Below are 288,358 nucleotides of genomic sequence, written 5' to 3'. Positions count from 1 at the left end.
GGAAAGATACAGAACTTCACACAACACTCACACATGCTTTTCCCACACAAACCTATGACATTCTCTAATATATTGTAAGTAACTTAGGTTACAGTGCCAACAGCAGCAAGTTAAGGAAAAGAAGCTATGGAGACATTTAATGTAGAAACAAATAGTCCTAAAGACTCTTAATAGGCCCTATAGTATAGGACAGTACTATCATTAATGTTCATAATTCAATGAGTCATTAAGAAAACATTAAATTGAGGCAGCTAGGTAGCTCAGTGATAGAGAGTCAGCTCTGGAGACAGGAGGTCCTGTGTTCAAATCAGACCTCAAACACTTCCTAGCTATGTGACAAGTCACTTAACCCCAATTAACTCACCCTTACCGCTCTTGCCTTGGAACCAGTAATTGCTGATTCTAAGACAGAAAGTATGAATTAAAATTAAAAAACAAAATACATATTTGAACTGTTCGGTATACTCTGCTGAAGGCAGACTACAGAAGCAGTTACATTGATTTTTTAAGTTAGAGTCAAGTTTCATTTGAAAAGAGAATACCTCATTTATCAAAATTCTAACATTACTAAAAAATGTTATTTTATTTTGTTCAACTTTATAAACTCACTATGATCCATTATATAATGAAATGAGAACAACAAAAGCATATGGCCTGTCAAAAGATAAAAGAGCTAGTTAGAAGAAAAAGCAGAGAAATTAAAAGAATCTTAATTCTCAGTTCGGTAGTCTTCTTATAGGATAGGTTATATACCTGCTTTCAATAACTTACTTTATCTATACAAGGCTTTACTCCAATCATGATGGACTCTCCAAAAATCCTCCCATCTTTGCTTAAGGCTTTCCGGGCCTGAAGTTTGGATTGATAACGAATATGCATCCAATTCCCTGTGTTAGACATCTACAGAGATTTCAGTTGCAGAAAATATAAGATGGAGTCAAACAAAGAATACATGAGAGAGGTAAAATTCCACAAGAAAAATAACGAATCAAAATCACTATTATATAGTGCTTTATAGTTTACAAAATACATCTTATGGATTGCCCATGATCACATGGCTTTTTCTTAGTCCAGTGCAGTTTCTACTATACCACATGGTCCTAACAAATAACAATTTTTTAAAATTATGGATAATAATTTTTAAATTGTCCAATTGCAATTGCTGCTAACAACAAAACTATATTTTAAGTAATAGTGTGCAAACAAATGCCTTTTCCTAAATTTCATTTATATGATTATATTTCTGAAGTACCAGTAAGATACCACTTTAATGATATTATATATTTCCATAATTTGTTAAATGGATCATTTTCTACAAATCATATGACACCACAAAAAAACTCAACTAGCCTTACACATTTAAGGGTTCCTGTGAGGAAGCATAGTATACACCAGATCCATACCTAATTCTCCTAAAAGCCCCCTACCTACTTGCCTGCATTATTGCAATAACCATCAACAATAACAGTTTTGACTTCATTTATATAAGGAATTCCTGATGAGGATACTCCTTCAATCAATGCAGAATTGTATCTAAAAGAGTAAATGACTTGGGGCAGCTAGGTGGCTCAGTGGATAGAGCTAAGCTTGAAAACAGGAGGTCTTGGGTTCAGATCTAGCCTCATACACATCCTAGCTATGTGGCACCATCACCCCCCAGGGCAAGTCATATAACACCCATTGCCTACCCCTTACCACTCTTCTGCCAATACATGATATTAAGTATAAAATCAAAAGGTGAGTAAATAACTTGCCCAGGATCACACAACTTGAAAGTATCAAAAGTAGGACTTGAATCTGGGTCTCTCTTAACACCATGGACAGCTCTTCATCCACTGTACCACAGTGCCTCCTAATACCTGAGGTTTATATAGGACTTTAAGGGTTTACAGAAAGCAATTGCCTCTGAGAAGGACATAGAGCAAGTATTATCCCCATTTCAAAGAATGGGAATCTTAGGCACAGAAATTTTAAGTGATATACCCAAAGTCACACAATGCAGGACTCAGGATTCAAATTGAGCTCATAATGCTGTGTTCTCTCAAACTTTTGAGAATCTAAGGAAAACCTTATATTAAAAATATCTTCAAAAACCCAAAGAAATGGGGAAATATGAAAACACAACCCATCTGATTTCTCCTATCCACAACTCATCTTTATTCTGTCCACCTTTTATTACCCATCATTAAAAAAAAATTTTTGCAAAAACTTACCACATGTTTTAATATGTTTCCATACTGTGCAAACTGTAGGAGTATATAAGAAGCAGATGCTTGAGGAAACCTGAAAGAAACAGAAATCATGTTCAACTCAATATTAATAGCACAAATATAATCATGCAATAAAGCATTTATTGAGTCATTACTATGAGCTAAAGAAAAATAAAAAGGCTTTATTCTCAAAGAGCTTACTAAATAATCTGTGTGAAAAACAACTGAAAAAGTTAGAGCTCTAATTGCTAAAATCATCAATCTAAGTAAATTTATAACTCTTCAACTCACAACATTTTGGTAAGAAGAGACAGCAATACAAAAATGTCAAGAGAAGCTCTTGAGAATACCTCCATCCCTCCTTAGAGTGGAACCCCTCCACAAGCCATAATTCTAGCATTTTATTCTCTATTAAAGCCAAACACTCCAGTCCTACTTCTATTTTAAGTGATTCAAAATTCATTCAAATCAATGTGAGTTTTACACCAATCATAGAACTTTTTTTCGTCAAGGTATTTTTCAGAAATATCCAATCTAGGGTATTTCATTTTTATTTATACATGCAATTATCTATCTATCTATCTATCTATCTATCTATCTATCTATATATATATATATATATATACACACACACAAATATATGTATATATGTGTATTACATATACACATAATACATATGCAACTGTACTTAGTAGTAAAACATAAAAGCTGATAACTACGATTTTCAAAATACCATTGTAAGGGGGCAGCTGGGTGGCTCAGTGGAATGAGAGCCAGGCCTAGAGACAGGAGGTCCTAGGTTCAAATCTGGCCTCAGACACTTCCCAGCTGTGTGACCTTGGGCAAATCACTTAACCCCCATTGCCTAGTCTTTACTACTCTTCTGCCTTGGAGCCAATATACAGTTTTGATTAAAAGATGGAAGGTAAGGATTTAAAAACAAAAAATACCATTGTGGTAAACTCATGGCTCACTGATTTCAAATTATCTCAGTGATATACTTAGCAAATAGCTGAAGACCATAAAGTAAACAAAAAGGGCCCTCTACTAGCCCACGTATCAGAGTTCATGAATTAAGACCTCATTCTAAATCGATTTATTCTTAGACACAATTCTTGCAGACTTCCTCATTATTAGGCCCAGCCCACAGCATAATAAAAACAATCAGCAAGGGGAAGGGAGTGGGAGAGACATTCAATTAGTCAATAAACATATATTAAATGCCTACTAAGTGCTGGATATGCAATAGTCACTCTGTTTATAGAAAAAAAAAACCTTTAATTATCATGTAATTCAACATCTTCATTTTACAAATGAGTCAGCTGGGACCCAGAGACTTAAATAATTTGCCTATGATTGTATGACTACTAAGTAGCAAAGGTGAGATCAAATCTGTGGCCTCTTTCTATTTTACCACAATGACAACAGAAAGAAGTAACAATGTGAGAATGATGGAAACATCAAAAAGAATTTTAAATCAGAAATTATTTACAAGACTTAGCATTCTGGGATCAAATATGCATCCATCTCAAGAAACCTTAAGGATAATTTCATTGCAGCACTGAATTCAAATAGTATAAGAATGATCCCCAATTACCCAGAAAAAGTTAAATAATATTAAGTATAATTTGTTAAATCAGGAAATAGATAAAATTATAAATAATTCCACAAAAATAGTTAACATAAAATATTTTGGCACTTAAAAATGTTTAGTCATCTAAAAAAAATTCATTATATAGAACACTTTATTCCAAGACAAATAAAGAAATAAGATACTCCTATAATATGAAATCGCAAATCAAAAATGATTAAGAGATGATAAAATGTTTCCCAAAAATGCTTCAAGCAATCTACGTAATTCATGACACAATAATGTTAAATGACACTGCTTCAGAACAGTAGATTTTTGTTCAGAAAGTGACATTCAGATTTCAATATTTTGACTGACGGTTCATGATTTAAAAAATATATTCAAATATAATCAATCTAATCTCAATTATTACATATATAATACTTGAATTATGAAAATTCCAGAACTTCCTAAAAAATTAAGAGAAATAAATGATTCTGATTATGTGTTATGTTATTCTTTCCAATATCTACTCATTATCAGTCTGGCAACTAATTTTCTCTCACATCTGTAAAACTCCTCCATTTTAACTAGTATGAGGCAACTACAGAAATGTGCCAGGAAGGTGTTACTGTATATATGTCTACATAAATGTTGTAATTTTGATGCCACTTTTATCACTTCAAAACATATGGACTGAAGGGCAACAGTTACTGGAAAGTGGGCAAAATGGCTCTTTGGAGTTGAATCAATCATAGATGATGGGGAAAGTAAATAAGACACAGTAAGAAACCAAACAATAGTCATTTCAAAATTTTAATAAATATTTAGAGGTGAGGAGAAAATTGATACTTTTTCCTCCACTCTAAGATAAGGTTACATATTTCACTAATAAATTATATTAATTGTTGAACCTTTTAAAGACAGGAAAAAAAGGAAGAAGTAGTATAGTTCTTTGCTCCAAAAAAGCTTAAGGCAGAGAGCCAAATGATGAAATTCACTTACCCAAATACAGTTACCCAAGTGTCATCAAGATGATCATCTGAAGTCAGAGACTCTCCTTGAGTATAAAAGGGATCCAACTGAGCAGGAGACAGAGTAGTCTTTCGTGGCTGACCAATATTTGCTGGACTGAACACTCCTGGACATATTATTAAAAGATAATTTATCTTCCAATGTAATTAACTCATTATTTGAAATCTAACAGTGTTTTAAATGAAAAACAGTACATAAAATTATTAAAAATTTACAAAAAGACAGAACACTTTGACCAAAAATAACATAACTTAATAATTAAAACTTTAAAACTATTAGAGAACAAATGGTTAAAGAAAATTTTTATGTTATTTCAGAATACTTTTATTTTTGCTAATATATTCTCCAAGAAGCCTTTCTTAATTACCTCCATTTTTACTACCCTCTAAAAGTCAGAAGTACTAAAGAGTACAAATAGATTTAGGCAGCAATTATTCCTTATCAGAAGATTCTAAAGCTTCTCAGCCATCATTGTACCTATTCCAGTTCAGGGTCAAAGCTCTGTTCTCTGCATGTACTCAAAAGGATGGAAAAACAATGGACAGGGACAACAAAAAATCCACCTGGCTCCCAAATATGAGGGCTGGCTATTATAGATTTAAAACAAATTTGTTTAACTCCTATGCAGTGCTACACACAAGTATTTGAGCAAGAGCTCACTCCTTGAAAGTCAATGAGATATACAAAGAAAAATAAGACACGGTACCTGCTCTAAACAAGATTACAATATAGTGTGATAGAGGAAAGATCCAGAGACTTAATTTAACAGAGACTGGAAGAACTGCAAAGGTTTCCATCCATAGCAGGGGATGGGGAAAGGGGCTTAGAATCCTGAAGAGGAGATTCTAGGAGGGAAACAGTTGGCTCTCTCAGTCTTGAGAAGACAAAGGACCTGGTCTGGTTGGAAACTAGCTCCTGAGCACTGAACTTGATCCCTATTTGAACCCAACTATCATCCCCTCAAAGATCCCCCAAGAGAGGTGGCAGGAAAACTGAAAAGAAGCAAGAAGCAGTTTTCAAGATCTGTCACACCCCTGCGATATCCTGGGTCTGGACATTGCTCAACTGTGATAAGACCAGGGTTCACTCAACCTGAACCTCTGAGAGGAAGGGAAAGGAAACTTAGTTAGGCAGGGACCCCCTTTCATCTCTTCCCACTAGACCCTGAAACCCTGTAGCCATTTTCCTGTTTAATCCTGACTCATTTAATTATTAGAATAAAGACTGTTATCTACTATCCAGACTCTAGTGTGAGTGAAGAACACTGCCTTAGCTGGGGGGAGAGAGGCTGATTTCTCTTTTCTACTAGGGAAGAAGAATATTTCAAATCACAGTTATTAGAAGAAAGGGAAAGGGCAGGTTTAGTGAGGAGACATTTCTGAAGAGGACTGTAGGAGGGAACAAATATATCTCCCCCCCCCCCCCCTCCTTCTGCCTCCCGGAGGAAAACAACATCCACTTCTCATATACCTTGCCTTCAACTGGAGGGGTTTCACTCTCTCTCTCTCTCTCTCTCTCTCTCTCTCTCTCTCTCTCTCTCTCTCTCTCTCTCATTAATACCATCCAATCAACCCCTCCATTACAATAGAAAGGATAATACACGCAAATAAACATAATAAATGCATAAGAAAAATACAAAGTGCTACGAGATCCAGTGAAGTGGAGATCATTTCTAGGTAGGATCAAAGAATTTAGAGGTAGAACAGAATTCAGTCACTTAGTTCTACTCTTACATTTTACAGAAAAGGAAAACAGGTCCAGAAAGCTTAAATGATTTGCCCAAGGTCACACAAGAATAAGTAGCAGACCTAGAATTTGGATCTTGGCTCTTTGATTCTGAATCCAGTACTGGTTCTAGAGCATCAGGGAAGATTCCATAAAAAATATATAATTTAAGTTTGGTTTTGAGGATTAGGTAGGTCAACAGGCAAAAATCACATAGGCAAAATGCACAGGAATGTGAAAGGATTTTCATAAAGATTGTGAAAACTTCCATTTGACTAAAAGGGAATATGAGAGAGGAAAAGAGATAATAATAAATAAGGAGAGAAAGGCGAAATGGAATCAGTGTAGGGCTTTGAATGTCAGGTTAAGGAATAGGACCTATGTTCAAAAGGCAATGTGATTTCATCACTGAATTCCCCTGAGAAAAAAAGAGTGATGATGATGTCAAGAATTTTATGGACTTGTATACAGAAGCTGAATTCTGCTTGACCGAAAAGAAATAGAAGCAATAGATGGCAGTTGAAAAGGATTAAAATTAGGTGTTAAGAAAAAACCTTGACAATTCAACTTCTCTAAATGTGAAATATACTATTTTGAAAAGCTGTGAGTTCCCTCTCTCTGATACTCAGACATGAGGTATAAAGGCAAATATACCCCTTTTGGCTGGTATGTTGTAGATAGCATTCTTTTGCAGGCAAAGGTTGAACTAGATGACTTCTCAGATTCATTCCAACTTGGGAAATACTATGATCAAGACCTGTACATTAAGAAATGTTGCTTCTACCAGTGACATACAGCATAAACTCATGGAAGGAGACAGGACATGGAAAGCCCAAGAAAGAAGTCATCAGTATCAGAATTAGAAAGTTACTATGGCATTAGCAACAAGGGAAACAAATGTGAGTCACATTGAGTAGGGAAGAATGAGCAGAATTCTGTAAATAACTGAGATGATTTCAAAGATAGACATGAGTTACTAAAAGATGGGGAGTACTACTGTAAATTAGTAAAATTAGTAAAATCAGGAAATATAGCAGGATTAGAAAAAAAATTATTTCAGTTTCTAGATGTCTGGAGTTCAAGGTACTCTTAAAAAATTAAAGAAAAGAACAAATATTGTGATAATGACTTAATCCAAAAAATCTCTATGGATTTATGATTTGGACCTAGCCATTTTTGCAACAAGCTGCTTCTGTTCTAAATAAATTCATTGCTCCTGCCTATAGTGCCATCTCCCTTTTCTGGAGTCTCCTATACCTGAAATTTCCTATATTCCATGCAACCTCACAAAACAGAACTTCCCAGACTATCAAAGTAGAAAACCCTACACCTATTAGAGACCATGGGCCCTTCTGTATAAACCCTGAATCTTACCCATATACCTGAGATGCCCTGTTATAAGTGAAAGAAACCACAATTATTCACACTGAACTATGCTTGAGAAGAACCTAGGTTCCAAGTCCAAAGAACATCTCTCAAAGAATTCCACTTGCTCCTCCAGTTATGGCCCAAAGAGTATCTTATTTTGTTAAGTAGTTTTCATTTGTGCCCATGACTTCTCTTGGAGTTTTCTTAGCAAAAATATTGGGAGTGGTTTGCCATTTCATTCTCCAACTCATTTTGATAGATGAGAAAATGGAGGCAAATACAGTTAAGATTTGTCCAGGGTCACACAACTATTAATGCCTGAGACTACATTTGCACTCAGGTCTTCCTAACTCCAGACCCAAAGTTCTATCTACTGTGTCACCTAGCTGCCCAAAGAGTATTTTATTTGTCCCTCCAGTGACCTGTGAAATGGATGTTTTTGTCCCTTTCCTATTGCCGCAAGAATCTAAAATTAAAACTATAAATCTTCCACCTTGAGTGTGCTAAAGCATACCTATAATTGGCCAATTTTACCTCTTCTGTAGAAATCTTTTAAGTCTCAAAAAAAAAAAAAAAGCTTTGAAGAACTGAAGTTAAATTATGATTAAAACACAAAACTTAGACCCCAATAGAACTACTCTCAAACCTCAAGTAAGGTGTACTGCAAAAAAAGTTACATCTGGAGTCAGAAGACCTAGGTCTGTCACTGGACAAATAACTTGCTTACCTGAGTTTTCTCATCTCACCATCACTGATCTAGCATATAAAGTGCAAATAACGAATGTTGAATTCTCTTACAAGTCATGTTTTTCCTGAAACTGCTCCAAATCTTTCTACACAAATTTATTAATGAATAAGCAATGATATCAGGATACAAAAGAATTCTGAGTACTAATGTTATAAACATATCAAGAGTTCCCACCTACAATGAACAAATTATTTCAATTGTCATAAAATAAACTGCTTCAAAATAAATTTGAGTAATACTACTTTGGGAAAGTATTATTTAAGTGAACTGATTTTGTGAAAGTGTCCTGGATCCTAGATATCATTAACTATACATCTTAATTTAAACAAGAAATAACATGGCATAGATAACATGGAATCAGGAATAGCTGGGTTCAAAGTCTAAATGTGACCATGGGCAAATCATTTAAATTACAGAGAAGTCAAGAACTAAAGGGAGGAAGTATCTTATCAAATATCATCTGCAAACTATAGACCAGAAAGATTGACTTTACTTCCTTACAAAATTCCAAAACTGATTATTAAAGAGATGGGCTAGTGAGAATATAACAAAGGAAGCATGATCATAAAAAGCCAGCTAGCTTCATTAAGAAAAAGACATTTGATGGGTACAGAATAAGGTATACATTTTCAGATATGGTCATTGTGCTGATTTGTTTTGCTTAACTGTACTGGAGATAGATGTTATTGGAAAGAAAGATTATTTTTTTAAAAGAAAAAAAATCAATAAAATACCACCCCCTAAACAACAATATCAATGATAAGAACCTTAATTCCTCATTTTAAAAGTGGAAGATTGGGAAATGCTGTAAATATCATTTACTTTGGTGTTAGCAAAGTAACATATCTCTTCTCATTAGAGCAAAGAGAGATGTGGGCTGGACAACAGTATAAGTAGATGCATTTGAAACTAGTTGAATGGCCAGATTCAAAGAATGATTATCAATGGTTCAATGTTGGCTCCCAAAGAATGGTCATTAATGGTTCAAGATCAGTTCCCTGGAGCTGCTCCTGTCTTAAGGGTATATTCAATCACTCCTTACTACCAAAAACTAAGCTTTCTACTGAAGGCATCAAGACCAGATTAACATTCTATTCACCTTCCTTCCATGGAGATCTTTCCATATTCACAATACTCTGCTTACATGAACTCCAGAAAAGTTAGCCAATTCTTAAGTTTCTCTTCCCTGTCATAATGACTAGATTATAGAAAAGCAACTTCAACTCCTGCTTCTTGCTCTTTCCTCCCCGTCCACCTAATCTTTCTTCCCTTATATCTTGCTCATATGTACCCAACCCCTAGATATTGTGACTCTGGAATTACTGTCCCATACTTAACCAAGTTCCATTTGTTTTAGTTCTCTTCCTCTTAATCTCCTCTCTAATTCTTATTGAGACCTGCCTGTTTCCTGGTGACCTGACATTCCAGATATTTCTTGCTTTCCAAGACAGGTTAAACTTTCTCTCTTACTCCTAAAACACATTGACCCTAAAGGTAGAGTCCTCATACTCTTTCCTCTTCATTGTCACTTGCTCATCCTTCATTTCAAAAAGGACCAATTATGTCTTGACTTCCTCCATTCAGATGAGGTAATGTTGCCTCACTCTGACTTCCAGAGTCATCAAAGTCCAGGATCAAGACAAAATCAGGTTAATCTGAAATGGCCTGGGAATGCAATGTGCCTTTGATGCCTGCCCAAGCTCAAAGAACTCCACAGCACCTGGTTTGGCTGCCTTAAAGGCTTTTAGAATAAACTATCCTCACATACACATTCTACTGAGAGAAGTCTTCATATGCTTGGAGTAGACATTCCCCTAGTCACTGATAGGTTTGAGGCCTATTAGTTACTCTCAACCTAGTTTAGCCTGTCTGCCAGATAGTTTACCAGAGTGGGGCCACTGCACATGAGATAGCTTCTTGGGGACAAACTTGAGAGTTGAGTAACAGGAAAACACCAAAGGTGGATGAATAGTCCTGAAAAAGCCCAGCAAACCCTGACACCAGAGGTGCTAGTCCTCTCTGAACACCCCATACATCCTGTGTACTTACAGTCTTCCATTATTACCATCATGAAGAAGCAGCCTGTTCTTTAAAGTTTACTATAACCAAATTCATTATTCAGCTAGATTCATGATGGTGAACCCATGGTACCCATGCCAAAAAGGGCACACAAAGTTCTCTCTGTAGGCACACCTGTAGTCACCCGCCAGAGTTCCTTAGTAGAAAGCTAGAGAGATTGGGGCAGAGCTGTTCCCTCCCCCTCTCCTGAGGACATTCCTCTCTTCAACCTCCCCTCTGCCCAACAGCCCTTGGGTTGGAGGGGGGTAGGGGGGAGGAAGAGGTCTCCAGCATGGTATGGATCTAGATCCAAGTGGATATTCTCTTCTGCCCTCCCAAGACATATTTCTTTCCTTTCTCAGTCATGTTCAGTTTCTGGCTATCTTTCTACCCTCACCCCCATGTATATATGAAGTGATTTCAACATTCATCAAGTTCCCTAAAATACCTTAATCTCCCAATTCTTTAGTCTATCCAATTCCTATATGCAATCTCCCCTTATGTAAATTCATATTTTGCAAGTTCAACTTTTTATGTAAAGAATTCTGAAAGAAATAGGCATTCCAAAAAAATACTAATTGTAACTTTACTGTTTTCTCTCTTTCCATTCCTCCTCCTCTGTTAAGTTCTCTATGGCCTCTTACCCACCCCCCAATGAAAAACAAAAAATCCTCCGTGATAAAGGCACAAGATAGACACACACTAAGAGACTGCCACTGCCTGACTGGGTGCTTGACAGGAGACCTCAGGTGCAGAGAAAAGAGACTGCTACCCCACTCCTATCTTCCTTCTATCCCTGTTTGGGAACTTTCTTCTGTCCTCAGACCCATGTTGCCTGCCTTCTCTGGTCTGTGGTCTTATCCCTCCTACTTGTGTCCATATTTTGCTTACACATGTCTACCTCTAAGTGGCTGGTCCCAAAGTGTTTCTCCTCCTGCATTCACTTCTCTGTCTCCAGCCTCTTGAACCATATGTTGGGCCAACCTCCCTCCATGGGAACAAGAACCCATTCTTGCCTTCCTCCTTCCCTCCCCCATTCCTAGACCCTCATATCAATTCAAATTACATAAAAATTTTGCTTTGCTTTTACTAAAGCAAAAATTTTACCTCTACTGGATCCTACCTAAACAAAGGCAGAGTCACATTCTGATCTTGCCAAAACCAAAAAGTACTACACTTCTATGATCAAGAACTCTGAAATTCCTTGAACCAATCCCACCTTCCTAACATTTCATTTTTTTCTTGTGCTTTATCATTCCCAAACCTATTTTTTTATCCTCACTATTACTGGGAATCTCTTAATACTTTGTCAACTATGCCTTGTTCTGAGAGGATTTCTGAGAGTTATTTAATTCTACACTCTTCTCTACTCTTGAATCTCTTATCCTAATGGGAAGCCCCAACTCTGGATTTACTCCTATCACTTTTCTAACTCTTCCATATGGGTGGCAGTCCCAAGGATTTATCTTGACTTTGCAGATAACTCCCAGATTTATATAAAAAGCTTCATTCTCTCTCCCTAGAGTTTCAGTCCCTTCATCAACAACTAAATATTTCAAAATGGATGTCCTAAAGACATATTAAACTCAACAAGTTCAAAACTAAACTAATCATCTTTCCCCACCAAACCTCTTCTTTTCCAAACTTTTCTATTTCCACTAAATACAAAACCATTCTTCCAAACTCCTAGATTTAAAATTGTGGCATTATCATCTACTAAGTCTCCCTCTTTTCATATATCCAATTGGCTGCCAATTATGGCATTTTATGTCCACAATACTTCTTCATTCCACCCCTTCTCATTAATCATACAGCTATCACCTTAGTTCAGGATTTCATCACCTCACATAAATTATTACAATGGCCTGCTCGCTTCCAATCTCTCCCTACTCTCCCCCAAATTACAAAGAGTTACTTAACAAAGTGATTTTCCCCAAGTATAAATCTAATCATGTCAGTCCTCTACCCAATAAACTCCAATGCCTTTCTATTACCATTAGAATTAAATATAAATTTCTGTTTAATTTTGAATGACCTAATCCCAATCTTTTCATCATTATACATTACTTTTCCTAATGTGTCCACCCACCCCAATACCCTCTGATCTAGTTTTTTTGTTTCTCATATTATTGCCTATCTCTATGCTTTTGAATGAACTTTTTGTTTAAAAGGTTTTTTGAATGAACTTTCTCTAATGCCAAGAATGTACCATATTTCTTCACCCCTGTCTCACAGAATTCCTCTCTTCCTTTAACATGCACCTTAAGGATCATTTACTACATGAAGACTTTGCTGATCCCCACAGCTGCTACTACCTTCCCTTTTAAACCACCTTGAATTTATTTTAATTTATTCTTTTTATAGTCACATGTGTACTTGTATATCCTGTAAACTCCTTGGGAACAGAAACTGTTTCATTCTTTATATTCATATTTCCAGCCCAGTGCCTGACAGAGCACTAGTTACATAATAAATGCTTGCTGATTATTCACTCTGAAAAAGATGAGGGGGGATGATAGCAGTCTTCAAGTATCTGAAAGTATGCCACATATAAGCATAAATGAGTCTTATTTTGCTGAGCCTAAGAAGGCGAAACTAGGAATACTAGGTTAAAAGTTACAAGGGAGAAAAATTTAAGTCTGTTATCAAAATAAATAAATAAAAATAAAATAACATGGCTACCCAAAAATGTAATGATCTGCCTTGAAATGTAGTATGTTCCTTCTCAATGGAGATCTTCAAACAAAGATTAGGTGAATGGATATTCACTGAATGGATATATTATAATGATATATATATATATATATATGGATATAATGGATATATTCACTAAATGGAACTGAATGGATATATTATAATGAAGATTTTTTTTTCAGGCAAGGTTTGGAACCAAGTGACTTTTGAGGTCTCTTCAAACCATCAAGTTCTGTAATTCTCTAATCTTAAATAATTTCTTTGATTTATTGACATTCATTTAAATAATTATGATATTGAGTATAAAAAATTTAAATGAAAAATATACATAAAACAAAAGTCCCTACAAGTCATGCCTTTAATTTATAGAAAACAAGAAAAGCATTTTACTCTAAAGTCAATTAAAATATCCAAGTACTAAATATTAAAAAAAAATTTACCTGTACTATGTTTTGTAATGACCCTTAAGAAGTCAAAGGCTCAAAGTTAAGAGGACCATTTAAAAAAATATATCAAACTCAAAAGTTCAAATGAACAAGCAGTCTTATTATTGCCCTGTCAACTACTCTGAAAAATATAATTGCTTATACATAATCTAAAACCATTTACATAACTTTAACATAATTGCCTTTTTAAAAGAATGTTTAATTGCTTCACTGATTCTACATCCTTTCAATCAGACTTCCTGGTACATATGCTATGCTTTATAAAAGCTGAAATTAAGCATACCTATTTATGAAACCACATTAAATTGGGACAGTAATATCTCTTGATAAATCATAACTTCACCCTTCACAAGATCAAACTAAAGTAAAAGGCAAAGGACCAATTCATGAAAATACTTCTAAAAATTCAATTGAGGGGCAACTGGGTGGCTCAGTGGATTGAGAGCCAGGCCTAGAGACGGGAGGTCCTAGGTTCAAATCTAGCCTCAGACACTTCCCAGGTGTGTGACCCTGGGCAAGTCACTTAACCCCCATTGCCTAGCCCTTACCACTCTTCTGCCTTGGAATGATTACAGTATTGATTCCAAGACAGAAGGTAAGGGTTTTTAATTTTTAAAAAATTCAATTGAAATAGAAGATTGATTACTTCAAAATTAGCACTCTAAGAGTAAAGTAGTCAAAAAAGCATTTATTAGGCATCTGCTATGTGCCAGGAATTATGCTAAAAGTTAGATACAAAAAGATGAAAAGACAGTTCTTGCCTTCAAGGAGCTCACTATTTAATTGGGGAGAAAACAAGCAAACAAGTACAAACAAACTATATATATTTTCATATTCAATAAATAGGAAATGATTCAAGAAGGGAAGGCATTAGAATTCAGAGGTTGAAAACCTTTCTGTAGAAAATGTTATTTTAGTTTAGAGAGGGGCTTAAAGGAAGCCAAGAAAGCCAGGAGGAAAACATGAGGAAAAACATGAGAGGCATTGCCACCTGAGAAAATGCCAAGAGCTGAGAGATGCAGTATTAAGAGAGAAAAATTAAAAAGCTAGCTAGTAGAGCATCCAGGTAGTTAAGTAGAGTCAGATTTAAAGAAAGTCCAGGGTTTCAATCTGGCTTGATACTTCCTAGCTATGTGACCCTGGACAAGTCACTTAACCCTAATTACCTATCCCTTGCCACTCTTTTGCCTTGGAACTATTTATTACCTGTGTGAACCTTGAATAGTCCTTTGACCTCTTGAGGTTTCAGTTTCCTCATGAGAGTTAAACTAGATTACCTCTGAGGTCCTTTCAGTTCTAAATTTTAAGCTCCTATATTACTGTGTATTTGTAATATGGTTAAAAAGTCTTTGTGGAGGCAGTTGGGTGGCTCAGTGGACTGAGAGCCAAGACTAGAGATTAGAGGTCCTGGGTTCAAATCTAGTCTCAGACACTTCCTAGCTATGTGACCTGTGAACTTTAGATTTCTCCACCCTATTTAGTCTAACAAAAACAGGAATGTCTACACCCATTCTTAAGGATTAAGTATTTAGGAGGATGGCCTATAACAGACATGTGCTAGCAAAGGACAACTCAGAAACAACTGACAGACCCCTGGGCTGTCCTAAGTCAAGCTTAAGCTACCATTGGTACATGTGAGATGCAGAAAAGTGATGTAAAACCATCTATATATTTCGTGTCACTTCCTCTCTCCGGCCTCTTTTGCGGCAGAAAAGTGACTGTGGCTGGCAGCTTGCTGAGTGTTATAAATCTTGAAATTTCTCAGACTTGTGAATGTTAAAAATTTCCCCATCGGGGAATTCTCAATTGGAACAATTCCCTACTAGGAACATTCCCCAGTTTGACTGTGAGAACTCGCCAGGATCAGAAATGGGAGGACCTCTACTCCACTGTACTTAAGACTGCTTTAGGGGAGAAAACTCCTTGCTAAACAATGAAAGTACTTAAAACCATACTTTTAATGAGGCAAGGAGTTCTTTGAGCCATGCCTGTTTTTAGAATTGATACAAAGGGGTGCTAAGTACCTATTAAAGGTCAGGCAACTTGTAAACTTGCCAGGAGCAAAGAGGCTCAAACTTACTTAGAGGTTTTCTCTTGAGGGGATTAGTCAACTCAGCTGTGTTTTCTCTGGTTCAGACATACTGAGGGGATTAGTCGACCCAGCAGTGTTTTTAGAATGGGTTGTCCTTTGGAAAATGTCTACTGTGATTGGTAGATGTAAGGACTTAGGGGAGGTGACATAGGAGAAAACCCCCTATATAAGAAAAAGCAGAATCTCTTGAAAGGAATCCTTTTGGAGAAATCTCTTATGAGGATCGCTTGGGAAGAATCTCTTGAGAGAGGCTCTGGAGAAGGGAAGCTCTTGGAGGACAATCTCTACGGAGGTCTCGCTGGAGCTCCTCTGAGGGGACTCTGTCCCTCTGGAGGCTCTGGAGAGAGGTCCTTTGAAACAGTCTCTGGCTGGATCTCTCTTTGAGGAGGACTCTGGCTGGAACTCTCTCTGGTGTAATCAGCTGAAATGGAGCTGGCCTGGTGTCACTAGAATCCTTGCTTAGACACACCTTGTGGTGAGTGATAAAAGACTGACTGACTGATCTCTCTCTCTTAAAACTCAGGTCTAGGCCATGTTGGCTTAAGGCCCTTCATACTTATACTTTTTCTCTCTCTCTCTCTTTCTTTGACTACTCATTGTATTATTAAATTCTCTATAAAACCCAGTTGACTCGGGCATATTCATGATTGGGAATATATTCCCTGGTGACCACCTTATATTTGATTAAAAAACCAAGACACTGTAGTGAAATATATTTTCTGCGGTCACAAATTTACTCACCTACTCTTATATCTACTATAATTTATATCTTTAACTATTTTAACTCTTACAGTTTATACCCTTAACTCTTTTAACTGCCACAGTTTATGGAGTTTATGGCTTCCCACCATTTTAAATATAACAGTGTCTTGGCATCTTGGCGTAGCGGCAGCTATTGTCCATTTTAGCAGTGAGTTTTCCTTGATACTATATTGGGAGAAGCCGAGTAGCAGACCTAGTTCAGGTGAGGCATCTTAACTGAGCTCTCTCGGAGTTTAGACTGATTCTTTTCTCCTTTACCTTTGTAAAAATAGACTCAAATCCAGGACTTCAATCCCCAGAAATCCTTGCTCCACTTCCCCAGAATGCCCTCTAATCTCACTGAATTCTCACCTGGGCCGAGAGCGAGATAGGGTATTTAAACCCGGTTGTGAATAGGCCCGGCCTTTTTTCGACTTCCGTTTTGGAGCAGACGCGTCTCTTTCATGATGTGAGGTTATCTTGTCTGGGACTCTCTGGCCTAGACATGTGCTTTTTTATTCTGTATTTTCTTTAATCCTTAACCTTTAATAAACCTCAATAAAAATATAATACTCCTTGCAGAGAGAAACTAATTTCTATCTTGCCTCAGTCTCCCCTAAATTTTAATCTTTACACAGTTGGCTTACCACTTCGGGAAAACAAAATATCTCAATCTTCTGATTCTTTTCTGATCTTTAGTTCAGCTTTAATAGCTAGTGCCTAGAAATTTTTTTGATCCACATTTCTCTGGCCGAGGCTTTTTACCCTCACAAAGCTGTTGCTCATTCCAGCCATTAGATAGCTCACAGGCTCACTCCAGACCTGTTACGCTTGCCGCCCACCTGGCCCCTGGCTGCTTCGTTCTGCCTGCCTGTTTTTCCTGCTACTGATCCTGACCTCTCTCTGTCCTCACTTGGTCCTGGCCCTGCCCACCCCAGCGGCCTGCTCTGGCTCCTGCTCCTGGCCTCTCACCTGGTGCTCCAGCTCCCGGCCCTGCTTGCCTGCGTTCCTGGCCTACCCCGGTGCTCTCTCTAGCTTACCCGGTCCCTGTTCAACCCAGATCCTTGGAGTAGTTAGCTCAGGACTCATTTCCACCAGCTGGTAGCAGGGGTATTGGCTCCATGTGGGCGGATCGGGGTGTAGGAGGGTAGAGAGAAAAGGGAGAGGAAAAGAAGAAAGGTTTTTCCAAACAGGAACTTAAAAGCAATGGGCTATTTAAAAGGATACCTTTTGACTGTTCTGGTAATTTTATTGATTTCACCTGCAGGCTAGAAGAAAGATTCAGCCCAAAGATTCAACTTTAATGGGGCAAATAGGTGGCTCAGCGAACTGAGAGCAAGCCCTAAAGACATGCGGTCCTGGGTTAAATCTGGCCTTAGATACTCTCCAGCTGTGGGGCCCTGGATGGGTCCCTTAACCCCCACTGCTTAGCCCTTACCACTCTGCCTTCTGACAATAGACATTTAAATGGATAAGAACCCAAGGAACTTCAAAGAGACTGGAGGCTATATTTTTAAGGCATTTCAGACTCCAATGATTATAAAAATCTCTGTATTTCTATTGCATTTTCCTGATTGTTTTGTTTTAAGATATAACTTTGTGATTTTAAGTTCGTATATTACTGGATTCAATATTATTCTGTTACACTGTTCATTTTAATGTACCGACTTAAAATTCTGTTGCTTTTCCCCTATAACTACAGTAAACAAAAAATATTGTAACTAAGCCCATATATGAAAAAAAAAAACAGCCTTTCTAATTTTTGCCTTTGTAAATTGTCACATAGAGGATAGATGAACTTCATCAGAACTGGTTACAATTGCTATAACAACCTTTGGAAAATTTAATGTGCTAAATATCTCAACTGATTTTAAGGGTTTTTTAAACATGATTTTTGTAATTTTTTTTTTACAATCTCTGGTCATTATTGCCTGCCCCTGACATGAGATGTAAGGCCAATTCCAGCTGAAATGAAATACATTTTATAACCCCCAACCTTCCCACATTTCTAAATATGTGAATGGAAGTTGGGGCAGTTAATCTCAGGGCATTTGTACCCCTAAAAAAGCCTCCAAAAAAGGAGCATCTCTCATTTATACTCTTCAGCTCATTATTTTACTTCCACCAGAATGATATTTCTTCATGATGTTCTTAACCCAAGATGAGTTTTACTTTGTTTAAAAATATGTTTATTACAAAGGTTGAAAGATTGCTACGTTTGTAAAAACTTTTGACAAATATCCATCAATTCATAGGTTTTAAAAAAGCCATGCAGCAACTTATGTGAAATATGAATGTGTGTTTGTTTGCTATTGTAATTAATTAGGCTATTGAGAATTTTGGGGATATTGATACCACATATTTATAATACTGTTCTTTAAAAATGAAAACTGTTACCTTGTAAAATTCATTTGCCTTATACTCACAGTGATCATGGCCAGATATGTAGAGGAAATGGATCTCATTTTTGGTGAGAAAGCTTATATTCTATATTTTCTTAGCTGACACAGAGTGTCAATGATTATGAGCTATATTTTTGAAATTTTTAAAGCTCTTTTATTATTATATTTTCTTGCATGTACAATATACTTTTTCAGTTTTTTTCTCTACTTTTTTATATTTGAAGCACATGTCACCAGCATTAAGATTTTCTTTAACTTTTTTACTTTTCAGTACTATAAGTTTAAAATAACATTTGTCAATGCATACCCCAAAAGCTTGTGACTATAAAAATGATGCCACTATTTATTTAAAAAATTATGGGACTTTGCTTAATGATTCTGTCTGATTCCAGGACAAAATATACACACAAGAGCCACTGCACAGAGCCAAAGAAAAGCCAATCCAGGATGGATTGATGCACTTCTAGGCCAATACAAAGATTTTGAACCTAGTGTGAACTCGAGGTTACTGTGTTTATCATTGCTAGACATAGGCTTTCCTTGTGTTCACACTCACTCTGAAAATACTCACAGACAAGTATCCCCGAAACCTTGGCTCATATAATCTGGTCCCCTTTTCTGCCTTTCATAGTATGGTAACTTTCTGTAGTCCTGGATACTGACTGCATAAATGCATCATTGCTTCGATCATTTTGATTGGGCCCTGATTCAAGGACCTTTTATAGATTTATTTTTCTTTTTACTTGGAATTTTTACACATAAGACTTTGATAGTCTGTATTTTCATCCAGTATTTTCTTTTTTATTTGGATTTTTCTGATATCTTTTAATATCTCTTGCCAATTGATTCATATTTCTCATACCTCAGCCATGCATCCCTAACTGATCCTGTATTTTTCAATCACCCTCTTAATGGGGAATGTAAAAAATATCATTATTTAAATTACAAAGTTTAAAATTCCTTTTGAGAAGAATTTTAGGTAAAGAAACACGCTACCTCTCTGAATCCAGAAACTGAACTGTTGGAGAAGACACCATGAAGAAGCCTCCAGACCACAAGCTGCACAAAAATGAACTTTGGGTGTAGCTGATCGAACATTTATTTGTATGTATACTTTCATGCCAAAGGCGACTGCCCCCTAACTGGCTTTTTGTCAATGCGTCCAGCAATTATTGGTTTTGTTTTGTTTTTTCTCTTATCCTCAAATTGTTGCAATGTTTAAACTTGATTATGTTTTTATGATCCTTTGGGGAATGTAAAAATAGACTTGAATCCAGGACTTCAATCCCCAGAAATCCTTGCTCCACTTCCCCAGAATGCCCTCTAATCTCACTGAATTCTCACCTGGGCCGAGAGCGAGATAGGGTATTTAAACCTGGTTGTGAATAGGCCCGGCCTTTTCTCGACTTCCGTTTTGGAGCAGACGCGTCTCTTTCATGATGTGAGGTTATCTTGTCTGGGCCTCTCTGGCCTAGACATGTGCTTTCTTATTCTGTATTTTCTTTAATCCTTAACCTTTAATAAACCTCAAAAATATAATACTCCTTGCAGAGAGAAACTAATTTCTATCTTGCCTCAGTCGCCCCCCAAATTTTAACTGTTATACCTTCCAAACACTATCCTCTTAGAAAGCCTCTAATCTTCTTCAAAGACCTCTTTGAACTCCCTCTGGCACAGGCCAGGTGGGAGAAATCCTATACCCTCTTCTCTCTCTTCTCCTTAATTCCTTCCCTCTATATTAATTAAAATCACCATACATTTCCTAACTGACTTGGGTATTTTATTTGGGATGCTCTCTGATGACCAAATTAATTTAGATTAGGTCACAACCCTAAAATTATCCTTACAGTCCATAGGCAAGCCATTTAACCTGCATTGCCTAGCCCTTACCACTCGTCTGCCTTGGAACTATTAGTTCCAAGGTAGAAGGTAAGGGTTTCTTTTTTTATTTTTTTTTAAGTATTTGTGATCTAGACTAGTAATTAAAAGTACCACCTATAATATTCCATACAGGCATATGTTCCAAATTCCAAGCAAATATTTGGGGGACTGTGAGATTAAGGCAAATGGCAACTGTTACAGAACCTCTATATTATCAGCTATCACTAGTTTTCTTATTATTAATAACATATTTCTACAGTTTTTCTCATAAAAGCCTTAAGAAGTGAGTAGTAGTAATCTATATTAAGCCCATTTTACAGAAGTGAAAAAAAACATGATTCAATGAAATAAAATGATTTGTCAAAGATTTAGAGGAAACTAAGTGTCAGAGCCAAAAATCAAACTTAGCTCTTGACTTCAAATTCAGTATAATATACCATACCTCTACTTATAGTCTTTTCTCAAATATAGTAAAATCCAAAGTGAAGCAAGGATACCCACTCTCCCCAATATTATTTGAGATCATTCAGAAATGCTAGCAATAGCAAAAATATTAAAGAAATAAAGATAAAACAATCCCTGTTCACTAACGATATGATAGTTCATTTGGAAAACACAGTAGGAAAACAAAAAAGGGTGTCTACTGATTAAATATACTCAACAAATTGTGATATTATCAATGTAATAGCATATCATTATGCTATTAAAAAGATGAACTCAAACAGAGTAAAGTGAGAACTAAGAAAATAACTATCAGTAATCAATGTATTAACCAATCTTATAGACTCTAATAGCTGTCTAGTCCAAGTAACACATGAAAAGAATACACATTATACCACATCAAATAAATGGTCATTCAGGCTCTGCTTGAAGACATCCAATGATGGGGAAACCCATCATTCAGTTCATGACATACAAGTCAGGGTTACATTATCTTTTTTTTTAATGCCCCATCATACTGCTTGTAGTTGAGGCAGAACCGTAAGGGTTAAAGCCTCCTCTTCTCCCCGCTTGGGCTGCATAGTCAAGGTCGTGGGTTGAACTGTGTACGACCTGCCCAGCTGCATGCAAGGTTGGAGTAGCCAGCAAAGGGAGGATTGATAAGGTTTGTGAGAAATTGTGAGAGACTGTGGGAAAGTTGCTTGTTTGGAATCCTCTCAGTTCTTCCTTGTGCCTGGCAGGTAACGTCATGAATTCCTATGAATCTGCCCAATTATTGGTTCCTGCTGTTGCTGGGCGGTAACATCATATTTTCCTGTGTCTTAACCTATATATGCTTTGTGTGAACCCAATAAAGCTTTGTCGCTATTCATTTTCATATGGCGTCCATTCGTTACTCTTCATTTTGTTACCCCATGTAAGGTCACACAGGGCTGGCCGACCTTGGCGATGAGCCTTACAACTGCTAAATTATATTTTTCAATTCATTAAAAGCCCTAAATTTTTCCCTGGCATAATCCTGATTACAGAAAACTGCTGATTATATATGTCTCTCTTCTCCATGACAGGAAGTAAACTACAGGTGTAAGATGAGACATATGCTATCAGATATGGTCAAGGTGTCAGTATCTATTTTGTTTTGTTTAGCTGTATTTTTTTACTAGAAGGGTTCTATTAGGAGTAATGAGTATATTGTTTTTAAGAAAATCCATAAAACTTTTTAAGCAAATAGGCAGGAAAAAAAACAATAGCAATGAGGATCCAGATTGGCTACTAAAGCAATATAAGAAAATTAAAAGCAGCAATTATAGTCGGTAAATCAGAGATTAAAAAGTAAACTGACATCTAAGAAAAAAGCATTCATAAGATTTTTTTTTTAAAGAGAATTCTGAAGACTAGAAAGCAAATACCCATTTCGTGTCCCTCAGAAAACCGTTCGGCAATCTGTGCTTAAAGGGTTAAATCTCTCAAAGCTTGCTTATTACTCTATTCCAAAAATGAATAATATGGAAATAGGTTTTGAGTGATAATACACATATAATCCAGTGGAACTGCTTGTCAGCTCCAGGAGAGAGGAACAAAGAGGGGAAGGAGAGAACATAAATCATGTAACCATGGGAAAATTTTTTAAAACAAAATTATATTTTTTAAAAATCAAAGGCTTGCTTATCCTGAAAATATTTTTCAGCAATATTGAATAACAAATTTTACTGTACCTGAAAATAAGATTAACATTAACTCAATTTCATTTATAATATATATCATTGTTGTGCCAAAATAGCCTACATAGTCTAACACTCAATACTATCATAAAGATACCTTCAATTTTCTATTTCCCATATCTTGTAATTAAAATTAATAAATTATGTAGGGGATTTTCATTTATTTGAGCTCATTTAAGGAAAGTGGAAAATCTGTTCCCTCTGAACCTATCACCAATCTAATCAACTCCTTAAAATTCTAATTCTCTAACCCCTCCAAACTTCTCTCAGTTCCCTACTTATACCATATGTTCCACAGTCTATTTTTTATATAACATCCCCATTTTAATCCACGATCTTATTCAACCATGCTTGTATGTCTTACCACATTGTTTTGATCAAGACTTATGAATAAAGTTATAGCTAAAGCAGCAGTGGCTCCAAGTGGCTGGTTTAAGTTCTGTATATTTTCTTTATTACAGCTTCACATTTTCAGATAGCTACCTCTACAGGACCTTCCACAAACCAGTGATGGAAAGAATCTCTCAACTTTAGCTTAATTTATTGACTTTTGATTTTGGACTTCCACATTTGCCTTGAATTCCATTTTAAAAAATGATAATTTCACTTTCAAATATAAAAAGAAATACATCACAAAGGAGCTATTTAACCTAATAAACCCACAAAGTGATATTAAAGATACTTCCTAATAAGCTCCTGAGCCTGCTTCAAACCTCACACCCTTAACAGGGTCAGAGCACCATCATAGATTTAGAGGTAGAAAAAACCTTACAGGTCAACAAATACAAGCACTTCTATTATAGATAAGAAAAGAGGCATGGTCATTTAACTAGTAAGTGCCTGAAGTAGACTATGAATCCAGGTCTTCTTGACAGCATTCTAGGCCCTGAGTCACATTTCCTTTTGTTCTAAACTTGTTCTCATGGGTTTCAAACTATTATTATTATTATTATTATTATTATTATTATTATTATTATTCAACCCAATTATCTGACCCCAGAGCCACAGGCAAATACAATGAGTGATACCAACAACGTTGCTTCTATTCTTTCTACTTTTATACTGAATTTATCTACCCAATATAGAGTAACACATTTCATCTTGATCCTATCCCAAATCCTAAAATAGCCTCACTCTGACCTCAATCCAAACTTCCCAGTAAAAACTTTAAGATCTTCCAAGTGTCTTCTCTAGACCTGCTCTAAATCAGTCAAAACCTGAATCCTAAGACTAAAAGTCTTGCCATAACAGTACATAAAAAGGGCCAACAAGTGACATTAACTACTGATTCTGCTAACATCCCATAGGAAAAGTAGGTATGTCTCTCCAGGTTAAAAATGACCAATCTTCAACCTAGATACTTTCCAGATTGATAGGATTTGAAGCTAGAAGGAACCTTCCAGTGATCTAAAGAGAATCATGTCCATAGCCATAATTTTAAAGATATAATGAATTACCAGCAAGGTATGACATAAATGAGCCAGAATTTGAACCAAGAGCCTCCTAAATCCAAATACCAGGCTCTTTCCAATATACCATGCTACTCTCCATTTTTTTAACATTCCTCAAAATCGTTACTTCTCAGTAAAACTTTTAGTCACTATGATACTAAGCCATGGTGTAAGAGCTGTTATAGTTTTTATCAGAGAGCCATACTATAAATTAGGTCAGGACGTCTTCTCCACAGGACCTGCCAAGTTCCTAATGAACATACTTCTATTACATCCTTTCTTCATTATCATTATTGCAAACCTCAAAAATGTAGTGCAGAGGATTCACAATTACATTTCTGTATGATAGCCCAACAGGATGCTATCTGTGGTCCTCCATGTGTAAGGATAATTTAGGGTCATGACCTAATCTTAGTTTGATTTTTGGTCACCAGGGGATATCCCAAATAAAATACCCAAGTTAGTTTGGAAATCTATGGTGGTTTAATCAATATAGAGGGAAGAACTCAAGAAGAGAGAGGGAAAGGGTATAGGATTTCACCCTCCTGGCCTGTGCCAGGGGGAGTTAAAAGTCCTCCGCCACAAGGTTTCTGAAGAAGAGTAGAGGCTTCTAAGTGGATAGTGTTTGGAAGGTAAAGGAGGAAAAATCAGCCTAAACTCTGAGAGAGAACCCGAACTAGGTTACTAAGCTTCCTCCAGTATGGTATCAAGGGAAACTCACCTCTAAACCGGACAATAGCTGCAGCCACACCAAGATGCCAAGACACTCAACAAGCTGCCGCCAGCCACCTCTCTGCCTCAAAAGAGGCCGGAGAGAGGAAGTGACACGAAATATAAAGACAGTTTTACATCACTTTCCTGCGTCTCACCTGTACCAATAGTAGCTTAAGCTTGACTTAAGGCAGCCCAGGGGTCAGTCAGCTGTTTCTGATTTGTCATTTGCTAGCACATGTCTATCATAGGCCATCCTCCTAGATACTTAATCCTTAAGTATGGGTGTAGACATTCCTGATTTTGTTAGACTAAGTAGGGTGGAGTAATCTAAAGATCACAGATGTCTACAATGTATTTATCCTTCATTCTTTGGCACATTTCAGCAGACTAGTTGTTCTCTCTGTCAATATTATTACACATAATTTTACTTATGTTTTATCCATGATTTTGAAACTTTACTAACACTAATCAATATTCTTGTATTCACAAAAGTTGTACCCATTCACCATAAGGCACCTTTCGCACCGTCCCTAGACTATAAATGATACATAAGAAAAATGCTCACATTTTTCTTGAATCCGAGGGACAACATGAATATGAAATCCCATTCCCCTTGTGATTCTGTAATATTTTATATATATTCTATAATGCTGTGATGCTTTATAGCTATTCTGTTCTAATAGTGCTACCATCCCCACCTCTCACCCCATGCTTTAAATTTCTGAAATTATTCACCCAAGTCAACAAAACCATACATCTTTGATATTCTGCTTTGTTATGATTTCTTGATAGAAGCTATATCCTGGGTTGATACACAGGACTGCTAATGTCACTGGGCAATATCCAGAGGATGTTAGGCTGATGCACATACCCTACATGCATTATAAAGGGTATAAACCCTGTATTCATCACACTTGAACAAAAGTCATGGGTCAGACCACCCATTCCCACAGACTTGGGCAAAGCACTCAGGTTAAATCCCATTCTATTTCTGTATCTCTATTACTTATTGACTGTATCTCTAGCTCAAATTGTGCTATACAAGGGAACAGTTCTCAAGGTGAGGTCTTCAGTTTCTTACTGGAGTCATGTTTTATTGTGAGACCAACCCTCTCTCAATAAATCTTTTTTTTTTTGGCTTGGAGACTTCATTTTATACTGTTTCCAAATTCTTATCCAAATCCAATCAGCCTATCTCAAAAACCTAAAGATTACTTCTTGTAAGATCATTAATCTCATAGAAGTTAAAAAAACACAAATTTCAATACCCAAAGAGGATACTATTATCTTGCTAAATCATAAAATTTCAAGGATTTATAAAATTTCAATACTAGAATGGAAATTAGGAATTATCAAGTCCAATCCCTTCATTTTAAAGAAACTGAAGCTCAGAAAAGGTGAGACTTGTCCAAGTTAACAAAACTGATTAGTAACAGAGGCAGAACAAGAATCTATCTCTCCCAAGTTTAATACAATGCTTTTTCTATTATGAGTGTTTCTCCTTATAGCTAAGAAGTCTTTCCCAAGAAAATGAAATGTATTTGTTATATATTTGGGTTAATAATTAGGTATAACTAAAAGTCATTTTCATGGCTGAAAAAGAGAGAATTTAAATTTTCAAAAACCAAAAAACCTTCCAGTCAAATAAACACTGGTTGCATCATACATACAAACATGGGACAAATGGAAATTACCTTAAAATGCCCATATCCTTTTGCACTAAGGTAAAAAAAAAGGAACACTAAGATATGACCAAAGTTTGGAATGTGGAATACAACCAACCTTTTATGTTAAGGATGGTATTTACCTGTTCCTGGGGAAGCTGGCATAACTCCAACCATGGGACTCTGCATTACTGAAATGTTGGCCTGCATTAAAACAGAAGTATATACATTAAGAAACATGAGGGGGTTTTTCATGATGGAAAACAAGTTTTGAATATTTCACTTCAAAAAGATATTTATATTACACAAAGGAAACTCAGAATACTCCTAATATTCAAGTATTTTTCTCCAGGAGGGGAGGCTGGAGGCACAATACATGGCAAGTACTAAACATGATAAATATTAATTAACTATACTGAAAGGAAAAGTCTGGTTATCAGAATAGGAGTCCTTTCAGTCATCAGTCTGTCTATAGTCTACCCATCAGCTAATTAAAGTAAAGGTCAGAAAATTAGCATCAAATTAAATAAAAAGACAAGGCTGTAAACAACTATAGTAGTTTTAAACTGACCTTTTCAAATAAGTAAATACTGAAAACTGGAAAATGGAAAATATCAACCTTAATTATCACCATTTCCTACAAGTTTAACAAACATAAAACAATGACCACAATAATGAGGTCAACAAACCCAGCAAATGCTTTATCTGGGTAAGGGAAAGGATGGTAGAAAAGACAAATAAAGGAGATTATACTACAAACTCATTTGTAAAACATGCCAGAGGAAGAAAGCAGAAGGCTATAAAGACTACCATCACTTAAAATAACAAATTTAAAATAAACACCGCCCCCAAAAAACTGTTGCCCCCTAAAGCTTAGTACATCTAGGCCACATCATCCCAAGGGCATTCATTGACAAAACTGGCAAGTGCACAATAAAAATAAGTAAAAGAGAAATCTGGGGGCAGCTGGGTGGCTCAGTGGATTGAGAGTCAGGCCTAGAGACAGGAAGTTCTAGGTTCAAATCTGGCCTCAGATACTTCCTAGCTGCGTGAACCTGGGCAAATCACTTGACCCCCATTGCCTAGCCTTTATGACTCTTCTGCCTTGGAACCAATACATAGTATCAATGCCAAGACAGAAGGTAAGGGTTAAAAAAAAATAATTAATTTTTTAAAAAGAAAAAGAAAAATCCGGCATATTTGTCAGCATTTCTATTAACAACTCTTATCAATGAAGAGAGTCAAGAACCAACAAATTGATTCTAAGCACCTGACTCCTTGAAGTTTGAAGAAGTCAAACTGGCACAAAGACTGTCAAGTCCACACTAAGGCACAATATGCCAAAATGTTTTACACAAATTTAAAAATACTAATAAAGTGTCTTCTTGGGAGTTCTATCAAATGGTAGAAAGAAGAGGGGTCTAAAGACACTGCCAAAAACAGTAGTCAAGATAGCTGTAACTACTAGCCTATATTAATCTCTACAAAATCTTTATCTTTATGAAAATGATTTACTATTAGTATACAGATTACTGAAGTGCTCACAAAAGAAGTAAAAAAATTCATATGGCTATGTGGCACATATAATGAATCAGTCTCAGATATATTCTAGAGGAATGGTAAAGATTCATTCATTCATCAAACATTTATTAAATACCTACTAGGTCCAGATACAAAGCCAAAAAATGAAGCTTCTCAAGAAACTAACATTGTATTGAAGGTAAATAAGTACACAGACAAGCAAATACAAAGTAATTTTGCTGGTTAAGTATTCCAACTCAAATATCAGTATTCCATTCACTACTTAATAGAGAATTCAAGGATTCACGAATACACCCAAGAAAATAAGATTTTTTTCCCATAATCCTACTCCTTTTCTTCCTTTGAAAGGGTTAGTTCCCACATGGTTGACTAAAGGCCCAAGTCCCAAGTACTACAACCCTTACTTAGTATAAAAATATAACAAATGAATTGATAACATTGAAACTAAGTTGTATCTAGTAAAGAAACTAGGACCAGAAAAACTCTGCAAGTCAATCTGTAATTCACAAAATTTCACAGAACACAATCCCTATGAAAGCAACTCAACTCAGTAAATTAGGCTACTCCTTGAAGAAGTTACCTGCCTTAAAGAAAGTACCTAAATTGCTCTTCTTTTATACAAGTATCTAATTAGTCTATGTAGAGAAGAAATAAAGTGTTTGCTAGGCAAGAATGAAAAAGAGGCTCAAATGAACAAAAAAAATGTATCTACAAACCAACCATGGAAAAGAAGTAAAAATGAAATGTTTATTCTACACATAAATTTAAAAAATATATATATTAAGCAAATATACAACACACTATCTAGAACAGCGGTTCTCAACCTCTCAATTTGTAGCAATGAGAATACATAATGCATATCAGGTATTTACATTCCGAATCATAACTGTAGCAAAATTACAGTTTTGAAGTTGCCACCAAAATAATTTTTTGGTTTGCGGTCACTGCAACATGAGGAACTGTACTGCGGGGTCAAGGCATTAGAAAGGTTGAGAACCACTGATCTAGAACAACTGAAGAGTATATTGTTTCTATATCATGTCATAGATTTTCACACCATAGTTTGGTGCCCACCTGCATTTTTTCCTTCCTTATGATTTGTTTTGTGTTCATGTGTAAGAAGCTCAAGGTTTGTGCTCACAACAGATCAAACACCTTGAATCTTAGGTATTTCTATATCCTAAACTGGTCATGATCAGGATGATTTAGTCATGATGCCCTGAGGTCTCCTGCTGAGGAAGATTTGGACAAAGGAATAAGTAACTACAGGCCCATAGTTTCAATCATCCCTGAATAGCAAATCTCTGGAGACTGTATCTCAATTTTATAATTATTACTTGTTAAATAGTAAAAAGTGGGAGGAGAAACACAAGCCTTTTGGCTAACGAGCAAGAACCTTGGGACTGCCTATCCGGCAGCACTTCTAGCCCCTGCTCCAGGAGCAATTGAGTAAACCCAGAATCAGACCTTGTGGCCCAGAAAAAGCTTCCTGTTGCCCCCTCAAAATGCTCTCCCTAATGTATATCCCTTTCCAGCATCTCTCTGATTGGAGAACTCAGATCTCAATCATGACAAGAGGTGGGTCGTCCAGATGCCAAGAGTCACTCTAACATGGGGTCCTATCCTGGATTTCATTACCTCATCTCTCAAGAGTTAAGTGCCTACTCGGCTGCCCTAAAACTCATCATCTTTACAAAGACAGCAACAAAGGGATGGAGAACCAAGTCCATTTTGATAGCTTAAGGGAGGAACAGGTGGACCTCCAGTTTAAAATCAGGCTATTTTTCAAGGGGACTGAAAGTCATTTCACAGAAAATATCCTAATTCAATATTAATTTTCCATACAAAGAATACTAAGAGTTAGTGAAACCATAGTCTCTCATGGCTCTTTTCTGTGTAAAGAAGTTGTTGAGAGTTCATCCATTAAAGAAGTGGCTCTATTCAGGAATAGAAGGAAGTTTATTTCTTGACCAAAAAGATCAAAACTGAAGTCTTTTATTTTTTTTTAACCCTTACCTTCTGTCTTAGAATCAATACCGTGTATTTTTTCCAAGGTAAAAGAGTAGAAAGGGCTAGGAAATGGGGGTTAGGTGACTTGATCAGTCATAGATTAGGAAGTGTCTGAGGCCACATCCAGAACCTCCCATCTCTGGGCCTGGCTCTCAAATCACTGAGCTACCTAGCTGCCACTTCAAGCTAGTCTATAAAGAATCCTTTGTAGTTGTACTGACCATTTCTGCATTTGAATAATCTTTTTTAGGTTTTCCTTTAGGCATCAGACAACTACAACATAACTATAGTAGGGCCAGTGAATGCAGCACAAAATCTAAAAACTGGAAGGGATCTCAAATCATCTAATCCCACCTGTGCATAGTCAAGAATCACCTGAAAAATTGTCAAACACCCTATTCTTAAATTCATAAAATAAAACTCACTAGCTCCCAAGGCAATCCATTCTACTTTGGGATAACTCCAATTGTAAGGAAGTTTTTTCCTTATATCAATATTCAGTCTACCCCCTCTGTAATTTCTACCCATTGCTCCTACTTCTGCCCTCTGTGGGTAAGCAAACATTTAATTCCTCCTTCCAGGTGAAAGCCACTTAAGTACTTAACTATTGCTATCATGTCCTCTAAGCCTTCTCCCTTCCAGAATAAGCAATTATAATTCCTTTAACCTATCTCACAGGTATGATCTCAAAAGTTTTTCACCATTTTAGTTGTCTTTCCATTATCAATGTGATACAGAGATCTAAACACAATGTGGTCTAACCAGGGCATATAAGAGTAGAAAACTATCACCTCTCTAGTCCTGAACATTATATATTTCTTACCATAGCTGCTTCTGTTCAATTAGCTTTCTTGGCTGCTATATAAAACTAACTCATTTAGAATCTGCCTTATCATTTTCAATCACAACTCTAGTAATTAAAAAAAAAATCAACTTTTTTTAAACAAATGTATTATTTTCATTAATCTCTATTAAATCACAGATTTTGTTCAGTATGCTAGTCTCAAAAAGGCAATGTATTCAAACTGTCATTTTTTAAAATTATATATAAAGACTAGTAATATTGGTATTGGTTGAAGATGATAAATTGAAATAATTTAATCTACTTAGTTATATTTGTTAATACATATTAAAAATTAAAACACAACTAAGTGCATGAATGAACTTATGGCTACTGTGCCATAAAAAATTATGAAATAAATGGTTTCATAGAAATTATTAGAAATATCACACAAATTATTTTTACACAACCTTAAAGACTAATAACCAGAGTCTGAAAACCACATCATTTGAAGATCAGGCAAAAAAAGAGTATCAATAAACTCAAAGATCCCAACTCCTGTGGTAAGGATTCACTATATAACTGAAAAAGGCAGGGATAATTGAAAAGCAGTATGGCAGAAATTAGACTTAAATAATATCTCCCACCATAAACCACAAGAAATTTCATATGGATATGAAAAACTGAAGAGCAAGAAATGTAGAAGATGCAGGAGAGCAGAAAATATGCCTCTCACAGATAAAGTTAGGAGAAGAATTCTTGACTAAACCATGGATAGAGATTACCAAAAATATAATGTACAATTTTTATTATGTAAAATTAAAAAATATTTTTACAAACAAAATCAATGCATTTAAAATTAAAAGAGAGGAAACTGACTGGGGGAAAAAGTTCTGATATATGGATAGGGGACAGCTTCAGTTGATAGAGAGCCAGGCCCAGAGATGGGAGGTCTTCAAATCTGGCCTCAGATACTTCTTGTGACCCTGGGCAAGTCACTTAACCCCCACTACCTCTCCCTTACCACTCTTCTGCCTTGGAAAAAATATACTGTACAGATTCTAAAATGGAAGATAAGGACTTCTAAAAAAAAGATCTATAGAGAACTGATTTGAACATATAAAAATAAAAGCCATTCCCCAAGAGATAAATGGCCAAAGAATATGAAGAGACAATATTCTGAGGAAGAAATGAGTTAACAACCTCATGGAAAAAATGCTCCCTATCATTATTAGAGAAATGTAATAAAAATAGAGAAATGTTAAAAAAAAAAAAACCACAGTTCCCTCTCCCCATAGATTGGCACCTATGACAAAAACAAAAATAGGAAAATGGCAATTGCTGAGAGTATATGGACGATAGGCAACTAATGAACTAATGGAGCTGTGAATTGGTTCAGCCATTAGAGAAAGCAATTTGTAACTGTCATTAAACTGTCCCAAAATGTCACTAAACATTTTTGTCTATCAATACTACTACTATGTCCCAAAGAGCTGAAAAAAAGAGGAAAAGAACCAATATATTCAAAAATATTCATATTCATTCTTTTTGTTGTCATAAAGGACGGGAAACTAAAAAGTATATATAAACAAAATAGGGTGCATGAATGTACTTACAACTATTGTGCCATAAGAAATTATGGAATAAATGGTTTCATAGAAAGCAAGCAGGAGCAAGAAAACAATTTTATATAAGAGCATTATAAAAATAAATGATTATAAAATATTTAATCAATCAATAACCATCTATTAAACATCTACTATATGCCAGGCACTCGGCTAGGCACTAAAAATGCTGATCAATGCAAAGATCAACCACAATTCCAGGGAACTAATGATAATCCTTACACCCAAGTAACACTCAAGATTGCAGAATTCAAGATATTTTTTAATATAGGAATTTATATTGCTAGTTGTTGGTTCAGTAATTTTTCAGTCATGTGCAACTCTTTATGACCTCATTTAGGGTTTTCTTGGAAGCTATTAGTTTGCCATTGCCCTCTCTAGTTTATTTTATAAGTGAGGAAAATGAAGCAAACAGGATTAAGTGACTTTTCCAGGATCACAGAACTAGTAAAAGTCTGAGGTCAAATATGAACTCGGGTCTTCCTGACTCCAAGCCCAGCACTCTATCTACTATACTACCAAATTGCCCCTGTTTTACTTAACCATATATAATTGTTAGAAGGAAAAGGAATGCTTATTAATTGGGGGAAAACATTTAATAAATGCCTAGTTTACACTAATAATTAACTGGAATTTCCCATTCTCCCAAGTGAATCTTTCCCTCTATTTCTAACAGTTTAAATCCTATGTCCTCCATAAGACCTAATCCCCCAATCTCCAATCATTCAGAAAAAAATAGTCCTTCCTTGTATTAAAAATAGCATGATCTTTAGAGCATTTAATATTTTAAGTGTTGCCAAGGCAACTCTATATATTAGGTTGCTATATTTTATTATCCCCACCTTAAAAGTAAGGAAAATGAGGCTCACAGAGGTTAAGTGACCCAGAGTCACAAAAACTATTAGTTTGTATCAGTGACAGCATCTGAACCTAAATCTGTCCTGACTCAAAGTTCTTTACACTATACCATGGTGGAAGTCTCACAGTACTTTAAATCATAGAATAGTCTTTATTATAGTTTTTAAGGTAACATAATTCAATGATAAGAGCATTGGTGCTGAATGCAAAAGATCTGGGTTCAAATCCACCTTTGATGCTTCCTATTGCTTAACCTTGGGTAAGTCATTTACCTCATCTTCAAAAAGATAACCTCAGGGCTCCCTTCCAAATCAACAAGAAGTTATTAAAGGCATACTCAGAGTATATATGCAAGGCATTGTGCTAATAATCACAATACAAATGTTAATATTATTACCATACAAAGAAAAATAAGTCTTAACCCTCAAGGAGCTTACAGTCTAATGGGAAGAGACACCATGCAAAGTACATGCAAACAAGGTTAATAGAGGAAAAATTGGAGATAATCTCAGAGAAAAAGGCATTAGTATCAAAGAGACCCAGGAAAGGCTTTTTGCAAAAAGTGGGACTTGAAAGAAGAGAGGAAAGCTAGGAAAGATGAGGGAAAACATACAAGGTATAGGGTACACCAGTAAAAATACTCAAGAGTTAGGAAGAAAGAATATCCTGTCCTATTTCAGGATTAAGAAGGTCAACAAATGGAGATTAAGTAGAGGGAAGCAAAGTGTAAAAAGACCAGGAAGAGAAGAAGGGGCCAGGTTATAAAGGATTTTAAAAGCCAAAAAGAGAATTGTATTATTTAACAATATAAAGGAGCCCCTGAAATTGAATGAATAGGGGAGTGACATGAAAATCACCTTGGTATCTGAGTAAAGAATGAATTGGAGAGAATAGAGACTTAAGGCAGGGAGACCAGTCAGCAAGCTATTAAAATAATCCAAATGTGGAATAATGAGAGCTTACATCACAGGATGGTGGCAGTATGAGAAAAGGAGGTATATTTGAAAGACATTATGAAGACAGATTTAAGAAAAATTGGCAACTGATTGGATTGGGGGGGAGGAGAGTATGATAGAGGTGAGAAGAATTGAGAATGGGGTCTAAGCCTAGATGACTGGGCCCTCAACAGTAAAAGGGAAGTAAGAAAATGTAAAGGCTTTGCCAGGAAAAGATAATGAGTTTATTTTTAGACTTATTGAGCTTAAGAAGTCTACAGGGACATCCAGTTCTAGATGTCCAAAAGGCTGTTGAATGATTAAAACTATAGAGATCAGGTGAGGGCTTAGCTAGACAAGTAGATCTAAGAATCTTCTGTAGAGGATAATAATCTCTGGTAACAGATAGAACTACCTTGAGAGTAGAGTGTAAAATTAATATAAATTATACTCTTCTTTCCTCTTCTCAGGGGTGTGAAGATTGGATTTAGCTATCTCCTAATTGTAACAATGAAGATGCTTATTCTAACAAAATCAGGGATGTCTTGGGAACTTTGAATTAGTCCACCCTGCTTTGTTTAACAAAATTGGGAATGTCTGTAACCATGCTTGAGGATTGAGTTTTAAGAGGTGGTCTTTAATAGAGAAATTGACAAATCAGAAATAGCTGATAGACCCCTGGGCTGTCCTAAGACAAGCTTAGGCTCCTCGGTGTCTTTTCCTGGAGAGGTGGCTCTGGCTGGCAGTGTGCTAAGCATTCCGACATCTTGGTGTGGTGGCAGCTATTTGTCTGGGTTTTGGCAGGGAGTTTGCCCTTGAGCTGATTCAGGTTCAGGCATCTTGGCTGAGCCCTCTTGGAGTTCAGGCTGATTCCTTCCTCCTTTACTCTCCAAAACTTTATCTTCCTAGAGCCTCTAATCTTCCCCCCTGGCACAAGCCAGGCGGGAGAAATCCTATACCCTTTCCTTCTCCCTTCTTCTTATTTTCTTTCCACTATATTAATTAAATCACCATAAATTTCAAGCTGACGTGGGTATTTTTTTTTTTATTTGGGATATCCCATGGCAACCAATAAAAAATCTAGTTTAGGTCACAACACTAAAATTATCCTTTACATGTCCCTGAACAACTTGCAGGGATCCAGGAGAAAAAAACACCATTCATAAGTAAAGGATAAACTATGGGAGTGGAAACACCGAGAAAAAGCAACTTCCTGAATACAGAGGTTGAGGGGACATGACAGAGGATAGACTCTAAATGAACACTCTAATGCAAATACTATCAACAAAGCAATGGGTTCAAATCAAGAAAACATCTAATGCCCAGTGGACTTACACATCGGCTATGGGGGGTGGTGGGGGGGAAGAAAATGATCTATGTCTTTAACGAATAATGCTTGGAAATGATCAAATAAAATATATTAAAAAAAAATATATCCTTTACAGGGGAAAGTTTTGAAAACCCATTTTGGTCAGTATCAGTCCCACCCTTTAACTGAATGTGCATTCATGCTCTGGGAAGATACTGGAGCCTTGTGGCTCCCTGCAGTCCTGAATAAGGCTTACCTATTATCTCCCCTAACTCCTGGTTTCCAGAGGACTGTCCTCTGACCCAGACTGAGGTCAGGATGGACCAACCAAAGACCCAAAAGGAGTGAAATCACCAGAGGCTTAAAGAGAGGGGCTTGTGGAAGGAGAGGGCTCTTGGTCTGGACACTTCCTAGCCTAGCAGTTTTTAGATAGCAAATAGAGACAAGCATAGCAGAATCAGATTACTTAGGTGTGGTCACGTGATTATGTGACTGTATCTCTCTCCTTACTCTAATTTTTACTACATAATAATTATAAATTAATATAAAGTCTCAAAGGAATTTAAATCATAACAGTAGGAATCATTGGTATTTTTCTTTGAATTTTCTCCAAGACCTGAACACAATGTTTTTCATCTAGTAGGCAAATAAATATAATTGTTAAATTATCAGCAACTTAAGTGGCACTGCATACAATAGTACCTTATTTCTGTACAGTATAGATTACCATGAGAAAAAGAAAAAAATTCACATGTATTTATTGAGTATCTAATAAGTATAGCAGTGCTCCACTTTTACAAAATAAGTTATTTCAAAAGCTTTCCAATATTTGCATACAATTCTATAGATATCTAAAAAAAAAAAAAAACTCTTACCTTCCATCTTGGAATCAATACCATGTATTGGTTCCAAGGCAGGAGAGTGGTAAGGGCCAGGCAATGAGGGTTAAGTGACTTGCCCAGGGTCACATAGCTAGAAGGTTTCTGAGAACAAATCTGAACCCAAGACCTCCCTCCTGTCTCTAGGCCTGACTCTCAATCCACTAAACCACCTAGCTGTCCCCTAGATATGCCTTTCAAATAACTCTTGATTTTATAAAGAATTTTTTAGATTTTTATCCATCTATGTTTCAGAACCGTTACATTTAACTCTTAATCATAATTGATGACCTTATGTTAACACTATCACATTAAAATCAATCCTTAACAACATTAATGTGAATACTACCCACCTGTCTTCTTGAAGATAAAGGTGTTGATCCAAGTCCTGGGCTGGAAATGTCATCATAGATACTTCTAACTGGTGGAGCTCCACTTTTATCTTTATGAGATGGTACAACTGGTTGAGGTGGAGATCCACCTACAATAAATTCAAAAAAGGGAAAGAATGATAAATATTGTCAAGTGTATTGACAATTATTACTTTAAAAAAACTTTAGATTTTTTTATGACTAGTAAAAAGGACAATTAAACAAATGCATATCTCTGCAAATTAAAACTACACTATACCTAAAAAAGCAAAATAGAGGACTATATATTTAACCAATATAAACGAGCTACCAGAATTTAATGAATAGGAGATGGGCAAATAGTAACATGGTCAGATCTGTGCTTTACAAAGCACACTTTAATATCTGAGTAGAGGATGGACTGAAGTGGGGAGATCAGAAATATAAAACAACTCTTTTGCAAATATCAAATCTCACTATCTCACAGAGAGAAACAAAGAAGTCATTTTTTTCAAGGATTTCCCTACCGTATGCTACATTTAAATGGAAAGTGTTATACTTATAGCTGTGAACTCTGGATAAATGTCTTTCTTCTCCATGGTTTATAGTAGGGCTCATTTCTAACATCCTATGAATAAGAAGCTTAGCTCACAGGTTAGAAATAGAATGCACATCAGCAAATGTTCAAATTATACTTTTTTTGGCTTGATATTTCCATTCTTAGATAGTAAACCAAGATATTTAAATTGATATTCAATGGTTAGTAAATACATGAAGTTTTAATAAATGGTTTGTTGAATTATAGTAGCTAGTGTTTGCCATAATTCAGCATTCAGTATTATCTGCACAACTAGTAAATCTTGGAATTTACAATTAAAACTACACTTTTTAAAAAAGTAAGAAATGTTTAGAATAGCAAAAGGAAAAACCCAGCCATAACATATTATAAAGAGGCAATGTGGCATAATGCCTTAAAGTCAGACAGACCAAGGTTCAAGTTCCACCTCTGATCCTGGCTTTTGGCCCTAGGCAAGTCTCTCTAACCTCTCAACAAGTTACTGAGTTGCACTAATTATGGAAATTATTCACTCAGCACTCCAGCCCATTCCCAACAAGGTATAGTGGAGAAAACACTGGTTTAGAAGCCAGATTACATTGAAACAACTTTGATTGTTTCCTCTATCATATTGGTCAATGTGGCAGTAAAGGAAAGTGGTAAATGTTGGAGGGAATGTGGAAAAATTGGGACACTAATGCATTGTTGATGGAGGTATGAATTGATCCAACCATTCTGAAAGGCAATCTGGAACTATATCAAAAAGGCTATTAAAAAATTGTGCATACCCTTTATTCCTATAATTATCACTACTAGGTCTGTATCCCAAAGAGATAATAAAAAGGGGGAAAGGATCTATTTGTACAAAAATACTTATATAGCCGTTCTTTTTGTAGTGGCAAAGAATTGGGAATTGGGGGATGTCCATCAATTAGGGAATGGAATGCTATTGTGCTAGAAGAAACGATAAGCAAGATGATTTAAAAAAAAAAACTGTAAAGATCTACAGGAACCGATGCAGAGTGAAATAAGCAGAACTGGGAGAACATTGCACGCAATAACAGCAACAATGGACAATGATCATCTGTGAAAATTTGGCTACTCTTATCACTGCGGTGATCTGGGACAATCCTGAAAGACTTATGAAAAGGAATGCTATTCACCTTCAGAGAAAGAACTGGTGGAGCTGTCTTTCACATTGGTTATTTAGTTTTATTTGGGGTTTTGGTTATATACAGTTTGCTCCTACAATAATGACCAATACATTTTGCACGACAATAAAAATAATATTAAAAAAGTAAGACAGATTCTAATAAAACTGGAATCAGTTTTGCTCTGTGCCTGCTGTGCAAATTTAAGCAGTTCACTATACCTCTATGGGCCTTTGCAAGCTCATTAGTTGAATGAACATTAGATTAGACAATGACTTTAATATTATGAAAATGTTTCTAATGAATATAAAATGTTGTAAATTGTAGCAAGCACATATTTTTATTATCAAAATTATCTTAAATAATTACCCACCTGCAAGTAAAGGTGATCTCATTTCCATAACCCCAACAGAAGGGCCACTGAAAGATCGAGGCTGGGGAGTCGCTGGAGCGGGCAAATCTCCCATTAAAAAGCCAGGTAAGAATTGTGCATTCGCTCCTGGCTTTGGGGAAGTAGGTGAACCCAACAGCATTGGTTCAGCTCCTAAATTGTTACATAAAAACAAAATTAATAAAATACATCTATAATCATCCAGCCCAAATAATAAAAGGAATTTTGGGAAAACCTAAATTTTCAATATCTATTTTTTTAACTATGTAAAAAAATTACTTTAGCAAGCTTTACTTAAACATATGCAATTAAACTACAAATAACTTCATTCTGTGACAAACTCTGAATCTAAGGGAAAATATTCCTTGTTAAAAAAAAAGTCTTTAAATAACTAATAGAAATAAGATATAAAAATTACTTTCTGGTGGAAGGGCCAGAATGATGTAATAATTGACATGTATATACAAACTCCTAGCAAATTTGAGTTTCTTTTTCTATGTTAAATCCTACATTTTTCCCATACACATAAAAACCAGCTTATATGTACAAAGTAATTATATTTATATCATATAACAAGACAAATAAAAAATATTAAAAACGATTGTTCAACTCTTTGCCAATATTCTTATAGTGCACTCTGTTCAGTTGCAATCATATTCTTTCTTAAAACATAATAGTGTAGTTTTGGCAAAACCACATAGGTCAAAAAAGTCCTTAAATAAGGAATAATCAATTTTCCTAACATTCTAGACTAATAAAAGACATGCCCTCCCCTTCCCTTTCCTCCTCTCAATCACTACTGGTAACTAAATGTTTGTTGAACAAATAATATCAAGTAAAAAGAGTTAAGTGACATCTTAATACTTCTCTTTTTAAATTTTGTACTATAGATAAGATTTTTCACATCAGTAATATACAATAAGAGGGATGATGGGTATGTGAAAAAAAAACTAATTTTTGTACTAGTTTTTATTCAATAATTTCCCAAAAAATGTTAAGAACAATATATATGAAATACTGTTTAAAAGTTGTCAAATACATTGGAACACTAATGCATTATTGGTGGAGTTGTGAACTGATCTCTCCCCTTTATATGGTCTTTTTTCTTCCAGTTCATCTGATATTCTTAACTCATTTTTCTAATCCATTATTTATTTTTAACATGCATTAGAAATTTTTTTGAGTTCCAATTTCTCTTCGTCTGGTCCCTCAGACAAATATTTGTCCTCAGGCAAATAGATGAGGAAAATAAAAAATTTTTTTTTTTAAATTGTAACATTCTCTTCACCATCCATGATGGAAATACTCCATCTCAGCTACGGGCATTTTCTCTGACTTTCCCCCAAACCTGGAATGCTTTATCTCTAACTCCTGACTTCCCTGGCTTCCTTCAAATCCCAGCTAAAATCCCACCATCTACACGAAGCCTTTCCCAGTCCATCTGAATTCTAATGCCTTCTCTCTGTTGATTATTTCCTATTTATCTTATACTGGCTTGACTGTACATATTTTTTACATGGTGTCTTTATTAGATTGGGAGCTCCATGAGGGGAGGGAATGACTGACTTTTGTCCTTTTTTTGTACTCCAAAATTTAGCACAGTGCCTGGCACATAAGAACCATTTAATATATGCTCATCAATTGGCTGACCATCAGGAACAATCAAACAACCATATATGGACATCAGTCTAAGATATGCTTACTAAGGAAGTAAAAATGATATTAAGATAGAAAAAAGAAAAGCTAGAAAAAGCAACTAGAGTGTAACAAGTATATACAAGGAGGTCTGTAATACATGGGACAACTTTGAAGATCCTGTGGGTGAAATTATCAAGGAATCTGAAGGAAAACAAAAATCAAATATGTAAGGGTGAAAAAAGCACCTCAGCCACTATCAAAAATGAAAGGTGAATAGAAGATCAAAAGTTACTGAGCCACATGTCAATATTATCCATCTCTATAAAATATTTTTTAAAATAATTATGCTATACAAAGATGTCCATGACATCCTTGATAGAGGTACTGGGAAGCATTAGATAAGCTTTTAAAAATAATATTCCAAAATAAACCACATCTTCAACCTCACCTACTTGACCAAAAGACTTAAACCAAGACTAAAAGAATACAAGATCCCAATGGTGCTGTTTGCAAACTATAAAAATAAATTTGATTAATAGCACAAAATGCCACATTAGTAGTTGTCCAATATACAAGATTCTTCTGAGATAACTTTTCTTGAATGGCTTAATTATTGATTTTAAATTAAACATAAAGCAGAATATTTAAGAAAAATATTCACCATTTAAACAAGAGTGCCACATCGTGGTTCCTGTGAAATACTTCTTAAATCAACTATGAAGGCAGCATGATGTAGTGAAAAGTGTACTGACACAATAGTCAAAAGAGCATGCTCACTAGCATCTTTGTGATGTCAAGAGAACTAAAGGGAAGTGCCCGGCTCATTGGGTGGACTCTCTGTGAAGAACTTATGGGAGGATATCGACAAGAGTAACATGTGATGAGCAAGTATGTATGGTCCGTGAACTGTATCATTAGAGAGAAAATCCATAATAACTGACATATATGTATGCATTTTTGTTTTTATAGAACTATTAACATATATTATCTCATATGAATCTGACAATCCTAAAGTAGGTGCTAAAAACCTAAGATTAGATATGACCCAAACACTTTACCATAGAAGTACATAGCTGCCACAGAGCAAACACAAAAGAAAATACTGATCTAAGAGTAATCCTGAATGTTTTTTAATGTTACTCTCTTATTGTTCAGTCGTTTCAGTCTGTCTAGCTCTTTGTGACCCCTTTTGGGGTTTTCTTGGCAAAGATATTGGTGTGGTTTGCCATTCCTTCTCCAACTCATTTTACAGATGAGGAACTGAGGCAGAGTTATGTGACTCTCCCAGGGTCACACAGCTAGAAAGTTATCTGAGGCCAGATGAGTAGGAAGATGAGTAGTCTTGACTCAAGGTCTGGCACTATATCCACTGAGCCACCTAGATGCCCATAGTTACTCTCTCCATATCACCAAATAATTTCCACTCAAAACGCTAGTCTCCCCTAAACAAAAGAAATCTTATTTCAATATCAGAAACCCATTTTTCAGTAAATAATTTCATATTCTGAAGTTTAATTTTAGTGATTTATAATTTGGAAAAGTACAACTATTATTGACTTATATTGGGGATCCAAATTCTGGCAGCTTCAAAGTTTTGCTAATCACCACACATTTACTCTTGAGAATCTGAACTTCCCTCAGAATCTATCTGGTTCAGAAGTTTCCTAACCTGAGGTCTACAAACAGATTCAGGGAATGCATGAACTTAGAGGAGGAAAAAAAATTACCTTCTTAGTATCAATTCTAAGACAGAAGAGTGGTAAGAGGTAGGCAATTGGGGTTAAAGTGACTTGCCAAGGGTCACACAGTTAAGATGTGTCTATGGCCAGATTTTAACCCAGGTCTTCCCCCAACTCCAGGCTTGGCACTCTATCCAATATGCTACCTACCTGCCACCAAAATCACATCTTTTTTTTTTTCCACTTAACTGTAGTTGAAGTTCGGCATTTCTTTTAGTTATAATTTTTTTTAATACCATTATTCTAAGAAGTCCACAAACTTCACCATAGCCAATGGGATCCATGACACCAAAAAAATTAAAAAATGGTTAACAGCATCTTATCTTCTTCAAACCATATCTGAAAAGAATATGCCACTACGACAGCCTTGCACAAGATATTATCTACTGCATAAAGATTTCCAAAAGGGAACTCACTACTATTCCATTTTTCACTACTTGAAGGCAAGTCCTATCACTAGTCTTTGTATCCCAGGCATCTAGAATATAATAGGATCATGGGTCTAGAGCAGTGATGGCAAACCTTTTAGAGGAGCAGGTGATATGAAAAATGTCCTCAAGAGGAGAATGAAGAGGGGGAGAGGAGCAGCTTGACCCCACATCCCTCTGGCTTTCTAGGAACAAACTGGGGGGGAGGGGAGAAATGACAGGTGTGAACACAGAGGGCTGAGTGTCCCCTCTGGCATGCATACCATAGGTTCACTACCATGGGTCTAGAGTTTAAAGGAACTCAAAATAGGAACTCTCTAGTCCCTCCTTTCCCCTAGTCTTATTGCAAATCTTGCCCCATCAAGTTCCAGCTGTGGATTACTCCTGTCATCCATAAGCTGCCTTGGCTTCTAATGTGATGTTGAGTGAAGCTCTAGAAAAATCACAAAACCATGTTGACTGGATCCACTGCAATTATCTTTTACATAATCCCAACTAAGTCTTCCCTGTGGCAAGGCAATCTGTTTTTACCTCCTTAATTAACTCACTATTCCATTTATCTTCTAACCTTTTCATCCCTCAAATGTTCAAAGGCTCTTTTTCCATTACCCTCTAGAGCAGCAGTTCTCAACCTCTCAATTTGTAGCAATGAGAATGCATAATACATATCAGGTATTTGCATTCCGAATCATTACTGTAGCAAAATTACAGCTTTGAAGTAGCCACCAAAATAATTTTTTGGTTTGGGGTCACTGAAACATGAGGACCTGTATTGTGGGGTCACAGCATTAGAAAGGTTGAGAACCACTGCTCTAGAAGACATGGCCTTAAAAGAAAAAATTTAATTGAATAGCTTTTAATCAATTATATTAGTCTTAAGGATTCTAATCGTTTGGAAAGTTGTAAATGTGTTATTTCTAGTAAGAGATAGTCCCAGTTATTAAATGATTAAATAACTGTGTATAAGAAATAATCAGTAAGGGGGCAGCTAGGCAGCATAATGGATTGATGCCAGGCCTCATGTCGGGAGAGCTTAGGTTCAACACTTCCTAGTTGTGTGACCCAGGGCAAGTCACTTAACCCCATTGCCTACCCTTTACCATTCTTCCACCTTGGAACACAATATTTATTCCAAGACAGAAGGTAAGGGCTAAAAAAGAAATAAAAAATAACCAGTAAGAATAATCAAGACACAATAATAAAGTGTGCTGTTTTAATAATTAAAGATTATTTGTGCAATTTTAACACTAAGCAATACTAGGGCAGATGGGATTGTTAGGCAACTCAGGCCCTTTACTCTTTGACTTTGAAACTCAGTTGCTGACCCTCTGGTACCAAAAAGGGGAAGTCCCTAGAGTGGCCCTCACAACTGAGAAGGGTCAGACAAGACAAACTCATTTCATCACCACCTATGCTTATAGTTACATTATAAATATCTATAAGTTGTAAGACTCAGGGTTTCAGGCCATATTGGGTGCATCTGCAGATCTCAGACTCTGTGATTGCAGCTCTCACAATAGTCAGACCTACTCAGAGGATTTTTTTTTTTTGGACAACCTCATATTTCAATAAAATATTGAGGCCATTCATCAAGAACTCCCAAGAGATCCCCTTTTTCCCTCCTTACCTCACATAACTCAGATGCCCTCTGCTACTCCCTCTTTCACCAGTCTTGAATAATGAGGTGGCTTATCAATTACTTGCACAAGTGATCACTTTCCATTTCATCTTTCTCAGATAGCTTTCCCTTTTATCTCCACTCTCACTTACCTTCAATCACTCCTTATCTAGTGACTCCTCTATTTTGCTTACAAACTTATTCATGTGTCCTTCTTCAAAAAAATTCTCACTTGATCCATTCACCAATGCAATTATCCCATAGCTCTCTTCCTTTTTGTAGCTAAACTCCTTGAAAAGACCATACATTTATAGCTGATTGCTTACATTTCAGTTCCTTTTAGTCTCTTAAGTCTGGCTTCCAACTTCATCATTCAACTTAAGCTGTTCTAAGTTACCATTGACTTCTTAATGGCCAAATCTAATGCCCTTCTTCTGATCTTCATCTTTACGGACATATCTACAACCCTTGACACTAGTAATTAAGTTCTCCTTAATACTCTCTTCTCCCTATGTTTTTATAACATTACTGTATTTTGCTTCTCCTATCTCTCTGACTTCTTTTCACTCTCTTTTACTGGATCTTCAACATTTGCTAACTTTGGGTGTCCCTCAAGGTTTTTCTGGGCCCTTTTTACTATTTCACTTGGTAATTTTATCAGCTCCATGAACTCAAATATCATCCCTATATAGATGATATGCTGATTTATTTCTCTCTCCTATCCCTCTCCGGCATCTACCGAGTTGTATGATAACTCAACATGTCTAAAACTAATCTCTTTTCCCATCAACCTTTCCCTCTTCCCAACTTCCATATACACCAATCACTCAGGGTCACAATCTAGGTGTCATCCTTAAATTTATTCCCTTCTGCCACCACCCTGGTACAGTCCTTTATCACCTCATTACCAGATTACTGGACCAACCTGTAGATTGGTTTGCCTACCATAAGGCTCTCCCCTTTCCAAGCCATCCTCCACTCAGGTATAAAAGTGATCTTCCTAAAGCAGAGATCTGACCACATTACTCCCTTAATAAATTCCAGTGGTTCACTCTCACCTCCAAGTTCAAGGATAAAATCTTATTTCTTTTCTTGTTAACTGCTCTTCAAAATCTGCCTCCCCACCTTTTCAGTCTTCAGTACCTTACTCACCCCTCTTACCATACTGTCTAAGGTCCAGTATCACTGGACTCCTTCCTGTTTCTTGCACAAAATATTCCATTTCTGACTCTTGCAAATTTCACTGGCTGTTGCCCATGTGTAGGATGCTCTCCCTCCTCACCTCTAATTCATGGGCATGCCTGGCTTCCTTCAAATTCTAGCTAAAATTCTTCTATACAGGAAACCTTTCCTGAATTCCCTTGGTTGGTGCCTCTCCTTGGTTGATTATTGCCAATGTATCTTATATAGCTTGTGTATACAGTTGTGGTTTTTTTGGTTTTGTTTGGTTTGGGTTTTTTGCATATTGTCTCTCATTAAACTAAGTTCCTTGAGAGTAAAAACTGTTTTGCCATTCTTGGTAACCCCCTAGTGCTTAGCTCAGTGCCTTAGGAAGCTGGTGATTAATAAATATTTAGAGATGCTATATATCTTATATGTACATAGTTGGTTGCCTGGTGTCTTTTTCTAATGTGAACTCCTTGAAGGTAACTTTTTTTTAAACTTTATTTACATCCATCTCTGAGCACAGTATATGGCACAGAGTGTTTAATAAATGTTTGAGGGGAACGCCTAAGTGGTTCAGTGGATTGAAAGCCAGGCTTAAGAGATAGAGGTCCGAGTTCAAATTTGGTCTGATTAGACACTTCCTGTGTGATCCTGGGCAAGTTATTATTTAATCCTCATTTCCTAGTCCTTACCACTATTCTGTCTTGGAATCAATATATAATATTGATTCCAAGATGGAAGGTAAGGGTTTAAAAAAAATTTTTTGTTGTTGGTTGAGGCAGCTACGCAGCATAATGGATTGAGTGCCAGATCTGGGGTTGGGAGATTCCGGGTTCAAATCTAACCTCGGACACTTCCTAGCTGTGTGAACCTGGGAAGTCACTTAATCATGATTGCCTACTTCTAGCTGCTGCTGCTGCTGTTTTAAAACTGACACTAAGACAGATGGTAAAGGTTTAAATAAATAAATGTTTGTTGACTGAAGATACACACTTACAAGAGCGTGTCAGCCCCTAATTTCAGGAAGCTATACCTCTCTTTAAAAGAGCTCTCCGTCTTCATAACATCCTTTGGACACAGTTCCACAACACCTGTGGGAGAGACTAATAGACCAACTCCGGAACTCCGCCCACCCTAGGCTCTCGCCAATCGCCTCCTCGCCCACGCTTCCAGGGCCAGGGTTAGATCCCAACCCCTGCTCACACCTTCTCCCGGAGTCGGGAACGCACCGAAGCGTGAGCGCAGGAGACACAGCAGCCCCCGCCCGCAACAGGAGGGGCGAGGGCACCCGCTAACCACTACCTCAGGATCGCGGCTCAGAGAGTAAGGGTCGGAGTCCACCCAGGAGAGGTGCGCACACTCGGCGCCAGTAGTCAGGAAGAGCCTGGAGCCTCCCTCCTGCCCCAGTCGCCGCTGGACTCCTCCCGCCGAAAGGGCCACGCCATCTGTCACTCACCTGTTGGAGGCGGTTGGGGCTCCACGGCAAAGGTGGCCATGACAGCAGTGAGCACCGCTAACACCGGCTTTTCCTGATTTTCAAAAATGGCGGAAACGCTCCCCACGGGAAGGGGCGCGTGGTCTGATGGGTCTGCGTCACTTCCTGATCCGGGGGAGGACTGGGGGGGCGGAAAAACCAGCTGGGGGCGGAGCTAAGAGTCTAATTTGTTCCTCTGAGCGGAGGGAAGCTGCCCATGCCCCTACCTCTACCCTTACTCTTAATCCTACCCCTTACCCTTCCCTGCATCCTGCGCTATCTTTTTGAATGGGCTAAATCCTGAGAGGTCCGAGCAGCTCCTGGGGAAAAAAAATCCCTAATAAATACGGCGTGGGAGTCTCAGTCTTTTGTCTGCGGTTGGCCTTTACCCGGAAGGACAAAATCCTTTACTTTTTTTTTTTGGTTGGTTTTTTAATTATTTACGGTTAAAAGCATTTCTTTTCACTCCCACCGCCCCTCCCCATCTCTTCTGCCAATTAGTTATCATTTCAACGAAGTCTTTTTTTTTCTTCTTTTCGACTCAAAGGCAAGTAGAGCTTTTTTTAAGGGCTTCCTATGACTATGCCAGTTGCTGGGGTTACAAAGAAGGAAGCCATATGTGAACAAATGTGTAGAGATAGGACACGAGGAGAAAATTTTGGGTCAGATCAAAGGGAATGGACTAAGATTAAGGAGAATCAGGGGAGGTTCCTTGCCTTGAAAGATGCCAGGAGAATGGAAGCCAAGAGGGAGAGTATGCCAGGCATAGGGAACTTCCAAAGAAAGTGCAAGGGAATTGAGAGATAGTGTCTATTTCAAGGAAAAGCCTTTGTCCATGTCCTACTTCTCTCTTGTAACCTTTACCTTTCTAAACCTGAGTTTCCTCATATGTAAAGTGAGGGGGGTGAACTAGAGAACCTCTGATATACCTTTCAGTGAGAACTCATCTAGTACAATCCTCTAGTTAGTTTCCTTGTATCATAGATTATTTTACAAATTAAAATAAGAGACCTAGAAAATGTAAGTGGCTTGTCCAAAATCACAAGAAGCAAGTGGCTGGGCAAGGACTCAAACTTGGCTCCTCTGACCTCTATAATATATATATAGACCCTGATCCTTTCAAATTTGAACTACAATAGTAGTCTAACACCTTTCTTGCCTTCAGTTTCCTGATCCTTCTTCCCATCTTCTAATTTATTCTGCATTCTACTTCTAGACTAATTTATCCCAAATTCATCTTTGTACTCATTACCCACCTGCTGAGAAACTTTCGATAACTTTTCATTGATAATAAGATAAGGTCTAAAATTCAAGACCATCTGTATTCTGGCTCCTAACCTCACAATACTCAATGAATCTATTTCTTTGCTATACAAACCATGCACTACAACTTAAATGGTTTACAGCATAGAACATATTCCTAGAGTTTTCCATACACTTTTCATAACACATCATTCCTTCTACTTGAAATTTTCAAGAATGTTCTCCCCAGTATAACTATCTCCATTAGAAATTGCTGGGATTTTCTATAGTTAGTGAAAATTTTCACTGTACAGTAAACTGTCTGCAGAAGGAGGGCAGCAAAATATCAAAGGAAAGAGAAGTTTAGTTAATTCACCTTAATTTGTTTTTCTTTTATTCAAGTGAATATTTACATTTACCTTTGGAAATAAAACAATACAGTAACTCCAATTTTGGAACCATCGTTTTGGTACCTAATTTCTCTTTTTAATTGCTAGAGAAATATATAATCAGGCAAATTACACCCCTAAATAAAGGGTACTTATTAGCATTTTACTCATCTCACAAGGATAACCGTGCAGTTGAAGAAAAAGTTCCTTGCCATCTGCTAAAGTTTTGTCACTATTTAAAAGTTATTAATTTATATTAGCCACACAGTACTTTTTAAATCTATGACTTCATGAATGTGGGTACTTGCTGCCTGATACAGATTACAACCTTCTCACACTTTAGTAAATAGTTCTCTTCTAGAGAGGCACCTCTCTGAATATTAGTTAGACTAATCCTCTGAAGACAAACACAAGAAGTTATCCCTCCTGTATTCAAATCCTGTATGCCATGGTAATATTTATGACAGTTTGTAATTCATCAGTATATGTAACCCATCGTCATCTCCACACCACAAATGAATCCTCAAAATAGAACTCTGATGAAGGACTTTATATAATTATATGACTAATAACTTTTTCCTTAAAATGCAGCATTGTTCTAAGTAGAAACTACATTATTTTTACAAAAATTTGGCTTACACAAAACCTTTCTGTGGCCTCTAATTTCTGATCTTATCCTTCTGGACTAAATTTAATGATACTTCCAGCTAAAAATGAGCTTAATTAAAATGTCCTTAATGTGATCAAGCTAATTTCTTTTATATAATAAATTGAATATGAGTCATTGAAAAGAGTGGCCGGGTGACTATTTGTTTATCCTTTAGAGCAGATTGTTAGACAAGATGGGTTAGACAGGATGGCTACTAGATTTCCTTCCAATTCTAAAGTTCTACTATTCATCAGAATTAAAAAGCATTTAAGTTTTTACTACATGACAAGGCATTGTGCTGAGTGTTGATGTAGGTTACCATGCAGATGGCTTGGTATACAGATTGACCAGTTGCTATAAAGATGTAGGCAAGAGCTCTGCAAAAGGTTGTCAGCATAGGCACAGTGGCACAATGGACTAGAGACTTGCCCTTCTTGGAGTTTACATAGAACAAAATTTGACCAAAAGTTGCCCCAGGGTGTTTGACATATTATTAGCATCATATTTGCATCATGTTTTTCAGTCCCCATCCAGTGAGTAAAAAAAAAAAATCATGGGTTAAAGCCACACCACTCAAAAGTGAACCATAAGTAAAGTGACATCAATTCCTTGGGTACACCAAGGTTGCAACTGCCAGAGCAATTGACTTCTTCTCTAACAACTAAACAAGAAAAAAAAAACATTCCTGAAAACTTCTTTGGGCCTTCCCATCACCAAGCCTTTCCATCACCACAGCCACTCTTATCATCAGGGCTATTCTACCACCTTCCTCTTTCTCTCAATAAAGCTTATTCCCTTGCCATGGAGATTGCCTGAGCTATCAGTTCTTTGGAGAAGACTCAAATCTCACTGTCCACATCAGTACTAAGAACACAAAGAAAAAGCAAAAACTACCTGCCCTCAAGGACTTCTATTTAAGAGTTAAAGATGATACCAAGGTTGTAAGTCTGGATGACCAGAAGGATGGTGGGAATCTCTATTATAATAGGAATGTTTTAGTGGAAGAGAGCGACGGAGAGGGGGGGGGGTGATAATGAGTTGTAGTTTTGACATGTTAAATTAGACATTTCTATAAAATATCCAATTCAAATTATCCCATAGGCAGTTGACAATGCAAGACTGGAGCTCAAGACATAATCTGGTGCTAGATATATATTGGGAATCATCTATAACAAGATGATAATTGAACCCATTAGAGGTGATGAGATCACTAAGTGAGTATAGACAGAAAAGGAAAGAGGGCACCAGATAGACTCTTGGAGGGTACTCACTATTAGTGGCATGACATAGATGAAGATCTAGTAAAAGCAATTGAAATGAGAAGTTTAATAGGAGGAGAACCAAAATAATGTCAACATTGTCAAATATTGCAGAGAAGTCAAAAGGATAAGAATTAAGAAAGATCATGGGGCCACTAGGTGGCTCAGTGGATTGAGAGCCAGGCCTAGAAATAAGAGTTTCTGGGTTCAGATCTGGCCTCAAATACTTCCTAGCTATGTGACCTTGGGCAAGTCACTTAACCTCCATTACCTAGCCCTTACCATTCTTCTGCCTTGGAACTAACACACAGTATTGATTCTAAGACAGAAGGTAACAGTTTTTAAAAGAAAAGAAAATATCATTAGCAACTTTGGAGGATGCAGTTTCAGTTTGATAAGGAGGATGAAAAGCAGACTGCAGAGTTTTAGAAAAGAGTGGGAGCAAAAGAAGTGAAAGAACCAAGTATGGATGACTTTTTTTAATTTAGCTGAGGAGTCAAAGGATGATAACTAATAAGCATGGTACAATCTAGTGGAGGACTTTGAAGGAAGTGGGAGAGGTAAGTTTTGTAGGTAGAGAAGGATCTAGAAGACAGGGAATACTTAAAGGAGAGAAAAAGGAGATGAATGAGAATTGGGATGATATTGGGAGCAGTCTTCTAAAGAAGACCTATGCAAGGGCCCAGTGGAAGATGATAAACAAAATGTTAGTCAATAAACATTAAGCTCCAACTATATGCCATGCACTACACTAAGTGGGGAGATATGATGAAAGTCCAGAGAAGTACAAAGTAGGATGGAAAATTATGAGATAGCTGTCATGGGAACTTTCCTTTAATGAAGAATCTGGAAGGAACTCTCCAATGTGTCACAGTTGTAGATGTTTCAAGAATAGCAGCAAACCAATCTCACAAATGGCATTTTTTTAAAATGGTATAGGTTTTTTGTAGTCAGATCTTAAGTTGTCAAAAATGGCAACAAAGTTTTCCTAGTAAATTTAAGTCAGTAACCAAAGAATAATCTTCATGTACATAATTCAAACCAAATCAGTCATTTGAGCACCTACTATGTACCTAGCACAATGCCTGAAACAGAATAAGCATTTCATAAATGCTTGTTGCCTTTCTAAGGGACTATATCCACCACCCGGAATCATGTCCTCTATATCCCACTGGCTAATGTATATTGATTATTAAGGTGCCCAAAGGGCCTGAGGAGAAACAAAAACAACCCTTCGGCAAGAGTGAGGGCCAGAGTTTAAATCAGGATCCAAGAAGAGCATAAGTTCCCAGGTTTAGCTATGTCAGAATTGGAGTGTCTCAGAAACATGGAAGTTCAAGAGGTAAGGCAAAAATAGGAATATAGGAATTAGATCAGCTAGGAAGATCTACAGCATTCTTTACTAAGAATCCCCTCTTTGCCAAGCACTGTGCTAGGCAATGAGGCATATGAAGACAATTTCCACTACACAGAAATCAAAAAGTAGGCTATTAGAAGTGGTAATAAAATTATTCGATGCCTGACACAATCTTCTTCCCCAAAGCATCAGCATTGTATAAAGTTGGTAGTGATCCCTTTCCTTCACCTTGTTTTCATATTATCAGCATGGACTCTAGCCAGTAGAAGGTTTGTGCTCTTAATTCAGCAGCATTTTGGCCTCAGATAATGCCAGTACTTTCTTGAAAGTAATTTTGAGTAAAATATATTCAAAAATAATTCTAAAAATATGGGTCTTACTACCTTATAAAGACATGTTTGTAATTCTTAATATTCTCTTTTGGCATCAGCCACTTCAAATTTGGAATAAATATTATTTTAGATTTAAACTGCCACCACTCTTAGCAGAGTTCCTACTTCCCCTGGAATAGGCACTTGCTGGTTTTGTCTCTTCCCTTTTGCTTTTGAAAACTCTAAGATAAACAGCCCAACATAATTTGCATAACCAAACCTAGTTGCCTTGTGTTAGGATAGGATTTTGGATAAGGGAAACACAAGAGGAAAAAACATATAAAAATCTACTTTATTGTTTTGGAAGGGAAAGGAATAAGGGCTTAGGGGTTTACTTATGCTTATTCTTATTTAAAAAACTAACTAACTATGCTAACTAGGTTACTAAATTAAAACTTTATCACACTTGGAAGAAGATAAGAGCTAAAAAGATGGAAATAAAGCAAGAATTCCTTTCCAAACCTCCAAAGAGGAGTCACATCATCCAGCTGTTGGGGAAGTATATAGCTAAGAATCATGAATCAATCAGAATTGGAAAAAATAGGGATCCATATGAACAGAACAAGGAAAAAGTGTACCCACAGCCATCTTTGATCTAGAGGGTAAAAGTGATGAACCAAGACATAAAAGAGCAGAAGGTCTGAATAGGCCAGAGTCACTCAGTGCCCTAAAAACAGGAATGACCTAACATATGACTTGTGGCTCCATAGAATTACTAAGTGCTGACATTATCTACTGAAAGAGAAATTGTATTTTATCTGTTCTAGAACTTTAGCAGTAGCCTTTGGTCAAAAGTATTAAAGTTCTGACCCATTTCTCTTATAAGTAAAAATAGTAATAGAGCATTATCACCTTTGGTTGCTTGTCAAAAAATGCTTTAGAACAAAATTTCAAAATTTCCCCTTATATATAACTTCATGGTTGGAACAATCCATTTGACTTTTCAGACTGACTTAATCCTACCATCACTTGGTAGGAATACTAGATTTAACTTATGAAATCCATTACTATCTGGCTGGATGTTATTTGAACTTATCATTCCTTCTCAACTCTCTCAAATAAAAATATGTGTTCCAACTACTTTTCACCAGCTTCTGTGCATCTCAAGGTTTTTGATTATCCTCTATAATTACATTGACTAGTTTATTACCTAAAAACTTTTTATATATGATTCCTAGTAAAGCTGCTTATCAACAAGTTTTAATTATTCTTCTCCAAAACAGCTGACTATATGTAGAATACTACAATTAACTTAATGACTCTCAAGGATCTTATGTTACTAAATAATTGCCCATGACTCTTGTTTTCTCCCTGCTTTGTGCATTGCATTTCATTAGAAATTATGGCTTACAAAAGAAGTATAAAACACTTATATCACACCCCCAAAAACTCTTAATTCAGTTGAGCAAGCAAAACATATATATGAAACATTTTGTGGATAAGAGAGCTACAAGTCTGATTTATGAAAAAAGAACATGGGAAAAATTGGTGATTATGTCAGAATGAAGAGCTTTCCACCAACAAAGACGCAATCTCTCAGTGACTTAAATAAGTCCTTGAGAATTGTCTGAGGCACATAGAGATTTAACAACTTGCCAAGTGTCATATAGTTTAGAAGTTCCAGGGACAAGTTTTTTAACCTAGGTCTTTCTGACTCAAAGCCCAATACTCTATTAACTAAATCCTTATTCCCTTTGTATTTGTGATTTTTTAAAAATATTAAACTGAAAGGCATGAAAAGAGAATAAAAGAGGAAAGAGCTCTATGTGCCACAAGGCCTGAGCATCTAACTTACAAAACTTCCTTATATAAATATTGTTGGGGAAAAGAGACTCCTTATACGTGATTGGATTTTAGTGACAGTGATAGATTTAAGAGAAGCAGCATTGTGATTCTAAAGTGATTAGTATAAATTCCACTATAATCTTAATACAATCAATAAAATTAATAATTTTTACAAGGATTTCTAACCAAAGCATAAAAGCTGCTTCTAACAGTATATCTACCCCCTCCCTAAGTTTGTACTTCCCTTTATAATAAGGTGCTGACTATCTGAATCTCCTGTCCCAATATGGCACAAATATCACACACCCTTTCCTGTTTGGAAATAGTCATCTCTTTCCCCAGATCAGATGAGAGAAAGGTAATGGTCATTTGACTTGACTAAGTCATTAGTCTAATGACTAATATGGGCTTTCCAAAATGAACTAACCAATCAGCTTGGTAATTGGGTAACTGTTTCTAAATAAGGTCTATATGATATTATATCTTGTGATCTTGTACGGAAGTATTCATTTTGTTATAAAAACCAGGTCTCAGCCTCTGGGCATTGTCTTTTGCCAGGGTCCAACAATGTAATACATGTAAGAGAACACTTTTATTGGAGGACTTGGCTCTCTTCCAATAAAATCTAATTTTCTACCTTGACTTGGAGAAATTTGGCTTTTTGACTTTATTTACTTAAATTGTCTATATGGAGTCTGTCTGTGGGTTTCTATTTCACAACATTTGGTGACTCTTGTGGGATTAGAGTAACAGCCTTGTCACCTTTGATGGGTCTCCTTCCTACAGAAAAAAAATATTGATTTCAAAAGGGTACCTACAGGATTTATTCTTCCTGTTTCTTTTTCTGTATGAGAGAGAGACTGAGTTTCTGTGGGCAGACAATGGCTCTTCTAGTCCAAGAATCCTGTCATCCAAGTAAGGTAAGAGGATTTGGAATTCTTCAAGGCTGCAGACTTGGAGATATTTCCAGACCTATCTCTCATTTTTCTTCCATTCTCTTTTAAATTTGGTATAAGCCAGAAGTTTGTGAAAAAGAGGAACTAAAACTTTTCTTCTTGTAGTTTGTGGAAATGAGGGGAAAAAATTGTTTTGTTTTTTAATGAACTAAAATTAATAAGGCAGTTTTTTTCTGTATGTCCTAAGCTAAGTAATGTATAAATCGGTAGAGAAAATTAAGTGTTTCTGTCTAGGTTATTTGTTTAAGATGTTATGCTCTCTTAAAAATAGATTTTTTTTTTTTAGTTTTTTAGCTCATTATGAGGGAAAGCAGACTCTGTGAATAAATAACATGAGGTTTGTCTGGGTTTTTTTATGGTTCAGGTTTAAAATTTTGCATGTGGACCTATGCTTGGGCAAGAAGTTTGGGGGAAGGTTAGTCAGAGGTCTAGATTCTATGCCTGGGGGACATTCACATTGCATTGAAATTGTTCCCACTCAAATATTTAGTTTAATATAGTTTTGTGTGTGTGTGTTGCAGCGCACTGCTGGAGAACTGGAACTCCCAAGGAGACCAGAGTGCCGGTCTCATGGCCAAAGAAACTTTGCAAGGGTTTCTCAGCTTTAACACCTTGATTAGGTGTTCCTAAGAAGCCCTTGACAAGATTGGCATGTGGAGTGCTCAAACCCCCAAGCAAACCTGGTTTATTTGTGTGGTATTGTAGGGTCTGGGTCATAGGAAGGATTAACATTTCTTCTTGACAAGCTTTGTGATCCCTGACAGGTGAGACAACTCCCAATAAGGGTTCTAGATTTCAAGGGGACCTATTCCAGAAGACTCCCCCCTAGACAGATTTTTAAAAGCTTGGTATAATGGAGATCTGCCTTGAACAAGGAAAAGATAGGGACAAATCTATTAAGTATTGTTTTCTTTGATCTAAAGCCCTTAGGAACTTCTGGCCAAAATTTGGGACCCTAAATTTTATTTTTGCTATGATTAAGTTAGAAACCCTCTTAGAGAAACAAGAAAATTGGAAACAGCTTGAATATTTAGGAGATTAGAAATATCTGGTTGGGCAAAAAAGTAAAAAAAATTAATTGAGCAGTGTGACAAGGAAATCACTTTAAAAGATTGATATATATTAACTTAAGGTCGCCAAGGAATTCAGCTATGTAATTCCTAAATGAAAACTCAAGTCAGCAGTCAACCTTTTATAGAGTTTAATTACAAACAGGAGGAAGAAAGGAATTAGAGATAGAGAGAGAGAGGGAGAGAGAAAGGGGAGAGAAGGGAATAGGGCTTAAATACCCCCTCTGTTTAGGCTGGGCCAAAAGGCCCAAGCCCTTAGATAGCTGAGGCAAAGAAAGGAGATCAGTCCCTATTACTCATGTGACCAAAATGGAGAAACAGTCTCAGGGGCCTCCACCTCCAGCTTCCTTCAGAGCCAACTCTCAAAGCACCACCTCAAAAACCTCTCCAACCAACCCCCCTCAGTCCTCAGACCCCTCTATCTTTAAGGAAACCCTCCAAGTTCCCTCCCCTCAGTTCTCACATCTACCAATCACTGTCCATGTCTTCCCTGTGCCAATGGTGGCTCTAGCTTAACCCAGGACGGCCCAGAGGTCTGTGGCTTTGCACATGTCTGTTGAAGGTCATATTCTCAAATAATTAAATCTTGATCCTTTGCTGCAGCCCTTCCTAAATCCTGTTAGGACTGAGTGGGGTGGAAATTGTATTTTCCAAGACCTGGTTCTGTCATTCCAAGTATCTCTATTGTATCAATTCTAAAATCAATCATGACTCAAAGAAATTCCTGTTCTATACTTAAGCATAGGTCAAAGCCCTTTCCATTGTTCACCAAAAGGTTTCTGTCCTAAAGTAATCTTAAGAAGGGAGGAAGAGGAACCTCCCATGCCAATGGGGTTCACATTCCAATAGAGTTCCCACTATCAATAGGGAATTTTTCAAGTATGAAATTTCCCAATGGTGAAATTTCCAACATTTATAAGTCTAAAAAAATTTAAGGTTTACAGCAGGAGGAAGAGGTGAAGAAAAATAATTTTGAATTTCAAACTGGGACCATTTTTGCAAACCCCCTTAGCCCCTCCTTTCTATTCTGAAATTGGAAAGGGGAAGAGCAGTGTCCAAAATCAGGAACCCAGCAAACACCTGGCTGAGAGTGTAGTTTCTGGGAACATTGCAATATTTCGGTGGAGAACAAAGTTTTGCCCAGAATCAGACAAAGAGTGTAGACAAGGCATTATTGATGAGATCCCCCTCAAATTGGGGTGATAGAAACCATTAACAGTAGTGGTAGGCCCAGGAGGGGCCAGGACCTGGCCATTACAAGATCCAGGAAGGGATTATAGCAGTGCTGGGGATAGAATAGTTCAGCTGATACCAGAAATAACCTAAAAAGGGGAATGAAATTATTTTCAGAATGTCCAGAGAACTACAGCAAGTTTCAAGAGACTGTGCAGGAGAAGGATGAATCACCTATGAAGTCTTATGACAGGCTGTATATAAGTGCCAAGAGATTCACTAGGCTAGATCCTATTAACCCTAGGGATGGCAGAGTAATCAACGTGGCATTTGTAAACCATTCTCTTTCACACATTAAGGAGTATTTCCCGAAATACTGTTAAGGCTGGCATGAGAAGTCTATAGGTAAATTGAAGGCTATTGCTTTGTATGTGTTTGAAGGAAAAGATGAAGTGAAAGACAGAGAAGCTGCTTCCAAGGCCAGGACAAAGTTCCAAGGCAGTTTTAGCTCTCCTTCTAGAAAGACAGTGGCCTGCAATAGGTCATATGCAGAAAGAGTGTTGTCATAGAAGGAAGGATTTAGTAGATGAGAACTTTAGGAACAGACATGTAGCTGCTTAGGTGGAAAACAATAACAGAAATTGGCCACAGAATAGAGGTTGGAATCCACAAATTCAGAATTGGAAACCCAAATACAGAGATTGGAATTTTCAGGACAGAGATACTGATCCACAAAATAAAGAGACTTCTGCAGCATGACGAGGCAAGGGAGGGGCAGGTTCAAAGGCAGGCTTTGAGACTCACAGGGCAGACTTTCCAGCTGCCACGAATGATTTTGAAAACTGCTGTTTCAGTTTTACCTATCCTGCCCATTCTAGCCTCTCCCCTTCTCCAAGTGGATTTGTATATTGAAAGTGTTACGGTTACTTGTTTAATTGATACAGGAGCTTCACTATATGTTCTTAAATACATTTCAAAGGATAAAGGAAATGTAGTTAAGAAGATGAATGTGATTGGAGTAGATGGTAAAGATCAACAAGTCCCCTTATGGTAACCTCTAGAAGAGAATATAGGTTTAATTACAATAATGCATTCCTTCCTATGGATACCCCAATCACCTGCTAACTTTTTGGGTCAAGATTTACTGTGTGAAACTAAATATTGTCATTCATTGTTTGTCTGATAGCAATCTTTTATTGAATGTACCTGATGAAAAATTGTTAACTCTTGTTTTTTGTAAAAAGTTTTAAGTGAATACTGTACTAAGGTTTTGCCTGCTACCTCCTCTGAAAAGGATGATGATTTGTGTGATCTCCCTATTCCTGATTACTTGCCTCAAGAGGCTACTGATGTTGGGTTGTTAAAATCAGCTATACTAATTTCTATTGCTATTAGAGGAAGGAAACCACTGTGCCTCAGTACACTCTATATAAAGCAATTCAGGGAACTGCTCCCATAATTGATTCATTAATTAAACAAGGAATTTTTGTTCCATGTAGATCTGAAGTCAATGCTCCTATACTTCCAGTAAAAAAAAATAACAACTAAACTTGATACTGAAAGTAAGCCAATATATAATGATTGTCCAGGATTTAAGAGCAATTAATAACTATGTGATTCCTCCACACTCTGTTCGGTCTAACCCCACAACTATTGTGTCCTTTATTCCTTGTGGTGCAACTTGCTTTTCTGTTTTTGATCTATGTGCAGCCTTCCATTGTTTGCATTTACCTGGCATGGTCATCAATACACCTTTACCTTCTAGGGATTTGTCAATTCTTCCAAATTTGTTCTCCCAGATTCTACAGCAAGATTTGCCTACCATCACTTTTGAAGACTCTATTTTGATTCAATATGTAGATGATTTGCTTCTAGCTTCACCAGACCAGGAAACCTGTTGATGTTCAAGAGCTTGTTCAAAAGGGACATGAGATTTCAAAGAACAAGGTACAGTGGTGTAAGTCACAAGTAGAATATTTGGGTTTTATCTTGTCACCAGGAAAAAGAACTATTACACCAAAGAGAGTTCAGACTTTGAAAAATTTATCCATTCCTAAAACTAAGAAGCAGATATGAGCTATATTGAACTGACAAAGAATTTGGTCACTGAGCCTTTGGAGGTGAAACCAGAACCACTTGTGGCCTCTCAGGGAGCTAACAAAGGCACTATTAACTGTACCCACCCTTGGGCTTCCTAACTACTCTAAGCATTTCACTTTGTATGTACACAAGAGGAGGGAGGTAGCATCTGGAATTCTATCTCAAGCTTTTGCTTTTTCCCAAGGACCTGTAGCTTACTACTCAGCTCAGCTAGATCCTGTAGCAGCAGGAGCTCCTCCTTATCTGGCATTTTCAGATAAGAGAATTGCTAGATATGAAGTGACTCTATTAGCAAATGAGAATATCACCATAAAGAGATGCAACACCCTAAATCCTTCCACATTACTCCCAGATCTTCCTGTATCAGGGGACATAACGGTGAATCTGTTCCTGAACTATCAGAAAGACCACATCAGGATTCGTTGGACATTCCTCTGGAAAATCCTGAGCTTGGTGGTTCTTCCTTTGTTGAACAAGGCTGTCATTTTACTCAGGCAGTCGTGGTTACAGACTTTGAAATCTTATGGGCAACCTCTTTGTCTTCCAATCTGAGGGCTCAAGCTACTGAACTTATCATGCTAACGAAAGCTTGTTTCTTATCCAAAGGAAAGACTGTTAACAGCTACTCAGATTCTTGCTATGCTGTGGGAATATGTAATGCCACAGAAATGTTGTTGTTACAAAGGGACTTCCCTTACCTCCACTGGAAAACAGGTAGCCACTCTGACAAGATAAAGGACTTGTTAGAAGCTATACAATTGCCCAGAGCCTTGGCCATCATACATCGTTCAACACACAAAAAGGAAAGTGATTCTGTGTCCAGAGGAAATGAAAGAGCTGATTTAGCTGCTAAGTCAGCAGCCAAAGATCACCATGATGCTAGCTGCTCCAGAAGAGAAACCTGATAAAGACTCTGTTCTCCCTAAAGGAAATTGGCCAGGAATCATCTATGAAGACAAGGAAGTGGACACTTGGATTAAGCAGTATGATGCTAAGCAGGTATCAGGGATCTGGGTAAGTAGTGAGGAAGGCAAATCATTTCTTCCAAAAAAATGTTAGCAGCAGGCCTGTGTTTGGTAGTACATGCAGGTGGTCATTATTGTGCATGAGAAATTGTGGATACAATAAGAAAGGGCTGGATAGCATCTGGAATCACATTGGTAGCTTCTTGAATCACTGTGGGTTGTCTTGAATGTTTGACTTTTAATCAACATGTTTTTAGAAAGGTTGCATATGGTGGTCACCCTCTAGCCTATCTCCCATTTAAATTGATTTTATAAATATGCCCAAAGTTGCTCCATAGAAATATTGCTTGGTTATTATTGATCATTTGACTCACTAGGTAGAAGTTCTACCTGCCTCAAAGGCAGATGCTACTTTTGTTACAGATTGTCATATTTCTCCTCATGAAATGTTACTTAGTCATCTGCTTCTAAAGGCCAAGCCCTTTGTTACTGTATATTTCTATGCTTTGGGGTGACATGACAATTGCCAAGTATCTTAAGGATACTTGCAACACAGGTTAAAGGAATTGCAACAAATGGGAACTATTGTTCAATCAGGCCCTATTGCTTTTGAACTACATCATTTTCAACCTGGTGATTTTGTCTATATTAAAAAAATTTTTTTTCAGTGGAATATATATACAGTCATATGGTAATTAGCTGTCCCTTTAAGGTTCAACCCTATTCTACTTCCCAACCAAATGGTATAGATCTGTTTGTCCCAGTACATCTTATATGACATTAATGCAGACTTTGCCGCCATATAGTTTTTTTGAGTCTGACTTATGTAACAGTTAAAATTTAGGGGAGACTGAGGCAGGTAGAAATTAGTTTCTCTCTGCAAGGAGTATTATATGTTTTAGAGGTTTATTAAAAGTTAAGGATTAAAGAAAATACAGGATAAGACACACGTGCCTAGGCCACAGAGGCCTAGACAAGACCTCACCTATATTATGGAAGAGACGCCTCTGCTCCAAAACGGAAGTCCAAAAAAAGAGCCGCCTATGGGGAAGACCCTTTAAATAAAATTTTGTTCTTGTCCCAGGTGAGAATTCAGTGAGATTAGAGGGCATTCTGGGAGCTAGCAAGGACTCCTGGGGAATGGAGTCCAGAGTTCAAATCTCAATTTTACACTTACAACATTCTAGTTACTCATCCAAGACATAATTCCTCCTTACAAGGAGGGATAATAATAATAATGATAATAGATAGGAACTTAGAAATAGACACAAAATTGGAGGTGCAAATTTCAGTGACAACAGCAACAACAAACATTTCATTCAAACTGAATTCCACTCTCAGTGTGCACATGGGAATTCAGTTAAAACCTGCTAGAGTCCTTTCTGCCCTTCATACTCCAGTGTTTAAGAAGTACAATACACCATGCACAGTACACTACTTTCAAGAAGTACAGACTATTGTAGATAAAGAACCAACCACCACCCTACCTGCTTTGAGGAGAGCCCCTCCTACCTTCTGGTGCATATATCATCGACTCCTATCCTTTGTCCTAAACTTGAGAAGAGGGGGGAAGACTCCATTCTTTCTCCCTTTCTCCATAACCCCCAAACCCTCTAATACACCTCTTAAGATAGTGTGGTAGGCATCAGTTTATTTATGGTTTTATTTGGAGGTTTTGAGTGTGTTCTTACAACAATGATCAATATGGAAATATGTTTTGCATGATAATACATGTATGGCTCAGATCAAATTGCTTACCATCCCCCAATGGGGGTGGGGCAGGAATGGTAGTAGGGAGACTGTTTGGATCTATAATTTTGGAAAATGTATGTTGAAAATTATTATTCCATGTAATTGGAAAAATACATTATCTTTGAATTTAAAAAAAGACAATGTGGCAGAGAAAAGTAGGAATGGGTACTAGGCAGTCATTCTAAAGATCTTGGGTCTCCTGGCATATGGAAGACCCACCTCTTGTACAGAGTGAGGTCAGAATGCTCCAATCAAAAAGGCTTGGGAAAGGAATGTCACAATGAGCATAAATTGGAGTACTGGGAGAAAGCAGGGGCTTTTTCCTAGGAATATGGAGTGAATAGGTATGTGATCCCAGGGTTCTCAGAAGGGAAGGTGGCCAAGCACGTTACCAATGCTTCCATTTGTATGGCCTGCTTTTTATTATTTAATAAATAATTATGAATTAAGATATAATCTTCAGAGAATTTTAATCATAATGAACCTGAAAAGAAGAGCTGTATTTAATCAAATAATAAATATATGTTGGGGGAATACAATTTCAAAGACATTCAGGGATCCATTTTAAAGATAGAAATATATATATATGTATATATATATATATATATACACACATATATTTTTTTATTTAAAGAACACAAATGCTATTTTTAACCCCCAAGAATGGCAACTGTGAAGACATCATCAACCGATATGCCTATTTACATACTGATATGGAATCATGGGGAGATATGGTCTCTAAGGCCCATCTAGTCCAAAGCCTCATTTTACAGATGAAGAAACTGAGGCCCAGAGAGATTAATTGATTTGCCCAGTGTCACCAGGGAAGTAAATGTCAGAGCTTTGATTCAAATCAACATCCTGTGACTCTAAATCCATCACTCTTTCCACTATACCATGTGACCTACACTTCAAGGAATAGAAATTTTGCTGGGACAGGCACTCCCCTCCACTCTCTCAGAGTTCAGTCCCTCTTTATCTTAAGAGTGTCTTCTAAAGCAACTATGGCCAAAAAATACATCACCCCACAGCTAGCTATTTGGTTAGTTCTCTATTAACTTACTAACTAGGCTGGTCCTCAGGCACATTACACAGTACATTCCTATATCTAAAGCTTTTTCCAGACTGGTAGAACCTACAATAATGTATCCTTTGCTGAGGGAGCTTCAAGAACAAGGAGTCACCTCTAAGACATGATGAAACCTTAAGAATAGGACTTAAGCGTAAGGTCTATTTTCACACTTTTATGATATCTTTATGAAAATGGTTCATGCAGGCATTGAATATATCTTTGATTTTAAAAAAATACACATGCAAAGAAAATAGGCTTTTAAAGATTTTTCTGTAATAGACTACCACTTAGCATTCACACTATGGAGAAAGAGAAGAAAGTAAAAAGCTCACTATTATTGATTGATATCCTAAAACCATTTCATTCAGTAAAACAAAATTTTGCCTTAAAATTATTCTTATATAATGTATATCTTATATGTGTTAAAATAATAAGATTCTATAACATCAAAATTTGCAATAACTTTATTTAGTGATTCATCAAATATCAGCAGTAAACCAAAGGTATTTGCCAGAATCATGGAGGATGTTCTACACACTCCAAATAGAAGAGGGATTCCTTGTTGATGACAAAAGCCTAAAAATGATATGGGTATAGGATTTGGGGTTTTGGTTTAAAAAACTACTCTATTATGAAAATGAATAATGTGGAAATAGGTATTGAATGATAATATGTGTATAACCCAGTGGAATTGCTGGTCAGCTCCAGGAGGGGGGAGGGAAAAGGGGAGGAAGAGAACTTGAATCATGTAACTTTGGGAAAATACTTTAAAATAAGTTAATTTAGTAAATAAAAAATAATCTAAAAATTTTCCTGTTCATAGATGACAACAAACTAATTCCACCAAACCTAAAATATTGTGAAGCCTGTTTCAGGAAACCCATGTTTATTTGAGAAATGGGTTTAATCATCCACACCAGAAAAGTAATGTGATTGAAAAAATATATAATGACCAGACAGACATGTACCTGGAAGGATAGACAATTTAGTCCTTCAAAATACATATTTCTAGACAGGTGATCCACATGTAAAAGTTGGGCCCAGAGGAAACTGAGGTGGACCATGTTCAGGAAATTCACAATGCTTTCAGTGCATCTAAGCTACTTGATGATGTAAAATCCCAATTGTCTCTATAACACCAGTATGCTCATGATAGTATATGTACCAAAATTCCAAATCATGGAGCCCCACAATTTCAAAAGAATCAAAATTGCAGGTGATCCAAATGGCAATGGAAAAAACACATGGTGTATATAAGAAAACTTCAGAATATTGTCAATGATATGTCTTTGAAGTGGCATAAAATATGTCACAGAGAAGCTGTCTGATATAGTAGAAAAGATACCAGATTTGGTATCAAAGGACCTGAGTATGAATCTGACTTACAAGCTGGGTATCTGTGGCATGTCACTTCATCCCTTTCTTCTCTGAGTCTCAATTTTACCATCTGTAAAATGTAGCAGTTTAGATTAAGTGGTCTCTATAAAACCTTCCATTTTAAAATCTATGATTCTCTGTAAAACTGGGAAAGAAGTTGAGTCAAAGATAAGTAGTGAATCAAGGATAAGCACCATAGGCTGGAGACCTCAAATGTAAAAGAACCAGAGGACGGTCATTAGCAGGTAAAGTTGATTCTTCATGAAGAAGTTAAGGAAGGATATGAATAAGGAGTATATGAGATAAGAAGGAATGGTCTACCTATTTTTTTATATCATATACATCTCATATTAAGAGTTAAATTCAAACCAATAGAATATTCTCTTTCAGTCCCTTAGTGTGATATACTCCAGGGGTTATTATATTAAAGGTTACATTGTGACTCTAACATTGTTTTATACTAGCATTTCAGTGGTAAGAAAAATTCAATTATGTTCCCCTATTGCTTGTTACTAATAAGAAACACAAACGTTCTTGGAATGACTTAAGTCACCAAGACTGTCTAAAGCCTTAAAGGTAAGTGATAATTCAAATTATTCAGTTGTGTGGTCAATGGATTTTCTTCCCTAATCTAAAATAGCTTGAAGCACTTTAATCACTTCAAAACAAAAACTCACAAAGAAACCAAAAGGTTGACATAAGAGAAAAAAAAACCATTAAATTTATTGTTTTTAAATCAAGTATCTTTACACCTACCAAAAGTACTTTAGTACAGGGTAAATTATAAATGTGCGTACAAAATAAATGTCTAATTTTCTAAATCACAAGAGGCAAACACTCTGGTTTCTTACTTGTTAGCTTCACCTGCATGAATGGTAACAATAGTACAATAAAACCTTCAGAGATAGTTACATTTATAAATAAGAATTCCAAAGTCTTCCACCTAAGTTGACTTAAGGCTATAAAGAATGGTTAAATAGTGGCTAAAACAATTGTAAAGCCCTTTCAAAAGTTTGTTTTTTGTTTTATTTAGTCCAGCAATGACTCACATTAAGCATTTAGGCTCAGTCATGTACCTGTACTTCTGTTTGTAATTTATTAGTCTTGGTAACTTGTTCTAAGTATATCTTCCGGATGGCATATAGTTGAGAAATTCATTGTGTCAAACTCAATCTTCCTTTCAATATTAGGAACATTTTGAGTTCCTCACACATTTGAAATGCTTGACTCACTTATATTCATCTTGCCAAGTTTTCAGGTTTTTTCCATTGAAATGATTCAGTCAAAAAGAAAGTAGGTTGCCCAGTTCCTGAAGAATACTTTCCAAATGCTATACTTATATGTCTTAATGGGGAAAAAAAAGAAAAAAGATATACCAATGAGGATTTAAAACATTATATTTTTCTTTCTCTCAATGTTGTTGTCATAGTGGCTTAATCATCATGGTTAAAATTTTACCTTAAATCTGGTGACTTAAAGGGGAAATAAAAGGAGAATTTAGATATTCCAAAAATTATCCGTATCATTAGATAAATTTAAAGTATTATGTAGATACAATAGTTACTTAAGTAAAACCAAAAAGTAACTTTCAAGATAAAAAAGGGAATTTTTTTATCTAAGCCTGCCTTTATAAATAAGTGAAGCCCATATTTTATTTCTTTTCTACTTATAATTTTGAGCAAATATGAACTTTATTTTTTTCTTTTATTCTAGATATAAATAATCAAGCATGACAGGAAAAAAATCTATTTAAGTTATAACTTCAGGGACACAGCCAAAATCAAAACTGCACAGATGGGCCTATATATGGAAGATTTTTTTCCTCTACCAAAACACTGACATTTGGTATCTACATATTTTTTGATTCATAATGTTAGATAGTGGGATCATAATAGAGTTTCTTTTCAAAACAGCTTTATACCACTCAAGATAAGTTCTACAGATTAATTTCTCTACATGAAATCATCCATGAACCTATATATGACTACTGTCTTGCCAACAAATAGGGTTTTGGGGGAAAGATTTAATCTCTTAGATTCCATTCTTAGAAACAACAAACTACTAAAACAGGATCTTTACCAAAAAGAAGGTATGGTAAGTACATGTTATATGTCATAAAACCAGAATGACACAGACAAGAAGTCCAGATACAAATTCCATACCAAATTATATGTTCTATGATTTTTAATGGACATTACGTTTCAATTCTTGATAGACTAAAACTTAATATCACCAGGAAAAAAGGAAATACGTTCATATCAATGCTGTCATTAGCACGAAGAAGGGGACATTTAGAACATCTATGAATCCTTGGCAATAATGACTAGAGAGAATACCATGGAGAAGTCCTGACATTCAATGGGGCAGAGGTACTTGCATTGGTCATTTTCAAACTGTTCACTTTGAGTTGGTTTGTTTTATACTGTTTCTCAGGATTACTATGTGGTAAAAGGCTTCAGCTCCAAAGACAACTTTTCAGGCAATTGTTTCAAAGTACACAACTTATTTGTCACTTTTTAAACCCTTTACTCATGAGAGCAGCATAGAAGACACAGCTTCTTAACTGCACACTTTTTCTTTTTTTTTTAAACCCTTACCTTCTGTCTTGGAGTCAATACTGTGTATTGGTAAGACAGAAGAGTGGTAAGGGCTAGGCAATAGGGGTTAAGTGACTTGCCCAGGGTCACACAGCTAGGAAGTGTCTGAGTTAACTGTATACTTTTTCAATGAATACTTTTCAATTTATTTGAAAGGAATATACTTACTCAAATGTGTTGTGTTTATAAAAGAATCAACAATTTTTCCTCTTTGGTTTCTACTATTTCTTGAATTATAAAATATGAAGGGAAAACTTTTAATACAAATCTCACAAATAGGATTAGGGATGTATATTTTATGTCATTATCAATAATGTATTCCTAGAAATAGTGCTTCTGTTTGAAAACATTTAAAAGAGCTAAAAAATAAAATCTCCAGGTGGTTTTATAATAGGCAGAGATCATTCTTTCTCAAATATACAAAAGCAAAAGTAATGAAATAATTTATTCAAGGCCTATAGTAAGAGGCGGGGTTGAAAATGTGTCCAGACTCCATGAGAATTAGGTCCAAATTATTTATTAAAATTTTAAAACTTAAATTTTTTGTTTTTCATTTCTTAAACCATTTTATATAATGGAATTGAACAATATCAAATAAAATTCACTAGATATTTTTGCTTTATTATCTATGTGAGCTTTAAGTTCACTTCTGACAAACAGGGCTTTCAGTATACAGAATATTTTTCAGAAATCTAAGACTTCCAAAAACTTTATAAAATAGAAGCTAACAAAAGCAAAAAAAAAAAAGAATCCAGGATGAGAAGGGTTCTTATTGACAATAAAAGAATATATAAATCAGAAGATATTGTAAGTACCTATGTGTAAGGGGCAGGAAGGAGGGAGTGAATAGCCCTAGGGACAAAAGCTACCTAACAATTATGAGACTAAAAAAAAAAAGTTAAAAGACAATGAATTCTGATGAAAGGATACTCAAGTTCTATGTATATTATAATTGTATACTCTCTGAATAAGTCTTTTGGTTGTAAGTATGCCCTTCAGGGAGTTTATTATTTATTTTTATCTGAAAAGGAATTCAGACAAAAATCTCTCTAAGGTGATAACTCAATTTTTCTAAACTTGTACAAGTCAAGCAGTATTTTGGTATGTATCTTTATAAGAACAATTGCTGGAATAGATAAAAACACCAAAAGTTTCCAATCATTGGTTCTTTTAATATTCAAATACAAAATTCAAGACTACTTTTATCATTTCCTTCAAAGAAGTTAACACAATTAGTAATGCCAATGTTATTTGGTTTATGCAATTCAAAAAAGCATTCTATCACACATTAGAAATACTGAAGACTAAGCAACACTATTTTAACAAATTCATTTAGGTTGAAGCTCTAGATAATTGAGTTGCCTCGGTTTACACTTCAAGGGTAGTAAAAGGAAAGAGTTTGCTTTCTGCCATTCTATCCTAAAAACTTGGTTTTAAAAGGTCAATTCAGAAGTTATAGTTTCACATCATCTGTTGAAATGCCATTTAACAAATTGTTGGCTTCATCTGCTTCCTGAATTTTATTGTGCCCAATTACTTATTGCCATATTTTTTTTTTCACTGTTGATATGCTCGAAGCTGTTCCATGAAGCCTGAATTTGGGCATATAGCAGGTCTTGCATTTTTCACCAAAGAAAAGGCACTGGTAAATGTGATTTCTTCAGTACTCATCAGGAAGCCAATTATAATTGCAGCAGCCCTGGAGACTCCTGCATTGCAATGAACAAGAACCACTCCATCCTTCAAGAAAAAAAAAAATTCATGTTCATTTGAGAAACATTATCAGGTTCACTGCATACACCATTTACAATTATCATAAAATATACTATATATCTCTTCTTGGATTATAAAAATATAATCCACCACATGCAATGTTTAGAAAACATTCTCCTCTTTAAGGACACATAAGTGCTCCCCAAATCAGTTTGGAAACTTAAAATTGCAATTGTATCTTTTTTTTTTTTGCAATTTAATGACATCAGTAAAGCTGGTAATAGTATCATTATGTTTTTAAGTAGAAAAAGAATATATAAAGAATGTAAGTACATTTTAAATTAAGACAACAAAAATCCGTAAAACTAAAAGATGAACCCTGAGGCAAACTAGGTACAATAAATATTCCCCCCCCCAAAAAAAAATACTTGGAAGAAGAATCAGACTTTTGATCTAGCTATTAAGAAAGGAACAGTTGCTGTTCCCATTAGGTTCATTCTCTTTTGGATTCATTTCTGACTACTGTACATTCATTGTACTCTGAGCAAAGCAAACATTAAGTAACTTTAAAATCGTGACCAAGTAGCAAAACAAAAACTCTCAGTTAATTTTTCAGTGCCTAGTAGGAAGTTGTAGGACAGTTGCTAACTTGCACTGGTTGAGGGAAGTTTCCTTTAGTAATTAATTTAAAGTAGAAAATGGAATCGTGCAGTTCAACCTTTTTAGTTTTTTATTCAAACTATTCTTTTAAAAAAATTTCTTATTCCAATTATTCTTCAAAAGGGGATCTGATCAATCTGATTTTCATTAAAGCTGAGAGCTATAGTACAAAGATCTTCACAAAGAAGAATTTCAACCAAAAGCATAAAAGAAAAGGTCTTGCTATGCCTCATGATCTAAGGACAGATTAATGGAAGGTGAGATAAGAAAGGAGAAAAGAAAAATTAGATATTTTAAATTTTAAGCCTAGTTTGGAAAAAAAAAAGTTAAGGATAGTAAAATTAAACCTCAATGAAATAAGAAAAATAAAACACAAAAGCAACAGAAAAAGGAACAAGTTAAGCTCTATCTTTATTATGGTAAGTCAGAAATATTATTTTGAAGATGTAAGAATAACAAGTCTAAAAGTCAAAATAAAGCTGTTTTCCAGTCATATGGTTAACCTATGGCCCCTTTGATCTCCTGTATTACTGTATTTCATTTTGACTACCCAATTCTTGCTAAAGATGACGTAGTGAAAGGTCAAGCAGTATCAACTAGAAATATTTTTAAATACGAATGAGTTAAAAAACAATTTTGTTTAACACTAAAATATGCTTCTGCTTTTATTTCTCTTACAATTGCTAAAATCGATAAAATGGTAGGTTCTAACGAAAAGAACTAAAAGAGGTACAGGAAATATTTTGGAAGAAGTAACATGTTTCCAGGAACATGTAGTCATTTTTTTAACATTAACTTTAGTGAAATTCTGAAATAGGTGGATTTTTAAATTTAGTGTGTCCTTTCTCTTTTCTCTTTTTTTCTAATCTGTTAATTTTATCTTACGTTTGGTATATGTTTGAATTCAATATTGCCAAATCCTCTTTATAAACTAAGAAGTATTTATAAAAGCAAGAAAGTACCTGAAAATTAATTAAGCTTGTGAATTAAGTGGAATAATAACATTAAGAGCTTGCAACAATATGAAATGGAAACTGTAATTGGACACTGAAATGAGGTCAATAAGTGAAAACCGTTTCAGGTAACTTGTAAAGGATACTTTACAAGTGAAAAGAGACACACTATAAAACAAATGCTGATGAGGGTTTATGCTATCAATAATGAAAGTGATAGATCTGATGGAACAGTCTTGATACAGGTTGGCTAGCTTTGTGCTTTTTAAAAATTAATGATCTAAATGAAATGTGGTACTCTGTAGTGACAGAATAGACAATATTTCAGTCCCTACGTTTTCTGATCTGAAATGAGCATCACTTGTTGGGCTAGTCTATTTAGGTTCATAACAATAAGAAATTTTGCCTATTAGCAAATCATGAGTAAGGAAGAGTTATAGAGTAATGTGTAATATTTCTTTTGAACCCAAATAGAAAAAAAGATGAAAATAAACTTGTACTAAAATAATTTTTTCTTGTCCCAACCTGGGTTTTCAATGGTATATGAAATTCTGAGGAAGGAAACTCCCTCAACCAATGCAAGTTGGCAACTGTTCTACAATTTTCTATAGGTACTGAGAGATTAAATACTCACCCAAGGTCATAAAAGCTAGTTTAAATGTATCACATGTAGTATTTGAATCCAGATTTTTAGGGCTATAAGACCAGCACCCTATCCAAAAGGTATGCTGTCTCTATTCTAAGAATTCACTTCTCTACAGATTCCTGAGTTTACTTGCAATTTTACTTTTTCATTCATCCTTATAAAGATCCAATTCTTGGAAACATTTTCAATGAGAAATAGTGGCAATGCATTTAAGACTATGGAATAACTTAATCATTTATATAACATTTTTCTTCCAATAAACTCAAATCACAATATGAGTGACTAAGGGAAAACCTTTCACTCTATAAACCAGGTATCACACAATGAACATATGGTGATATTATCCTCATTCTCCAACGTATTCTTTGGTCAAAGGTTATAATGAATCCAGAACTCAAGTAGATAATAAGTTCCTTTAGTAAAGAGACCATGTCATATTATTTTGATTCCCCCCCCCATAATCTTTATTCCAGGATTGTACAGAAATTTGATTTTATTAAATATGCACATGTTCCTTCAAAGTTCAACTCATATGCTATCCCCCACATGAAATCTTTCCTTTATTTCCCTAGCTTTTAGTGCCTCCCCATATAACTATCTTGTGTTTATTTTGTATATACTTTATATGTTCATGTTATCTTCCCCTATAGTATATAAGCTCCTTGAGAGCAGAGATTGTTTCATTTTCATCTTTTATTCCTAGCACTTTTATTCCCAGCATTATTCCTTAATTGTTTAATAAACACTGGAGGTTTGCAAAATTGGACATAATATTTTTCCATACTATTTGTTTTGAGGCATTGCAAATTAATATGATGATGATATGTTTTTCAATTATGGCTAACTCTTGATTATATATGTTGGTGGAGGCAAGCACTAGTATTGTCAATTCCAAATAGTGGTAGGAATTACTTTTTGTCATATCAACATCTGAGTCAGAGAGATACAAAACTTCAATGCTGAGGGAGGTATGCAGAGGGAGGCAGTCTAGTAGAAAAGTAGGATGTTAAATTCAACACATTTTTTATAGCACTCTATGATGCTTCTATAAATTCCTGGTCTTATGTACAGAATAAACAATAAAATAGGTAGAAATGAAAATACAATTTGCTTGATCATTTTTTTTTCTTTGTATACAAAGAAAAAAGTACAGGTTATTTTTGGTTTTTAAAATAACACCAAATAAGGTATCTTGAAGTTGAATGAATACCATCTCCTTTGTTTATTCTCATCTTTTATTCTACAACCCTTCATGTCTAGATTTGCTATTAGGTTGGGAAAATATAAAGGTAGGGGAAAAAAGCAAACTAAGAGACCTTTGTAAGACTATACCCCAGAAACTAGTTTGGGAGAAATGGAGAAAAGTTCAAGGAGATAATAGTCATTAACAACTATTACACTGTGATACTGGAAAGGTAACCTTAAAGGAAGATAAGCAGTGAGTGGAAATCAAGAATTAACTATCTGCTCTACAACTAAGTAGGTGTTGACTTTGGCCAAGTCACTTCTCTCTCCAGTCATCAGTTTCCTCAAAAGTGTAATGAGCAAATTAGAATAAAAAATCTTTTTAGTCTGTTCTAGACTTAGACTTTTTGAGTCTTTGACAATATTCTCTAGGAGAAGACTTGAACAAATGATAAGTTCCACAGCATGGAATAACAATGATTAAATTCATGAATTCATATAAATACCAAACTTTTATTTAAATAAATCAGCTAGACAAAACAGTTCACAAATATAAGCTAACTCTGTATTCGTGGTACAAAATGCAAGGTTTGGGAAATGTCTAAATCAAAGCAGTAAATCAAAACATATTTCCTAGCACAAACTAATCATCTCAAAACATAGCCTATTGATTAAAAATAACAAATTGCTAATAAACTGGATAAGCTGCCATAATTCATAATTTGATATCTCCTGTCCTATTCTAGACTTTACTTTTGTGTTCAACCTTTAATAGTCATTTTTATATTGCTAAGAAATACAGAAAATCTTCATTTTCCCCTCTTAATATCTGTGTATGTAAGAGTATCAAATTATAATGTGTTTCAACTTTTTTTTTTTGCTTCTCACACTATAAACAAATATAGTTGAGTAATCCCTAAAATCAGTGATAGTTCAATCCTTAATTCTTTATTCCGAAGAAATCAAACTAAGGAAGTGGCTAAAGTGATGTGAAAAATCTGATTTCTTCTATTAGTTTGAAAGTTAGGTGGCATATTAGAAAAAGAGCTGGCATCAATGTCAGGTGGGCCTGGGTCCAAGACCTGCCTCTGAAATATACATGACCCTTGGCAAGTTACTAATATCAAAGTGCCCCTGGAAACTTTCTGGGACCCTAAAATTGTAGAGAAGGTACTGAAAACTGTATTGACAGAGGAAGTTTCCTTACCTGAAAGTTCCCTATGCCAGTGAAATCACCAGGTTACTCACCTATTCCCTTCCGTAATGTTCAACCCTAGAGTTGTAACAGAATGTTTGAAGGGCACAATTCTGAACTGCCTTTGGTTCTGAACCAGAAAGCCTTCTCCACCAATTCTTTACTGAGTAAAGGAGATATGGAAAACCATATTTAGAAGATTTTGTAGATTTTCCTATCCTAGTAATTAGCTCAGTGTCCAGCACATAGTAGTCACTTAAATGTTTATTGATTAACATTTATGCAAGGAATCCTGGTGCAAATGCTGAGAGACAAGATATTTAATGAATTCTAAATTCCAAACCTATCAATTGCTGTGCATTTCAGGGAAGTGGTTTTGGTTCTTTGTAAATGACTATCACCAGCCACAACCTATACCTACTACTACTGTCCCTTACTAACCTAAAATGGATTTTGTGAGATTATGTTCACAAAAATCATGCCATATCAGAAATTGTCATTATGGAACATACCTACCTAGTTCCCCAAATGTATCTTGATTTTGATCCAATACAACATTAGTGTCTAGTTAGTGAGAAAAAAATTGAAGCACTTATATCTCAGTGATGTCCTGGTGTCAAAAGACCATTTCTCTTCTTATCAGCTATAGTTCACTTGTTCTTCAGTACAAATACCAATAAATCACATTATAGTAGACTAGGTCATAAGAATGCAACATTTAGTTCTCAGAATGCCCTGAAATGCTATGTTAAGAAGCACAGATTCTTATTTCTTTCCTGAAGTGGTGAAATAGTCAAATAAACTGATAAATACATTGTCAGGCCTAAATCAGACTATAACAGAGTTCAGTTATTATAAACTTTCAAAGGGCAAATAAAAACAACTCTGAGGTATCACCTTACACCTAGCAGACTGGTCAATATGGCAGCAAAGGAAAATGATAAATGTTGATGGGGATGTGGCAAAATTGTGACACTAATGCATTGTTGGTGGACTTGTGAACTTACCCAACCATTCTGGAGAACAACTTGAAATTATGCCCAAAAGCCTTTAAAAGACTGCCTGCCCTTTGACCCAGTCATACCACTGATGGGTTTGTACCCCAAAGAGATAATAAGGAAAAAGACTTGTACAAAAATATTTATAGCCGTTCTTTGTGTTGGCAAAAAATTGGAAAATGAGGGGGTGTCCATTGATTGGGGAATGGCTGAACAAATTATGGTATCTGGTGGTGATGGTGACTATTGTGCTGAAAGGAATAAAGAACTGGAAGAATTCCATGTGAACTGGAAAGACTTCCAGGAATTGATACAGAATGAAAGTAGCAGAACCAGGAAAACATTGTACCCGGAGACTGATACACTATGGCACAATCAAATGTAACAAACTTTTCTACCAGCAGCAATGCAATGATCTAGGACAATCCAGAGGAATTTATGAGAAAGAACACAATTTGCATCAGAAAAAGAACTGTGGGAATAGAAAATGCAGAAGAAAAACATATGACCAATCACATGGTTCAATGGGAATATGATTAGGATTTTGGTGTTAAAAGATCACTCTATTGCAAATCCTGATAATATGGAAATAGGTTTTGAACAATGATACATGTATAACCCTGTGGAATTGTTTGTCAGGGGAAAGATCATGTAATCATGGAAAAAATATTCTAAATAAATAAAATTTAAAAAATAAAAATAAAAACAAATAAAAAATCTTTCAAAAGGAAGTTATCTCTACATATTTCAAAGGAAGAATTTTACTTCCTAAAATTTCTCAGAAGAGTAACATACAGTAAGTGGAAGAGAATAGGATTGAGTCTAAAAAATTTCCATTGAGAAGAAAAATGCAATGGGAAGCATAAAAAGAGAATCATTAGGAATGTATATGAATTAAATTCTCATGTTGGGAGAAATTTTATAAGTGATTTTTCTAGGATTGGTATTATTACATTTCTGAATTTTGTTTGGTGAACCACATATCAAAATAGTCACTAACATTTATATATATTACTTTAAAATTTGAAATTGTTTTACACAATTTTTTTATCCTCACAGTTGCCCTGGGAGGTAGGTGCTATTATTACGATTTTACAAACTAAGACAGACTGATATGCCTAGGGTCATTCAGCTGTTAAATTTCTATGGCAGGATTTGAACTCAGACCTCACTGATTCCAGGTCCAACACTTTATCCACTGTACCACCTAATTTCCCTTACCTTCAGTTTGGCTTCTTCAATAAATTCAAAGCACTCTGGAAAATAAGATATGATATTGGTTTCAGGTAGATCCAGGATAGAAATGTTCTTATACGTAAAGTCATTAAGGAAAGCATTTTCAACTCCACAGGCAACATTGAGAATATGAGTGACCTAAAAGGAAATACAAAGGTAAATTTTAGAACTTGTAGACTTCAGTAGTACATTATGAGCACATATCAAATGAGTTTCTGCACCATTTGGGGAAATACCCCTTCAAAGAGATAACACCCATCAAAAAATAAATAGACTTTAAGCCATCAATAAATGGGCAAAAGAAAATGTATTAAAAAAATTAACAACAACAACAAAAAACAAACTAGGAAAGAACTTAGAAAACTCTATTAATTAGATAACTATAAAAATATAAAAGGGTACACATCTGATGTACCCAAAGTAATAATATTTGGGGTATGTGAAGGGAAAATCCGTCTTTTCCCTTCTCATACTATCTTCTTTTCCATATCTAACCATATACTCAAAAAGGAATGAAATTCTTTCTAAGCTATCAATTATTGCCCATTTTCTGAGTACTTATAGTTTGTTCTTTGTTTCTTCCTTCCTTCCATTGTTCCTTCCTTCTAAGACAAAAGAGCAGCAAGAACTAGACAATCAGGATTAAGTGACTTGCTCCAGGGTTACACAACTGGAAAGTGTTTGAAGTCTAATTTGAATCCAGGTCCTCCTGAATCTAGGCCTGAAGCTCTATCCACTGTACTACCTTGCAGCTGTAGTACTTAGTACTTTAAATCCACCCTGTAAAAATTAAAATTAATCTCGATAATAAAAATGTTATATTTTAGGAGGTTTATTAATGATCATTAGAAGTCAAAGAATAAAGAAGATACAAAAGAAAGACCACATGCCCATGGCTGATCAACCTGTTTAAAATTCCTGTGCTTAGCTTACCACCACCAAGCTCCATGTCATCATGACAAAGAGAGAAGGGAAAGACTGCCCACTCAATATTTATCTCCTGTCTATAGGAAGTACGTAATGACAGGAAGTCAGTGGGCTCCCAGGAAATGTAGTTCTTTTTTAGAGTAACAGATTTTCAGTTATACAAACCCTGGTCTCCCAGAAGTATTTTTAAAAAGGATCCAACAGTCTGCCTAAAAATAAGTCAACGTATTATATTATTATAGACTAAAAGTGAAGAGTTTTCTGAAGTTATATGATCTAAAATGTCTTTCTCTCTCCTTTTCCCAGTGTGAAAGTGAATCAAACTCTCTGTCTATCAATCAACAACTTTTAAGTTAATCAATTAAAAACTTAAGGACCCCTACTTAGTACCTTAGCAGTCACTAAGTATGACAGTTCACAAGTCACTTGCTAGAGTGGGTGACAACTCCAGAGGCCAATGCCCCCCACCCTGGGCAGTGCTAGGCAAATTGAAAGACTGCAATTGGTTGCCATAAAGTGGGGAAGTGACAGGAAATGACATCGAGAAAACTGCTTTAAAAAGGCCAGCTCAAGGATTCTGTCTCAGACTCTGCGTAGGTGAGCCAAACTGGAGGAGGCACTCTTTCCTTGGATCCTGCGGTATTGAGTTGGAGTAATTCCTTCCTTGGTTAGTTCTGGTGAGATTCTTGGCAGTCTTTGCCTCTTGTGCACTGAAGGTTCTCATAAGATTCTTCAGCATCTCCTGGCTCTTCAGATTTCAGCTTCCTAATTAGGACTTTGGATTCTGATGAGATTAGCTTTTGGATTCACATTTGCAGTCTGGAGACATTAGAATTAAACTCAGAGTATTGGTAGCTAGGCAGTACTTTATGTCTCTTTATCTACATTTTTCCACTTTCACTCTTTCCACCTCAGTAAATAAAGCTGCTAAAGTCATTTTGACTTAAGCTGTAATAGTTTTAAATTGGTGACTACAACATTACTTCAGAATTCTCATATTTAGCATAAAACTGAAATTTAAATTCTTATACCAGAGATGGTAAGCAATTTGATCTGGGTTATACATGTAATATCATGTAAAACATATTTCCATATTATTCATTTTTATAAGAGAATAATCACATAAAATGAAACCCCCAAATAAAAACCTAAATACTAAAGTGAAAAGTTGTATGCTTTGATCTGCATTCCAACTCTAACAATTCTTTCTCTGGAGGTGGATAGCGATATTTGCCATAAGTTTTTCATAATTGTCCTGGATCATTGTATTGCCAAGAGTAGATGATCATTCCACAATATTGCTGTTACTGTGGATAATGTTGTCTTGATTCTGCTTATTTCACTCTACCTCAATTCATGTAGGTCTTTCCAGATCTTTCTGAAATTATCCTCTTGTAAGGCCAGCATGCAAAGGTGAGGATGGAACTATGGAAGAAGTCATGATTGATGGGCAAAGACAGTTGGAAGAAGAGAAGCATGGGAAAAGAACAGTGACCTGGGAGAACTCTGAGAGGAAGTCTAGGCTTTTAGAGAGTGGATCTCAAGGTGAAAGGAAGTGTTTTACCTTGCTAGAGAATTGCCAAGAGCCTATCCAAGTGAATAGCCCTGTGACTTCTCCAGAAGAGTGTTTCTACATCCTAATATCTCTAATAATACCAAAAGAGAGATTCAGGTCTCATAGAAACCTGTGAAGGGTCTTAGACTCTCAGACTGAGAGCCAGACTTTCTCTTATCCTAGTTCACCTGCCTTACTCTAACCCTTTTGTATTTGGTTTAGCTTGAGATAGTTGGGAGGTGAAGAGAAGTTCTGATCTGGCTCTGAAGCTGACAGAACGAAAGGACCTTGAAGGGACTTAGAAATCAGGGACACCGCTACCCTCTAACCAATTTCCCCCACTTCCTAATATCCAATATTTATTAAACTATCTAAACGCATTCAGATATTTCAAAAGGCATTCATTCAAAAGAGGTTTGGAGGAGCTACTCACTGAGGTACTGATCAGCCATCACTGATGCTGATCAAAACCCCTCTCCCACTAAGTCAGCAGACAGGGCTTGTCTCCCTGGCCTATCCATGCTTGGGAATTGGGGGACACCCCTTTCATCACCCAATAGGGGAGACTTCCCTTCACCTCCCCTTCACTTATTTACAAAAGGGGATTCACAATTTCCTGAGTTACTCCCTCTGTATCACAGTCTAGGAAGAGTGAGTGAGAGAGAACAGTGAGAGTCACTCCACCTAGACTTCTCCTTTTCATCATCTCAACTGCTCACAAACAATAGCCTCTTCAAGACCAACTAATACCATCCACAAATAATTATTACACTGTTCATCATTTTTTATAGCACCACAGTATTTGCATTATCTTATAGCACAATCTGGTCAACCATTCCCCAACTGGTGGACATCATCTTAATTTCCAATTCTTGGCCACCACAAAAAAGAGCTATTTTAGATATTTTTTTACAAGTTGGTCCTTCTCCACCTTTTTAAAAAACCTCCTTGGAATAAAGACTTGGTGGTATTACAGGATCAAAGAAATTGCACTGTTTTATCCTTCAGAGTGGTTGGATCAGTTCACAATTCCACCAGCAATATATCAGTTCCCCAATTTTGTCATATTCTTGCCAACATTAATCACTTTCCTTTAGTATCATACTGGCCAACCTGAGAGGTGTGAGGTAGTAACTTGGAATTGTTTTAATTTGCATTTCTCTAATCGAGTGATTTAGAAAATTTCTTCAAATGATTATTGATAGCTTTAATTTCTTTATCTGAAAACTGCCTACTTATATTCTTTGACCAATTTAGGAGTAGCTTATATTATTGTACATTTGACTTAGTTCTCTAAATATTTGAAAAACGAGACCTTTGTAAAAAATTTTTTTCCCAGTTTGTTTTTTTCCTTTCTGATCTTGGTTACATTGATTTTGTTTGTACAAAATCTTTTTAATTTAATATAGTCAAAATTATTCATTTTACATCTTGTAATATTCTTTATCTCTTGTTTGATCAAAAATTCTTCCCTTTTCTATAGCTCTAACAGGTAAATTATTCTATGTTTCCCTAATTTACTTAGGGCATCACTCTTTAAGTGTAAATCACATACTCATTTTGACCTTATCTTGGCATTGGGTGTGAGATGTTGTTCTATTCCTAGTTTCAGCCATACTATTTTCCAGTTTTCCCAGCATTTTTTGTCAAATAGTGAGTTCTTATCCCAAAAGCTATGATCTTTGGGTTTATCAAACATAGATTGCTGAGGTCATTTACTCCTAATCTATTCCATTGATCTACCATTCTTTTCATAGCCAGTACCAGGCTGTTTTGGTGATCACTGCTTTATAGTTTAGTTTATGATCCAGTACTGCTAAGCCACCATACTTCACATTTTTTTCCATTAATTTCCTTGATATTCTTGATCTTGTTCTTCCAAAGGAATTTGGTTATTATTTTTTCTAGTTCTATAAAATAATTATTTGGTAGTTTGATTGGTATGGCACTGAATAAGTAAATTAATTTAGGTAGACATAATTTTGTTATATTAGCTCTGCCTAGTAATTAATGTTTTTTTTCAGTTGTTTAAATCTGACTTTATTTGTGTAAAAAGTGTTTTGTAATTATGTTCATATAATCCCTGGGTATGTCTGGGCAAGTATTTTATATTGTCTAGAGTTATTTTTAAAGGAATTTCTCTTTCTATTTTTTGATGTTGAACTTTGTTGATAATATATAGAAATGCTGATGATTTTATGAGGGTTTATTTTGTATTCTGCAACTTTGCTAAAATTATTGGTTATTTCAATTAGTTTTTTAGTTGATTCTCCAGGATTTTCCAAGTATAACATCATATCATTTGTGAAGAATGATAGCCTAGTTTCCTCTTTGCCTACTTCAACTCCTTCAATTTCTTTTTCTTTGCTTACTGATAAAGCTAGCATTTCTTGTACAATATTAAATAATAGTAGTATGATGGACATCCTCATTTCAACTCTGATCTTACTGGGAAGTCTTCCAACTTATCCCTATTGCAGATGATACTTGCTGATGGTTTTATATAGATATTACTTATCATTTTAAGGAAAGACCAATTAATTCCTATGCTTTCTAGTGTTTTTAATGGTGAAGACTTTTTCTGCATCTTTTGAAATAATCAAGTGATTTCTGTTAATTGTTTTGTTATTAATGTAGTCAATTATGCTGATAGCTTTCCTAGTAAACCAGCTTTGCATCACTGGTATAAATCCCACCTGATCATAGTGAATAATCCTTGTGATCTATTGCTATATGCTCTTTGTTAGTATTTTATTTAAGATTTTTGCATCATTATTCATTAAGGAAATTGGTCTGTAATTTTCTTTAGTTTTGGTCTTCTTGGCTTAGGTATCAGCACCATATTTATGTCACAAAAAGAATTTGGTAGAACTCTGCTTATTTTGCCAACTAGCTTATATAGTACTGGGATTAATTGTTTTTAAAATGTTTGATAGAATTCACTTATGAATCCATCTTGCCCTGGGGATTTTTTCTTAAGGAGTTCTCTTGTTCAGTTTCTTTATCTAAGTTCCATCATTTTTCTAAACACTCTTCTTTTAAAAAAAAAAAAACTTTGGGAGAACTGGACCAGGAAAGTGAGTCATAATGTCAGGAAAATAAGGGTGGAGAGAAATAATCATTAAACAGCTATTAACCACAGTGCTGTTATTTGTTAGTAAGAAATTTTTGTTTTCTAATGTTATCATTCCAATCTCTATGACAAACATATAATCCTTAGATGGTACAGAAGAATCTTTCTGATAGAAATAACCCCTTCTAAAAGCAAATTTTCTCTTTTAAAAATCATGAATTGTGGACATATAATTTATAAATGGACATAAATTTCAATCACCTCTGAGTTTTGCTTTTTCTGAAAGGATTATTTATGGGGTTAAATCTTTCTATAACCTATTCATTTATTTATCTCAACATTTTCTGACTGGCTTTCTTCTAGAATTGTTTACTCTTTCATTCTTAGTGGAGTAAGACTAAACCAATACCATAAAGTTCAGGCCTTATAGTCAGGCCTTACTGAAGAATATATTTTTACCACTTACTTTACTTTTTTGGTCTTATGCTTTTGAAATAAAAGATAATTGTTATGACTTTGGGTTCTTTTCAAATATTGATAAGATTTTTCGGGAAGAATTAGCATCTAGGCTTTTATTATTCTCCTAATCCCTTTGTGGGAGGAAGAGAGAGAAAGACAGAGAGACAGAGACAGAGACAGAGAGAGAGAGAGAGAGAGACAGAGAGAGACAGAGAGAGACAGAGAGACAGAGAGATTTCCAAAATCCTTCTTTCTAATCAGAGCCTTAAGACAGATTATATAAATAACACCAAAAGGGGGAAAAGTAGAAAAGTGAAAGCAAAAATACTTGAGGAAAAAGTTTATAAAGCCTTCCCTTTCCCCCTAGTCCCTCTGCTGTCCGAATCCTATACATCTTTTAAGATTCAACTCAAGTTGGCAGCAACTACAGCCTCAATAGATAGAGAGCCAGGCCTAGATACAGGTGGTCCTGGGCTCAAATTTGGCCTCAGATAATTCCTATGTGGCTCTGGGCAAATCATTTAACCCTAAATACCTAGCCCTTACCTCTCTTCTGCCTTGGAACAGAAAATTATTAATTTTAAGACAGAAGGTAAGGGTTTAAAAAATATTGAATTCAAGTTCTATTTGTCTATGAGGTCTACCCTAAATATTCTAAATCAAAGATTTTGTCTTCTCCTTTTTCCTGCTGAATTTCAAGTTAGTCTCACAGAGTTTAACCATTAAATATATAAAGTTTCTTTTTTTTAAAACCTTCCTTTCTGTCTTAGTAACAACTCCAAGAGAAGGGCTAAACAAACATGGATAAGTGACTTGCCTAACATCACAGATCTAAGAAGTCATATTTGAACCCAGATCCTCTCAACTCCAGGCCTGGTTCTCTATACATTGAGTCACCCAGCTTCCCCAAATGTATATAGTCTTAAATTGTTCTCTTACTGTTCTATGTTCATTAGGCTTGTAGTCCCTACAAGACTTTAAGGTATCTAAGGACCTAGTTCCTTAGTACATAGTGTCAGGCATATATTGCACACTTGATAAATTGTGGAATCACCAAATTAGAAGTGGAAGGGAATTTGAAAATTATCTGGTCCATCAAATCATTTTATATATATAAAGAAATACCCAGAGATATGGCATGACTTTCCCAAGGTCAATCAAGTACATAGCCAGAGTTTGGATACTGATCCTCTGACCTTAAATCTATTCATAACTTGATCAATTGATAAAAGAATATTAAGGAAATATGTCCCACTCCCAAAAATGAAAATTCAAGGAAATACCCTAAGTCATATAGAAATACCTGAAAATAATTTTCCAAAGAGCAAAAAATTATATATATATATATATATATTATTATTATTATTATATAATAGCACTGTTTTATATGAGAAATATTGTGTTTGAATCCTGACTTTTCCACTTACTAGATGTGTGACCTTGGGCTAATCAGTAAACTTATTTATTTCTCAATTTTCTCATCTTCTAAATGAGGACAACACCAATAGCCTTGCTTATTTTATGTAGCTGGTATGAGGATCAAATAGGATAACTAGGAAAACATTTTGCAAAACTATATAGCATTTAATAAATCTGTATTATACAGGGCTTCTGGCTTTGAAATGTGACATACAGAAAAAATCACCATAGTCCATTTCCTATGGTATCCTTCATTTTCTCTAGAAGCTTCCTATCATTTCTTCAGACCCTAGCCCTGATTCTACTGGTTCACTGAAGAAACTAGACATAATACTAAAAATATATTTTAAAGACTTACTTAGCCCATGTCAGTGCACTAGAATTAAATCAGCATCTCTAGCTTTAAAAAACAGAACACAAAAAAGCCCTAATTTGTAGAGTCTTATTTGTCTCTCTATAGCAAAAACCATGTACTTTCTTAAAATTCTGAATCATCCTATTATTCTATAAACATATGGTTGGAGGCGAGGCTTATAAAAATTCAAGCACCCCCCTTTTCCAATAAGTGCTATGGGAGGGCAGAGTCAAGATGGCAGCTTAGTAGTAGCAAAAGCTGAAACCACTCTGACAATCCTTCCAAATCAATCTTTAAAAGGCACCTCAAAACAAGTATCAAAAACCAACTGCAAGACAGAGTGAGGGGTCTCTCCCACTGAACACAACTTGAAAGGGAGGGAGGGAGAGAGGGAAAAAGAGAAAGAGAGAGAGAGAGAGAGAGAGAGAGAGAGAGAGAGAGAGAGAGAGAGAGAGGGAGTCAGTCAGTCAGTCAGTCAGTCAATTTTCACAGGATAAAGGGGACCTGGAAGCAAAACTGCACATAGAAGAGTACTGGCTGATCACCATCCAACCCACACCACATTCCATACCTGGGCAGAAGCCAAATTTGGGGTCCCAGGACCTGGGCTACCCCAACAAAAGAACACCTCAGACCCTCCCCTTGAAGTCCCGGGCCCTAGCACCAGCCAATAGTAAGTCCTGTAAGTCCATAGCACTGGGCCCTCTTAAGCCTGTACTGCTGCTGTAAAGACCTAGCCACAGGGAAAAATAGCTCATGGGCCCTGCAAGGCAGTAGCAGAGGAGACAAAATCATCAGATTTCAGAATTCCCAATCCACAGGTTAAAAAAAAAAGGCTGGGAAAATGAGCAAACAGCAAAAGAAACTCCTAACTCTTTAAAAAAAAGTTTTTTCATTTTGTATTTAATTAATTTAGAATATTTTCCCATGGTTACATGATTAATGTTCTTTCTTTCCCCCCTTCTAGAGCCAACAAGCAATTCCACTGGGAAACTCCTAACTCTTGAAAATTTCTATGGAGACAAGGAGTGAACTATAGAGTCAATAGGGGGCAGCAAGATCCATATACATATAAAACTTAAAAGAAAAATGGAAATTAGTGTCAAGCACTGGAAGAACTCAACAAAGAATTCCAAATGGGAAAAAGAAATGAAACTAATGCAAAAAGAAAATAATAACTTAAAAACCAAGTAAGTCATATAAACAAATATTATAAATTCACTTGAAAAATCTAAAAATGACTAGGTTCATAAATTTGTTAATAATTGTTCCTTCTTAATAAATGATCCATGTTCTAACAAAAATCTGAAATGACTAATAAACACACAACTGAACAAACTTAGATTAGGCAGGCAAAATTTAGCCACATTTAAATCATAGGGAAATATTATTTCTGAAACACTAGAAATTTGTCAAATGCTAACAATGGTGGAAAGGAACACTGAATCAAACTTTGGCATTTCTGCCACTGAGGTGGAACAGACAGTAGTTGGAATGTTGGAGTGAAGATATTGACAGCGAAGGTAATTGAAGGGGGGAGGGGGGGAAGTTGGATAGAAGTACCTCTATTCCTGGATTTTTCCCAACTATGTGCTCTACCTGGATTTCTGTGATCATGTTATCGAACAAAGGGATTTAAGGGGAGCAGTTTGAACTGTAAGACTGGTCTTTAGGGGCACTAGCCTGAACAGACAGGCCCAACCAGCTCTGAAAGTCAGAATCTTTTCTTCATCTTGTGATCTACTGCTAAAGACTCTGAACTTAAGAAAGCTAGCCTAGATATAGCATAGACAGGAATAAAAGAAACCCTCCACAAGTCTGGGAGGCCTGGCCTCAGTTCAAAAGCTAAGAGAAACTCAAACCCAATCTGTGGTAAAGTATAGGGCAATCCCTATTCCCTCTACCCTGATACCTTACCAATCCAAACTTGGTATTAAATTCATCTTTAGTTAAATAATGCAGTCAGATATCTTTGTAAGGGTGAGGGGACCCTGAAGGGAGTAAGGTTTTTTTTAGGGGAGAAGGATCTCTGTAACCTCAAGTACCCCAAATCTTGAGGTTCCTGTCCATGCCTCTACCCCCTTTCACCTGTGGTTAATATCTGTATAAGAAGAATATTTTCTTACACAATGTATTTTTCTTTCAAATGATGTGAAACACTAATGGAGATGCTAAATTTACCTTGTGTTTTTTCAGTGTGTCTAAATCATGAGCAGCATCTTGTGATCCTGCAAAAAAAATAAGATAAATCATATTTACATAATGCATTAATGTTTAGGAAGTATTCTTCTCATGGCACCATAAGATATGTAGTATTAGTCTTATTATTTCCATATTACAGATGAGGAAATTGAGGTGCATGGAAGTTATGTGACTTGTCTGAAGTCACAAAATTAGTAAGTATCAGATACTCAACAAAAGTAATTACCTTAATTCTCTGTGCTTCAAGACATTAAAAATATAATTAAGAAATCTTCACTGTGCTTCTATTAGATCTTCACTTCCTTTTTGAAGATGGTAAAGCCAAAGGCAATGATGTCAAAAAAAGGTGGAGGTATCTCAATGATTAAACAATTTTTTAGGCAAAAGATATTTTAAAAAATCCTTCCAGATTCCCATATCTACCAAGAGGACACCTGACCTCATGTTTGGCACATGGTAAGTTTAATAAATGCTTTTCATTTATTCCTTTATTCATGAATTCTTTCCTTTTTGGCCTACTGTAATATGGTCTGATTCCATCTTTCTGATGTTGTCTTCTTTTATATATATTTATGACACTCCTAATTTCTGCTTCTCCATATTCTCCCTACATATTTACTATCTTTCTTCCCTTTGCATACTTGCTACCCACTACCTAGAATATTGCTTTAGCTCAATCTCTTACTGTTGAAATCTATCAATCCTTCAAAGCAGAGATCAGATATTATTTTCCTCATGAGCCTTTTCTTAGATTTCTGCCATCTCTGAACTCTTTTAGCACTGTATAATTAGTCTATTTGGAATTACTGTTTTTATGTTCATGTTGCAATTCTGCTAATAGACTACAAACTACTTGAGAGCAGGACTGAGTTTCATTCATTTTTAAAATTCCCTCTTAGACCAGTCATGCACATTAAATACTCAACAGAAGGCTATTGAATAAATAAATTAGTTGTAGTATCAGACACAGTGAACTAGTGCTGGCAGATTAGACAGTCACACCTTGGCTAACCACAGCCAAGGTCTTGTTTTCTGAAAGGTCTTTTCTGACCTGTCCAACTACTGTGTTTTAGCTAATTCCAAGGATCCTCTGAGAGAGTTTAGGATTTTGAAATGTCATTATGAACCTGAAACTAAGAGACTGTGAAACTATCCCACACATGCATACTCTGAAGTGTTATCTGAGGAACTTGACAAATTGGCTCCAATTACTTGGCTGTTAGAACAACCAACCTCAGACAATCAGTATTTGTTACATTAGCCAAGGGCAGAGAAGCATAAAAGCTTTATTTTGGGAGACTTCTAAATCTTATACTCTCCTGAAATTAAGTCCCTTTTATAGCAACAGCAATTTTATTCTCTGATTTTGCACACAAACATGTTGATTCACCCCTACGAGACTTAGGAAGATACTAAAATACTCTGTTCTTTGGTTTCAAGGGAAGAACAAGTGTTTTCATGTCCCTACCTCCACTGCCAGAGCCCAACTTTTTATTTCCTTTTACATATGAGAAAACAGGAAGCTGTCTCCAATACAGCTTTAGGTGATTACTGGCAAATTCAAATTTCTGTGCACATGCACAAAAAAAGGATATATAAAGAATGTGTTTCCTGAAGACACAGTTGGTAAATGTGGTCCTGGCTACTGGCCTTTTCTCCAAACTGCTTTCTGACTTGGGCCTTTAAAGCCCCTACACCTCCTTATCTCTTAAACAAAAAAAAGTTAGTGATTTTATAGGTTCTTTCTATCTATCTATCTATCTATCTATCTATCTATCTATCTATCTATAACTTGTTTGAAAATATTTAACTTTTCTATTCCTTAGGCACTAAATTTGAAATATGTTTTATTTCCTTGTTAAAAAAGCAACAACATAGAAACATTACTTTGGAAAAAGGACAAATTAAAACTTAACTTTTACAACTTTTTAAATATATGCCAAAAGAAAGGCAGGAAAAATTTGAGGGACTGGTTACTCTTATTTTGAAACTGGCTACTGGGACATATTTTGATGCTGGATTTTCTAAGTTTAAGAAATAGATGAAAATATAGTTCTCATATTCTGCCTTTTATAATCATAAATACATAATCATTGCATGTAGAAGCAATTCACAGCAGTATGTAAAGATAATGGTTAACATAAGTGCTTTCCAACTAATTTCTTAAATATAAAAGATACAGTAGAGTTCAAGTTTGTTTGCCCCAGAGTTCCTAGAAACAGCCTAGTTTCTATCCTACCTCAAGGGGTTATTTTTCAGCATTGTTGTACTCCAAACAGAAAATGTTCTCTGAATTGGGGGAAAAACCCCAAAGCATTACAAAACACTAAATTACAACTAACTGTTCAATAAAAAAGTAAATAGCAGCACTGATTTAGAAAGTATTGCAATTCTCTTCCATTAAATAAAATTATTATAATCAGACTATTTCATAAAAAAGATGTGGAGATAGTTTTGGCTTCCAAGATTAAATTAGAGTAATGTAGATATATTTTTCCAGAAATAATTTCAATTCCTTTGGAAATATTAAATATATTTCATTTAGCTAACATTTACATCTAAAGGAAATTTTTTTATGTTAACCAAATATATTTTCAAAAGTACATTTTTTTCTAGCTGTGTGACCCTGGACAAATTACTTAACCTCCATTGCTTTAGCCCTTACCACTCTTCTGCCTTGGAACCAATACTTAGTATTGATTCTAAGATGGAAGATAAGGGGTTTTTTTAAAATACTTTTTTTTTTGATAGCATAACTTCATTCATTTCTAAATTACCTAGAAATTATATGTACTATTTAATCTAAGAACTATGAACAAAAATATGGTATGCAAATTTAATAAAATTAATGACATGATTATAATTCATAAGGGAAATATAGCCTAAAAGACATAAGTGAAGTATATTTAAGGCCACAAAAAGAGATGAATTAATCATGTAGGGAGAATACAAATTCAGCAATTGTGCTTAAGCCACCTCATCTCTCTATTAACTATGGAAGATTTTCAGATACATGGTAGAGGAATAATGGAAAGATAAAACATTTCAGAGGATGAAATGTTGTGAAAAGGTGAAGGAAATAATCACAACAGTGACACTACACATCTCAAAAGATGCTACCAATAATTGAGGCTGTAACTAGTTTATAAGAGAAACAAATCAACATGATAGATCCTGATTTTTAACATGGCCCATCTGTTTTGGCACAAGAATGAAAATAAAAGTTGAACTATGCAAGGCAAAGGCAAAGAGAAGTGTGAGTTTCTTTCAGGTGCAAATAAAACATTCCATACCTTGGAAAGGATTCTGAGGCCTATCAAGGAGCAAGCCCAGCCTGGAATAGCATACACTATCAACTCTGTGAGGATCCAGACAGGTGTTTGAGCAAAACTGCCTAGGTTGACCAGTGCAGAAGAGATGTTATACCTTTTGAAGAGCCAGTCCAACCTATCTGCGAAAGTACTAGTCAGTCATGAATACTGATGCCCTGCCCTTCAGGGAACTTTATGAGTATTCTTTGGAAAAAAACAGTACAGTTCCCTTCAAGTGTGGCTCTCAATCCTTGTATTAAGTCTGTAACTACTCTTCTCCCATATAGTCTGTGTGTATTTGTGGGAGACTATGCCCAAGGTTGAGGGGAATTCTTTTTTGTTACCACTCTTGCTATAACATTAGACTCTTTCCTAAGAGTTAGTTCAATCTACTGGCTAATTATTAATGAGAAGAATGCCAGTGGCAACTCTAGAACTACAGTGTTAGTAGTAGTCACCCATTGGTTACCCTTAGAAACTGATGTAGTTGTTACTCTGGGTACCTAACCTGGGTATAAGTTGGGAGAGTGAGCCTGGAATGGATGCTATATGGGATTCCAAGAACTATCATCTGGGAAGACTAAACTGAAAAGCAGTTTATATATAGTATACTCCAAGAAAATTTATAACAAATTGGAACTACCTATAGTGTGGTAATTATGAGCAACAATAGCAAGCTTTATAAAGACATAAAGGAAAACATATAAGGAACTTATGCTGTCAAATGGAATTTTACTTAAAAAAAAAGTTGGTATTTTTATAGTTGTTAAAGTATAGACATAATGAACTGGGAAGACCTCCAGGAACTGATGCAGAATGAAAGGAGCAAAACCAGGAGAACATTGTATACAGAGACTGATACATTGTGCTATAAGCTGCAATGCAATAATCCAGGACAATTCTGAGGATCTTATGAGAAAGATGCTATTCACATCCAGAGAAAGAACAGTGGGAACAGAAATGAAGAAAAATATATAATTGATTATGTTATTCATTGGGGATATGATTGGGGATTTTAACTTTAAATGATCATTCTATCACAAATATTGATAATATGGAAATAGGTTTTGAAAAATGATGCATTTATAACCCAGTGGAACTGCTTATCAACTCAGGGAGGGAGGAGGGAAGAGGTGAGGGAAAGAACATGAATCTTATAACCATGAAAAAATATTCTTAATAAGTTAATTCATTAATAACAATTTAAAAATTAAAAAAATATATATGCATAAATAACTAATGGTCTCCAAGTGGTTTTTACAAATCAGAAAGGGAAAAAAAAGCAGAACTACTAATTGTTCCTTGTTTCATGGGAGCTCATGGCCTATGCAGCATTTAACTGCTGACCACCCTCTCCCCTTGGATAATCTTTTCTTCTTCTGGCAATGTTCTCCTGGTTCTTTTCCTCTCTGAATAGCAATCTCTTCTCAGTCTTCTTTGCTGTGTCATCTTGTCCATGTCCTTCCCCGCTCTGTGTGGGTATACTCCTGGGAATTCTCTCCAGGGCCTTTTTCTCTTCTCTTTTTAAGTGATCTCATCAGTTCTCATTTATTTAATTTTCATCTTTTTTATGCAGATGATTTCCACATCTAAATATTCAACCCTAGTTTTTCTTCTAAGTTTTAGTCTCAAATCACCAATGAATCTGAAACTTCTCTAATAGCATGTCTCATAGATATCTTTTTTTTTAACCCTTACCTTCTATCTTAGAATCAATACTGTGTATTGGTTCCAAATCTGAAGAGTGATAAGGGTTAGGCAAAAGGGGTTAAGTGACTTGCCCATGGTCACACAGCTAGGCAGTGTCTGAGGCCAGATTGTACCTATTATTTCCAGGCTGGACTCTTATTCCACTAGCTGTCCCTCATTCATCTCATTTTAAATTCTACATTCTAGGCAAAGTGGATCACTTGCTCAACCTCCAAGGCTCATCCCAAAGACCTTTGAGGATGAATCACTTAAGATCTAGCCTAATTCTCTTAGGACCTAGTTTCTTCTCACTTCAAAGACAGAAATGACTTTGTATATATTGTTTTGATTTATCTGGATTCATATCATCTCCCCCTAATAATATGTAAGTTCTTTAGAGCGGAACTATTTCATTTGTCTCTTTATTTCTAATACCTGATACATCTTTTTGACCAAACTTGTGATTTTATTAGTGAAGGAAGTTCCTAATATAAAACTCCCTCTAGTAGGCAGCTGGGTAGCTCAGTGGATTGAGAGCCAGGTCTAGAGACTGAAGGTCCTAGGTCTCAGACACTTCCTAACTGTGTGACCCTGGGCAAGTCATTTAAGCCCCACTACTTAGCCCTTACCACTCTTCTGCCTTGGAATCAATACACAGTATTGATTCTAAGACAGAAGATAAGGAAAGAAAAAAAGAAAAGAAAAGAAAAGAAAAGAAAAGAAAAGAAAAGAAAAGAAAAGAAAAGAAAAGAAAAGAAAAGAAAAGAAAAGAAAAGAAAAAAGAAAAAAAGAAAAGAAAAGGAAAGGAAAGGAAAGGAAAGGAAAGGAAAGGAAAGGAAAGGAAAGGAAAGGAAAGGAAAGGAAAGGAAAGGAAAGGAAAGGAAAGGAAAGGAAAGGAAAGGAAAGGAAAGAAGGAAAAAGGAAAGAAAAGAAAAGAAAAGAAAAGAAAAGAAAAGAAAAGAAAAGAAAAGAAAAGAAAAGAAAAAGAAAAGAGGAAAGGAAAGGAAAGGAAATAAAACTCCCTCTACCAATACAGATTGGTAATTTTCCCACAGTTTATAGTCTCAGAGAGTTGTCTAGGCCATTGAAAGCATTGAAAGGTTAAAGGTCTTGCCTAGGGTTACATAATAATCAGTATGAATCGGAGTAATACTTGAATCCAGATCCTCTCCATCCACATCACTTTGCCTCCTGCTTGGCACATAATGAACATGTAAAAAGTAGTTATTAAATCGATAACTTAATGAACAAATCACTTAATCTTTCTCTATGTCATCTCCATTCTCATCTGTTAAAAAAAAAAAAGGGTTGGTAGACTCCAAGTACCCTCCTAATTCTAAATGCTTCCATCTGAGAATCAATACTGTGTATTGGTTCCAAGGCAAAAGAGTGGTAAGGGCAATGGGATTTAACTGACTTGCTAGAGGTCACACAGCTAGAAATGTCTGAGGTCAAATTTGAATGCAGAACCTGCTGTCTCCAGGCCTGGCTCTCTATCCATTGAGCCACCTAGCTGTCCCATCTATTATTACATTATTAATTGTTCAGAGAAATATCTATATATATATATGTATATTATATAGATAAATACACCACATGTGAATATTTAAATATTATAGTACATTTAGTCATCAAATAGATACTTAATCATTTTTATATCAACAACTTCAAAAAACAATAAATTATCTTTTTATGGCTCTCCAACTCTTTCACTCTCACTGAAACAAAGCAAGACAAAACCCAAAGTTGCTAATTAGTATGTCATTCTGGGAGGGAGGGCAGGAGAAGGTTAAATTTGGAGAAATAAAACTAGAAATAATATCAAGCCCCTAAAATAGAGACAGGAAGTGGTTAGAAAGCAGGCTATACATTATTCATGTGGCAAAGCTTCTGGGATAAAAAGAATAGTGCAAAACAGGTCATGTGTCCCATTGGAAAGGGGTGGCAGAAAGTAGTTCATAGATCACAGACCATAGAATCATAGCTTTGGAGCTGGAAGGGACCTTAAGAGACATCTAGTACAACCCTGTCATTTTATAGGTGAGGAAACTTAAGTTTAATGAGGTTAAATGACTTTTCAAAGAAGTTTAAGAGGTGGGATACTGAAGAAGATAACCCTTTTGATGAAATGAAAGGGAATATAAAAGGTTTATCTCAAGGCTCTAGCATATCCTCATCTGAGCAAAACTGCTTTTGTATGTTCATTCAGAACAAGTTCAGTCAAAAATAATGCAAAGATTAATGTTTCCTTCTTGTAACTTTGTTAAAAAAACTATAATTTATTTCCCAGATTAAGACTTTGTGCCTTCTATTTTGTAAAATAATTCTACAATGATGTTCATTAATGTAGGTCTTCAAATATTATAGCAACACTGCAAATTTCTTGTGTTATTTTCACCAAAGTAAACAGCTAGTGAATAGACATCCTTGGAAAAAGTGAACTAAAAAAATTATATTCTTTTTCAGTATTGGCAAGGGAGTCTGGTGAACTTTCTAAAGTAGGTTCATGGGAAATAAAACATTTGCAAGTTTTTCAGCCAATTCTTCATAAAATAACTTTTTTTCCCTGGGGCCACTGTTAACAATCATTATTTTTTTCCAAAAATTAATAAAGGCAAGTCCTTTGTTTGGCAAAGTGCCCAAGTGACAGCAATTCACAACTAAAAATGCCACCTTCTAGTTCAGAATTTTACATCTTTCAAAGTACTTTAAAATTCTTCTACCCTTTACTGTCATGATAATTCTGTTAAATAGGTGTTATCAATTTTATTTTAAACACAAAGATCCTAAAGCCCAATAAGAGGAAAAGACTCATCAAAGGCCATAAACAAATTAGTTCCTTCTAATTCCTATTTTAGGATGCTTCTCACTACAGATTCTCTGTGTAACTGAGGGTAAACCATTCAATAGGCCAAAATTTTCGATTTCTCTATTTCTTTTTTTAAAAAGGGAAATAATCCAAATTATTTTCAAAGCAGTATGGGTAGTATATAATTTAAAAATATAAAATAAATAATGTAGGCTTCAGTAATAGTTATAGAAGTAGCTATAGGTCAATTTAGTCACAAGGGCAATTATTTTTTTAAAATCTTAGTGAAATGACTGTTTTCATACTTACCTTTTGGTTCAGTGAAAGCAAAGATAAGGAATGACCTAGTACAGAAAACAATAAAGGGAAACAAGTGCAATACTTCATGACAAAGAGCCCATTTCTTGAACTCTAGAGAAATAGTCACTGTGATTACATGAAGTCTCTAAGATTAGAAGGTGCTTACTTTGGGTGCCCTCAGCACCATAGAAACAGAAAGGTCCATTATGTAACTATCGTGATGAATTTCTCTTAAAAGTTTTCTGCCTTCTATAGCCATAAATATTTTCTACCTTTCATTAAAATTATCATTGAATATGTTACACATAACCTACCTCTCTCTCAATCACACATAATCAGGCATTAATTAGGTCAGACAATTCTTTTGATTATTTATTGGTCAAATAGGGTGAAAGCAACATAACCTTGTTTTTCTTATTCAAGATGTGAAATACAACACCATGACCTTATAGGAAAATAGATTTAGAGCTGGAAGTGACCTTAGAAGTCACTGAATCCAACCTCCTTATTTTACAGTAGAGGAAACTGAGGCCCAGAAAGGTTAGTGATTTGCCTAAGGTTACAGAGATAGTAAGTTGCAGAACCAGCATTCTAACTCCAGAACCATTGCTTTTTCCACTATTCTTATTGTTGGAATTTTTCATATGTAACCTTCCATAACAACTTCTAAACCTGCAGTTCTATTTAGTCTGATTAACTTTAAAACACACACACACACAGAAAACTTGTAGTCATCCCTGCTCAATTTGAGGGAAAAGTTCTCCAATCCACTTGTGCAGGGGGGTCTTAAAGCATCTGGCTTATTTTCCCTATTAATTTCCATTCCATCTATTCATATCCATACTGTGAATTTAGAAATAAATAAAAAAAATAGAAAAAACAAGATGACAATTATTTGTACTCCAGCTACTCAATACTGTGTATATTAGGGCATGTGCTTCTAATGAATACAGTGTGTACAGGTGTGAATACTGTTTTGTTTATTTTTTTCACAGAAAAGACTCTTCATCTACAATGAATTCTAAAGCCAAAATGCAAATGTTTCAACTTTCCAACTGTGTAACTGATTCCAGCTGAATGAAGAATATTGTAAAAAAACGAATAAGCAAAATGATGACCCTGACTCAGGAGCCAATATATATATATACATATATATATATATATATACTCACCCAGTAGCAACCATGGTTTAATAACACCAACTTGCAGGTCCAGGCTTAGGTCCTGCACAAAACCACAGCCACCCCCACTGCCAGGCTCAACTTCTTCCACAACGTGAATTCTGGCATCTTTCCAGGTTTCTATAATTTTTTTCCCAGTTAAGGTTGTCACCCTGGTGCATTGCTTCCTGAGATTAGTCCGTGAGAATGCTCTAATTTCCTGGTTAAGGGAGTGCATTACATGAACAGTCGCTGGTAACAAATAAAAACAAGTCTAAGATGTACCAGATGAGCCGTGACCTCCTCTTCTTTGATCTCACAGGTAACAAGCACAGAACCGCTTTCTCCCTCCCCCTCTGAATTCTAGCAGTTGAACTTGTCCCACCTGACAGCACCACGGAGCCTCTTTTTTTTTCTTTTTTCTTTTTTTTTTTTTGGTGCCAGGATGCAACACAGCTTTCCATTGGTCATTCAAAAGCAGTGGCTGATTGGCTCTTGTTTCTGCTTCCTGTAAGTGAGCTCCGAATTTTCTATCTCCTCTTGTTTTTTCAAAAGGCTGTTTATTTAGTCCCTGGCTTGTTGCACTTTTTATCCACGCCTACTAATATTAGCACAAATGATGTACAATATTAAATGTAGGCCGAAACAAAAAAAAGTATTGTAACACACCCGCCCACATTTTTTTTAAAGCTCAAATGATTTTCTGTTTATGCTAGATTGTTTGTCAATGGCATGAAGGATATAAGCATGGTCCCTCTAAGTACTTGACTCAAGGAAGTCATGGAGAAAGGGAAGGAATGCGGGACTTGAAATCAGGAAAATTTCTGTTCAAACCCCACCTCTTTCAGTAAATGTGTCGTCTTGGGCAAGTTACAATGTCTCTGGGCCTAACCTATAAAATGGGGATGATGGTAACAACTAAGACACTTACAAGGTGTTTGTGAGGATCAAGTGGGACTGTAATATAAAGCATTTTGCAAATTTGAAACAAATATCAATTATTATTAAATAGCATATAGACAGTTCATATTTCATTGTTGCTAAGATAAAATAAAATAGAAACTTCTTCACAAATATTAAAATGCTATACAAATGTTAGATGTTATTTTTCAGAACTGAAATGATAAATGCTTACTTTTCTCTTCCCATGGGAGTCATTTTTATTCTCTTCTCCTTTATTCCAGCATTCAAGGGAAAAATTCAGTTCTTTCCACCTCGTACATCCAAATGAAAATACCTTTTAATTAGTTGAAAATATGCACTATATTTGCCGCATAGGTGAAGTGAGAAGTTAAAGCAAGAATTGTACATTTGGAAACTGTATATACACGAATGGCTGAATTCATCAAAACAATGGATTGAGAAAGAAAGAGTAGTACATCGATGAAAAAAATAAAGACCTCCAAAAGAAAAATGACCAAAAACTAAAATGTTTCTAGAAATCTTAAGTTGATGAATTATAAATGCTAGAGCAGTGAATGTTTCTGGATATGCCTAAATAAGATATACCCATATTTTCTGAATTTATGAACAATTTTCATGGGAAGATGGCACATGAGATACCGCTGCTAAAGTCTATTCTGAAGCCTCACTAAGGCATTAAGGTAACCCGATTTCTCAAAGGCTCTGATAATGGAACAAAAACTCAATTAAATCCTGTCAAATTGGAAAAGTTTTTTTAGTTAGAATCTGGTGATGGACATCTACAAACCAACCTAGCTAATTTTTAAAAAGTCCAACACCAGATTGCTAAAACACAGAAGGATTATAAAACTATTGAAGGAGGGAGTACAGTACTCACACTTAAGAGATCACAAGTTTGACAGAATTGAAGTATAGGATGCTGTTTATTTTAGTCCCTGAATGGCCTTTCATAGAAGATCGGAATCCTATTGTGCTGAGAATTAAAAAAAGGCATGAGATTTATTAAGAAGTATGTAATGGAGGAATTGATCAGTTTCTAATAAGTTATTGCAATTTAATATGATGGTGGGAATATGCATCTAGAAGACAGTTACATTCTGTAAACAGTATTATATACATGATGGCATATGTATAGAAACCTGGGATCCAGTTCTGACTTTGGTATTAACTAGTTCAGTATCCTTGGGGTGTATGGGGTGCTCAGGGAGGGGTAGTATCTCTGGTATGGAGGGCTTGTCCTGCCCTCTTAGGGCAGCTCTCCAGCCTCTGACGCCCACCTAATACCCAGCTCTCACTTGTGGCTCCCAGTAGCTGCTAGCATGCGGCAGCGGCCACACCCCGGGCGACAGGCTGGCTAAACCTTGTGAGGGTAGCCATCGGGTCCTCGACCCCTGGTGAACCAGGGCTTTGCTCACCCAGCATGTGAAGACTGCTTTGGCGGAACAGGCGGAAGAAACTAAAAAGAAGGTTCAATGGCTGAGATGGCGACGCAGCAAAGCACTGTGGAGTGCTTAGGGCGTGTTGGAGCACAAAAGATAACACGGCCATCCAATGCAGCTGAGGAAGTCTCCAGGTGTAACGATTTTTCGTGCCACTGGACCCAGGCTTCCAACGCCGAGAGAGTGGGACTGTCTCTGTGCACTGACTTTTCCACTTAAATCTCCTTCACGCACAAGTGTTTTTGTGCACACTCATCTATCACAGATGAACACACACAAAGACAATCGTCATCCTCGGTTACCGAGAGACTACTACTACATATCCCTGGGGTAAATTGCTTATTCTCCCTAGGCCTCAGTTTCTTCACATGTAAAATAAGGAGATTGGACTCACTGGTAGATAAGACTATTTATGAGAGGCTATAAGCTCCTCCAAGGAAGGACTGTCTTTGTTTTTGTGTCCCTGGTGCCTTTCCTAGTGCCTTGTATTTAGAAGATAGTTAATAAATGTGAATTGAATTGAATTGAAATTTAGCTCTAATGTACCATGATACATCAGTTTGGGGAACAGCAAATACTTTAAAAACAAATAGTGGGGGCAGCTGTGTGGCTCAGTGGATTGAAAGTCAGGCACAGAGATGGGAGGTCCTGGGTTCAAATATGACCTCAGACACTTCCTAGATGTGTAACCCTGGGCAAGTCACTTAACCCCCATTGCTTAACCCTTACCACTCTTGTGCCTTAGAACCAATACCCAGTATTGATTCTAAGACAGAAGGTAAGAGTTAAAAAAAAAATCCAAATAGTGATTTCCCTTAGCTGCTTCATTTGGAAAGGTGTTTTTTTTGAGTGATGTTTAGTTTTATCTTGATACCTGTTTATTGATCTACCATGTTAAAAATAGCTGTACTGGTAAAATCAACAGGAGTGCACATTGGTTTGTTTAGTAGATTTATATTCGTATAACTTTACTTCAATACTTAAGAAGAAGGATAGTCTCATCAGGGTTGGGTTGACTGCCAATGTCACACAGCACAGTCTATTCATGTTTCTCATCCTGTGATACTCTTCCAAACATCCTGCTATATAAATCTTCCATAGTGGGCTCACCCATTCTATCGGCATTCTCCCAGATCTTTTTAACATTAAATGGATACCAGTGCAATACTCGAGTTTTTCATGTCATCTTTTGCTCTCATTGTGAATGGTCCGCCTCCATTTTCCAGAACACATCTCCTAAATCACTGATATCTTTTATGCTACACCAAGTACTGAAGCTGCCATTAAAAATCTGCTACAGCCTACTTCCTCCCACTATCATCTTTCCATTGCCTTTTCAGTTACCAGCAATTTTGGTTATTTGAAGACTGTAGTGTTTCATTATTTATAGCCATGTAATATCATAAGATAATATTTATACTAGTCAAAATGTAGAAATTGCTCCCTAAAATTTATATGTATGTTTTAAACACACATGTACCTATGCATACACATAAATTCAGGTATATAATTCCCTCTATGATTAAATGAAGAAGCACTATGAAAAAACTTTTGTTTTTTCTTGTTCTAACTCAGAGCACAAAGAGAAGTAAATGTAGATAAGTAGCTTATGAGCAAATGCTACTAAATCATTTGCTACCGATTGCATTGATTTACATTTGGGAGCTTGTAATCATGGTCAATTTCACTATAGTACTGAATATGAAACATCATATTGAACCAGATGTGTAATCACTTCTTTTAGATTCAAAGAGAAGTTGTTATGCATAAACTATCAAGATGAAGAGGAGAGGAAAACCTTTCTGGTTGTATAGTAGCAGAAATTCTTAAACTCCATGTTAATCAAATGGAAAATAGGAGCTTCTAGTAAAATTGCTGGTCTATGTGTTTTCCCAAAAGGATTAATTTCTTGGAAACTTCTGAGTATTAAGTGATGTTTTTCATGGATTTTTTTTTAACAAGCACAAATTTGTTCAACATCAACAGCAATATGAATAAATACTTAAGGATCTGTCATTGTTTTTATTCTTGGATTTTGTTTTCTTGTTTTTACCTTTCTTCCATATAACATTTATATTACTTCCTCAGACACAGTATGGCATAATGGAACAAGGCAACAACACAGCCTTGTCCTCAGGATGATTAGGGACCAATTCCTGCTTCTGTGACTCTAGATTTGCTTTATAACTTTGGGTAAGTCTCTTTACTCAGTGGTCCCAGGCAAATCTCCAAGATTATAAATCAGAGAATTGTTGACTTCTTTATCTGCGGTAGTATAGGGAGTTTCCTCACCAACCAATAAAATCAAAAGATTTTAGGAGAAAAAATTACATTTATTAGCATTATTCATTTGATAATTTGTGTTAATAGACTTTCAACTTGATTCAGAAAAATATTGTTTTACATTTTAAAATAATTTATGTTAATGTATTTCGAAAACCTGAATTTTCTGGTAATTTTATGATATTGTATGCCACCAGGGGTCAGCACAACATGAAAATATCATCATCATCATCATCACTGTTATTACAATTTTACAAAAAGTGAAGAATAACATAATCTATCTGTATAGATGTATGTGCAAAATGTACATGTATAAACACATATATGATTATTTCTTAGTAACATGCTACTTGATTCACAAGCTGTAGATTCATATGGTATGTGCTCATTCCCATGGCAACCACTTCTAAGATAAATTCATTTCTGAGCAATGATCCCAAAATAGTAAATTACTCTCTTTTTTGGTAGACTTTTATTTTACCAAAAAAGAGCAATTAAAAAATCTTGACCTGCTCACTGATCAGCAAAATCAATGTAATAAACAAACTCAATGTGGTTATGTGGTTTATGTAATGTGGTTATGTAATGAAGATTTATATAATCAACTCTAGATAATATAGAGTATTTTCACTTTGTAGATTATTTATGATCCTGCCTCATCTGGTTCTTCACATTTTGTCCATTTAAATATCTTACTCCTCTGTTTCTTGATATATAAAACAAGGGAGAGAGACTAGACTAGATCTTTAAGGTTTCTTCAAGATCTTACATGTTAGGATTGTGTTATGGTTCTATGATTTCAATTCTCACCAACAAAGAAGGGAAAATAATGACTAATTAAACTCTAGCCATACAATGTTTCCACTTCTGAGGCCAGATGAGGAAGAATTTCAAAACTATTGACTACATACATGATTATGATGGAACATTATTGTGCTATAAGAGATGATGAGCAGGATAAAATGGTTTCAGAAAAACCTAAGAAGACTTATATGAACTGATACAAAGAGACATGAGCAGAACCAAGGGAACATTGTACACAGTAGCAGTAATACTATAATAATTATCAACTGTAAAAAAACTTAGCTACTCTGATCAAGACAATGATCCAAGACAATTCCAATTTACTCACAATGAAAAGTGCTATCCATCTCCAGAGAGAACTAATGAACTCTGAATATAAATTGAAGCATAGTTTTAATTTTTTTCTTTTTTTAATTTTTTTACTTTGTGTTTTCTTTTATAAAATGTCTACTATGGAAATGTGTTTTACATGACCTCTGTGAATTTCAAAACTACTCAACCCTATTCAGACCATTCCTTAGAAGATAGGATTTAGCTATTTCCTGATCAATAACAGTAAAGATACTTGGAATAACAGAATCAGGTTTTGGAAACTACAATCTTCACCCTACTCAGGGTAACAAGATTACGAAGGGCTGCAGCAAAACTCAAGATTTAATTATTTGAGAATATGGCCTTTAACAGACATGTGCAAAAAGGACAGACGTCTGGGTGGTCCTAGGTCAAGCTAGAGCTACCATTGGCACATGTGAGACAGAGGAAGTGAGGTAGAAGACAGCTCAGGAGTTCTCGTGACTTCCTGTGAGGAGGGAGAGAGGTTGTTGGAGCCTGGTGCTTGGAGTTGGAGGAGCCCACAGACTGTTTTCTCCATTTTGGTCACGATAGGGACTGATCTCTTTCTTTGCCTTGGCTATCCAGGGCCTTGGGCCCGCTTTGGCTCAGCCTAAGCAGAGTGGGTATTTAAGCCCCATTTCCTTCTCTCCCCTTTCCCTCTCTCTTTCTTTCCCTCTAATACTTTCTTCCTCCTGTTTGTAATTAAAACACCATAAAAATTGACAGCTGACTTGAGTGTTTCATTTAGGAATTACATAGCTGAATTCCTTGGCGACCTTAAATAAATCTATATCAGCCTTTTAAGGTGATTTCCTTATCACACCTCATATGTATAATCAAAATCAAATTGCATTCTCAAAGAGGAAGAGTGGGAGAGAAGGAGAGAATTTGGAATTCAAATTTTTTAAATTATTCTTAATTTTTTTTATGTAATTGAAATATTTAATAAAATAAAATAATTTTAAAAACTATTGACCACATATTCAATATGGCATAAGTAAATAGAGTGCAGGAACCCAAAAAGGCTTAGATTCAAATCCTAACTCAGAATACGTAACTGGGTGACCCTGGTCAAATGACCTAATCTTTGTGAATTTCAGTTTGCTCATCTACAAAATGGGGCTAATTGCTTTGACTTGAAGGTTCATATGAAATAATTTATGTGATATGTTTTGGAAATCTTAAAGCACTACACAAATATTAGGTACTATTATTATCTAAAGATTTCTGTTTTCTATAAACTTATTAACTTCAAACTTGTGTGTTTTCTTTGAAGATAGAATTCTAACAAAGCAAACTGATATCCTTGCAATGGAAAACTCCTGTTCAGTGTTCTTACCCCTTAGTCAGAAAGAAAGCGAGAGAGAGAGAGAGAGAGAAAGAGAGAGAGAGAAAGAGAGAGAGAGAGAGAGAGAGAGAAAGAGAGAGAGAGAGAGAGAGAGAGAGAGAGAGAGAGAGAGAGAGAGAGAGAGAGAGAGAGAGAGAGAGGATGGAAGGAAGGAAGGAAGGAAGGAAGGAAGGAAGGAAGGAAGGAAGGAAGGAAGGAAGGAAGGAAGGAAGGAAGGAAGGAAGGAAGGAAGATCACAACCTGTAATTGGGAAAGTATGGAAAGATGCCACCTGTCCCTTGAAGTGGGGAAGATTTTTTATTTCTTCCCTTAACCATCCAGTGAACATTTGCTTGTTAACCAAATCAGTCTGCAATTCTTAGAATTTTAGTTGATAGGATAACTAATTTCAATTAGGGGACCCATCTTTTGAGTCATACTAAAGCAATGTAGAAAGAGCTCATGACCTGAATTGAGAAAGGATGGATTCAAATTCTGTCTCTGACACTAACTATATAATCAGAGGTAGATCAGTTAATCTCTCCCGACCTCAATTTCTTCATCTATAAAATGGATCCTTGTACTACCTACCTCACAGGTTAATCATGGGACTCAAATAAGATAATATATGCAAAGCACTATATAAACATAAGCCATTACTGCAAATTGAAGAAAATGAGGACCAGAGAGGTTTTGGGACTTCATCAAGGTAAAACAAGTAGTAAAATGGCAGTCAGATTGAGGAGCCATCTATTTGAAGCACTAGACTTAAAGCTACTCTGTCTGATATTTTCAAGGAACAAAGGCAACTTTCATTTCAGAGGAATATATCCTTACCATTGCCAAATGAGGCCCAGAACTCCATTGTTTGTCTTATCTAATTTCTAGCACCAGGGGCTAGATACCTCTCTTGAAAACACCTAAGCTTTGATGCTATAAATTTTATGTCCCCTTTTGGAAAAATCTGAATACCCTACGGTTATAGATGTAATATATTTGGGGCATATCAGAGCAAACCTATTTAGTTTCTTCTTGTCTTTTAAGCTAAAAAAAACCCTATGTAATATTATAGGGATATATGCATATCCCCAAAATAACCTCTAGCCCAGCACCCAAGGTCTGGTCCTAAAAAAACCAGGCTCACTCTTAGGAATAGTCCCCCAAATCATGTCTTTTGGGCTTATTTTTTCCCACCCAGATTTCTCTATGGCATATCTCAAAATATGACTCCAATATAGCTTTTATAAAAAAGGATACCAACCTTTCATGCAATTACTTGTGGTCACAATGCATATTGTGAAGAATGAATCAAACTCTCTGTCTATCAATCAGCAACTTTTAAGTTAATCAATCAAAAACTTAAGTACCCCTACTTAATACCTTTCTAGTCATTAAGTATGAGAGTTCATAAGTCATTTGCTAGAGTGGGTGACAACTCCAGAGGCCACTGCCCTAAAGATTGTGATTGGTTCCCACAAAGTGGGGAAGGGACAGGAAATGATGTGGGAAAAGGACTATAAAAAGTCCTGAACTTCCTGTACAAGGGACTTCTCCTTTGAACTTCTTTGGAATTTGCCTTTGGACACTCTGCATTGGTGAGCTGGACCAAAAGAGTAGACTCTTTCCCTGGATCCTGCCCCAGCTTGCTGGGTGAGTAGCTGGTCTTTCTTTCCTGACTTCTGGAGAGATTGTTTCCAGAGAGGTCTTCCTTTCCTGGAGGAGGCTGAGTTGGAGGAACCCTAGCTGAAGATACCATCAGGACTCCTGACTTAAGAGGCTATGGTTCCATGTGGAGATCGGGACTTGAAAACCATTGGGTGGTAAGCTAGACTTCTTTGGACAGAAATTATTAGGGTATCTAGCTAAGCAATACTTTCTTCTTCCTTCCTACATTTATCTCTTTTACTATATCTCTATTAAACTATGTAAGAATTGGAATAGTATTTCTACCCAGATACATATTTTATAAAGTTTATTGGAAGGGTAGACAATCATTCCTATAAGTAAACTGACCACGTGGTGCCTAGCCTGACACTCTCTTTCCTCCTTCCCTCCACCTGCATGCTCTGCATCCTTCCTTCTTCCTTCTTCCTTCTCTTCTTGGTTCTCCCCTGATTCTCTCTTGATTCTCCCCCTAAGAAGCCCCAAACCTTGACCTTTATTGACACACAGCTGACACAAAACCTGACACAACTGTGGTATGTCAGGAATGTTTGATAGACAGGTAAAGCTCATCAGGAGGGGGAGGGGATAAACTTCCTTGATACAGCTAAATTGTTAAGAGTGGCTAACTGACTCGTGACTTAAGAGTTAATTTTTTTAAAATCAGTGATCACAATATCACTTTAGAACTTTCATATTAGCATTAAAAGCATAAATTTAATTTCTTACAATATATGGTAAAGAACATTATTTTGGTCCATTAAAAATGCAGAAAACTAATAATACCCCATAGAAAATTGATCTGATTTTCATCTCTTCCTGGTAAATCCCACCTTTTCCCCAGAATTCTCTATAGTCTTTTCCCTCCCTCATATTCTAGACATACAGCATCATCCTGTGACTTGACCTCTCCTCAGAGGAGAATAAATTTATTGTTCCTAGAGACAGCCCTTAATATTGTTGTGTTTGTGCTGTGAGATAGGGACAACAGTTATTATTATCTCCATTTGACAGATAAGGAAATTGAGGCAAGGAGTAGTTAAATGATTTTCCCAAGGTTACACAGTTTGTTAGTATAATAAAGAAGAGGTTCTGAGCTGAACGCTTCCCAAATCACAGTACATCTCTATCTATTGAGCTATAAGCAGAAGTCCATTCTAGAAAATATTTAGATTAATTTTATCATGACCTTTTTTTTTCCCCCCAATACTAATTTTTAAAGAATGAATTTCTTCCATGGCTTTTTCATTCTCTTTTTCCAATTGGACCATTCTACTTTTTCATGTAACTTTTTTATGTATTGGATTTTTGAACCTCTTTTTCCAGTTGAAGAATTTTGCTTTTTAAGCTGTTATTTTCTTTTTGCATTGCTTTCATTTATTTTTCTCATTTTTATTCAACCTGTCTTATTTGATTTTTTAATTCCTTTCTGAGTTCTTTTAGTGCTTAAGACCAATTCCCCTTTTTCTTTGAAGTTTTACATGCAGTTGTTTGGATCTCACTATCCCTTGTTGATTCTGTGCTTTGCTTTTTATCCCCATAGAAATTTTCTAAGATTAGGTGGTTCTTTTGCTATTTGCTCATTTTCTCAGACTATTTTGCCTGTGGACTGGGAGTTTTGAAAGCTGCTGATTCGGTCTCCTTTGCTAATAGCTTACAGGTCTCAGCACTCAGAGCTATTTTGCCCTGGGGCTGAGGGCACAGAATAGGCTTGAAAGGGCCTAGAGCTACAGACTTCTGGGCCTCACTGTGGGCTGGTCCCAGGGTCTAGGACTTCAAGGGGGTGGATCTGGGGACTGGGGTGCTCTGTTTGTGGTGGTGTGGGCAGGGTTCCAAGATCCTGAATTTGACCTATGCCCAAGCTAGGAACTTGGTGCAGTGGGGGTGGGTGGGTGTTGGGGGCAGAGGGTGGTCAGTCAGCACTCTTCAGTGTGCAGTTTTATTTCTGATTTCCCCTAATGCCATGAAAATAGACTCTCTCTGCCTACTTTCCAAATTGCATTCAGCAGGAGAACCCCCTCACTCTGTCTTATGGTTGGTTTTTGACTCTTGTCATTTTGAGGTCCTTTATAAAGATTGGTTTGGAAAGATTGTCAGAGTGGTTTCAGCTTTTTCTGATACTAAGTCACCATCTTAGCTTGGCCCTGCCATGATCCTTTTTTTTTTTTGGCATCTTTATTCAGGGGAGGTTAAAAGTAAGAATTCCAAACTAATTTTTATGTATTTTTAATTATTCTCTTAATTTGTGCTTTTTTATTTATGCTTATATGACTTCCACTAAGCTGATCAAAAAATCTGAAGGAAAACTCCCTAATAATCTCTGAAGTTTTATTGATTGCTCTGTTTCCTTTGTAGCAAGTTAATTTGGAATAAACAGTGCCGACATTTGGAATGGAATCAACCTGGATGACTCCTTAAGGCATAAAACATTGGAAAAGGTATTTAGAATCCTGAAGAAATACTTGTGTGTGTAATAAACTGTTAATTTAGTGAGGAGTGAAGTGCCAGTTTCTAGTTTGCCCTACATGTCTAAGGAGTAGATCAAGGCAAATCTTTAAAAAATGTAAAATACAAATAATATCTTCAGAAAAATTATATAAACTTATATTTATGAGTTGTAATCTATTAATACCATGTTAAATTTAGTCAGAACTTAGTAAATAGTAACACATATGGGAACACAGCATACTGTTCTTCTGATTAAATCATATATAGCACATTACATAAGCTATAACCTAGGTTCCAATTCACATCAGCCAACCATAAATTCAGTGGTCTTTCTTAAATCTTATTTTTCTAATTTTTCAAAATTTAGAGCCCTACTCCATAGGCATATAGTTAAGCATATTGCATTTGTTAGCTATTGCTAATTTTTTAGGTCATTAGAAATTAATTTAGTTAGGAAAACATTCAAGACCATTAAGGAGTTTTAAATTTAATAGACTTTAATAATAAAAACATAGAGGTATAGGAGCAATTTTAGAGTTAAGGTGCTCTTGATATAAGTCCCTACTCTGACATGTACTATCTAGGTCACCCTGAACAAATCACTTAGCTTTATGGTTGCCTCTAGTAATGCTGTAATAAGCTGCAGAACAATTGCTTGTCGTCATCTTACCAAGATGTCCCTATATCAGAGAAATTATAGTTAGGACCTTTCCTCACTCTCAACCCCAGAGCCACAAAAAAAGCTGGTATACCATTAGTAGTGGTAGTCTCTCGGCGACCAAGAATGACTATTGTCTTTGTGCAGTTTCATCTACAGTGTACCCTCATGTGGCTTTGGAGTCCAAAGGCTGAGGCGCAAAGTTTGTGGCACATGGAACATGGATTATGAAGATCTAATAATTGCTAAATAATCTGGGTGAGTTTAAATGAAGAGAAAGTGTTAAATATAAAATGGTCATATTGTGGTAATTTTGTCTGCTAATTGCACTACAAAAACATCAACTTTATTTTTCTTTGTTAAAGAATTAGGAAAAAATGTTTAGACATGTAGGTAATACTGTAGCATTGATTATTCTCATTGTAATCTTATTAAACTCCATTTCTTTTAGGAACACTTGAAGTAGAGATTCAGATTTAGGATAAATTAGAACAAAGATTATGATTTCCTAATGCCTAGTATGAAAGAGAATGCTTAACTCTGTTGTCTATCTGGAGTTAACTCTAACTTAAGTACCTCACTAGATTGTGAAGACAGGATTAACTCTTCTTTGTCTACCTTTTGATTGAATCAACACAAGCTTGAACTAGTGAATTCACACCCTACTTAGTGCTAGGTGAGAAACCAGGAAAATACTTGGAGAGCTTCACCCAGTTTGTTTGTTTTTTAGCTCAATCAGTCAGAAACTTGTGAATTCTTTTAAGAGTTAACACTCTCAGAAACTGTTCAATCAGGAAACTGTGAACCTTTTTGATGAGAAATTGACCTTCAGAAGGTGAGAAGTCGTTCCCACAGACACTCCCCCCTGGGCAGTGCTAGATAATTTGGAAACTGTGATTGGCTCCTGTGAAGAGGAGAAGAGATGAGAAGACACCATAAAAGCAAGCCCGACCTTCTTGAGTAGATAGTCTGAAGAGATTGTCTGCTGGAGATAGTCTTCTGACTGGGGAGAGTCTTGGAGGGAGCTTTACTGGAGACTACAGTTTGGATTGTGGGCTTGGAGCTCAGCTTCAACTTAGACTCTAACTCCTGGACTACTTTGTTGGGTGAGTGAAAGGATGACTCCTTTCCTAGTTTCCTGAGACACAATCTTGGAGGAGGTTGAGTGGTTCCTCACCACCAGCCTTCCTGGTTGAGATAGTATAGATAACTTCTCTGTCCCCCTCACATTTCTCTTCTTTATTGTTTCCTCTCTATTTATAAATATTTGTAAATAAATTTCTGACTTAAGATATAATAAATATTGGTGACCACATAATTTCATAAAATTATTGTCCAACCATTAATTTTCACCTTTACACAAGTGAGTGAAAATCTACATCATGAAATTTGCTTAAAGCTATGTAGTAATGATCTCTGATCAGGGAGAAAATTGGTCAAAAATCCAATCAGGAATGCATCAAGATGCAGAGTGAAGACCAGAACCAGGAGAGCATCATACACAGAGACTGATACATTGTGGTATAATAGAATGTAATGGACTTCTCTACTACCAGTAATGCAATGATACAGGACAATTCTGAGGAACTTATGAGAAAGAATGCTATCCACATTCAGAAGAAGAACTGTGGGAATAGAAACACAAAAGAAAAACAACTGCTTGATCACATGGGTTGATGGAGATATAGATATGATTGGAGATATAGACTCTAAATGATCAGCCTAGTGCAATTATCAATAACATGGAAATTGGTCTTAATCAATGGCACAAGTAAAACCCAGTGGAATTGTGTGTCAACTGGGGAGGGAGGGGAGGGAAAGAACATGAATCATATAACCATGGAAAAATATTCTAAATTAATTAAATAAATGTTTTCAATTCAAATAAATAAATAATATTTGAGAAACTAAAAAAAGAATGCATCAAGAATATGAAGTTATTGTTAGTCTTGTAGTAAAATGTATAGTCAACATTAAAGAAGGTTGTGTTATTGAATAGCAGTCACAATGATGGTGTGGAAAAAGTTCATCTGTGAAGTCAGAGACTTGGGGTTCAAATTCCCCTGGCTAATAACAAATTTATATGATTTTGGGAAAGTCATTTAATTTCTTTGGGCCTGTATTTCTTTGCCTGAAAAATGAGAGACTAGATGGTCTTTAAAATCTTTTTCAAGTATAAGTCCTGTGACATTGAGTGTTTTCATGGAAATGGTAATAGACAAAATATAATGAGGGATTTGCTTTATAAAGTTCCAAGGTAAACAAAGGAGTGAAAGAAATTTTAGCTGTGTTTTTCACATGTAAGTTATGCTTTAAACTACTCTAGAGTATTTTTTTTGTTGTTGTTGGTTGGTTTGTTTGGGGGTGAGGTTTTTTTTTGGTATAAGCTAATGTGAAATTTTAATTATATATGCTGACAGGTCACTTTAATACTTTAGATTCATTAGAAATATTACACAATTTTCCAGCTACAAAACAGCCAGCTCTCCTCTGCCTATTCAATTCTGGGCCCACCTCACTGTATCTGCAATGTCTGTTGAAGCTTTATTTCTGATTTATTGATGAATAGCCTGATATACTACAGGAGGAAGCAAAAATGGAACTAAGGAAAACAAAGATGTAAAAAGCAACTGGATTAGACCAGTAATACACAGAAGAGGCACATGCTGAAGGAAGCACAGTTTTTTAGGACATTAAAGGAATCTGATGATACATAAAGGAAGGAGGGATACCAATTGTTTGGAAAAAGAAAATCACATACATTATTATTGCCCCCAAAAGGAGAAGTAAGAAAACATCCATAACTACAGACTCACATATCTCTTTTCCTAGGTCTATATAATTCTCATAAGAGTAATCTACATATTCATCAAAAATATCCTTGCTAAAAGTATAAGAAAAAAACAAAAAATCTTTTAAAAATTGTAATCTGCAGCAGACCACATCATTAGAGTCACTCAGTGGATTGTACTAGTACTACTACTCTAGCTAACATTTATATAGAACTTTAAGGTATGCAATATTTCCTCACTTTATCCTCACAACAACCCTGGGAAATAGGTACCATTATAAACTCCATTTTACAAATGAAGAAACTGAGGCAGACAGAAGTTAAGTGACTTGTTCAGGTTTGAATAGCTATTAAGTATCTGAGGTCATATTAGAAATTATGTTTTTCTAACTCTGGGTCCAGTGCTCAAGACTCTTCATCCATCTAGGTGATCCATCAATAACAACAATCTCTGAACAACTGCAGTGTTATTATAGCAGTGTCTTCTGTTATTCTGCTATAGCAGAATAGCAGTGTCTTCTGGACCCTCAAAATGGTGTTTCAGGCCTAGCCCCAATCACCTTCATCCAGGGAAGCAATCTCTATGAAAAAAGGATCAGTCATCCCCAGCAATTACCATCCAAGAGACAGGCAAGCCAGTCAAGCTGAAGCAACTGGGCACCATGAGGCATAAAGAGGAGACATGTGCCCAATGAATCAGGCCACTATCTTGACTACCACTTCCACTCAGACGATGATGAAGAAAATTCACCACCCTGAACCCAAAAACCTTTAGAATTGCAGCACAACCTCAGACCACTGGCCTGGCATACAACTCCTATAGCCATCATTTAGAGAATCAGCCCATATCTTGCAGCTGCAATAGCCTCTGTCTCCTTGGTAGCCATTGCTACTGAAGATACAGAAAAGAAAGTTCTCCACAGAAAAGTTCTTAGCACCATCAAATGTTCAACAAGTAAAATGGATATAGCTTTACCAGTGGGGAAAAAACACTAAAGAAAATTCATTACCATCTGCTTTGCCAATGTACTCTAAAGACCATGAGGCCTTTCCATCTAACTTGTAGATGGAACATCCTATGTATGTTGTCTCTACCTAATAGAATGTGAGCTCCTTGAGAGCAGAGACTGTTCTGCTTTTCTATGTATATTACTGGCACTTGGGAATCTGCTCAAATTAAGTACTTAATAAATGGTTTTTCTTTAATTTATACACTGGCCATGGGAAGCATGGGCATCTTCTAACATACTCAGGGGGCTATTAATTATAATGACTGAAATACATTGGGCAAATAAAGAGAAACCTCAGGAATGGAAATCATAGTTCATTTGTTTTAGTAGACAAATGAACTTATTTGTCATACCATTATTTTCTGGTAGAAAGTAGGATGACCCAGACTTCTTGATATATTATATATAGCACATATCATAATCTTGTTATATATACACAAGACATGTACTTTAGATTTTCTTCCCATGCACTCACTCCCACAGATATTCTTTTAAAAAACAAACAAAAGAAAAGCCCAGAAAAACATCTGATTTAGATAAGTGGTAGAGAGAAATTCTAACCAACAGCTCTCATCACTGGTATTTTTTATTGGTAATTATGCCATGTGTGTTGAAGGGGGCAGGAGAGCTAGACCACAGTATTCTAGAACTCATAATTTCTCTGTCTCTCTGTCTCCTTTCTCCCTTCTCCCTCTGTCTCTATATGTATATCTATCTCTATCTCTATCTTTGCTTGTCCAGATCTCTCTCTTCCTCTCTTTCTCCATTTCAAACTGAATTTTCTTCTCCTCTCAGTCACTCTTTCCAAGCTTCCCACCTACTCACTTTCTCTGATTCACTCCTCCCTCTCATGCTCTCTCAGACACTCAAACTCTTCAAGCTTTCTCCACCAAATTTTAGTTTTCTGTCCACACATCTTCACCACACACAGATCAATTTCTAATTCTCCAAGATGGTTGATACTTCCTCTTGCCCTTAAATGAGTTCAGGAAATTGGAGACAATTTCATTACCCTGCAGATTCTGGTATTCAGAAGATACTGGCATCAGAAAGCCTAAACATATTAGAAAAAAAAATTTAAAGCAACTTCAGATAAAGTCAATAAATCAAAGAAAGAAATGAAGGGAAGGGAAAGCCCCTAGGATTGAACCAGGATCACTTGAGTCCAGGTACCACCCTCAATTACTCTGGGCTTACATAGACATAGCAATCCTAATATTGAGTCCCATGAGAATTAATATCTCTCTTGGGCCCATTGCCTTTCCCTAAAACTGCTTTTTAAAAAAAAAATCTCTTAATATATTCAGGACATAACTCATGCCTAGGTTTACTGAAATGTGGATAAAAAGGATTTCTCAAAATATTAAATGTATGTTTCATTCCATAGAAAATTTAAAAATTGCGGTATACTCTTAGGAACTCATGAAAAGAATCAGAAGACATATAAAGGACTCAAACCGTTAGTTTCCCCCAAAAGAAAATTAACTTGGAATTGCCATTATGTTGAGTCACTTCAGAATTCTATCAAGTCCTTCTTTCCTACGAGGTCCTATAGAGTCTCATCAAAACTCACAGTACCATCATATAGCTTAGGTTGACCCCAAAAGGGAAAGAAAGTTTAAGGGCTACTGAATGATAGTCTTCCCATCAGACCCATGTAATCTGAATATTTTACTGCTTTCATCTCCAAACAGGATGCTCTGCAGGAGCTATGTGGACTATCTTCTTTTGTCAAGGAAAGACATTCTGAAATTCTGCTTTCTCTCCAAAAGTTCCAAACTCCAAATGCTAGAATTTGGAATTTTCAATGAGATGATGCCCAGAAAATCTACCTTATTTTGGCAGAAACGCGGGTTCTATAATTATATTCCTTAAGGAACTTAAAGTTCCCCTTTCTTGGCTCAGCAGGATAGAGTTCAGGAACATTTTCCATGAATTACTCTTGTGGACTGAGTAGGTGTGCATGTTTGCCTTTGCTTTGTGCTTTTGCTGAAAATCTATCAGTGCTATAATTCCTACCATCTATTATGCCAGGAAAATCCACTCTTAGAATTTCTCCTCTCACGATTTGTGCAAACACATATTCCCGTCTGCCATGCACTTCTACCACAAAATGCTATCAACTGTTCCTAAGAAGAAAAGCTGAATATGAGCACAAGTTCTGCTCTTCCTTGACATTCTAGAACATATTTACCCTGACATATATTAGTTTATCTTTAAAAATCCAAGAGAGAACATACATGAAAATGAATTCTTGTCTCATAACTCATTTTTATAGTCCAAAGACTGGTGAAATTTCTTTGACAATAAATCATCCTCCTTACTATGAATCAGCCAATGATTTTAAAGACATTTCTGGTCCCAAGAGTTGTCTTTGTGTACTCTGCAGGCATGTCCACTTCATGGGGAGATACTCTTTGGATATCTCCAAACAAATTTCATTGACCTGTGATATCATCAACTTGTTTTAGGAACTTGTATAAATTGATAATGGATTTCCCATATCAACTCTGCCCTTACACACATACACAGTTTAAGGGTTCAGGTTTTAAACTTTGCACTTTGAACTGGAACTGATGCAAAAGGTTGGCAGGAATGTTAGGGAAAGTTTCGAGAACATCCTGGTGGGATCTAGGCAAGATGTAAGTTAGACAAGGGCTCCTTGAAGCCTGTTCTGCTCTGTCATCTGATACCTAGTGGTATGTGGGCAGAGGACAACTCTGGGTAGGGCAAGGCTTCTCTGAGGTCTGCTCAGTTTGGCCCTTTGAAATCCAGTTGGATCTGGGTTATATATAAGCATCAGAGATACTAGTTTTGGATGATTACATTCAGGACTCAATAGTTATAATAAAACTTGAATTTCCTCTTAATGTAATTTGTAGCCCAGAACCCTAAGATTAGGCCTTGTCTTTCCCCAAATCCTACCTCTTTGATTCTTTTTATCTCCTCCCAGAATTTCCTCTAGGACTAAAATATAAATGGATCCTTGTAGGTCCATATTGTCTTAGAGAACCACAAATGTACGTTATCTATATTGAGGGCAGCTAGGTGGTACAATGGATATAGAACCAGGCCTGGCAGCAAGAAGACCTGTATTCAAATCTGACCTCAGACACTAACTGTGTAACCTTGGGAAAAATTACTTAACTATTTGCTTTAGTTGTTCATCTGTCAAATGAGCTGGAAAATGGCGAATCACTTTGCTAAGAAAACCCCAAATGGGGTCACCAAGAGTTGGAAACAACTGAACAACAAATGTTATATATTTTTTTAAGTGTCTGTTAAAATTTTTCTAATTATATATTAATTTGGTTCTAGCTCACAAAAGTTTTATGATTGCTTGTGGTCAGGTGGCCAAGAGTTTTACACCTTTGCAGGACATCTTAGAATATAATTCATTGATATGAATATAGTTCTTTTAAATGCTCCCCAAATACCATACACATATTCAGGACCAAGATGTAATGATTTCCCAAGGTTCCATAAATAATTGTGAGGATAAGAAACCCTGGAGAATCCTTTACTTTAAAGGTTCTGGGATACTTACTGGGAGACATAGGCCCAAGATATAATGAGGTCCCAAGGTTCCATAAATAATTGCCAGGACAAGTGCTCTCAATGATTTATGAAGCCACTTTCAATGAACCAAAGCTAACCATAGAATCAGAACTGAAAAAGGATCTCATAAGTCTACTAGTCTGTGTACCACTTTACATATGAGAAAATTAAGATGCTGAGAAGTTTGATGACTTGTCCAAGGTCACATGATATGTGGCAGATCCAGAATTCCAATCCAAATTCAATGCTTCTTTATGTTGCCTTTCTATTTGCCTGCTGTAAAACTTTTTAACTCCACTCCCTGCAGGACATCCTGGCCTACTGATATCTACTCCCTCTGTTGCTATAGCACCATATATAGGACTTCCCACTGGAAAATTTGTAAATGGCTCTGCTCTCATTTTCCACAAGTAGAGGAAGAAGTTTAAGTTGAGAACAACATCATTCGATCTCTGGTCTTTAAGCATGGGGTATTTCAATGTAATTGGTTTCCTTTGTAATCCTATGCATTTTATGTGTTTAAAACCATTATTCTAAAAAAGGGGGTGCATTGGTTTCATCAGGCTGCCAAAGTAGACACTGATACACAAAAAAGGGAAAGAAAAAGTAAATGATAAAGTTTTCCTTTCCGAAAGAAAGCCATTAGTCCAAGAGAGAAAACCAGAGAGAGCTGGGTCAAGTCAAAAATCCAAAAGAGAACCAAATCTTCCAGGTGAGATATGAGGCAGAGAATGGAAAACAAAGCCATTCAATAATCCAGGAGAGTCAATATGAAATAGGTTAAAGTGAAAGTAAGAGGCAGGGGAGGTAAGGTAATGACTAATTTTAAAGCCACTGTCTTGAACAAAGCCCCTTTCTTTTCAATTCTGTAGCTTGCTAGTCACATCTCCTCCTCCTCTGAGTGAGTGAGAAGCTGCTGAAAGGTCATTATTAAGAATGACTGTGATTGGTACAGGAAGTGGGCTGATCACACAGTGAGAATTTAAGGTGGCAGGTCGCCAGCCTGAAGAGTACATTGGTGCTCTAAAGATCATGAAAGAAATAAAAGGAAGGAAGACCTCCAGCCTGTTAGGTGAATTCTCTGTGGAAGACAGATGGAAGATGGAGAAGAACAAGTGGATAGGGCAAGAAGGGGAGGAATTATGGGGAGCAAGAGCATAAGGGAGTACTCTACTCCCCATGTTCCCACCCTCTGCCCTGTGAAAACCACCAGAGTGAAAGCCACCAAAGGACAGAAACACAAACTAGAAACCTAATGGTTCAGTCTTGTATAGGAGATTCCCTAAAATTGACAAAGCAGTACCCAATCCAGCCTTTAAATAAGAAGTTCGATTTCCTCTGCTCTGCAGTTAAATAAGTTGGATTTCCCGAGGCAATACTTCATAGTGACAACAAAAAGTACCCACCTATGATTCTCACGAAGCAAAAGGGGAGAAAAAAAGTCAGAAACCATATAACAGACCTAGTGTGCCAGGATTTCCTTTTTATTCTCCACATCAGATAATGCAAATAGCTAGCGAACAGTCATTTGAAAAGCACTGAAATTAAATTTTAGTCAACAAAACGTTTCACTCTGACCTTGAATGAGATCTGATTTTCTAAATTTGTTTTGCATATACCTTCTGGAGGCCCGAAGCCAAAAGCTTTTTACATAATCAGATTTCTAGTTCACCACGAAGTTACCTGAGAGCATAGCACACTGAACTGGCATCTGTGAGTAATATCAGCTTGGATTGGCCAAGTAGGGTGGAGCCTGATAAATTCATGAATTTCAACCTTTCAAAGGCAGTTAATTACTCAGATGGAGGAAGTATGATCATTCAATAGTTGTTTCTTTTCTCCCTTTATCCAGTGCCTCAGCACAGTGAAGGCAGTAAGTCTTCTCAGAAGAAACTGAGATCCAGGGAGACACATTACTCACACATGAATGATGGTATTGATGCTATTCACTTAGGGGATGGAAACACCTCTGTTTAATAAATACATAGCCACATTTCTCTGACTTAACAAGTCTTATTACTGTTTTCGAGGATTATGGGAGATCTAGCTTAAATGCTGGGGAATACAGGTAATATACCATTGTATTTAAAGGTTGGCACATTTTAAAAAATGTATTAATATCTTTTATTTTCACACCATCTTGATTTTCAAATATTTCTTCCCCCTTCCCTTTGCAATGAGCGAGGTTGCTAATTTTTATTATTAAAGAATATAAAATACACATTTACTATGTTAAGAATATAATGACAGGTAACTGGGAATTTTAATCATTTGAAACAAGGTAACACAAATATTTGTTTTTCTCTACCACAAAGATTCTTAGTCTGGAATTTCTGAATTTGTTTTTATAATATTTTTACAAACTGTATTACAATATATTTTATTTTCATTATACTCTTATACATTTTATGTATTTAAAAACATTTTTCTGAGCAGGGTTCCATAGGCTTCACCAGAATGTCAAAGGGGTCCAGGGCATATTAAAAAAGATAAAAACTTTGTGCAGTGACCACAGACAAGAACACAGAAATCTGCTCTTCTTGAGGAGCATGAGGCCCTGGATGAAGGTCAGGTTGTACTCTGTTCCTGTGCCTGGGGCCAGAGGGGGGACCAAGGGAGCTAAACCATACTCTGAAAAGCAGTACACTGATATCTTGGGAACTACTTCTTGTGAAATCTGACAAATGAAGCATCCCAGAATGCCTTATTTACCACTGGTCATGTAGCCAGCTTCCATTAAAATGTGTTTCCGTCTTTGTCTCAAAACAACAAAAATAGAATATTAGATAGAACAATAGAACACAAAACATTCCTTTTTTATACTTCCCTAGAAACTTGATTCAAATTGGAGTAAGAATTTCTATTCAATCTCCCATCTCCTCCTCTTTCCTTTTTCTTTCTTCTGCCCTCCTTATTTTTTTCTCTTTCTTTTCTCTTTCTCTCTCCTTTGTGTATATATCCTCTAGTAAGTATGATAGAGCTAGGTTGCTTTTAATTAATGTTAAATAATGATGACATAGATTGTGTCTGTGCCCCTGCCTGTTCTTCAGCAGTAATGCAATAGCCACCATGTGCCAGTGGTAAAGAAGTCAAAGTCCTTGGCTAATAGAGGCAGATGTCCATACCCAAAGATATGGATGCCTAGGCATTTACAATGCTAGATAAAAATAAATAAATAAAAATACTAGTTAGCTATATAGCATTTTACTATTTGCAAAATGCTTTGCAAATGTTATTTTATTCTCACAATAACCCTGGATAAAGGTGCTATTATTATTCCCATTTTAGAGATGAAGAAACTGAGCCTGGGTGTTTAAATGACTTATTCAGGGTCACACAGCTATTAAAAGTCTAAAACTGGATTTGAATTCAGGGATTCCCAAATCCAGATCTAGCGTTCTAGAGTTCATGTCACCACTTAGTTGCCTCTGTAATAATAATCATAATATTTCTATAGTTCTTATTGGTTTTTATATACAGAAACTCACTTGACACCACAGCAACCTTATAGGGAAGTTACTACAGAGTATTATTACCCCTATGTTGAAAATGAGGAAGCAGGATCAGAAAGGATGAGAGCTTTGCCTGTGATCCTCCAGAAAGGATCAGACAGCATTCAAACCAATGTTATATACAAGTCCAGTGGACCTTTTGCACTACACCAGTCTGCCTCTAAAATAACACATCTGATTTCTTGAGAATCTGTATGTGGAGTTTCTCCATTTTAGTGAGTACCTCAAATATTCTACTTCTCTCTCTTGTGTTGAGGTTTGCTTTGCATGAACAGCATGTACTAGCAGCAGATTTTCAAATATGCTGTTTTATGGATAATAGCTTTGAAAGCTGAAAAAGCTGGCTGGAGCTACTTTAGAAGCAGGTTTCTCTGAGAGAATTCATATTCTGGAATGGTTCTGTGGTGGAATGACTATGGTTCCTGTGATGTGGGGGAGCTGCAGTATCACCACATGAGACCTTCCATTATATTTAGGATTTAGTCAACTCTCTATTATCTGTTGAGAGGGAAATGGCAAACCACTCCAGTATCTTTGACCCCCCAAAAAACTGAAATGGGATCATGAAGAGTTGGTCACAAAGAGTCAGACACAACTGAAACAATGGAACAACAGTATTATCTATAGAAATATGAGAGAAGGGAAAGGTACAACAGAGAGCTGAAATTGCAGATAATCCAAAGTCCTCATTTTAACTACTAGTTTAGTCTTTCTTCAGGTTTTTTAACTATAGCTGTTTGATCTGCTTAGCCCATTTATCTACTGTTCCATTTCCCTTTTTCCTTTTCCTTCTAAATTTATTGAAAAGATGTCTACCACTAATTCTTCTACTTCTTCACTATCTACTTGTTCTTTCCACAAATTTTCTTTTTTTGTGTTGGTACAAAAATATTCTTACCACCACACTTGAGAGTTTTCAGGTTACGAAAATGAAGTGAAACATTGATTTCTAAACAAGATTCTTAACAAAGCATCAAAACTACCAGATTAATTGTCTATGTCATTCTGTGCTAAAATGAATATATGTATACTAATTGCTCTGTTGATTTGAACTCTTTACTATTCTATAGTAATGGACTTTAAAAATAAATTTCTCTATTTACTTTATGTATTTTTAAAATTAAAATAAAATCTTACTGTCTGTCTTAGTAACAATTTTAAGAAGACAGAAGGGCAAGGGCTGGGCAAAGAGGGCTAAGTGACTTGCCCAGGATCACATAGCTAGGAATTGTCTGAGGATAGATTTCTAAAATTGTTTCATATACTCTATTTTTAAAATTTAGAATTTACTCTGAGAAAAAACTAAAAAAGGCTACATTCTAGTTAGAAATCAACATAACACATGACAAAGAACACTAGAGTCTTAAAAATTATTCTTTGCTTTAGAAATTGGGTATATCCTAAACAATGTCAGCTCTGGTGCATAGTATATGTATAAATGTCAATTATTTCATTAAGTAGAAAGAACTCCTTCAGTGAATGTAGATACAAGCTGAATAGAATTTAATTGATTAAATCCCACATTGGTTCCTGAGGCATTGAGAAGTGTAAACATTTTCCCAGTGGAAAAGCTAATTAGTAACAGAGGCAATATTTGAACCCAGGTCATTTTGACTCCAACTTTACCACTTTGTCCCCCTACCAATAGCTTTTTCTCATAAGTGTATATTTTTGGTAATTATTGGTTCAAACAATATAATTTTAGTCCTCTCTATCTTTAAAATTAATGCCAAACAGCTAAGCATTTTGGCTTGGTTAAAGTGCAATTAGGATAATGAGATCATGGGTTTGGAGTTCAATCTATCTTAGAGATCATATAGTCCAATCCCTTTATTTTACAGGTCAAGAAACTGAGGCTAAGAAAAACTGAATAACTGCTTGAGGTAACCAAGGTGGCAGAATCTTAAGATCTGAACCTAAACCTTCTGACTATATAGCCAGTACTCTTTCCTCTGTCTCTATCAATTATTTGGTTACTTACTTAAAGTAATTTATGTTGAATTAAGATGTTTGGAATTGAAACACACACACACACACACACACACACACACACATACACACACACACACACACACACACACGATAGGATCATAGATTTACATCTGAAAGAGACCTCAGAGGTAGGCAATCAAGTCTAATTCTATCATTTTACAGTTGAATGCAGCTGACTATGAGCTGACCTTGTCCTCATCCCAGAGCTATGAACTGCCAGAGGATGGAGTCCACTGTTCTGACCAGATGTCACATTCCCCTGTCTCCCCAGCCTTTGGCTATTTTGTAAAACAACTTAATTCTTCCCAGCACTCCTCCCAGTAAAAGTCAATGTTGCCCATCCCACTTCTATCATTTTCCCTTCCACCATGTATTTAAACTCTGCCCCTTCTGCCCTTAGTGGGCACTCCACTCCTATACTTTGATGCTGTATGATGGCAATTCCCTCACCTCAGTTAAAGACTTTTATTATTGCTACTTTGGTAGTCTTTTTTAATTCAAACTGACATTACAGATGATGAAAATGAGAAACTTTGACTTGTTCAGAGTCATAAAGATTGTTCAGAAGAGACAGAAGATTTGAACCCAGGTCCTTTGAGTCAGTTCAGTGCTCACTATGCCACATTACCTTTCTCGGTTACTTGGTTACCTATTTAAAGTAATTTACCCCCTCACAACCAGTATCCTGTTTAATAAAACACTCAAGGTCATGGGTGGCAGGAAAAAAAAGAAAGAAAACAAAAGAAGAGTTACATATTACCATTTACAACCACAAAAACCTTCTTTGTCGTCTACCCATGAACTTCCCCTCAGCAGAAGATGGGAGGGGAGGGGAATTAGCTCTAGCCCTGGAAGGGATGAGGCTCCACCTCCTACTGATAAAACTGTCCTCCTCTGTCAAGTGTGAAAGAATTGGCTTTCATGCCATAATTAGCTGGAGGTGAGCAGCTTCTGGTTGACTGTCAATAGTTTTGACCTTTGAGGACTGTTTTTCTGTCTGCTCAAGTCTATGAACATGTGGCAGAAATCTATCATTGAGAACTCAGTAAAGCCTGAGACACCAGGACCTCCCCTCACCATGCAGACTGATACAGCACCTTCTCAACTCCCACAATTGCCTGTCCTCTCTGGAGGGCTAGATAGAAATAGAGCAATAAAGCCTTTCCAGTCCTTCCTTTGTTTTTGTTTTTGTCTTTTTTATAGCTGGTTTTTGTGTGTCTGTAGGGGAGGGGTTTACATGTGTCATTGATCAAGACCTATTTCCATATTATTGATAATTGCACTAGAGTGATCTTTTTGAGTCTAGATTCCCAATCATATCCCCATAGAACTCAAGCAGTTGTTTTTCTTCTGTGTTTCTACTCCCACAGTTGTTTCTCTGAATGTAGATAGTGTTCTTTCCCATAAGTCCCTCAGAATTGTCCTGGATCATTGCATTGCTGTTAGTAGAGAAGCCCATTATACTCAATTGTGCCACAGTGTATTCGCCTCTGTGTATAATGTTCTCCTGGTTCTGCTCTTCACTCTGCATCAATTCCTGGAGTTTGTTCCAGTTCACATGGAATTCCACCAGTTCATTATTCCTTTGAGCACAATAGTATTCCATCACCAACATATACCACAATTTGTTCAGCCATTCCCCAGTTGGAGGGCAGCCCTCATTTTCTAATTTTTTGCCACCACAAAAAGTGGCTATATTTTTGTACAAGTCTTTTTCCTTATTATCTCTTTGGGGTATAAATCCAGCAGTGCTATGGTTGCATCAAAGGGCATGTAGGATTTTGAATAGTAATCTCATGGTGAATTTGGTCCTGCTGGGCCATGATGGCTTTATCATAGGCCAAACAGTTTAATCCTTCAGAGTCACTTCCAATTAGATCTAGCTTTTGTTGCTGAGGTTTCTTGGTTGGGCATCTTTATGTCTATTTAGCATGTTAGGGCAACTGGGTGGGAGAATGAATAATGGGCCAGTTTTGAAGTTAGTAAGACTCAACTTCCTGAGTTCAAATCTGGCTTCAAACACTTACTGGCTCTGTGATCGTGGACAAATCACTTATTCCTATTTATCTTTGTTCCTCATCTATAAAATGAGCTGGAGAAGGAAATCTCAGTATCTTTGCCAAGAAAACCTCAAATGGGGTCACAAAGAGAGACAAGGCTGAGCAACATCAAGAAAAATTAACCTGCTGGAGAAGAAGAGAACATTATTAAATCACACCGAGAGAGAGAGAGAGAGAGAGAGAGAGAGAGAGAGAGAGAGAGAGAGAGAGAGAGAGAGAGAGAGAGAGAGAGAGAGTGAGAGAGATAAACTTACCCTAGGATCTCAGAAACAGTAATTCAATTAAAAAGTAGATTCACTTTCAACTTAAATCTACAAAGAATCTTAGAGCTAGAAGGAATCTTAAATATATAGTCCAAATCCTTTGCTTCACAAATAGAGGCACAATTAGGTTAATTTATTTTTCTATCAACCTATAGCTAGTTAATGGCAGAGATAAAAAAATTCAGGCTGAGTCTAGAATCAATCAGTCAATAAACAAGTATTAAGTGCCTGCTAGATGTCAGACATTATGGTAGGTGCTGGGAATGCAAATAGAAAAGTGGGACAGTTTCTGCCTTCAAAGGACTAGAGGTATAAAACACATCTATGGATTAGTGATCAAGAAAGGGTGTTTTGGTCAACAGTGAGAGTGGAGATAAAGGACAGTAGATTATCCATAATACCTCTTCCAGGAGCAATGGTTAGTAGTGTTTTGTTCACTGTTCTCAGAGCAAGATTGGGGGTGGGGAGGAGAAAAAAGCAAGTCCTGGTGGTTAAGTGGAGGAGATATAAAGCATGGTCTATTACAGAAGTGTTGAAATGCAGCTTACTGGAAGCACATCACAACATTCCCCAGTGCTGCCTGAACTGAATTAAAATGGAATAACATTATAACAAAAGAAATAAAAATATGACAGAACAAAGATAATGTTAATATGTAATTTCATACATCAATACTTGGCCCTCAAGGATTCTGACATACGTTTTAGGGATCCATTTCTATTTGAATTTGACACCATTAGTTGAGAAGAAGCAACCAACTCAAACCAGGTTGTTCTAATTTGATTCATGCAGTTGCTTCTGCCTATTCAGATTTAATTTTGACCCAGGGCAGATTTTTTGTTACATTACAAATAATGAAAAATAAGACTTCTGGCAATGTTCATGGAAAATCAACAATATTTGAGGTTCCAGTTTCACCTATCACATGTGGACAGAACATAATAAAATGAAATTAATCTTTTCAGACATTTTCATTTTATATTATATTTCATTATTTCATTTTATATTATAAGGTTGGCATATATGCTAATAACATGATTGTGGAAGATGGCAAGCAAATCTTTTTTTTTTTTATTGACAGGGCAAATTTCTATTACCACCATCATCTTCCTCCCCAAAACTTTCTCAAATAAATAACTGGTACTATACTTACTTTGTGAGAGTTGTCATGTTTATTTCTTCCCCCAAACTCAAAGCATAAAAAACAGAAGCTTGTGCCTTGGTACTCCATATTTGAAAAGTTGCCATCCCCCATAGAAGACAAAAAATGTTTTTGAATAGGTTTATGGAGCAAGGGAAACAACAGAAATAGCCACAGTGTCAGTAAATCTATTAGTATAACTTTTTTTTTAAAACCCTTATCTTCCATCTGAATCAATATTTATTCTAAGGCAGAAGAGTGGAAAGGCTAAGCAAAGGGGGTTAAATAACTTGCCCAGGGTCACACAGCTAGGAATTATCTGAGGTCAAATTTGAATCCAGGACTTCCTGTCTCCAGGTCTGGTTTTCTATCCACTGAGGCACCAATGTTCCCCCAATAAATATGAATTTCTTAGTGATAAAAAAGATGTTATAACACTAGATGTACATTCTTATGTGACTTACTTTTTTCTTGTCAGTTGATTCAGAAGTGTATGAGTTTTTTTTGTTTTTTAACTTAGTAATGGAGCAGTAGTAAAAGTATAGCACAGAAGTTTGTTTACTCTTGAGTATAAAAGGGTCAGGTTGTAGGTCCTGCAGAACTGATCTGGTCCTAGTTGGACTTTACTTCTCTTGTGGCAAATATCAGAATCAATCAGAACCAATGGGTCCCAATGTGACTAGGTTATAAGATGGTACATATCCTCACTAGATATGTGTATGTGATAACTAACTAAGCTCTTGTTAGAGTTAGAATGGTATAGAGCAACAGTTCTCAAACTTTTTGGTCTCAGTACCTCCATATACTCTTAAATATTATTAAGGATGCCTACTAGAACTTTGATACCTGCAGAATGTAGCTATTGACATTTATTATATTAGAAACTAAAATATTTTTGTATTATTAAAATAGTTTTGATCTAGGGGACCCTCTGCCCCAAAAGGGTCTTGGGGTACAGCAAGGATCTTCCAACCATACTTTAAGAACTACTAGTAAAGTTGATGGGCAACTAGCCTGAGAAGCAAGAAGGACCTGGTTTCAAATCCAGACTGATAAAATACTAACTGTAACCCTGAGGAGTTCAATCTCTCAGTACCCTGAGACATCTCTAGGATTCTACCTAGTAGAACAGCAGTTTTTTTCTGTATAGGTAGAGGGAGTTTCTGCACTATAAGTTCCTTATGAACTAATGAAATTGTAGTCCACTTCCCTTCCTTTTCTTCTCCCCAATATTCCCTGTATATGTGAGTTGTGTCCCTTTCCCTGCTGTCCAACATGCTTGTAACTGGTTCATATGAGGTAACTGTTTTCAGTGGGTAGGGGAAGGAGTCAATTGAAGCAATTTTATTACCAAATATGCTTCTAGCTGCTGCTCTTTCTGCATCCTTGATAGTTTATACTCTCTTGGTATGTTTAATAATCACCACAGGGAGTATCCTTTTATATAGAGTGTATTTTCTGTCAGGTACACTTAGTTCTGTTTATTACCTATCCTTGAATGTGCATAGGGGGTTCAGAGGTTGGAGGTGTTTTTGTTTTTTTTTTTTGCAGCTATATGTTACTGATACAGCTAGTTTATATTCTTTTTTTTTTTTTAAACCCTTTTGTCTTACAATTGACACTAAGTATTGGTTTTAAGGTGGAAGAGAGGTAAGGGCTAGGCAATTGGGATTAAGTGACTTGCCCAAGATCACACAGCTAGTAAGTATGTGAGGTCAAATTTGAACCTGGGACCTTCCATATTCAGGTTTGGCTCCCTATTCACTGAGCCAACTAGCTGCCCTGCTAATCTATATTTGAATCCATTATTTAGCTTATTAATTGTTCTGTTTCTATTCCATAAATACATGAAGATGCATATTTATGTGTGTATATGTCCACACATGCATATTTTTGTACATAAGTTATTAAAACTTATAACTACACTAAAACTTTTGCAACACTCTGTATATATAAAGAAATTAAGATCAAAACCATTTTAAAGATCAAACCAATGTTTGCATTCAGTAGTATTTATTTCATCGATACTATTTAAGTAGGAAAAAATAAGCACAAGATTAAATTACAAAAAATAAAACACAACACAAAGAATATGCATTCCTAGCAGCATGAAGGGAACGGAGAAAATTAAAACTAATCATAAAATTAAATTCTTCATTAAGTTAGAATTTTCCCACAGAGAAAACTGAGTTTATTTTAAGAAAAGCTTTACAGGGGAAAGACAAATTTGCCTCTAGTTGGTACAGAGCAAAAACAAATAAAATTTAAACTGTATAACCAAAATGCTAACAGCTCATAAAAGAATTCTAGCTAGATGCATTTGGGAATGTTCAAGATCAAGGTTGTAATTAATTTTTCATTGCTTTCTTTTTGGACTTTCCAGATCAGTTTCATTTATGGCATCTAGCCCTTTGACTATCAGAGGCTTCCTGAATTTCATTTAGGCTCATCTTAATTTCAACTATATCATGTTGTAATCTCTGGTCACTACTTAACTCTATTTAAGCTATTATGATGAAAAATATTTATTTCCTTCTCTATTGCTCTATTCCAACCCCCCCCCCCCCAGTAAATGTATGTGTGTATGTGTGTGTGTGTGTGTGTGTATACATGTTGGCTATTCTTAATAGATTAGATCTTCATGAAACCTTACTTATTTTGTCTAAGTGAATAAAATTGAATATTATCTGATTACCATAATTCCTATCTGTTTCTTTCAGCTCATGACAATTATAATCATTGACATTTTTATCGTGCTTTAAGTTTTGACACATATATTACATATACTTTCTTATTTGATCCTCACAATAACCCTTCAAGGAAGGTGCTATCATATGACACTGGTTTTGGAATTGGGAAACTCCCTTGATTTATGGGCTTTAAACACTAGAATTTGGCTTCAATAAACACACAGAGTCACCCTAGGCCATAGTAAACAGGGGGCTATTGTCCTTCACCCCAACTTTGGGAAAGGCTTCTAGAATTAGCTGCCCATTCAATGACAGAGTATATTAACATTAAAATAATCTGAAAATGTCCTTTAAGTGATTTCAAGATTTTCATTATAAGTGATTTCATTATTATAATATGAGTATTCTCCACCAAAGTGCTACTTTGATATCTTATCTTTGCATAGAGGTGACCCTGGATTCACTCAAGCTGTCAGGGAGGCAAAAGTAATGATAATTAAAACATAATAGCCTAGGGGGTAGCTGGGTAGCTCAGTGGATTGAGAACCAGGCCTAGAGATGGGAGGTCCTAGGTTCAAATCTGGCCTCAGACATTTCCCAGCTGTGTGACCCTGGGCAAGTCACTTGACCCCCATTACCTAGCCCTTACCGCTCTTCTGCCTTGGAGCCAATACACAGTATTGACTCCAAGACAGAAGGTAAGGGTTTTAAAAAAAACCATAATAGTCTGCCCATAAACCTGGGTCACACTTTCACATCAATGCACACAGTGTTCATGGGAGGAGTGAATATATACACAAACTTAAGCAGTGTGACACATGGACAAGGAAATTCTTAAGTCTAAGGAAACTTATGATGCTAGATTCCTGGCTAGGGTTTCTGTAGTCTCTTTAGGGAATAGTCAGCATTTACTCATCAAGTTCAATCTACTCTCTGGACAGATAAAGGAATTTCTTTGCCACTGGAGTTTGTAGCAGTATTGAGCTTTTAGCTAAAAACAGCCTTAAGCCTAGGGTCTGCAGAGTTTCCCAGATTTTCCTAGTTAGGACCTGTGTCAGATTGATACCTTTTCAGTGAAAAGCAGTTTCCTTTAAACTTGGGGTCTATAGAGTAAAGGACAAGGTAAATCAATCTTTTGAGGTATATACTCTCACTGATTATATAGATGGTGCTAGAAAGCAAGGCAGCCTTTCTCTACTCCCAAACGAGATCTTCACCCACAGTAGAAGATTCCTCCTTGATACTAATCAGCTCTTCCAATAAGATCAGTTCCCAGTATCAACACTGTACTTATCTGCTAGTTTCTCAACTTTAGTATTCTGTTTTCTGATGTTACAACTTCTTTTGTCATTTTTTCCATGTCTTTTCAAGGTGGTTTCTCAAAAAATTGCTTACTGTCTTAGAATTTGGGCTTTAATGTCTCAAATCAGGACTTTCTTGCATATAATGACCCATCTCTAACTTAGACAAAGAAACCCTAAATCTATATTTCAAATACAATAGTTATTATACAATAGTTGCACAATTCCCAAACAGTTGTTTAATGAAGAATTAGTTATTTAGTCAATAAACATGCACTTACTAAATGTTCACTATGTGATAGGCAGTATGACAAGGACTGGGGATATGAAGAAAGGCATACATATAGTTCTTGTCCTCAGAGAACTTATGGTTTAATGGGGGAGATGAAATGTAAATAACTAAAGGTACAAAAAAGGATACATACAAAGTCAAGAGACAGTAGTTTTAGAAGGGGGGTTAATAATAGGAGGGCATAGGAAAGGTTCCTGAAAAAGATTGGATTTGAGCAGATTTTGGAAGGAAGCTAGGAAAACTAAGATGTAGAAGTGAGGGGAATGAACATTTATTTTTTGTTTGGAGTTTAGATAGTCTGTTATGGTCAAAGAAAAAGCAAGTCAACCAATGTATTAGGATTATAGAGTTTGTAGACAATAGTAAAAGGTAAGAAAACTGGAAAAATAGGAAGGGACCAGATTACAAGGAGTTTCAAATGTCCAACAATACATGCCAAAGTCCTGAAAATAAACATACTCAAATTAGCAGTTGGGAAACAATGCCCTACTGCCATCTCTATAGTTAGTTATTTGCTTTTGAGGGGCATGCTTTCTTTCCAGATTCTCAGTAGTTTATGAGGTGCTGCTATTTATCAGGCCCTAAAAAGAACTCAAGTTATTCTTCTGTGTTTCTTGCATTGATGCCTTTTTATAAGCTTTTTAGCAAATAAAATATCCATTTATGAAGGGGGCAATATGTTACATAAGAACTGTTCCTCTAATAACAATTGGGACAGTCTGGGGTAGTGGATCTCTAGAGAGCTGGCCTCCAAATCTCAAAGGGCTGGCTTCAAGTCTTGCCTCTGACATACATACATACATACATGCCTTAGGAAAATTACTTGAACTTTCAGTTTCCTAGACCCTGAGAAAAGCAATACCTCTCTTTTTCCAGCCCTGCCCCCACAACCATTTTTTTTAGAAATAACTTAAGTAAATGTGACTTGTCCACTGCTTCTGCAGATGCTGTAGTCCCTCCTTGGTTAGCAGTCATAACTAGTGAAGACCCAGAAAACAAAATCCTCAATACTAAAATCCTTGACTTTGTCAAAAGTTCAACACAAGAAATGGATAAGGTTTTATAAATAGTAATAATATAAAAGAAATAGCATTATTATCTGATATGCTATGCTGCTATTACCCCCAAGGACATGGAACCTTCTTGTCTCATTTGCAGCTGAAATTTCTTTGAAGAGTTTTCCCTGGAACATGAGCTCCTTGACAGGAAGGACTGTCTTCCCTAGAACTTGGCACAATGCTCATTAGTTTCCTTATGGGAATTCCTGATGCCAATGAAATCACAGACCTAGACCAAAAATAAATAAATAAAATCATATTCCAAACATAAAATATCCAAATCAGATAACTCTTGCCAAGACTACTGTAAATATGGAGCTATCATCTACTTCCCACATTTTCTCTAAAGACATATAATAATTTTAATTTTCTCTACATATTCTAGGGACACATTAGCAGAGCTCTTTTAACTGAAGTGAGATATTTTAAAATCTTTAACACCACAGGAGCTGTCAGGAATATTCATGCTATGATAAAGGAAATTAGGGATTCTTATAATGCTCTTGAAAAAAAAATTAGTTTCCTATGGGCCTAAGGGACCTTTTGTGTGTTTGTTTTTTCCTGGAAAACTATCACATAAAAAAGTTTAGCTGAATAGCAAAATCATCACAACATAAGCAGATTGTTATAAAAACTTTAAAAGCCAGTTCACATAATATATCAAATAATCTTGAATCAAAGGGAAAACATAAAAGGACATATAATTGCTAAGAATGCCTTATAATCATAAGTGCATGGTTACATATATTTTTATTAGTTCAGTGCTAACAGTGGACTTCGCATTATCCATGTGGGTGAGCCTCAAAGGCTTGTACTTTAATGACATTTTCTTCTGAGGAAAAATGTAAACAAGTATAAGAGCTGCAAATATTTCATCTAGGTCTAATATGTTTTATTCTAGCAGATGATTCCTTTACAAGGCTAATTGGGTTATAATAAAAACCCAGTAATTAGACTATTTCCTCCAGAATCAGAAAATCTGAGTTTAAATTTCACCTTTGACATTATGTGACCTTAAGCAAGTCCTTTAACTTTCCTGTGTTCCAGTTTCTTTTTTAAAATGAGAAGGTTGGACTAGATGGTTGCTGAGTCTGAACTTATAGTTCTGTTATTCATGATCCTAAGATCTCTGTTTTGGGCCCTCTGAATACAAACAAGCGATTACAAGGGCATAAGTCTATATGGGAATATGCCAGTGTTCTATCAATGGCTTTTTATAAAGACAAACTGTTGTATTCAAATTTGTACACCTTGTCTTTTTTTTTGTCTTTTCCCATAGGTAGTAAGGGCCCTTTTTAAAATTAGAAAGTTGTTATGGGTGTGGAAGGATACCCTTGGGTTCGGGAAGGATGCCTTTTGCAAGCATGCAATGACTCCAAAACTTAGCTTAAAAACAAAAAGAGATTTATTAATTTAGAAAGTAATGTTGAGGGTGGCCAGGAGGATAGCAAGGTAGAAGAGCAAGATGGGGAGCAGTTCCTGGGAGGACAGCATGAAAGGAAAGGCTGTTCCCCCAAGAGGACAGCATGGATGGAGAGGCTATCCCCCAGACGACATCAGTTCTGGGGATTTTATACATTCTTCACAACAGGCATGAGGTGGGGTGATCATACTGGGGTCTGCCTGGGGACATAAAGATTCCTTAGTTTTAGGGGACAAGCAGATGTCCGATAGGATGGAGATGTGGTCTGAAGGTGCATCTTTCTGACCATCTAGAGGACGATCAGAGGGAGATAGTCATCTCAGGACCCTAGGTGGGGTCATTGGGTGTTTTTAGGCTCAGAGTTAGGAAAACAACAAGGGAGTTCCCTTGACAATAGTTCGCCTGGGTTTTTGGGGTACAGTGCCCATGTCAAAAGTGACATATAGTTAGTTCTCTTTTGGTGGTGCTCAGTAATGTTGGCTCTAAGCAAAATTGTGAAGTAATGGGAAATTCATTCTTGCCTCTTCCCAACTGTTTCTTTAGTGATCTTTTCTTGTTATCTTTTCTGTGCCCCTCCATAGACTCTTTCTTTGTTGCAGAGAATCCATCACTATAATGCCCCAATCATCTCCAAAATCTCTGGAAGGTACTCCAAGCTCCAAACCTTTCCCTCCTGGGTTTTTTATCAAAACAGTATTTTGTTCCATTCCCTTTTGGCTAACTATAGGGTTAGAATTGATTTGATAAATTAATCCCTCCAATGTGTTAATGACTTGGTAACTGTGATATGTAATATGTTACCTCACCAGGAGTGTGCATTTGAACAAGATTCTTGGAGATACAGTCTTAATCAAAGGAATGTGTCTTTAATAACAGACTTTTAGGCACAGTGGCAGAAAGATTGGGGTAACATTTAGGAACAGGGTAATCTTTTCCAAGCTTTTAAAATCATACCAAATGGGTTAGTCTCTTACTTTCTCTTCCCATGGGTACAATTACTCCTGTCCAGATTGTGGGGCAGAAAGGAATTTCCTTTTCAATTCAATTGAGTAAATATTTATTCAACTTCAACTATAGGTAAAGCACTGGAGATACAAAGACAAAAGAACCTTAAAAAACAGTCCTCACCTTTAAGGATCTTGTATTCTACTGGGGCAATGAAAACAAAAGTTTGTCTTTTGTCCTAGAGGCAATAATAGGTAGCAGGATACAGTGAAAAGCATGTAGAATCTGGAGTCTAAGGCCCTGGGCTTGAATTCTGGCTTTGCCAGTTACCTTTACTTATATTATATTACCTAGGCAAATCACTTAAACCTCTTCAGGCCTCAATTTCTTCATCTTTAAACAAAAATTTAAACCCTAACCTTTCATCTTAGAACCAATCCTGTGTGTTGGTTCCAAGGCAGAAGAGTGGTAAAGACAAGGCAATGGAGGTTAAGTGACTTACCCAGGGTGACACAGCTAGAAAATATCTGAGGACAGATTTGAACCAAGGACCTCCCATCTCTAGGCCTGGCTCTCAATCCACTAGCTGCTCTCTCAGCTTCTTCCTCTTTAAAATTAATGTGTTGGATTACTTGACTTCTACAATCCCTTACAGTTCTAAATCCATGATCCAATAGGGAGAAGCTGGAGGTTTTTTAGTAGAAGAGTCAGAACTGTTACAAATAAAACTGTGTTTTAGGTATATTCATTTGGTAGTTGTGTGGAACATGAATGGGAGAAAGGAAGGTCTACAATCAGAGAGAATTAGAAGGCTACTATAAGTGTAGGGTGGCCTGTGAGAGTTTCAGAGAGGTGACAGAAAGAATATATTGGAGATTTGTGGAGTTAATTCAAGAAGACTTGACAACTAATTGGACTTTCAAGGAGAGGGAGAGAAAAGAGTACAGGATGACACAGGATTCAAATGTATGCAGCAGTAAAGTTTTTTGTGCCCTCAAAAGAAATAGAGAAATTTGGAGGAGAGATGGGATTGTGGGCAAAGATGATTGTTTTATTCACTTTGGGTATGGCTCATTTTTCTTTCCATATTCTATCCAAACTGAACTAGTCTTGGAGAATTTAGAAAGAACCTGATATAATGTGGGAAAAGTAAAATAGTGCTTCAAATGGGTACAAATACCTATGTTTGCTTTAGAGGGGAAAAAGAAAAGCTGCTTTTTAAATAAAATTGTCTTCCTCATCCACTGAAATCCTATTCCTATTCTTCCAGGCTTGGGGTTTCCTTTGGATTTCTCAAGGGCCATTCCAGTGTGAGCCCAAGCTTCTAAAACTAGAGACATTTTTGTTATTTGAAGATCAGCTGTTTGGGGAAACATCTGCCTGAGGTTTTGCCACCAGGTCATGAATTTTTCTAGCCATGGCAACTCATGGGGACTGGTACAAAGGTATGGAAGGCCTGTGGAAGGAATATCCCCTTACAAAAAATCATGTTGAAGGAATGAAGGATCTGCTTTCCCAGGTAACCTAGAGATAACAAATAAAATAATATATTTGTTAGAAGTGTTTTTTTGTTGAAAGGTCTGGACCTATGTTGTCTTTAAGACTTAAATTAGAACTAAAACAACAGGAAGACTACTGTAAGCCTAAAAATATGAAAGCAGTTGGGTTCTGCAAGGCTGGAATGTCAGCCCCTCCCTACCACTCCTCTCCCCAAACGATTACATATACTTTCTCTGCTCACTTTTCTTGGAGTAGGAATTTAAGGTTCTTGACCAGAGAACAGCTGCCAGAACAAGCTGAGCTGAAATTGACCTAGCAGGGGGGAAAAAGTTTGAAATAAAAAAAAGTCCAAACCCAGCCTGTTTCTAAGACGATGTGGGCAGGGGACCGAGGGAATGCTTGCTCTGCACCCTTGCTCTGCCTGCCTCTCGCCTAGCTTCTCGATTTGGGATCCTGACCCCTTCTCTCAATCAGTCCTAGGGTAGGATGGGGGGACTGGAAGGGGAAGGCGGTGCGGTAGGGGCTAGGACTCAGAAGGCAAGGGGAGATGGAAACAATCGAACAGGAGGAGATCCCAGCCTTTTGGGGAGGGCACCATCTGCTAAGTTCTGCCAGGAGCTGCTGTCAAAGGAGTGGGAGTGATGGTGGGGGCGTGAGAGGGATGGGGGGAAGGTGCCGGGAGCAACCAACCCACTCCTGAGAAACGACGCTAGAGAACAACCTCCCGCCCCCGTGCTTCTGCCTGGGTGATTCGCAGAAGGTGGCATGGGAGATCAGCTTCTCTGCCCCTCTAGGGAGCGAGAAAGGGAGAGGGAGACAAGGGAAGGAAAAATGAACTTGACCGTAGAACCACCCATATTCCTTGCAATTCCTCTCTTTTCCCTAAGATCCTGGAGAACCAGTGGTAGGCAACATAGGGCAGGAACGGTCAGCCCGGGAGGGTGGGCTCAAGCCTTCTCCTCTCTCCGCCCCTATCCAGTTAGGAGGGGCGGGGTAGAGTGTGAGAGACAAGTTACTGCTCTTACAGTTTCTGCTGCGGCCGCCGGGAGGCGCTGGGGAGGTGGATCAGGTGACCCGAGTGCGCGCCTGGGGGGTAAGGGGGGGGCGGGAATTGCTAGAAGCTGCCTCGTTTTGGGCCGGCCGGGAGACGCCGGAGCCGCTGCTGTGGCTGCTGCTGCCGCCACACCTAGTGGAGGAGCCGGGGAAGGCGGCTCGGAGCTGGGGGGTGGGGTGGAGAGGAGAGCCGGGGGTGGGGACGGAAGGACGGGCGGACAGGAAGGTAGGCGGGCAGGCTTTGGGAACCGGCGAACAGCCGCCGGGGGAAGGGACCCTGAGGCGGCGGCGGCGGCGGCAGCAGCAGCGGCTGGAGCAGTGGCGGCGGTAGCGGCAGCTCCCATAGCAGCAACAGCAGCAGCAGCCGCAGCCGCATCGGCCGCGGCTCCTGTGTTCACCGGCCGGCAGGGTTGGGGCGGGCGGGCCATGGGAACACTCTCCTGAGGCGGAGGTCGAGGGCGGGCGAACGGGAGGACACGGAACGAGGGAGGGAGCGCGGAGGCCGCGGGCCGCTGTCTGGGGAGCGGGGTCGGCGCCGGCGGCACCACCATGTCGCGCTCGGTGCTGCAGCCCAGTCAGCAGAAGCTGGCGGAGAAGCTCACCATCCTCAACGATCGCGGCATCGGCATGCTCACCCGCCTCTACAACATCAAGAAGGTAGGTCGGCCGAGGCCCGGGGGCTATTGCGGGCGGCGGCGGAGGCCGGCTGAGAGCAGCAGTCCCAGCCACGGCCGCAGCCGCCGCAGCCGCAGCTCGGGGAGGGCTAGGTTGGGACTGGGTTGGGCCGGAGAACCGGGAGGGTATAGGGTGGAGGCAGCTCGGCTGAGGGAAGCCTGAAGGACGATTCCAAGGGGAGAAAAATTCCCCCCCCCCCCCCCCCCCCCCGCAGCCTGGAGCCAGGGTTGGGCCCCGTCGCGGCCTAACTGCAGAGTCCCGAGAGCCTCACCTCATCCCTGTCCACGGTTCCCGGACGCCTGGGGAAGGAAGCAGCCAGAAGCCATTTCCCGGGGAGCCGGGATCGGGCTGCGGGAAGAGCCGCCACCCCCCCACCCCCCCTTCCACCCAAGCTGCTTCTCTTCCCCAGCGCTGCGGTGGGGGCGGGGTGATCTGGACTGGGAACTATGCTCGACAGCAAAGGGCCGGAGGGTGGGGATGCTGGGGGAAGATAGGGAAACTTGCTCGTTCTGGAACTGCGATAGCAACACTAGAAATGGAAGGGGTGGGAGGCAGAAAGGCCAATGGGGAGTCCACCTAACACTCCCCAGTGTTCCAGTCGCTCCTGGGATTCGGAAAGAGGGTGGAAGAGAAGGATAGAAAAGGAAATGGCTTACCGGATGACCCTCACCCATCCTCTCTCGGCCAGTTTCTCCTAGGCTGCTAAGTACTGGCCTTTTGAGAGGGTGTTAGCATTTTAGGAAGATTTCATTTTTGAAGGCAGGGAGGAGGTGTAGAAGTGAGGGTGGTACTGATTTTCTCTTAATACTTAAGAGTTGTGACTCACTAGAACAGGAATAACAACCTTAACCTTGCTTTTCCTGCCACCTTTCTTTTCCTTCCAATTAAGACTTATTTGGAGAATCCTAGGTTTGTGGGTATGTGTTTTTTAAAAGTTCACTGTCTCTGAAACAAAATCTGCAACTGTGTTACCCACTACACTACTATTTATTCTAAGATATTCAGAGTAGCTATTTGCTACCCTTTGCTTTAGTTGTCATCAAAAAGCCCAGGAAAGTCAAGTTGGCCTGTAGTTTAATAAACATAATTGTAAAGCAGACCCACAATATTATGCTTATATTCCAGGAGAAACAAACCAAAACGATTCCTCCTTTTGGGAAACTAGTCAAATTTGCCGATTTAGGTAGATTGAAGAATAATCTGTGTGAGAATTAGCCATTTAAGAATGTAGTATTTGATTATATGCTTATTTGGATTCAGATTTTACTAGTTTGCCTCAGGATTATTTGTTAATTTTAAATGCAGCTTTTTAAGTTTTAGTTATGTAACTGCTTGAGTCATTTTAAAAGAATTAATAACTTGATAAACATTTAAATTTTAATTAAAAAGATATGTTTCTATAATTCATTTTGTAATGGAGTTTTTAAAGGGTTTAAAACAGTATTTTGGTGAGAATTATTCATTTTGGAATGGCCACTTGTGTCTAAAAAGCATTCTTCAACATGTGTAAAAGAATTGGCTGATTTTGTGAAATCTGTTGGGTCAAAGAGTCTTAACTAGGGTTAGGATTATAGGTGTACCAATAGATTTCAGATCTGTGAACTTGATTGAAAAAAATTACATCTTTCAGCTAAATTAGTTTACTTTCTAATCGTACCTGTTTACACATAAAAAAACAACTTCTGAGAAGTTCATGGGCTTCTACAAGAAGCTAAAGGGATCCACAATTCAGGAAAAAGTTAACAATTCTTGTTGAGTATAAGAAAACCGTATTATATTTGTTCGTGAATTGTGTTAAAATTTGTCACAAGATTATTCTTTTACAAAGTAGCACAGTGACTTAAAAATTATGATTTGTTACAAATTCTTAGAAGTAAATTTATGTAGATTAGGAATAATTAAACTATTAGGGTCCATGGTATTCAGTCTATATGGAACTGAATTTACTATGAAATCTTACAGGTGTTCATAAGAAACTTGGATGTTGGTTTTAGAAGTCAGAAGAAATAGCAAGTCATATATTACTAGAAAGTACTAGATGTGTGGTATTGTGGTTAAAGGAAATGGGTCTTCATGGTTTCTAAAAGAGGAAGTAAAAGTAACTAGCATTAAAAGTGACTTGGCTAATAGAAATTCTTAATGTTCTATAAACACTTTACATTATAAGCTCAGACTTTATAACATTTTTTTACTTTTACAAATTAAACATTAGTAAGCTAAATTATGATGTTTTAAGTGCCTGTATTACATTACAGATTTTATAAGTCATTGAATAGCTAAAAAGTACCATTACTGTTGGGAATCTATCTACTCTTGAAGAGGTAAAATTCAGACTATGTTAACCTAAGGATTTGATGTGTTTTTGTTATTTTGAATTATTACTAAAGGAAATATTACAGCTTTATTTTTATTTTGTTTTGATTTCATTGTCTTCAGCACAAATTATTGCTTCGGATAGTGCAGTGATTGAAATTTGGTTGTCATCATTGATTAATATTATTATGGAATTTTGGTCTTTTAGTCTCTAGAATTGTTTGCAATTTTCTGCAAACGAGTGCTGAAATGCTGAAAAATCCTTCCAAAATATGAAGAAAATAATTTGTTCACCAATTACTCAGCCTTCTTGATCTCATAGTTCAAACTTATCAAATAAGATTTGTAATGTACTTTGGCAAATAAATTGCTGCCACATACTTAACTATTGATAAATTTGATGTATTGAACTGAAAAGTAGATTTGATAACACATTGCAACTTGAAGTCTATTCTGGAATATCATTTCAGCAAGGATATTAAATTAGAAAAATAGCATCTGTAGTAAGATAGACTTTCTTTACAAATTGTCTTAGACAGTAAAAGAATCCTTTACTGTATGCAACATTAATCATGGATGAAATTTGATTTCTAAAAAAAATTTCATTTTCAAGTGTGATAAAATTCTTCCATTGAAATCCTAATGTGTTGCTTCTTGGTGTGAAAATGTGACCCATGACACTTGCAAAATTGCCAGTAGCACATAAGCTCTGACAGGTCCTACCTACCTCACCAGCTACAAAGACTTCACATATAGGTCTGCCAGTGGGCTATGTCTGGTTATCTGTTGATTTAACTTTACTAAGTTGTTTGAAGATTATCACCAGAGAGATGGCAGCTGGATGTTGACTTTATTTAAGCCACTATGACTTATTAAGGCAAATAAGATTTGCAATTTGCTTTGGTTGAAGGAAAATGATGAAATCATGTATTATTTAGTAAAAGAAAACCAGAAGAATTCCCCTCCTCCACCAATACTAGCATATATGTGTGTGTATTTATATATACATATATATAACAAGAAAACAAAAGATTTAGTATTTTAAATCATTCCTTTATATTAAAAGGAAATATAAGTATCTATAAGATCCTTTCTAGCTCTAAAATTCCATTCTCATCTTATTTCTTTCTTATTTCACAGAAGTTTGATTTAACTGGCATGTTTTCTCATTGCTCCTAAGCTCATTTTCATTCTCATGCTTCCTTATTTATGAAATCAGGAAAATAACCAGCCCTTTTTCTCTTTATAAAGTTGCTGTATAAAGATCAAACAAGATATTGTATGTGAAAGAGAAAGACTGGAGAGTGGACCATTGTTTCAATGGTATAGCAGACTCCCAGGTGACATTTCTACCAAAGTAGGTCAGATCCTTTCTGCGGTTTAGAAAATGAGCAACTTAGTCTTAGAAAGTTGCTTAGAGCACTGTGAAATTAAGTTACTTATTTGCTCAGGACCTCACCTAGTTGGTATGTGTTAGAGGAGGAACTTGAACCCAAGTCTTCTTGGCCAGCTTTATGTCCACTGTATCTTACTGCCTCTGCTATATGTGAAAGCACTAATATTGTAAAACACTTTATAATATAAGGCAGTTGTTTTACTGTTTAGAAGTTTCATCAAGTTTAAGTAACTGTCGATGACTGGAAATTGTTGAAATTCAACCCATTTCTACCAGATCTTTGTCTATTTCTTAAGAAAGAGTAAAATGGAACATATTTTCTAAAGCAGCTAAAAAAACTTAAAAAATAATTTCCAGTCTCATAGTTTTCTATTTTACTATACCATTAGTATTGTCAAATCGCTGTTTTTACTAAACAGCTATATGTTTTCCCTTAAGAGTTCATGTTGCTTCAGCTATATTAAGGAATAGTGGAAAAGGATTACAATCTCAAGCATTGGTGTTCTTGAGGGCTCTTTAGGTTTATTTAACTATAATCGTGGCTTTGTCATTTGCTATTTTCTTCTCCTATCTCCACTATAATATGTAAAAAAAAAATTCTTGTTACCTGTGGAGAAGTTACCTGTTTTTTGAGTACTCTAGAGATAAAAATGAAGAACAGCAGCCACATAAAATAGAATATTTCTTAATTAGTATAGAAAAAAGATGTGGGGAAGCTAGCTGGCTCAGTGAATTTTGAGAGTAAGTAAAATAAAGTAAAAAAAAGTATTCCTCAATCTGCACTTAGACTCTATCAGTTCTCTTTCTGGAGATAGAGAACATTTTCCATCCTGGGTCCTTTGTAATTGTCTTGAATTCAGCTTCTTGATCAGAGTAGCTAAGTCTTTTACAAATGATTACCCTTACAGTAGTGCTGTTTACTTTGTATAGTGTTCTGATTCTGTTTACTTCCTTTCACGTCAGTCCATGTTAAGTCTTTCTGGGTTTTTCTGAGATCATCCTGCTCATTGTTTCTTATATCACAGTAGTATTCCAACACAATCATATACTAGAGCTTTTCTAGCCATTCCCCAAATGATGGGCATTCTCTTAATTTCCAATTCTTTGCCAGCACAAAAAGAACTGCTATGAGTTTTTTTTTGTTACAAATAAGTACTTTTTCCTTTTCTTTGATCTCTGGGTTATAGACTACTGAATCAAAGGGTATATAGAGTTTTATAGCCCTTTGGGCATAGTTCCAAATTGTTCTTCAAATGGCTAGACCAGTTCACAAACTGTTCATATTCTTTAACCATTTATCAGTTGGGGAATGGCTTGTATTTTCATTAATTTCATTAATTTTAAGAAATGAGGACTTTATCAGAGAAATTTGCTGTAAAATTTCCCCCAAGTTTATTATTTTCCTAATAATTTTTATTACATTAGGGTTTTTTTTTTGGTACAAAAGCTTAAGTTTCATGTAATCAAAATTCTAAGTTTTACTTCCTGTGATTCTCTCTCTTGTTTGATCAGAAATGCTTCCTTTATCCATAGGCCTGACAGGCATATTTTCTTCATTCTCCTAATTTACCTAGAATATTGCCTTTTTATGTCTTTTTTTTTTTTGTAGAAGAGTTAATATAAATTTGTTTTCAGTCCAGTTTCAATTTTCAGTGAACCCCTAGCCTTACGGTCATCCACACAGAAGGTGGGGTAGTAGGACTGATCCACCTCAGACTCTAGCTTCACCCAACCCCCACTCATACCCTAAACCTTAAAGTGTGTGTAGAGGTAATATGGTAGGCTGGGGGAATATGACTTCCTTAGCTGAGGGGATTTAGCACATGTTCTCAGAAGACTAATATATACCTCAGGGCAACCTGGACAATGAGAGCTTAGTTGCAGACTCCCAGGGCCACTGGTTCAGTATAGTTGGAAAAGAAAGCTACTTGGATGGTCATGACTACCAGGATCTTCCAACTGAATTACTGGCTCAGACACTTTAAAAATGAGCTATGGTAGCTGTCCAGAAAGACATGCCCTGGGGATTCCCTCCCCAAAGGGATCTGAGGATCCACTTTATGTACTTGCTGTTGGTTGCTGCTTTCCCAGAAAACATGGAAATAGATTCACTCAGTCAAAACGCTTCCAAAGGAGAGTGAAGAAAACTCCACCATTGAAATGAGAAAATATATATAAAACCCTTTGCTAGCTATGTAAATATTGGTTATTATTATTTTAAAATATTGTTATCTTCTTTAAAAGATCTTGTGTTAAACTGAGAAATAATACAATCATGAAAGTGCTTCTGGACACTAAAAAATAGATTTGTCCTTTGAATGGGTTTCCCTCCCCATGGGAGAAGAATCCTGGTATCTGCTCCCACTTAGCAGCTTATACATTGTAGGCTTAGGAAGAAGAGGGAAGAGACCTGGTCTGTATAAAAAAACAACAACAACAAAAGAACAGAGGTAGCTATCCCAGAATGAAGAAAACTGGGAGGCCTAATTTGAATGGCTGGAGTTGGACTTTTGTTATAAGCAGGTCTCTGAACTAAGGATTACATTTACAGGGATGCTGATAGGGAATGGTTCTACTGCCACTACTACAACACTACTGTGTTGTGTTCATTTTGAGAGTTTTCCCATGAAAAGTTATTGAACCTTATGGACAGGAGCTAGCCAAGGCAGAAACATGAGCAAAAGCACAACTAGAGCAAAAGGACTTAATGGTGTCAGTCAGCATATGCCAACTCTTATTTCTAAATAATTTTCCCCTTATCTTGGTATACAGTATAAGGTGTTGGTCTATCCCTTGATGCTTCCAAATTGTTTTCTAGTTTCCCCAGAAATTTTTGTCAAATGGCAAGTTCTTACCCTGAGGTGGAAAATAAGTTTTAAGGAAAAGGAAAGTAGTTGAATCTGGTGGTGCTCACCTGAAATCTCTGCTTTAATCCTTTCTGAATTTCACTCCTGATTCTCTAGACTTTTTCCACAAGGCCACCAATCCCTCTGGAGGTTCCCTCTGTCCCTGGCTTTCTTGGATAAGAAATAAATTCTGCCTTTGAATCTTTTTCTTCTGATTATAATAAAATCATGTGGCTTACTACTAGATCCTTTAGGATCTGGTTTAAACTCTGGCATTTAGAAATGGCTTTCTTAACTTTCCAGCTTTATTATAATTCCAGTCTTTCCAGCTTTATTATAATTTCCCTTTATGCATACCACAGTGCAGCCAGACTAGCCTTATTGTTCATACATGTTTCTTTTTTCTTTTAAACCCTTAAATTTCATTTTAGAATTGATATGAAGTATTAGTTCCAGGGCTAGGTAATTGGAGTTAATTAACAGTTGACAAGAGTCACACACCTAGGAGGTCCTGGGGCTGGATTTGAATCCAGGACCTCCCAGTTGCCAGTCCTGTGTCTCTATCCACTGAGTCACCTAACTGCCCTCTTGCATGTTTTTTAATATCTTATTTCCATGTCTTTTTTTGGACTAGCTCTCTCTGTTAGTCTAGAGTATACTGCCTCATCTCTTGTGTTTAGTAGTTCCTAGTTTCCTAAAAGGTCCAGTTGCCAGTACATTTTCTTTCCTTCCCAAGTTATCATGTATCTCCTTTACATGTGTATCTATTATGTCTGTCTATACAAGACAGAGACTGTTATTTTTTGTTTCTATATCCCCCACCATTGTCTAGTATCTGACACATAGTAGGCACTTAATACTATTGATTGAATGAATTTTGTAGATCACTACCTAGCTATTTCTTGTTATTCTGTGTAATTCTTTTTTATGTTCTATAACTGATCCTGATGCATCTGCTGTGCTGAGGGCCTTTCTCGAGATCTCTTGTCATTTAGTGGTTACCACTGGACACACAGTCTTTCTGTTAGTTATTCTTTGCTCTAATTATGTGATTGGTTGCTTTTCTGTATCAAACTTTTCTCTGATGATATTCTTACATCACTACTTCTGTACTATTTATTCTACATTGTAATACACTTTTTCTTTCCTACAACTTCCATTGCTCTATAGGTGACCATCACCTTTGATTCTTTGGAGATGGGCCTTCCAGAATTTACAGCTAGCTAATACAGCTTTTTAAGAAGAATATTGACACCTAAGGGATAGACCTTTTTTTAAAAGTAGATGCCTGGGGATATTAAAAACACCACTAAATTTCCAAGAGGAAGTACAGATTATTTGCCTCCTTTTTCAGTTTATTATTCATTCTTAGTTTCAGTTTATTATTCATTTTCATCTTGATAAAAATTATGACCAATTCTGTGGGTTGTCTATTCAATTGCATGTTGTAGTCTGGACAACTATCATTCCAGAATCAGCATGTTTATGATATTGGTGTCATTCTTGACTCTTCTCTCAGTTAACTTTTATAATTTCTTAATAGGATCTCTAAGTACATTCTCTCTGCTTTCCATTCACATAGCCATTCACATTTCCATTCACATGTTTAGGGTTTTCATCACCTGGGCTAATGAAATAGCTTTCTTATTGGTTTTGCTGCCTTAAGCCTTGCTTTATTGTAATCTACCCTCTATATTGCTGCTAATTTTCCTAAGTACTGATTTGATCATAGTCTCTCCCTACTAAATAAACTCTAGGATCTCTCTTAACACCTTTAAGAGCAAATATAACCCCCTTTGTTTGGCTTTTGAATCTCTTTACAACCTATCACTTTTCTACCTCTCCAGTCTAATTTCATTCTACGACCTTTCATAGTGTCCTACTAGTTACTTGCACATGACATTATCTCTTGACTGAACCTTATGCTCTCCTTCCCAAACCATGAATCTCTGGCTTCTTTGGGGTAACTCAAGGGCTTATGTCTTTTATGCCCCTTATAGCCACAAACACCATCCCTTCTGTAAAGGATAATTTTAGTGTTGTGACCTAAACTATATTAGTTATTTGTCGCCATGGGATATCCCAAATAAAATACCCAAGATAGGAGATCAGCTAAATCCAATCTTCACACCTCTAAGGTTACCTTCCATCTTTAAGTCTCTGGGCTCTTGAGCAATATTCTTTTTGCCTTCCTTCCAGATATCTACCTCTGCATTAAAACTGCCCTGTATTAAAGTAACATTCCTTTATTTCTTTACCTTCTATATATTTTACATAATGAACACAGCAGTTTTAAATGACCACATATCCCATGAAGTCATGTTTCTTATTGCTTATGAAGAAATGATAAAAATAATTTCCACCAACTCCTTTGTTTTGCCAAAGTAGTTGCATTTATTTTCAGCTTCTATTTGATGTCTAGTTTTATTTATAACAAGTGGATCAAAATAAGGTTTAATTCCCCTAGAAGGATGATCACTTTATAAGGAGGTCCTATTTAGAAGCATTACTTTTAGGTAGGGTAATATTAATAATATTTGATCTAAAATTTGCATGATTATTAGAAGCTTCCCCAGGTCTTGGCTTCTGTCAGTTTGGCATTGTCAATATAGAAAAGGGGAACTTAAAGACTGTTTTGTATTTTGCTTTGTTTGATGAGTTGCTATAGCCCAAAGGATTCATTACTAAGTGACAAACCTACTGATGATAAGCCCCTCAGTGCTTAGCTAGACTGATTCTCAGGAAGTAAACAGAATCTGATAATTGCCAGGACTACTGTTCTGGAAATCTTTCCAGCATGGTGTAGAATCTGCCAGAGCTTGTTCTTTTACTGGCATAGTTTTCAAGAACTTAGAGTCACCTATAGGCTACAATGAGCATCCATAATCTTATTGTTTAAAATTATTGACTAGTTTGATAATTTATATATTGTGGTTCTGAGATAACCATGAATTGGATGATTAGCATAGAGGAAATTGATGAGGAAAGTATGGAAGTAGAGGAGTTAATATGCTTAAATTTGCTTTTTTTGGGTGCATCTTTTAAAAGTAGATTAATAGGAAAACATTTTCTACCACTTTAGGTTTTTAAAAAAACAACCACAAGCATGTCAAAAAGGGAATATATGATGTTGAGGGTCTTTGGGCTTACTGACATAATTTATATAGTATTATGTTATAGTGTTTGCATTATCTAGATCTAGTTAAAATTTATAGGGTTTCCCCCCTTTTGCTACTTTGATAGCAATCACAGTAGATTCAATTCTAGTAATTATTTTTAGTGACAAGTGAATACTGTTTTCTTTTTTTCTTTATTATAATTTTTTATAACCCATAACTTTCATCTTAGAATGAGTGCTGTCTGGTGGTGTTAGGGTCCAGGTATTCGCCCACCACCAAGGAAGACCCATAGACAATTAAAAATCAAGCAAAAGGGTCGTTTTATTGAACTGCCGCGCACCAGTGGAAACTCAGCCAAGAGAGTTCTGAATTCCCTCCTGAAGTCTGGGCCTTAAGTATCCTTCAGCATGTAGGGGTCCCCCTTCCAGTCCTTTATGTGTTACATACTATTCTTGGGACCTTGACAGTTTTTTTTTTATGTTACTGGATTTTTCCTGGCCTCTAAGTTCTTACCTGGTACCCACTGCATCTGGGATCTTGGCATATTTGTGGTTCTGAACTTTCAAGGTCAGGCAGCTCCTTACTCAGGCCTTCCTGAACTTCCAAGGCTGGGCAGTTTCCTGCTCAGGCCTCCCTCAGTGGTTCTAAAGCAGAAGAGCAGTAAGGACTTGGCAATTAGGGCCACACATCTAGGAAGTGTCTGAGGTCAAATTTGAATCCAGGATTTTCTGTCTTCAGCCTGGCTCTCAATCTACTGAGTCACCTAATTGCCTGTGAATATTGTTTTCAAGAATGACCTTTTTTTTTTTGTTGTGTGTTAGTAGAACTAAGGAGGACTAAACTTCTCAATTCAGTATTATTGATATGTAACATATATATTAATATGCCTACCTTTTTCATTTAAATACTTTTGAGATTTTACCCTTTTCTTTATTTTCCCTTTTCAAATGCTAGATCTTCATAGCTCACCAGGGCTGGAAACAGTAGTCATGAGGGCCCAATCAGTGGAGAGGGGGAGAGAATATTCATCAGCTACATTTCTGACCTGTAGTGGTTTATACTTCCTTAGATAGTCTGGTAGTCAAGCAGTCCTCAAGACTCGCTATATTGATGTCAGATGTACAGATACCCCAATATCTTCTCAGAGCTCCCAAATTCAAGTGATCTGTCAAATTTAGCTTCCCTAGGAGCGGAGATTAAAGAAGTTAATCACCAATCCCCAAGAGTATCCTTTCTCTTTAAGTAAGTAAATCTTGAGCTGCATTTGAACTTCATTTTCATCATTGTACTTTCAGGGCCTTACTGTTTAAAAGATCACAGATTTTAAAATGGAAGAAATTTTAGACTACTTCAAATCCAACTAAGAAACTAAGGCATGGAGAGATTAAGTCAGTTGCCAGGGTTAGAGGTACTAAGAGTCTGACACAGAATTTGAAGTTGGGTCTTTCTGTTATCAAGTCCAGGTCCCTCAAAGAAACATTTTAATTATTATCAACCTATATAATTAAAACCAATGAGTAAAATTCTTCTTTTATAGAATTCTCTGTGCTGTCAGGAAGAAAAGTGAATTCAAGCTTTTTAGATGTACAAATTCAAAGAAATATCTAATTATATTGTAGGAATAGCTTTCCCATTTACTATTGCCTTTTTTTTCTTAGTGATTTGTGGAGTATCTGTATAGAGAGTCTATTTATCACATTTCTATGGGCAAGAGCAATTAATAGACACATTTCAATGGATAAGAGTATTAATAGAAGAAACTTCTGTTTAGTCATGGGAATTTAATAAAATGAGAATCAACAAGGGGATTTTAGAATGTGTATAAATTTATTGAGATCTTGAAAAATTATTAATTTAAAACTATTAAATGTTTCCTTAAACTGTTGTTTCCTTTTTACTTTTAGTATAGTTTTTTGGAGTATAAATTGAGCTTTACAAACCTGCAATTAAAGTTTTATTTTTTATTTTAATTTTATTAAAAACAGAATGAAACCAGAACCCCCCCCCCCCCTTACCATCTGTCTTAGAATCAGTACCACATTTTGGATCCAAGGCAGAAGAGTGATAAGGGCTACACAGTGGGGAGTAAGTGACTTGTCCAGGGTCACCCTGCTAAGACATGTCTTGAGGTCAGTTTTGAACCCAGGACCTCCTATGTCCAGGCCTTTTATCTACTGAGCCACCTAGCTCCCCAAACCTGCAAAATTTTAAAAGACTACCTTTATAAGTAGGGTCAAGTAATAGAAAGAAAGTTAATATAATATCTTTACTAAAAAAGATATTTTGAGAAGAAATGGATATAAAGCAAAATCATTATATCCAACCTGTAAGAAATAGAGGGTTTTTTTTTCCCCTTAAGGAAAAGAAAATACAAATTCTTTCACTATTATTAATTTTATTAGTTCTAGAATTTATTTCAATATATGATGGACCTGTGATTCCAAGTTTGTATACTTATACCAATTCAGATTAATGACACTTTTTGAAAGATTGCATGAAGTCATTTGGTCCCTGTTCTGATGGTGAGTCTTTCCAAACTTAATAAACTAGTCTTTCAACCAAGGCCCAAACTTAATGGTTATCTTGTTGAATGTAGCACTTAACCAGAGTTTGGGCATAATAAATTTCAGGAGCCCAAAGTCATCTTAGCATCATGATGAGATATCAGGATAGAATTTGAATAGAAGAATTTAGTTACTGAGTTTTCTATAAAATTGCCACCTACCTGGAATGTTTTACCCTTAATTTTGAAATGGAATATTTCATATTTTTGTATTTTAAATCAATTTTGAAAAGAATTCAATAGAAATGTAGTATAAAACACAATATCAAAAATGATGATACCAAGTTTTACTGTGTAATCCCTGCCAATAACATGTAGGAATTTCTGGTCAATTTAAACTTACCCTGGTTCATGATAAAGATTTGTTAGGCAGTTAAGTACTATGAAAGGAGATATTTATTTTTAAATATATTTTAAATTGGTATCTTTTGTTTTGAAATTATTTCCATTTCCTAACATATCTCTGTTCCTCATGAGACATTTCCTATTTATAATAAAGAGTTAAAAGAGGGAACACTCCCCCCCTCCCCCATGATCACAATATAAAAAAAGTCTGTTCTGCAAACGGGGAAGGAAGTTGTTTCATATTTGTTTTTTTGAGACCCACCTTAGCTTTATAATTTCACAGCATTCAGGCTCAGTGATTTTGGTTCTTTTATTTACATTGATGTGACCATTGTGTATATTGTTTTCTAAGTCCTGCTTACTTCATATGACTTCAGGTCATGACTTGTTTCATATTCAGATTTTTTTTTTATAGCAAGTAATGTTATTATTCTGATGTACTACAATTTGTTTAGCCATCCCAAATCAATAGGCATCTACTTATTTCTAATTCTTTACTTTGATTAAAAATGTGTAGCAGTATAAATGAGGTTTTTATTGTTATTAACCACTTTGGGGTATGTCTAGTAATAGAATTTCTGAGTCAAAGAGTAGTGATGTCATGGTCACTTTCTTTACAGAATACCGAATTACTTTCCTGAATAGTTGAACTAATTCACAGCTCCATCAGCAATACATTATTAGTATGTCTATATTTCCATGACCTCTTCCTTCAACACAGATTCCTTCAAGGGAAGGCATTTAAAATTTTGAAGATAGTAAACTATTTTAAAGTCCTTGAACTGCTTGCTATATTAATTTTATGAATGTACTCATTTGCTATGACCTCATGGATAGAGTGATGGTCTTAAAATCAGGAAGACCTGGGTTCACATTCTACATTTGGCACTTAATAGTTTATGAGCTGTGAAATGGAATTAATAACTTGGAATACGTACTTCACAGAGATACTGTTTATAAAATGCTTATTTTATTTTTATAACATCTTTAATTGGAGAGAGGAAATAATTGAGAAAACCAGACAGAGCTGTAGCACTGGAATTATAATCTAGGAAGCCACACAGAATAGCAGCAGGGGGTTCTGTAAAACACTTTTTAAACCTTTAAGCAGTATATAATATTGTTGTAATAGCTTAATGTCCTCATATGTGAAATGGTAATAATAGTACCTACCTCCCAGGGTAGTTTTGAGAAATCAAATGAATTAACCTATATAAAGTGCTTTGCAGAGTGATACATTTAGATATATTGGGAGTCAAGAAGATCCAAATTCATATTTGGCCTCAGATACTGTGTAACCCTGGACAAGTCACTTAAACTTTTCTGTGCTTCAATTTCCTTATCCATAAAATGGGAATAATAGCATTTATCTAACAGGGTAGTTGTAATGGTATAGTGATAAAATATTTGTAAAACTCTTTGCAAACTTTAAACTGCTGTAAAATTCTATTATTTTTATTGTTATTAAAGTAGGTTGAGGTATGTAGCTGATCTCAGCAATACTATAATGGCATTTTTTTTCCTGAAAGTACATTTTGCTTACAATTTCAAGAAAGTTGCCTTAAAAAAAACAAAACCCTATAATTCAGATGAGCTTTCCTTTTATTTTATGTTAATTAGTAGGTTGGTTTGTGGGTATTTAAAAACATATTCTGTTTACAATTATAAGAAAGTTAAATTTATTTTAAAATTGTATAGTTCATAGGAACTTTTTTATTATAGTTTAATGAGTTGATTTTTGGGAGGGTTCTAGGAAGGATGGATTGCCTGTCTTGGTATAGGAAATTTCATTTGGAAATCAAAGCAGTTTGACAACTACTCTGATAGTTTTTGTGTTAAGAGTTTTTTGCCAGTGGGAATGGAGAAGTTAAAAGACTTACCTAGAGTCATACTTCTAGTACTAGTCACATGATAGATTGGAGTGCAGGCTTTATACAAGTCTGAGCTCCAAGTCTGAAGCTGCCCTCTTTTCCTCTGTGATATGCTGCCTCTTGTACTTTATAATATGTTAAAATTGTCATCTTCAAGTACATCATGTTACCATAGTGAAGTTTTACAATATGTAAATGTGAATATTTCAAATCTCCCAATTTGTTCTCAATGATATCTATCTGAAACATACAGGCAACTTCTTGCTGTGTTCCCATTCCAAACAATTCAGTAGTACAACAATTAAACTGCACTGAAGGAGAATTGATCATAGAACTCTTTAATGTGTATTATTATTTTTTTATTTTTCTCTTTTAAATTATTTTTTAAATTAAATTTTATTTTTTCTAATTACATCTAGAAACAATTTTTGACAATTGTTTTCTGATACTATAAGACTTAAATTCTCTCCTTCCTTCCCTCCACCGCCTCCCAAGGCAGTAAATAGTCTGATACAGGTTATTTACCTTCATACAGTATATATTTCCATATTCCTTACGCTATGACAAAAGACACATATCATATATACAATAAAAACTCCTGAAGGAAATAAAATGAAGGATGGAGTGCCTTGATCAGCATCCAGCTTCCAAACAGTTTTTTCTTTGGCTGTGGATGGATGGTATTTTTTATCATGAGTTACTGGGGTTTATGTTGGAAACTTTGTTTTACTGATAATAGTTCCTTCAAGGCTGATCATTGTACAATATTTCTGTTACTGTATACACTGTTCTCCTGGTTCTGCTCACTTCACTTTGTATCAGTTCATATAACTCCAGGTTTTTCTGATCTCATCATTTCTTGTGTACAATAAGTTTTCCCATTATAACCATATATCACAGCTCGTTCAGCCCCCCATCAATGGACATTGGGGTGGGGGCATCTAGTTTCCAATTCTTTATGATAACCTTTCAAGTCCCTGAGCACAAATGATATGTACACTAAGTTTTTTCTTCTGTAGAACTGATACTAATACAGAAAAGTTTAAATCAGAAACAAAAAACACTTAGTGATATTGTGTAACTTCTCCATTCATTATCCCAGGAACATCATATATCTGGTTGTTGGGCATATTAATTTTGCCTAAAACTGTTAATTTGTTGTCAGTTCTGCCTCAAAATTCTGAGTACACAGGCTTGTGGATAATGGATTGAGAGCCAGAAAGAACTTCAGAGGTTATCAATTCTAACCCTTTCATTTTAGGAATGAAGAAGCTTAGTCCCCCAGGCATATTATGGGGCTTAATCCAGAGTCACGCTATTAATAAGTGTCAGAGGTAGGAAATTAACCCAAATCTTAAATTAACCCAAATCTTAAATGCTAGTGTTCTTCCCACTGTATTCCACTAATGAATCAGCTTCTGTAAGTGACCTCAGTTTTCTTGATGGTCTCTGCAAATAAAGTATGAAGCAAGGAATACAGAGTCCCTATATGTAACTGACCATCTCTGCCTGGACAAATGCTCCACGAGCTGAAAAATACTCCTGATAGGCTTTCCCAGTTTTCTAAGAGGATGCTAGCATGATACTCTTTGATCCAGCACTAGGCCTATATTCCCCAAAGCCCAAAGAAATAGGGAAAGGAGCTATGTATGTAAAAATATTTATGGCAGTTCTCTTGTGGAGTCAAGGAACCAGAAACTAAGGGGAAGCCTATCAACTAGAAAATGGGTAAACAAATTTTGGTATAAGAAGATAATGAAACACCGCCATGTCACAAAAAAAGAATGAAAGACAGTTTCAAAGAAACCCAAGATCTGTATGATGTGATTAGGAGGAAGTAAGCAGAACTAGGAAAATAATTTATGATAACACTGATAAGAAAAACAACTTGGAGAGATATAAGGACTCTGATCAATGCAATGATGAAGCATGCTACCAACTTCCTGAGAGAGAAGTGATGAATTTAAAGAGAGGGATAAAAAAATCCTTACTTTCCATCATAGAATCAATATTGTGTGTTAGTTCTAAGGCGGAAGAGTGAGTGGTAAGGGCTAGACAAAGGGGGGTGGGAAGGAGGGAAGGTTAAATGACTTGCATAGGGTTGTGCCCCTAGGAAGTGTATGAGGTCAGATTTGAACCTAGGACCTCCCATCTCTAGGCCTGACTCTCTCCATTGAGCCACTTAGCTGCTTCTGAGAAATACATTCTTTTTGTTTGTTTGAAAATTTTTTTTGCCAATTACATGTAATAAATTTCCACATAAGTTTTCTGAAATTTTTATCTGATCCAAATTGTCTCCCTTCCCCTTTTTGGAGCTGGCAAGCAATTCATTTTGGCTTATAGGTATATTATCACACAAAACATACTTCCATATTTTTCATTTTTGTGACTAACCTTACAAAACCAAAACCCCAAAATATATACCCAAATAAGTGAAAAATTAATTGCTTTCATCTGCATTCCTACTCCAATGGTTCTTTCTCTGGAGGCATTATTTGTCATATGTCCTTCAGAATAGTCCTGGATCATTGTATTACTGAGAGTTAGTATCTCATTTGATCATTCCAACAGTAATTGCTGTTACTGTGCACACTATTGTCCTGGTTCTGCTTATTTCACTCTACATCAGTTCATACAGCTCTTTCCAACTTTTTCTGAAATCATCTTGTTCATCATTACTTGTGCCACTATAGTATTCATTCATCTTCACATACCATAATTTGTTCAGTCATTCCCCAATTGATGGGCATTCCTAAGAGCAACTACAAATATTTTTATATAAGTAAGTCCTTTCCCATTTTTTTGGTCTCTCTAGGATATCAGTCTAGTAGTGGTATTGCTGGATCAAAGGATATGCATTGTTTTTATAGCCCTTGAAGCATAATTCCAAACTGCCCTCCAGAACGGTTGGATTAGTTCACAAGTCTACCAGCAATGCATTAATTTCCCAATTTTGCCACATACCCTCCAACATTTATCATTTTCCTTTACTGTTTTATTGGCCAGTCTGATAGTGTGAGGTGGTACCTCAGAGTTGTTTTAATTTGTATTTCTCTAATCAGAAGAGATTTAGAACAATTTTTTCTTTTTCTATTATGCAAAACACATTTCCATATCGGTCACTATTGTAAGAGCACACTCATACATAATCAAAACCCCCAAATAAAACCAAAGATACAGTTCTTTCTCTGGAGGTAGATAGCATTCCCCAACAAATCTTTCAGGATTATCCCAGATTATTACATTGCTAAGAGTTTAGTCAATTTTTCATAGATAATCATCATCCAATATTTCTGTTATTGTATGTAATCTCCCAGTTCTGCTTATTTTGCTCTGCATCAGTTCCTGCAGATCTTTCCAGCTTTTTCTAAATCATCTTGCTTATCATTTCTTATAGCACAATAGTGTTCCATTACCAAAATATACCTTAATTTGTTCAGCCATTTCCCAATTGATGGTCAGTCCCTCAATTTCCAGTTCTTTGCCACTACAAAAGGAGCTGCTATAAATATTTTTGTACAAGTAGGTCCATTCCTCTTTTTTATTATCTCTTTGAGATTATAGACCCAGTAGTGATTTTACAGGATCAAAGGGTATGCACAGTTTTATAGTTCTTTGGGTATAGTTCCAAGTTGCCCTCCAGAATGGTTGGACCAGTTCACAACTCCACCACAATGCAATAGTGTCCCAATTTTGCCGCATTTCCTCCGGCATTTGCCACTTTCCTTTACTGCCATATTGGTCAATATGATAGGTATGAGGTGGTACCTCAAAGTTGTTTTATTTGCATTTCTCTAGTCAAGAGTGATTTAGAACATTTTTTTATGTGATTATAGAAAACTTTAATTTCTTCCTCTGAAAACTACTTGTTCATATATCCTTTGACCATTTGTCAATTAGGAAATGACTTGTATTCTTATGAATTTGACATAGTTCTATATATTTGAGAAAAAGAAATTTATTAAAATTTTTACCAAGTTTGTTGCTTCCTTCTAATCTTGGTTGCATTGGTTTTGTTTGTACAAAATCTTTTTTAATTTAATATAATCAAAATGATTCATTTTACATTTTGTAATGTTCTCTATTTCTTGTTTGGTCATAAATTATTCCCTTCTATAGATCTAACAGGTAAATTATTCTACATTCCCTTAATTCACTTATAATATCAACCTTTATGTCTACATCATATACCCATTTTGACCTTATCTTGGAATAGGGTGTGAGATATTGATCTATACTTTTGCCAGCAGAGTAGGGTACTTAATTGATAAAAATGGACCTATGTAAATAAGTACCTAATAATGTTTGTTATTTAATGCACATATATTAATAACTATCTGTTATGATCAAAGTGGGGACCTGGCCAGAGTTTTAATGGTTTATTAATAAAATTGCAGAGATGAGGGATAGAGGAGATGGAGGTAGAGATGAAGGATTAGCTTGATTCTAGAGTCTAGCTGGTTTAAGGCCTCTACTTTTCCATAGCAGTGCCAGCAGTCTCTTTCTTCAAGAGTAGAATTCCTAAAACCATGTGCTTTCCCAGTGATTCCCTCTAAATTCCACTAGCTCCTCCCTCCAAAGAGGTGTTGATGCTTAGGCTGATGCTAGTGGATGTCAGGGGCTACTCAGGCTGCCATGGCAGAGTGGAGCTATTTTTCCTTGATCATTATTCCATGAAAATCTTTTGGACAACTGATATCCTAAATTTTTTTCCCTTAGCAAAGTCCATTCTAGCTTAGGTATGTTTTGTGACCCAACTGGCTTTATTATTACCCTGTGTATCTGGAAGTCACTCCTTCAAATTTGAATGTGTATTCCTGTAGAAAGCAACTACATACGATAAGGGTGTTGATTGTATTTCAAAGACATGTGGGTTTGAATTTCACTTATGGCATTTATTAGGTTGGGCAACCATGGGTAAGACAACTTCTATGACCCTCAGTTTTCTCATCTATTAAATTGAGCTAATAATGCCTATACTACCTATCTGTCCCAGGGTTAGTAAAGGTCAAATGAGGCAGTCATTGCTTTGTAAACCTTATAAAAGCTGTTAATAACTGGTAGTTTTTATTTATATCATAGCCTTTATTAAATTAGTCTTATGACCTGGGAACTTTTCTCTGTGAACCTTGTCCATAATATAATCTTATAATCTTGTTAAGGAGAAATATACTTTCCCTTTAAGATAATTTATTTTCTTTTGATTATTTATTGGTTCATTTTAGTCTTTTTATACTTTAAACTTCAGTGTAGGGTTTATGTCTATATTCTGTAATCCTATCTGATAAAATGCTAGAGTTGGAGCTCCACTAAAAAATTCCTTTCCTTTTAAACTTTGCTTAATTGAGTATTCTGATTAATTGGTTTAGTTTAAAAAACCCAACTAATTCTTTTGCCTTCTTCCCTCATTATAAGGTAGTTATGTAGTCAGAATGTACCTTTCTAATTATGTTAATTTTATTATAATACAGCACACACCAGCTTTTGTTTTCAGCCATGGAAAGTATTTCCTTCACAAAAACCTTTTTTTGACATGGGTTTCTTAACCTGGGGTCTGTGAACTTTAAAAAACATGATAACATATAATTGATTTAATTTGTGATCTTCTGTATTTTATAATTTTAAAAAACATTCTGATAAGGGGCCCATAGGCTTCATTAGTTGTAAAAAGGGGTCCATGACACGCAAAAAGATTAAAAATTTCTGATTTATATGATACGGAGGAAAACTAATTGAGAAACAAGTTTGAGAAAACAAGTTTGAGAAAACAAAATAGCACAAAGTTATTTCCTTGGAACATAGAATTTTGAGTATTGTGTACTTATAGAGTAAATGATATTTCCATTTTCAGAAGCTCTGTTTTTGATTATATACAGATATACATGAATGTCATGCATGGATAATCATCCTCAGAGATCTTTTAAGGACTCCCTTTAAGATGGTTGCCTGAATAGAGATAGACTGCTTTGTTTCCACATACCTACTCTAGCAGAAACCTGAAATTCACACCAGACCAAGAAATCCAATAAGAAACTGTAGTAAATTACTTCTGTCTCAGAATTGCAGAAAAAAGTAAGTCAGAAGTCTACGGATAATGAGAAAAGAGGGCACCAAGAAAGGTAAACAAGTCTGTAGCATCCCAGTATTATCATACAAAGTCTATAATGTGCAACCTTCAGGGACAGACACATTTTCTTCACCTCTTGAGACTAAGGTGGATTGAGACACACAGCAGGGATCTCGAAATCTCCCAGAAGTGTCAGTGACCAGTATGACACAGTAGTGCTCAGTTTAGGGCAGTCCAGACACAGAAGCTCTTTGGTCACTGGCTCAATGTCCTCAGAGGTATTTGAGAGCCCTGAACATCTATCACTCAACCTTGAAGGTTGGAGAGAAGGGTGGAGGGACAGGTCAAAGGGACAGGAGATGGAGATCCGTACAGAAACTTGGGTGACCCAGGTTGAGACCAAGCAGGTCTGTTCCATCCTACTTACAAGGCCAGCAAGGACTGGAGCCTGGCCCTTGCATAAAGTTCCAATTCAGGAATTAAAGCTGAAGAGATGAGTAAACTAAAGTCATTAACCATTATAAACCATTACTCTTGAGATCTCCCCCAATCCAGGCTTGCAAGAGAAAGTAACTCAACAGCACTATCTCTAAGCAGTATTTGAAAGGGAAAAATACTTTTCCCACAAAGAATACATAGGAAAAAAAAAGCAATATATGATAAAAAATGAAATAAAAGCTCTTTTGAAAAGAACTAGAAGATAAATAGAAGAGAAGGCAGCAAACCTTGCTCAAGAAAATGACTCCTTGAAAACTAGAATAGATCAAACAAAATACTTATTACATGAGAGAATAAGAAATATTAGAACAAAATCAAAAGACTGAAAACAGGAATTTTAGAATCTTTGAATTCCCTGGAAACCATAATTGGACCCCCCCCCCCCCCAAAACAGACACTGTGTTTGAAAAAAATAATAAATGGAAATGAAAAAAAAATTGACCAGATCTCATACAACTGGAGGGCAAAATGAAAGTAGAAGGAATCTACCAATCATTTCTTAAAAGAAACACAAATTAAAGTCTCAGGAATGTGGTAGCCAAAATACAGATCTTTAATTTCAAATAAAAACATCCAGGAAAAAGGAATTTATATACCAAGAAACCAAGGCAGACCTACTGTGTGCCAGGCATTGTGCTAAGAGTTTCATGGGTATTATTATTATACTCAATTTACAGTTGTAGAAATTCAGGCAGAGGTTAAGTGATTTGTTTATGGTCACTTAGCTAGGAAGTGTCTGAGGTGAGATCTGAAAACTCAGATCTTTATAGCTGCCTTAGGTGAAAAAGAGAATTGTAGATTTACAACCAAAAATATTTTATCCTGAAAAGACGAGTGATAATCATTATAGGGATAGCAGGGGAATTTTAATGAAAAAGAGGATTGCAAGCATGTCTAGAGTTTACCAGAGTTGAGGAAGAACTTTAAATTCAAACACAAAAATCCAGAGAAACTTAGGTAAATTTATTTAAGCAATTCGGAGAAGCTATATGATGGTAACAAAGAATGCTGACATCCTAATGTAGAAAAGGGGCATGAAATGGAAATTCGTGGTTTCATATACAATTTTTTTGCTTGCTTATGAAAGTGTTCTAGGTTTTTTGTTTAAATTCAGAATAATTTTTTGAAAAAGAGATTTCCTGGAGTAGTATGTTTAGCTGGGCCAGGTTTATAAAATATTAAGAAAAAGAAACTACTGACTTTAAGCAAATACTTATGTTGATGTTCAAATTTTGTTCCTGCCTAATCTATATTCAGTGTGAGATAAATTCATCAATACTTTGTAAACATTTTACAATTGCTTGGCAGCTAGGTAGCAGCTAGGTGGATAGAATGCTGGAGCTGGAGTCAGGAAGATGTCTTCCTGTGTTCAAATTTGGCCTCCGAAACTTCCTATCTGCGTGACCCTGGGCAAGTCACTTAATCCTGTTTACCTAAGTTTCTTTATGGAAAGGAGCAATGCAAAATGGCAAATCACTCCATTATCTTTGCAAAGAAAACCCCAAATAGGGTCACCAAGAGTTGGACACAGCTGAAAAGGACTGAACCACAATACTACAAAATACAATTACTTGTACTCTTTTCTGTTAAGGTCTTAGGTGTGTTAGTATGGGGAATGGTGATTTCTTGTTTATCAAATATTTTCATTTTAATACTCAAAGAAGTGTCAGTGACTCCCTGTTGTCTCTAAGATAAAATACAAACCCCTGGCATTTGAAAGTATTTATAGTTTAACTTTAACCTTATAACCTATCTTTCCAAGCTAATATATACATTTCGCCCTTTACTGATTCATCTAGATGTTAGTAGGTAAAACTACTTGTATATATTTTGTCATTCAGATATTTGTTAAATAATTTTTACAGTGTTGGGAATAAGGCAAAAATAGGCCCTGTGCTTTTAAAAAGGATCTCACAGTCTAAGGAGGGAGACAACATATAAATAATTAATTTTATGTAAGATATATACAGAGTAGATGGAAAGTTATCTTAAGAGGAAAGGCACTAGCAGCTTGGGATAGGGCAAAGTGAGGAAATGGTGATTAAGAAAGGCTTCCTGCAAAAGATTGAATTTGAGCTTAGTCTTGAAGGAAGCCAGGGAGTATATTCCAAGTAAGGGAGGAGATAGACACTCACTGCAAAGGCAAGGAGAAATGGTATGAAATGCCATGTATAAGGAATAGCAAATAGGCCAAGATTATAGAACATGTGGAAGGGAGGAAAATTGAAGTGAATTGGAAAAGTAGGAAGGGGCCAAGTGTTTAGAATGCCAAACAGAATGCTTTGTATTTATTTTTGAAGATAAAAAGGAGCTACTGGAGTTATTAGGGAGGAGGAATGGACACAGAACCAAAGTGAAAAATCACTTTGACCGTTTGAATGGAGGATTGGATGGAAAGAGGCACGAAAACCAGTTAGAAGACTATAAAAAATCATTTAGGAAAGAGGGCCTGAACTATGATGATATCTGTGAGTAAAGATTGTATACAGAGAGATGTTGTGAAGATTAAAATAAAACTCAGCAACAGCTTGGATATATGGATTGAGTGAACAATTGAGTTGATGCTAAGGTTGAGAGATTAAGTAGACATAGTGCCTTCACAGTAAATAGGGAGCTTGGAAGAGGTGAGAGTTTGGGAATATGGAATTGGCCTTGGAGAACATGTATTTGAGATGCCTTGAGGATGTCCTTACTCATCTCTCCACTTATTATTTCACCTTAGTAGAATGTAAGCTTGATGGCAAGGACTGTTCCATTTATATTTTTTTATTCTCAGTCCTTAGCACTAAGTAGGGTCTTAAATGGTTTTCCTTTTATTCCAAATGGAGCAATTTCTGTACTATGTATCTATACCATGATATGAATCACTCATTTAAAAAAAATATTGTGATAGTATATTTACTGTTAACTACGTAAGTATAATTTTTAACTTTTGGGAAGTCATTTCAAAATCTTGCTCTATCTCAGAGTTGTTGTTATAAGTATAAGTAAATGGGACAGTATGACAGTAGAAAGTTATGTACTTTAAGTCTTAGGTTCACATAGCTCCTCAGTTGCTTACTATCTCAGTAAGTCACTTGATCTCTTAGAGTCTTGGTTTCTGTATCATTAAAAAAGTGATGTTAATACATTACCTAATTCAGAGAATTATTATGGAAAAAAGTACTGTGAACCTTAAAATATATAAATGAGAATTTTTGAATCATAGGTGCCGAGAAGGAAGTTCCTTATGGGGAAAGACTTATTTTATCTATGTATCCATATCTATATATGTATCTATATGTTAGTGTCAGACATTTGGAAACATAGTGGGCATTCATTAAATATTTGTTAAATTGAATCAATAGTGATTTTTCCATGATAGCATTCTAACCATTCTAGATTACTATAAATTTATGTGTTCTTTTAAGAGTAGATAGGTATCTGTTGTAAGCAAGTGTGCATAAAGGAAACTAGGTAAAATAAAGACTTTCCAGAACATTTTAAATGAAAATAAGTTACATTTTAGTAATTAAGATTAACTGCTAGGAAACTTTGTAATCTTATATATGCATTATTAGAAAATTCCAAGTAAGAGATTTCTTGGAACTTTGTTTTTATAACTATACTAGTTAATCAGTAATTTTTATCTGCATCCCAGCTTCCATTTGGAGGAAATAGAAATGTTTGCATTATTTTTACGCTTTTGGAATTGGTTTTGAAAGGAAAATTAGGTGATGCTTGAACAGAATCTCTTCAGTTTGATGGGAGTTTAAGAAATACCCATAACTGTTTATTTTTGTTCTTGGCTACCGTTCTTTTTAAGGTATGTAAAATTTCACTGATAAGTTTCCTATTTTCATAGTTGCATGTAGTATGTTAATTTTCCCTTTACTTTCACTTTTTTGGTTTACAGAGGATTTATATAAACTAGTATAATTTCTGAGAAAATTACCAGTATTTATTTACATGAAATATATAGCACCAGTAATATAAATATTTATCCTAAAATGTTTGTAATTGTAACAGAATATAATTTTACTATTGTTTTACTATCCATGATCTGCACTGCATTAGTTCTCTACTGAAACATAACGCATGTCATAGTTTGACAATCTTTGTTTATATGTAATTTTCTCTCTTTTTATTACAATGCTTCCCCAGCAAGGACAAGTTTGGAAGGTTTGCAAAGCTTTTCACCTTCCCTCTGCCCGCTTGCCCGCTTTCAGATCAGTTTCATGTTTCATGACTTCTATCTCTGTAATCCACAACACAGCCATAGAAATAAGTGAAGAAAGGGAAAGTTAAATAATGCATTTTATTATATGCAGTATACTGATAAAACTTTGCAAAGTCTACACCTACTTTTATATGCAGTAGGAATATAATATTAGATATTAAATATAAATTTGTCAAATTTTATCTTTCCAAGAAGATCGTTTTCAACATCTAATTAACAAACATTTAAATGCTTTTTGGAGAAATTTAAACTAGCAACCATTATACAAGAAGCTTTTTCTAATTCATATTTGTGTTTACAGTTCTAACACATATATAGATTTTTGACCACAGAGGATGCTATAGTACTGATGTGGTCAAATGAATTATAAACATTTCTGTTTTGTTTGTTCTTGTCTGAGATAGAATAGATATAGAATAATATTTTAGGTTAAAAATAGCTATTGCCTATTTACATGTTCAGAAGAACAGTCACAACACTTCAGCATTAGAAAGACGGTCCAGGGGCAGCTAGATAGCACAGTGGATAGAGAGCCAGGTTTGGAGTCAGTAGGACCTGAGTTCAAATGTGGCCTCAGACACTTCCTAGCTGTGTGACCCTGGGCAAGTCACTTAACCCCGATTGCCTGATCCTTACCTCTCTTCTGCCTTAGAATCTATACTTGGTATTAAGTACCAAGCTCATAGATTTTAAGACAGAAGGCAAGGGTTTAAAAAATAATGATAATCCTTAAGATTTCCAGCTTCCAAAACTAGCTATTACTGGTATAGAACTGTTTGTATGAGGGAGAAATATTCTGAAAAGAGAGAAATTTAAACATTGATTGCTTTTATTTTTAATCACATAGGGTACATTAATATGTTTAGTACTCTACAGATGACATTTAATTTTCTAACAGTTTATTAGCTTCAGATGAATACAATTCTACCTCAAATAGAAGTAAAATATCTTTTTCTTTTTTTAGGACTGAGCTTTTCCCCTCACTGCTGTTCTGCGCTAACTGCTTTGAAACTTCCCATGCATTTTTTTCAGTAGAAGAACATCTCTGTACTGTCTCCCATTGCATATTTCAGCTGTGACAATCCCTGCACTTTGCCTATTCATTTTATCACCTGCTCACTAAAAAAATATATATCTTTCTAGTTTCTGTTTGCAGATTTACTACAATTATTTATTTTTTGGATGATAGATATATTTCACATTTTATCTTATTACTGTTTTTTTTGTAGGCATGTGGAGACCCGAAAGCAAAACCATCATATTTAATTGACAAAAACCTGGAATCTGCTGTGAAATTCATAGTCAGAAAATTTCCTGCAGTAGAGACTCGCAACAATAATGTAAGTATCCTAATGCTATTTTAATAATATTTTATTTTATCCCCTCTCAGAAAAAAAAGTCATTTGTCCATGAAAAAAAATCTTTATCAAGTTCATTATTTCTTTTTCCTGTGTAAATCTTATACTTTCGTAGATTTTTAGAAATACTTTCTCTTAGGCAGAAAATAATATGACATGCTGTTGTATCTGACAGAAAATGAAATAAATTCTGCCCCTATTTTTTCTTACAAAATTAGAGCAGGGAATAAAAATGGATACATCCTCCTCTCACATCCTAAAAATATCTACCTGGAAACTTATCATTTTAGCCAAAATGTTTTTGAACTCATTCATAGTAACTTTTATTTTTGCTAGCTAATATCTGTATATTTGAAAGATATACTTATTCCTCTAGTAATTTTGGAATACATGAAGTTTAAAATTTTTAAACTTAGTCTTATTTTATGGGGAAAAATATTGAGTTAGAATCTTTTTTTTCCCTTTTCCATCTTGTTAGAAGAGACTAATTCTCTTAATACTTTGAAGTGTATTCCTGTCTAGAATAGTATCTATGATGGTTACTTTTGTACATATAAATGTGCAGGTTTTTCATAAGCTAAAATTAATAAATGTGCAGTAATGTGACATAATAAAACTGGCCTCTGCAAGACTTGGTTATATGTCTAATCTCTTGATATATTTGATTGAGTGACCTGTATTGTTACTTAAGCTTTCACTGTTCAGGCCACTGTTTTATAGTTTTAAGTTGCAGAACAGTTGCCCATCTGCATCCATGTTACCTTCCTGGTATTAGTTCCTTGTGCTTATAAAATCATAGTAGGGAATTTTAAAATAATTATTTATAGCACTATTATATGATTACATTTAGGAACAAATAAGAAATATGTAATTAGTGAAAAAATTAATAAGTTTATTACTTTTGATGATTTTCCTTCTTTCCATGTTTTCTACATTAAGTTTTGCCTTTTAAAATATTTTTATTTTACTTTAGATTCCTTAGGCTTTTTATTTCCTCTTTTCAGTTTTTTTTTTAACTTTTAAATTTATGTGTCTCTTCTTGAATTTTGTTTCCCAGTAAGTTCAATTTTACTTTAATTTTAATTTCACTTTACAATTACAAAATATTTTGCATGCATTATCTAATTTAACCTTCATAGCAACTTTGTGGGATACATAGTCCAAGTATAATTATCTCCTTTTTACAAAGAGGAAATTATAACAGTGACAGGCTGCTTATTTCCTACAGTCACATACTTACTATGTGTCATCACTGGGGTATTGAACTCATTTCTTGTATCTCTAATTTGATCTCATGATAGGTTTCCATTTAATATATATTATTTAATCTATATTTTACTCAATCTGATTTGTTCACAAAACGATCATATTCCTTTATTAACTAGCTAGCTGCATGATACTTTACATTTTGCATTAAAGCTTCAATAATTTGAGGATGATATGGAAGATGATTGTCAGAATTAGTGAAAAAGTATGAATTGTAGGATGCTAAATAATTTTATTATTTTCACATACTAACTAGCATCACAATGTGCTTCCTTAATGTAGAAATCTTACTTTAGTAGATAAATATTATTTAAATTTATTAACTGAAAGCATTAGTCTTAAGCTTTGCTGGTCTCTGATTATAAACAGATGTTTTGAAATGCTTATCTTCACTCTTTTACTTAGCAGTCATTTTTTTTCCACAAAAAGTAGTATTCAGTGGAGTTCCTTCTACAGATGATGACAAATTACAAAATAATGAGATTTTATTTTATCTCAATACTTAGTTTTGTATAGTCTTGGTACGTAGTATTAATATTGAAGCTTTCTAGAAACATTTTTTTTCCTACCTCTGGTGGTTTAGCCATTGTTAATAGTGCTTATTGCTTTGAAATTTACAATTTGAAATGCTTAAGAGAGTTTTACCTTTAAAGATATTTGTAATAATCGGCAAACACTTGTTGAACATACTTGTACTTCCATACCACAACTTGTTGAAAACAATAGGGTTCTTAATTCTTTTGAGTAGAGACTTTAAGGAGGGAATACTAGCTTTTTATCTGCAAATTCTTGTAAAATATCATATAGCCCCAAAGTCAAATAAAATATCATTTATAGAACAATAATTATTTAAGATAGTCCAGTATTTTAAGTTGAATACTGCTTTGTATTTGTGTCAGGGGGAGGGGAGAGAGAGAGAGAGAGAGAGAAAGAGAGAGAGAGAGAGAGAGAGAGAGAGAGAGAGAGAGAGAGAGAGAGAGAGAGAGACTGAATGCATTTAAAACCTATGTATATTTGGCAGTTCAGAGGTTGCTAGATTTGGAGTCAGGAAAACTCATCTTCTCAAATTCAATTTTGTCCTCAGACATTTCCTAGCTGTGTAACTCTGGACAAACCATTTAATCCTGTTTGTCTCATTTTCCTCATCTTTAAAATGAAGTAGAGAATGAAATGACAAATCACTCCAGTATTTTTGCCAAGAAAACCCCAAACAGGGTTATGAAGAGTTAGACAAGACTAAAAAATGACTCAACATAGTGTTTGTTTATGCTAAACTTAAGGTAATATTAATGATTTATAAGAAATAGCTTACATTTGGAATTTAAGATTTTGTTAATATCACCAGTGGTCCAATACCAAATAAATTAAAGGAATAGGAGGGTTAATCTATGGGTTTCATTTGCTGATGAAGATTGGTCCAGAAGGGCTTATCTGGTGCCACACTATTGAATTATCCCTGTTAATTAACTTAGTTTATTTGGATCCAAGCACCTGTTAGTTTTTGACGATATGCCATAGACATTGTGCTTGTTGGATCAAATGCCAGATATGCTTATGTCTTATAGTTGGTCTATTTCTGACCTATTTTGAATCTCTTTGCCATTGCCAACCTCTAAAGGCTACTGAAAGAAAGGAACAATCAGAAGAATGGTGCTAGTGATCTCTGAAAGAGAAACTTGAAATTAATGCAGTCTTTATTTCCCATTATTGGAAGTCTTCATTCTTCTCAAGGTTGTTTCCTATCATATAGCTAGTAAGGGTAAATTTGATTACTTATCTTCTGTCTCTAATTTTCTCCTAGAACAAAGTTTCTTTTAAAGGTGTTATATCACCTCTTATTTACTGAAATCTTATTTGTTTGTTGGAGGGTTATATTTTGTTTATAGGGATTGTAGGGATTTCATGGAATGATTTTGAAAAACTTGCTATTTCTTTAAGAACACAGGGGAAGTTAAATTCAAGTAAAAATATTCTTAGTTGTTTAATTTTATTGAAGAAAGTGACCTGTTTCATCCTAATAAATATCTCTATATCAAAGGTGACATTACTAATCCATTATTAATAGGAAGGCCTTTTAATGCTATTTTTTTTAATAATGATGATGGACTGCTCAGTTATTCATACTTTTCTTGGCCATTCATACTTAGTGTTTGATGAGTACTATATATATGACCAAATTTATATTTTAATGAGACCTTTGATTGAGTTGCAATTTGAACAAAGATCTGTTTTCTTTGGGTAAAGCTAATTGGTCTGTCTATAATGAGAATCAAACCTAACATTTGTTTTTTTTTAAATTAATGATTTTTAAAACCTAATTCAGTAATTATTCTCTTAGTTCAAATTAGTATGACTTTTGTTACTACAGATTTCATTTCTTAGATCTGCAGTATATGCAAGGTTAGGAATAGTGAGAGTTGCCTAGAATATTGAGCAGCAAATTGAATTATTAAAAGTCCCAGAGCTGGCATATTAGATGCAGGACTTGAAACCAGGTCTTTTTGAGTTAAAGGCTAGGTCTCTGACAAGATTAGTAAATGGAAAGGACACTGGCTATTGGCAAAAGACCCATGTTTAAATCTTGGTTTTTCTGCATATATGCAAAGTTAAAAGTTTTGCATTTTTTTTGTGTTTTTTTTTAGCCAAAAGGAGAGCATTGACCTGCATAAGTCAAGTTCTACTTAGAATAGAACTAGAAAAAGAGTATTTATTGCATGTACTTTTGATTATAAGATTATACGTCTAGAACTAGAAGTAGGAACTTCAGAGACTATCTGATCAACCATCTTTATTTTCCTGTTGAGGACACTGAGGCCCAAGGTCATACAAATTAATAAAAGGCAAAGGCAAGATTTTATTATAAACCCAGATCCTTTGACTCCCAAGAGAGTGTTGTTTTCACTTTACTACTTTGTCTTTGTCTTTTTATGCATGTCTTCTTGATTTTTTTTTTTTTGCATTAGACAAATATTTATTAGTCACCAAGTGTGTGTGTGAGGCCTGGGCCGGCCAAGAGGCTGAATTACAAAGACAGATAGGGCACAAGTCCTGCCAGTGAAGAGCACACAGCCTGGGGGGTAGGGTGAGAGGAGACTTGAGACTTGGACTTTATATGCTGCCTTTATAAGCTACAGATAAAGTTCATATTACATCTTTAAATTATCAGTGTGTTGGAATGCATGGGAATTAGTTGGGAATGTAATACTTCCCCCCAAAAATTATGGTAACATATACACTACAAAAGAAGCCTTTTATAATTTGGAACTATGCCCAAAGTGCATTAAAAGACTGCCTACCCTTTGATCCAGCCATACCACTGCTGGGTTTATATCCCAAAGAGATAGATAATAAGGAAAAAGACTTGAACAAAAATATAATCGCACTCTTTCTGGTAGCAAAAAATTAGAAAATGAGGGGATGCTCTTTGATTGGGGAATAGCTAAACAAATTGTGATATCCGTTGGTGATGGAATACTATTGTGCTCAAAGGAATAATGAACTGGAGGAATTCCATGTGAATTGGAACAACCTCCAAGAATTGATGCAAAGTGAAGAGCAGAACCAGGAGAACATTATACACAGAGATGAATACACTGTGGCACAATTGAGTATAATAATAAACTTCTACTAGTAGCAGTACAATGATCCAGGACAATTCTGAGGAACTTATGAGAAAGAATGCTATCCACATCCAGAAAAAGAACTGTGGGAGTAGAAACACAGAAGAAAAACAACTGCTTGATCACATGATTCAATGGGGATATGATTGGGGATGTAGACTGTAAACAATTACCCTAGGGCAAATATTAATAATGTGGAAATAGGTCTTGATCAATGACACATGTAAAAACCCAGTGGAATTGCTTGTCGGCTATGGGAGGGGATTGGGAGGAGGTTGTTTGGCAGGTGTCTTGCAAAAGCAGAGGCTTTCAGTTCTTTAAACTGCTGATCAGAAAAGTGCATTTTTAAAGAAAATGTGTTTTATAATTAAACATCTATTTGATGGTATGCCTCTCAAAAGTACATGTAGGTTTAGCTACATAGACTACATAGACTGTTAATAGGATTGGAATTGTACAGCATGAAAACCAAGAGTCCACGATCATAAAATTGTCAATAAAAGGGTGAAAAGGTTATTACATAATTAAAATAACAAGATTACAAAATAGAATAGAATCATTCCAGTATCCTTTTTTGAGTTGAACAAATTTGACACACATAGCTCACATTAAGGTAAAAGGAAGGAATTAAACTATTGACAAGTGATAAAGAACAAATGGAATCAAGACCAGAGTAGATTGAGAGCAACAGATGAAGAAAATAACTTAGATAGAGAGTATATACTCAGGTCAACCCATCTTTTTTTTTTAAGAACTGTAAACAAGAAACAGAGAATTGTACCGTAGCCAATTCCTTGAATATCCCCCTTTAATCAGCACGTTATTACATCCTTAAAACAATCCATGAATTCATAGAAGGTTTATTCCCTGTAATGAACATAATATCCAGAAGCCTTTGGCTAAATGGAATTAATAAAAAATCCCTTCTCCCTCAATAACAATTTAAATAGCGCTGTTTTTGCCAATACTTGGGTGGGATGGAGTTAGGTTTTTGAAAACTAGCTCAGGTACCTAATTGGCACTAACAACATTGTTTTTAAGAGGATGTGATGCACATTTAAAGCTAGTTGGCTCAGGGGATAGAGAATCAGAACTGGAGGTGGGAGTCCTGGGTTCAAATTTGACCTCAGATGCATCCTAGCTGTGTGACCCAATTACCTAGTCTTTACCACTCTTCTGCCTTAGAACCAATACTCTGTATTAATTCCAAGATGGAAGATAAGGGTTTTTAAAAAAACAAAACAAAACACAGGATATGCAATTAGAATTTTTTAAAACATGATTTAAAATGAATTTTTTAGAACAAAGCCTTTTTGTAGATTGAGAACTTCCTGATTATTGTTAGAGTAAGTGATGTTTCTGGTAAAGATCATATTATTCAAAGCATTATTACTTATGAAGAATGAAGGGGATGAAGAATGAAGGGGATGAGGAAAGGACCAGTGCCAAAAGTTTCGAGAGTCCTATTAAATACAACAGTGTTTTAATGAAATAGATAACATAAGAATCCTTGTTTTTCAAGTTATAACTCATGAAATTATGTATATTTTTATTGCTACAAGTTGTATTTTAAGACATTAAATGAATAAATATTATAGATATCAATTCTAGTCTTGAAACCACCTGAGTTCAAATCCTGCCTCAGACATTTACTATTTTACAGTCCTGGGCAAGTCAGTTATCCTCTCTCAACCTCATTTCCTCCATCTCTACAATAGGGATAATAATAAAATCTTCTTTACAGGATTATTGGGAGGATCACATTAAATAATATGTATAAAACACATTGCAAACCTTAAAGTGCAACATAAATGCTAGTTGTTATAATTATGATGATCATTTAGCTTCAGTGATGCTGGTAGGAATATTTCTGGAAAAGATTGACTGAAACATTATGAAAGGAAGAAAAAGCTATAAATTTTCTGTATTTTTTTTCTCCTACTTATATAGAGTACATGGGGGATAGCTTTGTTACCAGGATCTCTATTTTCTGAAGATGACCCTTCCCAGATCATCTCAAGGAAATCTGAAGGTTTCTAATCCTTTACTGAGTTTTTTTTTCTTTTTGATCCTTCATTATCCATTTCTGTTCCAGCTTCGTAGAGTGAATCAATCCCTTCTTGTGGGGATTTTTACTACTTGATAGAGTAATTTATAAAGTGGTCAAGAGATCTTAGTGACAAGGAGATGATAGAGTAGGTAGTAATGGAAGGTGTTAAGAGAAGCCATTTAAGTGATTTGGAACTTAAAAGGAACTTGGTTAAAGAAATTATAAAAGTAATAATGAAAAGGTATTAATGAAACACCTACTGTGTGTCCTAGGTACTTAACAGTATTAGGGATAAAAGTACAAAGAATTAAAATAATCTCCTCATTGAGCTTATATTTTTAAGTAAGTGCAAAATTCAAAGCAACTATTAAGCAGGTTATCAAATTAGCTAAAACAATATTCATTACATAAAACTCAAGTAAATTTATCAGTTTAGCACAAACTTATAAATGGTCATACTTTTTTTACATGTAATATATAATTATGTCCTATGATTATTTGTCATAAATGCATGATATATAGGGGAAACCTGTGGTGGTGCCCAATTTGTGGATCCTCTAAGTATCAAAAATCATTTTAGAATTTTTTAAAACTAGGGAAAATTAAAAATTTCAAAAGGGAAATTATAGTAATACATTATTTGACCTCTACTAGCTTTCTAAAAATTTTTGATTGTATAATTCTACTTTTGAAGTGACTGAAGAGAATAAATAATAGAAGATTCATGCCAACTTTCCTCTGATAGCTTTTGAAAACCACTAAGGTATTCCACTGGAGGATCAAAAAAAAAAAAGATAGCTTTCCCTTCTAGCCTATGTTCTACTAGGGAGGTTCCACAGATGCAAAGATAAGTAATTTCAGTAGGAAGAAGGCACTGACATTTTGGGGAATAGGAATTGGCAGCCAAGCAGAGCCTTAAGAAGCTAAGAACTCTAAAGTACACATGAGGTGGGGGAGTATATGTGCAGAGACCTTAGATAGGAATCAGAATGCCAAATTCAGGAAACAACTAGAATTATGAATATAGAATTGGAAGGGTCCTCAATTTATGTAGTTCAATTTTCTCATTTATTCAATATGAAAAAACTGAGATACAAGGAGGGTAAGTGATCTTCCCAATGCATCACACATGGATGCATCAGAGGTGGAATTTAAATCAAGGGCCTATAACTCCCAATCCAGTGCCTTTTGGTGGGAGCTAGATTGTATTTGATCCTAGAGGTTGTAGAGCATTCCTGTTGCTTTTTGAGTAGGGGAGTGACATTGTGAGACTTGTGCTTTAATAATATTGCCTCGACTTGTTGTGTGCAGAATGAGTTGGAGAGAAAAGAGAGATTGGAAGGAAGATGACCAATAAGGAATGTATTGCCTTTGTTCAAGTGAGAGACAATGGATGCTTGAACTAAGATGGTGGCTATGTGAATAGACAGACCAGAGCCAATGGGAAAGATAGGTTAGTATTACAATTGCAAAGAGTTGGCTACTGATTGAATATGTGGGGTTACTAGGAGTGAGAATGCCTAACATGACTGAGGTTATGAACCTAGGCAATTGGAAGGATTTTTATTGTAGGAAGGAAAATATATATAATATTTTTGTGGAGGAGAAGGAAAGAATTAATTGGACAAAAATGGCTAAAGCCTCAGTTTGATATTTTTTTAAGCTGTTAAATTTTTAAAAAGTTTTAAGCTGCATTAAGATTTTTGGACACCCTATATATACACATGCATATATACATATATTTTAGATAGCAGAGATAAAATTGAATTTAAGTAGTTTTTTATGGTAGGAAATTCTCTATAGAAATACCACTACGTTATTTTTCATAACATAAACCTGGCCTGGGTTCAGGAAGAACTTTCAGATATAGTTGTCTGAGAATATGGCAAGGCATATCACAAATAGGCTAGTTACTAAGCAATGAATTATTCATGCAGAAGGGCCCTATGTCTTAAGTGGTCCCCTATAACATATGAAGGTTTATGTGAAGGTTTGCTGAGTGGCACAAATTAGGGTTAAAGAATGCTAAGAGAACTGTTTTTGACATGAAGATATTAACTATTGACAATAAATAACATCCCTGTTCAGTGACAAATTTATATACTAATAAAGGAACTGGGGAATATAAATTTCAGAATTCTATAAATGAAACCAGAAGACAAAGAAGTTGTGATCAAATAGATGAATAATGACTCAGATTTTTCTTGGAAAAACAAAAAAAGGAGTTGATTTCTGATTTGGTAAACATTTATTAGATACCTTCTATTTGTCCTATATATATTATGCATGTGTGTATGTGTATGTGTGTGTATCCTATTTATAATATGCATATTGTATCTGTTCTATATAATAATATACAGTAGAAAATAAAAACAGGCACTGGCCTTAATGAGTTTACTCAGGAAAAGAGGTGTACGACTGCTTTGTTAGGGAAAGGACCATGTAGCTGTTTTATCTTGGTAGGGCAAAGGACTATATAACTCATATCCACAGAAGTCTAGGTGTAGAAATAAGGCAGCCACACAAGGGAAAAGGGAAATGCTTCATTGCTGTTTGCTGCTCTCTACTGTCCATTTTCTTGATTTTTTTTTACCTGATTTCCAGATCATCAAAGGAACTAGTGAAAATTGCTAGAACTTTAACTCAGTTAAAGTTAACATTAGACTCAGGAAAGAACAAAAGATCTATGAGCAAAGTCTAGAGGACTGTTAAAGAAAATCTAACATCCTGACCTGGCTATGGTTCTCATCTGAAATGAAATATGTTTTCCTCATGGTTGCTTTTTAAAGTTGAGTAGTATAGAAAAGGAAAACTGAGTCATTTACTAGTTTTTGTGCCCTCTTCTCCCATCTTATCCCCAATAATCTTAGTCAGAAATGATATTAATAGCTTTTTGAATGACCTAGTTATTCTGGACATAGGATATACTAAAATGTGATTTTAAAAAAGGAAAGACCATCTAAGGAAACACTCAAATGGGCAAAATTATAGACCATAGTTTATAATGACTTATGATCATAAGCAAAAAAAATCACCATAAAGATAATAATAGCTTGTGCACAACTGTTGTTGGAAAGGTTGAAAAATGAACTATATGAACATATGCCTTAATTATGGCTGATTGTGTAGTAGTACATATCTGTAATTTCTGCTACTAAGGAGGGTGATACCCACAAGTTGTAGTTGGGATAAAGTTGATCACAGGTCAAAGCTTCAATTCTGAATCAAAGTAAGACCAGGCTTAAAGAGGGATTGCTGCATTTCCAGGCTGGGCATCATAGAGATGCTTAGTCTTTAAATAACTATACACACACATATGCAACTCAATTTTTCAAAGTAGAATATCACAGAAGAGTGAAAAATACACAAAAAAGGGGGTTCAAGGTTAAAAACTTAAGTACTACCACCTCATATTTAGGCATGAGACCAAATTAACTTAGATCATCTCCAGAATAGTTGAAGATAAAACAAGAAAAAACAAAAATGGGCCAGAAATGTTGTCTATGGAACTGTTTTCAGCATTAATGGTAGTATGAGAACACAGACCTTGATGGATGAGGAATGAAATTTTAGAAGATGTTATGGAGTAGGAAGATGTATCAGACAAAATGCACATATAGCAATTTGAAGGTATTTAGGAATTTATTTTTAGGATAAGTGAAAGAGACCAGTATATGGAAATGATGAAAATGAAAATGTTACTGATAAAAAGTGATTGAAGGATTATCATTAACTACCCACCCATATGCTTAATTTTCCCATCTCTATAATATTTCTGTGAGAATAAAATACACATATTTCGATTTGCTTTTGAAGAAAGTAGGAGGACGTAGACTGATCCTTACAAAAATTTTTCTATGGCAAGTAGACTTTGGATGACAAGTGAACCAAAAATTTAACACAAGGAGGAATAGGGGCTAAAATATATTTTGGCAAATTATGTGTTGTTTTTTTAGTGGTTCCAAACTTCTTTGATAAAAAAGCCCATCTTTTGAGTATCAGTATTCTTTTCCTGGTGATATTTGGCTGCAGTACATTGAAATGCCACAGTTCCTGAATATTAACATCACTTTAAGAGCAATGAAGTAATATATAACTAGCATAAGCAGGCTGCAGCATGTAAGAAGTGGCATATAGGATATCAGAAAATGTACCAGTGGAAAATGAGTTGAGCCCATGATGGACAGTTCTTGTGCTCCATTGGTATTTATAAAATGCTAAAAGATCTAAAGGAAATTTCTAGCATATTTGGTAGAGGACATAGATTGGACTTACACAGAATCTGCAGATATAGATAAGTTGTAATTTTCATTATTGGTAGAAGTATCCATATCAGTTAAATAGTATATGTACTAACATAGTTTTCCATAGTTTGTTATATGACTTTCATCACGAAAGGTCATAGTTTTCAAAGAATTAAAATTGTAGTCACCATCCAAAGGATTATGATGGGATTAAAAATGTTGTAATATATTACCAATGACCAATATTTATGTACCATAAATGGCATGAAAATAATTTTTAAAAGTGGAATACTTGAGAATTGATGATTTCCTGCTACTTAAAGGCCTTCAAATAAAATCTCTTGAGGGATGTTATACTAGAGATTCATTTTGTATATGGGGTGGACTACATGGCCACTGAGATCTCTTCTGATTCTTAAAATCTGTGATATTTTCAAAGAGATAGAAAAAGGTTGATCAATAATTGAGTATTATTGTATTATTATTGAGTATTATTAAGTATTATTGAGAGTGAGATATAAACAGCCTATATACTCCACTGTTCCCCCAAAATAAAGACCTTTATAGTTTGACAGAAAAATCAGCACAATTTGATGTTGATACAATTTTGTAATAGCCAGTATTGTGATTATAATAAATAAAGTAAAATCATTAAGTGCTTACTATGTGCAAAGCAGTGGACCAAGCACTGGAGATATAAATAGAAAAGCAAATACTCCTTGCTGTTAGGGAGCTTTCATTCTAATTGGGAGAGACAGACACATACATTTATTTAGTTTCAGGTCAGATAAAAATGCCCTGAGGGCATGGTAAAACATCTCTAATACTATTTCCATTGATAAAACTATTTCTCATGTTAAACTGTTTGGCAATTCTGAAGATTTTGATGTCCATACCTGTATTTTCCAGATCTTTTATTGGTTATGTCTGCAATATCTTTCTACCTGACGATGACTTTTGTTCAGCAGTTGGTTGCTGTGTGTCTGAGAGTTTGGGTGGGAATGACAGAGTGCCATTCCTCAAGGTTGTTCCCCTTGATGGTGATTATAAGGACTGGATGGAAAGAACTATTTATTATCTAGGTGGCACTTAATTCCCTGAGCTCTTGGACTTGGGGTTCTGGAGTTTGAACAGTTAGGAGAACCAAGAAAGGGGATTGTCATATAGATCTAAGAGTATTGAAGAGATGAGGACAATTAACAGTATAACAGCCTCTTATGGCTGCAGAGATGTCCAAAAAAAAAAAAAAGTATAGGATTGAGAAAAAGCTGTTAGATTTGGCACTTGATCTTTCCTGACTTTTGAGAGAGCAGTTTCAATTGAGTATTTCATAAGCCAGATGCAGAGAGTTTAGAACTGAGGAAATAGCCATTTTGTGTAGACCATCTTTTTTAGGAGTTTAGAAGACAAGAAGAGGAGGAAAGATAAAGCATGATAGCTGGTTTGTATAGTAGTCTCAAATGAAGATCTTTTAAAGAATGGAGTTGTTTTATAGGTAGCAGGGAAGAAACCAGTATATAGGGAAAGATTGAAAATTATAGAGTGTAGATGACAGAAGGGGCATTCTGCTTGAGTAGATGTAATGGAATGGGGTCAAGGATACATTTTACAGGAATGATTTTCTTGGCCCTGCTTACTTCACTCAGCATCAGTTCATATAAATAATTTCATGCTTCTCTGTATTTATCACAATTGTTTCTTATAGTGTAGTAATATTCCATTAGATTCCATGTACCATAGTTTGGTTAGCTGTTCCTCATTTGGTGGGCATCTTTGTTTTCAAAATTTTGCTATAACGCAAAGATTTGTTAAGATATTTCAAGTAAAATGTGCTTTACTTGATCAGTTTGCCTATAGAAACGAATTTTAGGTCATTGATGAATTTTTAATTAATTTCTTTGCTACTTTAAAACATAAATTATAATTCCCTGAACACTAAGATTAAATTTATTTAATGGATACATGCTCAAACGTTTCAAAGTCATGTCTTTATTTTTGTTAGACACTCTACTGAGTCCTAAAGGTACAAATACAAGCAAAAAGATGGTTAATTCTCTCAAGTACCTTACAGTCTGAAGGAGAAGGGGAATGACATAAAAGAGAGCTGAAGTAGGGAGGTATTTTACATAGTGGAGTGGACTCAGAGTCTAGAGGAAGAAGAATGACTGGTTTGAACCCTTGATGAAAATGGAGATTTCCAGAAGAACTCACCAATGAGAGAAAAATGAGCTGCAGGGATGGAAAGAAAAGGTAGCTGAAACCTGAAACACAGGCTTCTGATAGTAAAATTTTTTTCTCTTAAGATATTTTGATAATTTTTAGTATATCCCATTTTAAGAACTAGTTAAGACATTGTTTTCAGAAGCAGAGTAGTTTTAAAAGTTACTGAGCCAAGGATATCTTGGGCTTTCCTTTCTGTGGTTGAATTTTCTCAGTTTTATTGTATTTACTTTTCATTGTCTATCAGAAGTTAAACTAGATTTTAAAATTTTAAATAAGTTTTGCCAATCTTTTGTGTAATTATGATTTTTCTCTCTTCAAAAATTAAAACTCCTGATAATCTTTGATTTAATCAACCTTGGTAAAAGCTTAAAGTATAGCCCACTTAATCTCTGCCTTTGATACTATTGGTGTGACCCCTTATTTTCTTTTTTAAAATACATTTTGATATATTTTAATTTCCCCCATTTTTTTAAAGGGGGGAAATGAGCAAAACTGATTAGCATGTCAATGAACATTTTATGTTTCATGTCCATAAATCTTAACTTTTGTTAAACTGGAGGGAGAAGAATGTTTTTTTCCCATATTTCTTAACCACGCTTTTTTTTTTTTTAATAATTTCACAACATTCAGACTTTTTGTTTTATGACACCATTATCCCAAGCATTTAGACTTGTGAAAGTTTGGCTTCATCCAGTCATTTGCTACATGATATCATTTCTTAACTGCATCATCTCTTGTATTTACATCTTCATTTTTAGTTTTACCCAATTTACTCTGTCATCACTGCTACTCTAATATCTTGTTAATTGATTTTCTATAATTTGATCTTTATGTGTCCTCATCTACCTGAATATCACTACTTGAATAAACTCATCTTCTTTTATTCTCCTGACTTATACCAGAACCAGGCAAGTCAAGTTACCACTACTACCTTGACCACCATCTCTGCTCAAACTCCAATGGAGATAGTTCAGGACTCTGAATTCAAGAGTATTGGAATGACAGTATCCCCCAAACTACCGAGCCTTATTTGAGTCATCATTCCAGGTCATTATGATATTGAGTCCATCTTTTTCACTGCCACCAGCAGCAGTTGCTAAAGAACTACCAAAAGTGAGATGAGTACAAGAGCTCTGGGAATAATAGTACTCCCTAGACCCATGATGGTGAACTTATGGCTCATGTGCCAAAGATGGCAAACAGACCTCTCCGTGGGCATGTGTGCCATAGGCCTCCAGAGTTAGTTACTAGAAAGTCAGAGGGATTCAGGCAGAGCTGCTCCCTTTCTCCTCTCCACTGTGCCTCCCTGCCCCTCTGCGCTTACTCCTTCCTCTGAGTGGAGCACTCAGGCCACTCTCCTCTCTCCCTCCCCTGTCTGGGGTAAGGGGAGGGCATGGCACTCAGTCTTGTGCAGAGTGGGGCATGGCACACAGCCAGGAGGGATGGACGGGATATGGCTCGCAGTCTCTCAAAGGTTCACCATCACTGCCCTAGACCACTATTTGTGCTTCCTGGCCAGCCCTCACCTCTGTTATTCAGGGAATCAACTCTTATGGAGGAGAGGCCAACCATCCCCACCAAATGCCATTCACAGGGTTGTCAGGCCAAGTTGAGGCTACAAGGCACTTTGAAAGCAAGTCAAAACACTTTGATCATCATCATCTTCCATGAGACCCTAATGGAGACAGGATCCTGGGTCCACAAACCTTTGGAAAAGCAATGCTTTTAGCCTTGTGCCCATAGCCATCATTCTGGGAAGTAGTCCTTGTGGAGATTATAGCTTCTTGAATGCCCTTGCAGCTGTTGTAGCCACATCCATTGAAGGCCCAGAAAAGAAAGTTATTGTCACCAAAGTCCTTGGCATTGTTAAATTATTCAACATCAGAAACTGATAGAATTTTATTAGAGTTAATAACATTATAGATGAGATGTTACCATCTTCTTTGTTGCTATACCCTAAGGATCATTGGCTCTTTTCACATGACTTACTGCTGAAATTTTCCATATGTGCTCCCACCTAACTCTTCATTAGAATGTTAACCCTTTGAGGCCAAGACTGTCTTTTCTATTTGTATATCCAGTGTTTGGCACAGTGCTTTTCATTCATTCTATGGATAAACCACTCACCCTACCCTTTCTTCATTTTCATTTTTTTTCTTCCTTCCATTCTCTATGACTGGAAAAACTTATTTGCCTTCCTAATCTGCTTCTTCCCCATCATCTTGTTCCTGTTGAAATCCTTCCCTTTCAAGGTTTGACTTCTTCCTGTTCCTTCCCTCAATACTTTCCTCCCCATCCTAGCTTGATCTCTCCCTCAAAATAAAAAACAACACTTAAATTAAAAACTTCTGACTTGTGGTTATTTAACAAAAAAACCATTTTGACTTATGGTTATTTATGTGACTATTTTGTAAAATTTTCAGGTTAGAAGGTAGAGATTATATTATCTTGAATTTCTACCACCTAGCATATTACCTCATACATAGTAAAGACTATTAATAAATGGTGATTAAATTGTTTTCTTTCGAGTTTCTTGGAGGGATGAATTGTGAATCTTACATTATTATGCTTTCTTTCATTTTATGTTAAACGAGTCTATTAAAATAATGGCTTACAAAAGCATGTGCTTTTTTTCTTTTAAGTCTGATAATTAGTATGGGTCTTGCTTTAATAGACAAAACATTTCCTTCTCACCAATTTGCCAGGATAATAAAAGTTTTGAACTTGCTTCCTTTAAAGGGCAATATCTTTATTTTATACATTTGCATATCTTTAAAAGTCTGGTGCTATGCCCACTTACTTAGCTCTGATTTAATAATTATTGATGATGATAATTGATTATAACTACTATTGAACTTTTTCTTTAAAATTAAAAACTTTATAAAATAATCAGACAATTTAATGAGAAAACTGAAATCCTAGTAATCAGATGACCTGGGGATCTCTGTTAAAGTAACTATTAAAGTATCTATAAAATTTGAAGTTAATAAACTGGTTAATCTTTAAAGACCGTATCAGTTTAAAAAAATTCTATCTCAATTTTTTCCCACATAGCTTTCCAATCTGACTTCCATTGTACTATTAAAATAAAATAGATTGGGCAGCATTCTTATATTTAAATTTAAGGATTTGAGAGAACAGAGGCATAATAGCCTGTCCTGATCCAATAGAGCCATCAGAACATAGTACCTGACCCCTGCTGTCAGTGTATGTTCATTGTGTTATAAATCAGCATAATAGTCTCTCTACGTCCCCTCTGTACCCTCTCTCAAAAACGAACAAAACAACACTTAATCAGGACTCATATTGAATATGTGTTGTTGAATTTGAGCTGGTGATTTTTGAGGGAGTAGGGAGATGGGAGGGTGACCAAATCAGATTATTACCGTATTAAATATCCTTGGATATTGGACTATGTTTAAGATTAAGGAAATATTTGTAAGTGGGACTCTCTTTTTAAAACCATAAAGTATACAGAAAAAAATTATAGGCCAAGGCAGGCCAGCTCAGAATTGGGGGAAATTAATAGGATTGTCAAGTCCCTCTTCTCTCTAGATCTCTGGAGCTGCAAGGAAATAATAGGTATGAATCAAGCCCTTTTCCTCCCTTCCCTGGGCTACTTCTCTCAGTGCCTGACTCCCTGAATCCCAGCCCAGCCCCATTCCAGTTGATGATGAAGAAAGTGTGGGGAGGGAAAATTAGTTCAATAATTGAAGGGGAATTTATTAGAGGAATTTAGGTATTATGGTGGATAGAGTAATCAGCCTGGAATCAGGAAGTCCAGAGTTTGAATCCATCTTTAGGCTCTAACTAGTTTTGTTACATTGAGCAAGTCACTTACCCTCTGTCTACTTTAGTTTTCTCATCTGTCAAATGAGGATAGTAATCATTGAACCTGACTCCCAAGATTAAATGCTCTTTCTTGTTCTTTTCCCTGTTCTTCTGTTATGTATCAGACACCATACTAATTGCTGAGGGATACAAAAAACAAAATTAAAAGTTTCCGCCCTCAAGTTGTTTACATTCAGTTTGAATAATTTATCTCAGTGGATGAAGTTATAATATCATACTTGAGCAAATTATAATACTACTTCAACATATTTGAATGAATCATGACTGAATAAAGAGTTGGGTATCTGGGGTTTAGTTTTATATCTGTCAGCTGTTTGACTTTGGATAATTATTTAAATCACTAACTTGGAGCTTCAGCTTCTTCATCTATGAAATAAAGGAATGGAACTAGATCAGTGATGGTGAACCTTTTAGAGACAGAGTAACAGTGCAGGACCCTCCCCCACCCCCCCAATCATGTGCCATGTTCCTTCCCCTGCTCCCCCCCCTCTTTATCCCACATAAGGGAGGAAGAAAGCACTCCCATTGGGCTTCTGGGCAGAGGGGGGGGGTGGGTGAAGTGAGGAATGTCCTCAGTGAGTTTAGCGAGCGGAAAGAGAGTGGCCGAGTGCTCTGCTTCCCTCCAGCTCTGCCACCTGTGAGCCACCCACCTTACCCTCTGTGTGCTCCCATTGACTGCTGGGCAGAGAGGCAGGGGATGTGAAAAAATGTCATCAGGTGTGATGGAGAAGGAGAAGGGAACAGCTGTGCTCAAGTCCCTCTGCCTTTCTAGTAATAAACTAGGGGGTGGGAGGGAGGGCAGCCAAGTACCCACAGAGCAATGCTCTGTGTTCCATCTTTGGCACCTGTGCTATAGGTTCACTATCACTAAACTAGATCATCTTTCAATTTTTTTTCTTGTTCTAAAATAAAACAATATTCATTTCTTGTACTGTGTGTACCTAATGAAGGATTCCATATTCATTAATTTTATTTTTAAAAAATTTTAATGATTTGTTTTTATATTGCAAACATTCATAGATTATTTCCTCTATGAGAGGCCTCTTGTAAAAAAGTAAAGCAGTTAAGCAAAATTACCATATAATGATCTCATCTGAAAGCACATGCAACACAGGACATATGTAGTTTTCTATTTTTGTTTATTTTTTTACTCAATAGAAATAACATTTCTCTTTCTATTCTATTAAGACAAAGAGAAAAGAAAACAAGGTTGCTTGTGATAAATATGTGTAATGAAGGAAAACAAATTACCTCACTCTTTGTCGACATGTATGTCTAATTCTGCACCCTAAATTTATCACCTGTCTGTCAGTAGGTGCTTAGAACATTTCATCACTAGTCCTTTGAAACCCGGGATGGTCAATTGTAGTGATTGTTGTTGCAGCAGCTTTTGAAGATATTTGTCTTTACAATGCTATTTGTTGTCATTGTACAAATTGTTCTTCTGGCTCTGCTCATTTTGTTCTTCGTCAGTCTTCAAAAATCTTCAAAATTGTTCTTTTTTATAATATTGATTAATCTATATCACTGCAAGACCTGTGATTAGAGAAGATCAAAGAAATAGAAAACCATCTTTTATGTACCCAACCCTCTCCATAGTGACAGAAAATTAGAAATTGAAGAATTATCAAAAAAACACAAGAGTATTTTGGAATCTAAATGTGGTGTAATACTATAATTTTATTATTTAAAATATTTTTGACCTTTTGCTTTTAGGGCAGTCTTCTTTTTTTTTTAATTGTGCCAGATACACTTCTGCTTTTACCCTTCCCTGCAGCCTTCCATTATGTCCAAAAAAAAAAAAGTTAAGCAGAACCAATAGACATAGTGACTGTCTGTTAACTTTTCCAAAAATTTATACTCATAACTAGCCTCTCTCCAAGAAAAGTGAGAGACACACACAATCTCAGTTCTCCTTTGGGACCAAAATTAGACATGATTTTAGTATATAACTTCAATTTAGAGTTCCCTTCCTTTGCATTTTAATAGTCATTGTTTCTTCCTTCTTCTGCTTTACTTTTATGAGTTCATACAAGTTTTTCAGTATTTCTGAATTCCTCCTCTTTGTCATTTCCTAATAATATTTCATTACATTATTCATTGGCTAATTCATAGAAACTCATTTTGTTACCACAAAACATTCTACTTTGAATATTTTGTACATCATCAGTGTGTTACACAGTACATTATTTTCTATGTAACCAATAAATCCATTTAAATCCTGCAAATATGTTTTTTGATTGAAATTGTTTAAAGGTATATTACATATTTTATCTTTAAAAGAGTATCTTGATTTTTTTGATGTCATGGAAATCATGAATATTATTAAATTGAGTGACATTGTTTTAATTTCATTTAGGTGTTTTATATAGGGATCTTTACCTTTCACTTATTACTCTTTGTTGAAGGGTTTTTAAATTTTACTTTATATGTGTTTTTATGTTTTTTTTTTCTTATAGCTAGTTGTCATTGGATAGGATGAAGGAGTTAGATTTGCTATCAGAAGATTTGGGTTCAAATTTTGACTCTGCTACTTACTACCTTTGTGACTGTGGGAAGTTATTTAACTTTCCTGGTTTTCAGTTTCTTCAGCTGTGAAATGAAGGTTTTAGACTTTGGATTAGATGATTTCTAAGGTCCTAAATTCTAGGAACTCATAAAGTTTCAGAAGGCACAAATTAGAAGTTTATAGATTGTTAGTAAGCCAGACTTTAATATCCCATTTCCAAAGTTGTGGATTCTAATCAGTTGTGGGTTGTAATATCAGATTTATTCACTTTTATTAGAACTGTATAGAAATTAAGAGTAAATGGGCTCCAAGAAATGACTTCAAAAGATGTATGAATTTTGACTTCTTTCTTGGCAATATTGGGTGCTATTAAGTTTATTGATGTGCTTTGTATCATCGAAGTCACTATAAATTTTATCTGTGAGTAGGTTGTTAATGTACTTTGAGCAATTTTTCTTTGTAAGAATTTATATTAATATTAGATGGTAAAAAAGTCAACTAAGTGAGATAAAGTTATTTGGATATTTGACCGTTTACTAAAAGTTAATACCATTATTTTTGTTGTATTCACATATCTCTTCCATATGTTCACCAGTGTCTTAACACCAGTGTTTGCTTCTTTCTCATTTCTTTCTATTTTTCTTTTGTTTAATGTATTATTGTGTTTGTGGAACTGGTCAAAGAACCGTTACTGTATTTTATGTTTGTATCTACATTTTATTTTGCATGCGTAACGTGGCTTTGCCTGGATGTTCTTTTTGGTAAGTTCAAATTTACAAAGCCTATTGTTTTTTGTAGTGTTACTTGTAAACTACTTCGCCTTTTCTTCCAACTCAAATAATATCATTTTCATCATTGATTTGTGTTCAAACATTTTAGTTTATTTTTTTAACTTGCTCATTTTAAAATCCTATTTTTCTAACTTTCTCCAGTTCTGTCTAGCTCTGCTAAAAACAGTTTAGTTCAGGTACTAATCCATTTTGTTTTATAGCCTTACACTATCAGTTGCAGATTGCTTTTAGCAATTATTATCTTGAGTATTTTGGTTTATTTAAAAAGACTGAATTATCTAAGACTACAGTTTCAAAAGCTTCTGCTTGCATATAGCAATCATGTTGGTTTTACCTGCGTAGCCCAAAGAAGATTTCTACTGTTGATTTTTAAAGTATCTCTGAACTATATAAATAATAACATGTATACTTGTGATTATTTTACAGCAACAGCTTGCTCAGCTGCAGAAAGAAAAATCTGAGATTTTAAAGAACTTGGCATTATATTACTTCACATTTGTAGATGTTATGGAATTTAAGGTATGGAATTAAGTATGAAGCCCAATTGTTTGAAATTAGCATTCAAATTTAAATAGTACATGATGCTCATCCTATATAATGAATTTTAGATGTGAACTCTTCCTAAAAGACTCTCCAAGTAGAACATTAATTTGTATAATAGAATAAGGTTCTGAAATCAGTTATTTTTAAATATCAATGATTAACATGAAGAATTTATTTTCAGGATCATGTTTGTGAATTGCTGAATACTATTGATGTTTGCCAAGTCTTCTTTGATATTGTAAGTATCTTAATTTTTTAAGAACTTAAATCTAGTTGCTTTTTAACTTTAAAAAAATTTATAGTTAATTATTAATGGGAATATTCAAGAGGGAAGTAGAGATTTAATGGCTGTTTTGTTTGGGTTTTTTTTTGGGGGGGGGCTGTTAAGGATTATACAAACTTCTGTCATTTTAATGTCCTTGGCATCAGGTGATTTAGTTTGAAAAAATTGATGCTTTTCAAAATTAATTCATTTCTGCCTTAAATTTACTGTCATTGGCAGTGTTTTAATTTTATGGTCCCAATTTTAAAAAGTAAATGAGCAATTCTTAATTGAAAGTTACTACAATACCAAATGCAAGGTGAAGTTTGTCATTTTTTTTAAACCTTTACCTTCCATCTTGAAATCAATACGATGTATTGGTTCCAAGGCTGAAGAGTGGTAAGGGCTAGGCAGTTAAATGATTTGCCCAAGGCTACACAGCTAGGAAGTGTCTGAGGTCAAATTTGAACCTACAACCTCCTATCTCTAGGCTTGGCTCTTGATCTACCGAGCCACCCAGCTGCCCCCTATAATTTTTTAAATAACAAATTATGTATACTAGAGAAAGTAGAAATTAAAACATATAATTTTCTGATATATCAGAATATTGGTAATTACTACTCTCCCCACACTCCCATTTCAGATTTTATGGTAAATGTTCAATTCTTTTGTAATTGTCCTTTTTAAACCTTCCACCTTGAAAGTTCCTATTTGATTAACATTTTATGTCACCAGATCTTGTGAAATATAGTCACTTTTTCAGTGAAAGTTATTAGCATTGTGAGGTGGAAATATTTAATTTAAAAGTTATTTGAAACATATGTTTGAATTTGTATTTGCTTTATAAATAAATAAATATATATATATATATATATATATATATATATATATATATATATATGAGATTTTGTGGTTGCAAAATGGAGGATAAGCATGATCATTTTTTTCCAGACTGTAAACTTTGATTTAACAAAGAACTACTTAGACTTGATTATAACTTATACAACATTAATGATACTGCTGTCACGAATTGAAGAAAGAAAAGCAATCATTGGATTATACAATTATGCTCATGAAATGACCCATGGAGCAAGGTACAACTTGGCTCAGAAAAATTTGAAAATTCCAATTTGTTGACTTTAATCTCAGTGAAAACTTATTTTTTCAATTTTGTCTTTAAGTGATCGGGAATATCCACGACTTGGCCAGATGATTGTAGATTATGAAAATCCTTTAAAGAAAATGATGGAAGAATTTGTACCCCATAGCAAGGTATATGTATTGATTTTTGTAGATATTTTAAGGCACATTTTGACATATTTCTAGATTGTTTATAGTACATATATTCTAGTATCAAAACATGATGTTGTGAGATATGATAGTAGAATTGTGACTCACATCTTCTCTAATTGTAACTCTTGGATTGCTCCTACCTTTACCTTTCTTCCTTCCTATTTAGTTGGTACTGAGTGAATCGGAAGGAAGTCAGACAATCATGTTGACTGGATCCACTACTGCTTGATTTATATCTAATCTCAACTGGGCTTCAGTTGTAGCAGAAAAATCTTATATATTTCTCCCAGTCTTCTTGGCTGAAATGTGCTTCCTCTTCTCTTAGAGCCTCAGTTTTCTTTAATATTCAGCTATTTTCTATAGGAAATCTTTCCTGATCATCTCTTAAATTATTAGTGGTTTCTTTCCAAAAAATTAGCTTTTGTTTTGTGTATGCTTATATATGTATATGCTGTCTCCTCCAGTGGAATTTATATATATATAGAATATTCCTGAGGGCAAAAACTGTTACATTTCTGCTTTTAAATCTCTAGATCTTATCATATGTTTAATAAATGCTTTTTGGTGAATTTATTGCTTGATGAAAAATCTTAAATATAGTAGTCAGCCTAAAGAGTAGTTAAGTTTTTTTTTTTTTGAGACACTTGATGTGTTTGTCTATTTAAATCTCACCTAGAGGAGAGTCAAAAAACTTATTTTCTTAGGGCATGAGTTTTCATTTGGTGAAGTAATTTATTGTATAATGTCTTGGTGATTGACTAGAAATCTTTGTAATTTCTTCAGTTTTGAAATTCTTCAAAGCTTCTTTCACCTTGTATAATACTCTAAAAATTAGGTCCATTCCATAGGTTTTGCTAGGTATTGTTTAAAGAATCATGGAATCCAAACTGATTGATTACCTTGGTGAACACTCAACCCTGCCTCCTCATTTTACAGGTGAGGAATAGAGGCATTCTAATTCCATAGGTTTTTTTTAGTGTTGACATATTCAGTAGCACTATCTTGAATTCACTTTGTTTTCTTGACATTATACTAATTGATGCAGATAATTCTTTTTTTTTTTATTTACAAGTGAATTCTTTTTTTTTTTTAATTTTAAACATTATTTCATTTGGTCATTTCCAAACATTATTCACTGGAAACAAAGATCATTTTCTTTTCCTCCTTGCCCCCCCTCCCACCACCTTTCCCTCTCCCATAGCCGATGCACGATTCCACTGGTTATCACATGTGTTCTTGACTCGAACCCATTTCCCTGTTGTTGGTATTTTCTCTAGAGTGTTCATTTAGAGTCTCTCCTCAGTCATATCCCCTCAACCCCGGTAGTCAAGTGTTGCTTTTTCATCGGTGTTTTTACTCCCACAGTTTATCCTCTGCTTGTGGATAGTATTTTTTTAGATCCCTGCAGATTGTTCAAGGACATGGCATTGCCACTAATGGAGAAGTCCATCACCTTCGATTATATCACAATATATCATTCTCTGTGTACAATGCTTTCCTGGTTCTGCTCCTGCACACAAATTGTGTGTGTGTAGTGTAGTGTATGTATATGTGTGTGTGTGTGTGTGTGTGTGTCTGTGAATGAGAGAGAGAAAGACAGAGAGACAGAGAGATCTACTACCTGGATAATTGAAGTTTTTTATCAATGCTCTGTTACAGCTCTTGTGTCAGGCTTCTGATATATTCCTCCCTCAACATTTCTTCCTTTTGTTCAGGTGGTCTGTAGTATACCCATATTCCAGTGACTTTATGATACTATGTTTCTTTCCATTGATCTTTATTCAAATGTGCTTCACCATGCTGCCCTCTTTTACTAAAATTTTTTACATGAATATATTTTCCATATGTAATATTAAGTCTACATCCTCTTTTCTTACCCATTTGTATTGTTACAGAGAATATTTTTACCAGTGTACTCCTGGCCAAGAGTCTGACATAATACTATTTATGAATATGTATTTTATCTCACTTTCATTTGTCATACTTTATATGTCTATGTATAGACACCTGAGGCTATCCGTAGGTTTTTATCAATAACTCATTTCTTGGATTTTGCTGCTGTGAATTGTAGAATGTCTCTTGTTTTTCTTTTGCATACTTGCATACTTTCCAGCTACTTATTTTTGATATCAAATTTAGTAGACAACTTAAGTCATCTGTCTAGTTTCCTATTCTAAAGCCCATTTGATTAGTTACATTCTTTTTTTAAATTAAAAAAAAATTTTTGTTATTAAAATCCTTACTTATAACAGGGTGTATTGGCTCCAAGGTGGAAGAGTGCTAAGGGCTAGGCAATGAGGGTTAAGTGACTTGCCCAGGGTCATACAGCTGGGAAGTATCTGGGGTCAGATTTGAACCTAGGACCTCCTGTCTCTAGGCCTGACTCTCAATCCACTGAGCTACCCAACTGCCCCCATATTATTCTTATATAATCCTATTTTTAGTTTCCTTTGTAGCTAAACATTTTTTGGAAGAATTTAATTTTTTTTTGCTTTTATTTATAGTCTCTTAGATGCTTTAAAATCACTTCAAATATATATAGTCTTCATTAAGTGTATCCTAAGCAAGAGTCCATCATTCCTACTTTTTAAACCATGTTCCAAAAATCAAATCCTATTTTCAGACACCATCATGTTAACAAATGCTTCCCATCTTTCCCTTTCTGTTCTGAAGCCCTTATTTCTTTAGGCCTTAATGATGAAAATACTACTTAAACCCACTTGATTTTAAGATTCTTGTTAAGGATTTAATAATCCTTATCATTGTTTCTTAGATTCCTTCCAGCTTTGTCATAGATATGGATTGTAGTCATCAGGTTTAACAGGTTTTGAGAGTTTCTCTGCCTGGTCTTGAGTATATGCCTTTGGAAGATGATATCTCTGTTGTTAATGCCATACCAACAACTAGCTGCTTCAGTTCCTTTAAGCAGTAGAATCTCCAAATGCTGTCACATATTTCTTCTTTTGACACTTCCTCTAGCCCTATCAAAATCCTACATAAGTGTTTTAATTTGATGTATTATTAGAAATTTAATACAGCAATATAGATAACAAATGTGTTTATTATATTTAAATTAGTTAATGTTTGAAGCATAACTTTTTTCAGTTGCTCCCTATAAATTTCCTTCTGAATTCTTTGTTCATTCTTTATTTTTTTTCCTTAATGTATCCAAGTTAATGTGTACTCTATTCTTCTAGTTATACTTTCTTTTATTTAATCTTATTTCTCAAATGTGTTTCTAATTTTTTTTGTGTGTGGTTTTGTTGTTGTTGTTGTGTATTCCATTACATAACAACAGTAAAATTTATTTAAGCGAGTCTCAATTGATGTATACATAGATGGGTTCCAGATTTTGCTGTTATGGAAGTCTTTGAATAGATAGCCCTTTCTTGTTTGTTTTTAGTAATATGTGATATTTTGTTATTTCTGTGTATGCTTACCAGATTACTTATCATAAATATTGTACAAGTTTGTAGTTATATGAACAGCAAATGAGTGTATCTATTACAACCTTGCCAGCACTGGATTTCATTTCTGAGGTGTTAAGAAAAAAAAATGTATCTCTCAAAGGATTGGTTGATCTCATTTGTCCTAAAATAAAAAGTTGTAGTGCTCTGCATACACAGAAATATCCTCAACATTCAAAATGATATTCACTCTCACCTCTTGACTGACTATTCTACCTCACTTAAGTTTAACTGTTTAGTTGTTTTAAGTGCTACCTTGAGATGAGGGCTTCTTCCACCCAGAGTGCTTAATGATACTCCTGGTAAAGTCTTATTTTGCATTTGAAAATAAATTATTAATCTTATTTTTTTGACATTCCATGGTGTCCATGGTTATTTTAGGATAATAACTAATTTTTCCTTTTAAAAAATCCACATAATTTTAAAAACGAATTTTTTAAAGTTTTTCTTTTGGTAGAATTAGTGTAGGGAAAAATGATTTTGTGAAAGCAAACTAAAAAAGCAGTAGGTTATTTTAACAAGGTTGAGAATCACAGTGTTTGCTTACTTCAGACATGGTTCATTTTATATTAGATGATCAAATAAGAAAATTATTATTGATGTTTCCTAAAAGCTATTTATCAGGATACTATGATATTGATAAAATAATACTATAGAAAAGTTTGGACAGTACAAGCTTTGAAGCTCTCTTTGGGTGGGATAGGGCATAGAAAGCCTTAAAGTGCATATATGAGATATCTTTGGACCCTCATTCCTAGAGTGGGAGATTACAACATATAATTGATTAGTATTTCCATACTTTTAAAAAAAATTGTTTTAGAAAGGAACTAATCTTCAGGCCTTTTCCCTAGGGGAATGAGAGCAGAGAGAATGGCATATTAGATTTTGAAAGGCCATAATTGTATGACTGTAAATTTTTGCTTTGTTTTTAGTTTAAGAGGATATGCTAATATTTTGCTATAAAATGTCAAATATAAAGCTATATTTAGTTTCCTTTTATGTTAAACATTATTTTGAAATATCTAACTGTACTTTTCCTTTTTAAAAAAGTCTCTTTCAGATGCGCTAATTTCACTTCAGATGGTATATCCTCGAAGGAATCTCTCAGCTGACCAATGGAGAAATGCACAGTTACTGAGCCTTATTAGTGCACCCAGTACAATGCTTAATCCTGCACAATCTGACACGGTATGATTCTCTTTTCTCCCTTAAATAATATTAATAGAATGATTAGGTAATTAAGTCATTAAGTAATATGTTTGGTTATATACATTTTAGTGTGTAGAAAATTGATGTGTTCTTTAAATTAATTTCTTTTCCAAGTACCATTTGAATATCATGAAACATTAAAAATCATTAAAATTTATCTCATCATGTCATATATATTGCTATAGTTCTTATTTGTAATAAGGATAATAACATTTTTATTTAGTTAAGTTTCTTTAAGGTCAAAATAAAATGAGAAATTTCCCTTGATTGTTATGATTATTTTATATCTAGATGCCTCACACTCCAAATTGTTTCATGAATCTTGGAAATGTCTGCCCTATTTTTTTAAACTTAAAAAACATCTGAGATTTGGCTTATCAGGGTATTGTGTATATGTTATAATGACCTTTCTGTTTACCTAGAAGTAGTATTTATAGATATTTAAATCCTAGAACAAAATTCCTAGTTGTTAGATCAAAACAAGTGGATTTAGAATATTTTAAGTAAACCAATGGCAAGAGAGGAAAAGAGTCAGGAATATGATGATATTTGGGTTGCCTTTTTTACACAAATTTAACTTTCCTGTTTTTAAAGATGCCATGTGAATACCTCTCTTTGGATGCCATGGAAAAATGGATAATCTGTAAGTAATCTCTCAAAATTTTATTTTTTTTCCTTGAGGATTTTTAGTTTACCCTGTATCCCTTATAGAATCATATAAGATTTTAACCTAAAATATACTTGCTTGAAAATGTTTTGCTTTTTCTAAGTTTAACTATCAACTTCTTGAGGCAGCATAGCATAGTCCTTCAGCATATACATATCATGTGAAATACATGTGGAAAGATGATGGTATAGAAGATAGCCAATGGTTTCCGAGCTAAAAATACTAGAGTTTAAGTCCTGCCATGACACATATTGGCCATACCATTCTAGGCTAATAACTTAACCTTGTGGTCAGTCATCCAGCATTTATTAAATGCTTGCTATTTGCTCTACATGGTTCTAAGCACTGGGGTGGGATGCAAAGATAGGCAAAAAACAGTCCTTACTCCAAGCCAAGGCATTAACGATTTAATGGGGGATGCAATATACAAGGAACTATGTACAAAACCACGTATGTACATGAGAAATGGAGGGTAGTCTCAGAGGAAAGACACTAAACTAAGAATAAGGGAGACCTGAGGCACGCTACTTATAGAAGATGAAACTTTAGCTGAGACTTACTGGAAACAGGGAAGCTAGGAGGTAGAGATGAAGAGGGAGAGTTATAGGCATGAAGGATAGTTAGTGAAAATGTCCAGATTTGAGACATGGAGTCTCCTGGGGAAGGAAACAGGAAGGAGGCTATTGTTATTGGATCATAGCTTATGTGGAGGGGAATAAGACTGAGAAAGTAGAAGGGAACCAGTTTATGAAGGGCTTTAGAAGTCAAATAGAATTTTATATTGATTCTGAGGGCAATAGGGAGCAGCTAGAGTTGACTGAATTAGGGACTCATGGAAACATGGTCAAACTTGTGCTTTAAAAGGCATTTTGATAGCAAAGTGAAGAATAGAAATAGAAATAGAAATAGAGTTGAGGCAGAGAAACCAACCATCAAGCTATTGCATTACTTTATGTGTGAAGTGATGAGATCCTGTACCTAGGTGGTTTCAATATCAGGAGTGAAGTGGGCATATACCAGTTATGTTACTAAGGTAAAAGCAATGGGAATTACTAACTCATTGATATATAGTAGGCGAGAGAGTGGGTAATTGAGGATAACTCTTAAGTTACAAGCCTACATGGCTGGGAGAGTGGCGCCCTTGACCAATTTAGGAAGAGGAAAGGATTTGGAAGAAAAGGAATGAAGTTTTGAACATGTTTAGCTTAAGATGTTTATTGAGCATCCAGGTTGAGATGTTAAATAAGCGGTTGAACATACAAGGTCAAAGCAAAGGTTAGGGCTGGATAAGTTTATCTGTGAGAGTCATTTGTATAAAGAGGATATTTGAAACTATTGGAGCTAATGAGATCACCACATGAAATAGTATAGAAAGAGAAGAAAAGAGGACCCAGAACAGTCCTGTGGGATACTAAGGTCTGTGGGTATCATCTGGATGAAGATCAAAGGAGCCTATGAAGGAACTGTTTGGTAGGAGGAAAACCAGGGGGAAACTGTCATGAATACCTAAAGAGAAGAAAGAATCAAGAAGAGGATAATTGACAGTGTGAGATGTTGCAAAAAGGTCAGGGATGAGGATTGACAATGAGTCATTACATTTAGTAATTATGAAATAATTTTTTAAAAAGAGAGATTATTAGTAATTTGGGAAAGGATGGTTTCCCATTGAATGGTGAGGTTGGAAGCCAGTGCCATCTAGCTGGTTGTCAGATGCTATAAGTGAGTATAGAATGTCACAGGATGTCTGATCCACTGGTATAGATGACTTTACATTCAATTCTGAACTAAAAAGCTTTTTCCCATTCACATAAACATGGGAAAATAGTCTCTGACTTTTTAATATTACATAGTAAATACAAAGAATTCTGTTAGTATCCCAATCTTACAACGTTACTATTACAAAGTAATAGAACATATAATTTAAATCTATGGAAATTTTGAAATTCTGTTTGCCTATTTTTCCTAACAGCTGTAAGATAAATAAAGGATGTCATTATCCCATATATTTATACTTGTATTTGCTTTCTTTTTTTTAAAGTTGGCTTTATTTTGTGCCATGGAATCTTGAATACTGATACTACAGCACTGAACCTTTGGAAGCTAGCTCTTCAAAGTAGTTCTTGCCTTTCTCTCTTTCGGGATGAAGTTTTTCACATTCATAAGGCTGCTGAAGACTTATTCGTAAACATAAGAGGGTATGGTCTGATATTTTTTCTTGACTCATAAGGTTTTTGTTGTTTTAGTGTTTGATATGCATATAATCTAAAGTAGATCAGATAGGAAAATTCACCAATTGTGGAGTCATAGACAGATAGTGTAAATTGGAATAAAATCAATCTTAGTCTTATTTCCCTAAATGTAATTTATATAAAACCTAATGAAGACCCCTAATCATTGTTATTTTTAAAGGAGAGAAAGAATTTTTTCTATATTTTGATGATCAGAGTTTACTCTTCTATTTACTATGGTATTTGTGGTTTTAAAATCTTTAGATGTGTTTTCAAGATTTAGGTAAGCAGTTTGAAAAAAAATTAGAAAAGAAATCATTGAAGAAAACATGTTCCATGTTAGGCATTATTTCCAGTCTATAAGTTTATGATCTAAATGTCAGCTGTTTAAAATAATTGATTTCATGTCTTCTAAAATGAATAAATTTTGTTTTCATTTTTATACTTGGGTTTTCTTTCCCCAGGAAACTCTTCTTATATTATCTTATGGAATTGAGGGGAAATCATATTTGCAACGAGGACCTTCCTAAAGAGGACTTAAAATAATACTTCCTTAGTTATATAATTCAAAAATTTCATACAAAATCATTAATTTTACAATTACAAATACCTAAATATTTTATTCTTTTAAAAGTTTGTGATTTTTGAAATCAGTTCCTGAACATTTTTCCATTATTCTTCTAAAAAAAGTCTTTTAAACATTTTGTTATATAATGAGAAATTGTTTTTAAATGCATAAAACAAAATTTAAAAGAATATAAAGGGATAATGCAATATAGTTATCAGAATATTTTTTTAAGAAAATAAGTTTGCAAATTCCTATTTTAGAAAATTGAGAATCTTGAAATTGCCAACCTCAGTGCTTATGTTACTTGCATGGGCATTTGACATTTTGATAAAGGCTTGAAATTAGTTTGTTAATGCATGTGATTAATAGTTTATAATAAATAATGCCATCAACCTCTGACAAATAATACTGTGGCTAATTAAAAACCCCCAATTGTCTTCTATTTTTTAATGGGAATTTCAAACTACTTTTTTATTTAGGAATTTATATTCATTTTTGAAGTTGTACTCTCAAAACCTTTTGTGGTTGAGTTACTTTAAAATGCTAATCATATTGTTAGGTAATTATTGAATAAATATTTTTTGGCAGAGACTTGGATAAATTATAAGTTTTAGATGATGTTATTTAGAAGTTGTACTTGTTTTTCTAAGCCTCTTTAGTTAGTTTGACAAGAGTCATTTTCGTGTTAGTTTATGGTTTCTGTAATGTTAAGCTTCCTTAACTTCTGTGAAGTGATTACACATTCTATTGACATTTACATTTTCTTTGTATTTTAACAATTACTCTTACAGAGATTAGTATAGTTAATATTTTAATGCTCATGCTAGAAGCTTAATTTGATAATCATAATGATGTCAGCTAATAAGGTTTTTCTTATAAGGATGATTTCTAAATCATTTTGTCCTATTCATTTTAAATTTTAAACTCTTATATTTTAAAAAGTCATATTTATGACAGTTTGCTGCTTGTTGATGGTAATTTTGTTGACATATTTAGTTTCTAAAAGTCTCTCATTCCTGCATTAAATCAAAGGGATAACTACAATAATTGCTACACTGGGCAGGAAAAAATAGGCTTTTTAGAATAGAAATCCTCTACAAAATTTTTTGTTGTTGTTCAAATTTGTTTTTAATAAAATTTAATTATAGAAGAAGTTGGCAGGGGACAGCATGAAATAATAGAATGGAAGTATTTTTAAATTAAAAGAGTTGAGTTAAAATCCTTTAATTTGGCAACTGTAAGAAAACAGTGATTCTATAGTGAATTGATAATAAATAAGATTGGGCTATTGCTGAAATGATAATATGTGAGATTTTAGATTAATAGGCATTTATATATGTTAAAAATGGATAGGTGAGGGGCAACTGGGTGGCTCAGTAGATGGAGAGACTGGAGGTCCTAGGTTTAGATCTGGCCTCAGATACTCCCTTGCTGTGTGACCCTGGGGAAGTCACTTAACCTCCAATGCCTGGCCCTTACCGCTCTTCTGCCTTAGAATGAATATTTAGTATTGATTCTAAGATAGAAGGTAAAGGTTTAAAAAAAAATGAATAGGTGATTTAACTTCACATATGCAAAAATAATTCTCCAGTTTATAAACCACTATTTTTAAAAATGCAAGTAGTAATATGATTTGTTTACTCATAGACAGGTAGGTACACCAAGATAGATATGCTTTATATATCAACAAACATTTATTAAGTGCTTATTATGTGGTAGGTATTTCTCTGAGTGCTAGGGAAACAAAGAAAAAGTAAAAACATTCTCTGTGGTAGAGTTTACAATCTAATGGGGAAAAACAACATATTGAAATTAGGACATTCAAAATATACTTAGAGTACATTGAAAGTAATCATCATAACTTAGCTGTTTAGATAACAGCTAAACCTGATTCCATATTGTCAGTGTGACCTAGAACTATTAATTGGCTATTGTGTGTGCTAGAATCCCCTCTAACAGTAAATATTTTAATTACAGAACTGTTAAAACTCAATTCTTGAGTGAATTATTTTAGAATTTCTATTTTAAGCATTTTAAAAAAGCTTGATTTTAGGGGCTAATGTGAAAGGGATTGAAAAGTTGAAATCATGACCCTAGTGAAGGTGAAGATGAAGGAGTAAATAAATTATATTGGTTGAGGATAGAGATATAAGCTAGTTAACACACTTTTGACTCTACTACCAATTAATTAGTAAGTTAATTATCAAAGAAATTTCCACTGGGCTCTGAAACTGAATATTTCTTAGCATCAGATTTTACCAAGTTTAGGTTGTCCTTGATGCTAATACTAACTTTATTAAATTTTTAACATGTAGCTACAACAAACGTATTAATGACATAAGAGAGTGCAAAGAAGCAGCTGTGTCACATGCGTAAGTATCTTTATGTCTTGAATTTTTGCATAGTGTTTTTCATCAAAGGTTATTTAGTGCTTTCTTTAAAGAAAACTTTTTTAAAGGTGTACACTATTACATATGATATGCAGTGCTAGTTGGAGGGAGGAAAATTACTTCATGGTTCATAATAAAAATTACTATGAATTTAGAGCAAATAAAACTTAGAAATTAAATGTTCAAATGTTACCATGTAGGCTTAGTCTCTGATATTCCTTCTCTGAAGACTGATTTTTCAATAGTACCCATGTAGTTATTGATAGACCCTGTTTTCCTCTAAGCTGCTGCCCACTTCTGCATCCCTTCTTTAAGAATTGTTGCATGCAGACATTTCTCTTCTTTGTACTCAGACTTCCTACTTTTAAGTGGGTTTATCTTTTTCTTAGTAGAAAATATGAATGATATTGCACATAATATTCCATAGTAAGTAGATTTTACAGTTGAAATTTTAGTCCATAGATAATGACCAATCTTCTTCATATCATTTCTCTTAAACCTAGTTTTCCCTTTCTCATAAGGACAAATTTAAAGTGTTATTATACATGAAAATTAGTGTACCTAACAACTCCTTTGGACATTTTTCTGGTGTCCAATAAACTAAATTGTTTTTCTTGGTTCTAATTTTCTTATGGCTTTCAATCAGTTAAAGTTCTTTATAAATATAACTGGACTGCTAATATCTTTTCAAGGCAAGTTATATAACAGTTTAATAATATAGGAAGATTTGGGATTCTTTTCATTTTGATTTCATTTTCTTATATTTTTAAATGGATGTAATATAACTGATTCTGTGTTTTGATTTTAACTGTACAATTCACTAAATGTTTCTAAAATGCAAACAGTATTCTTTTGAATTCTTGACCTAAATAGGATCAGCTATTTTTGGAAAATAAAAAAACTCTGGGCTGGTACAAAAATCGGTCTTTATTTGAATACTTTACTCTTAATCTTTTGCAGCAGAAGAGGGGGGATTAACAATGACAGAGTATATCAGTTCATATTTGACAAGTAACACTGATCACACTGATCATAGTTTACTTGTTGGGAAAGGGGAGAAATACACACACATATAATGTACAACCTTGTAAAAAGTATATATTGTCAGATTTTTAGAAGTCTACTTTTCATGAGAATCTTTGAAAAATGTCTTTACTAATTTATAGTATGCACATACACATTCTCTAAGAAATAATAACTGAATATTACTGTATACTTTTTCATACTTTAGATAAAAATTAAAGATATTGAAATAGTTACTTTAATAGTAGCAAAAATACTTAGAATTGTTTCCTTACCTGCTTCTATGCCAATATCTGTATCCCATCTTTGTTTTCATAATTAGTTATGTAAAGAAGCATATATACCTTTTCCCTAGTTCCTCATTTTGTAATAGAACTTTTAATTTCTTGTTTTTCAAAGTTTTTATTTTGGGACATAGGGTTATGTATTATGTATTACTTTAAAAGTTTAAAACATTTTAATATAAATTTTATAATTTGACTCTCAAGAGAAATGAAGTATGATAGATATATTCGTTTTATTGATGAGAAAAACTAAAGTTCTGAGGGATCAGTGACTTGACCATGGTCTTTTAGCTGGTAATCTCAGAGGCAGAATTTGAACCTATGTCTTCTTGACTCCTCTAATATTCTATCCCCTATTCTGCTTTCTCCATATGCTTTTAAATATTTACTGATAACTTAAATCAACAAGTATTAATTGTGCCAAAACTGTTCTATTTAGTAGGGGTAGGTCATACTGATAAGTTGAAGCATAATGGGGAGACAAAAACTGCATAAGAAATTAATTAAGGGTTTGTGTTAAATATATGTAGCTAGGCCCAGGGAATAGAATTTGAGGCTTGGAATGAGGAAGATATGAATTTAAAGCCAGTCTCAGATACTTACTAGCTATGTGGTCTTGGGCAATTCACTTAGCCTTTATTTGCTTTCATCCACTAGAGAAGGAAATGGCAAACCACACCAGAATCTTTGCAAAATAACTCCATGGAGAAGAGTTCAACAGTAGTGGATGACTGAACAACTTAAGAAGCCAGCTAGTTCATTCAGTTCTTATCAAGAAAGGGAAATAAGCATGACCTATTGATGATACAATGCTATTTTTTTGTGATTACTGTCTTTTTTCTAATGACTACTAAAAACTGTTCCTTTCAGTAATAGATTGAAGAATTTTTCCAGCAGTCAGTCAAACTCTCTGGATACTTTTTGAAGACTCCATTCTTTCCTCTTTTTTGAAAATTGGGACTTTGGCTCTTCTTTAGTTTTATGATTCCTGTCCTTTTCTTCATGATCTTTCATAGATAACCATTTTAAGCAATGATATCAATTTCATTCTCCTAGGATTTAAGTCTTTTTGTCCTTGTATTTTAAATTAAGTATTTAGGGATGTCTAAGTGTTCCCTTATATCATTACTTACTATAGGTATCAACTCCATCTTAGCCTTATTGTTATAGCCTTTTCAATCAAAAGGTCATTTTTGACTGAGAAAACCGAATTGAAAATTCACAGGCCTGCCTGCTGTTGTCACTCATTATTGTCCTTTCCACTCTGAAAAGCAATACTGTTCCTTCTGTGAGCATCCTTTTTTCTTTCCTGAACATAGCTTTAAAAGACCCTTTGTTGTCCTCAGCTTTCTTTGAAAGCCATAGCTCATTCTAGACTTTAGTCCCCACAATATATCATTCTTAAAGGACTATTCCATACTTTTGAATTTATCCTCTTAATCTACCCCTGCTTTCACACATCTTTTTTTTTTTTAAATTTTAGATAATTTCCCTTTGTGTACACATTGGTTGCTCTGTATAACACACTTTCCTTCTCAAAATTGTTTTTCTGTGTTGCATCAGAGTGACATTTTCGAGAGTTCCTCCTATTCTACAAAATTCTACTACAGAATTTACGTTCATGGACTTTCCCCTAGATCTTTCAAAATCTGCACTCAAAATCTTTTTTCTCTTCTCACAAATTGTTAGATGTAATGGTAATGTCCCTTTCCACATTTCCATCTTTTTCACCCTCAGTAGCCTCTTTGGGTTGATAAGAAGGAGATTCAGAATAAGTTTTCCTTGTATTGGTTCCCTATACCTTTTCAAGGATAAAAAGACAAAGATATCATTATAGTAAATTTAGCATTATTTCCAGTTAATTGATGTCCTTCATCAATACTAAATCTGCCTCTACAAGTCCTGTGACATTTCTTGGACTACTCATACAGTTCTTTATTTCTAGGTAATCTGTGGTATTCAACAATGATAATTTTGTTTCTATTTTATCATTCACTTATATTCCCCAAATTATTGTGCTAAAAAAACAAACCCACAACACTAGAAGATGATGTAAACAACTAATGTATAACTTGTGAAACAAGTTATGTTTTAGTTAATAAGTAAATTTCCATTTTTTTTCCCCTTTTAATATAGTGGTTCAATGCATAGAGAAAGACGCAAGTTTTTAAGGTCTGCACTGAAAGAATTAGCTACTGTATTGTCTGATCAACCTGGCTTGCTAGGGCCAAAGGTAATGAATTTTACTTTTATTTTCATTTAAAAAAGTAAAATGTTGAAAAATTTAAAATTGACCCATTGAATACTGTACATTTAAAATAAGTTTTAAACATTTACTTTGTATTCAGATTTCCTTTAATTAGGTTACATAAGAATCACTGAATCTGTTTTTTGGAAGGGACTTGAGCAATATATCTGAGAACTGTTTGGTTTGCAATTCTCTGAAGATTTCTAGTAAAGGAGAACCTATGACCTCCTTAGTCAGGAAGCCTATTGGATTTTTGGACAGCTTTATTGGGATATTTTTCCTTACATAGATTCCAAATTGATCTCTCAGCATTTTCTTCTCCTTACTTCTACTACTTATTAACTGTTTCTTATAAGCTATCTCATTCCTTTTTGGTGTTTTAAAGTTGTTTAATATAAAATAATATATTATATAACATAACAATAATACTTATGATTTCTTGTAAGGAAGTAATACATTATAATAAATATGCTTATCCAAGAAAAATTCTCACATTAGCTATATCCAAAAATCTTAATCTCATTTTTTCCCCTTCCCCTCATTACCCTCCCCCCCAAGATGGCAAATAATATCACATAGGTTCTTTTAAAATAATTTAAAAAATTCTTTTAAAGTAGATTTTCCCCAAACAGTAGGAACTGCTCTATCTTTTCCCCATCAAACTTCTCTTATCCTGTAATAGGATTTGTTATTCTGTACTTTTTCTTGAACTGTTTACTTCAGGAGCCACTAACTTATTGTGGGTAAGAAGGTCAGAAGAGGGCGTAAAGGGAAATAGAAAGTGCAGTTGGGTAAATATTTTTTAAAGTTTTGTGTTAAAATAGAACTTTTAAACTTTTTGTTTTTCAGGCCCTTTTTGTATTTATGGCATTATCTTTTGCTCGTGATGAAATCATTTGGCTGCTACGTCATGCAGATAACATGCCAAAAAAGAGTGCAGATGACTTTATAGATAAGTATGTTAGCAACTTTTTTTAACATTTAAAAAAATACTGATGTCTAATTAATGGGATTTCCAAGATTAGTTTTATAGTAAGTTATTTTAAAAGCATATCATCATTAATCAGTAAAATATTTAAGTGCCAGCTACTCTGCTAAGTGGGAGATTCAGTCCCTGCCCTCAACTAGCTTAGAATCTAATGAGTTAACAGGAAGACAACACCCAAAAAGTTGCTGAAAAGTTGGGGTGGGAAGAAATTACATATAATTCATGGAATGCATGATGGTGGGAAATGGCCTTGGATCCTTTTTAAAAATGAAAGACTTGGGAGAAGTTCTTCCTTTGCCTTCTACTTCTCCAGTCAGATGTGCAGATAGTACCAAGGTACTGATGAGGTATTAGGATTAAAGGTGATTCAGTCTCCAAGAGTGAGTCTTCCTACTGATTTCATGGAGGTTTCATGGGTGCATGTGAAGTCCATTCTAATGAGTACAAGCTGGTGGGAAGTTATTGACAATGACCTTCCATTTTGCCACACATTGCCCAAATTTAAAAACATTATATAATTATATTTAGCAAAAATCAAGAACATCATATTTAGTGAAGTTTGTGTGAAAAAGCTCAAATAAGATAGATTTTAATTTAAATATTAGCATTTTGCAGGCCCATATCAGGGAATGTTAGACTTTTGGGTTTCTACTCTGTTGGTTATGGTTATGTTTCTACTCTGTTGACTGTCATCTGTTTGATATAGTAGATAGAGCACTGGACTTGGAGTCAGGAAGACGTGGGTTTAAGTTATACCTCAAACACTTATTAGCTGTGTGATTCAGACAAATCACTTGACTTTTCTCTGTGACAGTTGTCCTTACCTACAAAATGAGGGAGCTAAACTCAGTGGCCTCTAAGTTTTTTTTTCAGCTCAAAATCTTATGAATTGCATATATCTTTTCTGAGCTTTGAATGTAGCTATTAGAAGAAAAGAGAAAGGAGAAATGTAAATATTGTATTGGTGAGGTGATAAAAAGTAATAAGTGAAATAGGTAATAGTCTGCTACCACATAAAAATATGAATTTCCTATTACCAGTCCATTACATTACAGAATAATATTTTAAAGTTTTTATAACTGTTACAAGAATAAAATGATTTTTTTTAAAGTGGATTTTGGCAAGTGGTTGGTCACTGTTGATGTAGGAAAGAGGCAGTGTAGTCTAATGGAAAGAGCCCTGACTTTGGAATCACATAACTTTGTGTTTGAATTCTCCTTTTATGACTTTTTAAAATAACTAACATTTATATAATATTTTAAGTTTTGATTGAAAATCTCTATAAAAATATTAAGTTATTTTATAATCATAACACTATTATTATTACATGCATTTTGCAGTTGACAAAACAGAGGCAGACTTGTTCAAAGTCACACACCTTCTTAGTAAGTGTGTGAAACTTCATTTGAACTTTGGTTTTCCCAGCTAAAAGTATAGTATTCTATTCACTGTATTACTAAACTGCTGTTTGACTGTAGATAAGTGATTTAACTTTTAAGTGGAATGAATGAAATGAGGTAAATGTGTTTTAGTTTCCTTTTCTGTAAAATTAGGAGGTTAGCTAGGTGCTCTCCAGGGAGATACCTGCAAGTCCAGTGACATAGTGGATAGAGTGCTAGACATCAAGACTATAATATTTGAGTGTTAAAGGGATTTTCTTAATCCCTCCCTCTGTCTCCCTAAGTGGCAAGAGAGCAGGGTTTCTAAGTAGATCAGAACTAACAGGAGTCAGTGAGCCAAAGCTGAAGATTCCATTACCAGGGGACCAGAACTGAGAAAAAGGAATCAGTGCTGACAGGGTCTTTTGCCTCTGGCTCTTGAGAGAGCAGGAGGTCTATCTCTGAGGCAAGGGGCTACTGACAGTTGGGCTATAGAAAACTGAAGGAGTAAGTGGGTGGTGGCTAACTGTTACTTAGGGAGTTAGGCAGTTAGTGAATCATTTTAGATAGAGTAGGTTAGAGTAGGCTTGGTATTTGCCAGGCAAGAAGAAACAGTCCTCAGAAGAAAGGAATTTTAGGTATAGTTATATGTTATAAGAATAATAATCTCTCTTTCCTCTTTTCTATTTTCTATCTGTACTTCTTTAAAATTAACCTGTTTTTTATTCAACTGTTCTCCTCACTTTGTTGAACTCCTACTTTTAACCCTTATAAGTACGAACCCAATCTTTAACATTTATTGGCTATGTGATTATGGGCAAGTCATTTAACTTCTTTGTTTATATCAATAAGGGTATACAAAGCTTTTTACCAGATAAAACATCCATTTCTGTTAATTACTAAGAAATAGGTACAAGGTAGAAATCAAGGTAGAAAGGTAGAAGGTACAAACTCACCCCCCCCCCCAAGCCCCCAAAGAAAGAAAGGCAGTGTGGAAAACATTGAATTAATGTATCTTTCCTTAGTATTATAATTAATATCTGTCTAAAACCTAGAGCCAGCACATTACCTGTAATGGGAAAAAACTAGAGAGTTTTCATATAAGATCAGGGGAGTGACATAAAGAATTTTCATTGCTCATAGATAAGCCAGGCCAATATAATTAGAATGACAGTATTGCCTTTATTTACTTTTTCAGTGCCATTAACAGTTATCACACTATTGAATATAGTGTTGGAAGTGCTAGCTAAACCAGATTAAGGGTAATTGACAAGCCTCAACTTCTTTGTGGTTGAGTTAGGAGACTGTCTATGCCAAGATTGTAAAGAATTCCCCAGTGGAGTGAGTGGATGAGAACAGTTTGTTCAAATGGCGGCAAAGACAGCTGAACCAGATTTTATGGAGCGCCTAGAACTTGGTCAGACATTGAAGATGCCAAAGTTATTTACTGTATCCTAGACCATTGCCAGCTATCCTGACTTTTGTCTTGCCACTGTACTTTGATGACTGGAAGAGAAAATGAGGCTGACAACTATATACAATATTGCTTCACTTAAATTGAATTCATGCAAAAGTCAAGACATCACTCTATGGTATCATTGGTCCTCTGGAAAATGAAGGCCAAAAGTAACAAAAAGTTCTAGCTATAGTAACTTGATAAGAAAATAAAATTGAGTGAAAAAGCATAGGCATACAAAAAACAAAGCTAACATTTTGCAGATGATATGATAGTTTATTTAGAGAATGATAGCGACTCAGTGAAGAAACTAATAGAAATAACTTGAACGAAGTTAAAGGACATAAATCCATACAAATCATCAGCATTTCTGTATACTATCTACAAAATTCAGCAGAAAGAGATACAGAAACTCCATTTGATATAATTCAGACAATGTAAAATACTTGGCAATCTATTTGCCAGTACACCCACAGGAACCATATGAAAACAATTACAAAACATTCTTGACAAATAAAAGTCTAAGTAATTGGAGAAGTTTTCGTTGCTCCTGGGTCGGCCACGCCAATATAATTGGACAATATTGTCTATATTAATTTACTTTTTCAGTGCCATAACAATCAGACTACCCAAAGCATTATTTTATAGCACTTGAAAAAATAACAGCAAAATTTGTTTAGAGGAACATCAGATCAAGTTTATCAAGGGAATTTATGAAAGAGGGAGTTAAAAATGGAGGGAACCTAGCAGTACCAGATCTTAGACTATTCTATAAAGCAGGATATATCAAAACTGTTTGGTACTGGCTAGAAAATAGAATTTGATTGGTAGAACAGAATAATAATATACAGAAACAGAGTCAATGAGAGGTTTTTTATTGTTTGGCTTTACGTATTTGCAATAGTTTTCTTGTTTTCAATAGAGAGGGGAGATAAGGAAAGGAAAAAACATGGATCTGAAAATAAAATTTAATGTAAAATAAGAAATTGATAGGGCAGGAAATAGATGGCTTTCTCAAGGAGATTAGCTGAGAATAGGATGTGAGGTAGAAAATGAAAGCCAATGGAAAGACAATGAAATAAGCAGAACTATAAGTACAATTAATATTGTATTATCAGTATTATAAAAATGAAAAACTTTGAAGACTTTTGCAAACTGATGAGAAATGAAATCAGCAGAACAATAATCACCACATTATTAAAATATTTTTGAAAGTTGTAATAGCTATTATCAAATGTCCCTTCATAATTCTAGAAGACCAGTAATGATCCCTTCTGACAGAGATAATAGATTTCAGGTGTAGAATAATAAGATGTATATTTTTGTAGTAGAGGGGAGTTGTTTTGCTTGGCTATGTATAGTTACTAGGAAGAATTTTTTTTTCTCTTTGTTTTAATGAGATGGAGTGGGGAGAAAATAGATTTCCCCCCCATTTTTTAAAATAAGAGTATTAGGGATGTACAGCATATGTGAACCTTTGCATTCACCTTTTTTATTTTAAATCATTACTTTCTAAGACAGAAGAGCAAAAGCTAGGCAAATGGGATTAAATGCCTTGTCCAGGGTCCTATAGCTAGGAAGTGTCTGAGGCCAGATTTGAACCCAGAACCTCCTGACTCCAGGCCTGGGGCTCTATTTACTGTGCAGATGAGGTCACTACACAGGTTTTGTGATTTTTTTTACAGACAGAAAAGACTAAGGAAAGCTATTTCAGGAATAGAGGGCGATATACATAAATTCATGGAGTTAGGAGATAGCATGTTGACATAGGGGAACACAAATATTTCGTTTTGACTATGTGAGCTATAGACATTAGGGAGCTGCTCAAGGTTTTTGATCAAGGGTATGACATTTACAATATTTGTATTAGGAAAATTATTTTCTGAGGTATATAAAGGATGGATTGCCGAGAGGTCTGGAGACAGGTAAGTAAGGGGTGATTAGGACTAGAATTAAACTGGTGCTAGAATAAATGAAAAAAGTAAAAATGAATTCAAGAAATATATTTCACTAGGCCTCAGCTGTTAATCAAAAAAATCCCTTCTCCGGGGAAGATTCAAAAATGACAACTCAGAGGATGTTAATGTTAATGAGAGACAGAAGTTGGGAGGAGGAGCAGGTTTAGGATAGATATTGATGAGTTGTTTTATATGTACTGAATTTGAGTTACTGCCGGACAATATAGGTGAGATATATTAAATAGAGATATAATAGTACTGAAGTTCAAGGGATAGGTGATGTTTACAGTTACAAACTTGAGCCATTTAACTACACTTTCTGGGGAGGCAAAATTAGTAGTGTTGGCACAGACAGTGTTTGGAAGTAACAATATTGATACAAATAATAAGTAGATATGTCCTCTTGTAATATGTGAATGAAATATAAGCACCCAACACTGAAGAAGGTCCAACTATTAAAGAGTTGGAAGTAATGTTAATGTAATATAATGTAAAAGAATTAAAGGTGAAACGGGAGAGACAAGAAGGAGGACAGAGGGAAGGTAAGAAGTGAGGAGGCCTAAGGCTGTGTTATATAGGGGATAATGATAATGGCAATAGAAGGGTATTTTCATGATTTTGAATCTTAGGAATTAAAGATATTTCTAGATGCTAATAATAGAGCTGGAAAAAATTACCAAATTGTAAATTGCTTGTAGACTTGTCTCCAAGGTTAGAATTAGAATATTGATGTGATGGTGCCCTGTAGGATCAAATTTGTGCTACTTACCTAATTAAGAAGACCAAAGATCTGTATAGAATATATAAAAAATTTTTTTAAATGATTTTTTAAAGCCTCATTTCTCATTGTAAACAATTAAAACATAAATCTAAGAGTAAAAGTTGAAGCACACTATCACAAAATGCTTTATATATAGTGAGCAGGACAAAAAAACAAAAGAATTGAGGATTAACAAAATACCAAGAATATTTTGAAATACTTGGTCACTTAGGATTTTTAAAAGATGTCTTATGAATTTTCAAGTTGTGATGTACTTTGCCTGGAATAAAAGTATATTTAAATCCTTAGAAAATATAAGGAAAAAACAGCAAACAACAAAAAACCAAAAAGGGATATTTTGGTTGTTTTTAGGAGGTAATAATTTTTTAACCTTTTTTTATTTGTTAAAGGCACATTGCTGAACTGATATTCTACATGGAAGAGCTCAGGGCACATGTGAGGAAATATGGACCAGTAATGCAGAGATACTATGTGCAGTATCTCTCTGGCTTTGATGCTGTGGTTTTAAATGAACTTGTTCAGGTGAAAAAAAAATTCAAATTTCCCCATTCTGTCACTTCCTGATACAACTAATTTCTAATTATTATTACTAATAATAGCTATACCAATTTATTATATTGCTTTATAATTTTCAAAAAAAACTTTTTAAAAAGCCATCCAAGGGAGGCATTTTTAAGTATTATTATCTGCATTTTATAGTTGAGGAACCTCATGCACTAAAACATGTGACTTGCCTTTGACCCAGTGTATGAGAGATAATATTTGAAACTGAGTCTTTTAATTCCCAAGTCTGATGCTTTATATGCTGTGCCAGATTTGCCCAAGGCGTATTATTAAAGTGGAGTATAAATCTGAAAAGTCCACCTATTAGACTTGGAGTCAGAATACTCAGAAGAGCTAGACTCTAGTCTGAGCTCTAGCGTTATTAACTTCTGACCTTAGGACAAGTCACTGTAATGTTTTGGGCTTTAGATTCCTTATTTGTAAAATGGGGTCATACTAATAGAATATTTCATCTTTAATATTGTGTGATTCTGATATTTCTATCCCATTGAGTTTGAGTTGTCTTCACAAAAAGAGAAACCACTCTACTTTTATTTGCTTTCTGTGATATAAAATATCAACTGTTATCTCCCAAAATTATTTAAAGGGAGCAGAATATGGGAAGAATGATAAAAATTGAGATTATATTAAGAGCTCCATAAAATTTTAAACTGTTATGGTCAAGTACCTTTATTTTGTCATCCAACAGAACTTTTAAATCTGTTCTTCCCATTCATAAACAGGTAATAATAAATTTCAAATATTGAGCTGTTATACATCTTAACTTGTTTTTAGTATATGTGAGATAAAAATCTTTTTTATTGTACTATATTTTTAAAGATTATTCAAATTTCTGTGTGCTTTCCTCACATATCCACTAGATGGAGCTCAGATGTTTCCATTAAAATTGAATGGAGAGCTCTTTATCATTTAGGAGAGAGATAACTTGTGGTGTTTATGTTTTTGTTTTTTTTTATCAAAAGTTACTATTTACTAAATAAGCCAAAGGAGTATATTAGTTACTGACTTCTATGTTGTTTGTGTACAAGATCCTCTGTTATTTAGTCATCAGATTTATACTATGGGCCAATAAACCCATTAATTGTTAATAAATGCCATAGTTAAAATTTTCTTTTAATTAAAAAAAATCCTTACGTTCAGTCTTAGAATCAATACTGTACATTGGTTTTAGGGCAGAAGAGCTAGGCAGTGGGGATTAAGTGACTTTTTCAAAGTCACCCAGCTAGGAAGTGTCTGAGGCCATATTTCAGCCCAGGACCTTTCATTTCCAGGCCTGGCTCTCAATCCTTTGAACCACCTAGCATAGTTAAATTTTACAGCCTTTAACATTGATCTTTAAAGTGTCTTCTATTTTTGTTACTGTTCCTTCATCAAGACATCAGTTTTTACATTGACAAACAGATTTCTTACCTATTGCATGACCCACATTGATCATTTGTTAGATTACTAAGCTGCAAATACATTTTATAGCTTCATAGATAATATTTTATACTTCAATGGGACTGATATTAATATTATTGGGGGAAAGTTTTAGATTTTTTTGTTAATAAATGTAAAATTATATCATTTTCTTTGTTGCATTTGACCTGATAGAACCCTTTTATGATTGAAACAAAATTCTGGGTAGATTTTACTATTTTTTTTTGGGTTAAAACTTTGAAAAAAGAGCTAGTTGACATAGTTTTGAGTAGATGTGTATATGAGTATTTCAACAATTATTTTTCTTTAGCTTATTATTTCAAATTTAGTTTTGGTGTGGTACTTTAGTTTTTTAATTATTTAAATAAAGTAAGTCTGATAAAAAATTTTTAAATTATTCTATGTACCAGTTGCTGGCCATAACATTTTTCATATAGTTGTTTAAAAATTTAAATCAAATACTAAGTTTTTCTTGTTTCATTTCAGAATCTTTCAGTGTGCCCTGAAGATGAATCAATCATTATGTCCTCCTTTGTTAATACTATGACTTCTCTAAGTGTAAAACAAGGTAATTAATCTAATAAGTATGAAATAAAGCAAACTTTAATAACTTGTAATTATTTTCAAGCTCAATTTCTTTATCATTGCATAGTATTTGCAATATTTTTTCTCATTTTTAGTTGTTTATAGTGCTTTGTTTTCCTCTTTTCTATGAGAAATTAAAATGAATAAAATACTTATGTGGTCATATTTAAGAAAATCCTGTTTTACTGTTAGTATATTAATTGTGTATTTTTTACTTTTTTAAAGCAAGAAAACTAGACAACTTACTAGACATTATAATAAATCAGTTATTTAGAACTTAATCTACCTGCTTTGTGGAAGCAGTGTGGTATAATGGACTGTGTGGTCCACAGCAGAGAGAATTGTGTTCAGATCTCCAAAATTTAATGGTTATATGACTAGATCTTTTAACCTCTATGCTGTAGGCAAATTCTTAGGACTTTGCTACTAAGTCATAGAAAAGTTAAAAGTATTTCTTTTTGGGAATTGTGTGTCCTGATGAATTTGATTCTTCTAGTATTTAAATATATTTGTTTTATATAAGATTTGTTATTTAACTTTTACAAGGTTTGGAAAAGAGATGGTTCAAGTCTTAACTTTTAACCAATGTTTATAGATTCAACTAGTTTCTTGAATTGGAAATCTAATGAATTTTTAATTATTTAAAGCATCCTATAATAAATATACTTCCATTATGTGTGATCATTTTAATAGTGCATGAGAAAGTCTATATGACTTCTCTAAAAAGACCATCTTTGTTAAAATTTAGGATTGTTATTGTTGAATTTTATAAGCATTTCTGATATTAGCAGCAAAAATAGGTTTTAGAAAAGCAGCATGGGGTGTGGTGAATAATCAGGAATAAGGAAGAGACTATGGGCAAGTCACTTAACCTCTTGATACCCCAGACAACTCTTTAAGAATATTGATTATAGAATATTTACAGATTTACCTTGATAAAAGAAATTGACCTCACTCTAAACCTCCTGAATTCTCTCTGGGAGACTAGTTAAAACACAGATCTGATCCCTAAAACTAGAAACAAAACTTTTTAACATATATAACTTGAAAATGTTAATTTACTTTTGTACTTTTTTACTTCTTAATAATACAGTTGAAGATGGGGAAGTATTTGATTTCCGAGGGATGAGATTAGACTGGTTTAGATTACAGGTAAGAATGACTTCAGTTTTAATTGTCAGTTCATTTTTCATTATTGATTATTTCAGATTATGTTTGTTACATGAATGGAAAATGTTGACAAGTTCACTAAGCCATTAAGAACAATTTCAGTGTGATTATTATGTATTCCTAAATGGTCACTGAATGAATCTACTAATGTTAACATAGCACATTTCTGATGCAAAAGATAGAGAAATGAGAAATGTGTATTAGATGATAGCACAACTGAATTTGGAGCTGTGCAAATAACCAAACTTATAGATTTTATAAATGATTTCATTTCAAATTGGAGTATCTCTTCTTGACTGGGCATAATGTGTGACAATTCCAAAGAGGCAAATTTTGAATAGATATAAGGAAAACATCCCTAATAGTGAGGACTATCCAAAAATGAAATGGATCATCTTGGGAGGTTAGTTGGTTCTCCTTCCTTGGAGGTCTTTAGGCAAATTGTGAATAAATGTTGTGAATTCTTGTTCACCTACAAGTTTGTCTAAGTGACTATTGAGGGGTCTCTTGGATTTGTGATTTTGCAAGCCAGTATTCTACAGGAATATGTAAAGTAAACATCTATAGTTTGTCTTAAAACTATATAGCTCTAATCATGTTTAATTAATCAAATGATTGTATCAAAAATGTGTTTCCTAGGTTTTGAGTGATAATATATGTTTAACCCAGTGAAATTGCTTGTCAACTCTGGGATGGGGAAGGGAAGAGGAGAGGCAGACAACAAGAATCATGTAACCTTGGGAAAAATTTAAAATAAAATTTAAAAAATAATGTGTTCCAACTCATGCATAAATGATCATTTGGATTAAAAATAATATGCTGTTTAGTTAAATGCCCATCTTTTTAAAGTACAGATCTCTTGAATTTCTGCCCTGTGTGTCTCAAATATATTTTTACTATTGACTAAAACAATTTCTTAAATTCTTTAAACCTAAATAGTTTGATAAAAGTTCTGATAATTAGAGGAAACTGTGACCTGGTATTAACTTTTCTCAAAAATCAGAATACATTTTATGCAAAGTTTATAGTATTTGAAATGCATGTAAAATATTGCTTGATAAAATACTTCATGGGCCTTAAAAAAAGATAATCCATTTGATAAAAGATTTTCTTGAAGTATCTTGGCTTAATGAATTTTTAAAAGACAATATTAATTCACAATGAATCTTCTGTGAGAGTGAGATAGGCAATCAGAGGGAATAAAACTACCTTGCTGCATTGAGAATCATGTTAAGTTAAATAACATAAATTTTTGTAAAAGAATTTATTCCTCTACTCTTTTTTGCTGTTTGGGTAGGCAGTACTGTTTTATAATCTTTGTTCATCTTTCATATGTTCAGCAAATGAGATGCTTCAAACATATTTGCTAGTGGCTTCCAAATTTTTCCACTGGGTAAAAAGAAATTGTGTTTACTAGCTAAAGTGGTTTCTCTTCATTGGGTCAACTACATTATAATGATTAAAATTTCTAAGAAAGGGTGAAAATTTTTCATAGCAAACAGCTCATAAGATAGATTTGATTGTCATTGGTGACTTTTCTCTGGCTCTATTCTGCAGACTGTGAATAGAAGCTTAGGAGGTGGACAATAAGGATAATCTAAAACTAAGGTTTAACAATATGTAGATGAGTGGTTATAGGATTAATTTGAGAGGTAGTTGAGAGCTGATGATAATGTAGGGTTGAAGTGACTAACTATAGATCTGATACTGGAAAGGAAAGAAAATTAAATCCTTCCATCACTGATGCTTGAGAAAGTCTTGAGAGGTAGAAGGATTGGAGATCTCATTGAGAATGAAGTACAGGCTTAGGAGCAGTGAGATAATAGGAGAAAATGGAATGATAGACAATGGTTAGATTAAAGAATATCGGTTTCCAGTTAAGGAGGAGGAACCTAGATTGGTAATGTTGAGATTGAATCTGTGTCCTTCCCTATGTGTGGCTGAGTTAAAGCAGAGTAGGAAATGAATGGATTTTAAAGAAGCTGAGGAATTGGAACTTGGGGGTTTGTTAGAAACATCATTGAATGTTGACATTCGATATTGGAAACCAAGGGCAAAGGAGGAAAAGGAAGATATTGTGCCAGGTTTTGAACTCCTTGAGAAAGAGAAAATGATACAAGCAATAGCAACCATCAGAATTTAGGTTGATTTATGCCCATATATATGACAACATTTATTAATTCAAATCACGGTGGATGCTATCTCTCCCATTGTATTTTAAAATCCTTGAATAAAGGAACTGTTTTTCTTATATATGTAATATTAGGCTAGTGCCTGAGCCATACGTAGCAAAGTGCTTAATAAATGATTTATTAATAGGGTAAGTTGACTATTAAATATTCTGTAGTTGAGTTAGTAAGCAAGCTCCTTTCTTTGTAAGCTTTCCCAATTACTTCCTTGCCTTAGAGAGAGTGCTTGATATGAAGGAAAGAATACTGAATTTGAATTCATCAGAATCCTGGTTTTCAATTCTTCTTTGATATTCACTATATGTGTAACATTGAACAAGGCATTATCTTCTCTGAACTTCCAAGTTCTTTATTTGGAAAATGGGGTTAATAAAATGAATTCACCTAGATAGAACCTAATATCCAAGATTGTTTTTGAGCTTCAAATGAAGAAGTGTACATAAAATGCTTAGTCACCTGAAAAAGAATACATTTATTTAAGCTATTACTATTAGTCCTAGGTTTTGATGCATGTTAGCAAAAATTTTGATACATGCTAACAATTTTTATGTGGAATACACTACCTCATTATTATGCTGTCTGTGGCATGAAGCTTTGGCATTAGTGACTCTCCTTTATGGAAAGATTTAGGTAAAATTCAAGTTATTCAGTCCTTTTGTATGGGGGACCATGATAAAAATCTTTATAGGATATTATTCTATGGAGAATCATCTGGTATTCTGGGTAAACTCATCAGTTTCGCTAAAATTATACTATATTAAAGGTAATGGTACTGTCAGGGTATGTTTTTGAAAATTTTCTTGTAGTAATGGCATACTATATGCATTCAGCAAGTATTTAAAAGTAAGTTGTGTTGATGCAAATACAATTTTGAAAATAATTGACCAAACAGAACATTGTCCTTTTTCAGGCATACACAAGTGTCTCAAAGGCTTCTTTAGGCCTTGCTGATCACAGGGAGCTTGGAAAGATGATGAATACTATAATTTTCCATACAAAAATGGTAGATTCTTTAGTGGAAATGTTGGTGGAAACTTCAGATCTCTCCATATTTTGGTATGTTTTAAATTTTATTTTAAATTCTCTTTCAAATACAGGGTATCATTTATATATATATATTTTTTTCTCAGTTGTTTTTCCATTAGTTTTTTTTAGTACATTAAACTAGCCAATTAATAATAATAATAATGATGATAATGAAACAAGTGATTTTGACCATATTATAAAAGGGAATGAGAAAATGTTGATACTATTGAATGTGTGCAGTTATTTAAAACTTTTTTAAAAGACATATAGTTTCATAAAGTCTACTTCATGATGGCAGTGCTCAAGTATGGCTGTTGGCTTGTTGCTAGGAAGTGTTTGAGGACAAGAAAAAATGTTCATTTTCTCTTGGCCTTCAGGTGTGTCTTTCACCTTAATTAGTAATAGAGCTAGGGACAAATCTACTTTGGTGCACAGGTTCTGAATCTAGGGAAAGGGATCATTCAGGAAAAGTATACTTCGAGAAACTTGGTGTTAATCATACCCCTGCATATATGATATAGGTAAAAGAAAAGATTTAGGTTTAAGCTGACCAAAAAAATACATGCTTACTAAAATATGCTTTAGGGAATTTGCCAGTTAATTTCAATTTTAATATATTATTATTTCTTATAAAAGACACTGGATGGCAGATATAAAAATGAAAAAGTGTTCTCAAAGAGCATACTGCAGAGACACACACACATACTTTGAATTAGTAAATATTAAGTGCCTACTATGTACCAGATATTATACTAAGCGCTAGGATACAAATACATATACAGCAGGCAAATTAGGAAATGGTTAGCAGAAGGAAAGGCACTAGGATTAAGGGAAATTGGGAAAGGCTTCTTGTAGATGATTTTAGTTGAAACCCAAAGGAAGTTAGGGAAGTCAGTAAGAGGGGAGCGTGTTCTAGACATGGAAACCAGCCAGTGTCTTGTTCCTGGAACAGCCAGAATACTGGAGTGTCACTGGTTTCCAGCCAGTGTTATTGGAGCAAAGAATACATGTTGGAGAGTAAGGTGTAGGAGGGGGCTAGTTAGGAAATACTTTGAATGCTAGAGGATTTTGCATTTGATCTTGGGGGTGATAGAGAGTGGCTGGAGTTTATTAGGGGGGGGGGTTGGGAGGGATTGGGTGGGGTGACATAGTTGGACCTGACCTGCCCTTTTTAAAAATCACTTTGGTGTTTGAATGGAGTATGGATTGGAATGGGAAGAGACTTGAAGCAGGTAGATCCACCAGCAGACTGTTGCAAGTCAAGTTGAGAGGTGATGAACGTCTTGCACAAGAGTGATGACAATGTTAAAAGAGAGAAGAAATGTTACAAAGGTATTAGGTACTATGCGAAATACTAGAGATACAGAGACAAAAATGAAACAACCCCTGGCCACATTGTTCCTTCCTTAAAAGGCTGTTGTTGGCTGTAAACAGCCAAACTCTTTTTTGGGGCAATGGTATTATATGCTTCACCTCTTTTCACTCTTTTTACCTTTGCAGTCTGACTTACAGTTTATCACTTTTCTCTTAAAGTTACTAGTCATCTCTTAATTGCCACATCTAGTTACCTTTTGTCAGTTTTAATCCTTTTAGATCTGTGCAGCATTTAATACTATTTGCTTCATCTCATGCCAATTAAATGTGTTCTACTACTATCTTTTCTGTTACTCTTAGTCTCAGCTGATTAGGTAACTCTTTTCACCAAGACCAACACTTCATATAAGCCATTACTTTTTCCCTTTCCTGTCTTTTCTAGAATTGTCTCTATCATCATCCCCAGGGAATTAACAAGTATTTATTAAGTGTCTGCTGTGTTCCAGGGATGAGCACTGTGGATACAAGTATAAAGAATGAAACATTCTTTAATCAGAAGGAGCTTACATGCCCATTCACTAGTTATCAACCTCTCCTTATCTGCTGGTTCTTTCCCTGCTGCCAACATATGAACCTATGTCCCCCTCCCTCTATCTTAAAAAAACAAAAAACAAAAAGCACTTACTTGATCATTCCAGTAGCAATCTTCCTCTATATCCTGTATGGCTAACCTCTGTTAAATTTATTTGTATATAATAGGTGGTTGCCAGGGATTTACATTTCTAAATACCAAATGAATTACTAAAGTAAAATGAATTTATAGTAGTTTATTTACAATAGAGGGAAGATATGAGAGAGAGAGAGAGAGAGAGAGAGAGAGAGAGAGAGAGAGAGAGAGAGAGAGAGAGAGAGAGAGAATGAGAGAGAGAGAATAAGAGAGAGAGAGAAAATGAGAATGAATTTCTAAACCCCAGCCAGGGGAAGAGACTCTCAAGATGATGAGGCTTCTCTAAATCAGTCTTTCACTCACCATAGATGACCCGATGACCCTCTCAATGAAAAGAAGTCTGGGTGTCTGCCTTCTGGTTTCTCCTCAAGTGTCTGTCTCCAATCTCTCCTCGGAGTCCAACTCTGAGTCAGACATCTTTCATCCAACTTGAAACTCGAATCGAATATATATCTCTCCTGGCCTTTTGTCCTCTTTTTAAAGAATATTTTTCTCTTGTGTCACCTCCCCTAAATTTCACATCTACCAATCACAGCAGACGCTTTTCTCCAGGACTGCCCACTCTTTAGCTCTCACCTTCTTTGGTTAGATTGTATCTTTTTGGGTTACTTTACACCTTTTTGTGGTTAAAATGGGTAGGTGTACTTAAAATACTGAGTTATCATCTTTTTGTAGATTAAAATCTAAAAATAGATTGTGGATTACAATTCTAGCCTCACTATAAAGGAAGAGCTAAGTCACCTTCATTGTTATAATCAGGTGATTACAATTTTATCTTTACAATAAAGGAAGAGCTAAGTATCTTCATTGTTACCATCAAGAGATAGCTAAATCTAATTTTCACACCTCTTAAGAAAGCCATCTATCCTAGATTCACCACTTCCTTTCCTCTCATTCCTTTTCTAAATCTTCTGCAATCTGGCTGCTGACCTCATTCATTATTCAGTTGAAATTGTTCTCTACAAAATTACCAGTGATTTCTTAATTGCCAAATATATAATGACCGTTTCTGAGTCCTAGTCCTTTTTTATCTCTAGCATTTGACAGTGTTTATCACTCTTTCCTCTTAGATACCACTCTTGGTTTTTATGACAGTGTTTTCTCCTAGTTCTCCTACTTGATTGTTGTTTTGCTTTTTAAAATTTTTTTTTAATTTTTTACCCATTATCAGTGTTCCCTACAGTTAAGTCATGGGGCATTTTATCTTTGTATTTGTACTGCTATCTTGTTTGATAGTCTTACCAGCTTCCATGTGTTCAGTTATTTATGTAGATGATTCCTAGATCTATATATCTAGAACTAGTAGCTCTCCTACATTCTCTGTAAACCTCAAAATTTCTTAGATTTATAAATGTTGGAAATTTCACCATTGGGAAATTTCATACTTGAAAAATTTCCTATTGATAATGGGTCTTGACTATTGGAATGTGAACCCCATTGGCATGGGAGGTTCCTTCTCCTACCTTCGACCACGAAGGGACTAAGTGTGAGATGGTATAGTAAAAAGGCAAGGAATTTCAAAAGTTTTATTGAGAGGATTCTTTAGACTCCCGTGTGGTCAGCCACAATGTGACAAGGAAATCACTTTAAAAGACTGATATATATTAATTTAAGGTCGCCAAGGAATTCAGCTATGTAATTCCTAAACGAAAACTTAAGTCAGCAGTCAATCTTTTATGGAGTTTAATTACAATATATATATCAGTCTTTTAAAGTGATTTCCTTGTCACATCTCTCAGTCTTACTTTTGTACTACTTTGAGCTAGATACTCTATAGGCAAAACCCATTTGGGGTTTTCATGGCAAATATACTGGAACAGTTTGCCATTTCCTTCTTGATCTCATCTCACAGTTGAGGAAACTGAGGCAAACAGGGTTAAGTGACTTGTCTCGCCAGTAAATCTGAGACTAGATTTGTTACAAGGGAATCACTTTAAAAGACTGATATATATTAATTTAAGGTCGCCAAGGAATTCAGCTATGTAATTCCTAAATGAAAACTCAAGTCAGCAGTAAATCTTTTATGGAGTTTAATTACAATAGGAGTAGGAAAGGAATTAGAGATAGAGAGAGAGAGAAAGAGAGAGCGATAGGGGAGAGAAGGGAATAAGTCTTAAATACCCCTTCTGTTTAGGCTGGGCCAAAGGGCCCAAGCCCTTAGATAGCTGAGGCAAAGAAAAAGATCAGTCCCTATTACTCATGTGACCAAAATGGAGAAACAGTCTCAGAGGCCCCCACTTTCAGCTTCCTTCAGAGCAAGCTTCTCAGAGCACACTCCAACCACTCAGACCAACTCCTCAACTCCCTCCCCTGAGTCTTCAGACCCCCCTATCTTTAAGGAAACCATCCAAGTCCCCTCCCCTCAGTTCTCACATCTACCAATCACTGTCCATCAATTTCCCTGTGCCAATGGAGGCTCTAGCTTAACCCAGGACCGCCCAGAGGTCTCTGGCTTTGCACATGTCTGTTGAAGGTCATATTTTCAAATAATTAAATCTTTGATCCTTTGCTACAGCCCTTCCTAAATCCTGTTAACCTGAGTAGGGTAGAGATTGGAATAATTAAATTTTGATCTATACTGCAGCCCTTACTCAATCCTGTTAGGACTGAATAGGGTGGAGATTGATTCCAAGTATCTCCATTGTATCAATTCTAAAATCAATCATGACTCAAAGAAATTCCTGTTCTATGCTTAAGCATAGGTCAAAGTCCTTTCCATTGTTCAGCAAAGGGTTTCTGTCCTAAAGTAATCTTAAGAAGGGAAGGAGAAGGAACCTCCCATGCCAATGGGATTCACATTCCAATAGTCAAGACCCACTATCAATAGGAAATTTTTCAAGTATGAAATTTCCCAATGGTGAAATTTCCAACATTTATAAGTCTAAGAAAATTTTGAGGTTTACAGATTTGACCTCAGGTTTTCCTGACATCCCAAATTAGACATATCTAAAACTGAACATGATTCTATTTCCCCCTAAACCCACCCTGCTTTTGAACTTCCTATTTGGTTAAGAGTACCACTATCCTTCTAGTCATCTAGGTTTGTTATTTTTTTACTTCTGTGTCTCCAATGCCTCACATGTCTAGTCATTTGCTGAATTAAATCACTTCTACCTCCTCAGTGTCTCTTGCATGTGCCCTCTTTTCTGTATTGACATAATTACCACTTTAGTTCAGGCCCTCATCATCTATTGACTGAACCATTACAGTAGCCTCCCATTTGGCTTTCCTACCTCAAGGCTCATTCATCTTCCCTCCAACCCATCCTATGAAAAGCTACTACTCAATAAACTTTAATGGCTCTTTATTACATCTTAGATCAGTAAAAGCATTTCTTTGGAGAATCTAAAATCTTTTACAATTTGGCTTCATCCTGCCTTTTCAGCCTTTTAAAATATATTATTCACCTCATACTCTCATTTATTTGTTTTTTTTTCATACTCTCATTTATTGATCTATGCAAATTAACTTTCTTTCTACTCATAGAGCACTCCAATCTCTCTCTTCTCTACACTTTTTTGCTAGCCTGAATGACCTCTATCTCACTTCCACCTCTTAAAAATTCTCCTTTCCTTAACATTTCACCTCAGGAACCACTTTCTAAATAAAGCATTTCCTGATTCTCTAAGTTGCTGGTACCTCTTTGAATTTATCTTGTATTCTTATTTTTATAGTCTTGTTTATTTACATTGTCTCCCTGATAAGAAAGTAAGATTGTTGTTGGGAGGGGCTGTTTTATTTTTGTCTTTTTTATCTTGAGTTCTTAGTATAATGCCTTCCACATTGTAGGTTCTTAATAATGCCTGTTGATTCATTGGTCTAAAACCTTTTAGGCTCCTCTGACTTTCTTAAATTTTTAACTTGTGGTGGCAGACATTCTTTGCTCTGAATACTGGATATTCCTTACTTTCTGTCTAACATCTCTGCCATTTCTTGAAAATTAATACATGTCTTGCTTATACTTCCTTTTTGGTTTGGCCATACCTCCAAGATTTGAGAGTTTAGCAAAGCTCAGTATGCTGAATCCAAGGTTCACTTTTGCAAAAGGACAATTAGTTGACAAACTTTCTCCCCCCACAGATGCCATTCCTTCCAATGACTAACTTGTTTGCAACTTTCCTTCATTAATACTGTTATCTCATGTTCTTGTCTCCTTGTCTCCAAGTATTTTGCCTAAAGCCTAGAACAATGGTGGCAAATCTTTTAAACATGGAGTGCCATGTCCCCCTGCTCCCCTCCCCTTGTGCCATACCCCTCCCTTCCACTGAGTGCCAGATGCTCCCTGTTCCCCTTTACCCCACACAGGGGAGGGAAAAGGCACTCTCATTGGGCTGCTGGGCAGAGGGGTAGATGAAATGAGGAATGGCCTCAGTGAGTGTAGAGAGGGGGAGGGAAGTGGTCCAAGCTCTCTGCTCCCTCCAGCTCTGCCGCTTATGAGCCATCCACCTTACCCTCTGTGTGCTCCCATTAGACTGTGGGGCAAAGGGGCAGGGGAAGGGAAAAAATGTCATTAGGCACAGTGGAGATCAGGAGGGGAGCAGCTCTGCCTTTCTAGTAATGAACTCTGGCAAGGGGTGGTGAGCGCCCATAGAGAATGCTCTGCATGCCATCTTTGGCCCCTGTGCCATAGGTTCATCATCACTGACCTAGCAGCTCCATTTATCTGATATAAAATGCATGACAGATACCTTAATAAAAGGCCTTTTGCTTTATATATTATTAGTCTGACTTTATTTATTTTTGTGAAGCCCCATCTAAATTCAGTAATTGTTGATGAAGACTAAAGAAGGAATGCTAGTTATTATTACCCACATTTTACAAATGAGGAAAAAATATGACTTGCCCATGGTTTTACAACAGAGTGTCTGAGATAGTGTTCAATCCTCTGACTCTTAAGTTCAGGATTCTTTCCATTGTGCCATGTTTCCACTTTTTTCTGTAAACAGCCTGCCACAAAGATAATTGCCGTATGAAAACACTACAGAGAATGAAGTAGAAAAATTGCACAGACTGCCAAGATTTTATAAATGGTTTATTGTCAATTCTTGAAATACTCTGTAAATGCTTGCCATTAATGTGAGCTAAATCAGGATTTGTAAAAACCAAGGTTGTTTTTGCACTTTTAAAAATGGAAAATTTGTTGAATAGAGCTATATACAACTGACAACAGAATATGTTGTAAAGTTTATAGTGCATCAACTATTATATGTGTATCCTACTAAAAGATAATTTAATGTATGAAATATTCATCTTAGGGAATTGATGAAGCTGTTTCCCAAGACTTAATCGTGAAATTTTGAAGTTTCATTATAAAGATTTTGAAGTCCTATAGTTGTATCTGCTTTATGAGATATTTATAAGATCAAAATTTACATATAATAGTTTGCATTTTAAATGGTAATCAGTGAATCATTAGGATTTGAAACACACACAGAGTATTTTGTCATATAGCTCCCTATAGGTGTTATAATCCATTTGAGGGATTTCTGTAGTTATATTCCTCTATGTAATAGTGTTTATAGAGTATTGTGTGATTTATTTATTATGAAAATTGTTAGTATGCTAAATTTTGTATGCTATAACTTTATATAATTAATATTTTTATGGTTTTGAAGTTTGCCCTGAGTTCCCCTTTTAAAAAATAAATGCCACATCTGCATTGTGTGCCACATTTGTAATAAAATGTCACAACTTTAATAAATAATATCAGATTAAAATAAAATATGCTTTTGTAAACTTTGTTTACTAAAATAACTTTTAATTTTTTCCCATTATAGTTTTTATAGTCGTGCATTTGAGAAGATGTTTCAACAATGTTTGGAACTCCCATCTCAATCAAGATACTCAATTGCATTCCCTCTGCTCTGTACTCATTTTATGAGTTGCACGCATGAGCTATGTCCGGAAGAGGTAATTTCTTAGTTTTTAACATAGTATAGATACCTATGACTAATATTTAATGGTGCAATCATAACTGTGAATGAAGTTCAGTTAGTACTGAGTTGCTGATATGCATCAGTGGAGTCATTACTCACACTGGAAGTTACCTACACAGATGGTTCTTGCTTTAACTTTTTCATTTTTTTAAAAACCTCTTACCTTCTGTCTTAGAATCAATACTAAGTACCATTTCCAAGGCAGAAATAGTGGTAAATTCTAAGCAGTTTGGGGTTAAGAGCCTTGCCCTAGGTTACACAAGTACTCAGTTGATACTAGATTTGAATCTAAAGTCTCCTGTCTCCAGGCCTGGCTAGCTGCCCCCTGCTTTAACTTTAACACCCTTACTATATAGTACTGTGTTCTCTCTCCCCACACCTGCTCCTCAACTTTGAGCTCCTTGACTTCCACTCCCCATTCAAGAAAAACTCTCCAGGTGAAAGCAGAAGAACTAATGTGGAGAGACTGCAGTATGGCTGTACTTCTGGTGAAGGGAGAGAGACATTTCCCATACTTTGCTTACTTACTGCCCGCCCACATGTCTTCTCTTCCATCTGACTATACTTAGTGTAAAAATTAAAATTTAATCTCAATAATAGTAAAATTTATATTTTATGAGATTTATTATGATACTTGGAAATAAAGGAATAAAAGGAATACAAATAAAAACCACCTGCCCATGGCTAATCAGCCAGTTTAAATCCTCACTTACCACCATCATGTTCGCTGTCATCAAGTCAAAGAGACAGGATGCCTGCTCATTCAATTTATTCCCTATCTACAGGAAGTCAGTGGGCTTCCAGGAAATGTAGTTTTTTTTTAGGGTAACAGATTTTCAATTATACATTAGTCTGCACCTCCAAGAGTCTTTAAACTGTATGCTGGCCTTTCCCTTGTAATAAGTTATTTGTTAATTAGCTAAGTAATTAGATTGTCAATAACTAGGAATAAGTAATAGGGCTATCTAGATGGTTGTGAGTGGTACAGGGATCTTTTAACTGAGATAGAGGAATTCTCAAGAGATCATGGGTAAAGAATTCCCAGCTTCCCCTAGGAGAGGCTTAGGAATTTACTGGACACTGGGTTTGTTGCTCAAAGGGTGGATGGTTGGAGTTTCCTATGGAAATCTTGGAAGAGTTAGTGACAGTTGATTTGGGAAAACACCTGGAGATTGGGAGAAAGAGTGTAAAGTGGATGTTCTATGAGAGAATTTGGCTTAGTTGTTTCTTGTGAGAAGACAGGGGCCAACAATGGGCACAAGAGAGCAGCTTCTGGGAACTTGTCAGTGGCTGATACTCTGTGGCTAGAGAGACAGAAGTTAAATCAACTCTTTGAAAAATAATATAAGGAAAGGAATATACTTATAAAATTAAATTATCTTAGTCTAGTAAGACAGAAATTATTTATAGATAGGAAATGAGGTTAGTCCTGATTTTCAGGGGAGAAGAATTTCTTTGGGGAAAAGATTGGGATCAGGGTTTATAGATAGATATTTTAGATTTTATGTACATAGATCAATAATTAAAATATTTCCTACTTTTCTGTTTTTCTTTTCCTTTACTTGAATCTCTATAGTTAAATAAATAGGGTTTGTGTATGACCGGTCTCCATAAATTTCCTTAACTGTTAAGCTAATTGATTCCCTCAACTGATAACGGAATCTCCTAATAAGTAATAGCCTACCAATAATTATCAATGCCAACCAATATCAGGATCTATATTCCCCATAACAAGTGACAAGCCAATAAGGACAATAGCCTAAAAGAGATACAACTTTAATCAAAAAGAAATCAAAAGCACATATGCTGTTTAATAATATGAGTTTGGGAAATATGGCCAAAATATTGACAAAGAAGATTCCTGGGTATGTCGGGACATCCCCTTTCCAAAACCCAATCTTGGATTTACTTTGCCTCACACTACTGGACATATTACAATGAATCCCACTAAGTGGTTGTGGAATATTGGTAGGGCTTATGGTTAGGATTTCTATACATTACATCCTAAATCTAATAACTATACAAAGTAAGAAATAACAAAGAGAACAAGAAGTTGACATGTGCTTCCATTATCTAGAAAATATTATAAAGAGGCAAGGCAAATTAATGGAAGAATATTTTAAGGGCACCAAGCTAGAACAAGAGACCATAGAATTAAACAACAATATGGGAGGTTTCTTTCCCCAATGTGAGGTCCCAGTACTTACCCCTCAGCAATGTAAAGGTTAAAATAAAAGGATTGGACCAAATAATAAAAATGTGGTCACTGAAATTATTACTTAAGTCAGAATGACTTTTTGTAGTTTATTTACAAAATAGAGGGAAAGAATTAGGTGGTAAAGGAAAGAGAAAGAGGGTAGAATGAGAAATTTAACTTAACGAGCTAGACTATTACTCAGGCCTTGACTTTACTCCAGCAGTGCTCCAAAAAGCCCCAGCCAGAGGGTCTAGGCAAAGGTTGTAGCCACATGGCCTCCTCCTTTAAGATAGGGGAGGGGGCCTCTGAGGATGCTAGGAGGCTCCTTCCAGGAGCCAGGAAGGGAATCAGCCTTTTTCACTCACCCACATGGTAGTCCTAAGGGAAAATCTAAGAGCAGTCTGAGGTCCTAAGCTGGAGCTCCTTCAAGGTCAAGTTTGAATGGAAAAGAGCTGTTACAGGAAGTTTCTCCCACTTTTAAAGACCATTCCTTTTGTTACTTTCTGTGACTTCCTTCCACTTTATGTGAACCAATTGCAGCATTAGCTTTGCCTAGGACTGCCCATGGAGCAGTCAGTGGGTTTTGATTTGTCATTCACTATAGCACATGTGGGTCACAGACCTCCTCATACTTAAGATAAGTGGGGTATATATGCCCCTGGTGATTAAATCTAAAAGTGGAGGAGGAGAGAAGTAATCCCATCTTCACAATCCCCCCCCCATCCTTTGGAAGACTAGTCTCCCCGGTGGACCATCTGACATAATTATCTTGTACCCCTAAATATCTTCTAACTACAGGTGCATACAATAATGCACCTTCTGGGAGGAAACTACAATAGTTAGAGATAAGAGGGAATTAGAAGAGAGAGAAAGCAAAACCAATGCTTGCTAGGCATATTGACAGAAAGCCAATTAGGGGACAGTCCCCTTTGGCATAAGAGTATACATTAAAAATAACTGTGTTCAACCTCTTTCATTTCAATCAATTGCACCCCAAAGTTCATTCTGGATCTTCTGATTCAGTATAGGTTTCTGCAAGTATCTTTCTTCAAACAGTTCAATTTCTGAATTCAATAATTTAGCAAGCTTCTTTCCCTGAAATTTTTCTCAAAAAATTGTAAATCTTTGCTTTTATTAAAATATATACAATCCCCTCTGAGGAGGGTGTTGACGAACACCTAGATCAACTCAGGATACATGGTTGAGTTATGGGGTGCATAAAGCATTTAAAAAGAAAATCAAAATCATAAAAAGAAGGAAAAACAAATGGAAGAAAAAAATTAAACTTTTGGGAGAAAAAAATTCAAAGTCAGAATCAAAAACCTATGTATATAAAAATTTCTGAGTAAACAAGAATTAATTTATAACAGGCCCTTGTATTAGGGTCTAATTAGGGTATGTGAAAAGGCTGACTCATTTTCCTGGATTTTCAGGACGTACTAACCTCTGGAGAGGCCTCTCATCTTGGAGGAGGCATTGTGGCTAGAACCCTTATCTAATTTACTTCTGGGTCCCACTTGCTGGGGCCTCTGAAGCTCTGCTTGATTCAGACTGGATCTGAGTAATTATCTACTCTCTTTTCTTATTTCCTTACTTTCATTCTTCTGTTATGTAAATAAACTACAAAAAAAGTCATTCTGACTTGACTAATAATTTCAGCAACCACATTTTTATATTTAGTGCAACCTTTTTACTTTAACCCTTATAGCAACAACTCATAAATGTCAGGCACCATAAGGGAGTTACACAAGCTGATATAGATAGTTTTAAGAAGGGTATTCCTTCATTTGAGGAGGAACATGTAGCCTCCATAAAAAAGTTTGAGAAAATATTTAAGCAATTTGACACTAATTATCTGGATTTAAAAATTTTACTTGATGAATTGTTGACAAAGAGGGAGAAGGACAAAATTGTTACAGAAACCAATGGATGACCTCTAGTAAATCCTAAATGGGAAATTAATTTGGAAGAAAGATAGGAACGGCTATTAAAATCAAGGCAGGCAGTGTTTAAAACAATGAAGGAGTGCTCTAACAGGCCAAGGACCTGGACTAAATTTGAGTGGGTGAGACAGGAAAGTGGGGAAACACCCTCCACTTTTATGGATAAGCTGATAGACGTAGGTGAAAAGTACATAGGATTGGACATATTCAGGGAATTGGATGTGAAGCATTTAAGAAGACAATTTGCTAAAAATTCCTGCACAGTGAAGAGGAATTATTTTCAACAACAATTTCCAGACAGGAATAAAATGGGATTAGATGAATTAAGAAGGGTATATAACATTGGTAAAGACAAACATGATGAGGCACATAATGAGTTTGTTGGAGAACTGAGGCAAGAGATAAAAGACCTGAAGTTAAAACTCAATAAGTTAAAACTTAATAATTTTCTACTTAAAAAGCAGAAAAACAGGAAAAGACCATAGCTGCAGTAAGAGAATATAAGCCACCAAGGCAATTCACTAGTTCCCCCCAAAATTATAATGATCAAGGTCCACAATATTACATGGGTGGAAAAAGCAATAATTTATTACAGCCTCATCTATCAGCCCCCTTCCTGTGTCTCTTCTCATAGTAGGACTATGAGTAACTGAAACTGCAGAAAGGAAAACTTCAGATAAGGGAACACTATTGAACCTTCAGAAACTTCACTTTAACTCTCAATGTTGTCACTAACCTACTTTGGGGAACTATTTGAAAAAGAGACATTTAGAAAGGTAGACTGTCAATTGAAAGGTCCATTAGAGATCATTGAATCTAGCCACTCATTTTTTAAGTGGAAAAAAACCTGAGGTTAGGAGAGGCTAAATGACTCAGCAAAGGTCTCACAACTCATTTGTAACCATTTGGAATAAAATCCAAGTGTACTGACTTGATAATTCTAATTCTAGAATTATATGAATATATAGAGAGATGGCATTTGCCACCTGGTGGCATTCAGCACATGTTCAAGGCATAGACATTTTAAGGAATAAAAAAGTGAATAAGCTGTAACCCCTGCATTTGAATAGCTTACAGTTTAGGAGATAAATAGCAAATATACCTCATCTCTATATTTTATATATTAGAATCATAAAATGAAAGAGTGGAAAGATACTGTAGAAATCATGTCATTGAATCCTCATTATTAATGATTGATCATTCTTAAGGCCTATAACTCAAGTCTGAACTGCAAATTAATCTGAACTAAAGTCCGTTGCTCCTCCAGGATTTTCACTGTGCTACATATAATAAATTTTATGATGAATAAAGCCATGATAGGAATGTTACAGAAGGACCAGATTTCAAATGACTTTTAAAAAAAGGGAATCAGTTGAAATTATGTCATAAATTTGTAGTGTTTTTAATCATCATGGGTTTGTGATTTTTTTCTCCCCTTCATCTTCCCAGGAGTGTGTAGCATAAAGGTAGTAGATGGTGCAAGTAATTCAAGTCTGAAGTTTGGCAGAACATGATTTTTGATAGAGTAGTGGGTAAAGAGGACTCAAGAAAGATGGGTAGAGATGAGCTCATTTTCCAAAGGATCAAGAAGGAAGGGAAATGTTCCCACTGCCCAGGTGATGGCTTGGGAAAGAAGTGAATGATAGAAAGATTGAAAGTACAGGTAAGAATAAACAATAGGGTTTAGGATAGATGAAGTGGGTTAAGAGAAGTGCATTCTAAGCATAGGGGACTGTTTATAGGAACAGAATAGAGTGTAGAATACTTTGTATCTGAAGGCAACTTTATTATTTAGGCAGTACATATTTTATTATCTTCATTTTGCAAATAGAGAAAATGAGGCTCAGTTTTAGGTGAAAGAAATAGTATTCAAACCTAGATCTTCTCATTGCCATGAAATTTAAGAGCAGTTTGAGATAATAAAGGTAGATTTCATAGAGGCTATGACTGACCTGAGTATTTTAGATTGGTTAGTTTTTCAGTGAGGATATACTCCAAACTTAGGAAATGTGATTAGCAAGGGGAGAAAAGATTCATGGGTTCATAGAGTTAGGGCTGGAAAGGATATTACTTTTCCAAGCGAAGAAGTTGAGGTCTAGAAAGGCTAAAGTACATATATACATATATACATATATATGTAAATATATATAGAGAAAATTATATACTCTGTGTGTGTGTGTGTGTGTGTGTGTGTGTGTGTGTACTGTCAAATGCCCATGGTTATATAAGTAATATCCAAGACAGAATTTAGCTATATTTTACTGTACTAGGAAACAGTACTGTCCAATTTGGTTAGAGTATAGAGTACATGAAAGGGAAGCAATGAGAATACTACTGGAAAGGTGGTTTAGAGCCAGGTTTTAGCAGATCTTTCAGAAACCAAGAGAGTCTGAACAAATTTTTTTTTTTGCCAAAAATATTTTTTTATTTATTATACACATTAAAGAGAAAAATTATTCCCATTCTAGAAATAGCACTTTAAAAAGTCCCCAAGTGGGCTGCTAGGTAGTTCAGTGGATTGAGAGCCATGCCTAGAGATGGGGTCTTAGGTTCAAATCTTGACCTCAGACACGTCATACTTGTATGATCCTGGGAAAGTCACTTAACCCCCATTGCCTAGCCCTTACTGCTCTTCTGCCTTGGAATCAATACATAGTGTTGCTTTCTAAGATGGAAGGTAAAGGTTTAAAAAAAAGGAAAAAGTCCCCAAATCCTACTTCTATCACTATCCTCTACTTTCTACTTTCCACCTACTCCAAAACCAAATAAAAGTGCTCAGTCTCCACGTATAGCTAACTAGGTGTTGGTGCATTTCCCAAGGGGAAGGAAAGTTTATATTGGAGCCCTTGGAATCTTCCTACAACATAAATATGCAAATAAAAGCAGTCATATAGAAGTAGAAACAAATGGAAATAGTAGATCACCAGGGAATTTTTGGCAGGATAGGAATCCCAAGGATAAGAAGCCAGAAATGGAATATTAAGGGAAAGAGAATATGCAACGTAAGAGGGAGACAGCAAAGGAGCAGGGAAGAAAGGAGAGTAACAAGCAGAACAGGTTTGTATTTTTAAATACCCGTAGTTAAAACTTTTATCAAGATCTTACCACTACCCTGAGATGCCCCAATGGGTGAAATAAGTCGCTTATAAAGTTGAGACTTGTTCATGTTGAATCCCTGGAATGAATCAGCAGCCCTATCTCCCATCTCTGGATTCTTCTGCAGTCCAAAAGCAGGTTCCTCTCCAGCAATTATATATATATGTAAATTTTAAAATTCACATGCACACACACACATATACACATATATGTGTGTATAATTTAAATTATAAATATAAATATCCCCTTCCTACCTGCTTCCATAGTATCTCTTTTCTTTTTAATATTTTTGCCATCAAGGTTAGCATCTGCTTTTATATTTTTTCCCCTTTTATTTTTTCTACCCTTGGCCTAATAATATACACACTTAAAAATTATTTTAAAATATTTTTCCATGTTTCCATGATTCATTTTCTTTCCCTCCCCTATTGCCTACCCCCTCCCAGAGCTGACAAGCAGTTCCACTGGGTTGTACAAATGTTATCCCTTGATACTTATTTCCATAATATTCATTTTTGCTTGATTTTTTTAAAGCCTAAACCCCAACTCACATACCCCTATATACACACACCTTTTTTGAGGGTGATGTTCATTGAAGGGCTTTCAAGAAGAATTATAATCAACCCTATGTACCAGGAGTATTATGGAATATCAACTGGCATATACAATGAGTAGTAGTAGTTTTTTTCCTGTGAACATTCAACAATAACTTCTTATATTTAAGTCCTTTATAGCTATTGTCTCATTTGATCCCTATAACAACCCAAAGAAAAGTGCTATTATTTTTTTCAGTTTTATAGCTGAGGAAACAGATGGGCAGCAAAATTAAGTGCCTTTGCCCATGGTCACACAACTAGTAACTTTGTGAGACAGGATTTGAATTCATGTCTTCTTGACTCATAGCCCAGTGCTCTGTCCACTGTGCCACTTAGTCCAGGGGTTTCAGAGCTATAAATGAAATAGCCCTTGCTCCTTCAGGAGATAATTAATATCTGGGAGTGGGGATTAGGAAAAACTAAGTATAATATGATGCTTTGAAGGAAATTAGGAATTTGAAGAGACCAAGAAAAACACAGAGTGCATTTGAGACATGGAGGATAGCTTTGCACAAGTGGCTAAGGCACAAAGATGGCAGGTGTAGTTTATATACAGAAAATAAAGTAGGCTTGTTTGGCTAAATCAAAGGACACTTGAAGGGGAATAATTTATAATAGAATTGAAAAGGTAGGATGGAAACAAGTTATATAGGGATTTAAATGCTAAATAAAGGCATATATGATTCTAGAAGCAATAGGGAGCCTCTGGTTTTAGTTGAGGTGAGTCACATTTCTTTTAGGAGAGTAACATTAACAGCTATATAGAGGATGAATTGGGAAGGGGAGAGAATTAAAATCGGGAGACCACTAGGGCTATCTCAGCAATGAGGGCTGTGTGAGGAGAGAGAATGGAACCGGTATGAGAGGTGATATGGAGCTATGTTTATAAGATATTTTAATAACTGTTGGATTTGTGTGGTGAAGGAAAATGAGAAGAGGATGACTGAGTTTGCAAATGCTTTTGCTTGGAAAGATGATGGTACACTAAACAGAAATAGGGAATTAGGGTAGAGGGGTGAATTTGAGGAGGATGAAATGAATTCTGTTTCTCTTTATGTTAAATTTGATGTGCTGTTAGAGATCTAGATAGGAATGTTCAGTGGGCAATTAGTGACATGAGACATTTGCATAGAGATGACATTTAAAAATCTGATGAAGTTACAGAAAGATAGTATAAAAAAAGAAGGAATAAAACCTAGGTCAGAGAGTTAAGGTACAGTTACAATTCACCCACATATAAGGGGATGGAATATGTATGAAGATTTAGCAATGGTAATTAAGAAGGCAGGTAGCAGAACCATGAGAAAGCAGTGTCATAAAAGCCCTAAGAGAGGTTAGCCAAGAAAAGAATATGAACACAAATTGAGGTAATGAAAAGGGAAAATATTGCTTTCTAGAGAAGTTGTCTAATTGCTTGTTCATATCACCACGTTTGTTTGGGCTTTGACATTTATTTTTAAAATTTTTGCTTGTGTTTAAAATGATTGGCCTCTTAATTTATATATGCTGTGGTTAAGATATAAAATCACATTGAAAAGGACCTCCAATGCTATGTAGTCTAATCTCTGCCTGCTCAAGAAGTCTTTTGAAAAGATTGTAAACAAAATATACCTTAAATGGAAATACTTGTATTCCTTTACATTATGGAGAATCATTTCTGACCCTTTAAAAATCTCTTTTCAGAGAATAATACTTTATAAAATCAAGTCAGTGGAAATTGAATAATTATGGTGTACCTTTTAAGTGCTAGATATTGAGAGATACAAGATAATATGTCTGTCCTCTATAGTCTAGTGGAGCTTTAACTTCACCATTCTGCTTTACTCAGAAATTCTATCATTCAGACATTTTTTTTTCTGATCAGTGACAAAGTTTATTGATCACAGCTAGTATTTTATAGAGAGAATGACGTAGGCTAAGGAATTAGGTAAGCTTTTCCCATATACAATGAATATAGATAATTAATCAGGCTGTTTCTTAAAGGAAATGTATGTCTAAAAATATATATTTTGTTTTGACAGAGACATCATATTGGGGATCGTAGTCTTTCATTATGTAACATGTTCTTGGATGAAATGGCTAAGCAAGCTAGAAATCTCATTACAGATATTTGCACAGAACAGTGTACCCTTAGTGACCAGGTAAGAATTTAATTTTTCCCTACAGTGCAAATAGAAACTCTGTTTTTGGAAGTAGAAAAATGTGACCAGTGGTCAGAAATTGAGTCACATTTTGACTTTGATTCTGAGTTAATTTTCTATTTTTCAAACTAGTATGGTTTTATGGATGTTGGCATATGGGAACAGGAAAGAGGAAAGAACATTAACAGCAATTAAAATGAGTTTCCTACAGAAATTTAAATATTACAAATCAACTTTTATAATAAGGCCCCCAAAACTTAAGAAATTACTGTATAATAGCAAGTATTCAACTTACCATGTTGAGAAAAATGGCAGCTAATTTAAAATATTAACTCAGTTATAAAATCTTAGAAAGATGTTGGGAAGATTATGAACAGTGTCACTTCACAAAACAGTGAAGAGGAAGGGAAACAACTTAAAGCTTGTAAAACTAAGTGGTCTTTTCAAGGGATGAAGCTGGAAAGAGAAGCATAAATGATAGCAATTGAATTGATAGTAATGCAATTTTTTTTAACCCTTAAGTTCCATCTTAGAATCAATTCTGAATACCTTATGCAGCCCCGGAACCAATGTGGGGGCCATATCTTCCTTTAGGCTGTGCTGAAACCTGCCTCAGAGTAGTAGGGCTATAGCCTGGGTGCAGTGGAGACTGCCTGAGCCTGGAGAAAGATCTGAACCAGGCTCTCCTAAAGTGGTATGTCTTGGACCCTAACCAAGGGAATCCATAACTTTTCAACTAAAGTGAGAGCCATTTTTCTGGGCGAGGAGGAGAAGCTGCTGAAGCACCTAGTTCAACTACTTGACCTCCTTGTGCCATGTACAAGTCTAAGCTGGGCTGGGCAAAAAATTTTTCAAGAGGCTAAGCCTTAAAGCATGACTAGAGGAGACAGCCACTCCCCTGCCTCAGCAGGCAGTCCAGGCCTAAAACAGAATGTTTGTCCCCAATAAAGCTTGTTCCCTTGTGTGGTGCTGAGGAAAAAAAAGAAAATGATAATACTCATTGTTAGGTTGTAGTGCTTCTAGATCTGCCCAGCTGGACCATGTGTATTTGTGTTTGATTTGTGTAATATCTAACTAGGAAGGGCATTCTAGAGGGGAGCAGTTAGGATCAGGGGCTTTGAGATTGTATTATGAGGTTTGGTTAAAGGAATCAGTGATGTTAATCATGGATAAGGGAACACTTAGAAGAAACATGATAGCTCCCTTCAAAGTTTAAAGGACTATGTTATGTAGAGGAAATATTAGACTTGTCTGGCTTGGCCTAAGGGAGCATTAGAATTGATTCTGGTTAATTTTTTCCATTGTTTTCTTTTTGTTCAATTTTGTGTCAAGAATAGGATAGAAAATCTCAGAATGTGAAAGTTATTGAGGTGACAGTACACTAGTAGAGTAAAAATTTCAGGGTTGAAGAGGCAGGGGAAAATAAACCAACAAATTTATTATTTAAAGTGGTAGCCCATTTTAAGAGAAAATAACACAGTCAGAAATAGGCAGCCCTTCAGTATAGACATTATTCTTTAAAAACACCATTAAAAGAAAAAAATGTTTATGTTTTCTTGTAATATGCTTTTAATTGTAAATATATGCTGAACTTCATTAATTGAAAAGAGATTTTTCTATATTTTTTTAAATATAGTTGCTGCCAAAACATTGTGCCAAAACCATCAGTCAGGCAGTCAACAAAAAATCAAAAAAACAGACTGGAAAGAAAGGGGAACCTGAAAGGGAAAAACCAGGAGTTGAGAGCATGAGAAAAAACAGACTGGTGGTAACCAAGTAAGCTATATGCTTTTAATTCCATAATCTTTTACAATGAATAGGTTTATATATGACCTAGTACTGGAGAATTATAGGAATTTTTCATTTCTGCTAATTATTTCTTTTCCTTCTTTGGTTGGGATAATTTATGATTACATTTTGCAGATCGATAAGGAGTCAAATCTGTTTAAATTGTAATTCTTTTCAATTTTTGCTATAAATCTGAGTAGTCACAATTACTGCTTTATCTCCTCCTAATCTGTTACCCTGTATTTTGAATAAGACATCTAATAATACATAATACTATATTTACATATTAATGAATGACTTAGAAGAACACTACTAAGTGGTCCACAGAAGTATAATTTCCTATCAATTTTATTGAAAAATCAAAAGTCCTTTATGGCTACAGCATGTTTTATCATATAAAAACATCACTTATTTTTTCTTAACTTTGGTTTTAAGCTTGGTAAATGGCAAAGGTTTTCTTGGTTTTTGGTTAGGAATGGTGAATGGTTTTCTATAACATTAAATTTTTTTGTTTGTTTCTGTTGTTCAATTGTGACCTAATCTTCATGACTTCGTGGACCATAGCATAACAGTACTGTCTGTGGGGTTTTCTTGGCAAAGATACTAGAATGATTTACCATTTTCTTCTCCAGTTAATTAAGGCAAACAGAGAGACATTTAGTGACTTGCTCAGGGTTACACAGCTAGTAAGTGTCTGAGGTCAGATTTGAACTCAAGTCTTCCTGACTTCAGGACCAGCACTTTATCCACTAAGCCACCAATTTGCCTCTATTTTTTTTTTTTTTTGAAAAATTGAAAAGAATTTTAATTAAAAAATTTTTTTTTCAGTAGGGTATGTTTCATTTTGCATTTTATATGATTTAAAAGTAAAGCTCAATCAGACTGGAAAATTTTATAGATATTCATTATGAAAAAAACCTTTAACTTTTTAATTTATCAAAAATGGTGGAGAAAGTGTAACTGCAAGTGGAAATGGTAGTAATTTACCCAGAAATAGGATTTGCAAACTTTTTTCTTCAGGGAATCAATTCAGTAGTCTTGTTTGACTGTATAAAGAGGCAAAGGAATATTCTTAAATTTAGAAATAACTTTTGTAGTGTACTTAATTTCTCAGAAAACCTTAATGCATACTAATTTAGATCCAGGGGAATTACCAAGAGGGATTTCTCAATCTTAGTATTCTGATAGAAAGATAGCATCTTAAATCTGGTGGTTTAAAAAGTGAATTTTTCTCTTCACGTGTTTTTTAATGTTTAACTTACTATTTTTTCTTGTCTCTATTTCAGCCTTGATAAATTGCACACTGCACTTTCTGAACTTTGTTTCTCTATAAATTATGTTCCAAACATGGCAGTTTGGGAACACACCTTTACTCCAAGAGAATATTTGACTTCTCATCTGGAAATTCGCTTTACTAAGTAAGATATATTTTTATTCTAAGTAGAGATTTTATTATATTGACTTAGCATCCCTATTATGTTTTCTTTTCAGAACTTGGGAGCACAAATAATAGAATTTTTTTGGATACAACTTAACTAGAGAACAAATGATTATAAATACTTTCAGGAAAATATAATTTCATTTCGTCTATAAGCATTTAAAAAAAACTGTGTGCTGGACACTGAACTTCTTGTTGTTGTTTAGTTGTTTCAGGCATTTCCAATTTTTCATGACTTTTGGTGTTTTCTCAGGGTGTGGTTTGTCATTTCTTTCTCCAGCTCCTTTTATAGATGAGGAAAGAAAGGCAAGCAGGGTTAAGTGACTTTCTTAATATCATATGATATCTGAATACTTAGATCTGAGGTTAAATTTGAACTCAAGAAATGAGTCTTCTTGAATCCAGGGTGTCATTGACTCCCAGGAAAATTGTAATATATTAATGAAGCTAATATCTCCTAAAAGATGTATCAACCACAAGAGAACTGATATGATTTCATAAAGAATAAATTCTCCACCTCTAAAAATTCTTTTCATTCTTCAAAACTCAATTCAGGTTCCATCTCCTTATGAAATCTTATCTGTTTATCTTCTCTAAAAATTATGGTTTTTTTTTTATTCTTCTGTATGATATTTTTATGTTTTTCATAGTATTTTCTTCAATACGATATAAGCTCCTTGAGTGCCTGACCTGTGAATTTTTGTCTTTTTAGCCCTAGGCATAGCATATAGTCAGTACTTAAGGGCTTGTAGATTGATTATACTAGTAAATCTGAAGAGTGCTATAAATTTCACTTAAATAGATTTTGGGAAAATATTTCTTAATTATCTTGTGCTATTCTTATGGAAAAGATGTAGCTATAGGCCATATTATGTTATATATGTGTGTGTGTGTGTGTGTGTGTGTGTGTGTGTGTGTGTGTGTGTGTGTATATATGTATATATATATATATGAATAGAGACATCAATTTTTAATATATATGTGTTTGTATACTTATGGATTTGAGAGTGATTAAATAGCTGGTTTCTAAGGGTATTTATTAGTTTTTCATTGTTTTTCCATTCTAGCTTAACTCTCAGAGTGTTCCATTATCATTTTTATAGAGCTGTTTCTCAGATCAACCTGGTTTTATTCTCATTTCTGCTCATTGTTGGATATCCCATAAAGATCTCAAATTCAGCATGTCTAAAATAGATGTTATTATCTTTCCTCCAAAATCTTTTCCTCTTCCAGGATTCCCTATTATTGTCAACAGTATTGCTACCACCTTGGTTTCATCTTCATCTCCTCACCCCACTTTGCCAGTCAGTTTCTAAATCTTGCTGTTTATTATACTGCCACATCTTTCTCACCTGACCCTTTCTCTCTATTCACAAAGCCACTGCCCCCACCAAATCTTCTCTATCTCCACAAAATCCCTCTTATATATACCCCCTTTTCACTAATCACCTAATCACCACCTTTGTTCAGAATTCATCACTTCTCATTTCAAATCTTGTTATAGCTTTCTAGTTAACCTCCCTGCTCTAAGTTTTTCTCTACCTCAGTATATTTTAACTAATCTTCCAAAGGCCTGATTATGTTAACCCACTGCTCCCTTCCCCATTTGATAAATTTTATTACCTTTGTTACCTCTAGAATTAAATATAAATCTCAGGTTTGATATTTTAAACCCTTTACAAACCGATTCCTTCCTATTTTTCTTATTTATTTCTCACGTTCACACCCTATACAACCTAACTTTACTCACCTATATGTTATTTCTTAGGAATGAAATTCCATGTTCCATTTCTTTACCTTTGTCATCACTTTCCTCCTTGCCTTCCTCCTTAGTAATAATCAGCCACCTTAAAGAAATAAGTCCAGATACCACCATCTTCTATACATATCAGAACCTCTTATTCACACTTATGTGCTAACAGAACTAAGAACACAGTGCCTGGAACATAATAAGATGCTTAAATGTTTATTGAATGAATTGAATGAACACAAAAGAAATAAAAGAATATCTTAAGTTGTCAGAAAATGAGATAGAAATTTTAATAACCCAGACTCAGAAAAGGAAATAGAACTTGGTGTAAAGGAAATACCACAGAAAAAAAATCCCTGGTCCAAATGAATTCACAGGAGAATTTTATCAGTTTTCCAGTAAGTTAGTGCCAACGCTATACAGAATATTCTCAAAAATTGAAAAATAAACACTCTACCTGAAATCTTTTATGAGACTAATATAATCCTATTAATACCTAAAAACCTCAAAAGTAAAACTGTAGGCCATCATCAGTGGGTAAGGGAATAAGCATTTTTATAGTGCCTATTACATAACAGACACTTTACAATTATTATGACATTTGATCGTTATAGCAACCTCTCAAGATAGGAAGTTTTTATTTTTATTTTACAGTTGAGGAAACTGAGGTTAACAAAGGTTGTAAACTTTCTCAGGGTCATAGAATTAATAAATGTTTGAGGCTGGATTTAAACTCAGATCTTTCTCTAGGCCTTGCACTATCTATTGTGCAACTTAACTGCCTCAATTATTATTAATTAAACACTAATTCAGAAAATTGAAACAAAATCCCATTAAATAGACTATAGCAATTTATCTAAGAAATCATTCATTATGACCAAGATGGATTTTTACTAGGAATGCAAGAATAGTTCAACATTAGAAAAACTATCAATATAATAAAATTTACATCTTCTAATAGAGCTATCCATAAGTAGAGTGATGTATCTCATGACAAAGTAGATTCCTTCTCCTTCTGGCATTCAAAACAAAGGCATTTTAACACCCATAGTTCAATTCACATCCCAACGTTCACTCTGGATCTTCTGGTGCAGCATATGGTCCCTGCAGGCATTTAGCTTCATGGGGCATTCTAGATTCTGGAAGGTAGCAAGTTTCTTATTCTAAAATTGCTCAAATTTAAATCAAAGTTCACAACAATAACTTGGCTCCCCTGAGGTGAATAATAACAAACACAGGGATCACTCTGGGATGCATGGCTAAGTTATGAGGTATATGAATCAACTTGCAAAAGAAAATCCAAAACATGAAAAAATCCAAATAAAAGAGAAAAATAACTTGTGGATATAGTACAAAATGTAAAAGTCTTATGTCTAAAAAAAATCTAAGTGAAGGAAAAACAAATCTATAACAGGTCCTTGAATCAGGGCCCAATTAAAATGATTTAAGCAATTATGCATTTACCCAATCAGTAGTCAGGACTACAGAAAGTTTGCCACACCACGGAAGACAGAAAATAGACTAGATTATAGAAGCCAGGTAGGTGCCAAAAGTAGGTGCTTGATAGAATGTGGCTCAGATGAAGTCCAGCCTCTGACATATGTCAAAACACCCACAACCTTGAACCCCAAAGAAGTTCAAGGCCTCTTGTCCTGGCTCAAAATTACATAAATCCCACTGGGATCTGGTCTCTTTGACCTTGAGCTCCATAGGCACTATGCAGGTGCTCTGCGCTTCTTTAGCACTGTACAGTGGCTCTTTTGTATATTCCCTTCTTCAGGAATCAGACAGAATCATGAAGCAAAGTCCCATAATTCTTTTAAACAATCAATGGCATCATTTTTATAGTGAAAGCTTTTTGGTCATGCATTAATATTAGAACAAATGTATTTAAAACTTATGTTATTGCAAAATAAAAAGAAATTAAAGAAAAATCTTTTCAATACTGGTGACATGCTTCAAATACAAAAAGGAGAGAAAAATAAAACTCAGATACTATATTGCACATGCAAGGAAAAGAATCAAAGTATTTTTAAAAAAAGTTTTAAAAACCAAAAATATATAGCCTAAAATCAGTGACACACTGTGTCAGCCATGTGCAAGTACAAAATGATTTTCAGAATAAAACAGTAACACAGTAGATAATGAACATCTAAAGAAGTACCCTCAAATTCATAATAGCCCAGTTAATTACAATAGCAAACAAACCCACTATCATATTTCAAATACGTTGCTGTATGGCATAAAAAAAGCCCTATGAACTGATGGATATTTGACACAATTTTTACAGATGTAGCAAATCTTGCAACCTAGGTAAATATAATTTTAAACAAAGTAAAACTTACTTGGGTCTAGAACATCATCAAGAAATCTAGATTTTTCTGCTGGAAGTAAATTAAAATGAAGAGTTTTGCAGGAGCTCTGTTTTTCCAGCTTCCTGATTCATAGAAACGCCTTGGTAGGAACATTTCTTTGTTTCTCTGTCTTTAATACAACATTCTTTATAACATAAATATAAATATAAAGTATCATCCAATTCAGAAACTACTAGTTATGTAAAATTATTTCTGAAGACCCCTTAGAATTACAATTTAAATTCTTAGCTTATTAAATTCTCCAAAGGTTGCACACAATTTAACCAGTTTTGTTGAAATCCATCCATCATCATCATCTATGTGACAATTAACAAAAGCAATGTGTGATCTTCAATGGATCTAGTGACAAGGGTTTTAGGCAAGATGTTCATGGGCTTATATAGAGATATTTTGTTCTTCAACAAAGGTAAAGGTACAAATTAAAGATAAATGTAGGCAAAACATAGTATAAAATGATTCAGTATAACAGAAAGATATTGATTAAATTAAAACAGATAAACTTAAAAAAATTTAAACCTTAAGGCAATCAGTAAATACAATAATATAAACCAACGAGAAGGTGTAGACAGGCAGTGCAGTCAAAATCCTTTTCACCAATCCCAATAGACTTGTTCTCTATTATAGGAGTAGAATAAACTCAAAATAGTTATCAAGAAACTTCCAGACCTCTTTTAAAGGTTCCTTCCCCTCCCCCCATATTTATTATCCATTTAAATTTTGATTGTCAGAGGTCTGAATTTCCTCATAGAGGCACAGGACAGAATCTCCACTCTGCATGTTGAGAGCAATTAGGACGTTTAGAACTTTGTCAAAAGATTTCAGGTTGGTTTGTAGCATAAGCATCCTAGCTTATGGCATTTTCTTGAGGAGAAGTAAATAAAGTGGGAAATCTCCAATGAAAATAAAAAGTCCTAGGATAAGAATTACCAGATAAACTGCATTTTTTTTGCTCTACTAACTCAAACTGTTGTTTCAGAGTTTCAAGCATGTTTTGCAATAGTATTTTTCCTGAAGGAGGCTGAATGGGGTTTGTTTAAAGAGTAAGCACAGAGAAGCAAAACTTGGAGGGAAAATAATAGTGTATTTGCATATGAGAGAAAAAATACTTCTCCTTGGTGTTTTGGGTCAAGAGAAAGAAGGAAAGAAAAAAAAAAACAGATTTATTCCCCAAAGCTGACTTTAAATCTATTGATTTGGAACTAACTGCCTTCCACTGTGAAAAACCTTTAGTAAAAGCCTTCTAAACTAGGAATCCAGGATCAGCTTTAAAAAAAAAAAATCTGCTTGAAAATAGAAGGTGTGGAGGTTCTTTTTTCTATGCTGAAAAATGACTATGGCAGGCTAGAAATACACACGTGGGGTGTGGATAAGGATTGGGGCAGAAAGATCTTTATATGTCACCCTCTGTGGAAAAAAATGGCTGGGATTGGCAGTCTCTTGTGACAGGTCTGGTCTTGGCAATAGGAGGCTCCAAGCTGGGTGGAGAGCCATGAGGAATGCTGGTCAAGCAGATGGACAGGAGAAACAGCAGGCAGCAACAGGACCGGGTAGGGGTTCAGGCACGCACTACCACTGAACCCTTGTGGTGGGCAGTGGCCAGGCAAACTTACTATCTTTACTGTAAGACTATCTGCTCAAAAATTTTTTGAGAATTCATAATTGCTTCATGGTAAGCCAAAATGTGGGTTTTTAAAATTAAAAATCAATAACTAAATATCAAATTTTATGAAGATTTATTAATAATAACTAAAACAAAAGAACTGCCTGACTTCAGCCTGGTCTCAGGTCCAAGAGAGCAAGAGGGAGGAGTTACAGCCAGTTAAATACAATCACGCAAAATGTGGGGATGCAGGAAAATGGAATTTTGGGAAATACTAAGGGACTTCTGGGGGATGAAGTCCAAAGGCTCAAAATCTCCATTTATACATCTTATAATTTGGGGGATTTTGTTACTTCTTAGAATCTGTATTAGTTTTAAAAGGCTTTTACCTGGTGAAAAAATTAAGTACATACACTGTGGATCCTGGCCAAGTTAAGAGGGATATAAATTTTCATCTTTGAGTGAGCACCTTTTGTGTTGTGCCTCTCTTGGCTAACACATTGTCACATGGAATATGAACTGTGAAATTATGACTTTTTAAAATTATTTTTTCTCTTTCTGTTTGTAATAGTATATTTGAGTTTTTTCTTTCTTTTTTTCCTAACCTTAATGATGATATTTGAAGTACATGAAATCAGTATTGATGTTTTTTTGCCTTGAAGGATATAGTTTACAGTATAAGTTTACAGTATCTATTAGCCCTAGTAACTATGCATACCCTAAGGCTTTATACTATGGAAACCTGCCATTTATTGATAAATGTTATGGGACTTTGTTAAATGATTGTGTCTGATTCCAAGAGAAGGGAACAAAAGAGCCAATATTACAGTGCCAAGTAGCACGAGGTCAAAACAGACCAAACCCAATTGAGGGAGGATTGTTGAACTTCTATGCCAATACAAAAGGTCTTGAACCTAGTGTGCGAATCAAGATTGTTGCACTTGACATATGTTCAGATGCCTTGTACCTTGTACCTTCCTTGTACCACACTCCATGTGCAATATTTTGAATCAAGTTCCTCAGGTTGGCTATCAAGGTAAAATCATCAGGGAATGATTTTTCCCCTTTGCTGGTGAAACTTAGTCCTTTCTCTCTCTTATAGTTTGGCAATTTTCTGTAGTCCTGGCTGCAAATGGGTAAAGTGCTATATTTCTGCCATTGTCCTACAGGCTTGTGGGACATAAGTCACTTTAATAGAACCTTGCTGTGATTCAAGAACCTGTTGCAGGTTTATTTTCTTTTTTACTCAGGATTTTATACACATAAGATTTTTATTTTATTTTTATCATTTCTGTACTTATTATTTTTATACAGAATTTAATTTTTACGTCTTTTATTTGCGATTTTTTTTGGTGGTTTGTTTTTGTTTTTGTTTTGCCAATTGTTTCATTTTGGTATAACATTGTATTGAATTCCAAAATATGTTTTTATTATCAACCTCAAAAAAAAATCATGAAAAGAAACATTTTAAAGCATCAACTCATCATATTGAATTAACAACAAAATTTTAAAGATAATTTCTCCAGAAAAGCATTCCAGTCTTGCCCTTGTCTTTAGCAATCAACTTTTCAAAGTTTCTTCTCTGAATTGTGGGGCCATGGTAATTTACTGGAGGGCAAATTATTCTTTGATCATGGGATCCAAGGGCTACTAAATTTGTTTTATTTGTTTGTAATTTTTTATTTTAATAACAAATTTCCACATAAGTTTTTCGAAGTTATATGACCTGTATTATCTTCTTTCTTTCCCCTCCCAGAGTTGATAAGCAATTCAATCTGGAACTTACATATATTATCACAAAACATTTCAATATTATTCATTTTTGTAAGTAAATAATTTTATAAAACCAAAACTTCAAAACATATCCAAATAAACAAGTTATAAATCATATGTATTCATCTGCATTTCTACTCCAATAGTTCTTTCTCTGGAGGTGGATAAGATTCTTTTTCAAAAGTCCCTCAGAATCGTCCTGGATTCATAGTATTAATATTAGTAGCAAAATCTTAACTCATTTGATTTTTCCACAATATTGCAGTTATGGTATATAATGCTTTCCTGATTCTGCTAATTTCACTCTACATCAGTTCATATAGATCTTTCCAGAACTTCTGATATCATGCTGTTCATTGCTCTTTTTAGCATAATAGTATTTCATCACCATCATATACCACAATTTGTTCAGCCATTCCCCAATTGTAGGACATCCCTTTGTTTTCCAATTATTTGCCACCACAAAAAAAAGCAGTTATAAATATTTTTGTACAAATTAGTCTTTCCCTTTCAGATGAAAATTTTAAACTAAATGTTGGATATGAGAGGTACCAATCTTTGCCATTAATATTCTATAGTTTCAGGTGACTGAAAAATTATCTTGATGTGTTTGTTAGGAAGTTTTACCTATCCATATACTTAACAGCTTTCAAAATGGAGCTGAACTGTGATTCCCCTATCTCTTCATATTCTTTCTGAAGAATATAATTTCAAGGGTTTTATAATACGTAGATTGAGTTTTCCATTTAAATACTACATCATTAAACTACATTTATAGTTTATATGAATTATTTGAATGAATGACTTATTTACAGAAATTTGAAAGATCTTTTATCTAGTTTGCTTTTTTTCCTTTAAAGGTCAATCGTGGGAATGACTATGTATAATCAAGCCACACAAGAAATTGCAAAACCTTCAGAGCTCTTAACAAGTGTGAGGGCATATATGACAGTACTACAGTCAATAGAAAATTATGTGCAAATTGACATTACAAGAGTATTTAACAATGTTCTTCTTCAGCAAACACAACATTTAGACAGTCACGGAGAGCCAACCATTACAAGCCTGTACACAAATTGGTAAGACCTTAAGTTGAATCAGTGTATATATGACATTCCCTTAGTATGATATATGTACATTTTCTTTATGTTGAAATAAATAAGAATATTTTGTAATAAATTTGTAATCCTTTTTAAAAGTATATCCAATAGTAAGTCGAATTATTGTTCGAATTTTTCTCTTTTCATAATGATCATATGCTTCTATTTAGGTATTTGGAGACTTTGTTGAGGCAAGTTAGCAACGGCCACATAGCTTATTTTCCTGCAATGAAAGCGTTTGTGAATTTGCCCACAGAAAATGAACTAACTTTTAATGCAGAAGAATATTCAGACATATCAGGTAAACTTTTATTAGAAGACTTCATTTGTTAATTTTGTAGTTTACGTTCTTTAAGTTACATTGTAAAAAATCAGTATCAAATTGGAGTAATTTTTTTAAAGTAAAATCTTGACTTTTAGAATTACTTCTTTGTCTTTTGTGATTTACCTTTGGATGTTATTTAGAATTAAAGTCTTTGACTTGTGCATTTACAGTTGCCTTTTCCATGTGATGCTTGGATATTCAAGGATTTCCTTTTAAAATGATTTGACTTAAATCTCAGGTGAATGAAATTAAATTGTTTTCTTTCTTAGAAATGAGATCACTATCAGAATTGCTAGGTCCATATGGTATGAAGTTCCTCAGTGAAAGCCTTATGTGGCATATTTCATCACAAGTTGCTGAACTTAAGGTAATGGTTTTCGTTATTTTTGTGTTTTTGTTTTTTTTTTTTAGTTCTTTGGAATAAGTTTTGAAATGTCACTGTAGAGGTGATTAAGCAAAACATGTTGTCTAGAATATTGATTATTTTATTATCTTTAATAATCAGAATTTCAGAATTAGAAGGCACTTTTTCTGAGACAGTTCTTTCTCTGCAGGTAGACATACACAAGTCATTTTTCAAATAATTCTGTTGACATATATAATACTTTCTTGGTTTTGCCCATTTCACTCTTCATAATTTCATGTAGGTCTTTCCATGTTGTTTTTTTAAATTAACCGTATCATTTCTTTCAATGCAATAGTATTCCATTACTATTATGTGTCATAACATGTTTAGCCATTCCCCAATTAATGATCATCCTTTCAATTTCCAGTTCTTTGATACTATAAAGAGAGCTGCTTATAAATATTTTAGTAGGTTATTTTCCTTTTTGCCTGATCTCCTTAGGAAATAAACCCAATTGCTGGGTATATTTTATTGTTTATATAGTGTTTTCCTCAGAGTAAAACTATTAGGTGTGGAAAGGAAATAAGACTGACAGTTTGTGGGGGAAGGGGCCAACTGGGAGTGGCAGTTGGGTCCTTTGACTAGCACTTCCTATCCTCTCTCCCCTTAAACTCCTCATTACCCCATACAAACCTCCCATTATCCCCCTGTTTTCCAATCCTATTTCCTTTCCCAATAAAATATTACATAGGTAAATAAGAATTGACCCATAGACCTGTGATGGTGAATCTCTGGTATGTAGAGTGCTCTCTGTGGACACATGTGCTGAGGCTCCCAGCCTGCACAAGTTCATTCCTAGAAAGGCAGAGAGACTCCAGCATAGATGCTCCCTTGCTCCTCTCTACCATGCCTGAGAACATTTTTTTCACAGTACCTGCCCATCAGCCCAGTGGGAGCCCATAGAGGGTAAGGTGAGTGGCTCACAGGTAGCAGTGCCGAAGGGGAGTAGAATACTCAGGCTACTCCTCTCCCCTTCTCCACACTCATTAAGGACATTCTTCACCCACCCTTCTGCCCAGCATCCAATGCAAGTGCTTATTTCCTCCCCTATGTGGGGAAGGGGAGTGGTGTGGGGCAGCACTCAGTGGAGAGGATTCTGGGCATGACACAGTCTCTAAAAGGTTCACCATCACTGCCATAGATATTTATTTCAATTGTGGATGTTGTTAATGATGTTAAGGTGGTTAAAAACCTTTCTCAGAGTTGGAATTCTAGTTTTTACTTCATGCTTCGTGTTCTTTTCAGTATGCTATGCTGTTTGTAAGGATAAGATTAAACTTTTTCTGTTCATTTTAAAATGAAATTAATACAAAATAATTGGTTCATTGCTTAAATGAGCTTAAAGTTGTGTTTTTTTTTTAAATATTTCTTACACAATTTTGAACTAAACAGACCAATATACCTTATTTCCATTTTCAAGGTGATTTCAGTTCTTTCTCAAGCAAAATACCTTTTTGTTATAGAGTGTACTAATGTTTGAATGAAGAAAAACAGATATTCTTTTTCTCCGTATCTGTTGGCTCTGAGTAAATTGTATTTTCAGACTCAGTCATTATGCATACATGGTGCTGGCAGGAAAGTGTGTGTTTATTACTTACTTGGGGTAAAATAACCAGTCTTCTCTCCCTGCTCAAATTCCTGGATTGTTGCATTTGGAGTCATGCCCATTAAACCAATTTCATTCCCTACCCTTCCCTGCCAAAAGAATTATTTTGGCAATTTCCAGATCAATTTTTCCTTCTTCTTTCTCACAGGGACCTAGAAGACATATACAAATTAAATAAATCTTTTATGACAAAATTCCTTGTTTGGATTTCTGCTATTGGTATTAGAATATTGTACCTGGGGTGTATGGGTTACAAAAAGATTCACACGAATAAGTAATGATTTCAAGAAAAGACAGAACATAAAATTGTAAGACTAATTTTTAGCCAATAAATCAATAAGCACAAAAATAGAACTAAAGAGTTGGAGCTTGTCTAATCATAATCTAAACCCTTCATAAAGCTTAAATTCTGTTTGTCATCCTCACAAGTTGATGGTTGTTTAACCTTCACTTGAATACCTGGGAAACTCGACTCTAGAGACATTTTATGTTTTATTTTTGGACAACTCTTAAACATTTGAATGTGCTTCCTTAAATTAATCTAAAATATACCTCCCTTTAATTTCCACCCTTTATTCTAATCTTTCCTCCATATGAAGCCCCCTTGAATATTTCAACCTAGAAATTGCATCATTATTTCTTTGTCTTTTCTTCTTTAGGTTAAACTTCTCTAATTCTTTAACCAGTTTCTTGTATAACATCTGATCAGGACATAATATATTGATGAAACTAGCGAATCCCTCATTTGATAGATCAAACTTTAATTTTTAGTTGCCACATCTTATAATTAAACTCAGTGAGCCATTACTGTAGGTGCTTACCTAAATGTATGAGTAGTAGAATCAAAAAAAGAAAAGTTGTCAAAATGAGGTTATACGGAATCTTTTTAGGTTACTTAATTTAATTGTTGAATATTAGAGAGGTACTATAGTTTCTTGAATAGTGAGACATACCATGAAAATATTGTGTAAAAGACTTAATTTTAATAGAGATAAACTGCTAAATTGGCAGATTATTCTCAGTGATTAGGGCCTTGGGCTGGTAGAAATTTCAAAGTAGAAATTAGTACACAGTAGTATATTTATACAGCACAAGTAATTGCTAATGATGGAACCTCATTATTTTAGAAGTAAAGAATTGTGAAAGCATTTTATTGTTATTAATTTCATCTGTGCTACAATGGCATTGTTTCTACTTAAATGAGTTCTGCATTTTTAAGTAAATGAAATATACAGTGTTTCTAGTAGAAAATTATTCTCCCAATTCATATATTTAAATCCATTTCTTTCTTTGTTGACTACTCTTCAAATATTTTTTATTTAGTTCTATAGTTGTGTTATGTTTAACATTCATAATTTGTCCGTGAGTTAAGGCTTACCTTCAAATAACTGTGTAGTATCTTTAGAGAAAAGATAATATGGAGCATCTGGATTTCATGAGTGTTATTACTGCTTGCCTGATTGCAATTTCCTAAGTATGCTTTTATCTTATTAATATACAACGGTCTATGCCTAATCTGAGATCCTTCTTTCCTTTCAGAAACTTGTGGTGGAGAATGTTGATGTCCTGACACAAATGAGGACCAGCTTTGACAAACCAGATCAGATGGCAGCTCTCTTTAAAAGATTATCTTGTGGGTGCTTTTTTTATGATTGTACCTTGATGTTTGCTTTTGCCTTAAATCTATATATAAATAGTGAAGTATAAAAAAAAATTCTTTTGATCTACAGTTAGAAAATATTCATGTAGCCAGAAGTTGTTAGGTACCCAGATATTCTCTTACAGATAATTTTTCTTTCACTCTAAATCAACACATTGGGATGCCATTATCTTTGACAAAGATAAATCCTTTTTTCATTAGCTAATTCTGTACCTTACCTCTTAACTTTTTATTTTTAGACAGTAAAACCTCACTAATTTAGACTTCACTAATTCACAGTTTTTGATAAAGCCTTAACTGTTCTGCTTGTTCTTTTCTTCAAAAGATATGGGCTTGCTTGCTAGATAATGTGAATAAAAATTGAAAGGATCTGTTTTAAAAGACTTAGTAATTATATGTCAAGGGATGCTTCTAATTACAAAATGAGTTTTATCTGTTCATTAAAGCAGGCCCAGCAGGACTTGATTTACTGGTTAGTTCAGTTTACTTTATGTATCTGAAGTAATACAATTGCATTTCTTAAAACTAGTACCATTTCATTTTAAAGTCTTCACTGTATGTCCAAATTATTATGGTTTTTCTGTATAGGATTATGACTTATGTTTTGCCATACTTATTTTAAGATAAAAATTAATGTATATACATTTATTTTTTAAATGTTTTTACTTCATTATTCACGTTTTCTCCAAAAGTTTCATTGAGTATTTACTCATAATCATAATGTATCTATATTTTTTAATGAAAAGGAACTAGTAATAGAAATGTCTTTGAAGAGACATTTTATTAGACTAGTCTTGTTCTCAAAAAAATGGAATGCTTAAGATTTAGAAACATTTTTTAAAAAAATTGCATTGGTGTCAATTGGTTGACATTGTTAGTTGAAAATAAGTATACTGTTACTCTAATGTTTCATGAAATGGAAACAAAATTTAATTTACTGAAATTTTAAGCAGAATTCACCAATTTTTGAAAGTTGTTATTCAGATTCAGAGTATTTAAATTTATATATATATGTAACATACATATATACACTTATATATAAATAATATAGTTTGCATTCAGTTGTCATTGTTGGAGTTTTCAAAAACAGAACCCATGAAAAATCTATAATCCGCATATTTTCAAATTTTCCTAACCTAGAAATCATGTAACCCAATTCCTCTTTTTATGTATGAGGAAATTTCTTTTCCCAGAGAGTAAAAGTGAATTCCTTAAGGAAGAGACAGGGGCAGTTCCAACTTGAATGCAGACCTTTGCCCCCAAGCCACTGGTCCTTCCACTATACTGTATTGCTTCTTTTTCAAAGACCATGGTTATGAAAGAGTTATACAGTTTAAAGGAGTAGGTACTATGTTGAATATTTTTCAGGCAATCTTAAAGAGGCAAAACTCCAAGCCATTAACAGGTTTATTGAGAGAGACCAGTGTCTCTCAGCAAAGCTGGGTCATGAGATTTTTCTCATAATCTTAAGACCCTTTAATGAGAGTTTTCTCCCATTTTTATACCCTATAATTATACCATTCAGTCTTCCACCCCAGAAGTCAATTACCAATCCTAGGTCTGTAAGGATGGTTGATACAATTAGAGACAATGAGAATATGATACTATTAGAGACAATAGGAAGGATATATATTTTCTAGTACTGATTGGGTATTATCTACTTGAAGAGGTAGCTCTGCTTCTTATTGAGTCTTGGTTAGTTGGGATGGCCTTCAAGTTGATATGGTAGACACTGACTTCATATTAATGAGGAATTCAAGGCATTAGCACTCCTTTGGATGTGCCTTATATGGTAATAACCAATGATCAGGAGGTCAGCAAAGATCTGAGGCCTCTACCTCTCATCACCCAAACATGCTTAAGATGAATGGTATAAAGTTACTGTAGGAAAAAAAAGAAGGTAGCTAGATTTACTATGCAGTTAGAATTTTTATTAATTTGCTATAATTCTTTTAAATCATTAATTAATCATTGTCCCATGTAAGTCACTTTCTTTTGGCTAAATACTGACTAATGCTATTATCTAGCAGGGATTAGGGATTCTCATTCTCTTCAGCTCAGTGTTGGAGATGGGAGGGCAAACAATTGAAGGTGAAATGGGTTCTTTTCAAAATTTCTATTTCAAGCACTGTTCTGATCTCCTAAATGGGTATCCTTTTTGCTCAGATTCAGGATTTGATATGTTTTTGTAGCTTCTTTATCTTAAGGGTTTCTTGGAATCTCCGTATGAATGATTTTTTAAAAAATAATTTTTAAATGCATGTTATGCACTAAGAACAAGTTATACAACACAAAAAAGATAGTCCCTATCTTCATGGATTTTACATTTTAATGGAGGATGCAGCCTATAAAGGTCACACTGGTTCCAGAGAACTGTTTTGATTAGGAAAGCTACAAGATGGTGAAGTAAATTAACATACTCTGTCCTGATGCTATGGTTATTTTGATTTGTTTATGATTTCAGAACTAGAAAGGGCATCGGGAGTGCAGGTCAACAATCAGAGAAATTGGCTAGTATGTAAACTGAAGCGTTCTTGGACTTGACATATTGAGGTTGTGTAGTACTCATTAATCAGTATAGTGCAGGCCCAGTATGAGAGTTACTGAGTTAAAAGGGTTAAATCTGCTAGTACCGAGTCTAGTCAGCTGGCCAACAAGCATTTTTATTAAGTCCTTACTATTTGACAATACTTTGTTAAGCATTTTGGTATTATAAGGAAAGGCAAAAACACAGTTCCTATCCTCAGGAGCCCACATTCTAAAGGGGGAAGACAATTTATGGACAATTATTTAAATTTTGTGTAAATGTCTATGTTGTGTGTATACATTTGTATGTATGTATATATATATATATACACATTATATTTATACATATGTGTATATATTTGTATGCATAACATATTTAGGTGCATTTACATATGTGTACATGTACTGATATATCTGTGTGTATGTGTACATACAGAGATATTACTATCAAAGGGAAGATACTAGCAGTAGAGGAAAGTCAGAAAGCCCTTTTGAATAAAGTAGAATTTGTTCTAAGGCTTGAAAGAAGACCAAGAGGCCAGGAGGTAAAGATTCCAATCATTTGGGACATCCAGTGAAGAGACACCAGTCATGAGCAAGGAATAGCATAGTAAGAGAATTGTTACTAGAATGTAGTGGGCATGGTAGAGAGTAGAGAAAAAAGAATGGAAAGGAAGTAGAGGATGGATCTGAATGGGGAAAGACAAGGAGATTAACCAGAAGTCTATTATAATAATAGAGGTATGAGGTGATGAGGGCCAGATGGTGACTGTGCAAGTGGATAAGAGAATTTGTGAAATTAGAAAGGATCAGACTTGACAATAGATTAGATGTATGGTGTGGATATGGGTGAGAAGACAAGATGAAACCAAAATTGTAAGCCAGGATGGCGAGGAGGCTAGAAATGCTTTGAAGAGTAATTATGTAATTAGAAAAAGATAGTTTGGGTTTTATTAATAGCTTGACTTTGAACTATCTTATGCCTGCCCCTTCTATCATTTCCTTTTTTTGGTTTGTGATGAATACATTTGAAGAACAATGTCTAATTTATCTTCTTCATCCTTTTAAAATTTTTAGCTGTTGACAGTGTTTTGAAGAGGATGACTATAATTGGTGTAATCCTATCATTCCGATCATTGGCACAAGAAGCACTTAGAGATGTAAGAATTCACTGTAAACATGTTCCCATATACTTATTTTTCCAGAAACTGTATCTGTATCTCAAACAGATCCAAAGCTATATAGGATCAAATCAGTTCTAGAATTTATTCCCCTATAAAAGTATGCTGTAATTAAAATTTTGTGCGGTGCTATTCAAACTAATTTTAGCTTTGAGTTTAACTTCCATGAGTTATAGTTTGACTGGATATCAGTTTCTGTGTTTTTCAACTTTAATAATATTTAAAACTTTTTCCCTTTTGGCTGATATCATTTTAGTATTGAGTACATTCCATTTCAAAGTGTTTAAATATTTAGTAAACAATTTGAAAATGTATAAAATAAAAATAACTTTCATAAAGACAGAATAGATCCACTTTTGCATTTTTGTCATTTTAGGAGTCCCTGATTTGAAATAATCTAGGTTAAATATGTATTTGTTGTCTTTGTAGGTCTTATCCTACCACATTCCTTTCCTTGTAAGTTCAATCGAAGATTTTAAGGACCACATTCCAAGGGAAACTGATATGAAGGTAATATTATTACTTGCAACTTTCATTTTTATAGTTAATAAAAATTAAATATTTTGTATAAAAATATGTGCATAATCCTAAACTAAATTTTAGGTCTAGCTATTTTAGAGAAATCATATCATATGTTTGTCCTTGAAATTAACTTTAGACAACTTCCCTAAGTGATAAAAAAAAAAATCAAAACTTGTCTCCATGATGCATGGGCATTCTGGTTATCCATGTTCTTTGATCATTTTATATAGCATATAAAGTTGACTAAGATAACTCTTCTTTGGTTTATGACAAGAACCGTTTTAGTCATGTATAGACCTCCATATCTATTTTATTTTAGACAGACCTCCATGTCTATTTTAAATTCTGTTAGAATATAATTCTTTAACTGAACACATATAGGCCTGGCTCTCTAAAGAAGTAAGCTATATCACTTAATTAAAGCTAGTGTACATACACTAGACTAATTTTACTAAGTATGCAGTTGAGCAGATTATAGTAGATATGACCATATGAAATAGAATTTTTTTTAATCCAGATGTAAGAGTGAAGGTTATGAGTTATGTGGACACATCAGAAAGGCTCAGGGGTTTGTAGCCTCACTAGTAATCTAGATTAAAAGGTGAAAGTGGTTGTAGGGAAACCTTTAGGCACTGTCAACTTGCAAACCAAATAACACTGTTTCTAAAAATGAATTGAATTATAGACCATTCTTAGTAGATGTAGGAATTTAAAAGGATCATATATATATATATATATATATATGTATATATATATATATATAATTATTTATATAATGAACTTGGGAAAAGTCTAAAAAGATAAGTTTCACAATGTCTATGCATACTTGTAAACCGTGCCTTAAAACAAGTTGTTATATCACTATTGGCTTTCTTATTGATCACTTTTTCTTTAATTCTACATTGTTATAGTCTGATAAACAACTCAAAGATATTCTGATATGTTTATATTATTTGAAAGTTCTAAAAATACAATTTGTCTTTTTTGTAGTTATTCACTATGTTTTTTAGTCTTGATCTACAAATACTGATTAGAACTATTTTCTTCTACATTCCCCAAATCCAATTAAATTCTGAATCTTGATATCTTTGCAGTCCTTATTCAATCCATGGCATCTTCTCTACTAATTGCTACCACCATAATTCAGGAATTAATTTTATTGGACCCATTGTAGTATTTTTTAATTGATTCCTATGCCTCCTATCTTTCTTCTTTCTATTCTGTCATTCACACAGCTGCCAGAACACCTTCATAGGTCTGATCAGATCACCGTCCGTGACATACAGTTACTTTATCTTAGTGTTAAAGGCTACCTGTAATTTGGCTCCTTTCCAGCCTTATTTGACTCTACTTCCCTTCTTAGACCCTTTGGCAAAGTCATATTACTGACCCTATCATTGACATTCAGCAGTGCTAGATTAGGGGTATGACTGTCTGTGTAGAGATGAGTTAAGAGTAGATGAGTAAATCATGGGAACTGATTAGAATTGAGAAAATAAGGGCAGGACATTTGAAATAAAGTATTAAATCAATTGTCTTTCCTCAGTCTTCACTCATTGACTTTTCCATAATTTTTGTCATTATTGACCAACAGTTCCAGGCAAACACTCTCTTCTCTTGGCTTCTCTGACAAACTATTTTTTTCTTGGATTCTTTTACCTATGATGACCAATCAGCTTTTATTAGTGGATCATTATTTATTACTTGCTTATTTAAGACAGCAGACCTCCTGGCCTTTACCCTCAGACCTTTTGTTTTTACTGTCAAGTCAGTCTATTTTGGGTTTAATTATCGTTTCATTTTAATATCATAGGATTTTAGGCCAGAAGGGAATTCAGAGCTCATTCAGTCTACCCCTCTCATTTTACACATGATGGAACTGAAGCCTAAGAGATTTATTTGGAGTCTCACAGGCAGTGGGCACTTCTGGAGTCAGTGTTCTTTCTGCTGCTTCTTCAGTATGGCATGGTCAAGTAAATTGGAATTTAGACAACCTCTCTCTGCCTACTGACCATATTATCTTAACCTCCTCAGAACTTCTTCTCATAGTAAATGAGGGGAATTTAACTAAATGTCTTCAGGTTGTGTTCTAGCTCTAAAGTACTGAAACAACTGTTCCATATAGGTTAGATGTTCTATAGATAAAAGTCTTGTCTCGGAAATTATCTGGTGTTCTCTCAAAATCTAATTTAGAACAAAACATCTTTTACATATAATGTTCATTATTCTCTCAGGTTGCAATGAATGTTTATGAGTTGTCCTCAGCTGCAGGATTGCCATGCGAGATTGATCCAGCCTTGGTTGTTGCGCTTTCCTCACAGAAATCAGGTAACAAATCAGATGTGGCAAACTAAAAGTGTATTTGTAAATATATTCTTTGTACTTTTTAGCAAATTCATTGTAAAATAACAAAGTTCCTATAGAAGTTCAGTTGAAACTAGCTACTATAGGTAGTATCCACATTATGAATCAAAATATTCCTAATGTAGAATTCATTATTAGAATGACCATTTTTTAACTCTACTTTCGAATAGATTCCTTTCCTAGTTTTTAACGTATAAAGAAGTTATTATATTTTCCTATAATGTTTTAATTTCTTTTAATCTCTATTTGGTCATCAAATCATCAAGGGTTTATTGAATATCCACACTTTACTAAGTTTCTCAAAGTGAAACTGTGTCATCCCTCACAAGTCTCATAAGAGACAACATGTACATTAAAAACACTAGCAGCTGAGGTGAACAGTGTAAGAATTGAAATAATATTTCTACCCAGATATATATTTTATAAAGTTTATTAGGAAGGGTAGACAATCATTCCTATAAGTAACCTTATCTAACCATGACCTATAACTAACATGGTCCCTAATCTGCCAGTCTCTTCCTCCATCCCTCTCACCTGCCTGCTCTGTTTCCTGACCTCTTCCTTCTTCCTTCTCGGTTCTCTCTCCTCTCAAGCCCAAAGCCTTGACTTTTATTGACGTACCGCATGTAGAGGGAAGCAAACCTGGCACAACTGTGTTATGTAAGGAATGTTTGATGGGCAGGTCAAGCTACTCAGGAGGGGGAAGCGAATGGATTTCCCTGACACAACAACCCCCCCCACCTCCCCACCCCCAACCCCCTGTGATCCTTTGGGAGATCCATCTCCCCAATGGATCATTTAAATATAATTATTTTATAACTCTAAATACCTTCTAGGTAAAAGTACATACAATATTGCATTTTCTAAGAGGGAGTTATAATAGTTAGAGATGAGAGTAAAATATAAGAACTGATTGATAAGACACATTGACAAAATGCCAATAAGGGGGCAGTCCCCTTTGGCATAAGAGTTTACATTCAGAATAAGTATGTTCAACCCCCTTCAATTCAGTTCATTATATCCCAAAGTTCATTCTGGATCTTTTGATGCAGTGTGTGGCTTCTTCAGGCATCTTTAAGGCACCTTCTCCAAAAGGATTCGCTTTCTTGATTCAGGATGTTGGCAAGTTTCTTTTCCAGAAATTTCTCCAAAAAATTTTAAACCTTGAATTTTTTTAGGATAATTACACAATCCCCCTGAGGAGGGTTTTGACAAATACCAGAATCACCCTGGGATACATGACTGAGTTATGAGGTATATGAAACATTTGTCAAAAGAAAAATAAACCTCAAAAATCCCAAATAAAAAGGAAAAATTAAATTCTGAATAAAAGTGAATACAGAAATGATAAAAAAAATCACAGGCAGGACCCAATTAAAGAGACTTATGTCCCACAAGCCTTTAGGACAATAGCAGCAATATGGCACTTTACCCATTTGTAGCCAGGACTACAGAAAATCGTCAAACTAGTAAGAGAGAAGGGACTAGGTTTCAGCAGCAAATGGGAAAATTCATTCCCTGGTCTGATTTTACCTTCACTGTCAGGGATAAGGGAAGCCAGGATAATAGCCAACCTGAGGTACTTGACAGAATATTGTACAAGGAGTATGGTACAAAGATCCTGCATCTTAACATATGTCAAACGCCTCAACCTTCCACTGCAATTCTCACACTAGGTTCAAGTCCTTTTGTATTGGCAGAGAAGTGCAACAATGCTTCCTGGATTGGGTTTGGTCCTTTTTGACCTCATGCTACTTGGCACTGTATAGTGGCTCTTTTGTTCCCTTCTTTTGGAATCAGATATAATCATTAAATAAATTCTCATAATATATATCAATCAATGGCAGGTTTCCATAATCAAAAGCCTTTTGAGTATGCATAATACTAGGGCTAATAGATACTGTAAACTTACACTATAAACATTACCCTTCCAAGTTAAAAAAAAAAACAACATTAATACTGATTTAATGTACTTCAAGTATCACCAAGGTTAGGAAAAAAGAAATAAAGGAAATCAAATATCTTATTACAAACATAGAGAGAAAAAAAATAATTTAAAAAAATCATAGTTTCACAGTTCACATTCCATGTGACAGTGTGTTAGCCAAGCAGAGGCAAAACACAAAAGGTGCTCACTCAAAAATTAAATTTATATCACTCTTAACTTGGCTAGGATTCACAGTGTGAGTGTACATAATTTTTTCACCACGTAAAAACCTTTTAAAAACAGTAGTACAACAACTGATACAGATTCTAAGAAGTACCAAAATCACTAAAGTAATAAGAGCCCATTAATGACAATAGCAAACAAACCCACTATCATTAGGAGTCACATGACTTGCTGTGTGACATATAAAAACCTTTGAACACATGAATACTTGTCACAAGTTCTATAGATTTAGCCAATTTTTCAACTTTGGCAAAGGTATTTTTTAACAGTCTATCATTACCATAATTCTAAAATATGGTGGGAAAGAAACCCAGAAAAACCTCTATACTGTTGATGTAGAATTACAATTCTTCATCCATTTCGAAGCTACTAGGCTTCACAAGAAAAAATCATTCCCACCTACTGAATGAGATTGTAGCACATCACAACTTTACTAAGCCACTTGGGCACCTCCCTCCCTTTTGGTATGAGACTGTCACAGTGTAATAGAACTGTCTCCAAAATGTTCCAACCATTTTCATATGGAGCTGAGGACTAAAAAGTGAAAATCACTGTAGATACGTCATCTGTTACATTTAAAATAAATGCAGAGATCGGAAAATACAACAATGCCATTTAACTTTATTTCTACTACAAATGGACCCTTACCTCTTGTTACAAACAACTCAGAGGCAAGCAAAGAATCAGTCAGAGGTAGGGATGCTCCCACATATCTGAAAACCACTTCTGAGGACTCATGAAAATCAATTTAAATTATTAGACAATTAACTTCCCAAAACTTGTATACAGGTTGAAACCAATGTGATGGAGTCCATCCATCAACTCTATGTGACAATTAACAAAGGCACAAAAGGAACAAAATTTTGTTTGTGGGCTTTTACAATGAACATTCTTTTACAGTACACGGTGTAAATTAAGACAATTTAACAGAAAATTTCAATTTTGATAACTTATGAAGTGGTTGATAGTAAATTACATATATCTTGTATTTAGAATTGAGTTACAGAGACTTCTTCATTCTGGGGAGGGGAACAAACTGAAACAGTTAATATTAATAAGGCAATGAGGTCTGAAAAGGCTTAAAATTCACCTCCAGACTCTTTGAGGTTCCTTTCCCTCCCAAGTACCATCATTCATCACAATTTCTTTGTTCATATCTCTGGGGTCCCCCATCCTGAGGGGAGTTCCCACATTGAGTACAGGTGTTTGGGTGTGAGTTTTGATTTACCTCATTGGATTAACTATTCCTTTTATTACCATCATCATTCCTGAAACTTCTATTCCTATTTTCATGATCCCTCTCCTTACAATTCATAATTACATGACCAACTTTTCCACAAAAATAACATGTTAGTGGTAGTTTTGTGGATTCATTAATGGAGCTATGATCTCTCCTTGCTTAACCTTCACAACTGTTTCAGTTAATTCTTTTATTTCCTTCCTCAATGTCTCTACTAAAGAAGTGTTCTCTTTATCCTTCTCACCCAGTTTAGAAATCAATTCCTTTATTTCCATCTTTAATGCTTCCACTAAATCAGTTTTCTCCTTTTCCTTATGTCCCTCAAAAGCATAAAAGGCCACTCTTTTCAATACTTCAAGCTCCATAGTAGACCAAATTTGAAGAGCTAGTCATGAAATAATTCTTAACTCCCTTACAACTGTTTTTTACAAATTGTATTCTGATTTGTCTAATGTCCCGTTCTCTGTCCTGATCAAGCTCAATATAGCTGCCTCCCAAGGTCAATAAGGCTATCCATTAACTGGGACATGCTTTCACTGTCTTCTTGCTTAATTTTTAGTCCATGTACCAGGCCTATCAGAACAGGTTCTCATTACTTTTTGCAATGCATTTCTAGTCTGGCATAGTTGTAAGTAATCTTAATCTGAATTTGGGTCCCATTTGGGATCTTCAGTTGGCCAATGAGTTGTTCCCTCTCCCTGGACCTGATTAACAAGAGAAAGAATCTTATTACTTTCACTTTCTTTTAACAAGGCCTGGAGAAAATCTTCTACATTGAGCCATGTGGGATTATATGTCTGAAAAATGCTTTCAAACTTATTTATCACCACCACAGGCTCAACTTCATATGAAGGTGTTTTTTCTTTGAATCTCTCAATGTCCTGTGTAGAAAAGGCTGTATGATATCTAATGTTTACTAAGTCTTCAGGTCTGTTATAGGTAGGCACAACTCTTAGAGAGGGAAAAGACCTTTATTTGGATCATCAGTGGCCACTGCTGATTGGCTTGTGTTCTGGAGTTCAGTGTAGTGGGTTGTAGTGAGACTGGTAGGGGAAGGAGGTGGGATGATAGAATGGAGCTCATCAGGAGGTGGGGAGGCAGAAAGAAAAGATTGAGGGTGGGTAGAGTGCAATGGGGGAGGGGCTTGGGGCAGGGTGGATAGGAAGGGGGTTGGGATCGGGTATAGGGTAGAGATGAGTAGGATGGGTGAAGTCTAGAGGAGTCATAGTAAGGTGGATGGGAAGGCGAATACAGAAAAGGATTGAAGTAGGGATGGTACTTGTGGGGATAGGGGAGTTGGTGGGTAGTGGGATGTTAAGGGAGGGTAGAGAGGTAGATTGGGGAAAAGGTGATGGGAGGAGTAGGGGATAAGCGAGATCTGACAGAGAGGAGTGGAGGGTTTCAAGTACTGGTTTGGGCCTGTATGAGGAGAAACCTCACAGGCGAGGGGGATGGTAGAGTGTGTTTCTTGCTAGATTTAACTGAAAGAGTTAAGCTAGAATGGTTGGGTTCCAAAGAAAGAACAGTTTTATCACTGGAGGGAATGGTCAGTTTATCAACATGATATGCCCACAAGAACAAGTATTTATAACCTTTGGAATCTTTGTTTTTAATGGCTAACTTCAAATCTTTTAAGATCTTGAAGTCAAAAGAGCCATATTTTGGCCAGGTAAAAGATATGTCCATCCATGCCTTACAAAGCTTTCTAGCTTCTTTCTTTGTCATTCAATTCTCCTTAGGCAAATTAGGATCACTCCAAGAATTTAAAAAGGTATGCAGGGGTGAATCAGAAGGAAAATTTCCTGATTTCCAATATTGTCTAGCCTGTATGTCCTATTTAAGCCAGTTTGGGTATTGCTAAATGGTCAGCTTAAACAATGAAAAGTTCCTAAAACATTAAAAAAAAAATGGAGACACAAAGTTCTTCAATGTTATTGTGGAAGACAATAAGAGGAGGTTTAAAACAAAAGGCTAATGTAAGGAAACAGTAATTATTGCACAGCAATAGTATCAATAATAAATGTATATTTAGTGTAATAATTGTTAATAATCAATATCAACATGCATTTGTTATATTAATAATTAATAAACTTAGTTATTGATGATATAAGTAATTAATAATACAAATTTATAATCATTGTTGTTAATAATTAATAACCATAAGCAAGTATCAATCCTCAATAATAACCATTTGTAAATAATGATGACGAATAATAATTATTAAAAATTAACAAGTATTGTTATTGATAGTATTAATACTATTGTTTTCTAAAAGTATTCCTTAATATTGCGTGTAATTAATTTGATTTAATGTTAGCTTTGTTCAATTTTGGATATTTGGTTTTAATTTAAATTGAATATTATTAATATTTCTTATTACTAACCCTTTTTTGAATATATTCAATATAATAGCACTATTTTAGATCACTAGTAGCAGTAGGAAAGAAATTCTTTTTATTTTCATGCAGTTTTAATTCTTCTTTTTTTTTAAATAATTTTTTATTTGATCATTTCCAAGCATTATTCATTAGAGACAAAGATACCCCCCCCCCCATTGCCGACGCGTGATTCCACTGGGTTTCACATGTGTTCTTGATTCGAACCCATTTCCATGTTGTTGGTATTTGCACTAGAGTGTTCATTTAGAGTCTCTCTTCAGTCATTTTCCCTCAGCCCCTATAGTCAAGCAGTTGCTTTTCATTGGTGTTTTTACTCCCACAATTTATCCTTTGCTTGCGGATAGTGTTTTTTAGATCCCTGCAAGTTGTTCTGGGACATTGCATTGACCCTAATGGAGAAGTCCATTACCTTCGATTGTACCACAGTGTATTAGTCTCTGTGTACAATGTTCTCCTGGTTCTGCTCCTACTCCTTTCGCTCTGCATCACTTCCTGGAGGTTGTTCCAGTCTCCATGGAATTCCTCCACTTTATTATTCCTTTTAGCACAATAATATTCCATCACCAACATATACCACAATTTGTTCAGCCATTTTCCAATTGAAGGGCATCCCCTCATTTTCCAATTTTTGCAGTTTTAATTCTTGACAGTAGGTGGTGCTATAAATTCATCTAGAGTGGAAGGCACCTGTGGGTAAGGCCTATCTAAGCCAGCAGTCAGATAAAGAGAAAGAACACAATTGTGCCTTTTGTTATGCTAAAGAAGGCAGGCACTCTCCTAGGGAAGTTTGAGAAACAAAATGTGACTTTTGATATGCTCAAGGAAGACAGGCACTCTGCAATGAAAGTTTGAGAGTGGGGGAGGGAGAGGAAAATTCAGAGAGAAAAATGCAGTCTGACAAAAAGTGCTGAGGATGGAAAAAAGAAAAGAATTCTAAAAAGCACTTCCTCTTAGCTTAGTTCCAAGGACTGTTTTGTGTGTGTGTGTGGGGGGGGTGTAAACCTCAAAATTCCTTAGACTTATAAATGTTGGAAATTTCACCATTGGGAAATCTCATACTTGGAAAATTTCTTACTGATAGTCTATTGGAATGTGAACCCCATTGACATGGGAGGTTCCTCCTCCTCCTTTCTTAAGATTACTTTAGGACAGAAACCTTTTGCTGAACAATGGAAAGGACTTTGACCTATGCTTAAGCATAGAACAGGAATTTCTTTGAGTCATGATTGATTTTAGAATTGATACAATGGAGATACTTGGAATCAATCTCCACCCTATTCAGTCCTAACAGGATTGAGGAAGGGCTGCAGCATAGATCAAAATTTAATTATTTGAATCTCTACCCTACTCAGGTTAACAGGATTTAGGAAGGGCTGTAGCAAAGGATCAAAGATTTAATTATTTGAAAATATGACCTTCAACAGACATGTGCAAAGCCAGAGACCTCTGGGCGGTCCTGGGTTAAGCTAGAGCCTCCATTGGCACAGGGAAATTGATGGACAGTGATTGGTAGATGTGAGAACTGAGGGGAGGGGACTTGGATGGTTTCCTTAAAGATAGGGGGGTCTGAAGACTCAGGGGAGGGAGTTGAGGAGTTGGTCTGAGTGGTTGGAGTGTGCTCTGAGAAGCTTGCTCTGAAGGAAGCTGAAAGGTGGGGGACTTTGAGACTGTTTCTCCATTTTGGTCACGTGAGTAATAGGGACTGATCTTTTTCTTTGCCCCAGCTATCTAAGGGCTTGGGCCCTTTGGCCCAGCCTAAACAGAAGGGGTATTTAAGACTTATTCCCTTCTCTCCCCTATCGCTCTCTCTTTCTCTCTCTCTATCTCTAATTCCTTTCTTCCTCCTGTTTGTAATTAAACTCTAGGAAAAGGTTGACGGCTGACTTGAGTTTTCATTTAGGAATTACATAGCTGAATTCCTTGGCGACCTTAAATTAATATATATATATCAGTCTTTTAAAGTGATTTCCTTGTCACAGGGGGTGGGTAGAGAAGGGAAAGAAAAATGAAGTTTTAACCCCTTCCTCTCACCCAGAGTGAACAGCCTTGTGTTTTCAAAGTTGAGGGGGAGAGGGCAGGGAGCTCCTAACCCTAGTTCACAGCCTGGAAGGACCCCCAGGATTAATTTAATGGGTGTCTCCAATCAGATCCCTGCCACAGCTGCCCAGCAGGTATGGCACTCAGGAAAGTCAGGCAGATACTGGGGGCTGGGAAAGATCTGTTTGATCCTAGTGCCTCTTGGTTTAAAAAAAAAAAAAACAGTCCCATTTTGAATGGGGGGGTGCTCCCATGTTCTGTGCTAATCGCATGCCTGGGGAGCCCAAAGCCTTTTTTTTTAATTGACATACCACATGTAGAAGGACACAAACCTGGCACAACTGTTTTATGTAAGGAATGTTTGATGGGCAGGTCAAGCTAAGCATGGGAGATGGGGATTATCAAGTATTTGATATGAGGAAGAGTAAAAAGTCTATTGCAATTGGATGGTAGTGTTTGTGGAGGAATATAAATGTAGTAAAATTGTTAGGTATTTTGGGATAAAGTGTGAAGAACTTTGAATGCCCAGTAGGAGAGTTCATATTTTGTCCTTAGGATAGCAGAGAAATGCTGGCTTTTGTGGAATAAGGTGAGCAGAAATACACTTTGGCAGTTGTGTGGAGCATTGATTAAGTAGAGAGACTTGAGTCAGGGCCCTGATTACTTTATCCTTATTGCAGCTCTTTATGATATACTTGTTTACATCTACTATTATCTTTTCCATATATTCAATTTTTGGTTATCCATGATTTTGGAGACCAGAGTAGTTGATGCTTCATGAGTTAATCACAAATTTTAATCATATTTTACCTTTTCCATCCCCCACATCTGTTTCCAGGGTTTTTCCTTATCCTTTAGTGGAGATTTTAGTGTGTATGAACATATTAATGGGTTAAAAAACTAGTAATAAACACAGATGAGGAAAAGCTCTGAGGTATTATAAAATAATATCCTAAATAAGTAAAGTCTTTTGTTTCCCCAAAGCAGAGTTTCAGGTTCATTAATAATTAGGTCTGTTTTGGTTAATTAAATAAGCATGACAAGCAGTAGATAATATTGGAAACCCACTCTATTTTCTTTATGTTAAATTTTAGACTATGGAGCCATGTTTTTTAATTTCAGCAAAATTTTTGGAAGGATTTCTCAGGAGAAATGCTAAGGAAATAGATGTCTAAAGGGTCCAAAGTAAGATTTTCTTAGAAGCTGATAATTCCTTTCCATTTCTGAATCAAGAACTATAAGAAATCAAAGTTTTTGAAATAACTCCTCTCTTCTCCTTCCCTCCCTCCTCTTTTTGCTCTATAGTCTTTGGAAAAAGTTAAAAACATATTTTTTGTAAAAGTTATATATATATATATAATTTTAGAAAAAAATTAACAACTTTTGATTGATTTTATCCCATGTTATGTGACTAATACCAAATTCGGTTTAGTTTTTATGTTTTTACATATCTAACAGGTGTGGTTTTAAAATTTTATAATTTGGATTCTGTCTCACATAAATGTCTACCTTTTGGCTATTCTTGTTTAAAATCCCTGTGTTTTTATTCTCAATTTTTTTTTCCCCAGAAAATATTAGTCCAGAAGAAGAATATAAAATTGCCTGCCTTCTTATGGTTTTTGTGGCAGTTTCTTTACCAACATTGGCCAGTAATGTTATGTCTCAGTACAGCCCTGCTATTGAAGGTAATAGAGCTTTACAATTTCTAATAAGAATGTTTGACTGTTGGAGAGGAATGGCATTTATTAGAAATGGTTACCTTCCAAAAAGCAACTTGTATTATAATTCTTATATTGTATCCACAGGCCCCATTATAACTACTTTGCAAAATTTCTGTGAAAGTTTTTCGTCTTAGAATCAATACTGTGTATTTGGCAAGGCAGAACAGTGATAAGAGCTAAGCAGTAGGGTTAAGTGACTTGCCCAGGGTCACACCCACATTTGAACTGTTGTATGGGATTTTACCAGGAACTTCCTAGGAAATCCTGCAACCCAGGAGGGACTGTTGCTTTTCCCTAACAGTCAGAAGAAAGCCCAGAGGGTTGTTTGCCTGGTTATTCTGGGGTGGACCCAGAGAGCCAGTGATTCCCTCTCCTGTGGACTTTCTGAAGATTGCCTATCCCAGCTGCTGCTGCTGAGGAGTAGATGTTCAACAGAGCTGCTGGTGGCTTCCTACTGAAACTGCTGCTTGACCAAAAAAAGGACTCTAGTTGTGTGAGATCTACTTTGGCCTTGTTTTTGCCCCTACCAAACCTTCCCTAATATTAATTAATTAATAATTTAAGGAGTTCGTTTAGAGTAGTTATAGGAAGTTATAACGGTTTTAATCTCTGTTTTGGGGTAAAAGTTATTCCCTGATTCCCTTTCCTTTCTCCCTTCAGTTTAATAAACCTGTTATTTTGTTATATTGTTATAGTTTTGAACCCTTATTCTACCCACCTATTTCAGTTGGCAAGTCAGTAGTACAAATATACAGGAATTGGCCCAGGCCAGAGCAGATTGGAGGTAATTTATAATAGCTGACAGTTAGGGAATCTTGCAACATTCCATTGTCCTTCCCAGCACCTGGTTGCTCTCCAAGGTGCTGGTACATGGAACTCTGACTCTTGATGGACATAGTTTAAATTTTAAATAGACTAAAGACCAAATGCACATGTGTTAGGAAGACTTTTTTTGTTGTTTTTCTGGTTCTGTTATTTGGTGATTGTAATTGCTAATCAAGGTGGATATTAAAAAAATGTATCCTGTGTTTAATAACAACTTCTTGTATACTTTGAACATCATGTCAGGAGACATGACATGCTATTTTGCATTTTTTTCTGGAATTGTTTCCTGTATATCTTTTATGGGATTTTCACCTTGTTCCATCATTACTTTTATATTATCTTGAGTTATGAATGGATGGAACCAATAATGTCATTGGCTGTAAGAACTGTTTTGGCTTATGTACCATTGATATGCTTATGTTTAATTGTGTTGTATAAATGCAGATTCTTGTTTCTTGGTATTGGTTATAACTTGAGGGCAGTTGTTCAATGGGTAACAAAAGATTCAGAAATGAAACAAATGATAATGAAAGATAAAATAGAAGCCATGGAACTATGTATGAAGGAGATAATGATTTTAATTAATGATATCTTGAATGATTTAAAGGGTAATGTTACTGGTAAGGAATTTAATGAAGGAAATATTAAGAAAATGTCCAGATTGGAAAGGGAGAATGTTGAATATAATAAGAATCATGTTTCTTTGTTCCCTCTAAGAGATATACTGGTAATTACCCAGGATGAGATATATAAAGTTAAAATATAAGTTATTTACTCCTGAGGATTCAGAAATTATCAGATGTAGAACCCCATGCTTTTTCAATGATCTTAATAAAGAAGTAAAGGAATTTCAGAGGGCAATAGAGATCTTTGACCCTGACTGCACTGATTTTTTTCTTACTGATGACCTAATTACCAATTCACAGAAGAGATCAGAAATGATTCATCTTTGACCCCATGGCCACAGTATTTTGAAGGAATATATGTGAATTCATCTCCTGATTGTAGAAGGATAAAACAGGCCAGTCCAATCATTGATGTAATGAAAAGGCATTCCAAAAACCAAATGGTTGGTCCAAATTTGAGAGCATAAAGCAGAAATAGAATGAATCACCAACCTATTCTCTAGAAAGAATAACAGGTGCTACTGAATTAATATTAGGACTCAATGTGTTAGCAGATGACACAATTGCCCACATCAAGAGACTATTTGTTAAGAACACTTGTCCCAAGATAAAGTTATTTTTTTTTAAACCCTTGCCTTCCATCTTGGAATCAATACTGTGTATTGGCTCCAAGGCAGAAGAGTGAGTGGTAAGGGCTAGGCAATTGGGGTCAAGTGACTTGCCCAGAGCCACACAGCTGGGAAGTGCCTGAGACCAGATTTTAACCTAGGAGCTCCTGTCTCTAGGCCTGGCTCTCAGTCCACTGAACTACCCAGCTGCCCCCATAAAGTTATTTTTTAAGAATAATTGCCCAGACTGGGAAGAGACAGGTTTGGAAGAGTTAAAGAGAAAAGCAACTTATTTATGCATGGACAGTGACAATAGATATGAAGACAGGGATTTGAGGGAAAAGTTAAGGGATGCTGATAGTAAAGCAAGGGGTAGTGAAATAAAGGAAATAAAAGCAGTGGCAGCACTTAGATCTGTGCAACCAACCAGTACAGGCCAAGATAAAGGAGATCTGGACTTCCAAGATGTTTCTTATATAATTGAGTAGGACATTTTGTGGGGGAATGTAGATTTAGAGGGCAATTTTCTAGGCAACTGAATCGAAATAATGGATATAATAGGCAGTATAATAATGGATGGAATAACAATAATTATCAGAGAAGAAATAGTAATAATTGTCAAAATGATTACTGTTAGGGAGCTCAAGCACCTGATTTGAACACAATGCAAAAGTGGGTAAAATCAGGAGGGAGACCCAAGTACAGCCAAGTGGTTAGTGGACATAAGGGTGATGCCTTACAACAGATCCCAAAACCTCTGGCCTCTAGGCCTGGCTCTTAATCCATCCAGCTACCACTTCTTCTAATAATCTTTTAAGTAAAAACCTGGTTTTCTTAATACATAACTATTTAGAATGGAGAAGCAGCATAGTATTATGCAAAGGTGTCAGAACGTACAGGCTGCAAAATTCCTTCATGTGAGGAACAGTTTAGAATGTAATTGAGAGATGTTTAATAAAATAAATAAAAATGCTGTACAGCATCAATAATTTTAATTTGTGGTTTTCTAAATCAATATTCTGCCCTCAGAGATTTTTTTTCTATTTAAATTCGACAACATTGTTATAGTAGATAGAGCACTAGACTGGGATCAATAGGTCTGGTTTTGAATCTAGCACTCAGTTTCATTAGTTCTTTGATCACAGGCAAGTAACTTAACTTCTTACATTAATTGCTTTATCCATAAAATGGGGATACTGATTCTTACATCACCTACTTCTCTAGGTTATTATAAGAATAGCAAAATTTTATAAGCCTCACAATTTTACTTCTAAACACAAGCTTATTATTTACATATATCCATATATATGTGTGTGTGTGTATATATATATATACACACACATATATATATATATATATATATATATATATATATATATATATATGTATATGGGTATATGGGGTGCTCAGGGAGGGGTAGTATCTCTGGTATGGAGGGCTTGTTGTGCCCTCCTAGGGCAGCTCTCCAGCCTCTGACCCCTACCTGACACCCAGCTCTTACTTGTGGCTCCCAGTAGCTGCTAGCATGCGGCAGCGGCCACACACCGGGCAACAGCTTCGACAGGCCGGCTAAACCTTGTGAGGGTAGCCATCAGGTCATCGACCCCTGGTGAACCAGGGCTTTGCTCACCCAGCATGTGAAGACTGCTTCGGTGGAACAGGCGGAAGAAACCAATAAGAAGGCTCAACGGCTGAGATGACGACGCAGCAAAGCACTGTGGAGTGCTTAGGGCGTGTTGGAGCACAAAAGACAGCACGGCCATCCAATGCAGCTGAGGAAGTCTCCAGACGTAACAATTTTTCGTGCCAATGGACCTAGGCTTCCAACGCCGAGAGAGTGGGACTGTTTCTGTGCATTGACTTTTCCACTTAAATCTCTTTCACACACAAGTATCTTTGTGCACACTCATCTATCCTGACCCCGTCCACCCTCTTCAAGACCTGCGGCGATGGGGGAGTGGCGACGCAACAGGTGGAGGTGGCCACTGGCAGTTGTAGTCACGATCCTGCACGTAGGCAGCCCACGGACCAGTGGTCGCTCGGCCCTGTGGGCAGCAGGGACGTTCGGCAGCATCCTGGACGACTGAGTAGCCCTCTCTAGGACAGCACTGCTCACCCTAATCAAGGGAGGGGACTAGAAAAGGTGTCCCAAACATTGCCTGCCCTACAAACACCCGGTTAGCACACTGCAGCTGGCGGGTCATCCCTGTAAGTGGTCAAAATCAAAAGAATCAAAATACAAAGAAACTCCTACTAGGAGCATGGAACAGCAGAACATTACTTGATAGAGAGAATACCCCAAGACCTGAGAGAAGAACAGCTCTAATCGGTAAAGAACTGGTGCGATATAATATTGACATTGCAGCCTTAAGTGAAACACGCTTACCAAAAGAGGGATCACTCAGTGAACCCACCACTGGATACACCTTCTTCTGGAAAGGTAGAGCCACAAATGAAGACAGAGTTCACGGTGTTGGCCTGGCTATCAAGACCAGTTTGCTCAAACAGCTGCCAGACTTGCCTGTGGGCATCAGCGAGAGGCTCATGAAGATCCATTTGCCTCTCAGCAAAAACTGGTATGCCACAATCATCAGCGCATATGCCCCAACACTGACCAGCACAGAGGAGACCATCGAGCAGTTCTACTCTGACCTGAGTGCTGTCCTGCATTCAGTGCCCACAAATGACAAGCTGATACTACTGGGAGACTTCAACGCCCACGTTGGCCAGGACCATGAAAGATGGAAAGGAGTGCTCGGCAGACACGGCGTGGGCAAAATGAACAACAACGGCCTACTGCTACTCAGCAAATGCTCAGAGTTCGAACTCACCATCATGAAAACTGTGTTCAGAATGGCGAACAAATATAAGACAATGTGGATGCACCCACGATTAAAACAGTGGCATCTCATTGACTACATCATTGTATGCCGGCAAGACATCCAGGATGTAAAGGTCACCAGAGCCATGAGAGGAGCTGAATGCTGGACAGACCACCGATTGGTTAGAGCAACTCTTCAAATGTGCATTGTGCCTCGCCATCCAAAACGCACCCAGACAGTTCGCGCATTTTAAAACGTGAGTTGTCTTAGAGATCCATCTTATTTGCAAACATTCCAGTCCTGCCTGGACGACAAGCTGTCTGCCAAGGGACCACTCACTGGAAGCTCAACTGAGAAATGGAACCAGTTCAGAGACGCAGTGAAGGAAACATCAAAGGCAGTCCTAGGCCCCAAACAACATAACCACCAGGACTGGTTCAACGAGAACAACACTGCTATTGAAGACCTATTGAGCAAAAAGAACAAAGCCTTTATGGAGTGGCAAAATAACCCAAACTCTGCTCCTAAAAGGACAGATTCAAGTCTCTCCAAGCCACGGCGCAGCGTGAGATCAGGAAGATGCAAGACCGATGGTGGGGGAAAAAAGTCAGAAGAAATCCAGCGGTTTGCTGATACGAAAAACTACAAACAATTTTTCAGTGCCCTCAAGACTGTCTATGGGCCATTAAAACCCACCACCACTCCCTTGCTATCCTCTGACGGTGACACTCATAAAAGATAAAAAAGGCATCAGCAACAGGTGGAAAGAACACTTCAGTCAGCTTTTCAACCGACCCTCTTCAGTTGACCAAAGCGCCCTTGACCAGATCCCCCCAAACCACACCATTGAACAACTTGACGTCCTTCCTTCAATAGAGGAAGTCCAAAAAGCCATTAAACAAATGAGTGCAGGCAAAACACCCGGTAAAGACGGGATCCCAACCGAGGTGTACAAGGCCTTAAATGGAAAGGCGCTCCAGGCATTCCACATAGTGCTGACCAGCATATGGGAAGAGGAAGACATGCCCCCAGAACCCAGAGATGCCTCCATCATAGCCCTATACAGTAACAAAGGCTCACGAGCAGCCTGTGACAACTACAGAGGCATCTCACTACTCTCTACTGCTGGAAAGATTCTTGCCCGTGTTATACTCAACAGACTCCTGTCATCTGTTTCAGAGCAGAACCTGCCTGAATCACAATGTGGCTTCCAACCAGATCGCAGCACCATTGACATGGTCTTCATTGTGAGGCAAATGCAGGAAAAATGCCTTGAGCAGAACCTGAGTCTCTACATTGTCTTCATAGACCTGACAAAGGCGTTCGACACAGTGAACAGGGACGCATTGTGGGTGATCCTCAGCAAGCTCGGTTGCCCAGCAAAATTCGTCAAACCGATCCAGCTCTTTCATGTCGACATGACAGGGGAAGTCCAGTCTTCGATCGCTTCAACATCTCCAGTAGCGTGAAACAAGGCTGTATCCTCACTCCGGTACTATTCAACCTATTTTTCACCCAAGTATTACGACATGCTGTGATGGATCTAGACCTGGGCATCTACATCAAATACTGACTAGATGGCTCACTATTCGACCTTCGCCGCCTGACTGCAAAAACAAAGACAACAGAGAGACTCATCCTGGAATCTCTCTTTGCAGATGACTGTGTTCTCATGGCCCACCAAGAAAATCATCTTCAAACCATTGTGGACAGGTTCTCCACCTCAACAAAACTGTTTGGACTGACTATCAGCCTCAGCAAAACAGAGGTGCTGTTCCAACCTGCACCAGGGAGGCCAACTAACCAGCCTTGCATTACAATCGATGGCACGCAGCTTTCTAATGTCAACACTTTCAAGTACCTGGGCAGCACCATCGCCAACGACGGGTCCCTAGACCACGAGATCAATGCCAGGATCCAAAAGGCCAGCCAGGCACTCGGGCGGCTGCGCTCCAAAGTCCTCCAACACAGTGGTGTAAGTACTGCAACGAAGCTCAAAGTGTATAACGCAATTGTCCTCAGCTCGCTCCTATACAATTATGAGACATGGACACTGTACTGGAAGCACATGAAGCAGTTGGAGCAATTCCACCAAAGCTCCCCTCCGGTCAATCATGAGGATCCGATGGCAGGACCGAATCAACAATCAGGAAGTCCTCGACAGAGCCAACTCCACCAGCATCGAAGTCATGGTCCTCAAAACCCAGCGACGATGGTCTGAACACGTCATCCACATGGACCCACAGTGAATACCAAGACACGTATTCTATGGTGAACTGTCAGCTGGACTCAGGAAACAAGGCCGACCAAAGAAAAGATTCAAGGATCAGCTAAAGTCAAACTTGATGTGGGCTGGCATTACACCAAAGCAACTAGAACTTGCTGCCTCTGACAGAAGCAGCTGGCGAATCCACATTCACCATGCTGCCACCACCTTTGAAGATGAGCGATGTCGACGTCTTGCCACTGCACGTGAACGCCGACACCAGGCCACAGCCGGACCTCCCATAACAACTGGCGTCCCAGGCCCCATGTGCCACAAACTTTGTGCCTCAGTCTTTAGACTCCAAAGCCACATGAGGGTACACCGTAGATGAAACTGCACAAAGACAATAGTCATTCTTGGTCACTGAGAGACTACCACTAGATATATATGTATGTATTGTCAACATGGAAATCTAGAAGTCCCCAGTTTATTTAGTTTGAGGGTAGAAACCCCAGGTTTTGACCTTGTCACAAGAGAGGTTTTCCCCTGAAGGAAGGTCCCACTTTACCAGATAATAGACATCCACTTCAGCTTTGGTGCAGTAGGTAGCACATCAGGCTCGCAAGCTAAAGGTCCTGAGTTCAGTCCTTGAAAGGAGAGTGTGATATACTGGGAAAGGCTTCTGGAGACAAAAGAGCTACTTGACTTCGTATGGGATCTACCTCCCACCTGAAGTGGATGTCTATTGTCTGGTGAAGTGGGACCTTACCTCAGGGGGAAACCTCTCCTGTGACAAGGTCAAAACCTGGAGTTTCTACCCTTAAACTAAATAAACAGGGGACTTCTAGATTTCCATGTTGACAGTATGTATATGTGTATGTATGAAATACTAGTTTTGGCTACATTGTTTGATAATAGGTGAACAAGATGGGCAGACCCTTCAATAATACCTTTGATCATTCCATAATTTTTATATAATTGCATGATCCCTTTACATGTTCTGTAGCCAGTAATTAATCTTTAAGCAATAGTCTTCTAAATATTACTTACCTTTATTAAGTATATGGAATCTATAATAACCTGTCAGCATTTTGGTTTAGGACATTGCAACAACATACATTGCTTGGCAAAAGCCATCAACCAGATTGCTGCAGCATTGTTTACTATTCACAAAGGAAGCATCGAAGATCGCCTTAAAGAATTTTTGGCTGTATGTATTATTTAACTTTTAGAATTCATGATTTAGGAATTTACTTTAAAGTAAGATTCTTAACCTTTCTTTAATGTCATTAACCCTTTTGGATATCTAGTGAAATATGTGGAGCTCCTCTTAGAATAATGGTTTTAAATACGTAAAAATAAGATACAAAGGATTAAAAAGGGAAATAGTTATATTAAGATAACTGTTAAAATAATTAAAAAAAAAACATTTCTAGATTCAACCTTCCAGGTTTAAAAAGAAAACACCCTGCTTTAAAAGAAAATATGAATGCTAAGTCACATGAATAGATTACTTATTTTTCTATAGTCTGAAATTTTAGTGTAAACTATTTTACACTAAGTTTAGGTAAGTTTAGTTAACTATTTTTCAAAGCCCATTTTTTCCCTTATGGAATCTATATTATTTGTGATAGTTTGGTACCACCCCCCACCCCCTACTTCTCTTAGCATCTCAGATTTATCTTTTGCTTATTCTGAAAATTCTTTTTTTGCTTATACATCCTAGATGCCCAGTATGTGAAAAAGGAGGGGACAGAATAACTTAATTTAGGCAACCACATGCTCTTATCTAGAGGCGAGATCTATTTCTTATACATGTGTCTATCCCTTATTGGAATAAAGAGAAAAATTAATGGTAGTAAAGTTGCAAAAGAAATTATTATTTTTTAAAATGCATGAGATCTTTTTTGTTTAAAGAAATTTTTTATTACTCTTGCCCAGACCTAAAAAGGATGGCTAGATTAACCTAAAATGCTTTTTCCTTACTCTTAGTAATAGTTCTTAGCTATGTCAAATCCCCTCCTAACATTTGATTTTAAATACAGTGTCCCAAAGAAAAATATACACCTGAATAGTTCATCATTTTAGGTTACAAAGACAAGGTTGGTTGTTCATTACATTGCAAGTTCATTGAAAAATAACTTCCATTTCAGAATCCATGTTTCTGTTTGAGGGGTTCCATGTTTGAGGGGACCACCTAAGATATAATTTATTAAGTAAATGCTAATATTGTTTATAAGGATATATAAGTTACTCTGAAATTCTCTTCTTATTTTGGCACTTCACATAAAAATTTTGAAAATGTGGGAAGAGATAATTTGTTCATTTAAAAATCCTACCACTTGCATAATTTTTAAAAGATTGAATCTCATAGTCTTCTACATTTTTAGAGCTAAAAATCAAGAATACTGAAATTCTATAAAATTCTTAAGTGTGAAAAATCATTGATTATGTATATTTTTTGTGGAAATACATGAATTAATATTTAAGTAAATCCTCCTAGAATGCAACATATTTGAATGATTACTATCTTTTAAAGTAAAATCAATAAATTATACTGATGAGACTAGATCATAAAATTAAAAGAATCTTAGAAAGACTTAAGGACTTCATATATTGATATAGAATAATGTAAGTAGAACAAAGAAAATAACATACACAGAAAGAAATAATGTAAATACTAAGAATAACAAGAAACTTTAATGCAATTATAACAAACAAGGTTTACCCTAGAGAAGGGAAGAGAAACTCTACCTCTCTTTCAGAGGTAGAGAACTACAGATAACAGACCTTTGCATATACTGTCATATTCAGTTAGAAACAGTGGTTAGTTTTTCCAAACATTCTTTCCTCTCCCTCTCCTTGACTTTCTTAAATTTTTCATTATTTAAAATGATTGGTCACTCAGTAAGGCATATGGGAGGGGTATATTTGGAGATGAGATTAATAGTAGAAAGACAAGGTACTAATAAAAAATGTTTAAAGAAAATAGATCATAAAGAGTAAAATTAAAATTTCTTTTCAGCTTGCATCATCTAGTCTATTGAAAATTGGTCAGGAGACGGATAAAACTACAACAAGGAATAGAGAATCTGTTTATTTACTGCTAGATATGGTAAGTTTGCATTTTGGTTATTTTTAATAATTAAATTTGTTAGATCAGAAGTGGTTTTCAAGAATGTTAATTTTCTCTATATTTTTGTTAATTGCACAAAACTTAAAATTAAAAGCTTTTTTTGACCTTTATACCCATTCCACATTTTATTTTACTGGCATTTTGTAAATTATCCCAATAATAATCAGGTCTTTATTACTTCAACATCAAAACAGTGATTTTGGGTTAAGGCAAATTCAAGGCAGAGTACAAATGTTGGGTCCTCTTTGTCATGTGTATATTTCAAGTTACCTGAAGTTATTTGGAAATATTTGTGGTTTACTGCTTCTTATGGCAGCAAGTTAAAATTTTTTCCCCTGACTTTTATGGTTTTTTCCATTACTTTAAAAACATGCTTTCTATACTTAAGGCATTTGCTCTTTTCTTTGTCTACTCATCAAGAATTTCTTGCCTTTCCTTCTTTGCTTATCCTTAATTTTTCTTATCCTTTAATCAGTAACTTTCCCCCTCATTACTTGAGCCTTTATTAATCTGCTCTAAAGCTCTGTTGTGCTTGGAGCCTGTACCTGACCATTCAGTCTTTTAATTATGTGCTACAGTTTCATGTGTAAGTCTTCTTTCTCTAACTAGATACTTCCATTTAGTAAATATTTATGTCTTAGGGTATGGGCCTTAATCTATGCCTTTTTGTTTTTTTACCTCCATGATGACTAGCACAATGCTGAGCACAGTTTTAGGTACTTGGTAAATACTTGATGGAAAAGTAGTAAATGCGTTTAGCTTTGTACTTGAACATGCTAAATACACAAGTATTTACTATTACACTTTTCTATTCAATTAAAGTAATTAGCACACAAGCTTTCTTATGACATTGGACCATAGAAAAAGATAATTCATAAGCAAAAGCAAATGGTGTATAGTTTCATGAGGAATTTCAGTTCTTATGTACTTCTTATGTTTTTCAGATTGTGCAGGAATCACCATTCCTGACAATGGATCTTTTGGAATCTTGTTTTCCTTATGTCTTGCTGAGAAATGCCTACCATGCTGTCTACAAACAAAGTGTTACATCATCTGCATAAATATCTACGTATTGGAGATAAGCACGCATTTTTGTTGCCTCAGTTTTATCTGTAAACTATGGAACTATTTTATTTTATGGCCTGACAGTTTCGTGGATTATGGACTTTTTTCTTATATACAGTTGTATTTCTGATCAGTGGTTTCTTAATATTGTTGTACTACAATATAAACTTGATTGATTTAGGTTGCACATTCACGAAAATTTTTCCTTTTTCATTTTAGATCATTTATGTTTGACACTACATCAACTATACATTTTTGGTATTTGATAATGCAAATCCATACTTGCTTGTTTATTTCTGAAAAAAATGTATTTAGTGATTATTTTAGATAGTGTTCTAGCTTTCATCTGTGTGTAAATTATTTCATATAGGGAGAGTTCTGATCTATACCCATTGTTATTATTGAAAACCAGAATTGGATGTGCATTTCTGTGAAGTAATGACATTTCTACTTTTTTCTTTATTTTGAAACATTTGCCAAACTGAATAATATGACATGATATAAAATTTAAAATGTAATGGGACTGCTGATAATTAGAAGCAGACCAATCCCCAATATTCTTAAACAGCAGCAAATGTTGTTGTTTGTATAAAGCATAGTGACATTTTTTAGACTAACATCCACAGTGCCCTGTTGGCATTAGCACTACCATTGTATCCTGCTGTATAATAAACATTCTTATGCATTTATCAAATGTTGATAAAATGTTAGCCCTTAACCACTTTTATATGTTTTAAATTTTTAAATTCAAGTGTACCTTCCATAACATAAATAAACACTAGACTGTATCACATTTTGAATGATCTCTTATTTAATTTGGAAATTTCTGAAAATTCATTCTTTAATATAGACATTTTATTATTGGGTAATGTTGTTCAGAGGAGCCATGTGGACAACCATCAGACATATTCTGGCTGTTTGTGTCTTCCTTTAGAGAAATTGCTAGCCTATTGTGGAAGAGGAAGTTCTTCAACAAGAACTCTGGGTACTGATGAAGTCACCAATCTAGTCCAAAACACCCTGTGCTAAATTTTAAAAATTATCGTATTTCAAGATTAAACAGAGAATAAGTTTTTATTTATTAAACACTCCCTTAAAACAAAAATGTCTTCCAATGGTGAAATGATATTCTACTGCTTTAGAAATACATCACTAAAAGAGAAACATGGGTGTCCATTAATCTACGAGTTGTTCCTGTAACCAGATACTTATTTTAACAGGTTAGAAAATAAATGAACATGAAACCAGTGAGAATGCTATTTAAAATTCATGTCAGTCATTATATGTGAAAGAAATAAAAAGAATCCATTAATGTTGGTATTAAATAGGTATGAAAGTTAGATCTTGCTCATTTATCTTGAAGTGACCAGATGTTTTCCTCTTTGATCAGTTTAATGCAAACTACTTTTCAACAGCTTTGTATAGTGCAAAGGGGATCTTATCCCCTCCTCCTCCTGAGTAGCCTAACTGGTCTGTCAGCATATTTCAAAGACTACGGTTACATCTGTGAATGTTCTGTATGTCAATATAAGAGAAGGGACAGGTCTTGTCTGGGCCTTCTTGGATGGAGACAATGCTGGAGAGACAGGTTAAAGAGAGTAAAGGGACTGACTGGCTAGGAGACAGGTAGTCAGAGAACTTAGAGTAAGAAAGAGATTTTAAATTATGCTGATCTACCTTTCCTATTAATAAACTTTATAAAATTAATAACTGGGTAGATATATTAATTTAATTATAATGGCATGGCCACCACATCGGTTTTTTAGGACCTTTACTTCTGAGAGTTTCACGTTTTTGAGTACAGCATAGCGTTTTATTTAGAGAAGGCATTTCAGTTTTCTCATCTGCTTTTATATGTGAAATAAACCTTGGCAGAGAGAGGGAACAGGCTGCTGTTTTTCTCTGATTGGATAGGATTAGATCAGATTGAATCAGTGAGAGAACTTCCTTCCCACACGGCATTCCCCCCTCCCCCCAATAGGGGTGGAGGAGCTTTTTTGCTCAGATAGGACCAGGGACTCTAGAACCTAGTAGGAACTTCACCCCCCCATCCCCCAACCCCCACCCACAGTCACTTTCCACAGAGCCAAACCCACCTTGGTCCTGCTTTGCTCAGCATAGTGCAGCCTGAGGGCTAAGTGTAGCATGTGGGAGTAAGAGCCCCCTTTACCCCCCCCATTCCAAACAGGGCCTGATCCTTTCTGCACAGAAAGAAGGGGATTTTAGGACCAAACAGGACTTTCCATAGTGCTGATAACGCTGTGAAACTGACACAGGGTCCTAGTGCTGCTTCACTTAGCCCAGTGCAGGACGGAGGAACGGATCCTAGGAGTCCTTCCAGGCTGGGGAGTGGGGGGCGGGGGGGAGGGAATTAGAGTTAGGAGCTCCCTGACCCTAAAACCCAGTGCACCCCTCCCCCAAAAAAACCCCAAAAGTTAGGGGCTGGAGCAGAGTTCCTGTGGCAGTTGGGAATTCCCTAGCTCAGTACTTTGAGAACCAGACCTGTATATCCTGGGTTAAAAATCTGGCACTGATTGAATGGGTCATTGGCAGTTACCAGTGCCCCCAACTTTTAAAAGAAACATGTAGCTTTTTACCTCTGACAGAGGTTGGCACATAAGAATAGTGCCAGGTTGAAGGGTGTGTGGAACTGATCACCTTGACAGGGGAGGGGCCCCAGGAGTTAGGAATCTTGAGAAGGAGAAGATTCTGCCTGGGAGTTAGAGTTGAGCTCTCAGTCCAGAGAAGCCGAAGAGAGAAGGTTGAATAAGACTTTCTCCTGAGAGTTACCCCTTTTTCCTGTTCATGACTGGAAATCCTTCTCCCCAACATTTCCTAATTGAAAAAGACTATTGAAGAGAAACCTGAGAAAGGCATTTTGAATCTTTATCAGACTTTACTTCAGCTCCTGTTGCCCTGAGGCTGATCTGTGGCTAAGGGACCAAACCCAGGGTGAGTCAACCTGTCTTTCTCTCAGAGGGCTCAGGCTGCCAAGGCCTGAATTCCCCCCAAACTTGAGGAGGGAGGGGAAAGGGTTTAGATAGAGACAGGGATCCCCCTTCCCCCCACTTTCCTCTTCCATTCTTTCCCTGTTAGGTTTTCCTTTGTGTTATCCTGATTGAGTTAAGTTGACATTAGTTACCTTTTCCCCAAGCTGTGAATCAAGTGTGAGTGAACAGATCAAGGAGACCCTTTGGTCTCGAGTAGCAGAGGGGGGACACTAGGGACAAGAGCGAATCTGGGAGAGCAGCCTTAGCTAAGTAGGGAAGGCAGAAGAGGAAAAATCTTCAAACCCTCACTTTTCTCTCTGAGCCAACCCTAAACATCAGCTGTTTCCCCTGAACCCTGCTTTGAGAAGGGAGGTTCTTCTCTCTTTACCCCCCCTCTATACTGAAAGACTGAACCCCTCGGTTACAACTAAACAACCCCTGGAATACAGGGGAGAGGAAGGACTAGATCTTTCTCTCTCCCTTCCCCTGCTCTCCACATTCCTTCTGACTGCCTATTTTCTCTAAGCATATCAAAAGCCACACCATGGGGTTTTTTTTTCTCTCTTCCTTTATCTCCCTGCTTGTTTAGATAAGGCCTAACTGCAAGTGTGTTCCACTCTACACACAATTATAGCGCCACCTACTGTTGAGAATTAAAACTGCGTGAAATTTTAAAAAAACCTTCCCTACAGTTACTACTATCCAAAATGCTGATATTAAATTGTATACATTTAAATAAAAGGATTATTAATAGTTAAATAATAATATTGAATTAAAAACCAAATTTGTAAAATTGAACAAAGCCAAAATTAAGTCAAATTAATTAAATGCAATATTGATAAATACTTTTAGAATACAATAGTATTAATAATACTATCAATAACAAAAATTAATTTTCAATAACTTATTAGTCACTATTATTATTGATAATTGAGATTTTATTTATAATTATTAATTAACAATAATTATTAATACATATTGATTATTAATGATGATTATACTAAATACACATCCATTATTAGTATTATTGCTGCGCAACAATTATTTAGTTCCTTATATTAGCTTATTATTTTTAAACCTACTCTCATTGCCTTCCACAATAACATTGAAGAAATTTGTGGTTTTTTTTTTATGTTTTAGGAAATTTTCATTGCTTAAGCTGACCATTTAGCAATACTCAGACTAGCTTAAATAGGCAGATTAAAGCCAGACAGACTAGACAATATGGGAAATACTGCAACAAATCAAGGGGAAATCAGGAAATATTCCTCCAGATTCATCCCTGCATGAATTTTTTAATTGTTAGGGTGATCCTAATCTTCCTAAGGAGAATTGGATGACCAAGAAGGAGGCTAAATTTTGTAAAGCCTGGATGAACAAATCTTCCTCTTCCTGAACTTTTGATTAGATCTAGCATGAAACATATCCCACCTGGCCTATGAGAGGTTTCTCCTCACTGACCCAAACCAGGACTTGAACCCTTCAGCTCCTCTCCCTGTCAGACCTTGCTCATTCCCCACCCCTCCCAATCTGTCTCTCTACCCTCTCTTACCATTGTACTAATAATACCCTTCTAATTACCCAGTACCTGCCCATCTTCCCTATCCTCCCCTGTACCATCCCTACTACTTTATTTTTCTTGACAATCCTTTTCCCTACCCTCCTCTGGATCGATCTCACCCACCTTATTATGACTCCTCTACACCTCACCCATCCTACTCCTCTCCCTATGGCTCCTCCTCTGGACCTCACCCATCCTACTCCTCTCTGTTCCAGCCTCACCCCGACCATGTCCACCCCGGCCCCACCCCCATTCTTCACCCCTCCCCCAGCCCCAACACTGATTTTTTAGCCCTGCCTCCCCACCACCCAACCAGCTCTTCCCTCTCCATTCATGCACCCTACCCTCTTCCCCTACTAACCTCACTACAACCCACTCCATTGAACTCCAGAAAACAGGCCAAACAGATGATTCAAATAAAGGTCTTTTTCTTCTAAGGGATGTATGTCCCTATGTATAACTGTGACTGTAAAAAATGTGAATTTCAAAACTGTGAATTGCCAAAACTGTAAAGATGATTTTTAGTGTCTTGATTTAAAATAAAAAATAAGTGGTCGCCATGGGAAAATTCCCAAATATGAAAATACCCAAGTCAGCTGGGTTTTTATGGAGATTTTAATTAATACAAATGAAGGAATTAAGGGAAGGGAGAGAGACAGAGTAAGAGGAAATAGTAGGAAAGGGCCTAGGCCTGAGCCTTAAGAGACCAGTTAGTCTTTACTCACTCACCACAAGGTCATTCCAAGCATCCTTGACTACGAACCCCTGAACTGAGTTCAGACAGCTCCTTTTAAAGAGAAATTTCTCTGTCACCTCCCCTAAATTTTCACATCTACCAATCACAGTAGATGTTTTCCACAGGACTGTCCATTCTTAATTCTCATCTTCTTTTGTTATCACCTTCCCTGAGTAGACTAAAACTTCACACCTCTTGCTAAGCTTGCCCTTTGTAAGTTGCTTGACTTTTTAGTGATTAATTTAACCTTTATAGGTACTTAGTACCCTTTTGTATTAGATCTAAAAATAGACCTAGCTTAAGGGTTTTTGCTCCACTATAAATATGAGTTGGGGACTTTTCATTGTTCAGTAAGGAGTTTACAACTTTATCTTCTCCTAAGGTATACCTAAGTATGGGTGGAGTAATGTAAAGTTCCCAATACATTCCTGATCAAGTACCTTCATTTGTTACAATAAGGGAATAGCCTTAACCAAATGTTCTAAGGTAGAGTCTGAGCAGTTTTAAGATTCACATAACAGACATGGAGATTTAGTAAACATTAGACAACATACACCTTTTTCTCCATAGGACATTGAGATATTCAAAGAAAAATTACCTTCCTCTGAATCAGAGCCTATGTTCCTCATAAATAAGGTTGAGAGCATTCTGCACATATAATCCCACATTGGATTGATGTAAGATTGGCTCCAGACTTTGCTAATGGAAAGGGAAGGAATGAGATTCTCTTGTTAATCAGGTCCAGAGAGAGGGAACAACTCATTGGTCAACTGAAGATCCTAAATGGAACCCAAATTCAGAGCAAGATTACTTATGTTAGGATAGGATTTTGGGATAAGGAAAACACAAAAGAAAAAACATAAAAATCTACTTTATTGTTTTGGAAGGGAAAGGATTTTTTTTTATGGATTTACTTATGCGTATTCTTATTTAAAAAAAACTAACTTAACTAGGCTAACTAGGCTACTAAACTAAAACTTAACCAAATGCCCAAATCTTACTCTGCAGAGGTCCAAAAAAAACCCCAAAACAGTTAGAGCCAGGATTTGTTGTTATATGTCCAAGAAAGTCCTGATGTCCATGTGAGACTGAATGCTGCCAGCAGCTAGATATAGGAACCCTTCCTCAGTTCAACACAGGGAAATCATCTTCAAGCCTTCCTCCCAACTCAGGAGACCAGAAGAAAATTAGTTGGGGCAAGATGGAATCTTCCCAGATGCTGCAGCTCAGGCTCCCATGTGACCCTTGGTCACATGACAATCATATCTAGATTTGCTTTTTTCAGTTTTGAAAATTACAAACCTTTTCATCCTTTACCACAATTACAACTATGCCAGGCTAGAAATACATTGCTAAAAGCAATGAGAGCCTGTTCTGATAGGCCTGGTACATGCACTAAATTTGAAAATCTTAAGCAAGATGACAATGAAAACCCCTCTCAGTTTATGTATAGGCTTATTGAGCTGGGAGGAAAATACATAGAATTGGATCTTGATAGGGAAAGGGATGTTAGACAAATCAGAATACAATTTGTAGAAGAATTGAAAAGTGTCAGTTTATGCTTTTGAGAGACAGAAGGAAAAGGAGAACACTGAGTTAGTGGAAACATTAAGGAAGGAAATAAAGGAATTAACTGCTAAATAGGAGAGAAGGATAAAGAGAACACTTCTTTAGTAGAGACATTGAGGAAGAAAATAAAAGAATTAACTGAAACAGTTGAAAAGGCAAAGCAAGGAGAGATCATAGCTCCATTACATGAATCCACAAAACAACTACTAACATGTGATTTTGTGGAAAAGTGGGTCTTATAATTATGAATTGTAAGAAGAGAAATCAGGAAAATAGAAATAGAAGTTTCAGGAATAATGATATTGAAAGGAGGAATAGTTATTTGAATGGGGCAAATCAAAACACACCCAAACATCTGTACTCAACATGGGAACTCCCCTCAGTATGGGGGATCCCAGAGGTGTGGACAAAGGAATTTAGATGAATGATGGTACTTGGGAGAGGAAGGAACCTCAAAAAGTCTGGAGGTGAATTTTAAGCCTTTTCAGACTCCATTGCCTTAATGATGTTAACTGTTTTCAGTTTGTTCCCCTCCCCAGAATGAAGAAGTCTCTGTAACACAATTCTAAATATGAGATGTATGTAATTTACTGTTAACCACTTCATAAGTTATCAAAATTGAAATATCCTGCTACTCTGTCTTTATTTGTACCTCCCCTGTGATTGTACTGAAGAATATATCATTGTAGAAAGCCCATGAATGGCCTTTTATTCCTTTTTTGCCTCTGTAAATTGTCACTCCATCAAACTGGTTTCAACCTGTATACAAGTTTTGGAGAATTTAATTATCTAATAATTTAAATTGATTTTCATGAGTCGTCAGAAGTGATTTTTCAGATATGTGGGAGCATCCCTACCTCTGACTGATCATTTGCCTGCCTCTGAGTTGTTTGTAACAAGAGATAAGGGTCCATTTGTAGTTGCAATGACATTGTTGTATTTTTCCATCTCTGCATTTATTGAAAATGTAATAGATGACACACCTGAAGTGATTTTCACTTTTTAGTCCTCAACTCCACGTAAAAATGGTTGGGCCATATTAGAGACAGTTCTGTTACAGTTACAGTCTCATACTAAGATGGAGGGAGGGAGGTGCCTAAGTGGCTTAGTTACCCTGTAATGTGTTATAATCTCATCCGGGAGGTGGGAATGATTTTTCCTGTGAAGCTTCAAAATGGATTGCAATATAGAGGTTTATCTGGTTTCTCTCCTACCAAATTTTGGAATGATGATAATACTAGACTTTTTTGAAAGATGTCTCATCTAAGGTTGAAAGATTGACTAAGTCTGTAGAACATGTGACAAATATTCATGCTTTCCTAGGTTTTTTAATGACACACAGCAAGTAGCTATAGAGACTCATGTGAATCCAAGTGATAGCTGGTGGAACCTCTCATGGCTGCAAGGAACGGGTTTGTTTGTAGTTATCCTCAAATGGTCTCTTATAATTTTGGGGATTTTGGTACTTCTTAGAATCTGTATTAGTTGTTGTTCTACTGGATCCTGGCCAAGTTAAGAGGGAATTAGATCTCATTTTTGAGTGAGCAACCTTTGTGTTCTGCCTCTGCTTGGCTAACATAATGTCACATGAAATGTGAACTATGGGTTATGATTTTTAAATTATTTTTTCTCTTTATATTCACAATAAAATATTTGATTTTTTTCTTTTTTTTTTCCTGTCCTTGGTGATACTTGAAATACATGGAATCAGTATTAGTGTTTTTGACTTGAAGGATAAAGTTTACAGTATAAGTTTACAATATCCATTGGCCCTAATAACTGTGTAAGAGAGGAAAGCTGATTCATCATACTGGAAGACCAACTCAAGCGGGGGAAGGACAGGAAGGGAGAGAACTTCAGAGAAGGAACAGAGGAACTGAGATCTAAGCATTTGAACTCATTTCTCTTTGGGAAGCCCACCTGGAGGTTGATCTGAGTGAACCTCTGAGCGCTGGTTATCATTCTGGGAATCCAGACCCCCCTGAATCCAGCAAAAGACAATGGGAGCAGATAGGACTTTTGATATAAAGCTGTCCACCCCAGGAAGATTTCCTCTCTATCCCTCTAAACAGTCCTTGAATTTAATATCATTGTTAAGACAGTTAGGAGTCAGAACAGCTCTCACTACTGATCCCAAAGGGTCAGTCAGACAAAGTCTGACCCTGCAAGACTTGGGGAAAAGGGGCTCAATTATTATCTTTATGGACTTCTTATTTCCCACCTTTCCATAGATTTATCCCACTAACTCACTTGCCCTACCTTTCATTTGTTTCTTTAGAACAAATAGTTGTTTACCAGATCAAGTGCCTGGTTCATAAGTCCAAGAAAGAAGACTTGGAGTTTTGGGGGAGGAAAGTTACCTGTCTCTTCTCAGAGAGGGAGAAGCTGTCTGTCTTGTACTTTATTTCAGCCTAGTCTCTGAGGGAATAGTAACCTGTGATTCTGAAGGCAACCAGAGTGGGGTTTACAGGGAAAGAGAGAGGGAAACCAATCTGTCCCCTCTCTCTACCTTTTGGCTCCATTCCATCTCTACAACACTCTGCTTCTGAATTCAGTGGTGGGGCACTCCATCCCTTTCTCCCCCTCCATTACAGTGGCACCCCAGAATACAAGAGAAAGCCAAGTCCAGGCCAAAGGTCAGAAAGAGACAATATCTCAAATACTTAACATTTCTGATGCTGTAGCCTGATATACCTAGAAGATTCCTTACTAGCTTAGAGCTTCCAAACTCCAACCTAGTGTCTCTGCAATTACCTCCAAGAAATCAGTCCAAGGGGCACTTGCACATCCATCCAGGGGAATACAGAGAGAAGCTGTATGATGTCACCAGTATCCCTCATCCTCTACCCAAAACAGAATCTTCCCAAGGGGAAGAAGGAAGAAGGTGGCACCCCACTGAGAATACAGCTTGTAGTTTCTGGTGCAAGCTCAGAGGAAATGCCAAAATGAATGTAGCATCTAACCTCAGACTGCTAATTGAAGCAACCCAAGACCTCAGAGAAGGAGAAGCCCTATCCTTGGTACTGAAATAAAGCATTGCAGATTGCTTCTGGAAGGAAGGGAAAAAAACATCTTCAAGAACTATTGTCAAGGGGAAACAGACATTGTCCTAGTTGCCAGAACAGAGAGAGATAGGGAAAGAACCATGGTTCCATGCTTCTCATGTTAAACACCACTTTGCCTCAACTAGCCCAGGAGAAATTGATACAGAAATTGCCCCAGAACACACACAAGATGCTGTGAATTTTAAGACTATTTCACCCTAATCAGACCGTACTTTAGAAGAACTGATTTAGCTATTTCCTGATCAATAACAATAGATACTTGGACTAACAGAATCAGGTCTTGAGAACTCTACATTTCTCCACCCTCCTTAGTTTAACAAGATTAGTAAGGTCTGCACCAAACTCAAGGATTAAGTATCTGAGAAAAATGGCCTTCAACAGACATGTGCAGAAAAAGCGGACAGACCCCTGGGCTGTCCTAAATCAAGCTAAGTTATGATTGGTAGATGTCTATGAACATGCTGTATGTCAATATAAGAGAGGGGCAGGTCTTGTCTGGGTCTTCTTGGACAGACACAATGCTGGAGAGACAGATAAAGAGAGAGAAGGGACTGGCTGGCTAAGAGACGTGGTTGGAGGACTAAGAGTAAGAAAGAGATTTTAAACTATGCTGATCTAACTTTCCTACTAATAAACTTTATAAAATTAGTAACTGGGTTGATGTATTAATTTAGTTATAACAATATCTATATATTACATAGTCTCTGTTCTCAGATGCTGCTTATGTACACATTGGTAAATATATAAAAAGAAGTATTGCATCCTCATCGGTTTTAAAAATTTCTCTTTGTTAAGAAGTTTACTAGATGGTCCATAAGAATATCACATTATATTTGTTTATTTCATGATTTGTCTAAGCAGAAAATAGTTGATGTGCTATTTGAAAATGTATTTTGTAGTGCTGCAAGGTTAAAAAAAGTTTCCATATTTATTCATGTGTTAGACCCCAAACAGCTTCATTTTAGTAAACTATTGTACCTATTGAGCTATTGTACCTATCATGAATGACTGCTTGGCCTTTCTTCATGTCAAAGATCCAGAATTCCCATGGAATCTATTTGAAAAGTAAAAAAAATGTCTTAATATTTTTAGTTTTGGTGAGTCCATTAAGAAACTTACCAGTCAAGTGATACAAACTATTATTTCCTTTGTTACCCTGTTATTTACTTATTTTTATCAGGTTAATATTTGTGGAATAAAATGAAGGCAGCTCTAAGTGGTGCAGGGGAATGGTACTAGGCTTTAGTTCAAATCCTACCTCAGACAAATTCTGACAATGTGACCTTGTGCTGTGACCTAACATGGTAGCTAAGGAGGCCACAGGGTGGCCCTTGGCAAGATGTGATTGTCTACTCAGTCCCCCTTACATGACCTCTCTCATCAATACCATTTACCTATGAATTGGTATGTTTACTATTCCCCCTAGTCTCAAAAGGAATAATGCAAGAGCAAAATACCTGTACCCTAATTCTCTAAAACATCACCAAAAGATCAGACCCTTAAACCCAATCCCAAAAGACTATAATGGATTAACTTTTACTTACGTACATAATCCCCTGTGAAACCACAGCTACATGCCAAACCCAAAACTTTCCCACTCACAGAAACCTATTCTCATGGAGCCAACACATAAATCAATCATAGAGTACCATACAATAGGTACAAGTACATCAAGCTTCAATATACCCCAGTGACTCGATTATACAAATCAGTAACTCAGGAACTCCCTAGTAAAGAAATGACCAGTCTAAATTTGAATTGTGTTCGCAGTACCCCTCATACCTCAATGGTATGATTGTTGAATTGTCTTTTAAGATCTGTTGATTAATTATTCCATTTTATTAAAAGCAATAAGTAATTTTCCTTGATTGTAAGCTCAACACTTCTCACAGGGTAATGAGAAAACTAAGCCACCTGTGACAAAATCATTTATCTTGTGTGCAACCTTTTATTCTATCTGTAATCGCAATACAAGAATATAGAATGTTAATCAAGTGATTTGTTAAAAGTCAATGTATCACTTTTCCAATTATCTCTCTTTGAACATGTGTGTTAGGTAATGTATCTGTGTGCCAAGAAAATGGGTATAAAAATAAACTCTAGGCCTGGGAATGGCAGAGCAGCTATCAGATGCAAAGCAGTCCCATGGTCGTAATGATTAAGCTGTCTTCCATTTGTTGTTTTTTTGACAGATCGTTCGTCACCTGTTGGGAAACCCTGGAGTCATGAGCAAGGGTTGACTTTGCCTACGACAACCTTGGGCAAATTATTTGATTTCTCGAAGTCTCAGTTTCTTCATCTTCATAATGGGACAACAATAGGCCCTGTCTCAGGGTTTTTATAAGAATCAAATGAGATAACGTATAAAACACTTTGCACACTTAAATGTTGGCTAACTACTAATTATAAGCTTGTTTGATAGGGAAATGGTAATTTTCCATTGCCATAAATTAAATGTCCCAAATTCTAGGCATTGTGAAACCAGAAGATAGGCTTCTACCATTTCTATTACAGTATGAATCATGTGAGCAATTTGAATTAGTCATCAATATGTTTCCTAATGATTCATATCAAATTACCTTTGAAAAGGAACATAGTTTTAAGTTGTAAGCTTTTAAAAGTAGAAACCAAGGAGTTCTACCAAATTCCTTTAATGACACAAATATGGTACTGATTCCAAAACCAGGCAGGTCAAAAACAGAGAAAGAAAACTATAGACCAATCTCTCTAATGAACATAGATGCAAAAATCTTGAATAGAATACTAGCAAAAAGATTCCAGCAAGTGATCATGAGGATTATTCATTATGACCAGGGAAGATTTATGCCAGGAATGCAAGGGTGGTTCAATATTAGGAAAACCATCCACATAATTGACCAGATTAACAAACAAACTGACAAAAATCACATGATTATTTCAATAGATGCAGAAAAAGCCTTTGACAAAATACAACACTCATTCCTATTGAAAACACTAGAAAGTATAGGAACAAAAGGGCCTTTCCTAAAAATAATGAACAATATAGATCTAAAACTATCAGCAAACATCATCTGCAATGGGGATAAACTAGAAGCCTTCCCAATAAGATCAGGAGTGAAACAAGGATGCCCATTATCACTTCTATCATATAACATTGTACTAGAAACACTAGCAGTAGGAATTAGAGAATAAAAAGAAATTGAAGGTATTAAAATAGGCAATGAGGAGACCAAGCTATCACTCTTTTCAGATGATATGATAGTCTACTTAAAGAATCCTAGAGAATCAACTAGAAAGGTAGTAGAAATAATCAACAACTTTAGCAAAGTTGCGAGATACAAAATAAACCCACATAAGTCTTCAGCATTTCTACATATTTCCAACACATCTCAACAGTAAGAATTAGAAAGAGAAATTCCATTTAAAATCACCCAAGACAATATAAAATACTTAGGAATCTAACGGCCGAGACAAACACAGGAACTATATGAACACAACTACAAGACACTCCACACAATTCAAACTAGATCTAAACAACTGGAAAAACATCGACTGCTCGTGGGTAGGACAAGCAAACATAATAAAAATGACCATCCTACCCAAATTAATTTACTTATTTAGTGTCATACCCATTGAACTACCAAAAAACTTTTTTACTGAATTAGAAAAAACCATAACAAAGTTCATTTGGAGGAACAAAAGATCAAAGATATCCAGGGAAATAATGAAAAAAAAAATGAGAAGGAAGGTGTCCTTGAAGTCCCAGATGTCAAACTATACTATAAAGCAGTGGTCATCAAAACCATATGGTACTGACTAAGAGACAGAAGGGAGGATCAGTGGAATAAATTTGGGGTAAGTGACCTCAGCAAGACTGTCTGACTATTGATTAATGATTAGCCCAAATATTCCAGCTTTTGGGACCAAAATCCACTATTTGATAAAAACTGCTAGGAAAATTGGAAGAGTATATGAGAGAGATTAGGTTTGGATCAACATCTCACACCCTACACCAAGATAAACTCAGAATGGGTGAATGACTTGAATATAAAGAAGGAAACTATAAGTAAATTAGTTGAACACAGAATAGTATACATGTCCGATCTTTGGAAAAGGAAAGATTTTAAGACCAAGCAAGAGTTAGAAAAAATCTCAAAATGTAAAATAAATAATTTTGATTAAATTAAATTAAAAAGGGTTTTGTACAAACAAAACCAATGCAACCAAAATTAGAAGGGAAGCAACAAATGGAAAAAATCTTCATAACAGAAACCTCTGACAAAGGTCTAATTACTCAAATTTATAGAGTTAAATCAATTGTACAAAAAAACCCAATTGATAAATGGGCAGGGGACATAAATAGGCAATTTTCAGAAAAAGAAATCAAAATTATTAATCAGTATATGAAAAAGTGCTCTAAATCTCTTATAATCATAGAGGTGCAAATCAAAACAATTCTGAGGTATCACCTCACACCTAGCAGATTGGCTAACATGACAGAAAAGGAAGGTAATGAGTGCTGGAGGGGATGTGGCAAAGTAGGGACATTCATGCACTGTTGGTGGAGTTGTGAATTGATCCAACCATTCTGGAGGGCAATTTGGAACTATGCCCAAAGGGTGCTAAAAGACTGTCTGCCCTTTGATTCAGCCATAGCACTGCTGGTTTGTATCCCAAAGAGATCATGAGGGAAAAGACTTGTATAAGAATATTCATAGCTGCGCTCTTTGTGGTGGAAAAAATTGGAAAACGAGGGGATGCCCTTCACTTGGGGAATGGCTGAACAAATTGTGGTATCTGTTGGTGATGGAATACTATTATGCTCAAAGGAATAATAAAGTGGAGGAATTCCATGTGAACTGGAACAATCTCCAGGAAGTGATACAGAGTGAGAGGAGCAGAACCAGGAGAACATTGTACACAGAGACTGATACACTGTGGTACAATCGAATGTAATGGACTCCTCCATTAGTGGCAATGCAGTGATCCTGAACAGCCCAGAGGGATCTATGAGAAAAACCATGATCCACATCCAGAGGAAAAACTGTGGGAGCAGAAACACAGAAGAAAAACAACTGTGTGATTACATGGGGGAGGGGCAGGGGGGATATGACTGAGGAGAGACTCTAAATGATCATCACAGTGCAAACATCAACAACATGGAAATAGGTTCTGATCAAGGACACATGTAATACCCAGTGGAATTGCATGTCGGCTATGGGAAATGGTGGGAGGAGGGGAGTGAAGGAAATAAATATGATTCTTGTAAACAAGGAATGATGTTTTAAATTGACTAAATACATTTTTCAGAAACTAAAAAAAATTTTTTTTTAAAGTAGAAACCAAGTTTAACTAACCTTGCATTGGACTATTCAAAATGTTTTTTTTGTGCAGCTATATGTCTCGAAAGGAAGCCTCCCCTTTCTTCTTGAATCATTTATTTGTGTCCTCAGATTTTCATTCTTGAGAGCTTTTCATGTTTCTTGGGCTGATATCCCCTGCTGAATATGAGGTCATCAGATCTCTGGGTCTAGGAGCTGGTGTGGACTGAATAGTGTGAGGAGATCATGGTTGAGGTATCAAGGAGGACATAAGTGCTCAAGGATCACAAGTCAGGCAATTTATTGCAGGCATGCAAGTGGGTGGCTCTCTAGGCTTTTAGTCCTATGGGAAGGATAGGTGGCAGTGCAGGCATACAGAGGGTTGTGAAGAGCATAGAGTTCTGTTTTTCAACCTTATTATACCTGATTGTTGTCTCTGGGCAGATTCATAGGAGCCAAGTGGGGGTGGGGAAGGAAGGCGATGGATGTTAGGAATTGTCAGTTAGCAGGTCAAGCAGACTCTGACCTCCTATTATAGATCACAAGGGCATTGTGATTA

General features: G+C 35.5%; 3 protein-coding genes and 2 long non-coding RNA genes across 12 annotated transcripts in view; 2 read left to right on the top strand and 3 right to left on the bottom strand.

The window, feature by feature from the left end:
• The window catches only part of NUP35 (nucleoporin 35), a 49,907-nt gene extending 2,097 nt beyond the window's left edge, over positions 1-47,810 (bottom strand). Inside the window, exons 1-7 of one of the 2 annotated variants that reach the window (XM_001369094.3) lie at positions 47,394-47,810; positions 39,330-39,500; positions 37,253-37,380; positions 27,105-27,165; positions 4,786-4,921; positions 2,214-2,283; positions 772-900 (exon numbers count right to left, since the gene is read on the bottom strand). In XM_001369094.3, coding sequence (XP_001369131.1) covers positions 772-900; positions 2,214-2,283; positions 4,786-4,921; positions 27,105-27,165; positions 37,253-37,380; positions 39,330-39,500; positions 47,394-47,433 — 735 coding nt within the window. In that variant the 5' untranslated portion in view covers positions 47,434-47,810. Of the gene's footprint in view, positions 1-771; positions 901-2,213; positions 2,284-4,785; positions 4,922-27,104; positions 27,166-37,252; positions 37,381-39,329; positions 39,501-41,646; positions 41,764-47,393 lie in introns of those variants that run through there. The other variant, XM_007494480.3, reaches the window with a different exon arrangement.
• On the top strand, positions 41,787-99,748 carry LOC107652403 (uncharacterized). 6 transcript variants are annotated; one of them, XR_008911258.1, is made up of 8 exons: positions 41,787-41,873; positions 66,642-67,297; positions 84,867-85,089; positions 86,241-86,295; positions 86,393-86,557; positions 95,206-95,692; positions 95,815-95,880; positions 96,555-99,748. It is a non-coding gene; the product is annotated as an uncharacterized LOC107652403 (long non-coding RNA). The 6 variants fall into 6 exon arrangements; XR_008911260.1 differs by lacking the exon at positions 66,642-67,297 and adding an exon at positions 59,462-60,776 and having other exon boundaries at positions 41,808-41,873; XR_008911259.1 differs by lacking the exon at positions 66,642-67,297.
• On the bottom strand, positions 65,621-95,608 carry DUSP19 (dual specificity phosphatase 19). Its single transcript, XM_003341246.4, has 4 exons — positions 95,383-95,608; positions 86,081-86,127; positions 76,097-76,249; positions 65,621-69,265 (listed from the first exon to the last, which is right to left on the bottom strand). Exons 1-4 carry the CDS (start codon positions 95,606-95,608, stop codon positions 69,083-69,085), a joined length of 609 nt encoding a protein of 202 aa, XP_003341294.1. The 3' UTR covers positions 65,621-69,082.
• A 16,327-nt stretch (positions 99,749-116,075) lies between the features above and the next one.
• On the bottom strand, positions 116,076-133,509 carry LOC130453733 (uncharacterized). Its single transcript, XR_008911261.1, has 2 exons — positions 133,026-133,509; positions 116,076-132,808 (listed from the first exon to the last, which is right to left on the bottom strand). It is a non-coding gene; the product is annotated as an uncharacterized LOC130453733 (long non-coding RNA).
• A 24-nt stretch (positions 133,510-133,533) lies between these two features.
• On the top strand, positions 133,534-273,371 carry NCKAP1 (NCK associated protein 1). Of its 2 annotated transcripts, XM_001369048.5 has the most exons (32): positions 133,534-134,494; positions 159,674-159,691; positions 160,979-161,089; positions 182,089-182,181; positions 182,387-182,443; positions 183,419-183,561; positions 183,649-183,739; positions 188,278-188,415; positions 189,031-189,079; positions 191,142-191,298; positions 194,215-194,271; positions 197,733-197,829; positions 198,694-198,800; positions 204,796-204,928; positions 206,876-206,957; positions 208,068-208,126; positions 211,244-211,389; positions 219,178-219,310; positions 229,190-229,309; positions 230,946-231,085; positions 232,384-232,515; positions 240,894-241,112; positions 241,304-241,434; positions 241,728-241,825; positions 245,010-245,103; positions 248,734-248,816; positions 249,267-249,347; positions 251,594-251,687; positions 261,138-261,254; positions 269,478-269,587; positions 271,403-271,492; positions 272,458-273,371. In XM_001369048.5, the coding sequence occupies exons 1-32, from the start codon at positions 134,387-134,389 to the stop codon at positions 272,572-272,574; spliced, it is 3,405 nt and encodes a 1,134-aa protein (XP_001369085.1). In that variant the 5' UTR covers positions 133,534-134,386; the 3' UTR covers positions 272,575-273,371. The 2 variants fall into 2 exon arrangements, with proteins under 2 accessions (XP_001369085.1, XP_001369107.1); XM_001369070.5 differs by lacking the exon at positions 159,674-159,691 and having other exon boundaries at positions 133,907-134,494.
• Positions 273,372-288,358: the final 14,987 nt, after the last annotated feature.

Source organism: Monodelphis domestica, chromosome 4 (genome assembly GCF_027887165.1).
Source record: "Monodelphis domestica isolate mMonDom1 chromosome 4, mMonDom1.pri, whole genome shotgun sequence".
Taxonomy (NCBI): Eukaryota; Metazoa; Chordata; class Mammalia; order Didelphimorphia; family Didelphidae; genus Monodelphis; species Monodelphis domestica.
Note: the sequence above shows the minus strand (reverse complement) of the source record. Positions and strands in the feature narration are given on the sequence as shown.

What these genes read in the sequence shown, in the direction of transcription:
- DUSP19 (XM_003341246.4), bottom strand. Translation starts at nt 95,608, where the DNA reads ATGCACTCCCTTAACCAGGAAATTAGAGCATTCTCACGGACTAATCTC. An exon ending in TAAACCATGGTTGCTACTGG is followed by an intron (nt 86,128 to 95,382) that starts GTGAGTATATAT and finishes TTTTTTTTGCAG; the next exon opens with GATCACAAGATGCTGCTCAT. An exon ending in TTGAAGAAGCCAAACTGAAG is followed by an intron (nt 69,266 to 76,096) that starts GTAAGGGAAATT and finishes TTTTTCTTGAAG; the next exon opens with GATGGAGTGGTTCTTGTTCA.
- NCKAP1 (XM_001369048.5), top strand. Translation starts at nt 134,387, where the DNA reads ATGTCGCGCTCGGTGCTGCAGCCCAGTCAGCAGAAGCTGGCGGAGAAG. An exon ending in TCAGATCTCTCCATATTTTG is followed by an intron (nt 211,390 to 219,177) that starts GTATGTTTTAAA and finishes TTCCCATTATAG; the next exon opens with TTTTTATAGTCGTGCATTTG. An exon ending in CACAAGTTGCTGAACTTAAG is followed by an intron (nt 241,826 to 245,009) that starts GTAATGGTTTTC and finishes CTTTCCTTTCAG; the next exon opens with AAACTTGTGGTGGAGAATGT.